The 287,006-nt window shown below is 47.1% G+C and overlaps 7 protein-coding genes across 16 annotated transcripts; 3 read left to right on the top strand and 4 right to left on the bottom strand.

Moving 5' to 3' along the window:
• Nucleotides 1–9,928: 9,928 nt before the first annotated feature.
• PEAK3 (PEAK family member 3) lies at nucleotides 9,929–17,982 on the top strand. Its single transcript, XM_074939803.1, has 3 exons — nucleotides 9,929–10,073; nucleotides 11,110–11,795; nucleotides 16,942–17,982. The coding sequence occupies exons 1-3, from the start codon at nucleotides 10,004–10,006 to the stop codon at nucleotides 17,980–17,982; spliced, it is 1,797 nt and encodes a 598-aa protein (XP_074795904.1). The 5' UTR covers nucleotides 9,929–10,003.
• A 7,549-nt stretch (nucleotides 17,983–25,531) lies between these two features.
• Nucleotides 25,532–30,767, bottom strand: OAZ1 (ornithine decarboxylase antizyme 1). Its single transcript, XM_074939323.1, is given in 6 exon segments — nucleotides 25,532–25,881; nucleotides 26,083–26,168; nucleotides 27,060–27,232; nucleotides 27,418–27,504; nucleotides 27,506–27,563; nucleotides 30,587–30,767. Coding segments are annotated over 6 exon segments (657 nt in total). The 5' UTR covers nucleotides 30,709–30,767; the 3' UTR covers nucleotides 25,532–25,750.
• Nucleotides 30,768–65,435: 34,668 nt separating this feature from the next.
• On the top strand, nucleotides 65,436–88,081 carry JSRP1 (junctional sarcoplasmic reticulum protein 1). Of its 6 annotated transcripts, none has more exons than XM_074939514.1 (8): nucleotides 65,436–65,975; nucleotides 69,728–69,988; nucleotides 74,025–74,162; nucleotides 77,964–78,010; nucleotides 82,606–82,756; nucleotides 83,487–83,639; nucleotides 85,132–85,226; nucleotides 86,273–88,081. In XM_074939514.1, exons 2-8 carry the CDS (start codon nucleotides 69,958–69,960, stop codon nucleotides 86,840–86,842), a joined length of 1,185 nt encoding a protein of 394 aa, XP_074795615.1. In that variant the 5' UTR covers nucleotides 65,436–65,975; nucleotides 69,728–69,957; the 3' UTR covers nucleotides 86,843–88,081. The 6 variants fall into 6 exon arrangements, with proteins under 6 accessions (XP_074795615.1, XP_074795617.1, XP_074795619.1 ...); XM_074939516.1 differs by having other exon boundaries at nucleotides 65,437–65,975; nucleotides 69,728–69,907; nucleotides 86,273–88,077; XM_074939518.1 differs by lacking the exons at nucleotides 65,436–65,975; nucleotides 69,728–69,988 and adding an exon at nucleotides 70,039–70,176 and having other exon boundaries at nucleotides 86,273–88,080.
• An 847-nt stretch (nucleotides 88,082–88,928) lies between these two features.
• Nucleotides 88,929–99,984, bottom strand: AMH (anti-Mullerian hormone). The gene is made up of 5 exons (XM_074939513.1): nucleotides 99,110–99,984; nucleotides 95,462–95,640; nucleotides 92,298–92,421; nucleotides 91,705–91,888; nucleotides 88,929–90,532 (listed from the first exon to the last, which is right to left on the bottom strand). The coding sequence occupies exons 1-5, from the start codon at nucleotides 99,735–99,737 to the stop codon at nucleotides 89,614–89,616; spliced, it is 2,034 nt and encodes a 677-aa protein (XP_074795614.1). The 5' UTR covers nucleotides 99,738–99,984; the 3' UTR covers nucleotides 88,929–89,613.
• A 1,801-nt stretch (nucleotides 99,985–101,785) lies between these two features.
• On the bottom strand, nucleotides 101,786–112,364 carry SF3A2 (splicing factor 3a subunit 2). Its single transcript, XM_074939877.1, has 9 exons — nucleotides 112,266–112,364; nucleotides 110,296–110,466; nucleotides 108,610–108,681; nucleotides 107,105–107,151; nucleotides 105,596–105,705; nucleotides 104,568–104,617; nucleotides 103,949–104,089; nucleotides 103,283–103,351; nucleotides 101,786–102,216 (listed from the first exon to the last, which is right to left on the bottom strand). Exons 2-9 carry the CDS (start codon nucleotides 110,419–110,421, stop codon nucleotides 101,881–101,883), a joined length of 951 nt encoding a protein of 316 aa, XP_074795978.1. The 5' UTR covers nucleotides 110,422–110,466; nucleotides 112,266–112,364; the 3' UTR covers nucleotides 101,786–101,880.
• A 148-nt stretch (nucleotides 112,365–112,512) lies between these two features.
• On the top strand, nucleotides 112,513–124,222 carry PLEKHJ1 (pleckstrin homology domain containing J1). Its single transcript, XM_074939421.1, has 6 exons — nucleotides 112,513–112,662; nucleotides 113,657–113,724; nucleotides 116,012–116,078; nucleotides 118,706–118,796; nucleotides 119,356–119,419; nucleotides 120,485–124,222. The coding sequence occupies exons 1-6, from the start codon at nucleotides 112,569–112,571 to the stop codon at nucleotides 120,548–120,550; spliced, it is 450 nt and encodes a 149-aa protein (XP_074795522.1). The 5' UTR covers nucleotides 112,513–112,568; the 3' UTR covers nucleotides 120,551–124,222.
• A 1,100-nt stretch (nucleotides 124,223–125,322) lies between these two features.
• DOT1L (DOT1 like histone lysine methyltransferase) lies at nucleotides 125,323–229,771 on the bottom strand. 5 transcript variants are annotated; one of them, XM_074939418.1, is made up of 29 exons: nucleotides 229,619–229,771; nucleotides 203,955–203,998; nucleotides 200,432–200,506; nucleotides 197,380–197,443; nucleotides 195,174–195,402; nucleotides 187,369–187,463; nucleotides 182,615–182,677; nucleotides 174,483–174,538; nucleotides 170,853–170,932; nucleotides 166,829–166,897; nucleotides 164,816–164,922; nucleotides 163,720–163,761; nucleotides 161,844–161,927; nucleotides 160,825–161,059; nucleotides 160,220–160,333; nucleotides 158,160–158,251; nucleotides 154,487–154,588; nucleotides 152,841–152,978; nucleotides 151,835–151,960; nucleotides 150,511–150,995; nucleotides 150,112–150,235; nucleotides 149,007–149,153; nucleotides 145,975–146,104; nucleotides 143,743–144,359; nucleotides 142,805–142,926; nucleotides 140,210–140,274; nucleotides 138,651–139,625; nucleotides 136,937–137,558; nucleotides 125,323–133,499 (listed from the first exon to the last, which is right to left on the bottom strand). In XM_074939418.1, exons 1-28 carry the CDS (start codon nucleotides 229,697–229,699, stop codon nucleotides 136,972–136,974), a joined length of 5,148 nt encoding a protein of 1,715 aa, XP_074795519.1. In that variant the 5' UTR covers nucleotides 229,700–229,771; the 3' UTR covers nucleotides 125,323–133,499; nucleotides 136,937–136,971. The 5 variants fall into 5 exon arrangements, with proteins under 5 accessions (XP_074795519.1, XP_074795516.1, XP_074795517.1 ...); XM_074939415.1 differs by having other exon boundaries at nucleotides 125,325–133,499; nucleotides 142,805–143,010; nucleotides 229,619–229,769; XM_074939416.1 differs by having other exon boundaries at nucleotides 125,325–133,499; nucleotides 142,805–143,010; nucleotides 161,859–161,927; nucleotides 229,619–229,769.
• Nucleotides 229,772–287,006: the final 57,235 nt, after the last annotated feature.

The following is a 287,006-nucleotide window of genomic DNA, read 5'->3' as shown; positions in this document are numbered from 1 at the left end:
AGTTCTTATTATAATAAAATAAATAATATTTGCAGTTAATATCTCTACAAAAGTCAACCCCCTCTTGCCCCTGTTGTTCTCTGAGGTCCTTTCAAATTTGGGTACCTTACAGTACTGCATTCACTTCACTCACTAATTTTGTAATTTTTTTTTATTGGACTCCCATTTACCTTGAAGTTAACATTTATTCATTAAAGAGAAATCTGATGCCTCTGATAGATTCAGTCTTATTTAAGACTAACTTGTTGTATAGCCATTAACATAAAAGACTTATTAGGAAGAAGGAAATTTATCGACCATGTAGTTGAATACCATCAATAAAACCGGGATACTGCTAAATCTTCTACACCGCCCATTTAGATTCTGTTTATTTATGACATGATAGCCCCAGATAATGTTCCCAGAGAGAAATATAAATCCAAGTTTCACTACTCTGCACTGATTAGTTATAATACCTTAGTCAAATAAACAGAGTCAAACTACAGCTGTGGGTACGCTGCAGGGGAAGAATGCTTCAAAAAGCAAAACCAAGAAACAGCATTTAAATCAGCCTGCAAAGCAGATCTGTAAGTGACTATTCTCTTAGCCGCACATCCAGCTCCCATGAAAGTCAAGGGAAACAGTCCCACTGACATCATTGGGAGCAGAATCACGTCCTTGGGTAGGACCATGGAGCCTAACCAGCCAGCAGACCTGAAAATGCCTCTACTGGATTTGGGCCTGTCTGGTCTAAAAGAGCCCAGCGCTCCTGTCCTGAGGCTCGTTGCGCCTCCCTGGCTGCATGGCGACCTGCGTGCGAGTCACTGCATGGGTGCAGCTTTGCTTTTGAAACATTACGCCGGGCTCAGGTTAACCAAGCAGGGGGCAGAAGCGGAAACCAGCAGCGGACAAACCGCTGGGTTCATGCGCAAGTCCTGTCTGCAAAGCTCATGACTTGTTCTGGTGAATTTATTGCTGACGAAAGAGCCCTGGAGACAGGAGTCCTCCATTTACCCCCAGCACAGGGACAGAATCAACAACATTAGTGCAAGCGTCACTCCCCTGCTCAGATGCTTCGTCCTTGCCCTGGATGGACCACTGAGAGAGAGAGAGGGAGTCCCGTGCCCATGGCCCAGTCAGTCGTTGGCGAGTTGAGCAGATGGGCAACAAGGGAACCCCTGGTGCTTTCCTGACATTGGAACTGATAGCTGGAGGCCCTGGTCGAGGCTCCATGCTTAGGGGTGAGTTGAGTTTTACACTTGTACATTTTTCCTGTCACTGTTTTGCCATCAAAGGGGTAGATTCTCAACTGGTGTAATTCATGGAGCTGTTATGTATGAAGAATACAGCGTATCCTCTCCCACGTTACACCGCTCACTCTCTGAATGCAGAGTGAATGAGAAATGGGACCAAGTTTACCAGCGTATGGCATATCAGCCCTACCATATGGGCTGGACGCTACGCTAATGGGCACTTTACAAAACAAAGATCAGAACAGTGGTGGGATTTAGAGAATGTACACGCGGCAAGTACTGCGAGAAAGGCAAGCTTTTCTCCTAGCTAATGTTTGGCTTCCTCCTCAGAACTGGTTTCAGAGTAGCAGCCGAGTTAGTCTGTATTCGCAAAAAGAAAAGGAGGACTTTGGCACCTTAGAGACTAACAAATTTATTTGAGAATAAGCTTTCGTGAGCTACATGCATCCGATGAAGTGAGCTGTAGCTCATGAAAGCTTATGCTCAAATAAATTGGTTAGTCTCTAAGGTGCCACAAGTCCTCCTTTTCTTTCTCCTCAGAACTGGAAACTAATTGAACCTGAAATGAATTCCCCAAACATCTGGAGAGCGACCCCATTTCTGGGTAGGTTCCTATTCGAGGTTGGATATAGAGTGCAATCCTGGGGCACGTGGCCCAGCGCTCACAGACAGCCTGCTCTCTTCTGGAGCAGGGGTCCAACCCTCCTTTGAGGTGCTGAGCACACTCAGCTCTCCACTTCTGCTGCAGGGGTACTAACCCTTGGAGTCCTGGCCCACGTCATGTGACTTGGGACAGGAGATACATGGCCTCGTACAGCGACTCCTCGGTACCCTTGTTACAGGTGGGGCCGGGGAAACCAAATGTTTTGGAATGAAGGCTGTGAGCAGCCTTTGTTTGAACACTGAGTTACAGTCTGGGGGAAAAGTTCAGCTACTTGGGGTACAAGATTAGGCCAACCGAATCTGCCTGTCCCTAAAACCTATGAGTATTTAGGGCCCCAGGCGCCTCCTCGGGCTGTTTAATGCAGGTACATTCATGTTAACCAGGAAATCATCTTGTTGGTACCTTTGGGGCAGGGAACTACAGAGGTTCTCTGGGAAGCTCTGAGCAGCACAGGGACATCTTACAGTGTGACAGATTATTCTACAGCTCGCCCCCTAACACTGTTGCCAACTTACAGATCAGCCACAGCCTAGCGAGTGCTGTTCCCCTCGTTGTTGACATGGAGTGATTCATTTGGCGCACCCCGTTCCACCCATCTTGGAAATCCGGCCACACCCTGTGCACGCAATGATCGAGAATCATAACTGGGGACGGTAATTGGTTATCTGAGTTAGTCTTCCCTACAAGAGCAAGGAGAGACGATGACGCTCGGGTGGCTGCTGCGTGGGTTACAGGGCCGTTAGTGATGCATATCGCTGTCAATCATCAACAGTCCGTGCAAGAGCAGTGCGAGGACAGATCAACGTTCCGTGCAAAAAGGACAGGCCAAATCCTCCTCACTGTAATGCCACTGACTTCCCTGGAGGCCCTAACGCGAGGGATGTGTTTGGCCCAGCAGCCCGTGTCTCTGTGCCATTCCGCTCTCCCTTGCCACGTCAGCCTGGCCGGGGGAGCGGCAGGCGCAGAGCTGGGCAGCACCGGTGTGCAGCAACATTCACAGACTTGCCAAAGTGGATGAGACCACCGGCCCATCTCGACTGTGTCCTGCCGTGGCCAGCATGAGATGGTTCCCAATGCGAGTCGGCTCCTCTGTCACAGTTCAGGGCAACGGCACCTGCATTTCCCACTTGTGGGCCAGCAAAGGGAAAAAACTAGGGGTTCTCAGCACCCACCAATCAGCTGTTTGGTGGGCCCCACTGACCCCCACCCATCAGCTGTTTGGGAGGCCCCACCAATCAGCTGTTCGGCGGCGGGCAGGAGGTGCTGGGGGAAGGAGGCGGAGCAGGTGCAGGAAGAGGCGGAGCGAGAGCTAGGTGCGCTCAGGGAAGGGGATGGAGTGGGGGTTGGAAGAGGTGGGGTGGGACCTGGGGGAAGGGGCAGAGTGGGGACAGAGTGGAAGCCTCGGGGCAGAGCAGGGGTGGAGCACCCCCCTTGACAGAGGACAGTCGGCACCTATGCCTTAGCCTATTGTTTAAGAGAGTCCTTTGAAGTTTATAACACTTGCCAAGGTTTACATTAGTCATGCCGTCTAGACAAATTACATACAATCCCACAATAACACACAAACATCTGCATTGTTCATACCACTGAGAGATTTAAACTTAATTCAGTAAGGTTTATCCAGGACACTGTAGGAAGTTGTCTTTAGGAAGAAGGTGAATAATAGGGGAATGAGGAAAGGGTACAAAATAGTGAGCAATACCGAGAAAGAAGATCTATTTAATCTCTCAAAAACCAAGAAAAAGGGACATTCAATGAGGAAATTGAATTAAAACTCATGAAAGGAAAAACATTTTTAAACAAAGCCAAATTAGCCTGTGGAACTGATTGCCACAAGGTATCACTGAGGCCGAGAATTTAGCAGGATCCAAAAAAAGAATTAGACTTGTGTTACAGAAAATGAAGACATCTAGGTCCACTGATAGCAGTTTGGAGGGAATATAAATGCTCATGCTTCAGGGCAGAAAGCCACCTCTAACTGTGGGGACTAGGAATAAGCTTCTTCTATGGGCCAGTTATTCCATTACCATCCCACCTTTATAATTTCTTGCACCTTCCTCTGAAGCACCTGGTATGGATCACTGTTGGAAACAGGCTAGTGGGCTAGATGGACCCCTGGTTTGATCTAGCATAGTAAGGCCCATGTTCCCACCATAGACGTTACAGGTGAAGAGAGCTAATAGACCACCCAGTCCTTGTCCCTGGGAGCAATGCAGGATTGTTCCCTTGGGCGCATTTTCTAGTGCTGACCCCTACAACTGATCCACGTCTGCACTGGGGCACAAGATCTTTATTTTCAATTGCTATTCCTGTGCCTACAATTATCCAGCCCCTTATTAAATCCAGGTGCAGCATTTGACTCACTGACCACAACTCCCTGTTGTGTGAAAAGGTAGCTAACGTTTTAAAACACAATTTGTCTCGGGAGGAATTTTTAGTCAGATGTTTCTGTTGACAGCTATTTAACTCTAATAGCTGGGAACACTTGTGACAAAGGATATCTTTGTTAAAGACTCAACACCTCCCCAAAATGCCAGTTTAGCTTCCAGTACAGATCTCTAGTCCTCCACGGAGATCTTGTCATGAAGTGCTCTACTCACAGCTGGAGCGCCTCCTTCTGGTCGCAGCTGGGGATTAGCTCTGCCCGGCTGCCGCCCCTTCCTGCAGTTGCACTACATCACTCTCTCGGGACTCAATTACTCCCGCTTCATGGCTTGGCCCTCTGGCCAGGTCGCTGTGGTTTTCCCCTTCAGAGGAAGTCGCAGGTATCCAAGTCTCTCTGGACATCCTGGACTGTCCCAGGCTGTCTTCTCTTTCACTTCCTGCTTAATGGTTTCACTTCCCAGTGGCTAGTAGGGGATCACAGGTGCCCTTTACACTGCTTTCCAGCCCAGGAACTCTACAACTAACAGTCAAGGTCTGCACAGTTGTATCTGGCCTACTTCCTACCTTGCCTTCTCATGCTGACAGCAACTGCTGTCTCTCTCTGCAGCCCCCTTCTTCTCTCAGCTACTGGGCTTTATACAGACCCCTCCTGTCCCTGTCCAGCTGCACTTCCTCTTTAATTAGCCCTCGTTACACCCTGGCTCCTCCTCCAGGTACAGCCTCAGGGGTTAACTGACTCACCTAGCCACCTTTACCCCTTCAGGCCTTGTGCAGGGTGGACACCCCATCACGGATCTCCATCAAACACAGGGAAGACAAAACTCGATATTCCTAACATAAGAAAAAAAACATACAGAATTTTTTAAAATAACATATTAAAAACCATTAAGTCTTCCCCTGCAGTGCTGGGAACCGCTACTGTGAGAGAATCAGAAACAGAAACTAACCAGCTGGCTTCCACTGTCCACAGCGAGTGAAAGCCAAGCAATAAACAAACTGCCCTCCTATATAGTAGCTTTGTAACACTGTCCGTTTATAACAGCGTACGGTGTCGCAGGGAACACAGATAAGGAAGGAAATGTAAACCAGTGGGGACAGATTTGTTCCTGGTGTAATTCCGTCACCCTCACAGCGACACCAAGGTTGAGTTTAACCCACGGCTTAGTTTAGCCCTGCAAGAGGTTTTGAAAGCTAGTTTGAAAGAACATCCTCCTGGAAGCGCTGTGGTGACACGAAGTGCTGTGAAAGCCCATTCCCCACTGCTGCCCCAGCCACCAGGGCCACCTCTCCCTGCACCGAGGGTTCTGCCGTAACTGCAAAACCCTCCCGATGTCTGATAGCCCCACGGCCCCTCTCCTGCTCCCCCAGCAAACGAGTCACAAGCCCGTGGCTGGCCCAGGAAGAGAAAGTGATGGGAAGCAGAGCGCTGGCCGACGAGATGATGCACTCCGCACGAGGATGGTTTTGGAAAGGAAGGACATGCCGGAGTCTGAGCCAGTAACACCCCCGCCTCTCCCAGGGAAAACACAAAGGTAACAGACTTTCCTACTGTACTAATGCTTCTGAGGCCCAGGTCCCGAAGTTGATTTGTAGATTTTCAAGGCCAGAGGGGACCGTTATGATAATCTAGTCTGATCTCCCGCATAGCAACGCCCTGGGAATTTCCCCTGATCACTGCATTCGAGCCCAATAACTTCACAAATCAATAACAGCAGAGAAGCAGAAGGAAGGGAGAAGAAAGGTATTTGCAGTGAGATCACAAAGGATTAGAGATGGAAAAGACCAGAGAGGGGTGTGCACCAGAACCTCAGACTCAAATATCCCTAAACTTTGGGGTTGTCAAATTCCAGCTCCCACCCTTTATCCAAATGTTAGGACTAGCACCTCTCTCTGTAAAATACCAAATCTGAACCCCACATCTGGGCACCAGTGAACTCCAAATCTGTTCCACGGGCTAACTGATCTCACTGTCAAGACAATGGGAAGCTGAGGCACAAAGAGGTTAAGTGACTTACTGAGGATCACAAAGCAAGTCAGTGGCGGAGGCAGGCATAGACCCCAGGAGACAACTCGCCTCCTTTTGCACAAGTGCACTTACAGAAGTTTTGGGTTGCATATTAGCTATGATTTGTGTGATGGGGCTGAACTGAATCCCTGAATCTAGGTGCTGTCTAACTCAGGCTTGCTGAGTTCAGCAGGGAAGTTTTGTGATGTGGTCACACATCCACTGGGGGGGGGCAACCCCCCAAACTCACATCACAGAGCTCTTGGAGCAGCTACCTTTGGACACTGCCAACTCAGCCTGGATTGAAATCGGTGAGCTAGAGGCTCATGACTAAGCCCTGAGTCCCTGGTCTACCGTCGAGTTTGAACAGTCGGGGTGGGGGGGAGTTTTTAAGAGCCTTTGAGATCATCCTTCCCAGCTTCGCCAGCCCTGCCCACTGTTGCACAGGACAGGAGGGACCTAAGGATCCGTTAGGAGACTGAAAAATCACTGCCACGTTCTTTTGATTCCAGGGACACGAGTTTGATCCTAGAATGAACCTGGTTAGTGGGAGCTCCTTGTCAGCTCACGGGCTGGTGGCAACCCCCATAAACTAGGAGCAGGTTGCTGTCTCCAGCAGCATCCTCCTCAGGCAAGCTCTGAGGCCTGCCTGGTTCTGCAAAGCCCCCCCTAGGAATCTGCCGGGCTAATATTTCCCAGAAAGCACCCTCCCCTCCTGTCCCAGGCCCTGAGCCTCCTGCTCAGCAGCCTCTGGAGGTTAAACACCTGGGATGAAATGGAGGTAGGGTACCAGATGTCCCGATTTTATAGGGACAGTCCTGATTTGTGGGTCTTTTTCTTATATAGGCTTCTATTACCTCCCACCCCCTGTCCCGATTTTTCACATTTGCTGTCTGGTCACCCTAAATGGAGGTGAAGGGCTAAGCTGCTGAGGGACATGCATAGCTAAAACAGGAGAGAAATGTTTGCAGAGGAAATCTGGTAGCACGCAGGGACAGGGCATGGATGAGGTGCGTGTGCACAGGCCTGTCGTATACACACACGTGCACAGAGGTATCCATGAATGTTTGCAAATCCAGGAGTGCTGCCGTACTGTATATGGCCCTCAGACATTAGCCTGCCCACATGCAGGCAGGCACACGGACCAACAGGAGCCTGCCCAGATAATGCTCTACACCGGGGGGGTCTCCCTTTCTGAGCCCCCTCCCCTCCCCCCCGCAGCATGCTACAAAAACTCCCCGGCCCACCTGTGCCACAACAACTGGTTTCTGCACGTAACGGCCAGAGCCAGCGTGAAGGGGTGGCAAGCGGGGCAATTGCCGGGGGCCCCACGGCACAGGGGGCCCTGTAAAGCGAAGTTGCTCAGGCTTCTGCTTCAGCCCCGGGTGGCAGGGCTCAGGGCCCCGGGGTTCAGCGGCAGGGCTTAGGCTTTCTGCGCTGGGCCTCAGCGAATCTACCACTCGTCCCACTCGGCGGACCCCCTGAATCCTGCTCCCGGACCCCTGGTTGAGAACCCCTGCTCTGCCCCATTCTACTAACCTTCAGCAATTCTCCCAAGCACCCCCCGGAGGTAGGGCAGGTATCCACCCCACCATTTCACAGATTGGGGGGGGGTCACGGCGGGGAAGAAGAGAAGGGGAGAGATTTGTCCAAGATCATGCTTCAAGTTAATGGCTCCCCGTCCCACATCTCCCCTTTAGACAAACTGCCCCAAAGTGTGCATCCACCACGACCCCTGCCCCTTTCCCCACACGGAGCATTTTCAGAAAGAGGTCTGGGTAATGTGCAGGGAGCCTCAGCCCCATGGGGAGCCAGTGGCTGCTAAAAGCGCCATTGCCCTCTGTGGTTTAACAGCCCTGACCGCACTTCCCCTGCTCTAGGAAAGCATCTCGCTTCCATTCCTCTCTCGAAACTTCCCCCTGTGGGAGCTGTTTGCACAAAACACTCAGACAGTGCAGGGTCAACAGCAATTACCTGACGGAAAGTCAATTACTGAGCCGGTCAGGGACCAGCTTGGAGGTGGCCTGGTGAGCCCTGAGTCAAACAGAGACTCATTTAAAAGGCTCTTCCGTCATCAGGTGCTTCAGAAAAACCTGATCCCTGGTGGAATTCCCTGGGCTCCCCTGGGGGGGTGGATCTGGCCCAGCACGTAGAGAAATGTTTGCAGGGTTCAGGGTTTGTTTAAAAACAAACAAAACCCAACCAACTGCTGGTTTCCTTGATAAGGCCCCGATTATAAACACAGCCACAGCAGGGTGGGGCTAGGAACTGAAACCGCCAGAGACTCTGGCTCTGATCCAGGGAAGGGATCTGGCCCCTTGTATGTCGCTCACTTTAGCAACCTCCTGAAGAGCCTGGACTCTCTCAGCCCAGATCGCTCCTTCCTCTTCTTCACCCCACTCCTCCCCAGGCTGCAGAGGGCCCCCTCCTCTCGCACTCTGATTTTCTATAGCCGGGTTCCCCTCCAAACCTGGGTATTTTGTTGGGACATTGAGAGCCCTCTAGATCTCTCTGGTCCCCAGGATCCAGGTGTGAATAAGGGTGTGACACACACAGGAAGGCTGATGAGGGCCTGCCCCCAGTCACATGTTGTTTCAGGGCTCCAACCTGACCTTGGTCCCCCCTCCCTATGGCAGGAGTCCGACTCGCACACTGACTCCGGGTGCTGCTGTAACGGTGTGGACGTGACTGGGTCTTCCCATGTGTCCACCTTCAGTACGCTCCCAGCCTGCGACACCCACATAGGGTCCCTCCATGGGAGGGGGCGGAGGAGAAAACAAGGTCACCCATCCAGGGTCTGCTAATGGCCTGGATTCAGCCCCGGATATGCACACAATTATCCCCTGCACAGTGGGGAGAGAGGGGAACAGAACCGTGGATCAGGAAGCACGAGTGCAGCGCCCTATGGAGGGAGTATGAGCGAGACAGCAAAGAGCTGCGTGGGAGAACGTCCCGCTCCAGCCCCAGCCTTTAAGCAGAGTTGTTGGAGCCATGGTGGTCCCAGGATGTTAGCGGGAAAGACAGGTGGGGCAATATCTGTTATTAGACCAACTTGCCTTACTCCAGCGTGGCAGCTTGTCTCTTTCACTGGCACAGGTTGGTCCTGGGTGAGGTGCGGTGGCCCGCGATGTGCAGGAGGTCAGAGAATAGATGATCCTGATGGTCCCTTACTGACCTTAAGGTCTCCTGAGTCAGAGATCAGAATAACAGCCGTGTTAGTCTGTATTCGTAAAAAGAAAAAAGAAAAGGAGGACTTGTGGCACCTTAGAGACTAACCAGTTTATTTGAGCATGAGCTTTCGTGAGCTACAGCTCACTTCATGAGCTGTAGCTCACGAAAGCTCATGCTCAAATAAACTGGTTAGTCTCTAAGGTGCCACAAGTACTCCTTTTCTTTTTTCTTTTTTCTGAGTCAGAGAGATTCCCTCTCCCGCCTTGGCATTGGGGCAATGCTGCCATCTACTGCAGAGAAGCAGCACAGACAATGGGCAAAGCTAGCAAACTTCCCAGGTCCCTTTGCAAATTGGAGGCCCCCAAGCATCCCCGCATCTCCTTTTCCTTTATTTTCTCTTTCGCTGGCAGAGAATGGAGGAAACTTTGCTGGGAGTTTGGCCTAACCTCCCTCTTCCCTCCCTACAGGGGGATCATCCCAGCCAGAAGAACGATCAGCTCCAGCTCTCAGCTCAACTGTCCTGGCTCTGCTGAGCCACCCTCGGCAATGCAGAGCGCGGGGGCTGGCAGCCCTGCCCAGCACGGCACCCAGGGAAATCTCATTTACAGCAACGTGGGTGAGTGGCCTTCAGCAGAGCTCAGAGGGAGCTGGGCCACCGACTCACTGACTCAAAGCTGGGTGCAGCTAGCAGCTGTTGGCCAGTTTTTGCAAAGAGCTTGGCCCAGTGGGTGAACGTGGGGTGCTGTGTGTAATGGACACCCTCTTGGCCGACACAGTGGGGATTGAACCGGGGACCTTGCGAGAGAAATGCATGCATTGCTATAGCCTGAGCCAAAGCTGTTTAGTTAGGGCCTGTCAGCGACTCGTGTCCCCTGTGGGTCAGGCACAGAGGGCTCATAACACACACTGAGCACTGGATTACACCGAGCACTTGACAATCTGGCCTCCCGTGCTGTGGTGGTTCTTCCCTCTTACTCCAGCCCTCCAGCTCTGAGTCCTGGTCAGTTCTTCAGTGACGTCCAGGGGAAAAGCTCAGGGTGGGGCTGGTGATTGCGCAGGGGGAGTTAGGCCTTGTGTACCCAGAGAGGTGCAGAGGGGTGAACAATAACTGCTCGCCCAGGGTCAGTGGGACAACAATGGGGGCAAGTTAACCCCCAGATTTGTACAACCAAAACCCACTGGACACAGGCTCAGTCGGCTGGATGTCAACATGGACACAACATGCTGGCCCTAACTGTGAGCGGTCCTGCAAGCTGAGTGTCGCCTCCCAATCCCTCTCCCTGGAAATGCCCCCCGCCAGCTCCACAGCTCCTCCATCCCCCATCTGAACCCTGGCCCTCCCCTCCCCTCCCCTCCCATGGCTTGTAGGCTAGAGGGCAGTAGTGAGCGTGGAGGACGGATTTGAAGGTGGTGGAGATGAGACGGGCAGTTGCTCTGGAGGGTGCATTGCAGGCGGAAGGGGCAGCGTGGAAGAAGGTGCAGAGATGCGTCCAGGTGAAGGACCATTGGGGTTGGGGATAGTGGGTGACTAGGCCAGGGATGTAGACAGGAGCTGCCCAGTGTAGGTCCTTGCAGACTCACTGACCACCTGGGAAGCATCTTGAGGCTGGAGGTGGTGGCTGCGTAAGCGTGTAATTGTTATTCCCTTGCAGGAGAAATGCGAGCACACTTGGTGCCAGCCAAGACATGCCGAGGGGAGCTCCCCTCTGAGGCCAGCAGTGATCCTCTCCCTCCACCCCTGCCAAAAAAGCAGCTCAGCAGAACCAGGTCCTTGCCCGAGATGCAGACTCATCACTACTACCCGTGCAAGAGTGCCCCCTTCCCCATGCCGCATTATGTCCACAACACCCTGTATGAGGTCTCCACACACAGCAAGGGAGGCAGCCGCAGCTACTCTGAGTCAACGGAAGGAGCTCTCTGTGGCCCTAAAAGATACTTGTCTAAGTCCCAAAGCCTGGGTGCATCTGAGCCCTGGGATGCCCTGTGTGAAGCTCACCCTGTCCCTGTCCCAAGGCACATCACCACAGAAGAACTGACGTTCACTACTCCCGATGGGGAGCTCGTCTACTTTTTCGAGGACCTGGAGAGCACAACCAACGTCTATGAGAAGGTGATGGGGTGCCACCTGGTGTCTTTGATCCATCTCACGGCAAGGGCACAGAAGATCCTGGGCGGAAAGGAGGAGGAGCAGCAGCTGATGAGAGCAGAGCTTGCAGGAAAGAAGAAGTGGGCAGATTTCACGCTCTTAGACAAGCAGCCATGTTGTGAAACAGGAGACGCCTGGTATTACCGTGTTTCCTGTTCCTCTGAGCAAGCCCAGCAAATATTCGCAGCCAAGGTAACCATAAACATTAGAGATGGGGAAAGATCTGAGTCAGGGCAGCCTGCCTCTAGCCCTGATCCTTGCGGCTCACCACCACCCCAAAGTCTGAGAATCTCAACAAAAAACAGATTTCTGGTCCCAAGGAGCCCATCCTTTGCTGCTCCTTACTAGTGAGGTGTGGGGATTAGGCAGTATGGTCTACTGGGTTAGACATAGGCCTAGGTATCAGGAAAGTTGGGTTTTGATGCACTGGGTGACCTTGGGCAAATCCCTGCCTCTCTGGGCCTCAGTTTCCCCCTCTCTAAAATGGAGGTGACGATTCTGACCCCACCCTAGTGCAAGTGCTTTGCGATCCGTGGGGAAAGGGTGATTGTTTGATTTTATGGTGAAAATCTGCTTAGTGACTTCATCAGCCTTGCCATGGCAGTCAGCTGTGATGGGGCCCGGCAGTGGTTTGTCACTCGGGGGGGGGAGGTGTGGCAGCAGGAGCCGATGAACCACGCTCCACTTTTCCTGCAGCCGCCCCTAGTACGGAAGAACAACAGATCAGCTGGAGCAATCGGAAGCTCATGTTGTATCAGCAAGACCCAGTGAGATGCTCCCCAGAGCTTTCGGGGAGGCATCAGTGGTTCTTTACACAGTTCTCAAAAGGATCCTAAAAACCATGGACGCTTTTCCCTCATAATGAGTGGACGGATGGTCCTGATTTTCAATGTTGGAACATGAAGGAGTCCGTACTGCTGGGCAAAGGTGCCCCGGGAAGGCCTCTACCCCCAGAATAGGTCCAGCCCAGGCAGCAGGGCTAGCTTCTTCCACCATCCCCAGTGGCAGTTTTACCTGAGTAAGGAGTGCAGGGTGAGTTTCGGTTACAACTGACCTGGGCTGGAGTTGAACTAGAGATGAAAGGGTGCAGAGCCAAATCCCCAAGCTCCTCAGGCATACTGCCCCCTCGGTGGGACTTTCTTTGTCCACTGTTGTCTGTGTTGTGTTATCCAGCCCATTGTTCTTGGCTTCCAAGGGGCATCAGAGGGTGTTAGAGTGAAGAGTAGAGGGGTGTGGCTTGTCAGTTCCTCCCAGCAAAGGCAGGCTGATCCAGCTCGGGCGGGGAGGGGGAAATCCCATAGCACTAACAGCCATCCTGGGGGACAGTGGTGTCTTTCACCACTACAGCCCCATGTCAGCCTGAGTGAGCATCACCCAGGATAATGGGGGGTTCCAGGCAAAGCAGAGACTGGCACCAAGATGACTAGACTTGGGGCTCAGTGCGGGGGCTCTGGGGTTAGCCGAGAGGAGCTGCAACTCAGAACTCAGCAGATGATGGGCCAGTTTTCAGGGTGTAGAGCCCCAATTCTGGGCACTGAGCACTTGAAAACCTGGCCAGACAGGCTGCAGTGATACAAGCCAGCAGCAGGAGCTGGAAGGCAGCCTGGACCAATGGTAGTCAGGGTGTGTTTACACCGCAATTGGGAGGCATGACTGCAGCATGGTTAGATGTACCCCAGCTAGCTCTAGCCTAGCCACGGTGACATGGGTTGTGGCCCAGGTTAGCCCCCAGTACATGCCCAGGGTCCTAGGTGGCATCCTCCTTGGGCAGCTACCCTGCTAACGTTAGCGAGCTAGCACGATCCGACTAGCTTGGGTACGTCCACACACACTGCAGTCACACCTCCTGCCTGCAGGCTGACGGGAGAAAACAGGGTCACAGCCTGGTCTAACAGTACGAGGGAGCAGCGTAGAGTAAGACCGAGTGCAGCATCCATCACCCACTGAACACCCCAGGGCTGGGAATATCAGCCCATGGTTTGCTACCCAGCGTTAACGGCCAAGCCAAGTCGCAGGTTCTCAGCAGCCCAGTGGAAACAACCAGGAAGGTTTCACAAGCATCCATCACGCTCCCCAAGGCTGGGATCAGGGCAGTGGGGCAGGTGGGAGCTCCTGCAGTGTGATTTCACCCTGCTGCGTCTCATGCACCCTGCCAGCTACCATCTGACTTAGCTGCCTCAAGCCAAGTTCATCCCTGGAGGAACAACACTGGCTTCCACCAGGGAGAGATCAGACCCCGGGAATCTGTGGCACCTGTTGAGGCCACAAGTTTATAGCCCTGAAATGAAGTGAACTCGGTTCACGTGCCCTCCCTGCCCCGCCCCCCCAATACTTCTTCCTCTTCTCCATTAAGCTCAGAGAAGGAACAGGGAAGGGCTAGATGGGATTTCGCTGCGGGAACAGGCACCGGAAATTCCAGATCGGAATCAACAGACTGACAGGCTCAGCAGCTGCCATCACACCCCCATGCTCTGCTGGAGTTGTTAACAGAGCCAGAGGCTGGACTGGAGACCTCCAACCTTTGCCTGACCACGAGCTGCGCTGGCAACTTTGCCAGGGGCTTGGAGCCAACAGAGAAGGTCACAGTGGGCAATATTAGCCTTCCCATAAGGCAAGTTTCTTCCAAACCCAATATTATTAGAGATGAGGGTGGTAGCTGGCCATGTGCTGCATCTTATCATCATCATCATCCCTTTGTAGCACCTGGAGACCCCCTGGTGCTAGGCCTGTGCACACTCAGTGAGAGAGATTCCTTGCCCCAAAGAGCTTGAGCACCAGGACCTAAAGGTATTTAGGCAGCCGAGGCCCCTGGATTTCGCTGAATTCTGCAGTGGACCGGGAATCGCACAGCAACATTGATTGATTACAACACTGCATTGGTTGATGTGACCTTGCAACATTTCTAGCCTGCGCTGGTTGATTTTGTTCTCTGATGTGTGCACACAATTCGTCCACTAAAACCCATGATCTGATTGGAGTCATTCCATTCACCCGCCCTCGCCCCATCTATTTGCTTCTCTCCCTGTGACTACTTGTCCATTTAGTTTGTAAAGCCCAGATCTCATAGACTTTAAGATCAGCAGGGACCATCATAGTCATCTAGTCTGACCTCTTATACACTGCAAGCCACACTTAGCCAGAGGTTATGGGTCTGTTTCAGGAGTGGGTGAGTTACTGAAGTTCTCAAATCATGGTTTAAAGACTCCAAGTCACAGAGGATTCACCATTCACTCGTTTAAACCTGCAAGTGGCCTGTGCTCCATGCTGCAGAGGAAGGCGAAACTCCACCAGGTATTTGGGCACCTGACTGCCATTGAAATCAGAGAATAAAAAAGCCCAAAGCAATCAGTACAAGCTAGAAATGTTCCAGGGTCACATCAATTAACACTGCTGTGCAATTCCTAATCCCCTGCCAAAAACAGCAACACCGGTGGGAGTTAGGTGCCTAAATACCATTGAGGATCAGGGCCTTGCAGACTAAGTGGGCAAGTAGGAATAGGGAGAAGCAGCAACTAGAAGGGACTGAGGGAGGGTGGATGGAGTGACTCTAAGGGGATGTCTACACTGCAGTGAAACACCTGGGGCTGGCTCGGGTGAGCTGACTCAGGCTCATAAGGCTCAGGCTGCAGGACTGTGAGATTGCTGCACAGATGTTTGGGCTCAGGCTAGAGCCCCAGCTCTGGGACCTCATGAGAGGGGAGGGTCCCAGAGCCAGGACTCCAGCCCAAACATCTACACTGGATTTTTACAGCCCCGTGAGCCAGAGTCAGCTGACCCAGGCCAGCCACTCTCCTGCCATGGGTCTTATATTCCAGTGTAGACGTACCCTCAGATCACAGTTTAGTAGACTCCCCGTGTGCATTTTTTGTTTGTTAGTAATGGATAAGCAGATCAGGAGCAGTCACCTCAGCTTGCCCCTGCCTAACCATTATTAGCTGGCTATGCTCTAAAGGTACCCCTGTGGAAGGGAGCCTTGAGCAGGGATTTGAAGAATAGGTTAGTGGCTGCAAATGCCTTTGAATCACCACTGGACTAGAGGGTAACATCTTTACGGTTGATCAAGGCCCCAGTAATGGTGTGGGAAGGGGCACCCCCTTGTGTCAGGGTGTAACATTGCCTTTAACCTTGGCTCCAGCACCTCCTGCCGGCTGGCTCACTGGGTCTTCCATGGCTTGGCCCTCCACCAAGTCAGATACACGTTTAAACCCTTCCAGGGGATCCAGAAGTTCCAACTGAAAGTTCACAAAGCGTCCCCATACAAAGGAACCTTCAGTTCCCCTTCTCAGGCTATTCCTTGGCCCTTCCTTTGGACCAAGGCTTCAGCCCCATTCCTTACGCTGGGCTTGCATGCCCCCTTCCTCAGGGGCTGGTAGAGGAACCCAGGCTTTCCCCCACTCTACTGTGGATTCCCCACCTAGGAACCTGCCTGTATTAAGCAGCTGGGTGTGCTTCTTCAGACATGCTGCTGTTTCCTTGGGACACTTCCTTCCTCTCAAGCACTTCTCCACAGCTGGTGCTTAACACAGCCTCCCTTTAGAGTTCCCAAACCTCTGGCTTCTCCCTTCTGGACTGAACTAATAACTCTTCCTGTCCTTTCAGGCTCTGCCTTTCCTGTCCCGACCTCAGGCCCTTCCCCAGAGGAGCCAAACCTGCTCCTGCAGAGCTCCTTCTCTGTTGTTCCTTGTCTTAGGAGGCTTTCCCTCACTGCCTTCCCTCCTCAAGGACTCTAGCAGCTTCCCCTAGGGATCTTCCCTGCTCCTTGTAGGCTCTAGGTCAGGACTTCCCCTACAGGAGCCTATAGCTGCTACTCTCTGTGGGTCCACCCGCCTGTTTAAGTCCTATCTCAAGGCCCCCAGCCACAGGAGCCTGAGCTACTTATTCCCTGTGTTTCTCTCTGCAGAGGAGTCTGGCCTTCCTCAGAGAGTGGCAACACTCCTTCCTCCTCTCAACAGAGCTCCTTGAAAGGCCCAAGTGCCAAAGGGACCTTAGCTAGCACCACCCCTCTGGCCAGAAGTCAAATTAGTTAATCACCCTCCAGCTGCAGAGCATGACTCTAATTGTTTTTTTTCCATTTCTAGCTGGAGACAGGAGTCCCCCCAGCATAGTCCCCCTGTGTTAGTCAGCATGTCAGACCTAATTTGTGCCCCAAGGTGTCTCCAATGTGTGTAGCAGATCTGCCCCAAATTCTGCAGCAAACTGGGAATCACACAACTGTGTTAAGTGACTGCAACAGTCACTTGGCTGGTGTGACCCTGGAAATGTTCTAGCCTGCACTGATTGATTGTGTTCTCTTTATCACATCCAGCTGACTGTGTGTTGCTGGTTCTTGCCCTAACAGGTCCATAAATCCTATCCCTGCAGTCTCTCGGTACAGATGTCTGTAGAAGCTCATTTCAACATTCAGCAAGTGTTTAGCTACTTCCTTGATTCCCTCCCTGAGGACCTCATGCCTGTGGAAAGGCCTCAGAAGCTAGATCAGTTCTGTCCTGGAGAACGTGAGGAAGCTGTTTCCACCAGTGCATCCCCTCCTCTTACCCAGGTGGCCATCTCTCCTGAGGTTCCTTATCAAACCCTGGCTGATTTTGTGAAGGGATCACGAGATCTCCACAGCTCCTCGCCCGGGCACTATGAGCGCCTGGCTTGCCTCCTCATGCTGCAGTTGTGTACAGGGCTAGAGCATCTCAAGCAGCAGAAGGTTGCTCACTACAACATTCACATGGAGAACCTACTCTTGGTGCAGTGTCCATCTCCTCACCAGGGCCAGCAGGACAAAGATCCATCTGCAGAGCTGTTGCTTCCAAGGTTGGTCATCAGCAACTTCTCTAAAGCTACAGGAAAGAAGACATCTACTTCTGAGGCCCAAGATCCAGACCAAGTCAGCATGGCCCCCAAATGGCTCTCTGTGGCTCACTTCCAAAATGCAGAGGGGTTCCAGGTAGGCATATTGGTCTATGAGATCTTGCATCAGCCCAGCCCCTTGGAGAAGCCCTCAGGACTCAGGAGCGGTGACCTCCCTGCTATCCCAGCCCTGTCCATCTATTCGGGGGGGCTCCAGAACCTGGCCACCCTGCTTCTTCACCCAGATCCCCACAGGAGTGTGTCCATCGAACAAGCAAAGAACATGCTGCAGGTCTTGCTGTGGGGACCACGCCAGGAGCTCTTCGCCAGGAATCAAATCACTCCGGTCTTGCTCCGGAACTGGGTGGCCATTAAAAGGGTGCTGTTGCTGCTGAAGTTTGCAGAGAAGGCGTCTGAGGCAGAGGTGGCCATACGGCTGGAAGAGTGGCTGTGCTGTTTGTACTTCACAGAGACCCCCGAGCACACGCTCCTCCACACCCTCAGCATTCTGCTTGCTTTAGAAAGCCCGGGGGCACGTTAGACTTAACAGCTTATGCATCAGTTATGAAATACCTAGATTCTCTGGGCCCTAAGATTCATCTCAGTTCTTCATTCTTCAGAAGAAGATACCTGAGTTTTATGCAGCTAACTGGGGCGGGGCGGGGGAAGAGTAGACTTTTAAGACTTGGGTCCTGTTTACTCTAAAGTTTGTGGCATTTTGACTAAGAATAGGGCCAGAGAGGCCAGGTACAGCTGGACTGCCGCAGGTGGAGTTCTGGGGTGGAATGTACCTCCCTGCTCCCTGACACACACAGGGACTGGGCAGCTTGCTCAGCATCTTGCATCCATTAGGGACCCAGTCCTACTCCCGTTGACTCACACAGCCAACTCCTAAATATCTGCCATGGGGTATTTCTCATGTGTGTCTCCAGGATAAACCTCATGCTGTTTACTACTCATATCCCTGCCCTTTCCAGGTCCCCTTTGTGCAATCTCTCCATCCTCTTCCCTTCAGGTTCACGCCGTCTTCCTGTTCCTGGGAACTTCATAAACATACTGTTTACACCTCTAACCTGCCCCTCCAACTCTTTAGTGAATGTTCAAAATAAGATGGAGCCAAACTCCCTAGTAGACAAATCCCCACAACTGTGTGCTCTGCAGTGTATTCTACCCTTGGTTTAGGCTCCTTCTGCCAGTTTTCAGTCCATGATGCAATGTTTTGTACCAAATTCTCTGGAGTTTTTCTGGGAAGACTTTCTTCCTGAGGGCCAAATGTTCCAATACGTACTCACCAGGTCATCTGAGTAAGGGTTACAGGAGTTGACCTTTAGACACAAAATCTTCCTGGAAGCATCCTCCTCCCCACCCCATATCCGCATCCACTAATTCTGTCATTTTGTTTAAAAAATAGACTCCAGTTTGTCTTAAAGGTAACGTTATTAAGGAGAAATATGATACATCTGATAGACTTACTCTTATTAAAAACTGATTGTTGCATAATCATTACCATGGAGGATGTATTTCAAAGGGAGAAATTTACCAACCTTGTAGCAGAAACCTTCAATAAAAACAGGATCCTGCTTAATCTTAAATGCTGTCCATTTAAATTCTTACTTTTTATGGCATTAGCACTCCGCATGACATGTCCAGGGAGAAACATAAAGCCAAGCTTCACTGCTCTGTGCCTAGGTCTAATAGCATAGATAGTATGATGAACAGTTTGGATCTGTTTGTGGCTACCCCATGTGGGTGCACTGGTGGAGAAGGACTTCAGAAAACCAACCAACCAACCCAGAGCTCACCATCAGAATCAGCCTGCAAAGTATATCTGTGGGTGATTATGAAGGCCAGTGAAGCTGGCCAACCAGCAGCAACTACATGTGAATTGTAAATCCCTACTTTGGGTGTGAGGTCTTGTCTTTGGACTCGCTAGGCCTCCTTGTCTGCCTGGCAGTCTGCATGCTATCCTCTGTGTTGTTGCTTTGAATGTACCTAAGCCGAAGCGAAAGCCAGCAGTGTACAAACCCCTGGGTTCATGCACGAGTCCTGCCTGAAAATCTCATTATTTGCTCTGTGCTGGGCTGACAGCCCTTAAGACAGGGGTCCTCTGTTTATTCCCACCATTGGGACAGCATGGGCAACAGCATTGCAACCCTATGAGCTACAACTCATGGAGTTTCCCTTCCCTGCATAGCGGAGAATAGGACTCCTCTCATCCTCAAACTACGGATTATCTGGTGAACGTAAGGCCATTTCAGAGACTAAGATGAGAGCACCATATTCATTTCACTTGTAGACAGCACTGGACTTAGAAGTATACACACATACCCCATCTCCTCCGAGGGGACCAAGCACCTTCAGCTCCCATGAAAGTCAAGGAAGTGTGGATGCTCAGCACCTCTCAGGATCAGGTTTCTAGTACCCAGCAACGTGTGTGTAGGGTAAAGCATTACACATGATCTCACTTTATTAATAAAGTGTGTTCATTCCTCTTTGTGGCCAACACCCAGCGGTGACAACACCAACAGACACAGAATCATAGAAATGGAGGGCTGGAAGGGACTTCAAGAGGTCATCTAGTCCAGTCCTCTGCACTGAGGCAGAACCAAGTATACCTAGACTATCCTTGACAGGTGTTTGTCCAACCCCTTCTTAAAAACCTCCAGTGACAGGAATTCCACAAACTCCCTTTGAAACCTATTCCAGAGCTTAACTATCCTGAAGGTTATAAAGTCTTTCCTAATATCTAACCTAAATCTCCCTTGCTGCAAATTAAGCCTATCCGTTCTTTTCCTATCTTCAATGGACATGAAGAACAATTGATCGTGGTCGTCTTTATAACAGTTCTTAACATATTTGAAGAATGATCAGGTCCCCCCAGTCTTTTCTCAAGATTAAATCATGATTGGATATAGCAAATTTTTGCTTCAATGAAGTATACAAATATTGTCAACACTGTAGTCAATGGAAGCTACAGATGTTAAGCACCTTTGATAATTATGCCAATCTTATTAGCTTTCTAACTGTGGATTTAGGAACCTAACTTTAGGCCTGGCTGTGCAAGACTAATCAGGTTTACAGCATAGTAGAAGCTTAATTTGTTTCTGACCCCTCAAAATCATTGTCAGATAGATAGGCTTCTGAGAGGTAGGTCATCAAGAAAGAATGGGTTTGTGGGCGGACCGCACCCTTCCAACACAGGCTTCGCCTGGGCAATGCTTTCTTTTACACAAGATGCTTACTTCCGAAGTGTCTGCTTGCTAACACAGTGAGCCAAAGAACGTTTTAGTCTGGTTTTGGCTTATGCTGAGCCATGTCAGTTACACACATACATGCCTATCTGGATAGATTATAATGTCTGGGAATTTTCATAGAAAGGACTGTCTTGCGGTTAAAGCACAGCCCTAGGAGTTAGGATATCTGGGGTCTATACTCAGCTCTGCCACTGATTTTCTGGGTGACCTTGTTAGCCTTTTCTCAAAGATCTCCTGCAATACTTCGTCTGGGTGCGAGATGGCAGTACAACGCCTAGCACCAGCAGCAGCAAAACAAAGAAACAAAATTATCGGTTATGCTTGCTCCAGTCTAAACATGCTCCTGTTTATTTACCACAGGCCTAAGTGGGCTCTCAGTTACACTGACACAAATCCAGAAGAACTGCAGCAATGTGAATGCAATAACTTTGGGTTCACATCAGTGACCCACATTATTTTAATCTATTTATTCGTTCGTACACTGTCCCAATCACTGCAGTACCTGAGTGCCTCACAGTCTTTAATGTGTTTATCCTCTCAACACACCTGTGACGTAGGTCAGGACTGTCCCCATTTTAAAGATGGAGAACAAAGCACAGAGAAATTTAGCAATTTGCTCAAGGTCGTACAGAATGTCTGCAGAGGAACAAGGACATGAAGCCTTGTCACCCAAATTCTGGGCTTGTGCCCTAACCACGGGAACGTCTTTTATTCTCTTTTAAAATTATGATCCTTTGACTTTTATCCTGCGATGCTATCACCTTAAAAATGACACTTCTGTCTGCAATTTGTCTGAGACACAAGGTGGGAGAGGTAATATCTTTTATTGGACCGACTTGGAGCTTGGAAGCTTCTCTCTTTCACCAACAGAAGTTGGTCCAATAAAAGATATTCCCTCCCCGACCTTGTCTCTCTCTCATCCTGCAACCAACACAGCTACAACACTGCAATTTGTATGTGATATTGCTACAAATGACAGTCGATGACCATCATTGAAAGTTACACTCCAGTCACTCGCAAGGTTACGCACAGTCAATCTAATGCCTTTATGCATTTGAGAGCACTTCCCCGTTACAGTCCGTCGGACATCTTGTTGTTTATGTGGGTCTTTCACACAGCAAGAGAGGAGAGATTAACATTTTTAAAAGTAGGCAAATGTGACTGCAAAATGACAAAACCTTGGCAAAGGACATAGGCAGCAGTATTATTATAATTGATCATTTGGAGCGTGGAAGCACCCAGGAGCCCCAGTCACGGACTAAAACTCCATTGTGCAAGGCGCTGTACAACACAGAATGGTCCCTGCTCCAAAGAGCTCTCAATTTTTAATTCCTTTTGTCACTAGACTAAGTCAATTTCAGTGTAATGGCATCCCCTTTAAAGCCCTCAATGTTACTGCTGACTGGAATCTGTACCATTCCTGGCTGACTCCCCGTACATTACTGCAACAGAAAACAGTTAAACCTTAAGCAGTTAGTTAATGGTTTATTCCAAGCTTAATGCTTCCTTTAAATAAATTCAATTTTAAGCGATTATTTTAACTGTATTATGCAATACGGCAGTATTGTTTAGCAGCTTAAAGCTAAGCTTGGAATCCAGCCAGGGAGGAGTCGTATAAATTGAGTTCTATACAGCATGTGTCCTTAAAAGCCAAGCTCCTAAATGGATGTTAAAAGTCACTGTCGATGCTAAAAGTATATGCTATAATGAATGATTGACAAAAGGCAGTTCAGGTGCTCTTATTTACCCTAGCTTGCAATACAAGGACAAAGATCTAACTGGGATCACTCAAAACTGATGAAAGGAAATGCTTTTCCACACAGCACAGTCCATCTGTGGAACTCTTCCCCCCAAGCTCTCAAGGAGGCCAAGAGCTGAGCAGGATTAAACAAACACATTATAGAAGAGACCATCCACGTTACAAAAGCAAATATTAAAGACTGTTGAGTTTCAGAAGAAATATAAACCTCAAAGTTCAGGGCATAAGCTGACCTTTAACTACATGAATCCAGAGGAAAGAGCCACTGCAGGGCCTCTCCCTCCAAAGCAGCTGATGCTGACCACTGTGGAAGAGACAGTACTGAACCAGATGGGCCACCACTCTGATACAGTCCCTTGATTTTCTGTGCTTCTAACAAGCTTCTGCTGAAATTAACAAAATCCAATTAAATGCATCTCTAGAAACTGGATTCGCTTTGAGTTTGTTTTTGTTTTAAATAACCATTTTCCTGAGTTGGGGTTTTTTTTTTTCTCTTCCACCTCTTGGTGTGGGCATCCCAACAGCCAGCAGGGGGAGCATATGTTGGCTCACTAGCAGGCATTGCTTGCTACGTGCAGGCAGGTCACCACCAACCTTGTCTCAGATGGGCCATAAGCCCTGTGTGCCCTCTGCTGATACCATCCATCACCCAACCTCTTCACAGGGGCCAGCCTTCCCAACAACACTCATCCTGGTGCATCTCACACTGTCTCCACACTATTTTTCTCCTGAATTTCCTCTCGGTTGCTAACCACTTGTGGAAGCAATGGTGGGGGTATTAACATAACTGAGATTTCTAGGCAGCTGCCAACATTTAAGCCAGTGCCTACATTTGCCCAGACCAGGGTTAAGTGACAGGATAGTAAAGTCACCTGGACTCCACTAGCACTCCCACCCTCACTAGCATGAGTAGTACTGGTGAGAAATTTTAGGGGAGGCTATCTTCATGCCATCTGGACCAGGGAGAGCACCTGGCAGGGATTCACTTGTCCCTGCTGTCTTCCCCCTTCCTCTGTGCAGAGAATTCAGTGGCTGGGTACCTACTTATTTGTCAGCTCAGCAGAGAAGAGTCTGTCAAACCCTAATGACAAGCTCTCAGCCCCAAGGAGGGGAATGCAGTGACAAAATAAACAGCATGTCTCAGCTGCAGGTGACATGGGGTTTCTGCTCCCTTTGAGACATGCCTCTGCTCTTTCTAGTGCTTCCCAGCTATAAATAGGGCAGCAAGACCTCCCCCCCAGGTCCCGGCTCACCTACATGTCTAGACTGGTCCACTGACCTTTGTTACTCAAGCTGACTCCACCGGCGTCTACAAGAGCTGCAGTGAGCAGAAGGCCCAGTGTCCAAATATAGTCTTTGGAAAGAGCTAGCTTCCCTAAACTAGAACCATTTAATGATTTCCAGTTAGCAATAAATGACCCAGTATGCAAAACCAAACACACCTACCAGGAAACTTAAGTCTCAAGGGATTCTATGACCTCATCCAATGCTCCAGCTGTCACCAAAGAGGCAGTACCCATGCAGAGGAAGGAGATATGGAACACCTCCAGTCATTGCAACCAGAGACTGTTTAAGATGTATTAGAAAATAGATATGCTTGAAGGGCACAGAGGAATTCCCTTTATATTAAATATACTGCCTAGTAAATCACTCATCATTTAAGGCGTTGGTGGAGAATCATTGATTCACTGCTAATGTACTAGTCAAAGTGTGGATGACGCTCCCAGCAAATGGTGAATAACCTACCACCCATTATGAATGCTCTTATCTCAGACCAGCCATTAAATCACCTAATGCTGCCTGAAAGTTTCCTGGGATGTGTTCAACATCTATGCCTCATCCCCATTTTAGTGTGCCAGGGAATCAGGTTTTAGGTATGGACTACATAATAGCAAGAGAGGGTTTATCACTGGCAATCTGCCACCAGCAGGAGGTCAAACAGTAAGACTCCAAGGAGTTAATCTTGGACATGGAGGTTAAAGTAAGCGCTGGCAGATTATGATCATGTGACACCATATAAACATCCAGATTTTACATTACAGATCAAAAAGAGGTGGAATTGTGGTCTGTATTCAAGGTATCCAACTCAATTTTTACTGAAACTAAACAAACCCAAAAAGGCTACAAGGTAAAGCAAGTAGCCAAGTCAGAGACCTATCTCTACACCTAGACTGTTTACTGACAGAGTCCTGAGGTTTTCATGTCCATCTTCCTTTCACACCAAGGCAATATCTTTTTATGCATCCTGTAAAACCACTACAGAACAGGGACTGTGGCTTTGTAAACATTCAGGCTCCACAAGCAGTTCTAAGACTCTTCTTCCTTACGAGCCACTGATCACCCATGAAATATTAACAGGTCTAGCTGAACACATCATCAGTGCTGAAAAAAGCTGGCTCAGATCAATGTAAAATTGTGTACCACTGAAATGTGAGTGCAAGGTACACTTGACATAAGTGATTAATACAGGGGTGGCCAACCTGAGCCTGAAAAGGAGCCAGAATTTACCAATGTGCATTACCAAAGAGCCACAGTAACACATCAGCAGCCCCTCATCAGTTTCCCCCTTTGCCACCTGCACCTCCTGCCCACCAGCAGCCCCGATCAGCACCTCCCAATCAGCTGTTTCATGGCATGCAGGAAGCTGGGGGGGCAGGGGGAGGAGCAAGGAAGCAGGCTAGGCTCAGGGAGGGGGTGGGAAGGGGTAGAGTGGGGGCAGGGCCTGTGGCAGAGCCAGGGGTTGAGCAGTGAGCACCCCCTGGCACATTGGAAAGTTGGCACCTGTAGCTCCAGCCCCAGAGTCGGTGCCTAGACAAGGAGCCCCAGGTTGGCCACACCTGGATTAATACATCCAGACAGGTCACATTATAAAGTCAGCAAGGAGGGTGGACTAAAGTTAGTCTCGCAGCCCTTACCTACCATTTTGATTCAAAAGCCTGGGATACACCTTCCCAGCCAGAGGGAAGTCTTAAACATCTTAAACCAGCAATAAAAAGTAAAATATAAATTTTTATTTAGAATTAAAGCAAATACTTCGGTATCACAAACACAATATTAAACTTCAAGAAATATACTGCTAATTTGGAGTGAGCATTTATTTGCACAATCACAACATGCGCACAAATTCAGAAAAGATGAAGTTTGAAATTTTCAACATCCCACCACCAAAGCAGTTGGTCACAATATTTTGTACAAAGAACAAACAATTATATGTACTGTATAATAGATGTTGACAAAATTTCTACAGTTTCATCTTTATAGACAACAAGAAAGCTCTAAGAGGCAAACATTGCAATCTATTCTTCTTCTGAAGTCTCTCTCTCAAACGTATAGGCCATGAAGCAAGCATCTGGTCTCTTGGGGACAAGGGGATGCCCTGGTCTCACAATCTCAAAGCCCAAAAAGCTGAAAGTACGGAGCAATGCAGCTGCAAAAAGGAGAAAGAATACAAGTTTAATCTGATATTCAGGTCACTAGACAATCCCTACTGGCAAACAGAGCAGTAAGGAGACATCTGAAGAGACCAATTTCTACAGATATATTGCAGTTACATTTATATGAAGCTACCTTTCTGTGTTAGTGAAGTCACATGGTGAAAGCAATTTAACAGGCTTCAATTTACACCCACCTCTGTCATCTCTGTTCTTGTGGAAGCAAATGAAGACGTGATCAACTTGAAGCTGTTCTTCAGCAAACTCAAGAAGAACTGCAAAACTAAAGTGGAATATCAATGAGACGGACAATTCCTCCCAGCAAAACGTTGTGGAGGCAAATTTTCAAGTGAACTCACGGGCACATCTGCACCTGCAAATGTGTGCGCCTGAATCAGGCAGCAGTGTAAGTACCCAGGTTCACAGTGACAGCTAACAAAGGCTGTGCCTCAGCCCTCTTCAGATTTACCCTTGAAGTCACACAGTCCAATTAGACTTCCAGCATTACCCTCCGAATTAGCATATAACACTTACAGTGATAGGTACCACTGCACTTTAAGGCCCACATACCAACAGAAGTTAGTTAAGGGTTGAGGAATAAAAGTGGAATATCTAGAGTTCCTTTACTTGTAAGAGCACAAATCAGCCCTGTAATCTTTTACTATTAATAAGTTAACTTTCCCCCTTAAATGACAATCTTCAGTCAGACTCAACCTTTCCACAGCTAAAAAGGCAAGTATGTTTATGCTGCTTTAGAGCTAGCTTCCATCTCTGAAGACTCAGGATCACAGTGTGAATGAAAAGTGAGATTTAGATTACATTCTCACTAACATTTAGGGATCTGGGGCAAAAACTGGGGATTGGTCCTGCTTTGAGCAGGGGGTTGGACTAGATGACCTCCTGAGGTCCCTTCCAACCCTGATATTCTATGATTCTAACACATGCCCAAAATAGGAACAATATTTAGCACTGTTATAGCACTTTACAAATAATCAGACATGTGTCATGATTGGAACAGAAGAAATTCTATAGCCAAGGAAGCCTGCATGATAAACCCATCATCAGCTGTAAGTGGATGTAGCCAGTACAGAACTATCACTCTTCGGGAGTACTGAAGGTAATTCCTATTTAGAAAAGAGAAGTTGAAGAGCAGATTACACTCTATCCTGCATACCTGTCTTTGCTCCCTTCAGGCAGAGCACCACTGGGAATTTCAATATACAGGTTGTTGTTGTTCAGCACTGCCCTCCAGTTAACATGTTTGGCATCTGTAAGCCTTGACTGGACATTGAGAATTCTTGTCCTGTTATTAGATGTTAGTTCCTCTGTTACATTCAGCCGATTATCCTGTTACAGTAAGATGGGAAGTTACTTCTAATTCATCACAAATTTGAAATTAAACTCATGGAAGTGCACAAAGTTCTTGAACAGTGCCGTCAGGATTTGTATTATAGCCTTCACCATATGAAAAGCCATTAATACACTAAGAAAATGAAGCAAAGACTGCATGGTATTAGATTGCATATACTTACAGAATAAAATAAATTAGCTGAAAGATTGTGATCCCTCTGACTATTCCCTCGCCCACCTGGGATCTTCAGGGGTGGGTGAGGGACATCAGGAGCACCACCGAGGCCCCGGACCCAGGTTACTACAGCAATTGAAAGAAACCCTGGAACTAAAGAAAATCATGATTTCAATTAAACTACATAAAGCCTAGATAAAGACAAGCAGCAGCATTCACGTTTTATATCACATTTTAAACAGGAAACACATTGAAAACATGGTATTAGCCTGAGCTTATGAAAGCAAAATTAAGTCTTAACTTGCATTTATACAGCAAAGGGAAAGGAGTGCCAGTCTCCTTGACATAGGACAAAAACATGTAGGTCGCAAGGGGCCTCTGTTCACAAAAACAAGAGATATTAAATGTACACCCATGATGCTCAAGCTATCAAGTCCACAAAAGTCAGTAAAGCTAAGGATTTGGTGACATTTAAAGTGAAGGCTGAAAAAACCACAAATGATATCTAAGAACTTAATTATGAATTTTACAGTTAAATTAACCTGTAAACATTATCATCAGGCATGACAAATGAAACATTTCTAAATTATGAAATGGCCTCCATGTCCCATCTCACAATTTTAATGAGTAATTCCCACTAAAGCCAATAAAAGTTCTGCACAGGCAAGAACTGAGACTTGACATTCTTCTTCCCTCTTGACCAGTTTGTGGTTTATGTATGAACATTTTGATCACAGCAGCACCGGTACTATAATTCCCAATTCTAAGGTTAACTGCAGTTTTAGTTATAACTGATTTTAGAATTTATTTTCATTTTTATGAAAAACAGTGTTTCCTTGGCAGATGTCCTATGCCCCTGTGCATACAGATCAGACCTGGTGCTGAGTTTGTTAGGGAAGTACTCACACTGTTTCTCTACATTCTGGAGAGTTTAAGTAGATTCTACTTGTTTTTTGGTATCTCCAGATCGCTTTCACCATTCAAAGCTCACGAGAAAGGAGTAAGTTTGTGATACTAAATACTTTAAAATGTCTATTAAGTAAAAAATTGAAGACTGTTCCCTTAAAATATCACTAATCTGAAAACCTACTTGAAGTTTTCATATTGAGCGTCTTTAAAAAAAATTTCCAATGCAGAGCATTTATACTGCTCTGCTAAGTTTAATACTGATCATTACTACAGAACCCTCTATTTAAAGCATTCCAGCCTCTTGAAACTACTATTAAACCTAATTTTTCTCCACACATTGTTTCATACTATCTGTAAGACTGCTTGCCTGATCAGCTTTATACTGTAACAAGAATGACTGCTGTGCCCATTAGCCCCTCCCTCTGCACCATCTTTCACCCTGCAGGCTTACACTTCGGTTGCGTCATCTCAGCAGATGCAGCAATCGAGGCCCTTAGGGAAATTTTCACAATCGTCCTATCTGTGAGTGCCAGCAGCCATTTGCAAATCGGTATAAACATGTACAAAATAATCCACCATTTTGCTCAGTCCAAATGCATTTGAGATTTCCAAATCAGACAGAAAATTGTGGGGAGACAAACAGACCACTGATTAGAAAGCCTCTGAACAGCTATATATTGACAGGTACAATATCATATGCTGAAAGTGATCAATAAAGGGGACCACTGTGAAGCTATAATATGAATGTATTATACTGCATAAAGTTAAAAGAGTCCAGGACCAATTGATATCAATTGTATCTGATCCCTCAGTTCTATTCATTTCCAAAGTGCAGCCGTTTTACAGTAAAGAATTCAACTGGTTCTCTAATACATGCATTAAACATTTATTTTAATATTCCTTTTCAGTTTAATTATAGAGCAGTGTAGCTCACTGTCCTCGTGTGATAAGAACCACATTTTTATTTATTAAGCACTTGTATAGAACTGCATATATAGGAGGTTTTAAATACAAATTTCCTGAGTTCTTTCATCTAGTGCTATTTCATCTTTTTTCAGTAAACAGTTTTGTAGCATAACAAAGGCTGATTTAGCTTTGGGAGTTACTTTTAATACCCCATTTTAAAGTTGTGCTCATTGTGTGGTCTTTATATGGCCTTCCTTTTGGATTGTAATGTTCTCTAAACAAAAATGGCTTCTTAAAATAGCCTCTGAAAAGGGAAAGCCAGTCTTATAATGCATAACTGGTTTGATAGCTACTTTCTGTTCCTTGCAGAAGTCTTAGTAATTTTCAGATGTTTTCATCCCCAGCAATTGTTTAAACTGCATCAGAGGATTAAGCAACCAGCTTTTATAATACTCTTACCTTCTACTTTAGGTTAAGCACCTTGATTCGTTTCCATGCACATAAATACACCCTTCCATAAAGGCTCTCACATTTCCCACTCTCCTGCCATTCTGAACTAATCATGTTCCAACTATCAGACGAAACGCCTTCATACCAGCGGCAGTCTATTGCTTTGAGGCAGTCATTTCTATTCGGTCTTTTACTGAGAAGTAGCCACAAGTGACCACTGCTTCAGCAAAATACATTCATGCCTCTGCTAATCGGTTAGTTATTCTGGCAATTTCAGCAGCAAGTGATGTGGCTGCTGTTTACATCTAACTGCTCTTTAACTGTCACGTGGCAGGTTCAGGCTCGGTGTTATTTTAATGGTTGCATTAGGGCGTGCTAGGATTGAACAGTGCTATGGGGAGAGGAACCTTCCTCAGCCCAGCTGCTGCTCTGCTCGGCTGAAGACGAATTTAACGCAGCCCAGCAACGTGTTTGTCCAGGGGGCCACCGATGGCCTCGGACAGGACCCGGAGAATCAGGCGGGGGAGGGGACTCACCTGCTCGGAGGGGAAGCAGGAACCAGGCCTGTGGGGGGAGAAAGGGGGCGACGACTCCCACGTGCGCGAGGATAGGGTGGGGGGGTTTAAAGGACCTCATAACGCCTGCGCGCTGGCGGGAGGGGATCCCCCAAAGGGGCTAAGTCACCGCCCAGCCCCTCCAGCCAACCCATGGGCCCCTCCTCGTCACCCAAGTGATCCCCACCCCCCCACGAGAGGAGCCTGGCACCCACACCCAGGGCGCTGTCCTCAAGGGGCACAAGGCTCGGCCCGGGCCCGGAGGGCCGACGCAGCGCCGGGGGGAGATGGGGGCGGCCCGGGCTGATGGGCTGGGCACGGCGGGGGGTGAGGGCTGAGGCGGGCCCGGCCCCTCACCTGCTCTGTCCGGCACTGAGGCTCAGCACGGCGGGCATGATGATGATGGTGCTTTTATTCCCCTCTTTCTCTCTGGCGAAGCAGTGACTGTTGAGTATCCGCTGCAGGGAGGATTTCACCATCCGGCCGCTCTGGTCCGAACCCCGAAACCCTCCGCCGCCTCCCCCCGGCCCGCACTCTGCCGTACAAAATGGCGCCTGCCCGCCCAGCGGCCCCTCTTGTAGCCGCTCCGGGAGACTGGCCACGCCCCTCCCGGGGGCCACGCCCAATCAACGGCGCCCACGCCCTCTGGAGGGTGACGGCCCCTGTGCGGTAAACGGCCAACTGTCCGCCAGGGAGACTGGCTCGCCATTGGCTGAGGACCATAACGGGGTGGGGGGGGGGAGCGATGAGCTCTCTTCCTATTGGCTGGTAATGAGGATGACGCTAAAACGAGGCCTGGAACGGGCTCTTCACTGGCTCGGCGGTTCTGATTGGCTGCGGACGGAGGGGGTTGAGCAGCGTTTGATGTGCTGGCCTCCTATTGGGGGAAGGCTGACGGCGGCGCCAACGTTCACGCCCCGCGCAGAGCTCGTTTCGTGTCCCGAGTTCGCCTCCTACTGCCTGAGGGAAGGGGGCCGGAGGCGCTGTGCGCATACGCTGGTCTCGAAGCCGCTGAGCTTGGGTAGCGTCCTCCGACTCTTGTCTGTGGGGAAACCGACCTGGTCCCTCGTTATCTCTGCGGCCTCTGTGCCGCGAGCCCCTCGGCCTCCCCTCCTGCTCCCCAGCTCCCACACCGAGTCCTCTGCCTCCCACACCCACCGACACCTCGGCCTCCCCTCCCCGGCTAGCCCCAGCTCCCACACCGACTCTTCTCCCTCCCCCACCCACTCGCCGACTCCTTGGCCTCCTCTCCCCAGCTAGCCCCAGCTCCCACACCGACTCCTCTCCCTCCCCCACCCACTCGCCGACTCCTCGGCCTCCCCTCCCCGGCTAGCCCCAGCTCCCACACCGACTCTTCTCCCTCCCCCACCCACTCGCCGACTCCTCGGCCTCCCCTCCCCAGCTAGCCCCAGCTCCCACACCGACTCCTCTCCCTCCCCCACCCACTCGCCGACTCCTCCGCCTCCCCTCCCCAGCTAGCCCCAACTCCCACACCGACTCCTCGGCCTCCCCTCCCCGGCTAGCCCCAGCTCCCACACCGACTCTTCTCCCTCCCCCACCCACTCGCCGACTCCTTGGCCTCCTCTCCCCAGCTAGCCCCAGCTCCCACACCGACTCCTCTCCCTCCCCCACCCACTCGCCGACTCCTCGGCCTCCCCTCCCCGGCTAGCCCCAGCTCCCACACCGACTCTTCTCCCTCCCCCACCCACTCGCCGACTCCTCGGCCTCCCCTCCCCAGCTAGCCCCAGCTCCCACACCGACTCCTCTCCCTCCCCCACCCACTCGCCGACTCCTCCGCCTCCCCTCCCCAGCTAGCCCCAACTCCCACACCGACTCCTCGGCCTCCCCTCCCCGGCTAGCCCCAGCTCCCACACTGACTCTTCTCCCTCCCCCACCCACTCACCGACTCCTCGGCCTCCCCTCCCCCTCCCCAGCTAGCCCCAACTCCCACACCGACTCCTCTCCCTCCCCTCCCTGGCTAGCCCTAGCTCCCACACCGAGTCATCTCCCTCCCTCCCTCCCTGCACCACCCACTGACTCCTCGGCCTCCCATCCCGCTCCCCGGCAAGCCCCAGCTCCCACACTGAGTCCTCTCCCTCCCCTACCCACTCACCGACTCCTCGGCCTCCCCTCGCCGGCTAGCCCCAACTCCCACACCGACTCTTCTCCCTCCCCCACCCACTCGCCGACTCCTCGGCCGCCCCTCCCCCTCCCCAGCTAGCCCAAACTCCCACACCGACTCCTCTCCCTCCCCTCCCCCTCCCTGGCTAGCCCTAGCTCCCACACCGAGTCATCTCCCTCCCTCCCTCCACCACCCACTGATTCCTCGGCCTCCCATCCCGCTCCCCGGCAAGCCCCAGCTCCCACACTGAGTCCTCTCCCTCCCCTACCCACCGACTCCTCTGCCTCCCCTCCCCCTTCCCGGCTAGCCCCAGCTCCCACCTCTCCACCAACTCCTCGGCCTCCCCTCGTTCTCCACAGATGCCTCCCAACCCCTCTACCAACTACTCAGCCTTCCCCTCCCTTGCCGGAGCTCCCACACACCCCGCTCCTTGTCTCCCCCTCCCTTTCTACACAGCCAGCCCTCACACCAACCCCTCTGGCTTCCCTCCCCATGTGGGTGCAGGCTTGGAGCTACAAACAGTCATGAATAGGGCCCTACCAAATTCATGGCCCATTTTGGTCAATTTCACGGTCATTGGATTTTTAAAATCATAAATTTCATTATTTCAACTACTTAAATCTGAAATTTCAGGGTGTTGTAATTGTGGGGGTCTTGACCTAACAGGGAGTTGGGCTGGGGAGGGTCTACGCGGTTGTTGTAGGGGGGGTTGCGGTACGGCTACCCTTCCTTCTGCGCTGCTGCTGGCGGCGGCTCTGCCTTCAGAGCTGGGTGGCTGGAGAGCGGCGGCTGCAGACCGGGAGCCCAGCTCTGAAGGCAGAGCCGCCGCCAGCAGCAGCGCAGAAGGAAGGATGGCCTGGTACGGTCTCGCCACCCTGACTTCTGCGCTGCTCCCTGCAGAGCTGGGCCCTCAGGCAGCCGCTGCCATTTTCCGGCTGCCCGGCTCTGAAGGCAGCAGCGCAGACGTAAAGTGGCATGGGATGGTATCGCCACCCTGACTTCTGCGCTGCTACTGGCGGGGCGACCGGCAAACAACCGCGGCTCTCTGGCCGCTCAGCTCTGAAGGCAGCACAGAAGTAAGGGTGGCAAAACCAAACCCCCCCTAAAATAACCTTGCGATCCCCCTGCAACTCCCTTTTGGGTCAAGACCCCCAATTTGAGAAACCCTGGTCTCCTCCAGGAAATCTGTATAGTATAGGGTAAAAGCACACAAAAGACCAGATTTCACAGTGGGAGACCAGATTTCATGGTCCGTGATGCATTTTTCATGGCTGTGAATTTGGTAGGGCCCTAGTAATAAAGTAAGCTGCTGTTTTAACAAGTACAACAAAAGCAGAAAATACCCAGCAAGGTGCAGTGTGCCCACATTAACAGGGGTTGGCAGGGCCTTACATTTTACATTCCTTGGTTCTTCAATATAGTTTAACTTACAGCCCTAATGTTGCATTAACATTGTTTTTAATGTAGCTTGGTTTTATTTCTAAGGACAGAAGGAAGGAGGGAAAGAATGAATTGGACAAAAATACTTACTGAGGTCTTGGTTCTGCAAGTTGCCCCACACAGATGAACCTCCCCACTGCACTTAGCCTTATTGAAGTCTAGAGGGCTTCACACAGACCCCGGGTGAATTTCACTGTGCCCTAGCTCATGGTGCTGCAGTGATTATGCTGGCCCTGTTAAAACACTCCAGATGTTTTGAAAAAACATATCCTGAACCCAGTGCATCTTTCTAGAAGAGCAAACTCTCAGACATTTTTTTTTGGCAGTGCACAATTTTTAAACATTCCTAACTTTAAGTTTTTACTTGTTTCTTTTAATCTTGGTCAGAGGTATAATAGTACTTCTCCGTGAGAACTATTTATTCACACAAATTCATAGTTCAGACATTTTTTAGTTGTCCACATGTGGGGGTGGGGGGAGTTTGGTAGTGATAGTCTAAAATGTAAAAACTAATTTTTGTGCTGTGTACCCCAATGAGGAAGTAAACAAACACTGGCCATTGTAATAGCAGAAGTTCTTCCTCCAACAGCAAACACATTACATCAGTAGGGAAACATGTTGTGCTTTTGAGCATCCAAAAGCATTTTGGAAACCAAAGCCTTGGTCCTACAATTGGATCTGTGCAGGTCTGCCTCATCTGATCTGACTGCAGAATCAGAGTCCAAGTATGGTCCAAAGGAAATGACATGGGATTGGGAGTCAAGAAACATGGGTTCTCTCGCTGACTTGCCTGGGTGGCCCTGGGCAACTCTCTTTAGGCAACATTTTCAAAACACCTTTCACCTATATTAAATGCATGTAAAAAAGAAAAGGTTAGAATAATACAGAAGCAGGAAAGGACTATTCCAATGACAATGGTTTCTTTAATTGGGCCATGTGTATCCATTTTAATGTACAATCTTTCAGATCACACAAGCCCTCTTTTCAAAACCAAACTTGGAGGCAGAAACTGGATGGCTAATCCTATTATCATAGATACAAAGGAGATCTTAAAACAAAGGTTTGCCTGGTGCTGAGTGTGTCTGAATAGTGGGATTTAGTGTACTCTGTAAGTTACCATAAAGCACGTGGAGAAAGGTACATATAACAGAAAGGAACTGGCAGAAATATTTGTACAATACAATTTTCAAGGTCATGGTTTTCTGATGAATGTGAATGGCTGTTTGTCTTTTAAGACAGCTCTGGCTACGGAGAGAGTATTAGTTGCAGAGACTAGCTGGATTTTGGCCATTGTTTTTGTACATTCTTTTATTCATTGTGATTTTAAGACGTGCCCATCCAGAAACTCTGAGCACATGTAAAGAGACTTAATCAATAAAACACGCAAAATGAAACTAATGTTCAAATCTCCACTGATCTGCTATGGCCTGAAACCACCCTGGTCAAAACTATGTGGAAGATGATGACAAATACTGTTGCCAAAAATGCATTGTTCTGCTGCGAAGCTCATGTGACAGGCTTCACCTAGCCAGCTGGTGACTTGTCTTCAGGGAAGGATGAGTAATGGATGTGAGGGAGAAATTCTTTGCTGGAAGCGTCTGCACTTAACCCCATGAGCACAAAACAGGTGAAAGAAACACGAGCACTTAATCTCATCCCTCTCCTTACGTTTGGCCGTTGATTTTTGAATCTGAAGCCAGTTGCAGATTACTGTGTCATACAAAAACTAATCTGAAACAATATAAGAGTGGCAGCTCCGTGATCTTATTCAGGCCAAAAGCAACACAACAGATAAGAGCTGCCAATTCTTGTTTTGTGTTTTATTGAGAAAAGTCTTCCACAGGGATGGATGTTCAGGTTGACTCTAGGACTGTTATCATAGTGACAGGAATTGCGATTGCTAGTAATATTTATTTATATATTTATCTAATAGCAGTTCTGTATAATTACGCTGACCCCCAGGGCTTCAGGTAAAATGGAACAAATTGTAGCAGCTTTCATCTTTAACTTGGTGCTTGAGACAGTATATTTGTTAATGGCTTTTTTAGGGAGCTGAGGTGACAGGCACCAGGGTCCTTTTCTTAATAAGAAAATCTTGACACCGTTGTGTTCCATTCCAGTGATGAAAACAGGAATATCAAAATATTTGTATAATCCTTGTTTCCTAAACCAGCAGAGATCAGGAATATTTCAGCAGTGACATGCCTCTGTGCCTTGAAGGAAAGATGAAACCCTAAAAGCCCTACAAGCACCTCTTATCTGGTTTACTGATTTGTGAACTTTAGATCCAACCTCTAGTGTTTTCCCAAGCCTCCCTTGTAGCCATTGGGAAAATGAGAATCTGAACTGGGTTGCTCAGGATAGATGATGAGGGGATACAGAGCCTTTTACCTTTTAGGTCATCAGCCAATAGGGTGACCAGATATCCTGATTTTATAGGGACAGTCCCGATATTTGGGGTTTTGTCTTATATAGGCACCTATTACCCCCCACCCCCGTCCCCATTTTTCATACTTGCTATCTATCGGCCAACTGCAGCCCATGCTCATAGTGTATCTGATAGTTGTTCATAGGTAGGGCCCTACCAAATTCACAGTCCATTTTGGTCAATTTTACAGTCAGAGGATATTAAAAATCATAAATTTCATGATTTCAGTTATTTAAATCTGAAATTTCACAGTGTTGTAATTGTAGGGGTCTTGACCCAAAAAGGAGTTGTGTATGGGGGGGGGGGTTGCAAGGTTATTGTAGGGGGGCTACAGTACTGCTACCCAGATTTTGCATGAAGGCAGCACAGAAGTAAGGGTGGCAATAACACAACCTCCCTAAAATAACCTTGTGATCCCCCTGCAACTTCCTTTTGGGTCAGGACCCCCAGTTTGAGAAACACTGGTCTCCCCCATGAAATCTGTATAGTATAGGGTAAAAGCACACAAAAGATCAGATTTCACGGCGGGAGACCAGATTTCATGGTCTGTGATGCATTTTTCATGGCCATATTTGTGAGATGGATGCGCCATACTGAGGACAATGGGCTAGATAGGTAACTCTTAGGTCTCCACTCCCCACAATGTCTTTGTTTCTACAGGATTTGAAAGTGTTGCTGATCATATAACACGGGACCAGTGCTTAGAAACATTTAGTAGCCCAGAAAGAACTGATGTTGGTTCCCCAAAACATTTCTAGCCCCGGCAGTGTGTGGAATGTTGTACCTGAAATCATGGCTGTCACTTTATTTATGTAAAACAAAAAAAGGTCAACTAATCAAAAAACTTAATTGAAGAAAACGTTAATGTTTGACAGGTTTCAGAGTAGCAGCTGTGTTAGTCTGTATCCACAAAAAGAAAAGAAGGACTTGTGGCACCTTAGAGACTAACAAATTTATTTGAGCATAAGCTTTCGTGAGCTACAGCTCACTGCATCCACTGAATGCATCCGATGAAGTGAGCTGTAGCTCACGAAAGCTTATGCTCAAATAAATTTGTTAGTCTCTAAGGTGCCACAAGTCCTTTTCTTTTTGTTAATATTTGAGCCTCTTCTATAGTCCTCTCTTCCAGCAAAGAGGGAAGTTGAGCCCCAGGTTGTGGAGACATTGTCAGGGGTTCCTGATTTCAAGTTCAAGAGGAGGTTCAATGCAAATAAGAGCAGTTAATTGATATTTTGACTTAGTGGGGGGAAAATGAATAATGGCCTATATTTTCTCCACTTAGCTGAATTAGGCTATTGTAGCTCTTCTTGAATAGAAACTGCTCATTATGTTAGCAGCAGCATGGGACTCACTCCACCTCTGACTGCTGCCTAGGGAAATGCAGCAAAGAAATATTAACTCCCTTTAACAGCTGTGAAATTCTTGCATTGTTTTACACACTCAACAATCCAACCAAAACAGGGGAAAAAAAACAAATTGTGAGTCCCCCTACTTTAAAAATCAAGTAATTTTGATTGCCAATTTGCTGTCTCCCTTCAGCTGCAGCAAGAACTTGTTCTTTTGTTAATACTTCAATATAGATGTAATCAAGTACCAAGACAAGCAAATTTAATTTGAGACTGAAGTGTCCCCCAAGAACCTAAAACTATTATGCCATATATAACAGTGTCATATAGTTCACATAAATCAGTATGTATGATAGCTCCCTCACCCTGTAGCTTTACATTCTGTGTTCCCAGGATCTCTCAAATGTCCATCCACAGTCTGTTGTTAGGGGTGGGGGAAGCAGCAAAACAAAATCTCATTAGGCATGATACCAAATCATTAAACAAACACAGCTCAAGCACAGCGAATTTCTGTTTGCAGTAGATCTTATAAGCAGAGCTCTTATGCCTACAAGTCTGCTTCCTCAGAACTTCTGGTTCATTTCCTCCCAGATTTCAGTTTAGTCAACTATCCAGTTTTACATTCCCCTTCCTCTGCTCCCTCCAAAAAAAGCTAGTTGTAGGGTTTGAACTTATCCTGAGCCTTGCGGGGTACAGAATTTACAGCATCGCTGTTTTTGTCTTGAAAAGCTCTCCTCAAGTCCATTGACTCTTTCTTGTGAGAATAGATTTGTTTTGAAGGTCAAATATCTTGCAAACCACCTAGGTTAGAAACAAATGCTACGTGCTACTGCAAAGCAAAGCTGGGATTCTTAGAGGCTTTCCAGCACTCAGACACATTTGTTTTCCAGGTGCTTCATGAAATATGAAACCTGAAAATAAATAGTGGCTAGCCCCCAGCTTGGGCTGCTAGCTGTACACTGTGCCAAGATTACTTACAGCAAATCCCATACCTCACCCCAAAGTAACTTTCAATCCCTGATTTCTCTCCTACAGCCAGCTGGTTTGCAGTGTTCTTGGATCCAGATCCAGTAACAGACATAGAATACTTTAAATCCCTTCCCAGTCTGTGCTTTAAGGGCCCACTCCTGCAAAGTGCTAAAGCACCTCCTGAGAAGTGCCGAGTACCCTATTCCCATAATTTTGCAGGATCAAGCACTAGGTGTGGGTTCCATATAAAAATAAACTCACAAATAAAAGGATCAGTGGAGAAAAAATAGAACTAAGAGCAGGAAGTCTGATCAGACAGACCTCACAGAAACACAGGATACTATCAAACCTCTGCTCCCTAACGTTTATGGCAACTGAAATATGCCTGAATGGTTTTTTAGCTTGTGGATTTACAGTTCAGTATATTAAGATGTTCGATAAACTTTAATCTTGCATAAAAATTTCTGTTGCTGCTGAGAATTATGAATAAATGGTTAGAATAAATTCACATTTAACAAACAATAAGATAGAAGATATTGCCATGTCCTTATCATGCTATACCATCTGCCTGTTTAAGAGAGTGTTTTCATTCACTAAGGGCCTGATCCTGCTTGCACGGATTTCATTGTGATTGCTTTCATGTAATGTAATGGGAGCAAGATGAGGTCCTTAGAAAGTGTCCAGTCCTGTGAGATGCTGGGTCCCTCCTGAGTGGTGTTGAATGCCCTTAATTCCCACTCCAAATTGTGGAGAAAAGGAAGGGGTGCAGAGCCCCTTACAGAATCAGATCCTAAGAAAACAAGTCCCTGCTTGAGTGTGAGTAATTAGTATTTGTGATGCGCAGTGGCTTTGTGGAATTCCTTCGTGAACATTTTCAGTCACTGTGGACCCCTTCACCCAGCTGCATGCTGGATCATTTGTGCGCTGGGTTTAGTTGTTTGTTTTTTGCTCAGCTTCCCTTTTATTTTACAGAAGTGTTCAGCAACTAGGATGATTCTTTACAGCATGAGCTATTCTTACTCCACCCTTGTTTGTTGGTTTTTGGGTTCTCTGTAGCATTGGCTGTTCTTGTTTAATTCCTGTTGGGCCTGGAACAGTCAGCTTTAGGGACGAGGAAGTGCATAGTGTGGAGCTGCTTTTGTAACTCATAATTTGGTTTGAAAATGTTATCAAAACAAACGGATGCCAGCAGTGCGAATGTTAAGACCCATGCAAAATCTGCTCTGTCAGGAATCAGTTCAGAGTCAGTTCTCCTGCCTAAACATTTTGCCAAACAGTTAATTAGAATGGATTTAGTCAGAGGAGACTTTTCCCCAATTATATCATTCCTGTGAGATTATTAACTAGTATATTTTCCCATAAATAAAATGAAGACTTCTGGGCAGGGTAGGCAATTTATCCTGGAATAAATTGTGCCTGTGTGTGTCACACTCTCCTTCTTCAGAAAGGCACTAGCACTAGAATGGTAGCTCACTAGCCATTGCTAAAACATTGGTCATGGTTGGGGCCAAGTCCTGCAGACCTAATGGGTAGCAGAAGTGGCATGATGGGGGAGTAACCCAGTTGCAAAAATACCATGATGATCCTGCGTCACACTCCTCTGCCTTGGTTATGTGTCCCTTTGGGGGAGGGAAAATGCAGAGGGCACTGTGGTATGGCCAGTAGATTCACAGTTTTTACCCCTGGGTCATACAACAGCCTACAGAAGAGTTCTGGGCCCACAAACTTGAGGCTGCAGTAACAGCCACAGACCAGATGCTTCTGGCAGTGCACACCTGGAGAAGGGAGGAGTCCAACCCCTGCAGAGATCTCCTCCACAAAACCTATTTACTAGGGCTTTGTGCAAGACCAGGGCTTTTACCCTTGATGCCATCAGTATCTGAGCCAATATTTGCCCATTACTCTTTGTACGGTGATCATTAGCATTAGCAGAAGTGGAGTTGGGAAAAACCACTAGGCTGACTTGGACACACACTCTTTCTCTCGCTCTCTCTCTCTGTGATGGGGCGAGAGTTCAGTCCCTGTGGCCTATTCAGTCCTTGGCGTCTCTGCTGAGGGGGACATGAGAGGGACAATTCGTATTAATTTTGTGATGTGGATACTTGTCCTCTGGAAATTAGACTGAGAACCTACTACTTTCATATGGAGTCTCATGTCATAGAAGAATTCAGCAAACACTATAGGTGAATACGTATGTGAGAGATCAGACCAATGCCAAAATAGCAAACACGGTTACATGTCTGTCCCAGAAGATTGTCTATGACCATTGCAGGCTGTTCTATCCTTGCTTTGTGCTGTTCATTTTCCACACAAAGTGTTAATACACCTTGCTTCAAACCAGTAAATGGTTATATAAGTCTGCCACCCCTTTACTCGGTCATGGGCTGTTGCTTCCTAGTTGCTATGGTGAACCAGACATGCTTTCGAGTTTGACTTCAGCGTGTTTTTGAACTATTTGTACTGGACACCAAGAGAACAAGTGCATTGCTTTATCTGACTATAAAATATGGCCTTGGATATTAGAATCAGCCATACAAACAAAATCAACAGCTGATCTTTTAAGAGCATGCTTTGAATGGCAGACATCCAACAACAGTTAAGGATTTTGATATTGGGAATCTCGCCCCACCATTTGATCCTGCAAACAACCCAAAGACAGCACGTATGGAACTGATCAAATTGCCTCACGTGGGGTGAGATCAAATCAGCCTAAAGAAAGCTGAACGACTGTGCCAACATGTGCCAGGGATGCACATGTCTACCCAATTATTAAGATCAACAATGCTCAAGTCTGTGCGGAAGTTTTGCTGCCTAGGGAGTATGCGGTCACAGAATGCCACCTTTGATGAGATTACTCATTGCATAGCCAAGCCAGCTTGCATTTGGAAAGCTGTCATGCCACCTATGGAATGACAGAGGCATCAAAATAAGCACCAAGCTAAATATGTCGGGCAGTTGTGCTTTCAGCGCTGCTGTATGTTTGAGAGACAGACAATCTCTCACCATCGCATTAGGAAACTTTCATGTAAACCATGCATCAGCCATCAAATGGTAATGACTTTTAGTCACTATCAACCTGGGCTTTGGACTGGAGACCTTTTGATGAAGAGGTCTGTTTCATTATCCGGAGCACTCCAGTCCTCCTTGAGCTTCTTTATAAAAATTCTCTGGATACAAATGAATGTACTTTGCTCTATAGCTGTTATTGTTTAACCTCCAAAAGCTGAAGTTGAGACATTTGAGTTTTATTATTTAACCTAGATTGACAGGTTTGACTAGTTCCACTGCAGCTTTTGTACATGCCTCAGTGGAAAGCCCCGAAAGGCCATCTTGTAATGTTTCAGAGCAATGAGCCAGAGAATCATGATGAATATTCCTGTCACCTAAGTAACAGTGCACTAGGGGGTCTGTTTATTCCTCTCTTGTCCACCAATGTAAGCACACCTCCCTCACAAAGATGTACTAACCCAGTCCATAGGGCCTTTCTACTTCAGAGGCAAGTGTAGATAAGCTCTGAATTAACACTCCAGGGCTGCAGCTTTGCTACTTCAAAGAAGACACTACCTTTGCCAATCAGAGGAGTTCTCCCACGGCGTAGGTATGCCACCACCCCGAGGGGCTGTAGCTCGGCTGATGTGAGAATTCTCTCATCGATGTAGTGTTGTCCACACTGGGGATTAGGTCAGTTTAAATGCCTTGTTCGGGGGTGAATTTTTCACACCCTTGAGCAACATCGTTATATCAACCTAATTTCCTAGTGTAGACCAGGCCTTAAGTCTAGTAATTAAATCCGTTGATGGAGAGTCAGGACTCCTTGGTTCTACTTCCAGCTGTGCCATTGTTTTGCAGTGTCCTTGGGAAAGTCGTTTAAGATTTTTGTCCCTCAATTTCCTCCTCTGTAAATTTGGGAATAAGAATGCCTATCTCCCTCCCTCCCAACGGTACATGTATCCGAGGCTTAGGTCACATTTGTAACACTTCAGAGGAAAGGTGCTAGAGAATTGTAAATAGTATTACATCCATGGCATTGCACTTAAAGGGCTGATATAAGGAACGCGACAATGTAGGAATTTCCTTACTGGATCACAGTAACAGATACTCAATCTGGTATCCTGTTTCCAATCATGACCTATACGAAATGCTTCAGAGGAAGGTATTCCTACGAGGTGTTTCAGAAGAGCGCCTGAAGAAAGGGTGTTTCAGAAGAGTGCCTGATATTGCGTAAATAAACTGACATTGACCGCAATTAGCAAATTAGCCCTTGAATAGGCTCCAGTTATTCTAGCTAGTGAGGCTATTTATTAGTGGTTATTCATATAAATGAATAATCCCTATTTAAACTCTTTGCCTCAATAGCTAGTCACAGTGAGTTTCACAGGTTTACTGTATTTTTTAATAGATTCAGATTATGATGGATGTGTCACTAGGACAACATCTCCTTGCCTTCATCCTTGGTGTATGGCACCTTCCAAGACAGCTCACAGATTTCTGAATTCCCAGTTTTTAATATTCCCCACAATGCATTGACTCCACCCAAATATCATCACAGTTTGGCTGCTGGATACAGATCTACTCATCCCCTGACTGACAGCAGCCAAGCAGCGTTGGGAGCTAAAGAGCATGTTCAAGGTCTCATTTAGTAATTGCCCATCAATGGCCATTCAGTTGTGCGAGCACAGCCTCACCCCATTGTTTGGGCTCATTCTCCTCCCAGCCGAGTTCAACGGGAATAGCTAATCACATCCTGTTCCCCCAAGAATGGAACCAATAAGAGTCAGCAAGTTTGCTCCAGCTGCTGGAACAATAACTACAAAGCTGTCACACTGAATGTATGTTAAATCAAGTAGTGAACTGAATGGGCTACAGTGTATGAATTAAAACGGACCACTTCAGAGCTCCCTGAAGGCAGCGTGTACGTATAGGGTAATCACGTAGATCTCTATGGCAGTATACATCAGGTATTCCACTAATAAAACACCTTGCATTTATGTAATGTTTTTGCATGATGAAAATGCTTTGTAATGCACTTGTAATTCATTAAATCCTTACAGCATGCTTAGGAAGCTGGAAACTTACTATCCTTATGTTATATCACAGATAGGAAAACTGAGGCACAGGCAGGTGATGGGTCTTGCCCAAGCCCATACAATAGCAATGTTGAGATTAGAGCTCAGGAGTCCCTGTTTCTGACACTCTAAATCAAATTATAGTAGTGACAGATGCATCCTACCAGGGCTGGGAAGTTCAGCAGGACTTCAAACTCAACTCATTTGGTTTCTCCTGGAACAGTATCTACACACAATCCTCCTTTTTGTGCAAAGTCCTCAGTCATTTGGTATCCCAGAAAGTAGTCCTGATCCAACTAGACCAGAGGTGGGCAAACTACGGCCTGCGGGCCACATCTGGCCCGCGAGACCATCCTGCCTGGGCCTTGAGCTCCCGGCCAGGGAGGCTAGCCCCTGGCCCCTCCCCTGCTGTCCCCCCTCTCCCACAGCCTCAGCTCGCCATGCTGCCAGCGCTCTGGGCGACAGGGCTGCAAGCTCCTGCCAGGCAGTGCAGTGGCGTGGCTGGCTCCAGCCGGGTGGCGCGGCTGCCAGTCCTGCTGCTCTGAGCAGCATGGTAAGGGGGTGGGGACTGGGGGGTTGGATATGGGGCAGGGGGTCCCGGTGGGCAGTCAGGGGACAGGGGGTGGTTGAATGGGGCGGAGGTTTGGCAATCAGGGGATGGGGAAGAGGGGAGGTTGGATAGGCGTGGGAGTCCTGGGGGGCCTGTCGGGGGCGGGGATAGGGGGCGGGGTTGTCAGGAGACGGGGTGGGTGGTTAGGGGTGTGGGTCCTGGGAGTGGGCGGTCAGGGGACAAGGAGCAGGGAGGGTTGGATGGGTCAGGAGTTCTGAAGGGGGCAGTCAGGGGACGGGAAGTGGGAGGGGGCAGGGGCCAGGCTGTTTGGGGAGGCACAGCTTTCCCTACCCGGCCCTCCATACGGTTTCGGAACCCCGATGTGGCCCTCGGGCCAAAAAGTTTGCCCGCCCTGAACTAGACAGTTAAGATACCATGTTTTATTTAAAAAAGCAGAGAGAGGAAGAGGATTGTGTCACCCTAGCTGGGAAGCACTGTGGCACAGAGCAGTGTCCAACAGGACATTGGTAGTTGCCATTTTCCTGCTAGGAAAGGGAAAATGTAATTACTCATCTGATTATTAATTGACCCCCCTATGTGTGGCCCCTGGATCTTTGGGTAATGGAGGAGATCTTTCTTTTCCGGGGGGGCAGACAAAGATCTATTTTCCTCACTGCTGAACACCAGATTAGTGGGGTTCTGAACAAAGCACCAAGATGAGAGAGCTTCTCCATCCACTGGAGTGGGAAAGTCAAATACATCTTTTCCTCTATTACGTCTGGTAGCTCAGGAGAGACTAAGACTTCATGATCCTACCATGCTTGCCAAGATGGAGGGGGTTCTCAGAGCTGTTAGGGATTGTTTGTGCCTGCTCTCTTCAGGATGAGAGAGTAGCTACAACTGCTCACACAGAACCAGAGCACCTCTCTTCATCCCAGCCTAGGATCTAGGGTGACCAGATGTCCTGATTTTTTAGGGACAGTCCCAATATTTGGGGCTTTGCCTTATATAGGTGCTGATTACCCCCTACCTGATTTTTTACACTTAGTGTCTGGTCACCCTGCTAGTATCCCTCTCCTTTTTGGGGTGGCCCCGAGATGGGAGAGAGAGAGTTAGGTTGTTTCTAAGCAGGTGTCAAGTCCTCCCAGCTGTTCAGAAGGAATTTATCAAGTTTTCTATTTGTAGAAAAAGCCTCACAAGAATCCTTTTAATGAGTTCCTTACCAGAGCTGCTTGACCCTGAGTTACAGGCAACTTCTCTGGAAGTACATTTGGTAGCTATTTCAGCTTTCCATTATCGTGTGAAAGGAAGACCAGTTCTGTCTTCTGGCCTTTGTCATCCTGTTCACGCAGCCCTTGTGGTACATTTGAAACCTCCCCTCCACTCACACACAAACTCCCCGACTCCCACCCCCCGCTGTATTGTGGAATAACAAAACATAATCCTAGCTAGATTGCTTTTGAACACCGGCGTACCTGTCAAATCAAAGTCCTTATATGGAAGATAGTAACTTCTATGTGGAAAACAGACACTCAGAGTGAGCAAGCTTTAAGCCCTAGCTACTGATCTACATAAACTTCCCTAAGGATAAGATGATGCTACTAAGCAACCCTTTAGAAAGCAAGGTGGGTTTGGAATTCCAGTTTATGTAGCCATCCTGCCAAAATACTTCTTGCATGCTTCTTGGACACACCCTTCTCCACAACCTCAGTGTAAAGAGGTCCCTGGACACATTGCTGGAGCGTACTGAGATTTTAGGAAAATCCACGCAGTTTTTACTTTCTTTTGATACTGCTACAATAGATTTTGCTTTCCCTAGAGAATCCTGTATAAATGGATATTTGAGTGCATTTCTCGTTGCTAACCCTCAGCGAACGTGCAGCCTCAAGGTCATGTCAAGGCACACACAATCCAAGGGAAGTCAGCTTCTTTAGTCCATTTATGATTGATTTTCACCCAGGAGCATTTCAGGAGTTTTCTGCCTACTCTTACAAACATTAAGTACTTGGGCTCATCCATGTGGCAAGATTTAGCATGAGGGTGCCCCTCACCCCATAATTTCTTTTATTTTTGGGCTGTCTCTATTGTCCTCCATGTTTTCTGGACAGTATCTTTAGTCCTCCTAAATCTTCAGTAGTCAAACTATATGTAAGGCTCACTTTATAGGATCAGTTTGGTGATTCACCTACCACTGAAATACACCTCTGGGGTGAAGCTTGGCAGCAGTTTAACAGCACAGAGAAACACTACACTACGTGAAAAGTACCATATCCAAACAAAAACAAGAGGAAGTTTTGCCAGTCTAAAAGTATCCAAGTTGGAATTTGGCAAGCACACTGGGGCTAATGTCCATCCTCTTAAGGAAAAGCCCACAGGATCTTTAACTACTGTGGTCAGGATCTCTATTTTATGTCTCCTCTGACAGTATTCCTCTCCAGCAGTATGCTGCTTCCTCACACCAGTCTGGGCCACTAGTTCAGTAGTGACTTAAGGGGAAGAGCACCTCCGACTGAATTGCCAGTGATGCATCCTGCAGGTCTGAGGCGTTCCTTAGAGGTCTCCTATCCCGGTGCAAGGAAATGACTAGAAATAGGATTTTTGGGCAGGGGAAGATTTTGGGTGTGAAAACCAGTTGGCTTTCATCTTCCTTTGCACCAGGGCTAAATCCAGCCCCCTTGCAAGAGGGTACAACTCCACCAAAAATCAGTAACTTGCTGTTGTCCCCTCTTTCCTCACTCGAGGCGTGAGAATGTTGAAAGGCCTGACCTGTCACGTGATGGCTGTGAGGAGCCAGAGGCAGGTTTCCTGAAGCGAGGCTGAGCTGAGGCATTTGATTTCTCTCAGGAAGGTCTGTTCAATAGCTCTGTGTTTTTAAAACATTACGGATGAGTGGCAGAGAGCAGTTCAGAAATGATGCTGCGATTGGATCTGTGGGAGCAAACCACCTGCCAATGAAAGCCTGCACTGCATGTTGTCAGTTTGTGGAAATTGACATTTTAAATGCCTGAGTCCCAAGAGGCTGCTCTGGCTAGAAAAGGGCTATACAGGAGCTAGTTGTTTCCTGTATCCCCCCGTGGCATGCTTGGGGCCAGAAGCAGCACTAGTATTTCCAGAAGGAAAAAAAATTGAGGGGGCTTTTGAAATGCATTGGCCTTCCTTCTCAGAAATGGGGCCTGGAATTACAGCTGCCACTCAGGTATTTCCCCGGAGATGTGCAGGAGAGAGAAAAAGATGTTCCTCAAACCGGTAACCTTAAATTTTCAGGGCAGTGTGGGAAAGGAATTGGCAACAAGGTGACTCGTGATCGGACCGGGTCTGTTCAGTGGTCACTCTGCTGGGCTTTGGGACTTAGCCAGAGCTCCCCAGTCTCTTACCATCTCCAGCACTGAACAGCACCACCACTTTGAGGCCGTCTTAGGCTCCCTTTCGGTTGCCCTGTCCTGTAGCTTGTTGAGAACTTTTACCTAGCTTTTCGCCTGGCACAGTGGGACTCTGTCTTGCCCGAGGCCTCTAGTGGCTACCACGCTGTACATTTAAAAATAATAAAAGGAACCTGCTACTGCCTCCTCCCAGAGGTCACACTGCAGGACAAGCTTTTCATCATCATCCTCGCCTTCACCACCACCCCCTTCTGGGGAGAAAGCCAAGAATGATCTACAGTGCACATACATTTTGTTTCAGGGGAAAAACCATGCCTGGGTATTCGACTCTGTGCCAGGATTATGTTGCAACTGGGCGACAGCGACTCAGACATACTCTACGTGCAGAGAAAAAGGAGCCAGAGCAAGCCCCACGTGATATTAGCAGCATACCCCTCTCCCACTTGCACTGAGACTCCTTACAACCATTGAGTGGAGCAAGACTGAACTGAGGTCTCTGCATGTGCATGCATATTACTTTAGAATGCTACAGATTAACAAACTGCTAGAGGGAAGCATTTTAATGATGAAAAGCCATACAGAGCTCAGTTATTCTCTGTATCTATGGAAAAATTACTCCAGCCACCCCCCTTCTCTCTAATTGAGTGGCTTCAAAATATGCTGGGTGGGGAGAGGGGAGAGAGAGAGAGAAGTGGGGAGTTTTTCCCCTACCCCCAGTGTGATTTATCTGAAGTGCAGACTGTTGGATTTTCGTTGCCATTTGGGAAACATGCTGAAATCAAAAACTGTCAGGACTGGTCTGGTAGACTTTAAATGTTTAACACAGAAAATACCCCAGTGGAGCCCAGATCTACGAGCGAGACAGCTCCCCAACAGTACCGGTGCCCCTCTCCTTTGCCCATCCAACACAAGCAAAAACAGATGGGAAAGGCAGCCTGAGCACAGAACTAGGGCTAAGGACTCTGATCCCAGCTCTCTAAATCTTACTCATGCTTATTATTGCAATGTGGGGCATAGATCAGCATTCACATAGATCGGCATTCCCCATCAGTACCTGGCCCAGGCCAGGGAAACGAACGATCCAACCAGCAGACCAAATTCAGTGATGAATCCTGGTCACATGCCACCTGAGGCACCTTGTGTCTAGGAACCAACTGAAAAACGGGGCCTCATTGTACTAGGCACTGTATAAGGCCTTAGAATCAAAATGGACAAGCCAGACACTGGGTAGGGGAAGGGATACAAGCTCCGATACAGAGTCACTCTGTGACCCCGGGTAAGTCAATTTATTTCATTTCTCTGTGCTTCAGTTTCCCAATCTGAGGAGGAGAGAATACTTACCTCCTGCACAAGCATGTTTTGAGGTTTAATTGATGTAATGTTTGTCAAGTGCTTTGAAGGTGACGATGGTAGAGCAACATCAGGAATTTCTTAGCTAAAGCCAGCCAAGCCTCTAGCATCAATATTTCATGAATACGTTTAATTTCAAACCACAACTGCCTCCCCAACTGGTGTGTGTGTGTGTGGTGGTGGTGGGGGTTTAACACTGGGATCCTTTGCTGATCCTCTCATTTCCAACTAGATGCCCCCACCCCACCCTTCCAAACAGTCACACCCCTGGCTTTCTCCACACAGTTCAGATCAAGCTTTTTTATATTTTCTTATAACATTTGGGCATCTAAAAAAATCACCGTCACATCCATTCCTAACTTAGTCCGTGTCCCATGGAGTTTCCCTGTTATTGCTAAACTTTCTTTGTTCAAGTTCTGTTTCTCTCTTCCTCAGGGCTTTCCAGTGTCTAGTCCCCTCAGATTACTTTTCCCTATAGCACTCAGCACTTTTGTCTCCTCCTTTCATCTCTCTACCTTTCTTCTGAGCTGTTTACTGTTCTCTTCAATTTCCCCTTTGTATTCTTTTCCTCTGCTTTTCTTCTCCCTTCTCTATAAAGTGTCTTTTTACCCTCCTTCCATTCTCAATCCTGTCTAGCTTGTCTGTGTGCGTGTCTCTCATTGCTTTCAGGCCCTGATTTAACCATGTATTTAAGCATATGGAGAGAATGAGTGAACGATACAAGGGATGTAGTAGTGTGCTGTTGATTGCATTTACTGAGGTGCTTAAAGTTAGGCACATGCATGGGTGCCTGCTAAATTGGAGGCATAGTCTTTCCATTCTGCCCTCTTCTGCTTCAGCTCCCCCTTCAGTTCCCTGTATGAATCACACCCATTCTCCCCACCCTGCTCATCTATGCTTCCCCTCCTCATTTCCTTCCTGAGCAGATCATGATCTGTATAAGCCGTATTCTACTGCAGGCACATCCAGATGCACTTGGCTGTGTGCTTGCCTCTTGGTTTCCCAGCAGGGGACAGAAAGCCTTTCTGCTCCCCACTGAATCACTGCCAGAGGAGTAGTGTTGCTAGTGTTTAACTCCAGCACGCTGCATAGAGAAAACTATGGCGGTGACAAGAAAAGGTGGGTAGCTCTCCTGAGAGCCCTCTCCCAGGGTAGGATGTCAGCCTGTTAAGGAGCTGATAGTCCATCTTGGTTTAGCAATGCCGTGATAACCCTCTACAAGTGTTTAAACCTCAAGGAGGATGGTTTGGGTGTGATGTGATTAATGGGATTGTGTTACATAAAAGGGCTCAGTATTAGGTTCTCTTTCTGACAGCAAAGTGTCTTGCACTGTGGAACAGACTCCTACAGGAAAGGATAGAAGCCCTAGTGCTTGAGATATTGGAAATTGGACTGGACAAGACTCCCAAGAATATACTGGAAGAACAAAGCCTAATTTGCTGAAGAGGGAAGCAGGGAAAGGTGGATTTTAAATTTAGCCTTATAAACACAATATTCTGCTATTTTTAGAACAGTCATAGGTATAGCTAGCCCATAGCACCCCTGCTGGTGGGGGCTGGCACTGTAGGTGTCCCCACCTGTGCTTCCCCTCAACCAGGTTTTCCATCCCTCCTCAGGATTTGTAGGGCTCAAGTCTCTAGCTGGGTCTCACAGTTCAAGCCACTTCTAAGATAACCAGTATCCAAACAGGTTCTTCTGTCCCACTTGGGTTCCTCTTGAGCCCACCCTCCAGGCTCAGTTCCCAGCCCATTATCTTTAAGCCTTTCTAGTCTGGGGTAGCGTACTGACTCTTAGGCTCCTTCCCTGAAGTCCCCTCACTCTCTCAGGGTTTCCTTTCCCTCTTCCGGTCTCTGGGATAGGCACACAGAGTCCCTCCATGGGACCCCAGCTTGTTCTCTGCTCTTCCTCTCCCACCCTGAGCTTTCTCAGGCTTTTTAGGAGGCCCGGGTATTTCAGGTTCACACCTGATCTCAATCAGATCAGTCCCTCCAGGCTGGGAAGCAGCTAATTATGGCACAGACAGGTCTGCCTGAGCAGAGCTGGCTAACCCCAGGTCTCCTGGCACTCAAAGGGGCAGGCCATCCTGTCATTCTCAGGAAACGTGGTTCTTACTCTAACAGAGCACGAAGCGTTAACCTCCCCACTTAACAAAAGGGGAAATTGAGGAACAGAGAAGCACTGTGACTGGCCCAAGACTCCAGAGCAAGTCAGAGGCAGAGCAGTTACCACCACAGCACCTCCTGCAGGTCCATCCAGGAATTAGCTCATGCCAGCCTCAGAGCACCTCCTGCTGGCCAGTGTCTCTCCTGCCTCAGGCCCCCCATGTCCCTCCCAGACCCCAGTGCCCCTTACCTTGGGGTGCTGCCCCACAGAAGTGCCCCCACACTCTGGGTCTCCCTTCCCAGGGGAACCCCTTCCCCCTATACCCATCTTGACTCAGTGGCTACTGCCAGTCATCATCTAGCCCCCCATTCTCTGGGGCAAACTGCAGTCTGTAATGGCCACTCATCACTGGCAAGGGGTTTGGACCAGCTGCCTCTGCCTATCCCCAAGCTGCCCCTGCCTATCCCCAAGCTGCCCCAGTACCTCCTTAGGCCTTTAACAAGGCCTCAGCCTGGGGAGTTGCCAGGCTGGAGCTCTGGAGCGCTCGTGCTCCTTCGGAGCTAGGCCCTTCCCACTCCAAGGCTGGAGTGAGAGTGATCCAGTGCCTCCCTGAGCCCTTATATCAAGGCCAGTTGTGGCCTGATTGGGTGTGGCCACAGCTGCCTTTAACCTTGTTCCCTAGGTGCGGGGTAACTGCCCTGCTTCAAAAAAGAGCAAGAATGAAACCCTTCTCTCCTGACTCCCTTCCTCATGAGTCTGACTTTATCACTGAAGTCTATTGCATTCTCCAGCCTGTGTGCTTCAGGCCAACCCCAGCACGGGAATGGAATGGACTGCTCTGACAAGTGATGTGTTCTGCTGGCAATGAGAGGCCACGCTCAGCAGTGACAAACCCACACTGCCTTCGAGAGATGCTTTCAAGATAAACATCTCTTTCTGCACCTGAGAGTCTTGCTTCTGCCTCTTCAAGCAGCTTTCCTCCATGCTCTGAATCTCCCCAGTGAGCATAGCAGCTTTCTGAAAGAGCCAGTGCCCAGTGTAAAGCAAATTGCAGGGGAAATACCTAGGATAAAAGGCAATGCTAAAGTCTGAGGTTGCTGGGCTTCTCTCTGCAGTTTGGGGAGGAATGGGTCAGCCTTGCATATTGAATAGTTTGTGTTTCTTCAAAACTCCTTTCACCCTAGAGTCTCCCCAACATGGTTTGTGGTGAAACCCTAACAGATATACTTATAGGATTTGGAGTAGGGGGGAGAGTCAGGGTCCTCTACTTATAGGATTGGGGCACTCCTTGTATCATTCCATTTCCCCAACCCTATTTTACTCTACTCATCTTCCTCAAAGACCTGGTGTCACATGAGTTTTCCCTCTGCCTGTTGGTGCTACGCCTTGAGACAACCAGAGAAAGCACTCTCAGTCTCAAGCAACAGCATGCTCCCTCCACAGCATTGTGAGCAGAGCTCTGCTTTGGCTTCAGAGCTGGAGTCCCCTCTACATCATGGCAGGCACCGGACCAGTGCCTGGCCTCACTGTTCAATTCATGTTGTTTGCCTGTTATTTGAAACTTGGCTCCGACATTTATGTTTGATACATTAGCAACATCCTTTCACTTCTTAGTTTTGAATTCTTTGCATTGTCCTTTCTGGCATGCTCACTCTCTCCAAGCAGAGAGCCAGTTTGTTTCAGTGATGGTGGATGCATGGTTAAGGTGCCTCCAGAAACATGCCCCTTGATCCCCTGTAGGCAAATTAAGACATTCCCCCTGCCTCATATCACTCTCTTGCTTTTAAAAAGGCCCTGGACACATTGTACATATAGCCAGGGCAGAGCCGGATTCATACCTGGTGTCATACCGCCTTTCGAGGGACATCACTCATTGTAATCACAAAAACAACGAGGAGTCCTTGTGGCACCTTAGAGAGTAACACATTTAGTTAAAACCCACTTCATCAGATGCATGGAGTAAAAATACAGTAAGCAGAATATATATTATAGCACATATATTCTGTTTACTGAATTTTTCACTCCATGAATCTGATGAAGTGGGTTTTAGCCCACGAAATAAATTTGTAAGTCTCTAAGGTGCCACAAGGACTCCTTGTTGTTTTTGCTGATACAGACTAACATGGCTAGCACTCTGAAACCTGTAATCACAAAGTTACTTTGCTTCACACAAAGTGGCAGCCCCTCTGTTTTATTGTTGAAAATAATTGACATCTGAAATAAAGAATCATGAAACTAAGATTATGGAAAGTGCCAGTTCTGCTAAGGGAAGAAATACGACAGCATTTAAAGTTTTCTGCATGAATATTTTGTGTGTGTCTCATTTAGGGTCTTTGGCATGCACTGCATCCCACCTTTGGGCCTTGGCAGGGTGAGAGGCATGTCCAGTGTAAGCAAGTGCAAGTCTCAGGAAAGTGTGAGATACATTCATTGGCAATTTAAATAGTGGTGTAATCTGGGCTAGTGGAGTATGGGGCCAGATTCTGCTATCAGTTGCACTGCTGTAAATACAGAGTAATGCCATTGACTTCATTGGAGTTATTCTGAATTGATATCTGTGTAAATGAGATCACAGTGTTGATGCTAATGGGTGAGAAATTTGAAGTTTATGTGTAATTTACAACACTTAGGAATTCAGTAGATATGCAAAACCAGTATGATTTACATGCTAAAGGGGCAGAAGGTGAACAGGAGTAGCAGGAAAAGCAGATGATTGCTGGGTATAATATAAATAAATGTCCAAATATTTTACCTTCCATTCTCTTTTTGGCTGCTTTTCCTGTTACACCTTCACCTCCCACCCCCCTAGGGTGTAAATCACACACCTATTGAAATTCCAAGTCAGTGCACGTTACACAGCTTTCCCCCTTATGCTGATTTCTGGTCCATTTATATCCTGTAAATTCAGCCACTGATGAACTTGGCATTGCATTAGGTTATTTTTACAACAGGATTAGTTTCATCCCTTTAATTAACATTCCAGATTTATCATGAATCATGCTTTTTTATGGAAATCCTTGGCAGAGTAATTCATGGGAAATTTGTTTCAAGGTGCAGGTTTAGCCACTGATTCTGAACTTGCATACAGCTGTAAAACTGGTATAAATCCACTGAGTTTGTAGAGTTGCTTCTAATTTACACTGGTGTAAGTGAGAGTGGTCTTGTATCCTTAGTACAGAAAGCCTATCCTTCTAACAAATCAGTTATCCATTATGCAAGAGGATTTCAGGTAGTCTCATCCCAAAAAAATTAGATCGTTCTCATCTCACAGATGACATCAAAATCCTCCTTGACATGATAGGTCAGAGTTTCAAAGGGGCTTCAGAAAAAAACATTCATAAAATTTGCAAATGTACCCGTAACATGTGCAGAACAGCTGCTTTTGTATGTCTGATCACGTATCCAATCATCACGTGTGCGCCCGCAGTCACTTCTCTGTTTTCCACATAAAGCCTTGAACAATTATTCCCATCTGTCTGTCTAGCTAATCCTATTTATGGAGTTGCCCTTCACCATGGTATCTAAGCTTTTAACTTTTATCCTTAAATTATTCACTTCTTAGACCTACCTTGGAGCAATTACTCAATGGAGTTCTGCCCCCAAAATGATATTAAAGGAAATTCTCGTGAAACAGCACTACAGAACTTCAACCTTTCCTGAGGCCAAAAACTAAATCAGCCCCGTGTGGTGTGATCAGTTGAATCTCGTCCTGTAATTCTCAGCCTGGCTATATTGTTCATCCACCTGCAAAAGTCATTAGTGGCCTCTTACACTTGTCTGCCATTCACCGTTATATACCAGGGCAAATCACACACTCCATTGTAGTCTGATGCTGTTTTATTGGACAATCTAGTTTTAAAGGGAGTCTTTTTCATTCTCTTGTTTGTTATCTACTGGGTCAACACACGGCTTCTATTTCTTGTCCTAGTAACTGTAAAATGGAGCAGTCCAAGGGTTACAATGGAACAGTATGAGAGCAGTTAGTTCCCCAGCAGGGGGTGTCCTCTGTGTGTGAAATTAAAGGGGTAAATTGTCCCTGTAATCTATGGGTTTCTACAGCACCCATTACTGCAAATACAGGAATAATTAGCTACTAGGCGTATGCCACTCCAGTTAGGCATCAGGATTGTTCCTTGGTCCTCATGTTGTGTGCTGGATTCGTTATTCACCGTCAGAGGCTTATTCCTAAAGGTTTGTTGTGATTGCACGGTCCCGGGGAAGATTGTCTCTCTCCACATCTTTTGAAAGGGACAGAGTTGGTTTAAAAGTTATATAATGCTCTTGCCTTTTGCTACTAAAAACTCCAGATTACTGGAATAATGATTTGTGCTTCAGTAATGATCAAAGGCCTCTCTCAAGATTGAAGTCCCATTGAAGTAGTTTGTTTGCGAGGACCGGGAGAACTGCCTGGTGAATTGCCTGCTGAGTGCAAAGGTTGTGAGCATCTCAAGACATCTAGATAGACTCCTGTGCTGTGCTGAGGAGGAGTCAGTGATCTTGGTACAAGTAGGACTACCAGTGACACAGGGAAAGGTAAAACAAAGGTCCTGCAGGACAACTTTAGGCTTCTAGATAAGAGATTAAAGTCCAGGGCCTCCATGGTAGCATTCGCTGAAAGGCTTCCAGCTCCATGTGCAGGGTCAGACAGACAGAACTGCGGAGTCTCAACGTGTGGATGAGACGATGGTGTTTGGAGGAGGAGTTTAGGTTTATTAGGAACTGGGAGACCTTTTGAGAGAGGAGGAGCCTATAAAGAAAGGATGGGCTCCCCCCTAAACGAAATCAGAACCAGGTTGCTGACATGTAAAATTGAAAAGGTTGTAGAGAAGTTTTTAAACTAAGGGCTGTGGGAAAGCTGACAGCTGTAGAGGACTAAACAGTTCAACTGGAAACACCCCTCAGGGATGAATTTATTAAAGGGGAAACTGTCAGGGGCAGTGAGATATATGGGCCTGTAGTGCCCTTACTCCAGCAAATTCAGGGCCCGGGGGCCCAGCTCCACCAATGTTTGGGGCCAGGTCTCTCCCCCGGCTCCGTCTGGCGCCCCCACGCGCCTCCCCCAGAGGGTCCCTGCTTGCAGCCTGCTCTCCTTCGCCGGCCACTGCTGGCCACCGGCAGCAGGCTGATGTGATGGCAGCCCCCCCTCCCCCCCCCCCGCACCACCACAGGGGAGGCGAGGGGGCATCCTGGACCTGAGAGGGGCCTGGCCGCTAGGAGCATGTGCAGTGATGGTGCCAGGTGAGTGTGCTGCCGCAGGGGGTGGGGTGGAAGAGGGCTGGGGGGACTGTGGAGTCCTCCTCTCTGGCCCCAGCCCCAGGACAGCCTGCCAGCACCCCAAACTCCTCATCCCCAGCCCCGCCCCACCCCAGACCCCGCACCCCCAGCCACAGCCCTCACCCCTGCACCCCAACCCTCTGCCCTGGCCCTGAGCCCCTCCCAAACCCCTCATCCCCAGCCCCAGGCAGAGCCCTCACCCCCCCACACCCCAACCCTCGATTTCAATTATAACGCAGAATACATGATGATCCGGCACGTTTTTCGTAAATTTGACAAAATGCAAGGAAGGAACCAATGTGAAATTTTTAAAGATAGCTACAGCACTCAACCCAAGATTTAAGAATCTGAAGTTAGTTAAGAATCTGAATTATTTTTTGTTATTTACAGTGCAAATATTTGTAATAAAAATAAATATAAAGTGAACACTGTATACTTTGTGTTCTGTGTTGTAATTGAGGAGGCCTCCCATTCCCCCCCATCCCACCCGTCTGGTACCGGTAACAAATGGATTCCACTTGCACCACTGCATAGAGATCAACATAATTTGTTGGGAAAGAGTCAACACGGCTTTTGTAAAGGAAAATCATCCCTCACCAATCGGTTAGAATTCTTTGAGGGTGTCAAAAAGCATGTGGACAAGGGCAATCCAGTCAATATAGGGTACTTGAACTTTGAGAAAGTCTTTGACAATGTCCCTCACAAAAGTCTCTTAAGCAAAGTAAGCAGTCATGGGATAAAAGGGAAGATCTTCCCATGGATCAGTAACTGGTTAAAAGACAAGAAACAAAGGGTAGATATAAATGATCAGTTTTCACAATGGACAGAGGTAAATAGTGGGGTCTCCCAAGGATCTGTACTGGAACTAGTGCTATTCAGTATCATAAATGATCTGGAGAAAGGAGTAAACAGTGAGGTGGCAAAGTTTGCCTATGATATAAAATGACTCAAAGTAGTTAAGTCCAAAGCTGACAGTGAAGTGTTACAAAGAGATCTCACAAAACTAGGTGACTGAATTTCGTCTGCCATTTTCTTGCCCAATGTTGATAAATTCAAAGTAATGCACATTAGAAAAAAATCTCAACTATATATCCAAAATGGAGTCTAAATTAGCTCTTGCCACTCAGGAAAGAGATCTTGGAGTCATTATGGATATTTCTCTGTAAACATCTGCTCAATGTGCAGCCTCAGGGAAAAAAAAAAAAAAAAGCTAAGAGACTATTAGGAACCATTAGGAAGGGGATAGATAATAAGACAGAAAATATCATAATGCCAATATGTAAATTCATGGTACACCCACACCTTGAATATTGCGTGTATGGAACGGTTCCATATGAGGAGAGATTAAGAAGACTGGTACTTTTCAGCTTGATAAAGAGACAACTAATGGGAGATAAGATAGAGGTGTGTAAAATCATCAATGGTACAAAGAAAATGAATATGGAATTATTTACCTCTTCACATGACACAAGAACCGGGTGTCACCCAATGAAATCACTAGGCAGCAGGTTTAAAACACACATAAGGAATTGCTACTTCGCACAATACACAGTCAACCTGTGGAACTCATCTCCAGGGGATGTTGTGAAGGCTGAAACTATGACTGGGTTCAAAAAATAATTAGATAAGTTCCGGGAGGATTGGTCCATCACTGGCTATTAGCCAAGATGGTTAGGGATGGAACCCCATGCTCTAAATCTCTGACTGCCAAAAGCTGGGAGTGGACCACAGGGGATGGATTACTCGATAAATTGCTCTGTTCTGCTCATTCTTCCTGAAGCATCTGGCACCAGCCAATGTTGGAAGACAGGATACTGGGCTAGATGGACCATTGGTCTGACCCCATATGGCCATTCTTATGTTCTCAGAATTGACATTCTCGAGATTTCCAAGGTTTAAAGGAGGAGAGGGAGAGGGGAAAATAACCAAAACAAACAAACAACCCGCCCCCTCCCAGTAGAAACCAAACCTTTTAGGCTCTTTCTTTCTCCATCATAAAGACGTAAAAAAACAAAACAAACAAACAAAAAAAACCCCATGAGCTCAATGTCTAAAAATCCATTTGCAGGTGATGTTTAAGGCTCCTGAATTTTAACTTGGCAGTTCATTGGCCGGCAACAACAGGAAAAGAGAAGCTGCTTTAAGATGGACGGGTAGGACTCAAGTCCGGTAGAAAGAACTGGTGGAACAGAAGGATCTTGGAAAAAGCCAGCCTAGGATTTATTTCCTTGAAGATCATGCCCCTCCAGTTATTCTGACATTGCTTCACTGGCTGCCCGTCGGCCTCCAGTTGGAGTTTAAGGCGTAATTATGACCTGTAGAATCCTAAATCGTGTGGGACTGGCCTGCCCGAGGGATGGCCTTTCTCCTGGTGCCATAATACCACAGCTGTAGCCAGCAGGCGCACGCTAGCTGGATCCCCTCACTGTAAAAGAGAGGGGACAGCAGGCAGAGTGTTCTCTGCACAGGCTCAGGAGCTTGCTCTGAAATAGCCCAGATTTGATGAGCTTCCAGGCATGGTGCGAAAGCCTTCTGTGTGAGAGGTTTGAAAGGGGCTGAGGGTATGCTTAATGCTTCCCACAGTGATAAAGGGACAGAAAGGAGTTTCTCTAGGTATCTGTCTGGCTGTGTTGCTATCGAAAAGGTCACTTCATGTTGCTAGGAGTTTATTGTGTTATTAATGGTGTTAGAGCACTTAGAGCCTTGGCGTAGGCCTCTATTATCTTAAAGCCAAACAAAGAAAAGCAGAGCTGCAAATGGCCAGCGCTAGCTCTGCTGTGAGATATGATCTCTGCAAAAGGCTGAGTTACAGGGAGAGCCACAGTAGCACAGTTACATGCTTTTCCCTGCTGCAAAATATGAATCTTTGTATTGGATGAGACCCCTTTTACTGTTCAGACTTCGCTGCTCACACTTGTAGGAGGCGGCCGTAGACCGTATTTAGGTTTTTTGCACATGCCCTGCTCTAAGCAAACCCAAGGAACCATCAGCGTCAAGGAAACGTGTTTCACTGCAGCTTGATTCCGAGGATTGTAAATGAATAGGGACTGGGATAGGAGAGAATGGACATGTACCAATTTGTCTGCCTCGGGGCTCGCAGGAAGCAATGGCAGAAATTAGGTTTGTGAACAGAACTACAAATTGAAATTTCTGGGCTCTGCTCCAGCTTCTGTCATTGACTCTCAATGTGTCACTTAGGGCCAGATCATGACCTGGCTATATAGGGTGTGAGAAGGGGTAAGACTCCCCCTTAGCCCCTACCTTTCCCCCCTTGCATCATGGCTGCAGGTGCAGAGGGCTGCATGCTTGGTATATCCTCTCCCCCTCTCCATTCCCCCCACAGGTGGTTGAGATGTGGGTGGAGAAGGACAAGGAGTTTGTGGATCCTTGGATCTGCCACACAAATATGTCAGCCTGACTTAGCCGGCTTGTGGGGGGAGGGGAAGTAGAACTCATCAGTGTCAATAGCAGATTACTACCCTGGGGAACAGGGGGGAAAACAGAGAGGGAATTGTGACTAAGGCATGCTTCCTTCCCTACTCTGCTCCTAGGTTGTGCAGCTACATGCTACTCCTTACACACTGCAAGGAATAAAAGTCAACCTTGTCCCTGAATCGCCCTTTGCCTCAGTTTCCCCATCTGTCAAATGGAGTCTAATATTTCAGGTTAGATTGACTCTTAGACCTACTAATTCTCAGCAGTGGCCCTTTAAGAGCCAAACAGTGGGGCCTGTTTTCACTTTCCTGCATGGCAGTCCCAAGGACAGTGTTTTTGAAATGTCACGTTTAAACAGTCGCTCACTTATATTTTCCTCAGAGGTACCAACGGCTGCAGATCTTCAAAGAGAATAATGATTATCCCTGAACAGCACTTGGCTGTGAGAAAATGTATCATGGAACAATTATTGAAAGCAGCCAAGACTAAAAGTAGCATTTAATGGGATCCAGCATCTCCTGTTTCAGCTGACCCAATTGCTGCTGCCCCTGCCAAATAAAGAGAGTGAAAACCTTCTGAGGTTTGTAAGTCTGGGTATTTAGGTCACACGTGGATTAGAGTGTGATCTGATCTGCTTTAATGTGGAGTTGCTCTGTATGTGTGTGTCCTATATATACACATACAAAGAGAGTGAGAGATTGTGTAATATACAAGGCCACTTCAAAGCCTTGATTCCTTAAGACTGATCACAGAGAGAGCTTGCAAAAGCACTCTACCTACAGAGATGGAGTCACATTTTGTAAGGGTTTTGGGAGGCACAGCAGATTACGAGTGCTTTTTAAAAAAGCCTGTTTACATTCATATGACTGCAGGGCTGGTGAAAGGTATTGATTCAGATCCCTGAGGGAGAGCCATCCACTCCATAAGTTATAGCATGCTCACTGCTAGAACAAGCTTCCCCCACAACACACCCCCATCAGGCCTCCCCTAGCAATGTGCCTCTCCCTCAGGATGAATGGCCTCTAACAGCAGGAGGAGAGTTCATGTTCTATGGTGTATTCTGTCCTTGCATTCTATGCTGAGATTGGCACTAATTGTCCCCTTTGTTGGCTTTGCCAGTGGCAAATAGAGACCCAGCAAACTCAGTTCAGTCAGGTAGTAACAGCTTTATCACTGGTGACCTCAACTGGCTTTGAAGCAGTAACCTAAAGGTGAGGGACTCTCTAGTGCAGTCCCCAGTGCCACCCAGATTTAGAACATGATACTAAATAGTCAGAAATACCTGTGAAAAATACCAGACAGGGGGCACGTATTGGGCTTGCAAGGTTCAAGGAGGAACATCAGGTTGTTCTTGGGCCCTTTGCTCCGCAAGTTCTGGAGTATGGGTGCTGTCTGCAGTTGTCTTGTATGAAAGGAGAGTAGCCAGAATGCACGGCCTCCGACTAGGGATGAGACAGAGAATATGATGGGCGAGCCTAGATACCACCTCAGAAAGACATACGGAGATTACATTTGAGGGAACTAGAACAGGGCCAATTGGGGAATAGTACATTCTCCAAAAATGCATTTTTAGAGCACTAAAGCTGCACATTTGGATCAAATTCCGTGTATAGTTTGGGCTGGAAAAAAATTGGGATTTTTTTTTTTTTGGAAGTGGAAATATTTCATGGTGGCCATTTTGAAATGACACATTTTGACTTTTCATTTCAAAATGTTTTATTTAGAAACGTAACAGAAGTCTTTTAAAGAGTGAAAGGCACCCAGAACCAACCCAGTACTAACCAATAACTGGAAGAAAAAATATTAGGTTGGATGCAGTGTTTCATTTCATTCAAAATTTGTTATTTTGTTTTAGTGCAAAACTGGAAAAAACTCATTTTCAGTTAAAAACTGTCCTCTCCGCCCCCCCCCCCCACCCATTTTTGTTGCTGTGGGTTTTTTCCTTGTTTCAGGGGTTGATCCAAAAAAAAAAAAAAAAAGATCCAGTCAGCTCTAGATTGAGCCCTGTAGATCCCCCAATTACAACCAACCCGCTCTTTTCTTGAGACTTCTCAAATTCCAACCACAGAATTGGCCAGAGGGGTTGCTGTTGAAAGAAAAGGCATTTCCGGCCCCTGCTGGCCCGTGGTACAAATCAAACTCAGGCCTGTCATTTAGCAATGCCAAGTGCACTGTGGCCCTGGGAATAAGGGGTTCCTAATTGAACCCAGGAGTTCTACAAGCAGTGTCAGCCCCAGACAGCCTGGGGTGCAGGAAACCAAGAATTGAAAACAGGCGTCCGTTCTATGTGACAGACTTGATTCATGGCATCTGAACACCTGAATTTTTACCACTGCAGCAGGACAGGTGATTGAAGTTGGCTTGAGGCCAAAATGGAAGATTATTAGGGCTTGTTCAAGCCAATAATTGGTCAGAGTCTGAAATTTTGATAATCCTTCCGTTCTAATGTGCAGAGAGAACACATATAGTCAGCTCCACCTGACCAGTACCAGTACGCTAAACCCCTTCGGACATGGCGGAGCACTACAGTCCCTGAGGGGACCTTCTGCCACCACGGACCCGAAAGAGGCTGAGTCATGTTGCAATACCTGTCCTCCTTCAGGCCTTCCTATAATAGTGTAAGTAGGAGAAAGGACTCCCACTGCAAGTCATGAGCAAGTCGTTTCACCTCCCTGTTTCTCAGATTCCCTAGCTGTAAAGTGGGGATAAGGATACAGAGCTCCTTTGTAAAGCTCCTTTGAGATCTATGGATGAAAAGCACTAGATAAGAGCTAGGGATTATTAATTATTGTTATTATTACCCAAGAGAAAACACTTTTAGCTGCAAAGGCGTGCTAAGACACTGCTAAATTAGAGAGGAACGATGATCCAGTGGTTAGAGCACCAGCTGAGGTCCTGGCATCAGTTCCAGCTCCACCCCAGATTTCCCACCTTGTCTAGGACAAGTCACTGAGGCCTGGATGCACAGGAGTTAGGCGTTGTGACACCCAGTGTCATGGCCCCTAGACAATTACTGCAATTCACAAAGCATGAGTTAGGCTCCTGTACAATGAATGGGGAGAGAAAGGCACGTAGATTGCAATTCACAAAAGTCAGCCCGCTAGGAAGGAAGCTGCCTGTGCTAGGCAATGGGAGATGCCAACCCGAGGGATATATGTTGAGCCTTCCCCCCTGCCTCCCACAGAGGTTCCTACCCCTGCTAGCCATTCTCAGCTGTTCACTGTTTCCTGAAGTCAGGCACCTCTGCAATTTTAGGGTGCAGGCAGAGAAGAGGAGGAGGCATTCCCTAGTAACTTTTAGCCCAGTGGTTAGGGTACTCCCCTGGGATGTGGGAGACCCCCAGCTCAAGTCCCCCCTGCTTCTGAGGGAGGTGGAAAGGGAGTTGAGCAGGGATCTGCGATCTCTCAAGTGAGTGCCCGAACCACGGGGCTATGGGATATTGTGAGATGGGGCTCCCTCAGGCTCTCCTGGCAACACTGTTGCACTATGGATAAATACTTGGTCATTTGGGCCAGAGAGAGCCCATACACATGAGACTGACTCAATAGCCTAGTGGGTAGAGTGCTCACCCAGGATTTGGGGGGCCTAAAATCCGGTTCCCTGGTTCCAAAGACTCTTCTAGTATTTATCCACAGTGCAACAACTTCAACAGGAGAGTCTGAGGGAGCCCCACCTCAATATCCCACAGTCCCATGGTTCAGGCACTCACCTGAGAGGTAGTGGATCCCAGTTCAATCCTTTCTCCCACACACACGCAGAGGGGAACTTGAACCTGGCTGTCCCACGTGAGTGCTCTAACCACTGGGCTAAAAATGAGGGAGGTCGTCCTCGTCTGCGGTTTTGTGTGAACTCACCCAAGGGGCCCAATCCGGTAGGTGTGCTCAGAGGGATCTTACCAGATAGGGCCCAGCACCCAAAGTAGGCAGCTGAACACCGGTCTTCCCCCAGTTTGTAAATCACTCTGGGGCTTACGTGGGAGGTAGGCAGCAGATGGCTGGAGACAGGCAGTGGTACGCATGCTCAGAGGCAGAAACATAGGCTATGAGGGAACTTTTACTGCAAAAATGTAGATGTCAAGAGAGTTTGGGCACCTACAGGGTTGAGTGGGAGTTTTGTGCATTGCAGGGGTCCCGAAACTGGGACTTAAGCACTAAACTCCTTTTGTGCATCCCGGCCTAAGCCTCTGTGCTTCAGTTCCCTATCTGTATAATGGGGATAACAGCACTGTGCATTCTGTGAGGATAAATACAATAGAGAGTGGGAGGTGCCCAGATACTGTGGTAATGAGGGCCAGAGAAGTACCTTAGAGAGAGAGTTCATTCCCAGCTGTTTGGTTTGCACTGAATGAATAGTCCTCCTAAACAATTTACATTATGAGCTTGCTGCAGCCATCTTAAGTCTGGCTGTCGAGCCTTCACAGTGAAGAAAAGCTTGTCGTTGGCCTGCAGGTGGTGTGTACTTTTATCTAGGTGAGACCATTTTCCTTCCACACTTAGTGAAAATGGGAGTCAGCGTTGTGATGAAGTGGGGGTTGTCCCCTTGTTATGTTGTACATGAGCCTGTGTGAGTCTTACTGTTTTGCATGAATACTGTGTGTACCTCAGTTTCCCTCTGTATTGCACCAATGCCTAGGTGGTGGGAATAAGAGTGTGTGACTTTTGCTGAGACCCTTGGGGGCAGGTGAGGTAACTCCAGCTACCTGCATGTAAGCGATGGCCGATGCCCCTCATAACTTGAGAATCAGGAGGGGGATGCAACCAAGTGACACTTGGCCCATGAAGCAAGACGAAGACCAGAGGAAGGGCAACAGGGGTGTTGGAGGTCGGGCGGCTGGGAGGGGTCAGTCTCCTGTTTGGAACTCGGAGCGGGGAGTCTGGAGCACTGGGCCCAGGGTCCACTCCAGATGGACTTTGCTGCAAGTTCCTGATTTCTGTGCTAGCAAATTCTGTTCTATGCTGTGTTCCTGTTGAATAATAAACCCTTATGTTTTACAACACTGGCTGGGAGTCACTGCTGACTACGAAGTTGGGGTGCAGGGACCATCTGGCTTCCCCAGGGGGCCCGTCAAGGTGGATCTGCTGCAGGAAGTGTACGGTAAGAACAGGGGTGCTGAGTGCTCTGAGGTCAGACCCAGGAAGGCCATAGCCAAGGAGGGTTTTTGTCCTGGACAGCGTGCCCTGAGGGGAGTCACTTTACCCAGCGTCCTGTCTGGCTTCACATTGAACAGTTCCAGAGCGTGAGGCCTGTGACTTTGTGACAAGCATTTTCTCGAGCACTTAGATATTGTTGGCAATCTCCCACACAAGCGCTGACTCAGCCTGCCTCTGCTTAGCTTCGTGTAGCCACGTTGGTCCCAGGATATTAGAGAGGCAAGGTGGATGAGGTAATACGTTTTACTGGACCAACTTCTGTTAAACACCTTGTCTCTCTGCGTAGCTTCTGAGGTCTGATAAGATCAAAGCCCAGGGTCGTATATCTTGCATCATCTCTTTAGCAGGAGCCTCCATGATAGCTCTAGAAGTCAAATTATAATCAGTGCCCTTTGTAATTGGGGAGTTTGTATCTGTGGTACTTGCTACAGAATTGTAGTCCTGAATCTAAAAAAAAAAACGGTTTGTGGCCCCTATCGTTCGGGAGATAACTTGGAAAACAAACCAAATGTAACCATTGCGGTGTCGCTTACATTAATCTGCCTGACACAATAGCTCTGAGTGGTGTGACTTGTCCCATTTCTCTCCATCAGGGCCTTGTGGATTCCATAATTCTGCAGCCACAGAAGATGGCATTTCGGAAAAATGCCATTCAGTTCAGCGTTTTTGCTGCAGAATTTGCTGCAGCCTGGTGTTTGTTTTCAGTTTCCCTGCCCTGCTGGAACCTGCCTGCAGCTTCCTCTTGATCTGCAGCGTTCCCCACAAGAAAAAGTGGGGAGGTGGAGTGGTGGAGTGGATTGCAGGGCATTCTCTGTGCACTGGTCCATGGAACCAGGCAGCCAAGGCATGGATAGCCAGAGATGGAGTCAGGGGAGCCAGAGGCATAGATTGGCAAGCTAGTAAACCTGGACTGCAGAGCAACTGAGAGCTGGGAAAATGAGCCACTGAAACTGGGGCTACTGACTCCTTCCTTCCCTAGCACACAGGGGAAGGAGGAGGTGGTTTTGGACTGAGTCACTGGCTGTCATAGGAGCAGAGAGCCAGAGAATGGAGCTGAGCTGCCTGGAGGGCATAGCGAAAATCCATCTTCAACACTAATCATTGTTGAAAATCATCAACAACTAATTTTGTTTGTGAGTATTTTTCCACTGTGAGCAACAGGAGTATGTGCGGGAGGGTGGAAAGGGAGGGAGAGAGAAATATGCTGGTATCTGGATAAAGTAACGTGGCTATGGAATGTAAGAATTTTGCTGCTGCAGAATTTGGTTTGGTCATGCTGCAGCCTTGATTATCATTTCACCTCATATCGGAGTTCAGCCATGTAAACCCACCGAACGGCGCATGAGCGATGGGAATATTTGAAGTAAAGCAAAAAGAAAAGGAGGACTTGTGGCACCTTAGAGACTAACAAATTTATTTGAGCATAAGCTTTCGTGGGCTGCTACTCTGAAACCTGAAGTAAAGCTGATGATGTTTCCATACATAGACCAGTCATAAATCATGATTACAGCTTGGGGTACATAAAGTAAATGAAGTTCCCATTTACAAATAAAATCCAGCAACTCAATATTTAGCACTGCAAGCCCTCAGTGAGCATTCAGCACAGCCTAAATGCAGCACGACACCAGGCCAACGCTGACCAATTACCCTCCAGCGTCATTCCAGCAGGGACTTTCTGCTTCACGTCATCTCAGCGAATTAGAGAATGTTACGGAGATTCTCTGAGCTCGTTTGGTCCCAGAAACACTCTATCTGATTCAGGTCAGGTGAGAAACTGGGATGCAGTGGGATTTCAAGGGATTAGAAAAGAATTTGCCTCTGGGAAACTCCTTCCTGCATCTGCCTTGGTTAAACTGTCCAGTGGAGACTGGAGTGTTTATAACTTGTCAGTGAGCTCTTTAGAGCTAAAGATGTGGCGGCATTTGCCTGTGGAGGCAAACCAGCCCCACTCCCTGTTCACTGTAGGTACCTGTATATTCGTTGAAAGATTTCCCTGTAAAGGGGGGGAATGGATTTGTCCTAGTTTGCTGCTCTGTGATGGCTATGAAAAGGAGAGTGGGGGAAGTACTGCTTGTTTTTGGGTTTTTTTAACTAAAAATTCAGGTATTGACAACCATGTTTTTCCTGGAAGACTCTAGAAGTAGGATTATGAAATCATGAGCACCAATGAAACATGATTGAATCAAAATCCCTTCTGCTTTGAGTTAGGCCATTTAGAATTTTGTTTTCATTACATCGCCTAACCCAATAAACCAAATATGCCTTTTTAATTATTACAATGACCTTATCTGGCAGGAAAATCACAGCAAGAAATATGAAGAAAGAACAAAAGCCAGCCAAGTTAGTACAGACAGAGGGTCTTTATTTAAAGGTACATCCACTCCCACTGAAAGCTTTGGGTTCAGTCTTCAGTAACAGCAGTAAATAATATTTATATTACAGTTGGGCCCATTGCATGCTTGGCACTGTCCCCGCAAAGAGGGAAGACAGAGTCCCTACCCTGAAAAGCATACAGTCCCTTTCTGGTTTGCTGAATACATATAGTAACCACTAGTTAGGCTGTGCTTTCGGATGCATAGCATCCACGGATGGGGCCAGGTTTTAAAAGAGCTCAGCATGCAGATCTCATGTGAAAATCTGGCCACTTATTTTGATGCCTAAATGGAGCTGAGCTCTCTTGCAAATCTGGCTCCGTGTTGATCTGTTTTCCTCAATCAGGTATGTCGGTGATCCCAGTAACTTCCTTCCATTTCGCATGCTTACCCTTTGGTCCTGGGAAGGCTAGATAATGGGTTCGTAAGTCTTGAAACAAGGTCAGGCCAGTCGATACATCATAAAGCAGCAATGACGGGCACTTTTTAAAGGTCATCTTTAAACTAATTTATCATTACTCTTTTAAAATAAAGCTTTGATAGCCTAAAAACAACTAGCAATAGGCAACAGACAGAACCATTTCAAAGTGTTTGCAGTGCCTTGGACTAGGCGCAGGCCTCGGGATCGCTCACTCATACAGTTTTTGTTGGGCAATCAGGTGTTTAACTATTGTGTTTGGAGTCCCGCAGGAAAGTCTGATTTCCCATCACGTAGGCTGGAGAGCAGGGACAGCAACTGAAATTAAAGCTTTTACAGCAGAGCGCTCTTTTGCGGGGGTGGGGGGGTGGGGGGGGAGAGAAGAACCTCAAAAAAACTGCCCTGTTCTGATATTTCAGTTGTTTTCAGCTCTATTGAAAACATTTATATTTTAACAAACAATTTATCTCTGGTTTTTTTCTGAAAGCCCCCGTGGCTGGAGTCTGGTAATTACGCAGGAATCTCTACTCCCATTTTAAAAAGCCCAAAATTTAAGTTTCTAGTCGTCTTATTTGGAGAGAAAAGCTTGAAAAGCTGAACTAGAAGCCCAGGAAGACAACCCAAACGTCATTTTTTTTAAATCTCATGCTGTGTAAGCCAATTTCGTGATTTGTGCATGCTTGGGATTGGCAATACAGGGTTCTCCTGTTTTTGTGCTAATTGCGTAATGTTACCAGCGACATGCACAGTTAAAGGTTTGCCCTAGTCTTCGTACGTGCAGATAGTCCCAATGAGTCCAGTGATACTACTCGTGTAGTAGGACAGGTTTACAGGCCTGGGACCTCTGCTTTTAGAAATATAGGCCCAGATCCTGGGCTGCATCCAGCCCAGCTCAGGAGTGGGAGTAAAAGTGGTATTAAATGACCTTTTACGCACTCTGCTGTGGGACCAACAGGCTGTTGGGCCAGTGCCCCGCATAGGGTACAGTAGCCTCCGGGAGTAAAGACCCTGTGGACAGCCTCCCACCCCCTATACTCACACACAGCAGGAGCCAAGAGGGACCCCGCTATAGCAGCTGTAGCCTACCTAAGGAGTCCCACATTCAGGAGGTGGCCTCAGGGTCCAGAACTCCTGGTTTTCCAGCTCTTTTGGCACCACTGTGCAGGGGCCAAGATCTGCCCCAGGTATTGGCCCACAGAATACCCATGATGTGGGTTGTAATTACTGGAGGAACCTTGCTTTTTGCATTTCCCTATTTTAAAAAACTATTATTTAACTGTGCAACAGAATTTTTGCATTAGCGCCTTTTGGGGGGTATTTAGTTTCCTTGTTTTTTTAAGGGGGGAGGGAGGAGGTTAATCATGTTAGTATTTAAATGTTCCCAGTTAAGCTTTCAAGCACCCCCCACAATAGGGTGGCAGGGGCAGCTATCAGACTGAGTGCGATGGAAGGAGAGGGGCCAGGGTGAGTCCTGTCTGTTGCTGGTTGGCTGGAGCCAGTTCCTTGCAAGGCCGGGTTAACAGGGCAGCAACACAGCTGTGAGCAGACCTCTACGCAGCAAGGTGCCCAACTTTATCCCCCTTCCATGTGTGGCCCCATCGTCTTCAGTCGGACTCATGAGAATAAAGGTTATAGGAGCAGGTCCCACGTTGGAAGTTCAGCCATTTGAGTCATCTGCAAATAAAGAACCTGCTCTTGACACTAGGAAATAATGTCTGTTTTTTACCCTTCTGTAACTTCAGTGTCTGAATCCACTCTGCCCGATTCTCCTCTTGCATATGCTGTTGGAAATGAGGAGTTCCTCAACTCAAGGTAACTGCATTTGCTGCTACTCAGCACTCTGCCGTAGCACTTCACAGTTTGGGGAATGAACGTTTGACAGATTTGCAGTCCCGGCTTCCTAGCACCATATTCCTGTCGGGGTATTCCCAACCCTATTGCTTTTCATAGGCTATCCCTTCATCCTTCCCATCCTATATCCCTGCTATGTGTAACATCTCCATGGTTCCCTTGTTCCTGAGAGCAGCCAAGGAAGCAGATGGATCTGTCATGAAAGGAAGCAAATGAGCCTCATGTTATTCTCTCTCTCTTTCAGAGTGAAGTCAGACCCTCTTCTGTCTCCCCGGGCTGAATATTAAAGCTATGGTGGCATTAGCTTCCTGTGATTGGTTGATATTTTGCTCTGGCAGAAATCAGCACCTGTTGCTGTATATTACTCTGTAGAGACTGAGCCAGACAAGAGGCTGAAGGCAAGACGGCTGCATTCAAGCCCTAGGTATGCCTTTTCTGGGGTTTTAACTCTTTTCAGCGAATACAGGAAAACCCATGGCCACGGAATGCTTGCCTGGAGTCCGAAGTAAGTTGCTGGCTAGCCAGGGATAGATCTGTGTACGGAAAGAGCCTGTAATTCCACTATCTTGAAGGACCTGATGGAGCGGGGAAGGGGGCTATTTTTGGAAGCTTCCTTGGTGTGAGTTAGTCGTGGAGTCACACTTCAGATCTTGGACCTGAGCTCGTCTCTGAAAAGTCGTTGCTGACATGAAGGTAGAATTGTAGGATTATTTATATGTTACCTCCATGGTGTCTACAGACATGTTAGGTTCTTTACAGAGTCCTGCACTAAGGCGTGTACAACCAACAGACCAAGTGTATGGTTGTGTGCGGGGGAAACACACCATAAGACATTCTTAGGTGAGTCTTTAAAAGGATTCAGAGGGCAAAGTGGAGGAAGGAGTTTGAATAGCAGAGACTATGCGTGTGAGCTGTAATTGCTACATTTGGCCTACGCAGTTGTCACAGTGTTAGTATCTTAACTGCTACTTTGTAAAATGCTTTGAGATCTCAGAGATCTGACCCATGAAACCAAAATCTGTTCTACTGGCTGGTGTAACCTGTTCTATGACCATTGGACCATCTACTCTGTTGAACACATGCTCAGGGTTCAGCTGATCGCCATATTTGGGGTCGGGAAGGAATTTTCCTCCAGGGCAGATTGGAAGAGGCCCTGGGGGTTTTTCGCCTTCCTCTGCAGCATGGGCCACGGGTCACTTGCTGGAAGATTCTCTGCACCTTGAAGTCTTTAAACCACGAGTTGAGGATTTCAATAGCTCAGACATAGGGGAGAGGTTTATTGCAGGAGTGGGTGGGTGAGATTCTGTGGCCTGCGTTGTGCAGGAGGTCAGACTAGATGATCATAATGGTCCCTTCGGATCTTAATATCTATGCGTCTACGAGACCCAAGCTGTCAGCTTAGGCTTCCTTGCTTTGTGAAGGCAGGGACACATGATGGGTGTGAATGGGGTTCCAAAATGTCCCTCATTCAGCTGTCGGAATCCTGAAACAATGGTGTCTGTGTGTAAGCACACGCCACCTCCCAGCCCAAAAGTTGTGTCAGATGTGATAGGGTATAAACGGCCCAGGTAACAGCCATTAGTGGGACTCCAGGGTCTCCATGAACCACATTTGGTATTGGCAGCGGATAGACCTCTGGTTTGTAGCTGTGTCACAGCCCTAGTCCAGTTCAGCACTTGGGAGGCAGGAGCAGCCAGTGAACTGGTGGAGGAGACGGAGAAATTCCAGCCGGGCTCAAGTTCTGTCGTCACCTCCCTTAACGCTGCCTGGGAAAGGAGGTTTCCTGCAGATGGAGCTGAGCAGCCGCAGCCCAGGACGGGAGAGAAATCGATGACTCAGCGCTGAACTGTTGAGACTGAAAATTTCCCTTCCTGGTAGACAGCAGCCTCACTCTCCTGTTTGCACAAAGCTTCTTGCTCCTGCAGCATCAGCCCAGCTTGGGCACAGGGTGAGGACAAGGACTTCATTGTTAGAATAGAGGGACACAGAGGGCAGCTGGGGCCCTTCACATCTTCAGGCGTCCCCCTGTGGCTACATCCTTCGCAACCAATGGCTGGTGCGGTGCCTAGGACAGGTATTGGAGCCCTGGGGATAGGTTTGCTATTCGGAGACTCTACCCAGGGACAAGGAGCTGAGCCCAGAAAGGGGAGTGAGCCCAGAATTTCAGAACTCACTGTGCAAGCCCTGCTTTAGGAAGAGTCCAACTCTGAACCTCCTAACAGTTAATGCACGTACCTGATGCATCCTGACTGCCCGCTAGCCTTAATCAGTTGAAAATGGGGAGCACAGAAGATTGCATTGGGGAGCAGCAGCACTGAAAGTGTTAATTGCTTTGGGTTTAGCACACGTGCCATTAGAACACTGGCATTCTGTTAATGATAGCAGGCCGACATTTCTACAGCACCTTTCGCCTCAAAGGGCTTTCGACATGGGAATTGCTTCACCTGTCCCTGCAATGCAGCTGTCTCCGAGGTGGAGCTCTGCGGCGGTTTAGCAGGACGCAGCAACACGGCCCAACAGTTAAGAGCAGGTCTCAAAGCAGAAGTGGAATTTGAGGGGGAAGTTAGAGAGACAGTGGCACTACCCAAATTGGAAGTTGTTCAGAACACCATGGTTTACATCTCTATTTTTAGAAAATTGCCATAGGGCCTTTAATGATGACACACGGGCTGGATCTCAGTTTTATGTATCCAAATTCCAGTAGAACATGGGCATTTCAAGTGGGGTGCACTGTTAACAGGATCTTAAGGACCTATGGTATTTTCCTGCTGTGATCCATGGAATCTTGATCCTTTAAACAGATATATGTTGTAAGGTTTCTGGTGTAAAGGGCTGAGCAGCAGACTGGGAGCCAGGAAACTCCTGAGATGTAATCCCAGTGCTGGCACTGACTCCTTCTGTGGCTGAGTCACTTAACCTCTCTGTACCTCACATTATTCCTCTTTAGAGTAGGCCTAGCCCGCAGCAGGGTAGTGAGAGTGTGTGACAAGTCTTTGAGATCCTCCACTGAAAGGCTCTCTGGAAGTGCTGCGGCTGGTACTGTTTGTACAGCAAGGCTAGCGATTGCTTGCAGCGATGTAGTCACACATGTATATGTTTCAGAGTAGCAGGCGTGTTAGTCTGTATCCGCAAAAAAAGAAGAGGAGGACTTGAGGCACCTTTAGGGACTAACCAATTTATTTGAGCAAAAGCTTTCGTGAGCTACAGCTCACTTCATGGGATGCATTGAGTGGAAAATACAGTGGGGAGATTTATATACACAGAGAACATGAAACAATGGGTGTTACCATACACACTGTAAGGAGAGTGATCAGGTAAGGTGAGCTATTACCAGCAGGAGAGCGGGGTGGGGGAGGGGAAAAAAAAACCTTTTGTAGTGATAATCAAGGTGGGCCATTTCTAGCAGTTGACAAGAACGTCTGACAAACAGTGGGGCGGGGCGAGATAAACATGAGGAAATAGTTTTACTTTGTGTAATGACCCATCAACTCCCAGTCTTTATTCAAGCCTAAGTTAATTGTATCCAGTCTGCAAATTAATTCCAGTTCAGCTGTCTCTGGTTGGAGTCCGTTTTTGAAGTTTTTTTGTTGAAGAATTGCCACTTTTGGGTCTGTAATCGAGTGACCAAAGAGATTGAAGTGTTCTCCAACTGGTTTTTGAATGTTACAATTCTTGACGTCTGATTTGTGTCCATTTATTCTTTTACGTAGAGACTGTCCAATTTGACCAATGTACATGGCAGAGGGGCATTGCTGGCACATGATGGCATCTATCACATTGGTAGATGTGCAGGTGAACGAGCCTCTGATAGTGTGGCTGATGTGATTAGGCCCTATGATGGTGTCCTCTGAATAGATATGTGGACACAGCTGGCAACGGGCTTTGTTGCAAGGATACGTTCCTGGGTTAGTGGTTCTGTTGTGTGGTTGCTGGTGAGTATTTGCTTCAGGTTTGGGGGCTGTCTGTAAGCGAGGACTGGCCTGTCTCCCAAGATCAGTGAGAGTGATGGGTCGTCCTTCAGGATAGGTTGTAGATCCTTGATGATGCGCTGGAGAGGTTTTAGTTGGGGGCTGAAGGTGATGGCTAGTGGCGTTCCGTTATTTTCTTTGTTGGGCCTGTCCAGTAGTAGGTGACTTCTGGGAACTCTTCTGGCTCTGTCAATCTGTTTCTTCACTTCAGCAGGTGGGTATTGTAGTTGTAAGAACGCTCTCCTGCTGGTAATAGCTCACCTTACCTGATCACTCTCGTTACAGTGTGTATGGTAACACCCATTGTTTCATGTTCTCTGTGTATATAAATCTCCCCACTGTATTTTCCACTGCATGCATCCGATGAAGTGAGCTGTAGCTCACAAAAGCTTATGCTCAAATAAATTGGTTAGTCTCTAAGGTGCCACAAGTCCTCCTTTTCTTTTTACATGTATATGTGTGTCATTCCGGCACTCCACCTGAATTCCATGGTCTTGGATGCCAGTGCTCCCCCTTGTCAGCTGCGTTGTGTGCCGAATGCAATGCATTTCTTTTACCCCTCTCTCTATTTAGCAAGACTCCCTGGAAGCGACATGGCAACAGGCACCTGCGAGGTATTGGAGAGAGACCTGGAGTGTCCTGAGGCCATAGAAGAGCTGCCAGGGCTGGCAGAGAGCATTCCAAGGCTGTCGAGGGAGGACGTGAGAAAAGGTACCTCACCCCCACGGTGACGCTGGTCTTCCCCAGCAATGGATGCACAGGCTATTCTTGCCTCCAAGGAGTTAAAAGGCCTTTGGGCTGTGCTGACACCATTGGAAATGTTCTTTGAGGTGTCTTGTGAGGGGATTATATGCTTAAGATCCTGATCTTTGCAGAGAGAATGGCTTATTGAAAATTATTAAGTGACCTTAGAACTTGCAGAGAGCTTAGTGCGGGCTTTTCGAGATGTGGTAAGATCCATGTCAGGAATATAGGCCTTAGACTATTTGCCTCATTCTTTAAAGGTGACCTCTAAAGGAGAAGATATGAGATTTTTATGCACAGTTTTGCTTCTTTATATAGCATTGCATTTTACTTAAAAAAGGCCCAAAAGAAGATTTTAAATGTTCTCTTTTCTGCATGTTTGCTTATACTAGGAATTCAGGGCCGTTGCACTCTTTTTCCTAGAACACTGTATGGATGTCTGGGGAACTAGTAGGGTTAAAACCTATATAGCAAGAGAGCAACACTGGATTGAGAGTCTTTTTTATTCAGACTGCATAAAATATTTTGGATTTTATGGCTCTGGGAATGCCTGTCACTCAAACCCTGACAAACAGTTGGGAGAAAAGCTCTTTTGTTAAAGATTCCTCATTTTTGCAGCTTTAATCAGAAAGTGGTTCCAGTCTATAACTCTGGGTCTTCTTTGGGATATCAAAGACTCCCTGTTTTCTGGAAGACCAGATTTAACATTCCTGATATTTCTAATGCAAAACACAAGTAGAATTTTGTAATTATTAATAAATAAATTAGGCCTTCTTTACACATCAGAAAGAAAAAAGGGACAAATTCAATTGTTCTTCTCTTGACATCACCTTTTAAATTACATTTCAGGAATCTGTATTTTCTTACTATTCATTGGTCCATGACTAGTGCTAGGGCATGGAGGTGGGGAATCTTACTGGTCCTGAAAGTCCTTTGGTAGTCCGAAGGTTAAAAAATTCCAGAGCTTTGATGAACATTTACACACACCATATGCAATTCAGACCCAATCCTGCCCCCCACTGAAACTAAGGAAATTTTGCCATTGATGTCAATGAGGCCGGATGGGACCCGTAAATCCTGTAGATTGCCCCAAGATAGACAAAGCCTCATAAAATTGAGGCATTATTTTAATGAGTTTGTGTTGAACTTTGATACATGCCAAACCAATGGAAATAGAAAATGACAATTGAGAGCTAAATAAGGAGAAACCCCATCATGCAATGACTGCATCATCGTATTTACTGTATCAAGCCACCGGAGAAATCCAAGTACCAATCTGCTTTTCCTTTTAACATCACATCACATCACAAATGAAGCGTAACAGCCAGAGTCTCAAGATCCAGTCATAAGGACCCGATTTTCAGAGGTGCTTTGTATCTGCCGCCAATTGCAGTTTTGGGTGCTCGCTCTGCTAACGCTCAGGCCCCTGGTACTACATGTCATTGGAAAGCTGGGATCCCTTCCGATGGGGCTGCTGCAGGGCTCCAGTTAGTGGGCTGTAAATGTAGCTGTGGAAGTAGGTTGCGGAGGAGTAAGATGGTAACCCAGGGGTCAGTGTCTCTCAATCTGCTCTGACTAGATAGAAACGTTATATTCCACTGGAAAACAAAAATTCTCAGCTTCCCAGGGGGTTATTGTCATCTTCTATAGTGCAGGGGTTTTCTGAGATCTCAGCTCTGAAGTAAGGCTGGGTTCCTCAGGCTAACTGTATTTTAGATCACTGTTTCAGGAATGACAATAACCAGCATCCAGCCTGCAGCCAGTGTCCTTTTCTAGCCTTGCAGATCATACAGCTGGGACACTGCAGTCCTGGGGTGTTTTCAGGGGATTCTTGTGCATCTCAGGTCATTAGTCACTCAGGCTCTATCAGGTTAGAACAGAGGTGGGCAAACTACGGCCAGTGGGCCACGTCCGGCCCCTGGGACCCTCCTGCCCGGCCCCTGAGCTCCTGGCCCGGGAGGCTCGCCCTCTCCCCCCGCAGCCTCAGCTCACTGCGCCGCCGGCACCACGCTCTGGGCGGCGGGGCTGCGAGCTCTTGCCGGGCAGGGCAGCTGCAGAGCCGCGGCCTGACCCGGTGCCCTGTGCTGCGCGGTAGCTGGCTCCAGCCGGGCGGCGCGGCTGCCTGTCCTGGTGCCCTGGGCGGTGCAGCTGCAGCGCCACCAGCCACCAGTGCTCCAGGCAGCGCGGTAAGGGGGCATGGAGCGGGGGGGGGGGGTTGGCTAGAGGGCAGAGGAGTTCGGGGTGGTGGTCAGGGGGCGGGGGTGTGGATAGGGGGCGGGGCGGTCAGAGGGCAGGGAACAGGGGGGTTGAATGGGGGCAGGGATCCCAGGGGGGCAGTCAGGAAGGAGAGGGGCAGTGGGTGGCAGTCAGGGGCAGGGGTTCCACGGGCAGTCAGGGGACAGGGAGGGGTGGATGGGACAAGGGTCCCGGGGAGGCCGTCAAGGGACAGGGACTGGGGGGTTTGGATGGGGCAGGAGTCCTGGGGGGGGGGCACATCAGGGGGCAAGAAGTAGGGTGGGGTCAGATAGGGGGCGGGGGCTGGACCACGCCTGGCTGTTTGGGGAAGCACAGCCTCCCCTAACCGGCCCTCCATACAATTTTGGAAACCTGATGTGGCCCTCAGGCCAAAAAGTTTGCCTGCCCCTGGGTTAGAGAGGGAGGCCCTCAGCCATTGCCAGTCAGTTTGAAATACAAAGGGACAGAAAAGGGACAGAAGACCTTAGTGAGCTATACCCTCACTGCACTGTTGCACTGTGGCTGCAGTTTCTAGCACTGCCTGACGTTGACCCTGTTTTCGGTGCATCCCTGGAGCAGAGAAGGAAGCCAGGAGGCCTGGCCAGCAGCTAAATGTGTTTTGAGGGGAACATCACTGTTTCTCCCTCAGCTTTTTTTTGCCTGGGAGGTTCAGGGAGTTTGTCCATCACTTTCAGTAGCCTGGCGCTTGCCAGCTCCAGGCTCCATTCCAACACCCAGATTTTTCATTTGAAGGCCAATTGGGCTGCTGCTGTGAAAGTGAATTTTCAGTGTGGCAAACTGAGAACTGGCTTTTAACTCCTGCCTACTACGTCTAATTATATGTGTGAAAACCTGCCTTGCTGAGCGATTACTTATTTGAGAAAAGCACCCAGACATCTTCCCCGGTAATTGCATCCTCTTCACTGCACAACATAGCACTACTTCAGCCCTGGGATCCGGCACGAATTCATGGGCCCCGGGCAGCATGGTAACAGTTTTCAAGTACATAAAAGGTTGTTACTAGGAAGAGGGAGAAGAATTGTTCTTCTTAACCTCCGAGGATAGGACAAGGGGCAATGGGCTTAAATTGCAGCAAGGGCGGTTTAGGTCGGACATTAGGAAAAACTTCCTAACGGTCAGGGTGGTGAAGCACTGGAACAAATTGCCAAGGGAGGTTGTGGAATCTCCATCATTGGAGATTTTTAAGAGGTTAGACAAACAGCTGTCAAGGATGGTCTAGATAATACGTAGTCCTGCCATGAGTGCAGGGGACTGGACTATATGACCTCTCGAGATCCCTTCCAGTCCTACGATTCTGTGGTCTATATAGAGGCTAGGACCTTTGGGTCCAGATGCACAGCTCCTTGAGTGAAAGGAGAATTTATTGATGTAGTAGTAGTAAGGCTTTTATCTTCTCTGCAGGCCAGCCACTAGGTGGCAAGATGATCACATGCTGTGAGCCCCTCGTGCTGTCCATACTTTGTGTTTATAACGTAATGTATGTTTTATCTTGCTTGCACTTGTTTTTCACAGATGCTGAGGTGCCACAAAGCGAAGAGGAGGTAAACAGCAGCTCACATGTAAGTAGCATCTGTCCAGTAACCCTGTTTATAACTATCTCCAGCCTTACGGTCTCGATGCTGAAGGCCCGGGCGATGTGACACTAGACGTTTGCAACAGCCCTTAACGGCCTACAAGAAAGGCAGCAGAGGCATGGTCTTCGGATCTGGGGGGCAGGGTGGGCCCTTTCCCAAGCTTTGCCTGCATACTTGGTACATCCAGTTAAATCAGCAGCAGGGCCTTGGATTCTTATGATTTTGATAGATTAAATTAGCACTGGTGAGAGGTGCTGGATTGACAGCCTTGGAGAGTGAAGGCCTCCGCTTGCCCACAGCAAAGGTGCAGGTGCAGGGCAAGCACCCACTGTATTGTCGTGACAATGTGCCTTAATTCTGGCCAGGAGGGGCTGCTCCTGTACGTAGGAGGGGAGTCCCATGGCCCATTCAGTCCTGGGCCTCAGATTGCCGGAGGGGGGGAGGTTTCTGTTGGGACTAGGCCCACTTCCTATCAATCATTTAACACCGGCCACCACACAGCCATCAGATGGAAGCCATCTGCAGTTCTTATCAAGCTGGGCTGGACCTAGACATGAAAGGCTCCATAGCTCATTGTCCTGATCCCTCCATTCCCTGGGGGAAGAGCTCCTGGCATGTGCTCTCAAAACTTCTGCTTCATCAGCTCCAGGACTTCTACAGGAGTAAGGACATACAGGCTCAGATCCTCCCTGGTATTTAGGCCCCTAACTCCCATTGATTTCAGTGGGAGTTGGGAACCTAAATACCTCTGAGGATCTAGGCAATAGTGCCTCAGAAGGCCTTACAGTACAGGAGGAAAGCAGCAAGGAGACCATTGCTTGTTACTTGTAGGCATAAGACATAGCTTGGCTCAGGGGAACAGGGAGGAAGAGACCAGTCACAGGTGTGGAAAACTGCCTCCCATAAACTACTAGGGCTAAGGGGTTATGCTCAACTTGGCATTGTGTGAGGCAGCAGGAGAGAAGATACTGGGCAGGAAGAGCACTGTTACTAAGCATCCAACAAGCAGCAGAATGTGCAAAGGAGAATAGGCTCTTAAAGATTATTGAAGAGCTGGGATATGGGGTGCAGGTGCTCAAGGGTGCTGATGCAAAGGAGAGTTTGGGAAGCTGATGCAGATGCACTGGGGGGTGATAGAGGAATTTCTGGAGTGCCAATACATTGGTCTTGTGGGGAGTTGCTGAAAATACCACTGAGAATGTGATAATGGAAGAAATAAGACTAGGAGCATTTAGCTGGAAGACAGGAGTGAGAGGAGGCCAATCAGACCTCCTGCCTACCTCATCCCATAACAGAATAGCAGGAGAGAATTCACTGAAATGAAAAGGAAGCCAATTCGCTGAGAGAAAACCTTCTTTAGAACATCACGGTGATCAGATGGCTCAGTACACAGCCCCCTTGTGGCCCATCAGGGCACAACTCACCCAGCCTCAGGTATCCACTGGTAGGTCACAGTCTCTCACGGGGTCCAGTGTAGCTGGGCATTAACCCTCCAGCCAAGGCACCTTTCAGTCCTTTCCAGGGTACTAAGGTCCAAGGAAATCAGGAAAAACCACAACTCAAAACAGGGAAATGTAGCAAACCTTCAGCGGGACCCCACCCTTCTGTTCAGGGCTTTGTCTTCCAATAACCAGTACTCCAGCCGTTCTCCTAAGGGTCAGTTCATCCCTTATCCACCCAGCGAGCTACCCCAGTCTCTGGGCTGTAAGCAGGCTTCTCTCACAGCAAGAGAAGCAGAACTCTGCACTCCTTCTGGGCCAGCCCTGCATTGGGCTAGGTCTCCTTCTTTTAACCCCTCTCTCCATGCCATCAATTTGCTGCAGGGATAGTGGGGCGGGGTCAGTTGGGTCTAGTGACACTAGCTAAGATAAAACTATAAAAGAAATCAGTCCTCCTGCTTCAAGGTGTAAACTAATCCTCAGAGGGGGTCAGGACTGACTCCCTGCAGCAGCTGCTTTCTCACAGTTCGATGAATCGTGAGGGTTTCCCACCTTCCCCTGAAGCACATTACATTGGCCACAGGCAGATCCAAACTACAGGACTGGCCGGGCTATTGGCTTTATGCAGGTGAGGAAATTCCAATGTTCCCCACTGGGAACAAAAGCAAGAGTCCTTTCTGTCGGCAACATTTAGCTGGAAACATGGCCTCCTTGGGGCTTTGAGGGGAATCACAGCCCACCCGTGCGCAGTCAGAGCCAAAGGTATCATCAGTCAGCTGTTGCTGTCACTGATCCGAGTTGACTGGCAGCTCTCCCCCATCTGCTGTGAACCGGTGCCTCTGACACATTTATTGATGAGTCAGTCGTACTGCACCTCTGCAGTTTGATTCATGGGGCAGCCCTGGTTTCTCTGTACCCTAGCAGGAAGGGACTAGAACCAGAACCAGGCCTCGATGCCTAATTTATCTCCATTTCTAAGCTCCCTCTCTCCAAAGGATCCGTTGTCCTCTGGGCAGACACGTCAAAGCGGATTAGCGGCTGCAGCTAAGCAGTTCTGCAAAGCACTTGTGCTCAGCAAAATGCCTTTTACCAAAGGTTTGGCTCCCATTCACGTGCCAGGGATTCAATCACATAAATAAAATGAACCAACAAGAGTGTGATTGTATCCCGAGCTCAGCACGGCACCACTTCCCCCCACAACCCCAGCCAGTTTCCAGAGGAGGTTCTCTGGGGCGGAGTGGGACACTGCCCTGGGGGGTATTGTATAATGCAGGAGTGTTTAGATGCAGAGCAAATACAGAAGGGGATTCTAGTAGATCTCTCACACTGTGGCTGATACTCGGACCCTGTCAGGTTCAGCTTCACAGTGGATCATCAAGCAACATGTCGAGCCTGTGAGATTAGACCGAGAGTGGGGTAATGAATATTTCCCCTACCCCTGAGGTTTTTCCCTTTGTGCTGCCATCTCTTCTCTGGCTTCTAGGCTTTGACACTCAAAGAGCACTTGTTGGCAGGCACTGTACCACCACGATTGGCTCCTCAGCGTGCCATGGCCCACAGAGCTTGGCAGGCCCTGAATAGGGCCTCATGAGAATGGATCCAGGGGTACAAACGTGGCCCAGCGCAGTCATTAGCTAAACTGCCCACGTGCAGCATAGGGAATCGAACCGCTCCCAAATATAGGCCTTGTCACTTGACCTCAGGGAGAACCTCCAGCAGCTGGCACTAGTATTAAAGTTTTATCCTCTCTAGGCAGCACTCGCTAATGGGCCTCATAATTGACTACGTGTGAGTGAGTCTGGCTCTCTCCAGCAGAGGGCAGTGGTGCACCTCCCCCCACCACCACATTACAAACTGCAGCCCCCCCTCTGTCCTTGTTCCCTTCATTAGACCCACTCTCCCGTCCTCTCTGCCTGCCAATGACTCTTCCCTAGTGGGGGGGGGGGCACTGTAAACACGAGAGCTGTGAGCAGCCCGACCAGCCTTGCCGGGAACTGCGTTGCCGTCTGTTGCGAGTCCCACAGATTGGTCAAGGCCAGGAGGGTGGCAGTCTGTCCAGTTCATCCACCTCTGGGGTGGAGGGCGATAGCTGTTTAACAGTCCTTAGTCCTCGATAGTTGGTCAGGAAGTGGAGAAGAATACCGTGCTGGTATATGGAATCAGTCCGCCTTAAACAGGAGGTGTTTGCTAAAGAAAATGGCGAAGTGCAGACAGACAAACAGCCAGGGTTTCACACAGATTGAGTCCCAGCTATGTGTCTCCTCTTTGCCAGGCACCACGTCTTGTCGAGAAGTCTGTGCAGGCAGCATCTAGAGACATCTGGTGGATGAATCATATCTTGCAATCATTTCAGATCATTGTAGCTTGTTGCTGAGGGGATCCAAACTGTCTCTGGCTTGGAATGTAGCTAACACACCAGGGTAAAAGCCTCCACTGTTGTGGTGACCAGAATGGGTCGGGGCCTTGGTTTTACATCTCATCTGAAAGACAGCAGCACAGCCCCCCCGCCCCAGCACTTTGCTGAGGCATTGGCTCGATAAAGTATCAGAAAGAAGAGTGCTACCTACCAAGTCATTTCCTGCAGGAGCAGGCCTCCTCTTAGAGGCCTCCTGCCCCAGGACCTGGCCCAGCCCAGCCCAGCCCTATTTAGCTTTCAGGAACTGGTGTGATCACTTCCTTGCCATTTTTAGCTTAGCATAGCTGTATATGTTCATCTTATTTCTAGCCACCTGTCACATCCTGGCTGAAATGTCCTAATGTAATTGCTTCCATAATGTCCATCAGTGGTGAGTTCCATAAGTCAAGTATACATTGTGGAACGTATTTCTTGTTTCCCATGTTCACGTCGTCCAATCATGTGACGGCCACAGTGCCAGGCACTGAACCAGGGACCTCCAGCGAATACAAGCACAAGCTGTGGAGCAAAGCAGCTTCCTAGCTAGGGCCCTATCAGCCACCTGGGCTCTCGACTGGGGACAGAAGGGGCCCTAGAACACCCGTGCACCAGTGGGTTACAACCACACTGCTTGTTTTTTCTCCATATCAGTTGCAGACAGATCCCCTGAGCGGTTTTGCTTCTCTTCCCCTGGCTGCCCTGTTTGTGCTGGCCATGTGACACATTCACTTTCCCTCATCTTTCAGGGGATAGAGAAGGAGGAGAGGAACACGCTGCACGTCGTCGAGAAGGATCTAGACGAGTTTGTGGAAAGCATGATTGACGCCCCAGTCACGGAGAAGACAGTGACGAGGGTAGAAATGGTGGAGGAGACAGCCAGCTCTGCTTCGCCACAAGGTACCCTCGTGTGTAGTGTGCGGGAACACAGTGGATGTACAAATCCTCTCTTTAAAGCAGCTTAGCAATTCTTGCGTCAGTGCGTGAGGCACAAACCCTTCGGTCTCCATTTTTCCCATCAGCCCAGGAGCGCTGAACCCTAAAGCATGGTGATAGAAATGAATTCTCTTCTCCATCCTCCCAGTCCAATTCCACGGGGAGCTGCAGGTATCCACCACCTCTGAAAACCAGGCTGCTTATTGAGCTGCCAAACTTTAGGGCCCTGCTTTTGAAAATGTTGACCTAAGTGGCTTGCCCCTATTGAGTCACTGAGCCTGGAACAGAACCCAGGAGTCCGGGCTTTAGTTATCCAGCCGACCCCCTGCTGGACAGTTTATAATAGGCCCATTTTGAACCTTGCCGGTAGAGCCACACAAAATTGCACAAACCGGAGTAGCTTGATTCCCTCCCCGCAGGGGGAGCCAGTGAACCCCAGGTGGAGCTGGGTGCGAGGATCCCCACTTATTTCCTCTCCTCCTTATGCTCCCAGCCCTGCGATGGGGACACTCCCGGCTAGCTGGGATACAACAGGACAGACAGGTGTCCCCTGGGATCGTACCATTATGTCTCCTTTGTGGCCAGACTAGGTGACGTTAAGGGATCCCTGTTCCCCCTCTTAGCGTGCTTAGCCCATTCCCCCAGGTCAGGCCTGCTCCCCTACTGTAACATCGCTTTCTTTGTGTCTCGCAAGTTCCCAAGACCCTTCCCACGAAAAGGAAGGCCGAGCCCCGCACCACCGGCCCCATGAAGGAGGAGAGCCCCTGGGAGGGGCTTACCCTCAACAAGTGCATTCTGGTCGCCTCCTTTGTCGCTCTGCTAAGCATGGGCTTCCAGGTCTTCCAAGGTGAGAGACGTCAGAGCAGCGAGGCTGGGAGCTGCGCAGCATCGAGGGTCGTCCCGGGGAGCAGCCTGTCCTGGGGGGTGCTGGGCTTGGAGACGGACCCCCCTTTGCACACCCAGGGGGCGCGGGACCGAAACACAGAACTGGGACAGAGGGGGGGGAGCTAGCTCTGCTGCTGACCATGTAGCACATTAGTATTAGCAGTGCCAGCTAGACCCCATCGTGCAAATTACACAGCAAGAGCCATCTCTGCCTCAAAGAGCTTACAGTCACCCCAGGCAAGACCGGTGGGAGGGGAAGCAGAGGCACAGAGAGCGAAGGGACTTGCCCAAGCTGGCATAGCAGGTCTGCGGCAGAGCTGGGTCTCTGCACTCCAAGCCCAGGGCCCAGGGATTTTGAGCAGATTGGAAAGCAAGAAGCGAACTCCTGCTGCCAGATAAACTTGTTGGGCAGTGTCCGTACTGGGTCCTCGTGCTAGCCCAGGACAGACGGACAGGGCCCCGAGCTGCAGGGCAGTTTGTGGCCGTTTTCTGTCATTTGCTGGGGCTCAGACTCCTCCAGCAGCATTCTCTAAGCCTGGAAGATGAGGATTTAACTGTGAACTGGAATTGTGTAAAGAAATCTGTTTGGGAGCCCAAACCCGTCACCAGATCTCTGTGCACGCAGGAACCAACCAGTTACAGAAGCTCCTCCAGCACTTACTAGCAAGGGCAGCAGAACTGAGTAACCTGTAACACCTAGATCCGTAGGGCAGCGTTTTCAGACTAGGCACCACCAGCCATACTGAGACCTGGCAGTAAAAGAGGGCTCAGGCAGGGCATCCAAAAAAAAAACAGAGGCACCCACAAGTAGTGGGCACTCTGAAAATGGTGCCTGTCCTCACTCTGGGCCTTAGTTTCCCCATCTGTAAGGATAATGACAGTTACCTGCCTATCACCCAGGGCTTGTCTACATGGAGACACTAAGGAAAATTAAGCAAAGGTGTAAATTTAAAGTGGATTAGTTCAACCACATTAAATCCTTGTGATTATCTTATTCAGACTTAATTCATTTTGGAAGCGAATTAAGCAAACTCTGATAAAAGCCATTTTTTCTGAATAAGAGCATCCACACAGCAAGTTAATGTGGTTTAACGAGTCCACTTTAAAAATTAATTTGGATTAATTTCCTGGAGTATCCCGTATTGACAAGCCTCCACAAGGGGGAGTGAAGGCAAGCCTTGGTACTGCACTTTGTGAGCCCTGGATATTATAGATCTAGAAACAAAATGGATCCACACCACCCGTTCAGATCTGAACCAGCATGTCCTCCTTGTTCAGGCAGTTCTGGGTCAGGCTTTTGGTTTGGGCCTATTTCTAATGCATTCCCCATTGAAGTGTAACCAGCTCTGGGGTGGAAAGCAGCAGCTGTGTACCAGCACACAGGAACGCTGCACAGTCTTTCCCTCTGTGCATCTCCAAAGGGCTGAACTTGCCCACTGTCTCCCCCTTCCCAGACGTCATCGACATAGACGACGAGGTTCCCGAAACACAGCCCAGACTGTGGGCCCAGCCCAAGCGCTGCCTGCCCGAGGATGGTGCCGGCGAGAGGGTAAGGCGAGGAGCCGCAGTGCAGAAGGGGCCTGGGAGGCACCATCTCCGAAAAGCAGCCTTTGGGCTCTGCGGGGGGAAGAGGGGAAGGTTTTAACTCTGCCCTCCACTAGTGATCGCATTCGCGTGCTGGGCTAGAGGTCATGGCAGCAAAACCCATTTGGGGCACCCTGTCAGGGAGGGAGCTGGGGGGGGGAGGTGTCTGTGTGCCATCCTCTCCTCCCCTCCCTCCCCCCAAGCAAACCAGAGAAAATCAGCCAGTACGTCATTGAAGCACAGAGCCCTCCGAGCCCTTGAGTCCCCAAGAACGGCTTTCACCTTGGACAGGGCCCATCCTGCAGCCCTTACTCATACAAGCAGTCAGTCCCATTGAAACCAGGGGGTGACACCCATCAGAAGGGCTGCAGGGGCAGGCCACAGCCACCTAGAGCCTTGGGACCCATTTGGAGAGGAGCCAGGCCAGTCTAAGCTCATTGGGCCCAATCCTGCAAGACACAGGCCCCTGCACCCCTGGAGTAGATGGAAACTGAGGGCACTTTCAGGGACACTCGCCATGTCCCAGAATCAGGCCTAGCTTCAGTAAGTGCTGAGCTGGTAGAAGGGAGCTAGAGAGCTCACAGCTGCAGTATTGGCTGCAGTGCTGGCAGCCCTGGCACCAGATACCCCCTGAGAAGGTCCCATCTGCACTAGCAGTGACTGACCTTCCCAGCCCCTCTCTGTAACAGGTAGGAGGTCTGCCCTGCAGTCACTAGGGAGCGCTGACCTTGTCTGGCTGGCTGCTGCTCCAAGTGCCCTGGGGCCACAGACGAGCCTGGTAGGTCACTTGTCGCTGCTGGCCACGCCAGAGCGGGGCCAAGGCTCTGTGTAAACAGGAGGGAACGAGGGCAGGGTCCTGCATGGAACTGCTTTTGTCTTCTTTAAAGCTGGCGTTAGCTCCAGCTGCCATGGCAATGGCCAGACAGACAGACGAGGGTCCTGGTGCCCCGGGCTGGCCTAGGACCCAAGGGTAAGAGTGGGCACGTTGCCTTGCGCTGCTTTCCCCTGCAGGGAGAGCTGTGGTTTTTCAAGAGCTGGTTGAGCTGGCTGGAGCCGGAAGAAGCAGAAGATCCGGAAGCTGAGGTGGAAGGAACGCAGCAAGACTCCCCAGCCAGGGCAGAGCCAAGAAGAGGGCAGAAGAAGCCGAGCGTGCTGGAGAAGGAGGAAGAGAAGCCCAGAGAGAGTGTGGTAGCTCAGCTGGAGAGAGGCGGCAAGAAGGAGATGCAGCCCAAGGACAGGCCCGCAGAGGGCCAGGCCAGCAAAATGCACAGGGTGCCCCTAGCAGGCTCTGAGGAGGAAGAAGAAGAGGAGGAGGAGGAGGAAGAGGTACAGCAGCGCAGCAGCAAGAGAGCCCGGGGGGAGGGGAAGGAGGGCAAGCGGAGGGAGGGGAAGGAGCGGCCCAGGCGGGACGAGGGGAAGGGCCGTCACCCCAAGCCCGACTCCCCAGCCCAAGGGCCAGGCCGCAAGGAGCACAGGCATGATGAAAGCTGGAAGCGGGACTCTAAGCAGCAGCGAGGCGAGCACAAGGGCCGGAAGCCGTGGGAGCAGCACAAGTTCAAGGAAGGCAAGAGACACGACTGAGAACCTGCCCTCTCGCGTCTGAATATTCCTGAGCAAGGGGGATGAACAACACTGAATCTGGGGGCACCCAAATTCCCTGCCCCCCAAGGCTCCAGCCTGAAGGCAGTGCTTAATCAGCCCAGCACCAGCCTGTCCTTTCATCCCCGAGAGCCACGCTCACGTGAGAGATTTGCTGGCGATTGTTTTCCCCTCCATAAACATTGCTTGTTTGCCGAGTTCCCCAGGAATTAAACACACCTGCCATTGATAGCTTTGTCCCTGCCTGTGGCTACAGAGAGGCAGGGGGGTTTTGTGGTTAGAACCATGGAGTGAGCGGTGGGAGATCTGAGTTCTGGTCCCAGCTCTGCCACTGACTTGCTGGGTGGTGCTGGGCAAGTTGTCTCACTTCTTTGTGCCTTGTCTTTCCCCAGCTGTAAAATGGGGATGATGATACTTTGCTATGGCCCAGGGGTCGCTGTGAGTGCAGGTGAGAAGTTTTGAGATCTCCATGTGGAGCCCTGCCTCAGCGCTGGGTATCGCTGCTGGAGTGGGAGAGCAGCCAGTGCTGTCATGGGCCTCTGGTGCAACTTTGGGCTCCCCCGAGTTTGATGCTTAAAGGAGAGCCGAAAAGGGGGGGATGTTTGTCCTTTCTTGCTTCATGAGAGGTTCCCCAGCCCCACCAGAAATATTTTTCTGCTTGTTTTGTGACCTTAGAAATAATCAGACTGTCCAGGTATTGCTGGAGAACTCACTGGAGGTTTTGCATGTTCGAAGAGCTCTCTCAGGGGCCACAGGTGTCAGTTTTTAACCTGGAGAGCTTTTCTCCCAACTGTTTGTCAGATATCTGAATTAAATGGATGTTAACAAAACCAAACCAAAAGAAAAAGGTTCTAACAGCCTGAATCGAAATCCCATTCCCTTTCAACGATTCAGGTTTCAGACCTCCATGGTGACCACGATGCTACAATCCTACTCGTTTTCCAATCATCCCTAGAGACTTCTAAGGAAAGCTGAAGGGCTAATGGCAAAGCCAAGCAGGTGGGTGCTGGGGTGGGGGAAACCTTTTAGTTCCTTCTAAGGCACGAGCAAAAAAGGCACAACCCCCTATTTTCCCGTGCGGCCCCGTTCAGGGGCAGTTTGAATGTACAGAAACACAAGCGAAGTGTGCTACTTTTCAATGCTTTAGTAAGAACACAAGAAGCACTGCAGCCCCAAACAGCTGAGGTAAATAGTTTATTCTGACCTCTATTGAGTTAGCAAAAATGTCCTTTTTAATAATGTATTAAACTGAATGGTTTCAAAAACAAATCTGGGTCAAGATTTTTATAAGTTTAGGCGAATCAGCAGAGCACTAGGTGCGTGGCAAAGGCCTGTAACCTGAGCTCCCCATCAGCTTCCGTGGAGCTGCAGAAGCCCCCAGGTCACTCGGGGATTCTGCACCAGGGGGCTGACTGTGAGCTACACCCAAGCAAAGCCCTGGCTGGTCTGGGGAGGGGGTGTGCGCCCACCAACGTTGGGATTAGCCAGCTGCGATAAGTGAGGGAGGGTCCCCAAAGCCCTGGTGAGCAGCAGATCTTTCCTTCTCTCGCTCCGCTGTCAAGCAGCCGCCTCCTCAAAGCATTGCTCCAAAGCACTGGTTCTCAACCTATTTGCCCTTGTGGGCTCCAGGTGCAGCTCTGTGTGTGTTATAGGGGCTGCATCCACACAATATATACACTCCCTGAACGGCCCTGAGGATGTCACATGGGCTGCAGCTGTGTGCTGATTGGGCTGCAAGCGGCCTGCGGGCTGAGAACCACTGCCCTCAAGAGCCACAGCGCACTCCCTCCATGTGGGGCTGAGTTGGCTGCCCCTACAGCACCCTGCTAGACCCCTGGGGCAGACTGCAACCCCCTACCCTGCCCCACCCCGTCTTCCTGTCTTCAACCGCACAAATGTTGGAGCGGATTTGGAGTTGAATTGAGAGACTAGGCAAGCTTCACCCATAGCAGTGCCATGCCCCTCATGGCTGGCCTGCAGCACCCCTGCCTGATCCCAGCCCTGCCCTCCCAATGCACCACACACCTGCTCTGCGGCACCCCGTCCTCCACCAGCCCAATCTCCCAGCCTTCCCTGGGCCCCCGCTATGCCAGCCCTGGACCCCCACCCTAGCACTGCCTCTCAGCACAGGCTTTGAATCTCTGCTTTCATGATGAAGTGGCCTGTGTGCAAAGCCCAGCACCCGACCTAGCCCATGGCATCCATCAGTGGCCCAGGCATGTTTGCATCAATCTCCTGTATGCAGACAGACTCCCCCTCCCCCAGTTACAGATTTTCCCCCAGGACGTCCCCTGCCCTCAGCACACTCAGCACTAAATGTGGGAAATGAAACCATAAGATATTGATAAATAACTGCACATACAAGCATCAGGCAGGGAGGGGCCGGGGTGCTGCTGCCCACCACGGCCGCTCCACATTCCACCTCTAACAAAGTTGGAGAGGGGGTGGGGGTGAGGGGTCAGATTTGGCCTATTGCTGCCCTCTGAGCTCCAGGAACACGTCACTTGCACCGCCCCTGCGCTCTGCTGCCATTGTGGGCCCAGGGGGGCAGACACGCCTGGGGCTGCCCTCAGCTTCCTGGAGCGCGATGGGCCCATAAACCTACCAGGGCCAGAGGGAAACAACGAGCCAGTATTGCTGGGGAAAGGCAGCTGTGGTACCAACAGCCCAGGCCCCAGCCTCAGCTCAGTCGCCTCCCTCCAAGCTCTGAAGGCCAAAGGACGCCAGGGAGAGACGGGACAGGCCGGGCGTCTCTACCGACAGCCACACTCCTCTGCCACCATGTTGGGGAACATCGTGACCTGAATGCCCTCCGTGGTGATTCTGATGATCTCCTTGTCGGAGTATTTGACTGGCACGCAGCAGGGGCTGCGCCGGAGGGGCGCGCCCCGTTCCTGCATGCCCATCAGCAGCACCGTGTGGGAGGAGTAGTCGGGGATGCGGGTGGAGAGCGGGAACCGGCAGGGGCCCTCGCAGTTGTTGGCAATGTATCTCTTGGGGACGATGATGAACTTCTCGTAGTGGAGGTCGACTGTCAGCTCCTGCAGCCGGCAGCAGGCCTGGGGCCCAGCGCTGCGGTTCTGCCGGGACACCTTCCTCTTCTCCTGCCAGTGGGCGCGAACCGTCTGCAGGGCTTTGAGCAGCAGCAGTGTGTGCAGCTTCCGGTGGCCACGGGGCAGCTCCCTGGGGTCGCTGCTGCCCGACCCCAGGGGGTAATAGCAGAAGGCCAGGAGATGCTGGAAGAGGTCAGTGTTGGCTTGAAAGGCTGGGATCTCCCTCAGCTCCTGGATGACAGCCTGGAACTTCTCCAGCAGCAGCTGCAGCAGGCTGCCCTCCAACCGCCAGTGCCCGAACTGCTGCTCCAGCAGGGCCTGGCTGTTCTGGGGGAACAGGAGCACCAGGGGCTCGTCCGACTGCACCAGCCGCTCCAGGGCTGCCTGCTCCGACAGGTTGAGCAGCTGGTGAGGAAGCATCTCCATCGTCTTGAAGTCCAGCCAGTGGTGGAGGCCGGAGGCAGCAGGCGGCTCCCCTGAGGGGCTCAGGACCCTGCTGACAAACCTGGTCAGGCTGCCCAGGAACTGGTCGTGGCTGTCGGGCGCTGGGGATGAAGCATCGGCCTGGCCAGCAGCTGCATTAGAGGCCGGCTCCTCGGCCTTGCCACCAGTGGGCGAGCTGCCAGGGAGGCACAGACCGGGTCACAAAGGGTCCTTTATGCGATGGGCCCAGCCACAGGCCTGGGGGTTCCCTCTCCCCCATAGGGCCCAGCCCCCCCCCCCCCCACAATGGGCACAGGGGCTTCCCCTCCCCCCGTGGGCAAGCTGCCAGGGAGGCACAGACCGGGTCACAAAGGGTCCTTTATGCGATGGGCCCAGCCACAGGCCTGGGGGTTCCCTCTCCCCCATAGGGCCCAACCCCCCCCCCCCCCACACACACACACACAATGGGCACAGGGGCTTCCCCTCTCCCAGTGGGCAAGGCACCGACTGCAGGGCCTGGCACTCCCTGCCCCACTCCTGCTGTATGCCATTGTCAGGGCTCGGCCCCTAACACAGGCACTGCAGAGCCCATTCTGCCTGACCCAGTCTCCAAGCACGTCCACGCCCCCTGCCGGGCTCTGCACTGGAGAGGTCTCCCAACCCAGGAATGCTGTGGGGCTGGAGCCCGAGTGACTTTCTTCGTGGCCCACAGGGAGCTCAGTGCTGGCAAATGGTGCCCAGCTGGCAGCCACCGGAGCAGAGCACTAGCCACAGAGCAGGTGCAGCCGCACGATCCTCCCACCCATGCCCCCCTCCCATGGCACCATCTACGGGGCTCACTGTCCCTTGGGACTCTGTGCTGGAACAGCGACAGGCTGGAGGGCAGGTCTCCCAAGAACAAGACTGAGAACCACCCAACTCATTTCACATGGCCCTCAGAGGGGAACAAGCTTCCCTCAGAGCTGGGGGCAGCCCTTTCCCAAGCCGTCAGCCCCTGGCTCCCCCCCCCGCCCCCAAATCTTCAGAAATGCCCTCGGCATGTAACTGGGCTGCCCCCAAAGAAGTCAACCCATTGCAGAGCCCTGGACGTGGAGAACAGCCCAGAAAGAACCTGTCTTCTGGGACTCCGCCTCTTGTGCCCCAGGTCCATCGGGTGCCCCCCATGCCCTCCGACGTCAGACACACTGACTCAGTTCTAACCCCAGGGGCAAAGCCGGGGTGCTAGGGCAGGCGGAGCTGCTCGGAGCTGACGGCAGGTGACTGGGGGGTCTCCCCAGCTGAGTGGCAGATGCTCCCCTCCCACCCATCACTCAGCTGGGGAGACCCCCCAGTCACCTGCCCCCGTTTCCATCCCAAAAGCCTACACACCTGGGCTGCGGGTAAGGGACCGTCTCCAGCACACCGCCCACGGAGAGGAAGGAAGAGCGGGACGGGGCGTCTTCCTCGCATCGCGGCTTCACCAGCAAGAGCAAGGCTGGGGTCATCCTGGTGAAACACTTCTCGTCTGCACCGAAGAGCAGTTGCTGGGCCTCCAGGGGGGGCAGGAGGGAGCCTGGCAGGGAGCAGAGAGGAAGGAGAAGAGGGAATCAGCAGCACGCGCCTTCCCACTAAGGGGCTTGGTGCCCTCCCGAGACACCCACCCAGCCCCTGGGGTGGAGCCCAGAGTTGTCCACACAGTACAGCTGGGGGTGAAAATGATGGGGCTTTCCCAAGGTCACCCAGAGCCCCGGATAGAACCCAGGAGTCTGGGCTGCCACTCCCCCGCATTAACCCCTAGGCTGTGCTGCCTACGCGGCTAACCCCTCAGTTTGCATACAGCGGGCAGTCAGTGAGAGCTACCTCTGCCATCATGCCTCCCCCCCCACTGACGCTTGAGACCCCAGTGGGCTTCGGGCCCCCCAGCCCTCTTAGGAAGAGTTGCCATCAGAGAACTCAGCTGCCTAGGGGCACCCCTCAAGTACCTCCGTCACCAGGACGCCGGATTGCCAAGGAAACGTCGAAGCTGAGCTGCCTGTGTGAACGGATGGCAGACATCACCGAGGCCCCGAGCAGCAGGTACCGGGTGTCCCTGGAGAGGCAGAGAGCCTGCAGAGAGAGCGGAGCCCCGGTGAGGCGGAGGAGAGCGGAAGGGGTGACCGATGGGGGCGACCCTTTGCACACGAACCCATCCCTGCCTGGCTCACCCCATACCGTGGGACAAGAGCTCAGCAGGCCCAGACGGTACCCAGGGGATGGGCTTGCAGAGGCCCAAGCAGCCAAGCGTGAAGGAATATAAATTGGCGGTAACTGAGTGTTCGGGAGCTGGAGGGGAATGGCAGCGTCTGGTCTGGATCTCCCCCTGCCTGCAAACCAGAGGCCTTGCTGGCTACAAAGGCAGCTCTGTCCATTTCCTTCTGGGATCTACACGCTGACGGCAGAGTTACAATCTGTTCCTGGCTGTTTCGGGCTTATCAGCGCATCTGCTGAGCTGCTCCCAGGGCTGCAGGGATCAGAGGGGGCAGGCAGGGCCATGCCCCTGGGGAACAGATCAGAAAAGGGAACGGGGGCGGAGGGGGTGGGGCTCCATTTCTCTTCAGCACTGGGAGATGCTGGAAAGGAAAAGACCCAGAGTCTGTAGCAGTGGCCGCAGCAGCCACAGAATCTTTCCCCCTGCTCCTTCAGGGGGCTGCCCCCAGCCCGCCATTCTGGCAACGCTGACGCGGAGCCCACCTAGCCTGGGGCCTGGTCATAAGTTCAGATTTAAACAAACAAGGGAGCTTCTAAGCTGCGTGGGATTCTCCCTGTGCAGCCGACTGGGTGGCAGACCCCTGAAGGCGAGCAGCTGCCTGCTCCAGCCGTGGGCAGCTCTATGCCAGAGGAGCCTGACCAGCGCTCCAGTGTGTCCCGAGGGAGCGCTCTCACGTGCCTGCTCCAGCACAGGTCCCTTACTGCCCCCCTGAAGGCAACAGGAGCTTTGCCACTGCCTCCGACAGGGCTCCTGTATTCACTCCTTCCCCAACACAGGGCAAACCCCTACAAGATTTGGCTGGACACCGTCAGAACGCCATTAGCTGTCTCTGTATTTTTTTCCTTTCAGTGGTTCAGCCTCAAACAGGCTCAGCTCACATGTGCAGAGCCGTTCTACCCAGCTGGCTGCGCACTCCCCCTGGGAGCTGAAATCCAGCAGATGCACAAGGCTGAATCTCCTGTAGTGGGATCAGCTGTGACAGCCTGGTTTGCATCAGCGATATAAACAAATCCTGGCTCTCAGATGTTCAGGGAGTGGCCGTGCTGAGAGAGAAGGCACCAAGGTTAGGGGGTTTAATATTCACTGGGATGGTTCCTGCAAAAAAGTGAGATGGCAAAGGTGTGCCTGTAGGGGGCACTGCCCCCCATCACACCTTTCTGCTGCAGAACTGCTTGAGGGAAAGCACTTCAATAAGTGGCCAGATTTTTCTAGTGCCCATATGGCGGCTGAGCTCTTGGCAATCCGGCCCTTCGTGGGCACTTCTGCTCTGAAAAGTGACCATTAAAACGCCTCATCCTTATTCAACAGCTCTGCCCCGTGTGTATATCAGAGCCCAATCGGCCCAGCTGTAGAAGACACCAGAGTCTGTTCCCATTAGCGCTGCCAGGCCAGCCCAGCTCCAGGAGAGGGCACTGGAGTCTAGTCCTTCATGTGCATCCTCCAGGGAACTGTACTAGATTCCCCTTGCGTGGCCAAGTTTAGCCTTTCGTTTCTCCTATTCAACCCCGTTGTCACCAAGGACAGAATCTGGCCCGTAGACTCTTACCACAGGTGACAGGCCAGGTGAGACAGGGAAAGAGTCATTCGCAGGATACACCTACACGGCAAATGGCAGCCCGCGGCCCTGAGTCTGAGCCCAGTTCTACAGGCTCACGCTCCAAGTCCAGCGCTAAAGACAGCTCTGTAGACATTCAGGCCAGAGCTCAGGCTCTGAAGCCCCCTCACCGCCCCTGCCAGGCTTCAGAGCCTGAACGTCTACAGGGCTGCTTTTAGCACCAGAGTCCGGTGCTCTGGTACTCGAGCCCAGCTAGAGTCCGCAGGTGTAATGCCAGGGACCAGTGTGGCTTTGTGTCCCCCTTCAGTGAGGATAACATGTACAGACAGTTATGAGTTTGCTTCAGCCAACAAAACTGGTCCTTTAGCTCATGCAGTTAGATACAGAGGGGCCAGTGTTATTCCTTGCTGATGGCCCAGCCAGGGCTGTCGTTACGAGTTCAATGACACCGCATGCCCCACGAGAAGTGAGCACATTCGAGCTGGAATCCCCAACAGCCAATATAGACAGAGCCCTACGGGGCCGTTTCTACAGTCGCCCTTCAGAGCAGAGCCACTCGCAGCTCAGGCAACTGGATGCATTTTCTCAGCGGATTCATGTGGAGACAGAGCAGCAGGCAAGCAGCGCTGGTGCATCTGCCCCTGCTGCCTGGTTACATGGGGTGCCGCAGCCAGGAGTAACCCCTGCCTCTCCTTGCTGGACACAGCCTGGTACGCTGATGCTAGAGAGGTTGGAGCATGGCAGTGCTGGCCAGTGAGTGGGTGATGAATTGATAGCGAGCAACGCCCCCGCCCTGGAAGCTGAGAGCTCTCTGCCTTCCTCACCAAGGAGCATGGGAAGTTCTGGCTGCACACAGAGATGCCTGTTCCCTTCTCTTTCCCACAGCATTCGGTTTAGAGGATGGGATGAGAGCGCCACCTACAGGAACACCGGGGCACATCAAATCTCCACCTGCTACATCAGGGACTCCAAGAGAATCCATGGAGGGGATGGTGGAGGGGTGAGCACCAGAATCATGGCACAAAATAAAATAAAAGTTAGGGTTCAAGGTGATCTATGCAACCTAAAGCAACATGCTTACTTGGTTGGTTGCCTGTGCCAGGTCCCCATCCAGCTTCTAGTGTGGGGATCTATGCTGCAAAAAACCCCATCACGGCAGATGCTACTTGCGAGCAGCAGAGAGGGCCAAGGATTGACTGGGTCGCGGAGACTGAGCCCTGTTAGCGATCTAGGACGAGGCATGTTGGTGGGGGGGAGCATGCCCTGCCACTGCTCAGCTGTGCCTGCTCTGTGCACAGCAGTTGGGCACAGATAAAGAAAGCCAGCCGTGGGCAGCTGCTTACCTGCTTCTGGTGCAGCCCTTCTCCTGCTGCCAGGAGCTTTTCTCTTGCTTTGCTGCCCTTCCTTTCCCTGCTTCCAGGATAAAACACCAGCAAGGCAGACTGGAGCTCTCCAAGTGACCGCCCCACGTCCTCTTGAAAAGCCAGCTTAAACCTGAGCTTTGTCTCAGCATCCCACTTCACTGCCAGAGAAAAGGCAACACAAACAGCATGACTCTCTCACTGGGTAAATGGAAATACACCTTTAGCATGCAGGTAACCTGTGGAACTCCTGGACATAAGATGTCAGAGGCCGAGCATTTCAAGGGACAAACACACACAAAAAAACCCAGAAAAAAAAACAAAAAAAAGGGATTAGGCAGACTGTGATAATGGCTGAGGAATCCACACTGGCACTAGCTAGAAAACAAAACCATTAGAGTTATAAACCTTCCTGTCGCGGGGCATAAGACAATCGGTAACTGCCAGGGATTAAGAAGAAGTTTCCCTATAGGCAGGTTTTTCTATCGCCACCCACTGCTGGGATTATTGCAGCTTCCTATGAAGCAGCTGGTGCTGGCCCTGGCTACTGCTGGAGCCAGGATAATGAGCAGAATAGATCCCTGTCTGAACTGCCAGTTCCTAGGCTCCTTTGGTTTCAGGGCTGCCACAGGGATCTACCCCAGCCCTTTGTCCACTGGAGGCATTAGAAGGTATTTGTTCCTGCTGCCCTGCCCACAGCATGGAATTTCAGGACATTTTTGCCCCGCCCTTGTTCCAAGCCAAGATCAAGCCAGGTGCCACTTTAACAAATCCTGGCTGTACCTACACATTGCAGCAAGGGGCAATTTCCCTGTGTCTCTGGGCTCAGTGGGATGCCCTCCAATGAGCACATCCTGGCTGTCACTGTGCTGGACACTATGTCCAGCCTGCACTTCTCAGTAGCACTGAGGACAGAATCCAGATCTTCCTGCTTCGAAAGCCCAGACCCTGCCCCTTAGAAGACTCTCCCACACACTGCACCCAGTTCATTACAAGACTGAAACCTTCCCCCTTTTCAAACTCTGACCTGTCTAGTTTCTCCAGGCTCTCACTCCTCCTGCTGATGGCTCTCCATACCCACAGCAGCATCCGGGATAAGTGTGTGTGTGGCCTCCTGAAATCGGTCACAGCAGGAGGTCTTTCGAGGAGATGGGATAAGGCACTTGGAGGACATCAGAAATGCATTCTCTGGCAGAAGCTAGTCCTGTAACAAGCTGTTCTAAGAGGAGCACAAGATCCTACCATTGATTCCTGTGGGGCTCACCACGCATTTATTTAGGAAGTCCCTAGAAAGGAGGCAGCAGGAGAAGCAGTAATGGGGAAGTCATTCAAAGCTCTCCAAGCCACAGAGCAAGGTGAATTGCTCATCCTAACGATAACCCGCCCTGGCAAAATGCACATCCTGGATCAGAAGCTACAGCCTCTTCAAAAGCAGGGACCAGGGGGCTGGAGTGGGAGGAGTGATGCCCACATCTGAACAGCCAGACTGAGTCAGACCAATGGTCCATCTACCTCAGTATCCTGTCTCCCTGCAGTGCCGGTGCCAGACGCTTCAGAGGGAGTTTAAGACCAAAAACGTTTAGAAACTGCCACTGATTTGGGGCCCCTCAGTTGCTGGGTACCAGCTTGGGCTAAGTGACTCGTGCCATTGAGTCCGGCCAGGAGCTTGACTACAGTGGTGCTGGGTGTGGTGATCCTGGAGAGATCAGAGCATTAGGAAAGGCATCAGAGCCAAGATGAAATTGAACGGGTCCTGACTCCCAGGCCTCTGTTCAATCCAACAAGCCACGCAGCCTCCGTAAACCTGGTTTTGCAAGAACGTCCTTAACTTTGCATTACTTAAGTGACATGACTAGTGCTAACTAGCAAATGCAAGTGATACTACAGCAAAATATGGCTGGATGCTTAGGGGGCACCATTTTGCTAACTTGAGGGGCAAATTTGTTTTCACTAAAAAGGTACAAAAAATGGTTAACAGCAAAAGAGGTCTGCTGTTTTGCAGGCCCTGGGAAGCTTCCCCCAGCCAGAACTAACAGATTATTCAGAGCCATGCACATGAAATACAACTGTCCTGGGAGCAGTTATCGCGTGGTTTCTCTCACCAAGTATGCCCAAGATTTCTTTCTGTCTGAGAACAGTAATGCAAAGTCATGCTTCAGGATGAACTGGATAGCTTGGGGCACTGCCGACCAGGGCCAGCGCTATCCAGCTCTGTGTTGCTGGTTCAAACCCAGCCCAAGTCAGCAGAGTTTTCAACAGCTGCTGGGTGCTCAGGGATGCCAGGCAGGCATCCATGGAACAAAACCCAGCTCCAGAGCAGACAGGCCAAAAAAAAATGGATGCGCCTTGGAGACTGAATTCCCTTTTCCTCCATGGACATGATCCCACCCCTGACTTGGAGAAGCAAAGCGAGGGAACACTGACATTGTGGCTGCATATGACTAAACTGATTTCAAAACCAGAAGGGCCCATTAAGATCATCTAATCTGACCATCTCAAGCCAGTACTAAGTTATATATTTAAATATGCTGTAGGCTGGCAGGTGGGTGTAGGGGAGTGGGAAGAAAGTTCACCCTTTTTAACTAGCACAGTTCTCAGCCAGGTCAAATCCCTGCCCATGCTAGAACGCTGCTGGCAAGAGATCCCTCAGACACAGACTTGGCTGCCAGGGCAAACAGGGCCAAAGACTGATTTAGGAGACTCTCAATGTTGCCCTTTCCTCACACCCACCCCAGGGTAAGCGTGCAGGGTGGCTACACCTGGACAGATCCATTCACATTTGCCTGCTTAAGAGTCCTCGTGCCATGTACTGCAAAGGAGGAACTGCAGGGTTTTTACACAGGCAAACTCACCCTGGCAGCAAGGACTGAGATATGCTTCAAGAACAGGATTGGAGACATTACACAGGAGATCGACACTACTGAGGAAAGAACAAGAGTGAATTGTTCTCAGCAATTGGCTCTCTCTAGGATTTTATGCCAGGTCCACCGCTGGGGTATGAAGAGCTCCTATGAACTGGGTCACTGCTAAGAGCAGGCAAGAACATTGTTGCCACCTTTAGGAACATATCCTCTCTCCCCCCTCTTTTCTCCAATAAGAGAACATGGTCTAAACTGATCCTTTGGATTTTACCGTAAATATTGGAGGAACCAGTGAGACGGCCCTTGAAGGCCGGGAACAAGCGCAGTGCTGGAGTCCATTAACCGAGCAACACTGGAAGTCACAGCAGAGGATAGGAGGTTGTTAGGGATGGGGACACACTCGAGGTGATCACCACAATTCAGATGGTGGCTAAAGACAAATGGGAAGTTTATTATACTAATTAGCAAAAAGAAAAAGGAGTACTTGTGGCACCTTAGAGACTAACATTTATTTGAGCATAGACTCTAAGGTGCCACAAGTACTCCTTTTCTTTTTGCGAATACAGACTAACACGGCTGCTTCTCTGTATACTGATTAGGTCATTTCTACTCAGAGAGGAACTCTCCTTCCCTCCCCCACTTCATCCTCTACCAACCCCTCTCTTTGGTGTGCAAAGCAATATTTGCAGGGTAATACCACACTTATCAACATGGTATCTGAGCATCTCTCTCAACCTGTAGGTCAGTTCAGGGTTCTCTTAGCACATACCTTCTTCAAGATGCAGCACAAGGAACCTGTTCTCCCCTGGGTCAGCCAAGTGAGCACTGATGTGTTTCAGAGACAGGAGAGCAGAATGGGTCTCCCCAGCAGGACAGATCCCAAAGGTCTCCAACTGGCCTTGATTCCAGCTTGAACGTCTCACCACCTTGAGGAAATCACTTTCGTAGCTGGTAAGGACCCCCACGACTTCCAAGTGACTCTGTCCCAAGCCGTACCTCCTGCCCATTTTCACCATGCACACTGGCCCTTCCAGCCCACCGATGGGCCAAGGGGGCAGGCTGGAATCTGACCCTAGAACTGGGAAAACTGCCTCCTCAGGGATGAGCTGACGGCATTTTGCTCCTTTGGCATCATCTCCTGGCTTGTCACTCTTCAGAAGATGAGTAGCAGCTGTGGCCTTGGACGTTAATGCCATTAAGTTGGGTTCTGCTCCTTCATATACGCGCTCGTCTTCCTTTTCTCTCTGCTCCTCTCCAAGTCCCAACTCCTTTGAAAAGGTTATTTCCAGGTCTTCCGCAGGTGAAAGTCCTCCCCCAACGCCTCCTTCTCTAGGCAGAGCAGCCGAGGGGAGGAGCAGCAGCAGGCACAGCAAAGCCACTCCAAGCACGGGCCTCATGTTCCAGCTCTGAGCAGCGCTAAACTCCGAGGCTAGAGTTACTCGAGTGCATCCCTCGAAACACTTATGTAAGGGGAGGACTGCATCTCCCGTTCAAACAAAGTGACCTTGGGTTGACAATGCAGAACACACCTCCCTTGAGAAAAATTCAGAGGCCAATGTGCTATAAAGGAGGGAGGGCCGATTCAAAGGAGTTTTTCTGTTCTATTTTTGGCGTTGCATCTAGCGCTTGGAAATGTTATAAAATTAAAGCTGTTTACCTTATTTGTAGGGATGCTTGTCCTTGACTTAAGATGTTTTTAAAGAAGGGTGGGGAGAAAAAAAAGCCAGTCTGGCTTGAATCTTCACTGGGATTGGTAGACTTTTCTCTTAGGACTTGAAACATCCAGGGGGTCAGAATTGGTTAGACTGGAAGGAATGAGTATAAGTAAGGGTAATGGGAAGAAATTGAGAGAAGGTAGGTTCAGACTGATCAGCTATCTCTACGGAGAAGCTTCCCTTGATTATTGGGAGCACCAGCTCTTCCATTCTGCAGACAGTTTAGAGAGGTCACCTCATAAAGACTCACATTCTGTTCCAACTCCTCCCAAAAAACTCAGTGCTCGGGTCATAAAATATTTCATTCTGCAGGAGCATCAGGAAGGGGTTGCCCAAGGGAAGTAAATGGAAGCCTCAGACCTTGAGGCAAGAACTGGACTGGATTAGAGAACATAGGGAACAATCCGACAATAGCTTGTCCCCACTGGGCTATAACACCTACTGGAACTTCTCCTTTTTTACCTTCTCTGATACCAACAGTACCAAATGGCTAAGGCTGGCCCCCACATCTATTCCATGGAAATCTGATGCCCACAGGCTTTTAAAAGGTAATTGGGTCTTCAACTCCAAGTTCAACACACAGCCAGACCTTTCTGTTGGTTCACAGGGCCTGTGTGCCATACTCATGAGCTAGACACAGCACAAGGACTCTCAATCTGCAGCAGTGCTGGAGACCACGGTCTGGGAATAGACCAAAGGGCTTGTTTGCTCAGAGTTCTCCTCTACTGTGAGACTCACAAGTGACAGTGCCTCCAGCCCATCTGAGGGCATGATATTTCAACCTGATAGCCTTTGTGGCTTGAATCTGTGTCTATTAAGATACAGGCTTCAGAGTACCGGCTGACCACCAGCTCATCTTAAGAGAAGTCCCTCTTACTATTGTTCCACAAGTTTTAAAAAAATAAAAAAATAAAATCGCTCCATTAGCCAATTTTCATTTTAAAAATACGTTTGTCCACTTCAAAATTCTACTTTACGCTGACCTTGCCCACAGCTGTCAGACACAAGCCACGTAAGTTTGCAGACAGAATCACTGTACAGCCTCTGCGCTGGGTATATAAGATGCAGCAAGAGACAGCCCACAGGGCAAACATCCACTTCTATCAAGAGTCTGCTGAGACACATATGGCCAGATCCAAACCTAGCAAAACAAGTGCAGCTGTACTCAAGTCAATGGGAGCTGAACTGTCGCAGAGCAACTCTGAATTTGGAGCACTCTGTGCATGCTCATCAGAAGGCCAGTACAAGATTAAAGTCTGGAGTGGGTGAGACAGGGAGGGGAAAGTCAGCAGTCATGGAATCACACAAAAGTTTTCCTAGGGCTGGGGGAGGTATCCTAAGTGACAATAGAGCACGGAACAGTTTCCTAAATGCTATGGCCCCCTTGCTAAGCAAAAACAACACCGGGAGAAGCGTTGTGTTGGAGCTCATGAGACTGAGCTGATGTTACTTCAAGTAGGTTTAATTCATGGTTACTTCAGTTATATAGTTGAGATTTCATGGGAATTCTACTTATTTTTCCATTGATTGGATAACTTCGAATATATACCACTAAGGATAGCAAGGCAGACAATGTTTTCTTATCTACCCATTTTCTTGAGCCCTTTAACGCTACTAATGGGAAAATACAGACAACGTTCTTAATCCAAAGAAACAGACGTAGATACAGAAAACAACGTAGAAAGCCTTTTAATGAACCTACAGGATTCTGGCAAAGCTATTAGCATATAAAAAAGGACAAAGATTTCCCTCTGAGCAAATAACGGTTTGTAATTAAACACGAATCAAAAGGAGTCCACTGGGAAAAGAGTCCAGGAGGAGCTTTTCAGTTGGAAGGAGGTGGGGGGGGAATAGTTCCTGGCCCCTCTGTGGGAAGAGGTGGTCTCATCATGGGGGGCAGAGGAGCAGGAGGATGTACCCCAGGAGCTGGTGGCAGCTGAGGTGGTGCTGGGGGCGGTACAGGTCCAGAGGGAGGCATGGGTGGCAAGGTCATGCCTCCTGGAGGTGGTGGTGGCGGTGGCATGGAGTCCGGGAGAGGTGGTCGTGGAGGCAAGCCATTCATCAGTGGGGGCGGTGGAGGCCTCTTCACAGCTGGGGGTCCAGGAGGAATGCTCTGGGGAGCTGGGGGCTTCTCCATTTTGAAATGGAACTGAAGGAAAAACTAGGGCAAAAAAAACAGAGACAGATTCAATCAACAAAACAGCTTGGGAACCTCATGAGGTGGCTGTCCTGCCATGTTCTCTCCCAGGACCCCAAGAAACATTGTTAACCATCGAAACATTATGCTTAATGCTTTCAGCCCTAGGTGTCAGATCACATCACACTCAGCCTCTCCATCAACAGACCACCCCTGGGCTTGGACCAAACACAGTCCCACTTCTCATTCTAAATACTCCGAAACACCCTCTTTGGGTTCTGAGTAATCACTAAGCGAGTAGTGATCAATTTAACATCCAATCTCTATTTAGATCACCCCATCCCTGCTCTACTGGGCCCAGCAGTCTCATGTATTTTATATATTAATTATATACACACACATACACACACTGCGTGGGCACATCACCCATACAGTCGCTAGCGCCTGTTAGTGGCAGTGCATGGTGCTGCTATGTATTGGTCCCTTGGGGCTGTGCTGCTGCTAAGTCAGTGCATTCCCGGTGGGAAGGTCTGCCTCCTGGACTAGCTTCCCCAAAACGCACTTCAACCTAACCTGGAGAGACCCCTTCTATGGGTGAGGAGTTCAGTCTTGATGACCCCTTCAAACCTCCATCTCCCTACTGAGAATGCCAATAATGGGGCTTATTGAAACTGTGCTTTCGGGTGGTGAACACCTGCCCCTTTAGTAACTCAGATGAGCCAAGGAAGTTCACATCACGTGCCAAGGACACGTTAGACAAGTTAGAGAGAAAACGGAACTTTGAGCACAGGATCAAGGAAAGAAGAACTTGAGCACACAATGTCTTTGTGCCCAGTGTCCTCAGGAAACTGGATAAATGTAATCAATCAGCCAGAGCCATCACCAAGCATTCAACCCACACTGGAGATTGGAGCTCAGAACCTGGTCTTGCGAGAGGCTCAGCAGGCCAGCACTGAGGCTCATCACTGAAGGAACGTGAAGTATCAGTACTAGTTTACTGGTAACCCCTGGCCTATGCTCCTTCCCGATCCCACCCCCATTATCTTTTCACTCCCTCACAAAGAAGTGAGAAAAATGAGTCACCAGCTACCTGTTTGGTTTCTCTGTTCCAGTGGGTCCAAAACTTTCCTTCTGCTTTGTCAATTTCTCTGCTTGGCACCTGTAACAAAAGAAGTAAAGAACTATTATTAGCACCACCAGATTAGCTCCATGGCCCTTTTTTTTTTAGCACTAGAGCTGCAAGATAAACAGCTATTCCAGGCTTTTGTGAGATGTGCTCATATCAGACCTTAACAGACAGAGGGGAGGAATTAAGTTGCTTTCATATCTGCCAAGGGCAAGTGTATCGACAGAAAACAGCTCCTCTTAACACCTGCAAAAAAGGACTCGGGAGCAAGGCCCAAAGGGCTCCTTTCTGTGCTAGAGGCAGCCAATTCCTCGGCCGCTCAGATGCCCTGGTTTCCATGCTCTCAGCTGCACGCTGCTGTTGATCCCAAAGGGTGGTCCAGGAGTCTGTGCTTCCCCCCCTCTTTCAACACTGCCAACCAAGCCCCCCGCATCCACATAGGCTCGATGGAACAGGTCTACACTGCTCTTTATTCCCACTGTGAGCTGAACAAATGCAGAGTGTGCATGGGGTGGCAGAGAGACCAACATGCAGAAGGTCAGACTAGGTGATCATGGTGGTTTCTTCTGGCCTTAAAGTCTATGAGACACCTTCCCAATCACTATTAGCCAATAAGTCCCTAAATTGTACCTTGAAAGCAATGGTTTCATAGGGCTCTGCTGCCATCAAAAGGTATTGCCAACGTCTGTCTGGGGGCTCGATCCTTTGCTCATATGCAGACATGAACCGATGCCTAGGCATGATGGTTTCAGCAATCTCTGGGTAATCGATCTGTGGGGTGATATTGTAGCATACTCATTCCTCCCTCCTCAGCAAAACACCCCAAGCTATAAAGAAAGGCCAGTACATATCCTTCATGTGGAGAAGTTAGTACATTTACTGCTGGTGAAAGAAACCAGCTTGACAGCCCTGGTGGCGGATTCCTCCATTCACCGAAATGGTAGTTACAGCATCATCATTAGTACCAGCAGTGAAAGTTTCCCCCAGCACCGGTGCCAGTTCGCAGTCCTGCACAGACCGTCCCTAGGAACAAGAGGGTGGTTCAATCTCCAGGACCCCTTCAATCCTCAGCCCGTGTCAAGAATATGATGATGGCTGGTTTTAATTGAGTGGGAACGTGTCTACCAGGAACGGAGCCAAGACCCACAATGCCAGTCTCTCTTTTCTAATGCCCCCTCCTGGGAACTTCCAGCGGAGCAATTCCTTAACCTAGCATCCCTCTGAGAGATGCTCGTAAACAGTACCTTACCTGGAAGAGGAGGCTCTGTTGGCCCATTTCTGGATCTCTCTGTTTGGTCACTGTAAGAGAACAACGAATGAGTTCAATACAGCAGTGGTTTCAACCTGGAGTCCTCAGACTATGTCTAAGAGGTCCACAAAAGGTTGCCATTACCATAGAACGGTGGTTTTCAACCTGTGGTCCGCAGACTATGTCTAAGATTTTCAAAAGGGGTCCGCACCTCCATTCAAAATTTTTTAGGGGTGCACAAATGAAAAAAAAAAAAAAATTGAAAATTGCAATACAGTATTGAGGCTGGAGTGACACTAATCCTATTTTAGGAACTGATAGTATTGCAAATAGCACCATTCCAGAGAAATATAATTGCGTGAACATTCAGAGTTTTTTAGTGTTTTTAATACTCTACGTTATTTGATAGCTTTTAACCCAAAGTGTTCAGCTATACATATAGCACCAGTGAAGTGCAGCCACTTCTGGGGCAGAGGCAGAGAACTGGCACACACCACACTGCAAAACAAGTGGAGATAGGGGGACACAACATGGAAGAAGCAGAAGGGAAGTTTTGGCCAAGAACACAATGACAAAGCCTCATTTTTAGTGCCATGCGATTTTCTTATTTATTTATTTTAATAAAAACGGGTGGGCAAAGTTGATACTACAAATCTCACTAGTGACCCTCAGCATTTGTGGAAAGAAAGGGGGAGACTTATACTCCGAGGAGAGGCACAATGGTAGGTGGCAGAGGAGAGCCAGACTACATCTGATGTTGTCCACCTCCTGCATCGCTGATACTGTAACAGCTGAAAGATCGTGACTACCAACGTATTACTGAACAGATCCTTGTTTGACTGCCAGCTGTAAAGAGTCATTCTATGGGAAAACAAAACAATGCAAGGAGAGAGGGACGAGGGCCTATAATTTGTGACCAGATCTGCTAAAAGGCTTATTTATAATTAATACCCACAGCATTGCACTTCAAGCAAACACCAAAGAGCACCAGGTACCCTGATGTAACAGATATGCCAGTCACTAGCTACCTTTATAACCTGGTCGTCCAATTTTCACAAACTTTTTCACTTCCACTTTGACTTTTTCTGGTGCAGGTTGGGCAGGGGCTTCTTTAGCTTCCTTGGCAGCGCGGCGAGCCCTGAAATCAGGACAGGAGACGGTCATCATCTAACTACACGTAGGAACGTCATCCTTTCAATTCAGAGTACTCTCTCCAGCCTTGAAACCCTGCCATCCGTCTCTTCCCAACCCCTTCCCTGATGCAGAGAACTACAGCCCATAAGGCTTTGAATTTGAACCCACCACTGCAACAATGCTGAACCAAGAGCTCCCATGTGCGTCACATTCCACCTAGCACATGAAACTGCTCCAGCTTTGAGGCTCCTGCCAACTGAATCAAGGGCACTTTTGTTATTTAATTCTGTGGGTGAATTTAGTGCCTGTGAAATTAAGGGCTCACCAGCGCTGGCTTGAGAAGGACATACTGAGGGGAGCCCCAACCCCTCTGCATCAAGCTCTTTATTTGCACTAAATTTTATTTACTTATTTATTTTTAAAGAGATAGTATGGTCCAGACCCAGTACTCCACTCCGTCAATCAAGGTCAACTGTGACCCACAGCTTCCCCTTAGCAAAGGCTGTCAACTGAGGTGCACTGAATAACCTTAAGCTGCATGTCGTGTCTTGACACATGGATTTAAAGGCTCTGAACATGAAATGGTATTTATCTAAGGATTTAGACACTACAGTAAGGGAGACTGTATGGCGCCACATTACTGTATTTCTCCTCCCAGAGTTGGAGGACCGAGGCACAGACACTTGCTCAAGGTTACACCTGAAGTCTGTGGCAGGGCAGGGGATTAAACCTGGGTTTCCCACATGCCGGGCTAATGCTTTAACGAGTGGGCCACCCTTCTTCTTAGGCTAGCACCCTAAGCCACTGCATTGCTCAGCTCCTTGGAAGTAAGCTTCTAAAACGTCCATCAAACAGCTTATCAAACTTTCACACTCTATGTTCAAATCCCCCACCCTCATGAGCTTTTGCTCACTTTCAGAATGCCCTAAAGAAAGTTATTTTTGTACTCCAGAAGTCCCATAACTTACTTTGTCAGGTCATAGAATTAGACACCATATAGATCACAAACGTTCCATGCCTGCTGTTCCTTACAATATATTTGTATTTTAGTGATGTCAGGTTCAATGTGTTTTAGTGTAATGGCTTCCCAGATATTCCTCACCATCAGCAGCAGCCACCTTGTGTTCAGCCACTTTAATCACTCAATACATAAGAATAAGACATGAGACTGAGAATAAGAACTACTTACTGGGCTGCACCCAGGGAAAGAGGGAAGCTTAAAAACCAAACTGGACTGTTTCACCTCCTGCATACAGCAAAACTAATTTTGCTCTCTGATTTCTACTGCAAACAAATACTCGGGGATGAAGTATTTGTTAAAACTTATACCCAGTACATATTAAAGAGTGACTATGTATTTTAAAATGTCCAGAGACTGGAAAATGCTGCAGTTAAGAACTTACAAATTGGTCTGATGCTTTTTCCCCTGGGTGTGTGCTAAATAGCTTCCCTGCAACAAAACAAGACATAAGAAAATTAAATATGACAGTAAGCTGGGAGGTATCCAACTGTCACAGATGAGATACTATCGGGAGTTAACCTGTCCTGTGAAGGAAGCTCTAAGAAACACTGACATTTTAACCCTTACAGTACAAAGGGAAAATTTATTCCTCCTCATAATTACACTGAGGAACTGGAAAATGTATTTTTTTTTTCAGGGCCTCATCCATCCCCTCCACCAACCCATGTCCCAACCCTCCACTTCCTTACGTCTCAACCCACATTGGGAGGTCTCGCCTGTTTTCCACTCCCACACATCCAATGGTCAGTTCAGGAACTGGCAGTCGGGTAACAGACCTCACAGGGAGTAGTGGAGGGATTTTGACAGTGGGGCTGTGGGGTGGTACTTTCTCCAGACAAGAGTCTGGATCTACTACTCTCTCCCCATGAGAACCAACCTCAATTCATATAATTATGCTCCTTCTCCTAGCTCTTATAAAGAAACCGTCAAGTTAATTTTCTTTTTTTTTCTTAAATAAAAAGACATCTTTCAGGTATTTTTAAACTAGGTAGATTATTAAAAGTGAAATAATATGAAATGGCAAATTTACTTATTTTGTTTCAGTTTCTCAGCAACCACTTTCTAGCTTTCCTGCACTAGCTTTGTGCTGTGGCGCATTGCAAACACAGTCTATGTTTTTCAGCCTAATCAAACCTTTCCATTGGCTTTTTTAATTTTTAACTCATGGATACATTTCTACTGGTCTTAGGTACTGTAAGAACCTTTTGTCACAAAGTGAAATTCAGGGACAAGTTCTATCCAATGTCCTCCAAAACAAAACAAAAAATAGCCAGTTTGTAGGAGTCATCCCCTTGGAAATCAGACCATCTCTAAGGGGTTACATCTGAAGACAGCACAACTGTGTGTCTATTATACTCAACAGCAGAGTAGACAGAAGACCTAAAGACATTCACTCAAGCTTGATGAATGATTGAATTTGACCCACTGGAAGTTTATTCAAATACACACCCAACACAAGAACAGTGTGGATTAGTTCAAAGGAAAGTCCTTTTAAACAGAACTGCTCTGAAGCGGAGCTCACATTAACAAGTAACGCTGAGACAGCGTAATATGAAAAGATATCGATTTAGGAAATTCCTGAGAGGTAGCTAACATTTTATTGCTCTGAAGATGGATGCCAGTTTCTGTGCTATTTTTGGATCTGCTCCCTAATAATGTTCATATTTAGGGTCCCCTTAATGTCAACCCCATATTTTGTATGGCAGAAGAATCTGCATTGAATAACGTGTAGAACGTGCACAAAACCAGAGCACCCAATTTACAGCATAAGTTTAAATGTGCTTTACTCTCACTGCCCCCACACGCTCTGAATCAAAGTTGTCAGAACCCGATGCACCTCTAGAACAGTGGTTTTCCACTAAGATCAACAGCAGATGCTCAACTCACCTCATTGTTGTGCAGCGTTAGGCAGAGTTTGCATTCATAAGAACCCAAGTGATTTTTCATAAAATAAGGATCCTAAGGAGAGGAAAAGAGAACAAGAACTGAATGAGAGAAGTCACACGCAAATATCAGCAATCTGCACTTCACTGAATTTTCAGACAAAGGTAATTAGTATACATACAGCAAGATCGTTCCTGGACTGGAGAGAGGAATCTTAGGCTCATTGATTTCAATTATGAGACTAACATTCCTTTCAAAAGGATTAAAAAACAATGTATTTGTTAAGCATCAACTGCATGTTTCATGCTGTACAAATGGCAATGGGAAAGTATGGTCCTGCCCGGAAAAGTCTGCAATCAAAGTAGATATACTGTTTATATGATCAAATGACAGTGTTTCAGTTCAGTCTTTAAAATCCCTCCTAATGAGGAGGGCACCAGAAATATTTCATTCCCATCCATAATTCTCCACTAAGGCCCTGATCCCACAAGCTACTTCCTGGAGGTAGACCTCTGAACATGAACAGAGCTCCACTGATTTCAATGGGTCGCTGCATGGACAGTCTACCTGCACATCACTACATGCAGAATTAGGGCCTAAATAAGCACTCTGCAATGATTTAATGCAAACTATAATAATCTTAATAACCAAGTGCCCGTAAGTAGGATAGTCACTAGAATTTTTAGGTCAGGCACCTTCTTTCATTCTTGCTATTTACTCATTAAACACAGTAGTCAAAGATGGTCTCCTCCCAGATTTTAGGGAAGGGTAGAAGCAGAAAAAGTGGGAGAAAATAGATGGCTTTAAAATGTTGATTTTGGTTACTCTAGACCAAGGACGGAAAGTCTCTGCAGGGAATACAGTGAGGGAAAAAATAAGAGTGTAATCTGGGCCTCCATCTTTTAAAGTTTTGGGGGAAAATTCTGAAATTTTAGTTGTCCTTCACAACAGGTCAGAAGATCAGAATTCTCTCTCTCTAATCCCTGGTCCAGGATCACCACTTAGAAAAAGATTTGTTGGCTCTGGCAGAGTTTTACAGCTCTGAACAAATCACATCTAGCATCTTTAAGTTGCATCATACTGGACTTTAAAGTCAATGACATCATTCTGATTACAGTCTTGCATTATTTCATATCACTTTCAAGACTGACTTGATTTTAGTTTTATATTTTTCAGAAAACGGGAACCCCAGTTTTTGGATCTAACTCTAAGCTTGTGAGGTAACACCCACTGAACAACCATATCAGATCAGAACTAGGAGAGGGCTGGGGTATGGGTGAGAAAGAAAAGAGGATTATTAGAAAAAATCATGGAACTAATTTTAAAGATCCACTAACACATAATCTGAAAGGCCAACACCTCAGCTTTCCATTGATACACAGGAGTCATATTTAGCCCCAGTAGTCTGAAGGATAATACACATGAAACTACAACTGATCCTTCAGTCCAATAGTGGGTTCTTTTTTGGTACTGACCTTGGCCTGAATATAGCAAGTCCTGGAATTTGGCGCAGTGTAATACTCATTCCCTGTGACCATTTATATATTACTTCTTTAAAAGTTGAAATCCATTTTTATTTTAAAATATTTTCTTGATCACCTGTTCAGTTTATGGCAATCCTGTAACATCTCTTTGGTGAGAGTCAATAGGTCTACCTCTCTTTATGTATATAATGAGATCAAAGTTCACCTTGTTGATGTCAATAGTTTCCAAAGCCAGCTGCCGAAGCCTCTCTCTGCGGTCTCGGTTACTTTCCGAAGATGAGGCTACGCCTCCACTCCCAGTTTTACCTCCAGGGCGATGCTGAAAATCCATGATTGGGGCTTTTGCACTTCAAGTGACTTAGGTGAGAAAAGGAGTCTGGGAAAAATGAAGAGTACAATTCACAGTGACTCGTTATTTAAAGGCTACACTATGTTCCTTCATTGGCAGCTGGATTGCAGAAAGCCCAATGGAAGCAGTCAAGTGTTGATGGGACTCTGGTTGAATTTCATCCCCTGCCATGTTCAGTCCAGATTCCAGAGCAGCCTTTGAATAAGGTAGGAACCAATTCTCCTGCTACCAAATTCCCCAAGATCTGCTAGCAGGCTCTCTCCCACCCAACCTGCCCACCAAGTTTTCCAATCTAATTTCTCCAGCATAAACCCCATGTCTACAGACCGACTCTCATAAGAAGCCCACTGGCTGTTACATGCCATAGGAAGCGATGCAGGATCAGAATCAGCACCCTCAAACAGCACTAGCACACCTAATACAATGGCTCGATGGGAGCCTTGGGCAGTTTCACGGGTGATTTCATTTTCCTGGCTACTTTTACATATTTTTCTCCGTTTCAAGATTCTGCACTTTTGCCTGAGATATTTAATAGACTCACGAATCAGGCAAAAATGTTCGAAAGCTACTAGTTAATTAGCAGGCATGTCTACTGGCCCAGATCTATGCTGTAAAAGTTGGACACGTAACACAATTTGAAATTCAGCATGGCTACAAATCATTGATTATTTGCAGTAAGTACTGTATCTTGCATTGCCACTTCAAGTATTTTATACGTAAAAGAAGCAAATGATACACGAACTAAACAATAAGCAGAAAAATACTGCACATCAACTAAAAGCAAATTGGGGCAGACACCATGTCAGCAGAGGTGTTTGTACATTGCTACTTGAGGCGTGAAAGCATTGGTCCCAAGTGGGGCCTGCACAAGAACATAATAATTCTCATTAAGAGCAGTTTACTGTGAGTACGTTGACTGTTAGCATTGCACCAATGAACATGCTTATTTTTGAGGTGTGTAAGTGGCCACAGCATACATGTCAAAAGCACAGAGCTATCTAGGATTTTCAAAACACAGTCTCTGAGGCTCAGATCTGCTCCTGAAGGCAAGCCAGGAAGCTACAGGAGGTGCTGCCTCAGCTTTAGAGAACAGCCACTGGACTTGAGCAGCATTTTGAAGACAGAGGCTGGACTGACAGAGGTGCTGAGCGACCGCAGCTCCTGCTGGGCCCTGTAGGATTTGGAGCAGGGGCTGCTCATTCCCCCTGAAAACCAGAAGCGAAACGTGGCCTTTAATTTTCAGAAGGAATGACCGACTTCTGCCCCAAATCCCATACAGCCCCCACTCCTCTCGAGTTCAGCGAGGGGACAACAAGCCTCCCATGAATGTCCTGCCCCTCCGCCTGCCATGTGGTCTCACGGCCCCGCAGCCCCAACAGGGGACTGGGCTCTCCTGTCCCAGCACCAGCCTGCTTCATCACGGCAGAGACCCAACGGCCTCTCAGAACAACGCCCCGGCCAGGCCCGGGAACCCCCAGCCTCCATCTCCTCCCCGCTCCCCCCCGCGGCCAGGCCCGGGAACCCCCCCCACCCCCCGGCCTCCATCTCCTCCCCTCCCCCTCCCCCTCGGAAAGGCCCAGGAACCCCCCCGGCCAGGCCCGGGAACCCCCAGCCTCCATCTCCTCCCCCCCCGCCCCCGGCCAGGCCCAGGAACACCCCCTACCCCTCCCCGCGGCCAGGCCCAGGAACCCCCCGGCCTCCATCTCCTCCCCCCCGCGGCCAGGCCCGGGAACCCCCCCCCGCGACCCGCCAACCCAACTCGCCCCTAGACCTCCCCCCGGCAACAAGGCCCCAGACCCCGCCCCGCGACGCAGAGGGCAGCTCACGTTTCACCCCGAGGCCCGCCGCCGCCGCCAGCGCTCGCGCCTCCTCTCAGGTCCGCCCGAGACACCTCCCCTCCCGCCCTCACTGCGCACGCGCAGCTTTCTGCGCGAGCGGACGGGGAAGACGGCACTTCCGCCTGCGGGGGAAGCGCATCCGGTTCGCCATGGGGGTCACGAGAGACAAAAGGCTTCCGGGTTCGGGGCGGGGCCAGGCGCTTCCGCGGGGGGGGGGGGGACGGGGAGCGGCTCGTTTGGCCCCCGCAGGTGCGCGCGGCCGGGGCCGGGGGATGCGGCGGGGGCCTCGCCATGCGCTACAGCGAGCGGGAGCTGCTGTCCCTGTCCCGGCAGCCGGCGGAGAAGGCGGCGGAGATCCTGATGCGGGTGCCCAAGAAGGGGAGCGGTGAGGGAGCGGAGCCGCCGGGGCGGGGGTGTGGGGAGCGGAGCGGGGCTGGGGGGAGGGGGGAATAACCGGTGGGGCTGGGGGGGAGAGGCAGAGCCAGGACCAAAGTGTGTGTGTGTGTGTGTGTTTGTGTGTGTGGTGGGGGGGGCGTGTGTCTGTGTGTGGTGGGGAATTAAGTGGGGGGGGGCATGAGGGGGAAGAGCCCGGGGGTGGGCCAGGGCCTGAGGGGTGTTGGGTGAGCCATAAGGGTGGGGGAAGGGGTTGGGAAGGCAGGGGGTGCCCATGTCTGGTGGAGGGGGGCTCTTTCGTGGGGATCAACTTCTCCCACCCAGGAGACCGTTATTAGCAAACCCCCGCCGCCCCCCCACACACAGTTGAAGCCATCTCTTTACCCTTCCTCCTCCCCAGGCAGCTCCGTTGAGCCCCCTGCACTGTGCATATCCCTGTGGGGATATCAGGGACCGTGTGGGTGCTTTCCCTAAGAGAGGCGTTTGTGCTGGTATCTCCACCCCTGAGTTCTTCTCCTCGCTCCCCATGGGGAGGGGGTGCATGTGGGTGGGCTGCCTCTCCCCGCCCTGCAGGCGGCTGCCTTTCTGTGGCCTACCACATACAGCTGGTGGCATGCATTGGGATCCTACCAGCTGGGAGCTGCTATGGAAGCACGCGTGATTGTAGTTTTATAATTCATCAGGGATGTCCTAGCCAAGGCTGGCGAGTCCGGGATGGACTCAAGATTGCTTGACGTGTGGTCACCAAAGAGCTGCTCAAGTGAGAATTAAATGCCAGAAGCCGCTTACAATAAGCAGTAGTGATTTAAATTCTAATGGAGCTGCCTCATAGGGTCTATTTAATCTGCAAGGCAGAGATGCAACCTAGCAGCACATTGCTGTGTACCAGTGAGGGTGGAATCTTCCCTTCCCAAACAGCTCCAGCTCTCCATCCTCCACTTCTGAATTCTCAGACTTCACTTCTGAATGCTCTCTTTTCTTTGCAGTGCTGAAGAAACGCCTCGTGAAGCTTGTTGTCAACTTTCTCTTCTACTTCCGAACAGATGAAGCAGAGGTATGGAAATAACCTGCGGCAAACTGGCTGCATGTGCTGGTTAGAGCTGGTGTCACAGGAACCTGCCTTATTATTTAATGTGCTTATTACACCAGTGTCTAAGAACAAACCAAGAGTAAAATCCCATTGTGCTAGGCACTGTACTAACACAGAGTAATAGATGGCCCATGCCCTGAAGAATGTACAATTGAAATAGTCATGATGTGATGTTCGCTGTTGGTGTTTGACAAACATTATGAAACCTCTGCTTGGCCTAGGCCTGATAAGTAACCACTGTGCCACCCAACCCTGGCCACTGTGTTTCTCGTGCTATGGTCCAAAAACGATCTCTGAAACACAATCATTGCCACGCTTTTGTGCAGGACTGCAATTCATGTATGTGAAACTAGTGAGGTGGATTTTAAATTTAGACTAATCCCCTACCAATGGAACTGGGATTCCTTTGTAAACAATGCCTGCATCATTGCCTATGTGCCAGACCTGGTAAAAGTAAAAAGAAAATCCTGAAGCAATGTAATAGCTGTGTTTTATTAATATTCCTTACTTGGACCTTTATAAGTCTGGTTGTTAGAGCAGAGGAATTGAGAGCTGAAGACTCCTGTGTTCTGTTCCTGCAAATGACTTGATGCGTGTCCTTGAGCAAGTCATTTGATCGATCTTTACATTTGTTTCCTCATTGGTGGTAATAAAACCCACTTTATAAAGTGCTTGGATATAAGATGCATGATGAGTGCAGCGTGGCATTGTTGTTTCTATGCCATTTAACAGTCTTGAAGACAAGGTTTTGGAGGTGATGTTTTTGTAGTTTGTGCCAATCACAAATACATGTGACCCTAAGGGTATGTCTACACTACCCGCTGGATCAGCAGGCAGCGATCGATCCAGCGGGGATCGATTTATCATTGCGTAACTTAGATTGATTTTTCTCCCTTCCTCCCGGCCCCCCCAGCGTAGACCAGGGCTAAGAATCCTTGCACTCTCACTTTAGGTTATTCTCTCCTTCTTATCTATCTCCTCTGAGAGTCACAATCACAGGATCTGGCCAAGAAGATGCCACACTTCACTATCACGCTTGGGTGATTGTGAAATCATGTTAGAGCTCTGACTGCCTGAGACTAGAGGCCAGTGCCAGTAGCAGATTTCCCTCCACCTCTGCTTACGTGATTTTTGGCTGCTTCTGCTAATTGTCCTGGCCATTAGAAACTATAAATATTTCCCTTTGTGTTTAGGGGTAGATGATCCAAAATGGTCCAAAAATAGTTTGTAAGCTTAGAGTAATGTGTGCTGAAGGGATACTTAGCCATGATACAAATAACACCTTTTATTAAAACTGAGTTGATTTTTTAAAAAAAATCTTTGCTCTCTCTCCTGTTTGTTTGTCTCTTGCACTTCATTCAGCGTGGACAAAGAATAGAATAGTCAGTTTCACTTTTGTTTATACTTAGCTTTGCTCTCTGGTTGCTCATGCCCTATATATATATATATATATATATATATATATATATAAATAAAGTTGCAAATTTTGCAGGTGAAATTCATTTGTTTAAAATAAACTGTTTTAAAATAAATGTAATCATTTGAATGCCCTGATGCATTCCATTAGTCTTCTGCAAAGTCTCACGCTTTTTCTTTACCAAACCTAAATTTGGATTTCAGTTTGTCCTGCTGCAGCTTCCAGCCAAACTTGCTCTGCAGACTCGATTCTGGAGAACTAGAAATAAACTTTTACCTTCACCTCTCTTTGGGCAGATCACTGAGCTGTTTGTTAAAGCACCAAAATGATACTGAGCAAATATAAATGCCCAAAGCACTGTACAAATACTAATCAGCACAAAATATATTTATATAGTGCAGCCTGACTGCAGAGATAAAGAAATTGGCTGCCTAAAGAACGCTCCATGTTAAACTCACTCAGTTCTATTCCGGTTACGATGCCTTCCCTGAAGTCCATCCCTCAGTAGTTTTTGTGGTTTATCAGTGTCTTCCTATCTTTTAAAAATATTTTTGCTCGCTTGAGTTGCTGTGAAAGCCCTGCTATAGCAAACTAAACATGGGAAACCGTGAAAGAGCTGTGACTATCTAGCTAGTACCAAAGAACTAAAATACCTTAGGAAATGTAGTTTCTGCAATAGCATCTCTTCAGTTATATCTTTCTCTCATGAATCAGTCACTGTATCCCCCACATCACTCTGTGTTCCCTTTCTCAAGACGATGTCTTGCATGTTTATAGAACTGGCTGAACAATGGGGAGGGGTGTCTTAAACCTTCTCTTTGGGTTTCTTTCTAGCCAATTGGAGCTTTGCTGCTAGAACACTGTAGAATCACCAAAGAAGAGGAGAATGTCTTTTCAATCAGTGAGTTTTGGATAAAGATTCTCATGAATTTCACTCTCCTTAAAATGTGGTGTGTAACTTGACTGAGAAGGAAAAAGTGTTGGAAGGGCAAGTGTAAACATTTCTGGGGTCAGCTTATGTACCGTATTGTGGGGGGGATGTCAGATCCCAAATGGGGCAGAGGCAGTACTTGAAAGGGGAGACACTTAAGGAAAACCCTGGGTGTTGTAGGAAGTGGTGTTGGGGATTCAATAGAGGCCCCTCTTCCCTCTCTGTACTGCATCATTGCCACTTTGTGGTATAATTACTGCATTTCTGAAGAGGCGGTCTCATGGCTGAGGTGTGAAAACCAAGACCCTGTCTCACGTTTTGTCAGTCAACACGCTAGCTCTGGTGCCCTGGACAAATGATGTATTTTGTCTCTTGGTTCCCCCTTGTATTATCAATAGGCTTTTCAATAAGAATTTTTAGTTCTTCACTCCCTCTCCTAAGCCGCGATACAGTGATGCTGTGTGCTAAGTAGCTGCTGTGCTCTGTCCCAGAGGTGGCTGCATTCACTGCTGGCTGAAGCAATCCCTGAGTGCAGTTTGTAGAGCTTGGTGGGATAAAAGGAGCAGTGGATGTGTATGAATTGTTAAACACCAGTGGAAGAAATTCTCATCTGGGAAGACTGGATATTGACACATTGCTGCATCTAGGCTCTTTCTTTCTGGTAGAAATAAAATGAAGAGGCTCAGATAAAGTACTTGTCAGGGCTGTCCTATTCCCGGTACTCCCGCCATGCTGTTTGGCCTTGTGTCGATAGCAGTGGCTCCAGCTGGCTTGTGGCCTGTTGTCCTTTGTAAGCAGCCTTTCATCCAACAAGCAATCATTGTGCAAATGGTATGTGGCAAAAATAACAGGATGTTTCCTCCAAGGCCATCCCCATATCTGTTGGCCTGGCTGTCGGCGCAGCTGCTTCAATGTGCGGAGCCTTCAGTCCCTGCTTGCTGGAATGGAGGCAAACTCCCACGGTCTCCGCTGGACCTTCTTGAAACAGTGTGCCTACAGAGAGCTGCCTGGGCACCAGCCTGCCGCCTGAATTCCTGCTGCTCTGGGGCCTTCCCCGCCCCTCAGCAGAGCAGTAACCTTGGGACATTAGCTTTCTGCTAAAAGGTGCTGGCTTGGCTGACCGGAGTCTTGTATCCCTTGAATGGGTACAGCAAGGGCACTGCTAGCTTCCCATGCCATCCCAACAAGGTGTCTCCTGCTCCAGAAGATCACCTCCCAGGGCGACAGGCGAGTTTACTCAGCCTGCCAACAAAATGGGGCAATTAGTGGTGGCTTTTGTGATGGTCACACTCATGAGACCCATCAAAGCTCCCTTCACATGGACTAATGATGAGCCAGCAGCTCTCACTGCTGTCCTGGGCCGGAGTCTGTCAGGTGCTCTGAAAGTGACAGATTATTGCAGCCTATTGCCACCCCACTGAGCCATCCAGCCCTTCCCTGCCATCCCACTGGAATGACTGTCACAGACTCCAGCTATCCCAAAGCTCTGCACAGCAGCACGACAGGCTGCAGGTCAGCAACAAAGCAGACCAAGGTGGCGGTTCCTTCCCTCAGACGTTTGCCTGCAGTGCTTCGCATAGAGGTGGCCCTCTTTGAGAACTGAGGTGTTTGACCAGGACACTGAGCCTAATTCCAACTTGTTCAGCTATGTTCTCCCTTGTTAGGTTCCCTGCTGAAGCTTTGAGATGTGGTGCTTTTTGCTGCCTCTCCTGAAATTTGGTGTGGTTTAAACAGCTGCCCTGTTCCATCCCAGAGGTGGCTGCATTGCAATGACGCATGAGCTGATTCCTTTGTGTATCCTTCATATAGCTCTGTGGTAGGGTGTCTTTTGGGATGAAAGGTACAAATAGATCATAGAATCTCAGGGTTGGAAGGGACCTCGGGGGGTCATCTAGGCCAACCCGCCCGCTCAAAGCAGGACCAATCCCCAATTTTTGGCCCAGATCCCTAAATGGCCCCCTCAAGGATTGAACTCACAACCCTGGGTTTACCAGGCCAACGCTCAAACCACTGAGCTGTCCCTCTCCCTGTGAGCATGAGCCATTGTAAATGTGCATTAAGAGGGAGATGAGCCCCTTTCACTGGGTCTGTGCCACTTTCGATGGACAGTTGCTGGCAGTGACCTTTCCCCAGTTGGCTGCTCTGTAACTTTTCCAAGAGAATAAAATGACTGGGGGTTACTGGGCTGTGCCCATGACAAACCACGTTACTGGGTGCTGCAGCCGCTGGCTTTCCTGGGGGCGGGGTTCACAGTAGCTCTGCCCCAAACTGCCCCGTCAGGATTTGAAAGCAACTGACTAAAGCATTAGTCCCACTGCAAAGTGTGTGACTGGGAGGCTGGGTGTGTCCCATGGGGCAGTGCGTCTGAGGCCATGCTACACAAGGGGCTTGAGGGAGGAGATGATGGGGAGAGAAAGGGGGCTGGGGCCTGGTCCTACTAATTTCTGCTAGTGGATCTCCTGCCCTTTTTAAATAAATAAAAGGATAGTTGTGGCCTGACACAGGCGAAGGGGTCACTGGTGTTGAGGAACTCGTAGTGACACCTGCTGGTGGGTGCAGGGAGCATTTTTCAACCATCCATTCCTTGTCCCCGGCAGGCTTCATTGAGGAGCCAGACAGGAAATACTCCTTTGAATGTGACACTGAGGAGCAATGCCAGGAGTGGATTGAGGCTCTCCGAAGAGCCAGGTAGGGCAGCCGGTTGGGCGGGGGGGAGCTTCTCCACCGTTGCGCTATTCTCGTGTTCTGCAGAACCCAGCTCAGCCCTGGGTGTGCCCCGCTGGGCTTGGGGGGAGAAGAGGGAGCTCGCTTGGCAGCAAGCAGCACCAGGAGCGCTCTGCCCAGTGCAGTAGAGACATCTCTTGTACATCGTTATCTTGGTCACTGAACAGGGCATTGTTCCTGGACCTGGACTGATCCTTCACATGCTGTTTGGTGGCTTCCCTGATCACAGCCACTGGCACTGCACTAGGAAAACTGGCACCTGAGCTCTGCGGAGAGACGACTATAGGAAGCCACAAGGCGCATTTGCTCTGTTGGCAAGGGTGGGACGGTGGCTGTGGCCAATGGTCCTTTGCCGTGGCCTGTGGGGGAAATGCCCACTGGCCATGTAGCATAGTCTGCCCCATGCCCCACGAGCACTGCTGCAAGAATGTGCACCGGTGCTAGAGCGGAGACCTTCTGTAGGGCTCTGAGCAGCATGTGAAATAGATCCCCTCGATTCAGCTAGACACTCCTTGTCTTACAGCTACGAGTTCATGAGACGAAGTTTGATTTTCTATCGGAATGAGATTCAGAAGATGACAGGGAAGGTGAGTGTCTGATTTATCATCCACTAGCCCCTTTCCTTCCATTAAGGCCAGGAACAGTCAGTCCCTAGGGAGAGGTGGGGGGGTTGCTGCCTGGTTTATACCAGGAGAGAATTGGAGCAACCAGAACTGTGTGAGGTGGTTGTTGTTTTTTTTTTTCCCCCCCTCGGGCTTGTTGCAGCCCATGGGAAAGAGCAACCCCTTAATAACTTAGTTCTTGAAACCATCGGTGTCAGAGCTTCCAGTCGGTTTTAAGGAACCTGCCTGCACCCAAGGGTTGCTGTACAGACTGCCGCAGCAATGGCCCATTTAACTTCATGCCTCCAGCCGGGGAACCTCCAGTGCAGGTCAGGTTAGATCCTGCTCGGTGCAGTGGCACTGGTGTGTGGGGGTGGCTGGGACTCAGGTGAAGTACTTGCCTAGGCAATGCCAAGTGCTTACAGCATGTCGTGCCATGTCTTTTGTGGGGCTTGCTGTGAAGCAGGCGTGTAATTGTCCTGATGCCCAGTTCTCATCTGGCAGAGCTCTTGCTAATTTAACACTGATGAATGTTTGAACCTGGCAAAATGAGGCAAGGGCTATGTAACATCCCTGCACCCTTCTGCCTGTGCAGGCATGGGCTTCCCCCACCTCTGCCCTGCTCCTGCTTTAACAGAGAGACCAGCAAGCCATAGGGTGACTGTGTGACACCAGCACACACACTTCTGTACTAGGATGGCTAAAAAAACAACCCACATAACTGACTGTCTTACCGCCTCCAGAAAGGCTGATGGACTGTTCTTTCCCACACCTCCCCATCCCACCACCCTGTGTTTCCTGCTTTGACTAGGAATCAACACTCAGTCTAGAAGTTAATTTGACCATAATCAGATGCCCAGGCCTTAAGTAAAGGAATGGCTCTGGCTGTATAATCTCATATGCTGCAGCTTGTCCCAGCCCTGTGAGGCGGCCCCGTCCTATAAGGGGAGGCACTGAGATCAGCCTGGGCAAACCTCCCTTGAATTGTGCAGGAAAGGCAGGCTGGGTGCCTCGCTCCCCCTTACTTACGGGCATGTGCTCTCGCTGCAGGACCCCCTGGAGCAGTACGGAATCTCCGAGGAAGCCCGATTCCAGCTGGGAACACGCAAGCTGTAACCTGGCAGCCTCCGTCCCCACCCAGCCCAGTGGGGCTTAACTGGCATTCAGCCACCTCCTTGTGGGGGGTGGCGGTGAAAACACCAACCCCATGTCGCGGGGAGCTCCTGGGACCAAGTGACTTACTTATGGGCCAGATAACTTGTATGTCTTTTTTTTTTTTTTTTAAACGGATTCATTGCACACTCCCCTCCCTGTTGGTCTTCAGCCCCTCCGAGCTCCCATCTCCCCGCAGCAAGAGTCTTAACTGGCCACTGCTGTGTCAGCTTTAACTTGATGGACCATAAAACTGCTAGGCTGAGGGACTTATGGGCTGCCCGTTACTCACTAGATGCTTGCCCCTAGGGCCACTGAAAGCCCTCATTCAGAGTCCCAGGGGATTTCAGCTATGATGCTGATGTGGAAACCTGGCTGGACTTGTCCTGGTGGGAGCAGCCCAGGGGTCTTCCAGCATATGGTGCTATTATGAGGCAGGGGTGATCTGGGGTAGAGGGCCAGTGTCTGTTCTAGGCCAAAAACAGGCCAGAATTGGCAGCATTTCTGCTGGGAATGGCCTCAGGGCTTGGGCCATCCAGCTCTGCAGGCTGCCTGCTGCACCCCCTGGTGGCTGGAGTTTGTCACCTGGGTGCCCTGAGCCAGCTGGTGGCTGATGCTTTGCTGGCTTTTGCAAAAGTGGCTAATCTCAAAGGGAGGAGGAGGGTCTTTCGTTAAGGGGGTGTTTTTGTTTTTTTGTTTTTTTTTTTTTTTGGCTGATGGCATTCCTTTGCTCATAGTGGTGGGGTCCTTGGCCTTGAAATGCCAGACTCACCCCTCTCCCGCACTTAACTCTGTCCGGCCCACTCTAGCTGCTAGATCTGTACTGGACACTGTTCAGCTACTGAAGATAGATGCAAGGAGCAGCTGTTTCAGGTAAGGGAAGTTCTCCTCTGTTATCGATTGCTACCCCCAAATGGAGGGAGGAGGAACTGGCCCTTACTCTAAACAGGGTTAACTTATGTGACTGCTGGTGCTCCTGCCCCCCTCCCTAGCTGTTGCTGCTCTGGCTGACAGTGTAGCTGTAGGGGGCAGTGTCTTCATTTCTTTACACGAACCTACAGCAGCAGCGATTGCATTGTGACATGCACACAGGGTTACTGGGGCCTGTCTCAGCTCAACACCGTTACTAAGGTCTAATTTTGAACTAATGCAGATGAATCCAGCTACCACGAGCCACCCTACAGCATCTTTAAAATGCACTTCCAACTTCCCGCATGGTGTGGGGTTGTGGCTTTCTCACCAGTGCCCAGGAGTGAGCAAAGCAAGGGTTTGAAAGACACCTGCCGTGAGGCAGTCTAAACCAAACTCCTCCCCCTGACCTTGAGAGCAAGCTATGGTTCTTAATGGCATTGTTCCCTTGCCTGGAGGGGGGTGCTGTGCAGTCATTGGCTTCCCAGAGCAGGTGGCCTGCTGTGGGGCTAGTGAAAACAGCTGGGTGGATGCTGCTGTAGTCCCCTTTACTGGAGGCAGGGTGAGAGGTAGAACTGTGTGGGGTGTAGAACCACATCTTGTCCATGCTGAGCTGGGAGACAGGGTCCCACAGCACAAAGAATAGCTGTACAGGGCTACTTCAGGCTTTATTCCATATACAACGCCCCTCATCTGTTTCTGCAGCTTCCCTCATCCTCAGGAGCTTGAGCAGAAAAGACCAAAGCAATCCAGTGATTTCTGGAGGGCTGGGAGACTTGACCTAATTTTTTCTTAAAGTGCTTCAGGCATGTACTGCTCTTAGGAGACTCCCAAGGAGGAAATAATGCGGGTTTAGAACATTAGTTGAGGCTCATTGCTTTAGTACAAGACATCAGCTGCAACATTTTACTATCTCCAGTAGAGGTGGGAGACGGGGGGCCCTGCCCACCTCTGCACCAGGACCACATGTGTTCAATGGAGGCTGTTGCTAATAGCTTCTACATGCAGCTCTAGGACTCAGCAGATGAGCCCTGTACAGTGTGGGAAAGAGGATGTAGTACACGAGTTTAGCTGATCTTTTGTCCTGTCCACATGGAATGCTACTGGAGAGCAGCCTGCAGGCTGGGTGATGGGTGGAAGTTGTTCCTCCACTTTGTGACTCACTCCGAGGCTGCTCAGTGGTGAACCTCTGGCTGGTAAGAGTGGGGGAGGTTCTGGAAGACCTTAGGAGCCCAGCCATGCCTTCCTCTTCATTGCCCTGGGAAGCAGCGAGAGAGGATTAGGCAAGAGCACCCTAGAGCTTGTGCTTTAGAGAACATGACCTTAGCTGCCTCTATATTGCATTCGCAAGCAGCCCTTTGCTATTGCCCTGAGGTAGAGCAGAACACAGATCCATGGTTTTGGTACTGAGCCCAGCACTCCCCTTTGAGAGTAGGGACATGGTTTGTTCAAATATGGCTCTTGCTATCTGGGGGCTGCTAAAGTTTCCAAGGTTACTAAAGTAGGCTCAGTTCTAGCAGCTGTCTTCTTGCTGCAGTTAAAGTCTTTGCCCACTTTCACCGGAGCTGAGGCAAAGGCTCCATAGCAACTGACCTAGGAAATAGTGTTTAAGAGGGTGCTTTGAACTCTGTTGTGACGGTTACACTCCCATCCCCACTGTCAGCAGCTAGATAGCAAGAATTGTATTCCCAGCGTCTCGTCTCCTTTAAGTCAGCTAAGACAACTCAGTGTAAGCCAGGAGCAGGCTCTTTATTAACTCCATAACATTGGTACATCCCATTAGGGAAGCTGGAGCTTTTTTTAGCTAGGAGAACGCTGGGAAATGCAGTAGTTTCATACAGAATAAACTGAATTAGGGAAAAGATTACACCCAGTATTTCTCTCTCATGTTCAAAACTTGTTTGATTGTTCAGGCAGCTTGCTTTTGGGCACCAGTGTTGCTTAGTACACTGGCTGACTCAATTCTCAATGCTTGTGTTACCAGACTGTTCGTGCCCTACGGTCGCCTTACCTGAAAAATCATTGACAATATTTAAAATCCTGGCAGGTGGCCATCTGAACAGAGCTTGTGACAGCTAAGATTTCAGAACTGGTTACTTGGACCACTCAAACTACTGTATAAATATTCCCTCTTCTGCCTTCCCTGTACAAAAACACTAGCTTTTTCTTGTTACCCTTTCAAAGGGCAGACCTTAAGCTTACAGTTACCATTGCACACTGTACAGAAATGGGCATTTTATTAGGGTGGGGGGGTACATTAGGTGAGCAAGGAACAGCTCCAACTCTTTGCTTAGATTAGGAGGTACGTAAATTTCACTTTCATTACTTGATTGAATGTATGAAGACAGATGCTGTGAACAGTTATCTGAGCATGGGTGCCCGGTAACTCACTAAAACTAGCTTTATGGTTCAGGATTAAAGGGAAACAGGTTTAGGAATCTGTTATTACTGGTCATTTATATGCAAAAGTTTCTCATTATCTGTTCAGGTTCCTTTTTGTGGTTAGTTGCTCTAACAAAAGCGTTATATACGGGTGCTGTTCATAGGCTGTACAATCAATGTTTTAAACAAACACCTGTCATGGTTTTAACCTAGGCGTAAATTGCAGCTGCTGTGTAAGAATCCCATGTGCATTTTCTTCAAAAAGAAAGGTTGAAAGGGGAATAAACGTTGCAATCAGTAAGGGTTGGATTTTCATTCATACCTAAGCTCCTTTGACTTTCAGTGGGATTTGTGCTCTTAACTTATGGGCTTTGGAAACACCTACCCTCAAAATGATATGACCCTTTGGACAGGAAGGAAGCAAACAGCAGACCAGAGGTGTAACTGTCGTAGAGTCAATAGAAAGACTAATATAGCTGAAAGCATCACCCTTGTTACCCATGTCTGAGCCAGAATGGTTGGCTGCAACAGTGGGGCTGAAATGGGTATGGTAGATGAAAATCAACAGCAGCTGCCAGGAGTAGGGCAGTGAGGTAGGAGATTCCTAGTGGGACTGTAACAGCAGAGATCCCATAGCAGGAGCACCGAATAAGCCCAATGGGCCAGCCAATATTATCCCCTCTACGGGTCAAAGGCTACTGAAGTCTCTCCTGACATGCTTTCCTCTACTGGGGCCTGACTCGCTGTAGGGAAGCCTTGCAAAGGAAGGACTCCAGAAAATGTGTGTCCAAGCATGGAGCACCTGCTCAGTGTGTTGCTGTGACCCTGTAAGTTCCTCACATAAGCCCAGCCTTAAATCCATCCCTATTCAGTGGAGCATGTGAATGCTTTGAATAGTGAGGCCTTTTGTCTCCACTGCAAGATACTAATTGAGCAAATGTTTTTAAACCATCACTTCTGCTCCAGGCAGGAGAGTTTAAGGAAAGCTAAACTAAGTTGAGCAACCAAGTCACTTAGCAAGAGTCAGGGGAAAGCTTTTTGTAATGTGATTTTCAGTTGCTAGCTCCTCAGAAGATCATGCAGTGCTTTATAGGGGAATGGAGGCTCAAAGTGAATATTCTATTGTTACAGCTAGAGTCAAGTCAATTGTCCAATTACACTCAGTGACAGTGAAAGAATACAGGAGCCTTGCAGGTCCACTGCTCCAGCAACTGGAGAGTATTGAAGGGGATCTCTGCACTCATGCTGTGGAGGACACAGAATGCAATCCTCATCTGAAATGTAAAGAAAGCAAAAAACCCGTCTGCTAAAGTACTGAAGCACCACCACAGTACAATGTATTAAAATACATACATTTTAATATAAAGACAAAACTTCAAAGCATTGTTTCAATTACAAATCAAGGTAAAAGACAAGAAATTAAAGTGGAAGGGAGGGGAGAAAAAAACTAATTCTTGCATTGTGGAAATTAGAAGGGTGGGTGGAAAATATATATATAATATATATATATATAATATTACATACATATATACACACCAGAAGAATTCACACTAGTTCTATGGAAGAATGACAGGGCAACATACCAGTATAAAAAAAACCAAATAAAGATAAATTAGGGGAAGTTTGAATTTTAAATAATTCAATTTCATAGGCTAAAATGTATAAACTAATTCCTATTCACTAGGAAACATCCCATATCACATGTTCTAAGCAAGAAAATGGGTATTTTTTTTGTTTTAAATCCATTGAAAAATGGATTTTTATTAGTAGTTAAAAGTTTTACTAATCAATTCCTGAGCAACAGCAACTTCATTTGCATTCCTCTGTCCAGTCCCACCCAGCAAGGGCAGACTCCCGCTCCTAAAATGCTTTCTTAAAAAGAACAGAGACCTAAAGAATTGGTTTTTAATTTAAAACTGACCACTTCAAGAATTTATATTGGGGGGCAGGAGGGTGGAGCCAAGCAGGCTGGATTAGTCCATTCTGCCTTCTCTTTATTAACACCAGAAATATCACCTTTCCAAAGGACAATTCCACTGCACCAGAAAAGCAACCAGATGTACCTTAGAATCACAGGGTCAAACTTGAGAGAACTTCAGCTTAACATCTTCAAACCTTTAGGAAGTGGTTAGCTCATCTTTAATATTGAAATTAAAGCATGAAAACTAAAAAGAGACTTTTAGACAGTCACAAGCACTAAATATACTGGAGGGATATTTTCCGTTTTAGTATTGGGTTTATGCCCTGAAGTTCCACAACAACAGCATCTGGTATTGCAATATTCAGTCTAAATAGATAGATATTTATAATGCATAAAAGGATAAATAAAATATGGCACAAAATTTAATAAAAAGGTAAGTCCAACTCATTCGTGAAAAACAAAGGTCATCTATGGAATTGTTCAGGGGACCGGGGGAAGGGAATTTGAATTAACACAAAAAAATCAGATACTTTTATACTGACTAAATTTATACTTAAAAAACCTCATCTACTGTGATTTCCCTCAGTGCTGCAGAGATAGTTCACAAAAACACTTACTGATTTCTCCCCAAACTGTGATTTAAATAGATTAATGTTTTACAGTCCACTGTACAGTTTCCATTTCTTATTAGAAAGCAATAATCGTTCTGAGCTACCAGTGCTCTTAATGCTTTTGGCTCAGGCAAAACAAGAGAAGCAGAATTATTAACAGCAACCACCTATGAGTATTAATTAGGAGAACTCCCTCTAAAGAAAAAGGGTGTCAAAATTTTCATGCTTCCAAGCTCTGGTATACAAAAGGGTTGCTTTCAATACAGACAGCAAACTGACTATGTGTGATCAATAAATTCCTAAAAGAGCCCTCACAGCTAGTACAGAGTTAGAAAACTAATTACAGCTCTTCAGGGAGCAGCACCTGTGACTGAAGTTACTTAGCAATCCTGGTTAGACTCTAATGAATAAGGCTACTTCCAGGTCAGTGAAGAAAACTGTCAAGTGTATTGATAGTCCCTGGGGAGGAAAATAGCACCATTTTCAGAATGGGTGGAGGGTGGCTTTTATTGTAGGCCTGAAGTCTAGTCAGTGAGGGGAAAATGTGTCCCTAAAACAGCAGCTTATGGGAGACTGCAGCAAGCCCCAGTTCTTGACATCTCCCTCCCCCATTCCAGCAACCATGGGAAAGGTGGGGTGCAGCCTTCAGCTGTGCAGACTGGTGTGTGTGTGTGTATTGTATCTATATATAAATAGGAAGAGTGATGAGACACGAGCAGTTTAAGGGTCTGATCCTGCCAACACTTCCTTGGGGGCATAGCATTTACTACCAGTGAGATACTCCTGGTAGAGGAGTCAGTGTTTGCAGGACCAGGACATAGCAGAAAAACACCACACACACTTTGTGCTGAAGTTACCTCATCCATCCCTCCAGCTACACCACAGGGAGCAATCCTGCTCTCATTGAAGTCAATCTTAAAATTTGCTTGGCTGACTCTAGAGAGAGGGATTGAACCCTGAATTCATCTTACAAACACCCTTGGAAATTGTCCGAGTCTCCCTAGATGTCACAAAGAACTGGGCTCCACGAATGAACTTTTGAGAGAAGGGAAGCGTATGTTGGACTTTAAGAAAACAATTGGAAGCGACTGTGTTCCCACAAATGAGCATTCACATTAGCAAGACCTAAGTAGACACCGCGGCATATGGCAGGCATTACAAATTGTCCCTGACACAGCGTGGTTAATGCAGTTCCCTGCCTTGACACACTCCAGCTATCCTGGTCCTAGGACTCTCAGCAAAATGGCAGGATGCTGGGAACAAACATCATTGAAACCCAATCTACTTTAATGCACAATCCAAGCAGGATTTGAACCCAGGTCTCCAGAGGTGAAAGTCTAGCAGTTGGCTGTGTGTCACCTTCCCACCTACCCTATCACCTATTTAACCAGAGCTATTGTCAGTTTCTCCAGAAAGGGAAGGTGAGGAAGGGAGGGATTACAGATTTCCTCTACAAGGATCTTTCTTTAAATAAACCCAGCTATCAATAAAGGACTGAAACACCCAAGATAGGAATAAAACTTGCCTCCATTTCGCAAACAGTTTTACAGCTACATCTCCTTCTACCCTCCATTTTTTTGTCATCATTTCATCAGTTCCAGTATAAAGGGGAATGAGGGAGGGAGGATTGGGTGTAAATGATGTTCTTTTTCCCTGCCTCTCCATCCATTTTTAGCTCCATTTCTGTGCTTAAAAACCAATCTTCTGAGGCATGTGACATTCGATCATTTTTAAACAGATGCCATTTTCCCCAGAAGCAAAAATTACTTCATCCTAGATGTAGGCACAAACTTTCACAGCCAAGAGAAAGGTGGGATAAGGCACGTGGGCCGCTGCAAGCTACACCCAGCTAAAGGTGTGCATGGCCCAAGATGCAGCTTAGCCTAAAAACAGCCACATCTGTCAAGCAAATTTGAAGCAACTGCTTGAACTTTGGAATCTGTAGATGAAAGATGCAACGTAAATGCTGGTTTTCACTCCTCTAACAACAGGGCCTGAAATCTGCTGGTTCAGATGACTTTCTCCAGTACCCAAATCAGTGAGTTCAGGGACACTCACTGCTATGCAGCTAACATGAGTATATTAAAACAGGCTCTGGCACCTTAATAACTGCACCAATTTAAAACCAAAGCCGTGTGATTTTGGGGGTGGGAAAGTGCGACAGGATGGCATGGACTGGAGCTTTAAAGCTCTTGTCTATCCACAGGCCAGCGATAGGCACAATCACTTCAGAAGCAAGCAGCAAACAGAAAGCACAACTCGAGTGACAGCAAAAGCAGTCATTGGACAAGATTCTCCCCACCCCCAGTCAACGTACCTACCTGCACAACTGTTATACAGAGGGGAATTCAGCCTACATAGCCCACTCCAATTCTTGGCCTCGCTACTGAAACTGTTCACAAAGCCAATTATCAATGGGGTGAATGCAAGTTGTGTTCTAACAGATATTTATCCCCACAGTAAAGGGAGCAAGAATAACTGAAACAACTAGAAAGTCTCATTGTCTTCTTGTGCTACCTGCCATCTCATACGTAGATTGTGCTTTGGGACAGGAGCTCTCTCTCTTACAGCACCTAGTACAAGGGGACCTGATCTACGACCAGCGGCCCTAAGTGCTACCACAATAGTTCACCTAAGTTTGAATTCTTTTAATATGCAATTCTAAAATGGTTGCCTTTAATTCCTGGTTCACCTGACAGTCTAGATTATAAACAAATTGGGAGGAAACAAGCAGGGGAGTGGCACTGCTAACAATAACACCTCTCTCAAGGAGAGAGGGCACCCTCAATGGATCATCTCCGATGTTCATACATATGGGAAGCTTTAAAGAGAGCTGCATGTATCTGTCTCAGGGTTTTTTTTTTTTTTAAATGGAAGGCTATGGAATCCTCCATACAAACCTGTAACCAACTCCACTTGAGAGGAGCAAATGACTCAGCACATTTAGGAACAAACCCACTTTCTCCTCCCCTTCCCCCACAATTTGCTGCCCGGTAGTTTCCCCAAGTACTTGGGGAAACCATCACTCCTGCAACCTGCACTTAAATGAGTGACAAGATTTAATATCTAGTATTTATGATCCTTCCCAGGAAGATCAATGCACTTTACAAAAAGCAGCCAAGTGCCATTATCCCCATTTTACAGATGAGGAAATACAGGCAGAAACTGATTTGAGAGAGGTCAACCATGTCAACAACAGCCAGGTCTCCAGTTCCATTCCAATGCAGCCCTCATGTACACAAGGGAAAGTGGCCTGTTTTCTGGATTCCTCAGCCATAGGTAGCACTGTCCCATATCAGAATTCTTACTGAATGACTAATCCACCAAAAACAGCTAATTTAAATTAATGCCTTGGGAGCTCTCCTAACTTTCTGACACTCCAAGATGTTGTCCGAGGGCTGGGAAAGGCAAACCAGACAACTGGAGAAGATGCACTCTTCCCTTTTTTGGTGGTGTGTAACAACTTGTCTCTGCATCTGCAAACATCTACCCCCCACCTGTTTCACAAAGGGCCACACAGGCTTAGCTCAACACAACATTCAGGAAGTTCAATTTTTTGGCAATGCAGATGCTACAAAATGCATTTTAGCTTCATTATGAGTCCCCCTGCCAGCAGCACCAATGTGAATGAGAAGGAACATTTGTGACAGTAGAAGAATGACTGGGCCAAGCGTAGGAAAGTGTAAACCAGAAAGAATTCCTTTCTTGCACTTCACATTTTGGCTTAAATAATATTAAATAAATAAAGTACCACCTCAGGTTACTGAGAACAGGTATCACAGCTCTGGCACTAAGCTTTCTTACTAAGGTCACAAATATCCATAAATTTCCAGCCATGCAGATTAGATCTTTATTACTAATGCTTCACACTTACGTGGGGCTTTTCACCCAGAGATCTCAAAGCAAGGCAAGTATCCTCCTGGTTTTACAGATGGGGAAACATATGGAGATGCTTAACCAATGTGCCCAAGATTACAGTGAGTTATTGAAAGAGCAGGGAGTAAGACCCAGGTCTCTTGCCTGACCCCAGTGCATCATGTGACTCCCCAAAACTTTAAAAATCTATTTCCCAATTTCTCCATGGAAAAGTGGAGATTCCCAGGGTGCAACAAGGAGAAAAAGGGGCCTTTTGGTGAGAAGCAACAGAATTCCATAGCCTTGCCTGCCCCATTACTCTGCCCTGAATCAGGATCAGCCTGCCTGACACTTACCCAGAAGTCCATTTCAGCTGAGATTACTGGGAAGACGAAATCCGCAAGCAAGCAAGGTGCACAGAACACAGAAGGCTGCAACAGTCAAATTTAAAGGAAGAAGCTAACAAAGGCAGAGAAGCTCTGGAATCCCTGCAGGGCCAACTGCCCTCAGAAGCATGTTTGAAACTCACAATACAACAAAGGCTCTCATTAAACCCTTTAGCAAAACAACAGTGCTGAAGAGGCCATGTGCTTTAAGAGGATAATGGCTAGGAAGTGCCGCAGGTCTTGCTCCCATTGCACATGGCCAGGATGGGAATTCATTATCTGGTGAAAGCAGACTGACTCAAGTGATGTCATGCATTTCCCACCCATCTCTTAAATCAGGGATGTAACTGAGACACATAGCGGGGTAAAGCTACGGGCCCTTAAGCAGTTGTTCACACTATTTCACTACCTACCTTTTTTTTAAATCCTCCAAGGTACTGAGTTTGCATTTTGTTGCCTTTAATTGAGATTAAGACTGCTGAGAAGGCCCTGCACCTTTCCGTTACCCAAAGATCTGGATCAGGCTGGCGTTGCCCAATTCATACCTGAACAATAACTGGGTTACATGTTTTCCTGGATTCCAGGACATAACTGTATATGGCTTCCACTAGAAGCTACTGGATGTTTCTCAGCTGCCACTCCCCGAGCATTACTTTCTTTTCTAGGTTCTCTCCCTGCTGCTAGGAATCCAGCTGGATGCATCACCTCCTCCCTCTCCTCTCCCATGCACAAACCAGAAAATGATTAAAAATATTCCTGGAGATTAGGGATAAGGATCAGTCCCTTTAGCGATCAATAATAAAGCAACATTACATTAATAGCTTCTGCACACATGGCACCTTTTGGAGAGGCTCAGACACTTAGGAGTGGAGGGGGTAACCGAGCTTGTTAATTTCTATGCCATTGCCCGCTATGTGGTCTAGAGGGAAGCAGCCAATTTGAAATACCTTGAAGGTGGGCATTGTCAGTCAGGGTACTGCAAATTTCCAGGACAAATTCACTCCTGTGGGGAAAGGAGGGAGCTGGTGAGAATAGGAAAGTAGGAGAACACTTCCATCAGCTCCTCTGGACACACAGAACCAGCACAGTACTCACAGCGATACCGACCAAACCAGCCACGGAAGCACAGCACAGGAGAGTGCGAAGACATATTTGGCCTGCTCCAAGTGCAATTAGGCAGCTGATTCACGAAGCCCAGCAGTTTGTGACAAAGGGAAACCACAATAGGGAGTTGGTAAGGGAGAGATCAACTCTATAGTGAATGGCTGCTTGCTGGAGGCTACCAAGTGCCTTTGATGCAATACGACCGTATCTCCCCACACAGAACTTAGGCCAGCAGGGGTTCACTTTAGCACCGGTGTGTTCTGAATCAAGTCACTTTGCTGTAGTGATTCCCCTTCTGTTACTGTGATTTCCTTTATTGGCGCTTGGTCCAGTCTATGCTGCAGACTGATGTTTATGAACTAATGGATCCTCCTCCCCGTTTTGTGCACTTGAATAAATAAAAAACTTTTTACAAGTTTACTGTGCATCACATAACCTAAAAAATAAACTGAATAAAGTTTATGAAATTTATAAATTTTCATCACGTCTATAAAATACGGTCACTGCTCGGAGCGACACTTTTCTGTACACAGAACACCAAGTCACAATACAATTCAAAATGCACCAGTTTGATAGTGTGGCAGCAAGTTAAGCTAGATTGTGGTGTTTTTGTGAACTACCATTTAAACCTATTCAAAGCAAAGAAATACAAAAGCGAATGCACTTAGAAGTCAGTAAAATGTACAAGGCTGAGCCATTTCGGAATCAAGTATCAAAACCTTACTAACAAAATACATTGTACTTCAACAAAAACAACAAGCTGAGCAAATCTGCTGCTATCTGCCCCAGCATAGAAGCTCGGTTTTCAATCTTCCCGATATTGTTAAAAAGGGCCTGACCAACACCAGTGATTATGCACCCTGTTCATATGCCAAATGACACCCCAAAACAAGTTAACAGTCTAGCTACTGAAATTCACAGTGACTTGAGCGCCACCAGAGGCTTTAATGGGCCCAGTGAAGTAGTCTAACAGGACTAGACTTAAGTTATGCTTCTTCTGTTCAAAGTGTCTGAACCAGCTGAGTTTGCACGGGTCAGATCAAGTAATCTAGCTGCCATTCCAGAGGGGAGTATTGCATTCTTGTTTGTAATAAACAATATTAAATGCCTGATAACTGAGCCATAAGCTCTGTTAAAAATAAAAACAACCACCACCCAAAACCAAAGACTGCCATTCTCTGTAGCTCCTGCTTTGCTGTAAACCAATGGACTTTGGTATATGAACAGAGTGAGTTGAATAAATAAAAGCAGACCTTTCTGAGAACTGGGTTTGGCATTGGTCAACCCTCAAATTCAGCACCAAGGATTTGAACTAGAGAGGCACAGTTCTGACGGATGAAATAGCACCGAGAGGAGGCTCTTTACATCTCTGCTGGTGTGCCAGTCCTTTATTATTCAGAGAATGGTTTCAATGAGTTATGGTTTTTTATGACTTTAGATGGAATAAAATAAGCCAAAATTGTTTTCATTTTTAAAAAAAGATAAATACTTTATCTAAACTATCGACAATACAAACTGGAGCTTTTTTTAAGCATTTTCCTTTGCAGTTATTTTTCAACTCCGATTCACAGTAGAATATTTTCTCTGTTATTTAGGTCTTTTGTTTGTTTGTTTACTTTGTCCAGTAGTAAGAGAGTAGAAACCCCTGCCAGGCCAGGCGAGCACCTTTCAGTGGAAGCTGAGTGAAGTTGGTCCACGTTGTCCTTGCATAGGTCACATTGGGTTGAGGTAGAAATCCTAGTTACCTGTGGGACAGGAGGAGAGGAAGAGACCCATCTAAATTAGATGCATCAAATCAAGTGTGTGCCAGAAATGTCATTTACTATATAGTTCTTAGACCTTCTGTTAGCCAGGATCAACAGGGACAGAAAGAAGAACAATCCATGTGTTGATATCAGTCAAAATCAGAGATAGATGACAACTCAACAGGTCTCTTCCATCACACCTCAACCCTTCTTGGGCTGTGCAATCATGAAATTTGATCCCTTGTTCCTAGATTTAGGCTCCAGTTCAAAAAGGTAAACACACAAGTAGTCCTATTGAAGATATTGGGATTATTCATGTGTTTAAATCAGGCATATGGAGCCTGATCCAAAGCCCATTGGAAGTCAATTGCAGCCTTTCCATTGGCTTCAGTGATGGACTTTGGATCAGGACTATGCTTAAGTACCATGCTGAAGTGGGGGCTTAGATATTTGTCTGCGTTGACCTCTTCATCTGCTGGCCTAGGCACCGCCATGTGTCAAATACAGGGCCACAGTTCCTAGGCCTTTGCTCTACATCTAGCTTCTGTGTTTATAAATCTCTGGTGCTGCCTCTTCCCCCCGGTAATGTCTTGTCATTTAGATTGGAAGCACTTTGGGGCAGGAACTATCTAATGAATTTGTACAGTGCACCAAGGAGTCCTAATTTCAGGTGTGGTTTACTTAATAAAAATAAGGTATTTTCACAGTGCTCATACCCACATCATGCAGCTATAAACAAAAGACCCCAAAAACGTAACCACAGTCACATCTAGACGGGCCCGAATACAAGAATTCCCGTCAATGAAAACTGCTGAGGTTCTGCCCTTTGGTTTTGTTCTGCAGCAGGACGAAACTAAGACCTTTTGAAAGCTTTCCCCCCAAAACAGAGAGAGCTCCCTGCACCCAGTGACCCTGTGGATAGGACAGTTACCTGGGATGGGGGAGACAGGTTCAAGACCCTGCCTGAACCCAGATCTCCCAGATCCTAGGCGAGTGCCCTGTCTAGCTGATTATTCTGACGAGTGGGTCTCTTCCCCTGCAACCTGAGACACCTTCCAGAGAACAGCTTTGTCTAAACCAATGCCTGTCTGCAAAAAGTTTCAATTTTGATAAACTGGCATTTTCTAATGAAAAAATATTCATAAAAAATCCTTCCCATTCTATTCACACCCCTCCTCTCCAAATTCAATTTTCCATCCATAGCCCCCACCCCCCGTTTCCTCAAGCCTATTTTCCAGCCACCACCCTATTCCACTTTATAATTCAGGACTGTTTACATCTTCCGCTGACTCCAACTGCTGCTGCAGCTCTAGGCAAGTTACTTGACCTCCCTGCTTCAGCTTCCCCCATCAGCAAATCTGGCGGTAACTTACCTATATCACAAGGGTGTTGTGAGGATTTGATCACATTTGGAGAACAATATGACGGTGAACACACTATCTACATGCAAAGTGTTTGATAAGAATCTCAGGTGTACTGTAATTTAGTCAAATGCCACAAAAGGCAAAGGGTGTTACCCTCTACTGCAGAGATGGGCAAACTTTTTGGCCCGAGGGCCACATCAGGGTTGCGAAATGGCATGGAGGGCCAGGTAGGGAAGGCTGTGCCTCCCCAAACAGCCTGGCCCCTGCCCCCCTATCTGCCTCCTCCCACTTCCCGCCCCCTGACTGCCCCCCTCAGAACCCCTGACCCACCCAACCCCCCCTGCTCCTTGTCCCCTGACCGCCCCCTCCCGGGACCCCCCGCCCCAAACTGCCTCCCCAGGACCCCACCCCCTATCCAACCCCCCCACTCCCTATCCCCTGACTGCCCCGACCCCTTTCCACACCCCCGCCCCAACAGGCCCGCCGGGACTTCTGACCCATCCAACCACCACCCCACTCCTTGTCCCCTGACCGCCCCCCTCCCTAACTATCCCCCCCCCCAGGACCCCACCCACTATCCAGCCCCCCCCGCTCCCTGTCTCCTGACCGCCCCCCAACCTCCACCCCATCCAACCGCCCCCTGCCCCTTATCCAACTCCACCCGCCCCACTACCACGCCGCTCAGAGTGGCAGGACAGGCTTATTGGAAAGCCTGGCAGGTAGGCAGGCACAAGCCGCATTGCCTGCGGGGCAGCATCGCTGCGGGAGAGGGGGGACAGCATTCCCGGCCGGGAACTCAAGGGCCGGGCAGGACGGTCCCGCGGGCCGGATGTGGCTCGTGGGCTGTAGTTTGCCCACCTCTGCTCTACTGGATGTACTTCTGTATCAGAGGATAGCAGCAGCATCAAGGACCTGCAGGAGGGCTTAACTAGGCAATCCTGAACTGCATTATAAAAGCAAAGGTTTTCATAAGGACAATATGAGACTTTCTGGTCGTGCATATCATTCTGCAGCTGCTCTGAAAGATTCTTTGACACTTGCTTTACTGACATGCATGCGTGCATACACCTTCCAGAGTTTCTCTCTCTTCCACAGCCTCATTCCTTACTTAGCTTGGGCTAGATTTTAGCATAGGGTATTCCACTAACTAACCTAGCATAGTCAATCTAGCAAGCCCAAGACTGCCAAGGCAGGCAACAGCCCAATGGCTGATGCAATCTGTTAGTGGTTTACCTATCAGGGACAGGAAGCAGACTTCCCGCTTTATTCTTATCTAATTCAAATGATAATCACAGGCAGATTATACAGAGAATTATTAGATCAGGTTGCCACTATGAGGCAGACATGAGTCACCAGGCTGCTTTTGTAACTCCACTTTCCACAGCTCTCTGCTTAGGCTCACAGTATCTGCAACCCTCCACTAGATCATCCTTATTCAGTTGTTTCCAAGGGGGGGGGGGAAAAAAGGGTTGTAGCCTATGGCCTAGAGTTCTCCTTTGTTAGCCATATAGGGCAAATTTGGTATGATGCCACAAAACCGTCACCACGCTGCCACCTACTGTCAAAGCAGCAGCAGCATGCAAGGTAATGACATGCCGACCTGCACGGGAGCACACCCTGTTGTGAGGGAGATAACCCTGCAAAACGCAGAGTGGGCAGCAAACCCCTGAAGGGCTGTAGATCAAGTCAGATGCTTGGAAAAGATGAACAATCAGCTTCTCTTCCTAATTTTTCTCATGCTCTCAAAGCGGCACATATTCTAAAGTATTCAAGCCATGGTACTGCAGGAAACGTTGCTTCAAATAACGTAAATCGGTCATTGCAGCTCCCTGGGCCTGAACACAACGTTCCTGGATACCAGGCGAGTTACAGCAAGGGCACTCAGTGTGTCGAGAAGTCCTGACTCCCAAAACTGAGGCCTGGAGATTACCTGCTCTCCAAATTTTATTGGGATCTCTAAGTCAAAGAACCTGTCCCCACCCCGCTTCCAAGCTCAGTTATGGGCTGATGGCTGAAAAGGAAAGGAAGGTCATTTAGTATCTTGTACAAACCTCCTGTTTTCTCTAGCCTTACCTTACAAAATAAGAACTGTTAGCTAAGCAAGCTCTTTATCGTGGCTTAACCCCAGAAAGGTGCGAAGCATAAGGAGACTGCATGCCAAGTGTAACCCACATAGCGGACGTGCCAGTTGCGTTGGACTGCGGGATCATGGGCGCGGTCTGTGCCAGCGCCAAACGGGGCAGAGGTGGGTGATGGACTGTAAAGGAGGGACGGGAAGTTTTGTGCTGAAGGGAAGCTAGCTTAATAGACAAAGAAGCATTAGCAGATTGGACAGAAGCAGCAGAAGAGGATGGTAAAAAAGCATCATTAGCTGGGATGGACGGCAAGTTCTGCAGGAGCGCAGGCTCAGAGTTAGAAGCGAGTAATGGAGGAGGAGGGGGTAATGAAACATTAGGAGGGGGTGGAGTAGGGGTATGAAAAACAGATTGCACTGGCGCTCTGTTCAGGTGTTGGGCAGCTCTGTTCTCACTGGATGTTACTAAGCTAGAGGAGGGGGACTGGAAGGATGACGTGCTGGCAACAGCCTGCAGAGGGTTTAAGCTTAGCATTGTGCTGCTAGAAACAGCACTGCTGCTGAAACTGGCTCCAAACTGATGAGAAGAGGAGGCAGAAGGCACCGCATGGTTAAAAATACCTGCAAACAGGAGAAAGAAACTCAGCTTCAGCAGATGGGCTTTGTACAGTCACAAGTGACAAGAGAAACCAACAAAAAGCCAAAAAAGCAAAATTATAGCAGTTACAGCCCCATACAAAATATGCAGCATGAAATAGCAGCAAGCAATGAGAGATAATGGTGCAGGCCAGGAAGTACAAGAGAGTCACTTACCTTCCTACTGCCAGCCTGTAAATGCCATGGGGAACAATGGCCAGACCCAAGAGAAAGCAGACCTTTTGATTCTACGCCACATGGGTAAGCTTTTGATGAGATTATCCAGTCACTAGAGTTCTTTACCTGAAGACTCAAATGACTGCTGTTCCCTCCTGCTTACCCACTTACAAGGCTGCAAAGGCAGAGAGTGTATGTCCAGCAAATCTAAAACGCTAAGAGGTGAGAGTTAGGATTTCCCAACATGGTGCATGAATGATTATGGGCAGGACCTGTCTTAACCTGCCAAGACTACAGGGTTAAAGGAAGATTCTTTCCTATCTGCTTCCACTAGTTTGTCTCATGAGAACAGCAGCACAGAATGCTAGAGGTCCACATGGCATTTGCCATTCCTGGCCCAGAAACACAGTCTTATCAGTCTCAGTTCAAGAGCCAGCAGAATCCTACACAAATCCCATCAGCATCTCATCTGAAAAGGATACAGATATGCAGCACGAACAAGGAAGAGGGAGAAAGAATCTTATGTCCTAATCTCAACCTTCACTGAAGCTGACAAGTCAGATATCCTTAACTATTCAGAGAGGGCAGCACGGCACGTTAAACCTTTAGACCTGCAGGGACACCTAAACTAGTTCCAGCATAGTGACAACTGACGCAACCGCGTGTTATGAAATCAGAACATCTAGGTGCATTCCCATTTCCTTTAATCTTAGTTCTATGTTCATCTAGCAGAAAGAAAGCTGATTATTCTATCAGTCGTGAGAGATGCAGGACAGAGTCAATCCAAGGTAGAGCTGCTCCACCTCCTGCAGAAGTGAAATGGTTTTGTACCTGGAGAGAGAAACAGCCACACTTTCCTCTAGCCTTGCCCTTATACCAGAGAAACAAAGTTCTGCCTACCTCCAACTGTTCCACCTGTAACCCCAGGAGAGAAGTTCCCCATAGCATGAGAGTTAGTCAGTCTGGTTGCAGCTGATGACACGTGGACCAGACTGGCAGCAGCTGGCATTGAATTAAATAAGGACTGCAATACTGAGGAGTTTGTGACCGAGTTGAGGTTTGCCTGCAAAGCCATGGGGCCCAGGGGGAACTGCGATGCAGTGGTCAATGTGTTTAAGAAAGGATGGTGCGTCTGAACAGAAGGTGCTGGGTTGCCTGCAGATGAGACACCAGTGGAAAGGCTTTTGCCATTAAGAAGGCCACCAGAAGATACAGCAGCAGCAGAAATGAAAAGGTTGTGGCCATTTTTAAACTCCACATCACGGTCCCGTCCTTTGCCGACCTTGCCATTGTGCTGCAAGGAACCTTTTTCAGAAGAAGCCCCTGGACGAATGGTTAATTCACTGATCTCTTTACTTTTGACTCCTGACCGGTTTAAGTCTTCTCCTTTCATGCTGCCTAGGCCTTCAAGCTGCCTCTTGTTCAAAAAGGGGTTTGTCTCCATAATCCCCACATCTTTGCTCCTCTGTGACTGAAAACCCAGAGAGGAGTTGAGGGTCGTCACATCTGAAGTCTTATGAGGAAGAGAAGCACCATCAATAAAGCTGTGTAAACCGATGTCTGTGGTCAGTCCACCGTTATACATGGATCCATTAACGGAGTTTGTATTGGGGCTGAGTCCGTCCGTCCCAGAGGAGGACATGGTGATGTTTTTCCTTGTGTGTGCTGCAAGTTTGGCATCGATGGCCATGCCATCCTCAGAGGACGGCCTAAAGGCAAACAGGGAATTCTGGCTCAGAGATGAAACAGCCTGCAATGGGCTATCTGTAGTTTTGGTCAGGTTGATGTCAGAAATTGGTGAAAAGGTAGACTTCCATTTACTGCTATTCATGTTCTCACTGGTTTGTGCTTGTCTCCTCCCAGCTAAACTGCCACCTAGTTTGGAAGAAGGGTTGCATGCATCAATGAACAATTCATTTAATCTTCAGTAAGCACAATCTGTCCAACAATTTACTCATTTTAATAGTTGATTCTCCTTTCTGAACACACAGGGAGAAAGTTCATAGCAGCTATTAATCCCTTTATGACCCTAGTTAAATGCATCTCAAAGGACTGATTAGGCTATTGGAAGAGCAGATTACATCAGCCTTCAATCAGACACACACCTAGCCAAAAATTGGCCAGGCATCCTTGTCTAGGAAAAAAGTAAAACCCTCTAAAATGCTTTATTCCACCCATAGTTTTATCCCAGGTGTGAAGAGTCAGGACTACAACCTGTGCCCATAAATTTAAAAGGGATTTTGAAGCAACCAACTACAAAGAGGTGGCCCCAAAGTTTGTAATGTGATTAAGGCAATCCCCTTAAGGATCTGTATTAGCACAGACCTCTGCTTTGAAAGGCATGTCTGCTATATGCCACAAGTTCTCTCCCAGGAAGCCTGCTTATCAATTGACAGTCTAAAAACTACAGGGCAGCAGGCATCACAATGCATTCGATGGTTAACATTCCCCAAACTTACCATTTTCAATAGTCTTCTGTGGAGATTTGCTTTCCAATGATATCGTTGCAATTTTCCTCTCAATTCTAGTAGAAAAGAAAAAGATTACTTACACAGTGCTTCTTGAAGTCTTGCTGTTACTGAGCTACCCCTATGACATACCTCTTGATTTTTGTGTTTCTGTGTCTGCCCAACTAATTTAAAAATGTACAATGCAAATTTACTAGTGCATTGTCTCTCAACCTTTCCAGGCTATTGTACCCATTTTAGGAGTCTGGTTTGTCTGACGTACCCCCAAGTTACATCGAATCTCAGATATCAGGGTTGGAAGGGACCTCACGAGGTCATCTGATCCAACCCCCTACTCAAAGCAGGACCAACACCAACTAAATCATCCCAGCCAGGGCTTTGTCAAGCCTGACCTTAAAAACCTCTAAGGAAGGAGATTCCACCACCTACTTAGGTAACCCATTCCAGGGCTTCACCACCCTCCTAATGAAAAAGTTTTTCTTAATATCCAACCTAAACCTCCCACACTGCAGCTTGAGACCATCGCTCCTTGTTCTTACACCTCACTTAAAAACTAGTTGCTTACATAATCAAACAAAAATAAGAACGGCCATATTGGGTCAGTCCAAAAGTCCATCTAGCCCAGTATCCTGTCTTCCAGCAGTGGCCAATGCCAGGTGCCCCAGAGGGAATGAACAGAGCATGTAACCATCAAGTGATCCATCCCATCGCCATTCCCAGCTTCTGGCAAACAGAGGTTAGGGACACCATCCCTGCCCAATCGCCATTGATGGACCTGTCCTCAAGGAACTTATCTAGTTCTTTTTTGAACCCTGTCATAGTCTTGGCCTTCACAACATCCTCTGGCAAAGAGTTCCACAGGTTGACTGTGCACTGTATAAAAAAAATGTCCTTTTGTTTGTCTTAAACCTGCTGCCTATTAATTTCATTTGGTGACCCCTAGTTCTTGTGTTATGAGAAGGAGTAAACAACAACTTTCTTATTTACTTTCTCCACACCCATCATGATTTTATAGACCTCTATCATATCCCCCCTTAGCCATCTCTTTTCCAAGCTGAAAGTCCTAGGGCTTTTTAATCTCTCCTCATACGGCAGCCGTTCCATACCCCTTATCATTTTTACTGACCTTTTCTGAACCTTTTCCAACTGCAATACATCTTTTTTGAGATGGGGCGACCACACCTGCACGCAGTATTCAAGATGTGGGCACACCATGGATTTATATACAGGCAATATGATATTTTCTGTCTTCTTATCTATCCCTTTCTTAACAATTCCCAACATTCTGTCACAGCACTCTATTACTGAAAAATTGCTTACTTTCTCATTTTTACCCTATAATTATAAAATAAATCAACGAATATAAATGTTGTACTTGCATTTCAGTGTATAGTATAGGTTTCAGAGTAGCAGCCATGTTAGTCTGTATTTGCAAAAGGAAAAGGAGTACTTGTGGCACCTTAGAGACTAACCAATTTATTTGAGCATAAGCTTTCGTGAGCTACAGCTCACTTCATCGGATGCATCTAATGAAGTGAGCTGTAGCTCACGAAAGCTTATGCTCAGATAAATTGGTTAGTCTCTAAGGTGCCACAAGTCCTCCTTTTCTTTTAGTGTATAGTATACAGAGTAGTATAAACAAGTCATTGTGTGTATGAAATTTTAGTTTGTACTGACTTTGCTAGTGCTTTTTATGTAGACTGTTGTAAGACTAGGCAAATACCTAGAAGACCTGTGTGTACCCCCAGGGATATGTGTAGCCCTGGCTGAGAACCACTGTACTAGTGGAATATATCCTTACCAAGAAATAAGCTACCAAAGACTCTGAACAGAGGTTGTGATGGAATTTTACCTACATACCAAGAATACTTATTCATGGAACTTTTCATTGCTTTTTTCCTTCCTCAGGCAGCCAGATTTACAGCACCTTTACTCTTAAAGTACTTCACATACACACAGAGCAATTACTACACTTTTTGTAGTATTTTTTTGCAAATTACTCTATGTTGTTAGGTGTTTAACAACATAGAGCAACATTACACAACACTTTGGAATAGGAAGTGAAGAACTCTGTATCAAGTTGAAACGGAAGTTGAAATTTTCTTAGCTAAAAATTACCCAAAAGGTGGGACTTGGTCAGGGTGCTGAAGTGAGCACTCCTGCAAAGTTTATGCTCATTCTTCCAAACAAAGCCACCCACTGCAAGCATTAAAAACCCAGCTAGGAGTAGGTTCCCTATGCTCATTCTGCTTTCCAACACCTTCACAGTTTATCAAGAGATGTTAGCTACTAAAGTACACAATATATATAATGCTGAAAACAAACTCTGGCTGACAAGCAGCATGAGTTAATGAGATAGATCTTTGTACTTGGAGAACTAACAGACCAGGCCTAGAGAGCTGCATCTTCAGATAGGGTGACCAGAAAGCAAATGTGAAAAATCGGGATGGGGGTGGAGGGTAAAAGAAGCCTATATAAGAAAAAGACCCAAAAATTGGGACTGTCCCTATAAAATCAGGACATCTGGTCACCCTATCTTCAGATCAGATGAAGCTGCTAACCGGACATCGACAGAGTTATATTCACCTGGTGCTATTGTGCTCATCTTCCGATCCCTGCTCTTCATCCGAAGTCAGTGGCGAGTAACGAACGCCGTTGGTCTGAATCAGGGGCTTCTCTTTTTTCAACACTGGAGGCTGGTCATTGTCCTGGTAGGGAAGAGGAGAGTTCTTCAGGGAGTTTTCAGGGGAGGAAATGGCCGTTATTTCTAAAGGCTGATTAATGTTATTGACCTGGGGTGGGAAGAAAAAAAATGTTAAAGATGAAAATATTCTTTTAGTAAAGAACTTCATAAGACACTATTCACGCACACTTGGCTTTCAGCTTTAAGACTAGCTTAGCGTTTAACACTAAAAGTCATGCTATGCTTCAGTGTCACAACCCTAAAATCCCTGCACAATGTTTGGCTGCCTTTCTGAGCTTTCATGGCTGAATACTTGACCCTGAAGATGATAAAATTAGACAGTTAAATGCATGAAAAAAGGGAAAGAACATTTCACCTCAAATATCAATTTTTGATGCCATGATGAATACAACCTACAGGTCTTCATTAGGAACATCTGCTGTGTGTTTTAAGATAACACTTACTGAATAGTATTTGCTTAAAGTCAATGGGACATAAGCACTCAAGTCACTTAATGAATGTATTTTAGACGGGGTAAAATTTTGATTTCACAAAAAGCAAACATGTTTCACGATCACTTGGAGAATCAGAATTATTTTGTTAAAGATTCTGTTTAATACTTAATAGAATTTTTTGAGGGGAAGGTAAGAGGACTTAGAAGATTCTGCAACTACATCTAAATTGATCATTGTAACTTTCAACAACCTGTTGGCTCTTAGAGGAACATGTTCACATGGGTTTTTATGCCATAGTCCAGAACACCAAAATTGTAACAATGTACAGTACTGACATGCCAAACATACCTACACTTAGCCGTAACTCCCATCATTCTTTTCCTTACCATTGAGTTTATATTAAGCGGTGAGCCTGAAGGCTGAGCAAAGAGTCCAGCCACAGTTGGTAAGGATTTGCGTTTAGGGGACACCCCAGAGTTCATGTTTAGATTCCCAGTGGAGGATCTCTTCCTTCGACCTCGTTTCTTCCCATCCTGCATGTATGCTTGGCCACAATCCATCCGAATGCTTGCAGTCAGGGGACTGTGCTTGTTAGAAGGAGACTGTTTTACACTTCCTGTACTAGGAGAGATTGTGAAGATGATTCTTCTCTTGGCCTCGTTCTCAGGATCTGAAAAGGCGGCATCAGGCTGAAGTTCCCCCTTTGTTCCTTCGGTAAACATCTTCTGAGCATCCACATACTGCAGAACCCCTACCATGCTCTGAGAGGCACCATTTAACTTGGGGCTTGCTGAGTGCTGGTGAGCCGGGGAGTTCTGCCCAGAGTTCCGTGACTGCATCATTAGCAAAGAAGGGTATTGTGGAGTGGAGCTCCGAGACCCTACCGAGTTAAACAAACTCCCGGAGTCGTCCACAGCTGCCTGATCAACACTATGGTTAAGGTGGGCTGGGCTGTTTGAAAGTGTTCCATTAACTGCCATGGAGCCAGAAGAATAAGAAAAACCTGTGGAAAGGGAAAGTCTCACTCAATAAAAGTAATGATGTATACCTGCCAGTGCTAAATTTCCGGGATATGTCTGAGTGTTCAACTATCCTAACTGGCAATTCTGGGAAAGCAATAACTCCTAGTCATCTGCATAATACTATGTACTGAACTCTGCAAGGCTGCCCATCATACAGTGAAGCCAAGAACATAGCTGCATGCATTGGTGAATTAAGTTAGATTTGTCAGTTCACTCTGCTCCCTTTTACGGACTCACAGAAGTTCATATATAACATGCAAGTGTCCTGCCTTTAACCCAATCTTTGTCACAACTCAAGTGCCTTCTCAGGATAAAATGCTCACCTTGGATTAGAACCCAAGAATCTCTCTGCTCCAGCCAACCACAAGTTTCCTTCCAAAGAGGCTGTCATCTGCACACCTAGCCCCATCCCATAGCTCAAACCAAAAGGAAGCAGGGAGAAAACTGTGGAAAACTTCAGGAAGTCAGGGGACTGAAGGAACCCATGTGGGAGTTGAGGAAAAGGGAAGTAATGAAGTTCAGTAAGTATCTGCAGCAATGCATCATGCATGGAATTTAGATAAGGCCTTCTTTCCTGGGATAGTTGGGACTAAGGGGAGCTGGGAACCCAATGTTACTCTACAGCACTGACTATAATTGGCTTCAGAGGGAGCTGCCTTCAACCCTTATCTGCTGAAAGGATGTTAATCACACAAAGCCCCTGAGGTTGGGGAGCACTGAGGAAGAATGACAGTGCAAGTCTGATGAGGATACAGCTGTGGAAGAGTGCTTCCTGCAGGCTATGCTGAAGAGGCACTCACTAGTCCTAAGAAGCCTGAATAAAGCGTCTCTGGGTGCTTTTTTGGGAAACGGCTCCTGCCTCTTGAATGGAGTGTAGGAGTGCAGTGGGTTTGCTAAGCTCCCTGTTGTTGAGAGTAGCAGACACAAAGTCAACAGCTGCCTTTCCAGACTACTGAAAAAGGCCTGACTCATTTCTCTTTGTGCCAGGGTTCCCTTTGGGAATGTTCTCAGATTACTGGGGAGCAACAGGATCCACCATAGCAGTACAGCTGGAGGTAGGATTTCCCCAAGGGTGGGGAGACCATCTGTTCCATCTTCTATTTGTGCTGATGAGAGGAAGAGCTAGAGGCAATGGTCTGCCAGCATTCCACACAGCAACTGCGGCTAGGAGAATCGGGAGGATAAGAGGGGCCACACACGGGCAAGCAGTTGGATGTGAGTAAATTCAATCTATACAGATGCTGGAAGAGAGCCTAAGGGGGACTTCTCGCACTGGATGGTCAAGACTGACCAACGGGAACACACTGCCCATCTTGGTTTGTGATTCTTTTGTCTGAACTGCCACACTCATATGTTTTCACTAATGAATGACCCTTCCCTTCTCTGTGTTTTTTCAGCCCTACTACATACACCCCCAATCCAGGTCCTTCTCCTTAACCCAGGAACATTCAATCTCTTGATATGAAACTGCACCATACATCCAGCTCTCTGAAGCACCAGGGGCTCTCAATCCCAAGTGCCCAAAAGCTCAAACACACATAATGAAGAGAGTTATTGCTAAGAGACATGGAGGCTCCGTAGAGAGGAGTTCATTACCTGAGGTAGCCAAAGCCAGTGACTTATTTCCAGCAGCATTGCTTACGCCATTATGAGAACTAGCACCATACTGTTTTTCAAGTGTTGACGACGAGTCTCGATTCTGATGAACTGGACTAGGTGTGCTTCTCTGGAGGAGGCGAAAAAACACAGGCACTTCAGTCCAGAAAGTTTGTTCAATAGCCGTTCATTTAACAGAACTCACGGGCGTTTGTAGGTTTGTGGCTTTAAATCCCTCTGGATTCCCTAAACCTTCTAGGCTTTGTCTATTTTCAGAAAATTGCAGTTTAACTCCAGGCTGCCCAAACCAAGGGCTGCATTGGCAACTTGCTGCATCTAGTTTCATGTAGCCTGCAGAGACGTCACGTCCCAGCATGTAACAATCTTCCCACCACGTAACAATCTTCCCACCACAACGCATCACGGCATGCTGGGACGTGACCTCTCTGCAGACCACACCTTCTGTATTAGCAGTGAGAGCCAGGCCCTGGGGACTGCACTGTAGGATCCCAGGGGCTTCATCTGATCATCTCCCGAAGCATCATTGTCCATGCACAAGGAATATTCCGCTCCCACCAAAAAAAAATCTAGCACCTGGAATAAAAATTACCGTCTCTGACCTCATATAGCTAGGAATGTATTGGTGCACAAATTAGAGTCCTGCAGTAATTCCAGAGCCTCGGTAGCCTTCCTGCTACTGTGTTGTAGCTTGTTTCTAGAATTGCTGGTTTCACATACAATGCCACATTTTCCAAAAGCACAAGGAAGTGCTTGGTTTGACAGGGTTCCCAGACTAAACTCAGGTGTTAGACAGGCCTGTAACCTGTGCTCACAAACCAGAGAGAGGAAAGGGACGGAAGTGATTCCTCTCCTTTGAGGAACAAAGGCTTAACTCAACAATGTGTACAATGGTTTACTCTTTGGTCCCATCAATGCCTGCAGCTATAACCAAGCCACAGATCTGTTTAGATTAGGGGACAAACCCACTGCAGCTACATCATAGTTAATAGTGATTGGTTAGACATGACCTCAGAGCATTCCACCACTGGGTTAGAGGTTTGTTCCATTCAAGGGTTAGCCCAGTTATGGGACACAGTTAGATCCCATCTACACTACAACTTTTATTATTTATATTGAGTTCGCATCTACAAGCCCATGTCATGGACCAGGATCCCAATGTGGTAGTGGCTGTACAAACACATCAAAGAGGGTCCCTCTGCCTTTGACTCAAGACAACTGTGTCGTAATGAGGTCCCTCGAACCATAGTTTTAGTGTAGATGGGAAAAGAAACAAAGAGCTTTATCGTACCCTCAGTTCATACACACAGCTCCCCTGAAATCAGTGAGAAGTGCACACAGACTGAAGGCCTGGTGTCATCCTGAGTATTTCTGTTCTCAAAATGCATCCATAATGAACAAGCCATCAGGAACACTAAAGAGAGCACCAGATTCCCACCTGATACAAGTCAGCATAGGCCCACTGAGTTCTTTGGAACTATCCCACACTACACCAGCTGAGGATCTGGCCCAGTGCATGTATGCACACATTGCGGGTGCTCACAGACTTCAGAATCAAGCTGTCCCTTTGCAAAACCAGTTATCAGCAAGGGATATTTCCCGAAAAAGGCACTAACTCCCAAGGGCAGCAATGTAATTCTATACCGATGCCACCTTCCTCCATTTTAAGAGATGTATCTGCCTGGAACTAAGACAACAGGGGCTCTCCAACACAACTGCAAGGCCTTTTGCTGCGAGAAGGAACATGGGGAGTCAGACTACGATACCCTCCAACTGCAGCTCGCTGTGGCATCTGTCTAATGATCCCTTATTCAGTTCATCAAAGAAAGAACCCCCTGTGAAAGAGTGCTAGAGCAGACCCAGCACTCTGGCCACTAAGATACTAGTTCTCCTCCCTGCCCCTGAATGGATTTAATTGGGGGGATGGATGCTTAATGGCTTAATTAGGCAGGAGGCTGTTGAGCTAATAAGAGCAATCAACCCATCAACTGGGAACAATTAAAGGACATGAAGGAAGTACAAGGGGGAGGCTGGCAGAAGCCATGGGATACATGATCTCAGGCTGGCGAGATCTTTCCCTCTCCCATGACGGAAAGCGGGCTACAGGGGGAAGTTTATGTCCAATTGTATGTTGCTGCACAAGGCTGTACTGGTGATCTGCTGGAGGGGACTCAAACACCACACTGGTGGTCACAAACTGGGAAGCATCCAGCCAGTTTGAGATGGTTCATGGGCTGAGAAAGGAGTCATTAACCCTCCTCTTTCCTCCACTACCATCCAGGTAGATTCCAAATCCATGCTTCCCACAGAAAGGTAGTGAATGCTCCTTAGTAATCTACTGGAATCCCCTTTGGCAGAAACACTGGTGGGAACTGGATGCCTTACATCCCTGCTCTGTCAAGCACTGATCCTCCCTCCCCCACTGTCCTTTTCATGCTCTTCCCCTTGGGAACACGCACCAGCATAAGTCTGCTGAGATCACAAAAAAAGAGTCCCAAAACATTTCCAGTTGTGAAAGCTGAAAAGTCAACACCACTGCAACAGCTCATGCTTGGCGTGTGACAATTTCAAAACACCGTGCAAACTCAACCTCAGCACCCACACGAGCTAGCCCCATTATACCAATGAGCAAACCAAGACAGACCTTCATTTGCCCGGTGTCACATAGGAAATCAATGGCGGAGCTGAAATTAGCACTTGGGATTCCTCACTCATAGGCCCATGTCCTACCCATTAGACTATGCCTGCCCCTCCAGCATGCCATAGATTCAGAACTAAGTTGTTTGGGGCAGGAACTTCATCTCCCACCCTGTCCAGGACACATGCTGGTCTAACATACTCTAGGAAAATAACTGTCCAAGATCCAGGTAGAGAGACAGCGTCAGCAGCCACTCCAAAAGCATCAAGGGTATTCTAGCTCAACGTCCCAGCCAGGATTCTGGTGCACGGTGTATGATTATTCCCCAGTTTGGTTTTTAGTTAGGGATGGAAAGTGTTGACAATCCCTTACTCACCACCTTCTCAACACGGCTAGGTAGGACTACGCTGGCCAGAGGGATACTAACAGGGAGTTTATTGGGCTGCACCGTGCTGAGAGGAATACTGATAGGTAGACTGGTGATAGTTTCTCCATTACTCGCAGAAGTCCTCTCTCGCAAAACCTGCGAACACAAAGGCAGCCTGTTTCAAAGGGGGCTTGTTACTCACTAGTGAATTTCCCCCAACAACGATCAAACCCTGCTACTTCTCTGCATATGTTGACGTTTTTATATACAAATAAGCTGTGTGCATTTTTCCCCAGGCACTTTGCTGTTGTATTTTTTCCCATCAGGCAGCACGTTATATACGAGAAAAGGGTGTTTGGGAAGTTTGAATGTGTTGCAAATTGACAGCACATCAGTTCAGCCAACAACCCACTGCAACCATAGACGAACAGCGGTTTCCTAAGGAATCTGAACCAGATCACCTTGGACAGGAAGGAGGGAGGCTCTGATGTGGGCCTCAAGGGGGAGAGGGAGGGAGTTTTCAAAAGCTTGTTTCCTCACATCCTTACCTGCGCTTGGGGATTCACAGCCTCTTATTTCTCAACATTTACATCAATGAGAAACGTAACCATTGATTTGCTGCTGGTGAAAAGGTGTTTGTCCAACAAATCTGTAGGCAGAAGCCCTCTATCCACAGAGCAGACACAGAGCAGGCAGCAGCAGCACAACCTTCCTATCACTGCCACCCGCTCGCGCGCCTCTACCCTGCTCCAGAACGGGCACCTCTCCATGGGAGAGCAACGTTCACACTCCATGGTACATTCTCTCCTCAGCCTCTCTGCTGAGGCCAACACCCAGCAGAGACTGGTTAAGTGAACTAGAGCAAAACCACCTACTCATTTTACAGAGTTCAGTGAAAGGCACCAGCCTAGTTCATAACCAGACTCTCCACCATCCAGTTCCTTCTTTTGACATCTTCCATTTCATGTTACACCCAATGCTGAGTTAGCCCTTTCTATGGCTACCAGAAAGGATGGAGTCCACACCTTCTAGCCTAGAGCTTTTATTTCTTTGCTCTGTGAGAAGCATCATTTCTGTTGACAGCTCTGTGCAGAGAAGCCAACGCATTCCTTACCTTCTCGCCTGCAATGGGTAAGGCCGCTGGGGAAGAGGGCCGAGTTTCCTGAGGACTCAGCTTTATGCCATTTGAAATGCCAGGGCTTGGATATGTAAGGCCATTCTCTTTTACATGGTCAGCTCTGGAACAAAGATGTACACAGTCAGCTTTTTCCTTCTAATGCCCTTCGTCCAAAATGAATTCCTATTACAAACTCAAGGCATTATTGCCTTGCTTACCTAATCAACTGGCATTGCTGGATATACTGGCTTACAGTTAAATGACTATGCCACCAAGCTTTACCACGCTAAAGTCTAGGCAGAGATTCTATTTTCTTCTACTGTCTAGGTATATTACCAGCAACACGACAAGCATTACCACACCTCATTTCCCAACACAGGAACTAACCACTCTCACCTCTGGTGTATCTCATTAGTTGTTGCTTTTCCATTGACTGCATGGTCCTGATTCAAGTGTCTCCTTAGGGCTATCTTAGCTGGGGAAAACCTGGTGTAATCAGGTAAGGACAAGCCTGCTGTCTTGTCCACCTTCTGTCTGCTGCTGTGGTTTGGGGTGCAAGGAATTATTTCTTGGTCCAGGTGAGAGGTCATGTATTGAGGGGTGTTCTGCTTGGAAGAGGGCCTGCTAAGAGCATTATGAATTTCATAGGGAGTAGCATGGCCATTCATGGACAGTTCAGGGCTCATGCCATTGATGTGGGGCATAGGAAATTTAGAGCACTCAAGCTCAAGTTGGAATCTGCCATGATCGGCCTCGGGCTCACGGCTTAAACGGTTTTTATTGCGTAGTTGTACCGACAGAGACTCATCAGGAGGCATATACGATTTCAGCTGCATGAGCTCCTGCTGCCTTTGACTTTTCTCAAGCTCCACAATGCTGATCTTTAAATAAAGAGGAGGACAAAGATTAAAGACTGTACCTAAGAATTATACCACATTTTGGAGTTTTCCCTTCCAGACGCTTCTCAGAAAAAGTGTCCCCTTTTTTGGTGATAACTCAAAGCAAACAATCTATGATTTAAAAAACAAATTTCAATACACTGCTCTGGATTTGTGAAACAAAGGTACAGGTAGAAAAAAGAATGTTCAAACAGACTACTAGGGAACATCTTCTAGAGCATGTCAGACAATTTCCAATAAAGAGTCTGTAAAAAGTCAGATTTAAATTGGATGGTGGGGGTGGGGGGAAATGACACCCCATACTAAGAGTGTCCAACCATGTGCCCGATAACACATTTGGACTGGGTTACCACTTCTTATGAGAAGCCAAGAGAACCAACCCCACTGTGAAAAGAAAAGTCCTCTTGGCAAGATATTTCTATGGGAAGCGATGTCTGACATGAGACACACAGGAGATACAATATAGGAGCAACAGAACGAAATAGAACAAAACCAATAGGACCTTCCTTTTCACTAGACAAAGCATTTTAAGGACACAGAGAAAAACTGATAAACCGATGCTCAGGTTCAGAAGCTCAGAGCAATACTGGAGGCCAAGCAAACTTCCATTATTTGCCCTTTGTATACCTGAAAGATTATCTGCAGCTTTGGTCTTCCTAGTTTTATCAACCCACCTTCTAATCATTTTGTCATACTACTACCATGGCAGCAGGTTTATGTTCCAATGTCACGTAATGCAAAAAAACTAACATGTGCCCTAACTGGAAAACTGGCTGAATACTACTACAAGCTAGTGGCACTAAATTTGCTCCTGGTTCTACCTGCAATTCCAAACAGTGCTTTTGTTTCTCAGAAATCTGATTCTTCAGTGCCTGCTTTTCCTTCAGTAAGCTCTCCAATGACAGCGTTGACCAATCCAACTTCAGTTCTTCACATCGTGCTTTAAGCTGCAAGTGCATTAAAGGCTTGGTCAGTGGCATGTTTCACAATTCCAAACTATCAACAGAGCAGGGCAGAATCCCATCCTCCTTTCCACTGAAATTTGAAGGGAAACTTCTATCATACTGAGAACTAGCTCTCAATTCAAGGCAAACACTGCAGCTTTAAAGAAAAATTGGTTTCCAATCCCTATGTAAGCAGCTGGAGTTGGGGCTTATAAGGCTAACATTACTCAACATCCCCAAATGTTTCTGCATACAGCTTCTCCCACCACCCTAATATTAACTGTGCAAACTGCTGAAAGTGACGGATATATAAATGACAGCTACAGCCAAGCGAGCCCTGGGCAAACTTCTTGTCCATGGTGTTCTATCACCTCCACTTCAAACTGCTATCCCATATGCGCAGAGCCTGTCTGCACAGCTGCGTACTGTGGACGAGGTTGGGGCCACCCAAATCAGCTGTCACTTCAGAAAACTTCTGGATTTCAATTAAGTCGTCTGTGAGAATGGACCACCCACCCCACCCTTTGGATCAAGATTCATTCTTTTGAAATGCATCTTGACTAAGAAGGAAGAGAAAGAAAAGAAAGCAACTGGTGACTGTTTTCAGAAGCCAAAAGGTCTAGGACTAGAGGAATGCCACAGATAGCACAGAAACCAGACAGTGAGCACAAGAACTGGACACACAAGCTCTTCCCATCACCAGTGTAGCATTCTTTGCATGGACAACATTCTTCTAGGCTCTAGAGGAAGGAAGATTTCCATTCAGTTTTTGTTCTCCTTAAGATATAAAAGGGAAAATAGCAGTTCATGACCTGCCTTCTATATATAAAATGGCCATCACTTGGCTCACACATTGCTCGTCATATGGAAGCACAGTACGTACCAGCTGCAAGCTCTGGTTCCTGAGTTCACTGTTATCTTTCTCCAGCTGCTTTGTCTGTTCCTTCAGCTGCTGGTTGTGAGCAGAGATCTCTTTCTGAGCCTGAATCAGGTCATTATATGTCAGAGCCTTAACTCCCAACTACAGGATGAGGAGGAGAAAGGATCAGATTCAAATGGGACTCAGGATTCCAATTTCAGAGTCGGCACACACATATAGTAATAATATTTCACATTTCTATATTGCCCGTCTTTAGGGGAGTCACACCACTTTTACAGTTATTAAAACTTCCCAACACTTCAGAGAGGCAGTGTATCACCATCATCATTCCCACTTTACAGATGGGTAACTGAGGCAGAGACGCAAGATACCTTGTGCAGTCACAAGCAAGTCACTGGCAAAGCTGGGAATACAAACCAAGAGTTGACCCCTAGTTGGACCATATGATCACCTGTTCATGCAGTGAAGCAGCATGCTTCTTTGTAGGCCTCTGAACTTTCATTTGACCTATCTGCATTTGTCAAGCTGGTGTGGTACCCACCAGTTTGTCCCACTGTACCCTCCCCCATGCTTTTTAGAGCCACTATAGGCAAATAGGAAGCTACCGTGCCTCAGTTTCCCAATCTGTGAAATGGCAACAATGCTGAGCTCTTTTGCAAGACACAGAGCACTACAGATGAAAAGTGGTGGGTAAATATGGCTAGCTGTTCTATTATTACTGTGCCACCCAACGTTATTGGTAGTACCAGAGGAGCACAAAGACTCCCCAAATGAGGTGAAGGCCTGACAGTACTAGACTAGCCCAAAGAGTTCACAGGCTAAGCAGACAAGACTGACAGCAGGTGGAAGAAATGCTGTCCCGGAGATCACATGACTTGCCCTAGGTCTCTCTCAGTCTGACCGAACGAGGAACTGAACCCAGAACTCTTGCAGTCCAGGGGCTTAATCACAGCACCAATTCAATGAAGCTTTGAGGCCTCTGCTGAGCAGCGCAGCAAGGACTATGTTGTGCATACGGGCGGTTTAGCCTGGTTTGGGTGTAGTTACTGATTAATCCCACCACTGTCAATCACCTTGTCAATCACTTTGTCCATCTTTATGCTGCGGGTGAATGAAATCACTGCTTCTGGGGTGGCAAGATATTTGTATTTGATCCCTTTGTTCAATTTCCAAGCATGTTCTGTTCTCCCCCTTCATAAGCAGAAGTGGCTGGAGCACAGGGTCATAAATCCACAAATAAAATGGTGTAGTGACATAACGCCAACACAAAGCCCGTGAATCGCCCAGGTGCAGGCGTGCACCTTCTGGAGAAAGATTAGGCAGACTTGGCAAGTCTACTCAACTAGGGGAAATGAATGTACTTTCTGCGTGCTCCTTGGTTACTTAATGGAACATCAGCCCTGAGGACTGTCACTAACACCTCTTCTGGGATCAAGACATGGTGGTGGGACTGGTAAGCTACAACTTAAGCAACAGTGATGGACTGGACAAGAGAAGGAAATACATTCCATTGGACAGCCACCTGCAGGAAGGAGCCAAGATGTCGAAGCCAGAGCAAAACTTCAAGAGTGTTGGATTATTAATTTCCAGCAAGAATATTTATCTGCAAACATTCATTTTTAGTCCATTCCCTCCAGGCCAAACCATACCTCATCGAGCTTTTGTTGAAAGAGCCGTTTAATTTCCTCTTTCTGTGCCTGGCAGTGGGTGAATAACTGTTGTGCTGTCCCCAGCAACTGAGCGTTCTTTTCCTGGAAAAGTGAAAAAAAAAACAAAAAAACCCCACAAAGTTTATGTCAGACTCCCATTGTAACGTGTGTGGGAAGTTCCACCTCACCAATTGGCATTTCAATGATACAGATGCTTACACAGGCAAGAATTAGGAACCCTATCATAAGGCGATGATATCCAACGAAGTGAGCTGTAGCTCACAAAAGCTTATGCTCAAATAAATTGGTTAGTCTCTAAGGTGCCACAAGTACTCCTTTTCTTTTTGCGGATACAGACTAACACGGCTGCTACTCTGAAACCTATCGTAAGAGTGAGATCTATTAGACTGTGGCATGGTCTTCCAAGATAAACAGAGAAGTCCCATCACCTGAAATATTAAAAACTGTACTGGACAGTTAAGAATGATCCTGCACTAGAAGAGAAGAGGAAATAGACTTCTTCATAGACCTTTTCCATCTCCAACTTCTGCAGTTCTGTATTTCCTAGCGTTTAACATTGTGGATGAACCCATATTTTAAAACAAAGTCACAGATATTTATTTATAGGCTTCTCTGTAGTATTCACCAGGATAATCTCTCAGCAACTCAAATGCCAACCACATTTTATACATGAGAAACTGAAGCACAAGGAGATTAAGTGACTCATCAAGGACACACTAAGTCTGTGGTTGAGCTGGGAATAGAACACAGATCCCCAAAGTTCTCACAGAATATTCTTTTTCAAAGAACTTCAGTAAACGAAAGTATGTCAGGGAAAAAATCAGAGATATGTTAAGTCATGTCCTAGAGGAGCCTCTCTCAAAATTCCTTACACTACCTGCTCTCCCTTTGATTTCTAGGGCAATTCATGCATAGAATATTCACCAGACCACCACAAGCACTCCTTACATTTTTGCTTCTGTGTCCCAGTCTCCCACACTCCCTATACCTGCAAAGAACAGGAGTAGAACTGGGAAAAGGTTCAAATTTCTATGAAAAACAATAGCGTGTGGAGGGGAAAAGAAACCAGAAATTTGTGATTCTTCCCCATTTATCTCCCAGCTCTAGAGGGGATTTCTGTAGGAGCAAAGTATTCACTGCTAAGGGCTGAAGATGGGAAAAAGAAGGAGTCTTGCACTCAAGAGCTATCCATCTGGATAAGGAGCAATGTTCTACACATAGGGGAAAATGCAGAAGTATTACATTTGACAACAATCAACCCCCCCCTTTGTCACCTCCTCCAAGGATTTTGGGAAGGGAAAACACACAATCACCATGGCACTAAACCCATTGCTTAGGTGAGGCTGTGAAATCATTTGTGCTATGAACACCTAGCATTTCATTAAGTGTTACAGCCAGTACAGTAGCTGATAGCTCCATCTAAAGGTACATTAGTATACTAGCACTTCAGAAGCTTTATTAAAAACATTTAGGTTTTCATAATAAGACACACAGTCAGAGGCAGTACTGTAACCAGTACATACCACAGAACAAGTTATTTAGCCAGAGCAGTTTGGGATTCAGGTTTCACAATTCTTAACTAGTGATTCTCTCAGTGCCCAATACTACACTCCACGAAGAGATTTTGACTTACAAATAAAGTTTCACATTTTAGTTTACCCCAGGGAGCAAAAGGTGTCAGATACCATCACCAACTTGCTCACCTCCATATAGTCTGAAATCACAATTCCAGTATACAGCACAATAGGCTATGCAAGAGGACAGAATTAACTTCATGCTGCTCATTTTCCTGACACCAAGCATGTGAACAGAAGGATTTTTTGTCCTCTGTTTCTTAGGGGACCATAAGCCGAAGTGGTAGGGGACTGGCAAACATCGCTGACAATGCCTCAAAGCACTTCTTGCACAGTGAATGCAGCAAGCAGCGGTTGACCATTCTCACCAAAGGCTAACACCAGCCTTCCCATATGGAGAACAGTGCAAATTCTATAAAGTCTGTGAAACGGGCTGGTGACTTTATGCTATTACCCTGGATTGCACATCACATCATAGGAATAATCCAGCAGCATTCTTCTCTGAGATTGGCAGAGGCTTAGAAATGGAAGACCCAAGATGTTGAGGGTTGGAATGTTACTGTGTAGGTAGAGTTGTGTGGAGGAACCATTATTCTGGCTCCGTCATCATAATCCTTATTTTCAAGGACATTCATTAATTCCCTAACTGGGGCAAAACCAAGAAGGAAAAGATATTTGGATAGTGAACTTGTACTCCCTCTGCTGGACAGATAGCTCTGCTGTAGCAGAGCACTGAAAGTAGAGCTGCGAGACTTTTGTCGTCACAGCAAGTATTTATGAATTTTACCCCAAAATGCATTTTTTTCAGGCACGGAAACAATTTGCGAATTCGGCAAACAGTTTTAGCCGACATTCAGAAATGTCAATTGGACTCAACATTTTGTCTGAATCAACCCAAGCAAAAGTTTCCGATTTTCATTTTGTTGAGGGAGAAAACAGGGGGGAAAAAATCAGTTTTGGTTCAGAACAAACAAGGGGTGGGTTTTTTTTGGTTCAGCTACTGTACCAAATACTTATTTGCTCAGCTGAACTGGAAGCTCATGCATAATAAATTTTACAACTATAATGCTTTCCATTAGGCTCTCAAGCACCTTACAGACATCGCTCTAGGTTTTTATAACATGCCCCAACACCTATTCAGGGACTTATGGATATTTTATCCAACCTGCTGTGTGACTGTTGGCTATTCCTTTACTTTTGTTTTAGTTCTTCCATTTATTATAAGGTGAACAAACCAACTTCTTGATGTTAAATTAGTTTGAGGGTTATAGCCTAGGGTTCATTGCAATTCCTGGTTTCCACACATACTACTGTAAAAGGCATTTTGACTCAGATTAGCTTTCAATGGACACTTTATTCCAGAAAACCAGAATAAGGGCTATTTTATCTTCTCTAGCACAATTTTATTGTCCCATATGACCCATCTGTGATCTCAGAATAGCTCTTACTGAGCCACAATTACCTGACTGAGATTGTAACCAGTTTGGAAAAGACCGTCTCATGTAACTTTTGGTCACCTTCTCTTCTGAAGCTCATCAGAGGAAAGAGTGGCCATTGAAATGGTGGTGCTTTAAAGTGTGGCACTACTTTCTCTTGAAAGTTCAAATTCCTGCTATCTGTCTGCTATTGTTTAGTGTTGGGAAACCCTCATTTTCATCTGTACAGGTGATCCCATATTCAGGCAAATAGCTCAACCATATTTAACAGAGTTTAATGAAAAGGAATTTAACAACGAATTAAATCTGGACAATCCTGTGAAAAAAGGGAACATTATCCCCATTTTACAGGGGAGACAGAGAGGCAAAGAAACTTCATCAAGGTCACAGTAAATTGGTGGCACGGCTGAGAATAGAACACAGGACTCTCAGTCCTGTGCCTTAAGCAAAAAGGCATTGTCTCTCTTAAGCAGGGCCCCTTAACTCTGTCAGGGGCTACAGTGGAATTATGTAAATACTGATCTGGAATTCTGGGTCTGTGGCATTTTCTCAAATATCTGTGGAAGGGGATGTGGAGGCTGTACATCTATAGCTAGAAATGGTCAGGAGACCAATTTAAAAAAAAAAAAAAAAGACACTCACCTTTTCCTGCTCCAGTAACTGTTGCAGGTTTGCTTTGTACTGAGGAGTTTTCATGTACGCCATGAACTGCATGTACTGGATCTTAAAAGAGTCTGTAACACAAATGCATGGAGGACGGAAGGGGAGAAAAACAATTTAAGACTCATATTTTGGACCATGGTTTCTCCCTACTGCCTTTTGCAGGGGTTAACATGTACACTGAGGCTGTAGAGCTCACTCTGGTGAATGCTGAAAGCTCCTAGTTACAATGCAAGCTGACCTCAATTATTTTAAATACAATAGTTTTGCACCATCTTTTTGCTCTAGGAATGGTTATTCCAGTAATGTGCTTTCCTTTGCAAGAAAAATAATGTTTTAAGAAAACTAACCTGGAACTTTCTCCAATAGCATATTACTTAGACCCTTAGCTGGTCTGTGCGTCATGCATTAACCACATAGATTAGCTCCCTCATTATAACATTTCTAAGACCACATTTTCAGGAAGCAGACAGGAAGCTGATGGACCCTAATGATGTGTGTGTTGAAAAAGGAGTTTCTTAATGGACTTTAATGCAAGCAGGAGCAATAAAACAGGCAACCCATTATAATCATGACAGAAATGCACTCACAGTGCTCCAACATCCTTCCAGTCTCACAGCCTGGGGTCATTCTACTCCTTCCTCCTTCACAGCTAAACAGCTGCGAAACTCTACTTGTTCTTTACAATACCCCAAAATTCTCCCCCTTCCTCTCCATCCTCACTGCCAAAACCTCAGTCCATGCTCTTGATTAATTGTAATCTCCCTAATCACAATGCACCCCTCAAGTCTATCCATCAAGCCACAGTTAAAGTCATCTTTCTCACCGATTCCCTCCCACCATGACAGTGATCCTTGATCTCTTCACTGACTTCCAATTTCTTCCTAATCTTCAAGGCACTGTGTCTTATATAGAACTCACCCCTTGTTGCTTACTTCCTATACTTTGCCATTTTAACTCATCTTGCTGCTCTCCGGGTCTCCCCCTAGAAAGAACTCCACATCTTTTCCTCACACCATCTTTTACATCTAGAACAGACTCCCTGACCATATAGCCTCACTGTCCTCCAAAACCCTCAGAACATCTGATTTTATTTGTCTACTTTGCTTTCTGGTTCTGGGAAAACAGAATTCTGCCCCCCATGTTCCTTATTCGTTAAGTTAAAGCACCGTCTTATTTTAAAATAATGCAGAGTTGTTTCTGGACCAGCAGTGTGTCTTTTTCCCTCATGCCACATGAGAGCTGAAACACAGTCAAATGCAGTAAATGTAGACCAAGGCTTCAACTTAAGCAACATGCAAAAGAACGGACACACTGGCAATGGTGGAGGCTGGAAGAGAACTGGCAGGTCCTCCCTTCCCTTCTGCAGTGTTATGTATGCAAGACAGACGTACTGTAGGAACAACCTCTCCTTAGTTATCAGAGGTTTAGCATCTTCAGTGTAAAGGTTCTTGTAACAAGCAACATAGTTGCCAACATGGTCCAAATTTTAACAGTGACATTTTATTGACTTGTATTTTAGTGCTAGTGAAATACCCCATTTAAAAAGGTAATGGAGACTAAATGTCATTTGATACAGCATGCATCTACCACCTTTGCCCAGGCCCCAATGGACCTCATCATTATTCTGAAGGGACTATCCCTAAGAGCAAAATGGCCTCCCCATGGCACATTTAGTCCTCTGCTGGAATTGCCAACAAAGGGGATATTAGGCCATTGGTTATGTAGGGAAAAAAAAAAAAAAGACCCCATCCCACCCAATCCAGTTTCACAAAGGCCAAACAGGCCTACTGATTTTAGGGGACCTCAGGTGAAATGCTCCATATCCCATTACCAATCCAGTTCCAGCTGCCAATATTTTGCACTTCACTGTTTTGTATTAAAATATACCTTTCTTCCCCCAAAATTAAAGCTTTAGTGTTTCAGTTTCCCTTGAATCTTTATATCACAGCAATGATATAAACCACCACCCAGATGGTAAACTGTGATCAACTCATTATTTACTCCTTTCATTCTCTATGCATCAGGAGGGGAACTCTTACCTAGCAGCTTCTGTAGTGCAGGTGGGGTAGGAGTCACCAACAGTTGGTTAGATGAATGCCGTTGCACTTTAGGAGGTAGTTGGTAATATGGACTATGAGGTGACTTGTATGCATCTAGAGGAGAAAGTAATGCAGACCACATTTTAAGCAATGAAACATAGCAAATGAGGAAGATGCCCTTTGCCATCGGGGAATATGTTTTTTTACAGCACAGGACCCAGTAACTTGGCTAAGTGCCTCTCATGCAACAGATCAGCTTTCAAAATACACTCAGGATTTGTGCCCAACACATCAGTGAAGGCAAACGCAGCCAACCCCTCTGTTCTGCTGCCCCCCATTCTGGAGAAGTCTGGATTAACATTAACAGCCAGCTGTCTGAGCGTCAATCATCCCAGCTGGAAAGCAAATGATACAATGACACAATGCAATAGGAAACAGGGAGAGGAGGTATGCAAAACCGACAAGAAAGATTTAGAAGTCTGTGGGTCTCTGAATACAAAGAGCTCTGAGCGTTCACTCTTAAGAGTAAAAACTTTCCTGGACACTAACTGAGACTCATATGGACGACGCTCTTCCACTGACAACCGCTGAGTTTCTCAGCTTACCCTGAGGAGAGGATGAGGGTGTCTGAGACACAGTTTGAGCATGCAGAAGCTCTAGTGCAGTTTGGTTCTTCTTGGTCTTGCGCTCTGTATTTGCAGTGTTCATTTTCTTGGGACGCCCTCGCTTCCGCCCTGCCATTTTCCTTCCTTTCTTACTCAGCTTTTTCTTGCGTGCTTTGGAGGGAGATGTCTTTTTAACTGCATTTGTCCCAACTTTTTCTTCTTCAGCACCAGAATCCTAAAGAAATGTTGAAGAGAAAAAGCTTTCTAATATTTAGCAATTTGCATTTGCAGAATATCAGTTAATCTTTACCACACCCTTTTGAAATAAGCAAGTATCAACCCCATTTTATAGGAAGGACATGGAGGCACGCAAAGATTAAGTAATTTGCCTAAGGCTACAAAGCGTTAGTGGTTAGATTTGGGATTGGAATTGTCCCTGGTACCCAGTATGCTATGATCAATACACTACGCTGCCTCTCCTCTGGATCTATCCATTGCAGGATTTCCCAAACTGATCCATACAAAACTTGCTGCTCACGGGGAGCCTTATTACAAGCTACTAAACTGCACTGAAATAAAAGCTGAAGTCACATTCAAAACTTTCCTCCTATTACTTATCCATGTGAGCAATTGCTGCTTTTATAACAGGGAGGTAGCTTGTGCATTTATGGCTGGGAAAGCGTGTGGTCCACATACCAAACTATTAACATGTGGTATGGCCCTTGCAAATGTTTAGGAACCCCTACTCAAGAGTAAGGGCCTGTCAACACGATGAAAGAGACCAGAAACTCTACTCTGGAATAAACTGTTCCCGAAGAGCTCACAAACAACACTGATTATTCTGAAATAAAGTGTTTTTTATTGCTAACAGTGTATCCATGCAGGGAGCTCTTCTGGAATAGATTTTCAGGTCAAACTCCCTACGTAGACAAGCTTTTATGGTTGGTGCAGACTGCAAGCTCGAGCCATAATAAAGAGAGAACATGTTTTTTGTGTAAAATATTCAAGAGGGAGTTGACCTTGTTTTCTCGCACCTTCGTTGGAGTAGTTGTGTTGCTCTTGTTTTCTCTTTGCTGACGACGTCTAGCTGCCTCTTGTTCCTCCTAAAGGCAATTTAAACAATGGCATTAAAAAACATCCACAAATAAGCCCAAAAGATAGTTGCTATATTCTCCCTTTTGAAGTACAGACTCCAATCTTGCCAAGCTAGTTCCTCTGGGATAGGCACGGATAACGTAAGGACTAGTCAGAGTGATTAAGGAATGATAGAACATCTTTTCTTAGTAGGCAGGAAGACACTGACTTACCCTGTCCCAGACAATAGCAGGTGGGAAAAGGAAGGCAACCTAAATTAGCTTTAAGAGCTACACTATATTCCATGGCAGTCTCCTAAACAGCATCTATGCAGATAAGCAACCACAAGGGAGGGAGAGAGCCACATGTTTTCCACCCTAATGAGTAGGTCTTTGTACTTTTTTAAAAAGCCTGTTAAAACATCAATGACCTTATCTATAACCACCATTTCATGTATTGTTGCATCACTGCGCATCTTTAAGGGCCTTGCCATATAAAGTCATGAATCAACTCTTTGAAAGAGAGCCTAATTAAATCCTAACAAAGTCTGTAGATAAGACAATCCAGATGAAAAGCAGCTGAAAAAGCATGAGTCCTGCCTAGTCACTAAGGACATGAAACTCCACAAACACTTCCTTGTACTCTCCAGATGAGGTTTAATGTGTTGACAATTCTACCAACTATAATATCTTTACGAACTAAGTAAAAGTAAGTCAGGGGATTATGGCAAACTCCAACTCTCTCATAGTAATTCAATATCTTCACTGTTAGCAGCCAGGAAACTGCCAAAAAATAGTTTATGTGATTAGTTCACAAATATTTGAAGACAAAATTTGGTGGGTTTTCTCCACGCTTAGTGTCAAAATCTCACTCTCTCAAATTTGAAATCAACAGTCCAAAACCCACAAATCTAACAGCTACCATTAACCCCAATCTCAAATGCCATTAAAGGTCAGGTTTGGAGGACAATGACTGAGCCCTAAAACTTGACATGAAGAGGCTCCACAAATGCAAGACGTTTCCTAGATTGCTACAGAAAAGTCTAGCCCCATAAGCCATTTGTAATTTACATCTAAGCCATCATCTTTCACCACTATTTAATATGTCCTATTCAGTGAGACCGTCCCAGAAAACTCTGGAGTTTTGAATTCCATGCACTGCAGTAAAGCACAGTGATCAATGACATCGGTTACATTTCCAAGTGAATGGTAGGTCCAAAAGTAATAGCTGAGAGGGCCTTTCTTCAAAAACTCACTAACTGACAAGGCTCAGCATTGAGACAGGAGAATTAAGCCATCATTAAATTCTTAAAATCTGGCCTGTTAATGTCATTAACATTTAATAATCCTTTAAATACAATGCAAGTGGAAAACTGCAAGGACTCTAGGCTTCCCTGATACATTTTTAAGAATTATTATTTTATTTGGATGTGCTGTCAAAGCACTACTGCAGTCACGAGTTACTTCATTCCAACATGACTGTCTGCAGATATTGTTTCTTGATGAGCTTGAAACATATTTCCCCATCTGCTTCTGTTGTCTTTATAAAGCTAATGCTTAAAATGATCATACTGGATGTTTCATTACTCTGAAAAAAAGAAAAGGAGTACTTGTGGCACCTTAGAAACTAAAAAATTTATTTGAGCATAAGCATCCAATGAAGTGAGCTGTAGCTCACGAAAGCTTATGCTCAAATAAATTTGTCAGTCTCTAAGGTGCCACAAGTACTCCTTTTCTTTTTGGGAACACAGACTAACACTGCCGCTCCTCTGAAACCTGTCATTACTCTGAATACATTATAAGAAATTTAAACACAACTTACCCTGAGTTTTGGATTTTTGAGACTAGAAAAATAGTTTTCAAGCTGAAAAGGGAAAGATAAGATAGTCATTATACATATCAGAATACACTGATGCGTAAAACACTGATGTCTAACAGGAGTACAAAATCGCAGATGTTCTGACAATTTTCCCCTTTGATAAGCTACATCAAGAAGCCATTTCCATTTCATTCTTTCTGGAAAAAAGCAAGCATGTGGTGTAGTGGGACACAGTCCAAGCCTCAACATGGTTTATCATTTTCAATGCAGCACATCCTTATTATAAAGCTTTGTGTTCTATATCTCTAGTCACCAGAAGGTTATTTTCAATAGGAGGCAACTCTATTCTAGTACTGAACGAAAGTAAAACATTTATCTCCATTCTAACATACACATCTACAACACAGGCAAACTAGAGCAGATTTACAAAACAAGGTTGTACAAACAGGTTACAAAAATTCAGATCATGAAGGTGAAGTGTTTCTCCACAAAATAAGAGTTACATTTCTATGGGCTTTGTTTATGAAGCAAAAAAAAAAAAAAAAGGTGAATGCACAGATGCATTTAAGATGCCTAGGCTAATGCTAGAGCAACTCAAAGTTTAATTCAGATAGAGAATTATTATAAAGTATCCTGATGCCCTAGCAGGAGATGCTTCACACATTTATTATACAGCACACTTTTAATTTTTTTAAAATTTCCTCTATAGTCTTTACTCAAAATGAAATAGCTATTATGTAGGGAAAACACCAGCAGAGTCAATGAATTATAATGCTAGAGGAATTTACATTTCTTCATATGTAAGTGTATTTTGACTCGTTTATTTACATACAGACAACCGCAGAGCTCCACAGAATTGCATCCTTTGAGAAGCCTGCTGCACTGAAGGAATCAAAGGTGAAGTGGAATTTGGATACGTGTATGCATGCTAAGAGACTACAGTGTGTGAATAAATTGTCCCCTTCCCCCAAGAGCCATAATGCATGTCCCTAAATGCAAAAGGAAGATAGGAAAAAACCCTAAGAATTCCAGAGTATGAGACTAACACGGTGCTTCCAAGGGAAAAATGAAAGATTCACTGGCCTATGTTTATACTCACTATGGTGCGATCAATAGTATGCAGGTAGTAAGAAACTGGTTTCCCGGTCCATGAAACCGACCCTTTCAGTGGTGATAACTCCACAACTCTCATTATAGTGCCAATATCTGAAGGGAAAAAGGGCAGTTAGGAAATCAAGGTGAGCCCCATTTCCCATTCACATTTATCAAAAGTAAAAGTGGCCCAGCAGTTTCAGAACTATGTTTTAACACAGCAACGGTAGCCTTAGCATACAGAACGCCTTCTACCCAGCCAAGCCAGTCCATGCAGGAACTCTGACCAGTTGCACGGTGGACTTAACCCCTCTACCCCCAACATTTCAAAGTGATCTACATGGAATACACACACAGAGCCCTAATGCCAAGTGCGTAAATCCTTTCCGAAAGAGGATATATTCAGTCATATTATATGGTGCTAATTAGCTGCTCAAATAGACCTGGAAACACTGTGGTCTAATTTATATATTTTAAGTAATTCGGTACTTTTTCCACATATCACTATGAGTTTAGGTAAAAATCTGTGATATGCAAAATGCATATTTAGGGTACATATGACAAAGCCTTGGCTGGGATGATTTAGTTGGTGTTGGTCCTGCTTTGAGGAGGGAATTGGACTAGATGACCTCCTGAGGTCTCTTCCAACCCTAATAGTCTATGATTCTGTGATTGTATTGTTTTTATTCTGCTTGCAGATACTCAACCATTCCGGAGTAAAGGGAGCTACAGTGGGCTTTCAATCTAACAGTGAGTCCAACTATGCTTCCAAAATAACTTGTTCAAGGAACCCACTGACAATATCGCTACAACAGTATGGACAGGGCCTTAATTTTGTTGGAAAGGGGTCACATATCCAGGATAAAGCTTTGACTGTAACCAAGGCCTTAAGCCTAGATACAGAATACTACTGAATCCTATCTACATAACAAATTGTAACAACCAAATGCCTGAGTGAATAGCATGACTGTGTAGGAGAGATTACAGATACTTATTTCTGCTGAAAGACGCTGATCCACCAGAGTCTGAATATATATGAACATTATATGCAGACAAATATGAGGTTTAGGATACAGCCAGTATGATTTAACCAAACTAGTTTAACCAAACTTTTAAAAACAATTTTTGATCTGTCCCAAAGTCTCCCCTCTCACCATACCCCGTTTTATTATTTTCCTCCTCCAGAAGAGGAATTAAGAATGTCCCAAAGAAGTTGGATTACAAAGAGCTTTAAAATAAGGTAACATTATTGTCACCAATGCAGTTTTATTAACTAAGATTTAACCAGACAGATTTTAAAAGCAAAGCAATAACCAGAGGCAGAGTGTGCCAGCTGTGTCTCATCAGGGCAAAAACTGGTGAATAAAAATATTTATGGGAAATCTGGTGAGATGAATGCATGAAGGACCACAGAACAAGAGAATGCACTTTCCTGTTACGTCAGGGAAATGCAGATTTTGGTGCCATGAGCTCTAAGTAGACAGTATTTCCCTAAAAGCTAAAAAAAAATTTAAAAGCCATTAAGATTGGAATGAGGCCCAGGACTAGAACACTGCAGGCATATTTATTTGATATTGTATTTCCCATGTAAATTAGTAATTGGATGAGATTAGGTCCTGTAATTGAACTTCCACACTTTCTCTCTGTACCCAATATTTGAAGGTCATTTCCTCTGAGGCCTTCTTATCTGAATTCCTATAGCAGTTTGTTTTTAGGGAAAGTAAACTCCTTTGCTGAGAGTTTGTGAGAGGGAGCAATTTTGGTCAGCATGAGACAGGTTGGATAGCATTAAGTGCTGATGACAAACTTTAGCTTTTAATATGCAAAGTCTCATCAATACTTAGAGAGCTGTGACATGTGTCTCTCTCTGATATTTGGAAGGCACCTGTCAACTTGATGTTTAACTTTAACATACAACAGTAGCTTTCTACTGAGCTTTTCCCCTTTTGGAAAAAAAAAAAAAAGTCATATATTGAACACCATATAGTCACATTTAAGCAAAGAGAAAGGCCAATCTTACCACTCAAGTTTCGACTGTTTATTCTAAAGTTTAGAGGTGCAAAAGGCTTTGAGGACACGATTCTGCCACCTGGGAAAAAAGATGTAAGTGATCTAGTTACCACTACTCTTTGACAGAAACCCTTTGGAGAAAGTAGGGGCTATATATTGCTTTATATTTAGTGCCAGAATAGCAACCATGAACAGTTGCACTAACACCACTGAGTCACTTTAAAAAAGCTTGGGGTTTTTGTTTTTGGTAAAGATATAAAAAAAATAACCACTGACAACATCCAGGCTATTCAAATAATAGTACCACTAGGTAGCTCTTAGATAGGGCTTTTCATGTACACATCTCAAAACATTCTAAAAAGTATAATTATCCCCATTTTACCATTGGGGAAATATAGGCACAGATGCTGTGACCCAGGAACTTCTTACTGGCAAGGGGCAAGCAGGGGGTGCAGAGGGGTTAAAGGAATCTGCCGAGTGCGATATTTACATTCTAGCTTACCAAAAGAGTGTCGTCTGAGGTCTCACATAAAAGCTGATGTGACACTGATCAGCAACATCATTGCAAAACCCAAGAATGCATATTATGCAAGAAGTCACATATATACACTGAAAATTATGTTCTTAAATTCTGTGTCTAGGGGCTAGTCATCACCTGAAAAACAGGTTACCCAATTGTGTGTTTAAATGTAAATTAAGTATTGTATAGTTCTCAGTGGGTCTCCACCCAACAGTCTGAACTGAATGCTAATGAAGGAGAGAGAAGTAACTGGGGGGGAAAAAACATGGAGGACTGGGGGTGTTTACGCATCAAAGGTTTGCTCTGGAATATTCAGGGGATAAAGATGACACCCTAGCACTCTTCACTGAGGAAGTAAATGGGCAACAAGTTTGCTTTGCGAAAAAGGGGTCTTCATCAGGTTTGGATAAAAATGAAGAGCACAGCAGGCGGATGGGGGGAGAAGAAGGGCGCAAAGGGTGTGATAGTCTTCTTTAGACAGGAGGTTAACAGTTTAGTCTGTAGAAAACGTGTTATGGTTTTGTTTTAAACGTAAACATTTGTTTCCAATATTCTTACTCACTATCACTTGAATCCCTGATCTTTTGGGGGGAAAAAACCATTCTTGTTTTCATTATAAATGTATCTAAATGCTGTGGTGTGAAGCAAAGTAGTGATCCTGAGCTGAATCTTACAACCCGTTTGGGAACAGTAAGCTTGGTAATTCAGTGAGCGCTCAGTGGAGAAGGGGCTGGACACTACAGGGAATGCTCACAGGGTTCAGGGGTTCCCATCTCTAGCTTGTATAGAGGAAGTGACAGTGTGCAAGGCAGCGCTTGTGTTGCCAGAGGCTGGTGGTTTCAAAGAGTTGATCCACCGTAGGCACACGCAAGACTGCTTCACATTAAGGGCAGGTGGTGGTGAGGTGCCTCACAACCCAGGATACCAACAGGGAGCGTCACAGAGATGAAGTGCCTTGCTGAAGGTCCTAGGAACGTAGGACCACAAAGGATCTCCTGGGTTACCGAGTCCAGTCCCCAGCCACCACAGTTAGAGCTGGGAAGAGAACCCAAGTCTCCTGATTCCCAGTCCAGTACCCTATCTACTGGTGCATGATGCCTCCATGTCTCATGCCTCTATTAAATTAAATAGAGATTAAAGCCCAACTCTGAAGTAAAGCTAGAGAATCAAACATACTGCAACTCTTCTGACTTTGGTTGGTTTGTGTCACAGCTATAATGTTGTGGAATTTACTTTTTTTATTTATGCCTAGGCTTGGCCTCAGAAGGAATAATCCTGCTTCCACAACTACTTAGAACTGTGATAACCCACTCTATACATTTGCCTTACAATAGCAGTTAAACAACTATTTTTGTAATATGTGTCACAACCAAGTTAAATTGTCACGTGTCTGAAGGACTGAAGGGCAGGAATAAACTAACAAACTAAAAGTACCCCAGCCAAGTTAAAGACCATCATGACATTGCTGGACATTTCCAACTGCTAGCTTTTACGGCTCAACTTCTCAGGAGGAAAAAACCCTGGGTATTTAACGATAACACTTTCCATGCTCAAATATTACCTAATTAATACTCCACACCCACGTGACATAGGTAAGTATAACGATCCCCATTTTAAACAAGAGAAACAGATGGATTGAGTGACTGCTCAGTGGCACAGTACAACTGAACTCTAGAGATTCTAGCTTCCAGAGCCATGCCTAATCCATGAGACCACATGGCCTCTCAATAAACTACAATTCACCTAATGAATTTAGTACTAGTTGAACATGCTGAATTGATCTTGCGGTGTGTCTATACTAAAAATAAAACAAAAACAAAAACCCATACACCCCGGCTCAGTGAGTCTCTCAGCCTTCGTCAACTGACTGGGGCTTATACTACGGAGCTAAAAATAACCGAGTAGCCATTTGACCTCAGGCTGGAGCCTGGGCTCTGAGACCCAGTGAGCGACATGGGTCTCAAAGCCTGGGACTCCAGCCAAAGCGGGAATGTCTACACTGCACTACACTACCTATTTTTAGCCCTGTAGCACAAGCCCCAGTCAGTTGACCCAGACTCAGATTTGCTGCCACAGGTCTCTTTTTGAAATGTAAACACACCCTTGGAGACCGAAACCTTATCACTGCCACAAGATATACAGCAAGAGCAGATTTCAGAGTAGCAGCCGTGTTAGTCTGTATTCGCAAAAAGAAAAGGAGTACTTGAGGCACCCTAGAGACTAACCAATTTATTTGAGCATAAGCTTTCGTGAGCTAGAGCTCACTTCATCGGACACAAAGTGGAAAGTACAGTAAGGAGGTCTCCTCACTGTACTTTCCACTTTATGCGTCCGATGAAGTGAGCTGTACTCACGAAAGCTTATGCTCAAATAAATTGGTTAGTCTCTAGGGTGCCTCAAGTACTCCTTTTCTTTTAGCAAGAGCAGAGGCAATGCAAATTGCCCCAGTCATCAGTGTCCTTAAGGCCCGACATGAAGGGCCACCAGTAGGAAGAGAAGGCAGTCCAGTCTCCAAGTCCATTTAGACTTTGGTCTATTTACTCAGACAAGAGGTAGAATCTCCAATTAGTCGCCGTTGTGGTGGCTGTCCACGTGTCCATACCTGTTCACAAGGAACAGAATGGAACCCACCAACCTGGCTTCAGATGACTGTAAATATGTCATCACCACGAACAGAGTATCTGAACCACAGAGATCGATACAGAAGGATCAGTTTCCTCATTAATAACCCCCTGAACCATCCGAACCCAAGCATACCACCACTGGTATAGTGCGTAATAACCAGAAGAAAAAATGACCAAACAAAACTAAATGAGACCAATCACTTTGGACAGTGAAATTGAGTAAAGTGTGAAAAGCAAGCTAGGATTAAAAGATTAATGGTTTAGAACTTTCAGTGTTAATCAAGGGAAGTGGTTTCTCCATTTTTTCTAATCTGTGGGTAAATTCGTAAGACAAAGATCTATCACCACAATCCCTCACGATTTGGTTCTCAATGCGTTTTTCTATAGAGCACAACAAAGGGCTCTGCAGACTGTAGTTTCAGAAGCAATGATCTAAGGTGTTAGTGCAGGTTAGGAATTTTTAAATATAATCTTAGTGTTATTTTAAGTACAGAACAAAGCTCTTTGAGCTTTAGATGTTGCTAAACTTGCATATAAATAGGAGTATTTAAAGCTGAAAAACACATTCAGGATTAAATATTCAAAAAACATTATGAAAGGTGCTGCCATGGAAATGCCCTTCTGTCACAGAAACAATTTGCATACATATATAGTAGGAACATTTAAAACAACGCAATAGACCTTCTGGGATGTCTTATGATTCCAAAAGACTTAAACTGAAGGCTGGTTGCTAGAGATAGCACATCAGGAACAGATGGCATGCTGCAGCAGCTAGTAAACCCTGAATCTACTACTGCACAGCAAAAAAAAAAAAAAAACCAGCAGAATATTCAGCAGCTCCCATAGTGACCAGGAAGCCAACGGAAAAGAGTTTAAGTTCGATGTGTTACCTTCCTTCATGTTTGCAAATCGCTCCTTCAGTTGGTGATCCACCTCAGGACCAAAGGCAAAATTATTCACAAAAATAACACTGCAAGATAATGGTCTAGTTATTAAATAGGAACAGACAAATGGCATCTTAATTTTATATACACTGCTACTTCTATGCAATCAGCTATATTCTATGAATGATGTGCATGGTTCTGAAACAAGAGAATGCTATATATCCTGAGGGCGTATAGCTATTTTACTCGAGAAACCAAAAATTTCTACTTGCAAGCTACACAAAGTAATAAACTATAAATAGTCAGTATTCACAGTTCTTCTTTGCTGAAATGTTGCATATGAAAAAAGTATCATATTAGGACACTTCCATTCATCAGATCAGCAGCTTCTGCACCATGAATTCATAAGTTAAGAACTACACTGGCAAGTTTCACTATCATAATATTAAAAGTATGTTCATCATGCCTCCATAATGTCTGGTGGCCCTTTTACAGTGTATATGAACATAGCTACTGCTAACATGTTCATGACACTTGTTAAATCACACTTAAGGAATGGTGACAGCCCATCTCGACAGATAGCTGTTGAATCCAATTATACTTTTGGTAATTTGAAGAAGTATTTACAAGTAATAATTTATTTACAAAGTACCCCCCACCCCCACAAATGATGGTGAAATTTGACAGGTCTTTTCACAAGGTTAACAGTCAGGCATTCAGTTGAGAATCGTGTTCTCTTAGCTCTTTCCCAACAAGCCTTGCTGTCTCTAAGGCTGTCTTTGGCTCTATCCTACACTGGAAACATTTATGGTTTTCATGGTTGAGGGATTAAATCTGGCAAGGGGTTCACCACCCCGCAAAAATATTTAAGCCTTGAAAAGAGAAATCGAACAAGTTGCAAGACAACATGGCCATGTGAAGATGAAAAGTGTCATGAAGTGAAAAAAAAAAAAAAAAAAGACGTAAGAAACAGGACACATTACAAATGGAGAATACACGTTACACTGGGTGTAATTTTGAAAGCATTTAACTTTGGGTCAGATATGGTGTTTCCAAATGTCTTCTATTCCCACTGGCTTCCATGGGAAATAAGGATGCTTGACACCTCTCAGAAGATATTCAGCACTTTGCAGGATCAAGCTCTTCAGGACTTTTTTCAGCCAATGCCATCTATTTTATAAGAATTTATTTCTTTGCGAGTGATACTAACTTAGATTCTTCTTTCCCCTTCTGGTGCCTCCATACAACACACAAACTTAAAGGGCACTAGGTTTAAGAGACGTAGCCAAAACTATTTAAAAACCACAATTTAAAAAAAAAAATTATGTGCCAATAAAAAAATATCTTTTTTTCTGCCCACCCCTGCTCTTACAAAGATGGGAAGCTTGTCTGGCAAGCAAGGCCAGTATGGGTTCCTTTCATCCTGCTTCCCACCCCTATGCCAAAAAAAGCCTACTGAGCACAGCCACATGTATTAAAGTCACTAGAGAATTTTAAGGGGGGAAAGGGAAAAGAAATAAAGTCCACTGAAATCTTTTTAAAATGTTCATTCTCATGGAGTATTTACTATGAACATTGGAGACCAAAATAACTTGGCTTTCTCCTTATTTGGTTTATTGCCTTTTCAGTGCAGACTGCTAAACCACAAGTGCAGACAGTATGAATAATAAATGCCACACATCTTGCTTAAGCCTCAGCGGTTGTGAGAGCACAAATATGAACAAGAATTGTATGCGTGCAAAAGTGAACATGCATTTTTAAGAGTTTGAACCTTTTGAACTCCTATTATCTACTTTGTTAGAAGCACAATTTAGATTAGTAACTGATGCTGTTGGATCAGGGATGGCGTCATAAAACCCTTTAGCCAAATGAACTAGCTAGGAGTGCTCTTAAAAATCCAAGTGGCTACTATCATCATGAAGGCCATCACCTAGGATGCTCACACTGCTTACAACAGAAAATGAAGGGGGAAATTTCACTATTAGGTAATTGACTTGGGCCAAAATATCAATTGATCAATCAAAACATTCTTTAAAATAGCAGATGTTGATCAATTTGCAGTCACAAAAACTCAAATGACTAAGGCTTGAGGATGAAAAACTAATTTTTTGCTTTAAGAACTTTTGTGGGAAGGAGGAGATGGTTGTGGGCTGGTAGGAAGAAAATCAACTGCATACTATTCAAAGTAACAAAGAATAGCCATAGATCTACCAGTGTCTCCATGTGCAATAGGAGACAACCTATAGCAGAGGTCTGCTCGAGGCTAGGCCTGATCTGGACTCAAGCCCAAGAGGGTCGAATCAATTTCCAACCTAAGCCTGAGTCAGTGCAGCTGCTGCCTCCTCCCCCAGGGATGGCTCTCCTCCTGCTGTCCTTGGAGTCAGTGGGTGCATGAGCCAGTGGCTGCATGCCCCGCTCTTGCCAACAGCTGCCCCCATTGCACTGCTTGTGCTGCAAAAGTGAGAGGTGCTGTGACTCCTCTGCACACTCACTCCATTGCAGCATGTGTGCTGTTAAGCATGTGTGCTTCTGCCAGCAGAAGCAGGATATGTAGCCACCGCTGCACCACCCCACGGGCCGGAGAAGGAGAGCCAACCCCACTCGAGCCAACACTGGTAGTCAGGTTCCGTCGGGTTGCAGGGCTCTAATCTACAGCCTACATTAAAAATTGTTCCAAAGAAATGGAAGAGAGCTGGAAGGGATATAGAGGGATGTGTGTGTAAAGACGCAAACAACTAATAAAGCAAAACCACACCACACTGCAGGGCTGGGACAAGTCTGCCCACAAATTAAAAGGCAGCCCAAGAAGTCTAACTGGGGTACATAACGCAAAAGTCAGCCTGGCAGATGCCTTTCCTGGAGTGTGCTCTTAAATATGGTCTTGGAAACTGTCCATAACTTGCCACAGCCCTGAAGAGTTTCAATGAGCCTTTTTGTCAACTGTTTTCCATCTCTCCAAGAAAGGGGATGGTCTAGGAGCACATCTGCCGTTAACCATTTTTTCTTGTCTATCCATCATGGTACATGATTAATATCTACTAACAAGGCTCTATGAATATGAAACCATTCACAAAAATTTAGGAGTGTTTTGAACCATGACATTTCCCTCTTCAGCAGCAGTATGCCACAGGTTGGGGTTTTTTGTTTTTTTGGGGGGGTTTTTTTTGGTTTTTTTTTTTAAAAGATTCCATCTCTAAATACAGATCTTCAGTTTGGGTGAATATTCAACTATCCAAGAAGATCAATGCAACAGAATAGCCGATTTCAATTAGCTCAGCCTTACTATCAAGGTAAGCAGCTATCCCAGCCACATGAAGTACCAGCCACTCAAGCTGGTGCTTACACAGGAGTCACCGATAGGTTAAAGGAAATGCAAACACAAAAGGGGTCTACTCTAGCTGTGCAAGAGGAATTTATGCTGTGAACTCCCATTAATTCTTCTGGGAATGCATGAAAACCGATTCCTCCAGTCAGATATCAGGCTCCCCATACTGCTAGCATGGAAGCTCACATATAGGCTTTCAATATTAGCTATGGAAATTCTGTATTACAAGTTGGCCATTCTTTTAATTTCCATTATGATACACTGACAAATATTACACATTCATAAAGCCACAATCAACTGTTCTACCGTACCTTGTGTTTGCAATTCTTTCTTTCCATTCTTCGGAGAGGAAGTCACCTCTTTCCAGCTATAAAAAAATAGACAAAAATGTGAATGTCTCTTTCAGCTTTGTAAACGGCAAGGCTAACATACTAGACTCAGTGATGCTGGTTATGAATAGGGCCACTTCAGGAAATGCCTCAGGGAGAAAACTACCCCACATCCCTTCAAACAACTCCATTCACTCCCCAAGACAAGGAGTCTTGCCCACTCCCTATATCCAGATGTCCTTTTACCCTCAAGGAGGAGCTAATCATTTACTGCCCACCATCCAAATATTGCAACACCACACAAGATTTTATTGACTCATCACTGCAGTACTCAAGTTCATCACATACACTAAATGAATGCATCTTCTCAAACCCCCTTTGTGTGTGGTGAGAGGTGGGGGGAGGGGAGGGGAAATATTCCCATTTTACAGATGGGGAACTGAAGCATGAAGATTTAGGCCAAAATCTGCAAACGTGTCCACTAGGTTAGGTTTCCTCAACGGCTGGGTGCTCACCTTGACACCCCCAGGACCTGATTTTTCAGGGATGTTAAGCGTCTTCAGCAACCATTGACTTTCACTGCAGTAAGCATAGAGCGTCTTCACCAAAGGCACTACAGTGGCGTAGTTATGCCAATGTAGCACTTCGAGTGTAGACTTGTCCTAAGTTACCTTGATATTTGAAGTGTTCCCTAAAAATTACTAATTTGCAGTATTCTCTGTAATTACAACGTGCAATATTGTAAATACTGAATTAGCTGCACTTGGTTAATGAAGAAAAGTATTTCCAATGGTGCTGGTTATGACAGATGTCTAGTATGCTCACATACCTGGGTTAAACATGAAAATGTTTTTCCCGTCCACCCAGCCAAGAAGTAGCCATATTATAATTCAAGTGGACCACACAACCATGTTCAAACATGGTTATTTTTCTACTGTAGAAGCTAATGCACATTTACCAAGTGCTTGGCTAAAATCTGCACCAGAAATGGGAAGCTGGCATTAAAAGGGGTAGTCATTTTGGCCTCATCTACACTACAAAAAAGCCATGTTTAAACACTGCTGTGCCCAACTGTGTTATAAAACAGGGGTTCTCAACCGTTTTCTTTCTGAGCTTCTCCCCCCATGCTATAAAAACTCCACGGGCCCACCTGTGTCACAACAACTGGTTTTCTGCATATAAAAGCCAGGGCCGGCATTAGGGAATAGTAAGCAGGGAAATTGCCTGGGGCCCCATGCCATAGGGGCCCCCGTAAAGCTACATTGCTCAGGCTTCGGCGTCAGCCTCGGGTGGCAGGGCTCAGGGCCCGGGCTTCAACCCCATGCAGCAGGGCTTCGGCTTTCTGCCCTGGGCCCCAGTGAGTCTAATGCTGGCCCTGCTTGGTGGCCCCCCTGAAACCTGCTCGAAGCCCCCCAGGAGGCCTCGGACCTCTGGTTGAGAACCACTGTTATAAAACAGTTTCTTATCTCCAGTTACCAGATAACTGGTACATTTCTCAATATGGAAGCAAAGAAGAGGACCCTGCACCAGTGACCTACCACCACTTAATTAAAAGCAGTGTGGAAATTATGTGATGCCTAAGAACATAAGAACAGCCACACTGAGTCAAACCAAAAGTCCATCTAACCCAGTGTCCTGTCTTAGGACAGTGACCAATGCCAGGTGCGCCAGAAAGAATGAACAGAACAGGCAATCATCAAGTGATCCATCTCCTGTTGCCTATTCCCAGCTTCTGGCAAACAGAGGCTAGGGACACCATCCCTGCCCATCCTGCCTAATAGCCATTGATGGACCTATCCTCCAGGAACTTAACTAGCTCTTTTTTGAACTCTGTTACAGTCTTGGCCTTCACAACCACCTCTGGCAAGCAGTTCCACAGGTTGACTGTGTGTTGTGTGAAAAAATACTTCCTTTTGTTTGTTTTAAATCTGCTGCCTATTAATTTGGTGACCCCTAGTTCATGTGTTTTGAGAAGGAATAAATAACATTTCCTTATTTACTTTCTCCACATCAGTCATGATTTTATAGACCTCGATCATATCCTCCCTTAGTCGTCTCAAACCATTTATGGGCTTATATCCCTACTGTAGCAGTATCCCTTCAGCCAATGAGGCGGGAGAACTGCCTGCTGCGAAGTTTGACAGTATAAGAGGGGCTTTTTAATTATTATTTTGGGAAGTGAAGAGAGCTAACCACCCATCATCCTTCAGGTCATAGTTCCATAGTAGTGTTACTGACCTTCACCAGCCCCAAGGGAGAACGCAAGCATCCCCAAAGTGGAGATCTCAATTTGAGATCTCCCAACAGTACCCAAAACAAGTGGCACAAACAAAAATCCCCAAAATTTCATTTGGGACAAGAACTGGTAACGAAATGTGAGCTCTTCCCTGGTAATTAAACAGCTACACAGCCAGCTTCTAATGGGATATTGCATTGCTTAAGTACAGAATGCTGTACGGTCGAGGTCACACAGGAAAACCACAGCCTGTCAGTGTGAGATGACAACAGCAGCAGTAGGGATGCACTCAGTCTCTTCCAATCAGTGTACCCACCCCCACAGTGCTCTCTCTCACACATAGCAATTTAATCTCCTTAGTGAATAATGAATGGAAAGGACCATATGTAATGCAGATATTTTCATCTGATTAGACAACGCAGGGGACCTGCTTTATCTAAACGGATAATTAGCTCACTGAAATCCACTTCAGAGAGCAGCCAGCCCCCATTGTTTCTAAATTTAGAAGCAGAGGCAGGTTTTCCCTCCCTTTTTCAGACAGCTAGGTTTGCTCTTCAGAGACTGCAGGAATATGCTCACAGTAGCTGATGTCTGCAACTCAAAGCAAACTGGCAGGTCACACCCATAGGAAGCAACAAGAGACACACTACTGCAGGTCTATATTCATTATAACGGATAACAGCAGCTGCTTCTGAAGGCCAAGTCCCCTTTCCCAGAGCTTTAGGCTCCAAAATATAACAGCAGCTAATATTCTCTCCCCAGACCTGCATTGGAAGGCTCTGCGGTAAAGCTCTGACTGCACAATGCCATAAATACACAAAGTCTCATTCTAGCAGTCTCAGGGCAAAGTGCTTGGCTCACAAAAACAGTTAACTCTGCCTGGAAAAGTACACATGGTTATTTTTAAGCCCCTGTTCATTGCAAAAATAACTAGAGGCAATAATCCAAACCTCTGAAACGTGGCATCATGTCAAAGCCACAGGGGACGTTTGGAGGGCTTTTCAAATACCAAAACATCGAGTTTCCCGCTGAAATAGGGCATTCAAAAATATTTAGGACAAATACACATCCTGCCCACACCCTGACTGCAGAGAACTCACTGTTAAACAACTGAAGCTTTTAAGCACAGACAATGACAGTTATGTGCCTACAAAATACATCAGTGCAAGTGATATCAAGGAAGCTTGAGATACTGATTAGCGCTTTACAAAACTCACTGTTTTTGTTCTGAAGCGAGACTTTTGTGAAAAAGCCAACACGTGGCATCCAGGACACACCCAAGCCTACCAGAAAAGCTAGGTGAGGCCTGCAGGCTACAAGAGAGGGGGAGAAAAGACACTGCTGTAGGGACTACACATATCCACCATTAATGCACACAAGCTCATTTGTGGGGTTGGGACGGGGTAAGTAAATACCTAGGCGAGTGAGATTTCCTTCTATGATACAGTCTGCTTGAGTGAGAGGGATAAATCAAGTGCACAACTCCAAGCAGCCATCAGACCTATCTACAGTCTCAGTAAAATTTGGAAAGTTAGACTCATACATATATTATAATACGTACTGCGGCCACGAGTGCAGGGGACTGGACTAGATGACCTCTCAAGGTCCCTTCCAGGCCTACGATTCTCTTATCTGGATTCCCTGTTCTCCATTCCCAGCCCTCGTACCTCCCATACCAAAGTGTTGGGAAGGCTGGATAAAGAACGCTATGATCCAATCCACTCTTGATTTTAAAAAGCCAAAGCCAGACAAACAAGGTTTTGCAAAATAACAGTGAACCCTAGTTTTACCCTCATCTTTAACCAAATTTACACCCGTGTTCACACTGGATTTAAAAGTTCTTTAAGGCAACTCTGAAGCAGATCACTTGCTGTATGAATGCCCCAAGACACCACTACAGTCCAGCAGGGATTTGGGGACTACAAATGGCTACAGTAGGACTCCATGGAAACTTGTATAACTCCACTGGGGGTGGGGGCAGGAAAGATTACACGCTGTATAACACTGACCTACACCCCCGCCATACCTTAAGAGTCTACATGTTTTCCTTCACTTTACGCCAAGGCTCGGCATAGGAAAGTTTTCCCCTATGGCTAGAGCAAGCTCTTTCTGGCAGCAGGGGAAGAGCAAGGGAATTGCTCTGTCATCAATCCAGACCAAACCAGAAAAAGCTCAACCTTTCACCATACTGAAAATTAGATGTGTGAATTTGGCAAAGTACCATATGTCTGTGTTAACTGCAATACTGAGTTTTTAAGCTTTAATTTGATAACTGAACATGTGCTGAAATTCCCCAAGAAAGACCATGTAATTATCCGGTTCTAATCACCTAAGAAAAACGCCAATTTCCTTGGGACAACAGTTACCCTGAAAAAAAGTTCGAAACTAACCTTGCAAACTTTCAAGGAACTAGTTCCATGGAAATAGATACTAGAAAATATTCTTTTACAGTCAAAAACAAAGAAAGAATTAATAGATAATGAATGGGGTTTAGGTTTGTGGTGGAACACTCTTGTCCAAAAGACTCAAATGACCCACAGCGGGATACGGTGTCCTAAGCAACAATGTGAAGGCACTACTAGCCACGGATGGTGGGTTTTTTCCAAGTGGTTTATGTTTTCACAGAAAGGAGAGAAAAGAGCAACCTCTCTCCTCCAATTTCTCCAGTCTTCTGCTCTCTCCTGCCCAAAATAGGAACTCCTACCTTTAAGTTTCAGTGATAACCCATTATTAGCAACTGTAGCTCAGCAAGTGCCTTGAACTCCAAAATGCCTCAAGATGTTTTGCACCAGCTGGAGAAGTTTACAATGCAATTATGGACTGAAAAAAGCGACAATGTTAAAATGGCATCTGCTTACTCAACAGATCTGCCTGTGTGTGTATTCTGACTGTGCAAATTCTGTATGCGTACTCTTCTCACTAAAATATATCTTATTCCTTTTTATTCTTGTTAGCACTGGAGACCAAATGCAATGGGAATGCAGAAGAGCAACCTAGATATTTTACTTTTTTGTTTAGGTCTGTGAATCAGAATTCTTAACTGAGTTCTGATTTCAGAAGCCATTGCTGGTGATGATGCTTCATCCAGAAGAGAAAACAATTCATTTCTCAAATTCCAGGCCACCTTTGAGGGACTGGACTAGGGAAGACCTATCCCCTGACTTGTAAATTGAGCACATTGGATATGGAGTCAATGTGAACCCCAAGATGTTATTCTGTCAGTCATTTTTCAGAGTACAAACACAGAGCCAGTTGTACTAAAGTCAAACTATGGATACCTAGCTGTGAGCAAAAAAAATTCATGCCGGAGGAACAATAGGATTTACTGCTGTCTCGTGTCTGTCACAGTTTTGACTTTTGGAGCAAGGCAGCAACAATAAGCATAAACTTAATACCACTGTCCAAATTTATTCAAAGCAGCGGCTAGGATCGGAGACTTGTTCCCACGAATTTCTGCCAATCTTCCCGTCCTCTTCCCCCCCAACTCTGTAGTCTTCTGAAAATATTTAACTTTATAATTTTTAATCCAGTTGCATGGAATTTACACAGTTAAAATCTAGTTGGTCACAAACCACTCCAGTCCTTAGTCATATTGACAATTGTCACCGACTGGGCTCTCAAGAACCCCCTGAAAACATCTAGAGCGCTCCTTCTCTGAGATAATGGGTGGTGGTAACCAAGCCATTTTACAAGCAGCAAAAGAGGACTCAAGTGCGGCTGCATTGTCTATCACCACTACATTCCACACACTCAGATGAAGCTTTTCAGCCTTGTGCCTTCCAAAGCATACTAGTCGCGGTGGTAACAGCCTGTATTACTACAGAGGTAATAGATGGAATTACTGTCTTACTGCCAAAGACAAGATGGCTTCTCAGCATGTTGCCATGTGGGAGAACTAAATATAGAAGGATTTGGGACTCATTTCCGTTACCCAATGTCCATACCACAAGCATTAAGGAAAGAGTCCATTACAATCCACCAGGAAGTGCATATCCTTAGCTAAGATATGTTGACCTGGGGGAAAACTGTTCGTTATCTGATTCTGGTCAGGGCTAGAGATACACGTACATATACTGCCAGCAGATTAGTGATGAAAAAGAGGTGTTAGAAGCCAAAAAAAGAGCGAGTAAAATCTGCCATGTATATGATAAGGAGGTGATGAGAAAATTTGCAAACCTAGTTGACCTAATGTTAGAATCCTAAATTCATACAGAACAGTGGTTTTCAAACTATTTGTACTGGCGACTCCTTTGACACAGGAAGCCTCTGAGTGTGACCCCACTTAAAAATTAAAAATGAAGGGGAAGTAATCTCATTTAATGGGGGCTCGGGGATGCCAGCCTCACGGAGCTGGCCGCTCGAGACCCCCCGTGTAACCTCTTGTGACTTTGAGGGGTCACAACCCCCTAGTCTGAGAACCCCAATATAGAAGGTGACCTGATTTTTAGTGGTGCCATGAACCCCAGCTTGTCACTGACTTCAATGGGAGCTCAGCTGCTCAATAGCGTTGAAAAAGCAACACACTTATTTGGGAGCCTAACTTTAAGCATGTAAGTTGGGAAATTTTGGCCTCAGTCCTTACCATTGGAGAAAAGGTTATAAAAGCCAAAGACCTGAACAAAAATAAGCAGTCTTGTTTCCATTATAGTGTCAGATTCTGCTACATGTAATATACAATGTGGCAATACTCACAGCCTAAAGCAATCAATACATATTCAGTATTTCAGTCTAGGTTCTGTTCCTATTCTTTAAATTACATGGATCATAAGTGAAATATCTTCAGTAAAGATTTCTTTCTTATAATGCCAGCTGGGTAGCACCCTGGAAGGCTGCCATATGGCCATTTCCTGGGAAGGAAGGCCTGCATACAGTTTCACAGCAGGAAAGAGTTTGCAGCCTTGACATTAATCCAACTGCAAACTACTCCTATCATGAAATCGGCATATATCTAATGGAACAGTGCCACACACTATATGTCAGTTTCAGTAAGGGGATATTTTGAGACAGGCAACATTGTCACCTTAATCCAGCAGATGGCCTACTTCTCAAGGAGAAGTAAGAGAGCCCTTACATTCAAGGCTGGTCACTGGACATGAGAGTATTATGAGACTTGAGTTCTCTGTAAATGAAAAATTAACCTTCATGCCAAACCCTGACTACCAACAAGAGGCCATTTGATAATACTGGGAAATTCAAAGGCAAGTAGATCAGACTGGTCCAGTAGCTTAGCCGTAGAGCTCTGTGCAAATCACATGAGAGACCAGGATCTATTTGTGTCAACTGCTCTCAGGCTAGGAGTGCTGCAGTGGTAGCTAGCTGAAACCTCAGAGAAGGGAAGATTCCCTTGAATCACCCAATGGCAATTCCTCCAAATGATTAGGGAACAACACTGACCCAACTCAACCCTCCTTGACTAGAAGCATGGCAGCTATGAGATCTGAAACATTTTTTTTTTTTTTTAAGAGAAGATTGGGATAAAGATATACAAACAAGCACGGGTATTCTCAGGGTTCTGAGAAAACCACTAGAGAACAAGATTACATGAATTTCTCACAGGTAAGTGGCTAATCAGGGAGCAATTTTCTTAATGATGTTTGAATGTGGGAGCAGAAAACAGCCTGAGTAACGAGAGTTTATAAGAAAGGGGCTTCCAAGAATTTATGCAAGCCTCAATAACATTCCCAACACCACACACCAAATGTCAAGTGAGTCAAGAGGAGGGCTCTGGGAGGTTGTCTTTTAGAGCGCATCACTCAGCAGCAGCAAGATAAAGGCCAGGAAGCTGCTTCTTGGCTGGGGAAGGGGAGGAGGGGGACCTGTAAATTCTGAACATTAGTAATAAGTGGAGCACAAAGATTTTCAGCTGAGTTTCACTCACTGTGTATTCTGCATGTTTTTTCCCATACCATTTCATCCACTTTCTGAACTCTCTGTCCATCGTCTAGAAGAGGGAGGAAAAACAAAACCACCCATTAGGACATCTCGCAATACCAGTTATATGATAGTGAGAGAAGAGGCAACTCTGAAAATGCTCACGGGCCTATAAGAGTTCTGTGCCATTAACACTTGAATGGGACTGCTGGAAAATCCTAGACACACATACTGAAGGTCTACCCTTCTAGTTCCTCTGGGGAAACTCCTTCACTTCACTGGGGCCAAGGTATCAAGGCTGACTTATTCCGTTCTCCCCTCTCCAGGGAAGCCTTAAAGACACTTTGAGTTGACACTGCTCAGTAGTCTGCCAAGGATGGTGCTACATAATTCCAGAGCAAGCAGAAGGCAGTGAACATAGTCCTACCGGAGCCCAGCTAGCGAAGGGGCGTAAAGACAGGTCTGCTCGGGCGAACGAGAAGGCAGTAGTAGGCAAGCTTCTTTCAGTTACGATTGCCGTTGCCTTGCAACACACTGCCAGCAGCTGGGGGGGAAGGGAGAGTGCTTCGATCTATGACTAAAGAGACTAAAGTTACACAGGATGGCAGGCAGCTGTGGTTCAAACCCAGCTAGTTGGCAGTGGGTTTCCATTGCCAGACGCAGGAGAAAGGAGCTTCAGACCTTCACATCCAGACAGCAGTGCTGCTTCTAATTTGCCCCAGACTATTTTTCTGAAAGCTTACCCCTTCCCATAAACTGGGGGTTTGGAAGACCTGGTGTTTCTGCACTGTGGCAGTGAGGGTCAGTTATGCCTATTCACCCGATTTAAAACTAAAACGGACGTGCAATGGGAAGAGCAAGAAAGGGTCACAATTTAAGACCTACTGAAACTGCAAAATTGGGTCCACATATTCAGGGCTCAGACTGGGAGGAAAGAAATGGTATTCAAGTTTCATCCACCATCCCAAGCTCCACTTACAGTCTCAGATCAGCTGGAGGTTTCTGATGTTATGTCAGCTGTGAAACATTTTGTGCTGACATTTGTATTCCCATTAGGCTTCAGAGTTAACACACCCAATTAACAACAAGACAGTTCACACCACTCAGAAATATTGTTTCAATCTCCAGAGTCAAAAGACAGTGAAACATCAGTTCACATTTTGGAAGATTTTCTTCAAAACCACAGACTAGAAACATAGGGTTTTTTCCCCCCTATTTAAGTGAAAGCTTAAAAACTGCATAAAGCGATGTAGTAGCCAGAGAAATGTTACTATGGACAAATTCAACTACAAGCTCAATACAATCACTGACACAAACATCTGTTGAGAAAAAAAGTGGGCCAATCTAAATGCACCAAGAAGCAGATAGGCTATTTAAGGGCAGATTCACAAATTTTTAAATTGCAGCAGTTGTCAAGCCGATAATCTAACGGACAGCCATTTATAAGTGCAAGGATAACATGTGTGATAGACCCAGGCCAGTTGGGTACAGCAGAGTAGTAGAAGGCAGATATACTGGTCACTGGATAAGCATTTTTCTGTTCCCTGACTGATCAGAGCAAAGCCTGCTCCACGCTGTGGTGGACACATGACTCCAATTAGCCTGCAAAGAGTCAGTTGAAGCCATTAGACTAATGAGAACACCTGACTCCAATTAACCTGCAAAGAGTCAGGTGAGGCCGTTAAGCTAATGTGAACAATTAAGGCCCCTCTGATACAATAAAAGGGCTCACTCCTGTCAGGCTGAGGAGAGCCAGGGAGCCAGAGCAGAGGAAGTGCAGCTGAAGAGCTGGGTAATGAAGACACCCTCAAGCCACTGGAAAGGGAGCCCTAAGGTAAGGGTGAAGAAGGTGTTAAGAGAGAGAAGCAGGAGAGCTGTGGGGAAGTGGTCCAGGGAAATGTAGCATCTCTGAAAGGTCGGTTGCCAACAGCTGCTGCCATTAGGGTCCCTGGGTTGGAACCCGGAGTAGAGGGCAGGCCCGGGTTCCCCCAACTCGCCACTACAGAAACGCCTTCTTGGAGGGGAAGACAGGACCCCGTCAGGACAGAAGGCTAACCTGTTCTGGAATAAGCCCGTAGGGACAACAGAGATTGTGGGAGTTCTCTCACCAACCTCCTTGCTGGCTTATGATGAAAATGGCTCAGTAGGCTGTGACCCTTGCCTCTAGAGGGAGAAAGGCTACGCAGAGGGTCACAGTGAGCCTCGAGTAATCTGCCAGGAAGAGCGGAACACACTGAGACAAGGCCACACATATACTTTATTCACCCAGTAAAGTCTTCAAATACAGTAACTCCTCGCTTAACATTGTAGTTATGTTCCTGAAAAATGCGACTAAGAGAAATGATGTTAAGTGAATCCAATTTCCCCATAAGAATTCATATAAATGGGGGGGTGGGGGGGTGTGTTAGGTTCCAGGGAAATTTTTTTCACCGGACAAAAAACTATATATACACACAGAGTATAAGTTTTAAACAAACAATTTAATACTGTACACAGCAATGACGACTGTGAAGCTTGGCTGAGGTGGTGAAGTTAAAGGGTGGAAGAGGATGGGATATTTCTTAGGGGATGCCTTACTGCTAAATGATGAACTGGCACTCGGCTGATCCCTCACGGGTTAACACGTTGCTGTTAATGTAGCCTCACACTCTACAAGGCAGCAGGAACGGAGGAAGAGGAGCCAGCATGGCAGAGACACACCCTGTGGGGGGGGGGGGAGGCACATTGCCCCTTTAAATACGCTGACCCCACTGTAAGTACAATCCCTTTAAAAAAAAAATCAGGAAGTGGAGACAGCAGCTGTGGCCAGCAAAGCCTCTCCATCCTGAGCCCTGTCCTGTCCCCACCCTGCTCTATATGGAGAAGCGGTAAGGGGTGAGGGGGACACCCTGACATTAGCCCCCCTCCCCTGCACATCAAGCAAGAGGCTCCCAGGAGCAGCTCCCAGGCAGAGGGCAGGAGCAGCACATGGCAGTGGGGGGAGGGACAGCTGAACTGCCGACAATTGGTAGCCTGCTGGGGGGCTGCCGCACAGGGAACTTAGGGGAGCTGATGGGGGGGCTGCTGGTGCACCCTGGTTCCAAGCCCCCACCAGCTCGCTGCAAGGGACTGCTCTTCCTGCAAGGAGTGGACAAAGCAGGCGGCTGCCAAACAACATAAGGGAGTATTGCACAATTTTAAACAAGCATGTTCCCGAACGGATCAGCAAGGTAACAAAAAAAACAATGTTAACCGGGATGACTTTAAGTGAGGAGTTACTGTACTTGACACAGCATTATTAAAAAGGGACACCATCAGGATTAGTACTCCCTAACAATTTATATTCTCTGCATACACTGGCAAAGTTCATGTAATTCTTTACTGCCTGCTGCTCATTTACACTATGGCCCCTTCACACTGCTCTGTGTAAACGGTCCTTTACGTAGGTACTTCTGGAGTGGCGTAAAAGTGCCTTTGTATAAACAAAACTCTGGCCCTATATGTATTTTCTCTCACAAATAAGTGGTTTTTAAACAGTGATTACTACTAAATAAAGAGCCAGGAACCTAGCCTTTGTGAACTGCTCTAAAATAAGTCAGAATACTCATGCAAGGAGGTGACAGAGAAAGATTTGATAAAAGTGTTCCAGCTCAATATGTCCAAGGGATTACCATGAAGAGTAAGGACAAATTATTTCCTAGGCCCTTCTATGGCACTCATGATAGCATCAGAGCCTTTTACATATATATTTGAAAAGGAAGCTCTAAAGCTTATGTACACATTATTTAAGAAGCTAAAGTTGGTATTTGAAACAGACCAAAGTCCATTAGTTTGAACAAGGAGTTAAAGGCGTGAAGCTCTATGCAACCTACTGGAGGAAGTACAAAATTCTTACTGCAAGGCTTGACCAACTTTTATTGTTTGCTTGCAACTCATTTGGGTTCCAGGTTTCCCTTGGAGTTGATTAACTTTGCAAGTCCCTATTGACATAGAATTAATGGAAGTGTAAAGAAAACTACTTGCCTAAGTATAATAGCCTTATTATGAGACATCGTCCTAAGTACTTCAATTGGGTGCATACTGAGCACTGCTATTAACTGAATACTCCAGTGCAATCGATAGGTCTCAGTTACTCTGCAGCTTCAGCTATATTAACATATTTAATATCTAAACTCAATGGTTTAAGAGTTAGGGCTGCTAAAGAACATTCTTAGCATGATCCAGATTGCAGCTTTTTTAAAAAAAATTATGAGTTTCAGCCATTCTGTCTCCCACTACTCTGATCTTGCTCAACTTCTTCCTAGAGGCTTTCAACCCTACACAGCACTAGCCTCTGTGACACAGCCCTTTCAAAGTCCCATTCCAGACCCGAGTGGGGTCCTGAAATCCACTGCTTAGGCAGTACGGTGTCTAGGTTAAACCTGCATCTTCCCTTTTGACTTTTGTTCCCTTTGTATAAGCTTCCCATCACCACGCAGCCTCACTCCGCCTGGTTTTCTCTCAGGCCTGAACTAAGCTCTCTTCAAAGACCAGTTAATGATATTTCTGATCACTCAGTGAGCACTGCCACTGAGCAACAAGAAGCACATCCCACCCCTCCCCATATCATTTGCATCACTGCTGTGCTTCCAGCCCTTACTGACTTAAGGAGCCAGAGTGTCTAGGATTCAAACTCAGGATTCCCGCTTTGTAATGCATAGCAGTTACCTGAAACACATAAGATATTGAGCCAACCCTGGAATCAAACACTTACCATCTCATACTCCTTGAGATGTAACTCACCTCAGCATATTTGGCCGGAATATCAGCTTTCTCCACACCATAGTGATGTTTGCAGTTTGTGGCAGCAGCGACTTGAAGCACTACCTGACCCACACCTGCAGGTAGAGAAAGAGACAGTTATAGTAAAAAAGCCCCCCATACACAGGAGACTGCTTCTAAAACAAAGACCAAGATGTATGCAAGGATTTCACAACATGTGTCAATTCCCCACCCGAAAAGTATGGATAATGTATCTCTCCCTCTCACCTTCTGTCTCGTCTATTCAGACTAAGCTCTTCAGGGAAGTGACTGTCTTTCTATAAGAATGTACAGTACCTAGCACAATAGCCATTCCCATAATACAAATAATATAGCACATTGATTGATAAACATATGACAATTTACATTACAACACATAATTCCAACTTCACAACAGTTACACCTCAATACCGGAGCCTATTTTCCACTAAAAAGACTTATGTCCTACAGGAAGTAAATATGGATGTTTTTTGTTTTTGCAAGAAAACCAAACAGCAGCTAGATAAATTTTGCAGTTCAAATCTCTCAGTATAATGGAGAGAGCTGTAACAAAACATTTATACCTGATTTTCATCGTAATGGAAAACTAATACAAAAGTCTCAGCATATTGGGAAAAAATGTTAATACACAAGACAGGAGTATTATTTCATAGTACAATAAAAAAAAGATAACGATCAATACGCATCAAAGTAATTTCAGACGCAATTTGCTAAACTGCAAGACAAAACATTACTTAAAAATGTATGAACTTCCCATCACTCAGTCTCAATTATGTTTGCATCAGAGACTGCTCCAGCAGTAATTAGCTGCCATTCCCACACCTTGTCTGCACTCATTACATCTCTTTGGCTTGTGGGGGAAAGAAAAAAAAAATCACAGCTGAACCTCTGCTTGCACACCTGACCCAGATTTTGCCAAGTACATGGTATATCTTTATAAGCTGTTGCAATCATTCTATATTTATTTCTTACCGCAATTGATTACAACTCCAGATCAAACCATTTCTATATTCATTCTAATACGACGTTTATCGCTGTTTGTACTGGACTAATGTAAAATGCATTGTCTCACTAATGCACTTCTCACAGAACCATAGATGATCACAAGGGAAACAGAAATATTCAAGCCAAGCAGATAGCACATTTGCACAGAAAACACATTGTCGTTTTCCATTTCATTGACTGCCTGCAGGAAGTAGCACTAGTAATTGAGGAGGTGGTGCTCTTGCCATTAAATCATTATTGATACAATACCCACTTTGGTATAATGGGGAACCACATACTGACAGTCCTGTATAATAAAAAATTGTATTATGGTACCACCTAGAAGCCCCATTCAGGTTCTGGGCCCCATTTTGCTATGTACCGTATAAACAGAGTAAAAGAACAGTTTACAATATGAATAAGAAGATGCAACTATTGAGTAACAAACGGAATGGGGGAGGATGAGGGAAGCAGTAAAAACTATATGCATTTACATGGGCCAAATAAAATATCAGTCATTACTGCCCTTCTCTCATCAGAGACCACTTGTGGTTTGAAGATACCACTTTTTTGCAACAGTTGTCCTAATTCCAATTTGAACAACTGTGTTCTGCCTTCCTAAAATTCCATTTCAACCAGACATAATATTGTTGGCTTCTAGTCTAAAATGGTTGGACAGAGTTACTGATAAAAAATGGCTGCAACATTTCACCAGCGGTTGTTACGCCCTGTGGCAGATGAATGATTCCTATACATAGAGGTGTAGGAAAGGCACTAAAGTTGCTGGATATTGTGCTATTGCTACAATGGTATTCTAATCTACACTGTACACTATACTGCGTTGACTAGAATACTATGGAAATTCAGTCTCAACTCTGCCATCTATGTGAAAACTTTCATTGGTGTTAACAAGAGTTATGTGGGGAGGAGAAATCAGGATCCTTTATTCTTCTTCGAGTGCTTGTACACGTCAATTCCAATCACGTGTGCGCGCACTGTGTGCACGGTCGTCAGAAAGTTTTCCCTTAGCAACTCCCACCGGGTCAGCTGCGGAGCCCCCTGGAGTGGCGCCTTCATGGCACTCAATATATAACCCTGCCAAAATGGCCCGCACTTCAGTTCCTTCTTACCGTCCATGATGTCCATTGGAAAGGCGTTCACTTGCCTTGCAAGTGCTTCCTTTAGTTTTCTTCTTTAGCCTGTAGTTTTAGTCTAGGATTCAATTAGCAGTTAGTTTAGTTTAGTGTATATAATTTGGGTTAGGGTGCAGGGACATCCCCTATCCCTTACCTCCCCTCAGCTGCAGGGCATGCCTCGGGCCCAAGGGTTTAAACTTTGCGGGACCTGCGGTAAGCCCATGCCTACGGGCGACCCCCAGGATGCGTGCCTGAAGTGTCTGGGGGAAGAGCACCGAACAGACAGGTGCAAAATCTTTCCGCCCTATGACGAAAAGAAAGAGGGATTTCCGTCTGAAACAACTTCTGATGGAGTCCGCTCTCCATCCACAGAGCACATCAGTGCAGAGCGCCCCGGCCTCGGTGCATGACACGGTACCAAAGACAGACTCTGATTCAAAAGACCCTCAGCACCGGCACTCCTCAGTACAGACAACCAGGCATGGCTCACACTCACCGGTGCCACACAAGCGGCACAAGAAGACAGACAGGGGTTGTTCCCCAGTGCCGAAGCCAGGACCAGGTGCAACCGCAATGCATCCTGCGAAGGAGCACTCAGCGCCCAAGGGTCCCTCCAGGGTAGCTCTGCTCCTAATTAAAACTATACAGAGCAATATCAAAATGCTGTGGCAGACCCCAGCAACGACCCCGCCTACGGCAAGGGGTGTTGAGCGCAAGTACTTTGTCCCATTCAAGTACTTGTTCTCGCACCTGCAGCCCTGCACCCTAGTAGTGACCGCCGTCATCAAGAAGGAGAGGCAGGGCCAGCAAGGACCAACTCCCAAATCCAAGAAGTCTAAAAGATTAGACCTTTTCGGTAGAAAGGTCTACTCAATGGGGGGCTTGCAGCAAAGTATCGCAAACCAACAAGCAGACACAACTTCAACTCGTGGGACTCCATGTTGAAGTTCAAGGAACAAATTCCATCAGACTCCAGGGCTGAATTCATGGCCATCATTGACAAAGGGAAGGCGGTGGCATGAACCTCTCTTCAAGCCTCCCTTGATGCGGCAGACTCTGCTACCGGCACCCTCTCATCGGGGTTAGCCATGAGAAGGGGTTCAGGGCTGCAGGCATCGGGACCGCCCCCCAAAGTGCAGCAAACCCTTCAGGACCATCAGGACCCCTCTCATGAACAACTCCTTATCCAGGAGGTGCAATAACTCCTCACCATAGGGGCAGTGGAGGAGGTTCCTCAGGAGCTAAGGGGCAAAGGATTGTACTCCCGTTATTTCCTAATCCCCAAGGCAAAGGAGGATCGCATATCTATTTTAGACCTGCAAGGACTCAACCAGGACTCAACTCAAACTTCATGGTGAAGTTAAGTTCCGCATGGTCTCCCTGAGCACGATCATCCCTTCCCTGGATCCAGGGGCTGGTACGCCACCTTCTACATGAAAGACGTGTACTTTCACATAGCCATTTGGCCTGAGCACAGACAGTTTCTACAGTTTGTGGTCAACCACAAACATCATCAGTTCACGGTCTTCCCATTTGATCTATCAACGACTCCCCGAATGTTCACAAAGTGTGTGTCAGTAATAGCAGCCTTCCTCCCCAGAAGGCAGGTGGAGGTATATGCCTACCTCGACAACTGGCTAATACAGGGGCGCTCCAAGGAGCGGGTAGAATCTCAAGTCAGATTAACCAGATTCACTTTTGAGAGACTGGGACTCCTCCTCAACGTGAACAAGTTGAGCTTAGCACCGACCCAAAGAATAGAATTCATTGGGGGAGATGCTGGACTCGGTACAGGCAAGGGCGATCCAGCAGAGATGTGATTCCAAGCCATAACTGACGTTATTCAAAACCTCAGGAGGTACCAGACTACTACAGCAAAGGGATGCCTGAGTCTCCTCGGCCACTTGGCAGCCTGCACTCACGTGGTCCGACATGCCAGACTGAGGCTCAGACCCCTTCAAGCATGGCTCGCTTTGGTCTACTGCCCAGGGTGTGACAGCCTGGACTCAGTGATCACTGTGCCAGAGCAAGTGCTCAAGTCCCTCCGATGGTAGTTCGACCCTCAGTTAGCGTGCGAGGGAGTCCCCTTCAACAGCCCACAACTCTCTCTGGCCCTAGTAATGGACGCGTCAGCTCTGGGTTGGGGGGCTCATCTGGGAGATCTCCGAAAGCAAGGCCTATGGTTGCAGCACGAGCTCTCATTCAGTATCAATATCAAGGAGCTCAGAGTGGTGCAACAAGCCTGCCAGACCTTCCTGTCCCAACTACAAGTCCAGTGTGTGGCAGTGATGACCAGCACCACCACTGCCATGTTTTACATCAACAAACAGGGTGGAGCCTGTTCCTCCCCCCTATGTCAGGAAGCCCTCCAGCTATGGGAGTTGTGCACAGCCCACTCCATTCACCTGGAGGCGTCATATCTCCCGGGAGTGCAGAATGAACTAGCAGATCACCTCAGCAGGTCATTCCACAACAAGTGGTCCATCCATCCAGATGTCGTACATTCCATCTTCCATAGGTGGGGGTTTCCCCCAGTAGATCTGTTTGCCACCAGGAGCAATAGAAAGTGCCCAACGTTCTGCTTCTTCCGGAAATAGCCCGGGTTCAATCTCGGTCCCCCCAGGGTAGCATGAAAGCATCCTCCTCGTATATGCCTTTCCACCGGTCCCACTTGTACACAAGGTGCTGCTCAAGATCCGCAGAGACAAGACAGAAATAATTCTGTTGGTCCCAGGATGGCCACGCCAACAGTGGTACACCACGCTTCTGGAGCCGTCTGAGGACACCGCGGTCCTGCTACTGCTTTTCTCAGATCTCAACACCCAGGACCACAGCCACCTTCACCACCCAGACCTCCAGTTCCTCCATCTCACAGCATGGAAGCTTCATGGTTAAACCCAATGGAGCTCCTGTGTCGGAACTGGTCAGGCAGGTTCTGCTCAACAGCAGGAAACCATCCACCAGGGTCACTTCTCTGGCTAAGTGGAAGAGGTTCACTTGCTGGCGTGCCCAGCATCGTACACCTCCACTTCAGGCTCCTATATCACTCATCCTGGATTACCTCCTGCACCTGAAAAGGGCCATCCATCAGGGTACACCTTGCTGCTATTTCAGCCTTCCACCAGGGAGAATTGGGGCGTTCCATGTTCACCAACCCTAGGGTAGGGCATTTCCTCAAGGGCCTGGAAAAATTATATCCACAGACTCGATGACCTGTGCCTGCATGGGACTTCAATCTGGTCCTCTCCAGACTAATGGGGCCCCCTTTCGAACCACAGGCGACTCTCTCCCTTCTGTATTTGTCGTGGAAGGTGGTATTCCTACTCGCCATCACATCGGCTAGGAGGGTGTCCGAGTTAAAAGCACTAACCTCCGACCCATCGTACACGGTCTTCCACAAGGCCAAGGTGCAACTCAGGCCTCATCCAGCCTTCCTGCCCAAGGTGGTGTCCCAGCTTCATATTAGCCAAGACATTTTTCTACCAGTCTTCTATCACAAGCCTCATACCAGCGCACAGGAGCAGAGGCTTCACTCAGTGGATGTCTGGCATGCACTAGCATTCTACATCAAGCGTACTAAGTCTTTCAGGAAATCTAATCAGCTGTTCATGGCGGTGGCAGACCGGATGAAAGGGCTCCCAGTCTCTTCCCAATCCATTTCTTCCTGGATCACAGACTGCATCTGCACATGCTACGGGCTGACGAACGTCCCAGCCCCCATCTATTACAGTATGCTCCACGAGGGCACAGGCCTCATCAACAACTTTCCTGGCCCAGATTCCCATTCAGGAGATCTTCAGAGCGACAACCTGGTCATCGGTGCATACGTTTAACCACTCACTATGCTATCACCCAGCATTCCAGACATTTTGCAGCATTCGGCAGAGCAGTACTCCAGTCAGCAATTCCTTAACTCCGACCACACCTCCGTGTCACCTGATTGGAATCAACGTGAACAAGCACTCGAAGAAAAAAGGTTATTTACCTTCTCGTAACTATTGTTCTTCGAGATGTGTTGTTCACGTCCATTCCAATAAACATCCTCCTTCCCCTCTGTCGGAGTAGCCAGCAAGAAGGAACTGAAGGGGAGTCGGGTCAGCAGGCTTATTTATTGAGCGCCATGAAGGTGCCAGTACAGGCAGCTCCACAGCCGACCTGACAGGAGCGGCTACGGGAAAACTCTGCAACGACTGTACACGCAGCGTGCACACACCTGACTGGAATGGACCTCAACAACACATCTCAAGGAACAACAGTTACGAGAAGGTGAGTAACCATTTTTTTCCCAGTGTATCCATCAACTGAAAACCAATGCACATAAAAGTGATCACAGAATTACGGTTGAGGCTACTGCATGCTAAACCATTCTTTTCAGATACTAATAAAAGTTCTTATTTTTCATAGGCTTGGTCTTAGTCCAATATTAAGGTTTGGGATTCTATGGTGATAAATATCTGGTTTTGTTTTTGGTGGTGTTAGAGGCCAAGGAAAACAAAACATTTCACTACAGAAGCATTAGTCAGATGACACACTCCTCCATCTTGTTAGGCAAACAGCAAGATTGTGTGACTTCCAGATATGATCTCTTATTGTGACCTTACTGAACAAACACTTTCACACAACTGTGGTAAAGCAGTTATTTCTGTACAGCAAAGCACCATGCCTGACTAAACAGCATTTTAGAAGTGTCTCATACTGTACTTAACTGGACACATAAAATATAGTTACCAGAGCGGGGGGAAGAAGGGGAGGGATAAATTCTGTCCCCTGTGAGTGGCCTGCTTTAATACCCTTAACTTGGAATTTCATTTAGTAGATATAAAATGGAAGTAAGGTCAGTAATTCTGCTGTATTTTCAGTGGGCAGGTTCCCGTTTCCTTTGGTAGGATAAAGGATGACCGTTGAGAAAGCAAGAGGATATACACTTCATTTATTTCAACCTACAATTCTACATTAAAAAGGGGGAATTCTTATTACTCCTTTCCTGCTGGTAATCAGATTTGAGCAAATAAAACAAGATCATCATCTTACTCATCATATCTGCCCCACATCTGTGTTTGAGTCACATCTGGTTAGTTAACTGACAAAAAGGTTTTTACTTTTGTTAAAACTGCTAACTGTAGCACAGATGCAGCTATGGAAGAGTGAGCTGGATTCTATACGGCCTCACAATAAACAGAAAATCTTTATTGCCGGTGATTGTGTCAGACAGAGAAAGAACCCACTTTATTTTCAGGTAGCAGGTGGAGTTTGCAGTTTTGACACTCGGGAGGGAAAAAAGTGTGATGCATGAACTTAAACTGGATCTAGAAGCCAGAAAGTGTAAAATATGGACTCTGTTAATGGCACTTTTACACAATCATTTCAGATGCCAACCATATTTTAAAATGACTACATTTATCTATGGTGACAAAAATGGAGTACTCTTAAATTAAGTTTCCTGAAGTATCAATCCTTCCTTCACGTGGGTGGGTGACATATTTGGTGCCACATCCCACTGGCAATACAGGAAGGAAAGCATTTATCTGTCAGGAGTGCACAGCCAGATAGACAGTCTGTGGGGATGGGTTACTTTCCAAATGTAAAGTGACTGACATTTTTTTATTCAGGGGAGGAAAAACCCCGGGCAGAGACAGAAAAGGGAAAACGAAGCAGTTTGTCACTTACCACTGCCCAAGTCAACAAACAAGTCATCCTCAGTCATTTTAATCTCATCAATCATTTGGGCCACTAGATCAAAGGAAGTCTCTCCATACACCTCTGGGGAAAAGGGCTCATAGTTGTTGAGTTTCTCTGGGTCTGTCACCGAGTGGTTATATACTTGCTGCAAGATGTGACGGAGGAGCCCATTGGAGGGACGAGTGTTCAGTTTCATGGGCTGGGTGGTTCCTTTCCACTAAGAGTGAGGAGCAGAAAGGGAATGTAAACAAGAAAAATACGTCATGACATACCTGCGTTTGCGGGTGGAAGGGCAACTGACACAAAGACAATCCACGTTCCTCCACCCCATCTCCTGCATGGGTAAAACTGATCCACAGTCTTTCCAAAAGCAGCAGCAAGACGTGCTAAAAGACTTCTGCAGCAATGCCGCTTGGAGAAGCTGGTTTGCTTTACTGTCTGTGTCACCTCACCCAATAGGTATTTTCGAAGACTGCATACTAGATACACGAGGGAAAACGCATCTAAGATCTGCCTACATACTAGATGTAACTACTGCATTTCACTGCGCCATCAACATAAAGAGAGGTTTGTTTTCTTGCCATGAAGTGTAGCATGGGAGGAATCACGCTCAGAGGGAGTGGGAGAGAAAATCTAAGCTTCTGCTGGCTAATAATCTCACTTCTAAAGAGAAGCTATTGATGTTTCTGAACTTCCTCTTGTCTTCCCCACTTTGGATTTTAAACATCTGTAAGCTTTTTTCCCTGGGCATCTTTTCCATCTCCTTTTCCTGATAGTCACCTCTTTCCTATCTGATCCTCCGTTTGAGGGCTCAGTGCTGCTACCTCAGAGGCCAATTACCACTTCTGCTCCTTATGTCAGCTAGCCTGGGCTCCTACATTCAGCAGGGCACTGGCAGGACAGAGTGAAACTGACTAAATTCTCACTTCAGTGAGTGACTGTAAATGAAAAGTTTCAGAGTAGCAGCCGTGTTAGTCTGTATTCACAAAAAGAAAAGGAGGACTTGTGGCACCTTAGAGACTAACCAATTTATTTGAGCATAAGCTTTCGTGATGAAGTGAGCTGTAGCTCACAAAAGCTTATGCTCAAATAAATTGGTTAGTCTCTAAGGTGCCACAAGTACTCCTTTTCTTTTTGTAAATGAAATGTGAGTGCTGAAGAATTCCAACTTTTAAGCTATTAACAAAGACAAGATTAAAGTGGCCAGCATCTATGAATCAGGCAAACGATATGGAGATTTGTAGGTGCCAAAGTGGTGCAAAGTCTGGGAGAAGTTCTAACCTACTGGCCATATCTTTCTGAGGTCTATTTTGAATGCTCCCACAAAAGAAGATAACAGTCCCCAACATGTGTTTGATAGGTCAAAGTGCTTCATAAGGCCCCGAGATTGTGATTTTTGTCGAATAAGATGTAGTATTAAATTGGATGAGTGTTAAGTACAGCAACAGATACTACTGACAGAACGGGCATCTAAATTCCATAAATTAAGTAAAATTCTTATTATTAGATTATACTTACTATGTTTCATTACCAGCCTTAAACTTGGGGTAAGAAAACCAAAGAAGTTGCCCATTATTAGAAATCTATTAAATTAGATTTCATTCCAGTTCTTCCTTAATAGCAATTGATCCTTTGGAACAGAACAGTTCTAAAATATAGCTTTACTGAACAGTAAGGGAATTCTTAATCTATGGATCATCGCCACGATACACAAGTTAATTTGGACTATTTAAGGAACCTTTAAGTCTCAATCCCCACACGCACAAGTAAACGTGTATACATTAAATCCTCGTGAAATTTCTGATGAAAAAAGCTAGGTATGGTGCATGCAAAGGAACCCTTTTTCAAAGGTAACTCAGCTATTTCAAATGTAAAAGCAAGAGTGCCAGCTGCACATTAGGGACTAAGAGCCTGCAAACCTGTATTTTAGAAAAATTAAGCCATTCTTATATAAAGATATAAATTCAAATCCTCAAGTACCAAGTTTTGGCCCAGAAAGCAAGGTTTAATAGATGATTTATTAACTCCCGAATGAATGGAAATGCTGTAATGGTGCTGTTTAAGCAAACACACAACTGAGTGCTAAGAAAGTCAGCTCGTCTTAGTTGTCATTTTCAGTACATGAATTTGAAACCACTAGCCTGAATAAAGCCAACTAGATAGGCACCACAGCATAACAAAGGTAAATACATACCAACTGATGAATGCTATCAATGGCGCGGTTGTATTTGTCACAAAGCCTCTGCATGCTTTCAAAGCTGGGAAAGGAAAAAAAGCGAAGTTTGCTAGTCAGTTAACAGTAAAGAGGGTCTTGAAATGCTCAGCTATGCACATTAAAGCAACACTGCCAAGGTTGGTAGGCACAACATTTGACCTACATTTTTTGAAGTGTACATACTGTAGCTGCAATTTTTTTTTTTTTTTTGCAACAATCATTAATTCTTTATGCAATTTTACATTTTTATAAATTTTCCTTAAATAAGAGACTTTAGCAGCCCAACGATTCATTAGACATTCTATACATGGTATCCATGTGATGGAAAAAAAAGAGTTTTTAAAGAAACTGATTTCTACCTAGGGAGGTGGTGGACTCTCCTTCCTTGGAAGTTTTTAAGGTCAGGCTTGACAAAGCCCTGGCTGGAATGATTTAGTTGGGGATTGGTCCTGCTTTGAGCAGGGAGTTGGACTAGATGACCTCCTGAGGTCCCTTCCAACCCTGATATTCTATGATTTCAACGTTCAGCTTCCAAAGACTTATTGTAATGAACGGGGAAAATTAAGTTATGGAGATAACTCGATGCTATCTTACGTTTTTTTCTTTCTGACCTATCAGGAATTCAAGCTGGAAATTGCCATGGGCCCTCTTAGCTTCCTCCCACTTCCCTACATACAAAAAATGTTTTAAGGCACTACACTCGTAAAAAGAAAAGGAGGACTTGTGGCACCTTAGAGACTAACAAATTTATTTGAGCATAAGCTTTCGTGAGCTACAGCTCACTTCATCGGATGCATTCAGTGGATGACTTGTAAAGTGTTCTGCTTTGTTCCTTCCTGTGTCCACTATATCCAGCTATGAAGACAGTCAGACACTTATCCAGAGCTCAGTTCTATTCTGTTCTAACACGCAGTGTGCCATGTAATACAACTTCTTCAAAGTACAAACTTCATCCACCGGACACCTGCTTTACAAGGAAAGCATACTGCTTGTTCTGTGGGTTAGTTGGGTTCACAGTTTAGCCAGGCACCTTAATTGCAGAGGCTGAGAGGATTACAGAATTATTTTGGGTCAAGCAGGTCAGGATACCTGCCAGGCCCACCGTCATTACATAACTAGATTCCAGAAAGCAGCAGCAGAAAAGCCAGTCCACAGAGTAATTGGGCATATCCCACAGCTATCCCAAGACAGGAAGGGAGGAGGAAAGACAGAGGAGAAGGGAAGGAAGTTAACTTCTCATAAACTTCACTTCACTGCCACAACTAGCTAAGGCCTGGATACGCAACTTCAGCTATGAGAATAGCATAGCTGAAGTCGACGTATCTTAGATCGACTTAGAATCACTTACTTCACATCCTTGCGGCGCGAGATCGATGGCCGCTGCTCCCCCATCGACTCCGCTTCCGCCTCTCGCCATGGTGGAGTTCCGGAGTCGATGGCAGAGCAATCAGCGATCGATTTATCACGTCTACACTAGACACGATAAATCGATCCCCGATAGCTCGATCACTACCCCCCTCCCCCCCGATCCAGCGGGTAGTGTAGACGTGGCCTCTGACTCCTTATCTGAGAACACGGCTGCTTTGCACTCACTTTGGGCTGCCAATTAACAGGTTTTAATTCCATGTTAATAAAAACAGGCAAGACTGAAAAATATTTTTACGAGTGTCTATTTGCATTTCCATAATGCACTGGTTTTCATTCCTAGTCTCTACGTTTGCAGCACTGCAGCCAATCTTCTAGGATTAACTTTTCAAATAATTCTCCCCCCCCCCCCCCCCAAGGAAAATGAACTGATTAAACAGGATGGCAGGTTTATGGCTTCTTTGAACAGCTTCTGAGAAATAAGTCAGGTGTGGTTGAGGACAGATGGTTTCTTCTCTTATTCAGTATCATTGCTGACAAAGTGAGGCTGCACACCTACACATACCCCACCAGTACTACACAATTATTGTATTACAATATCAGCATATAAACCATAGACCTGACATTAAGAGGTACTGAGCACTCACTACTCCTATTTAATTCCCTGGGAGGCTGGAGGGGCTAGTAGGATGAGACCATATAAAATAAAAGGAATAATATAGCACCAAAGAGCGGTCCTTTTACATTGCAAAAGCCATCCAGGTGCTCAAAGAGTTAACGCTGAATTAGGACCCGATTCAGTTTCACCTGTCTCAATCCCATTCAGGAGACATGATCACTTTGTGGACACCGGTGTACTTAGATCTTTTCCATAAAAGAAATTCCATGGATTTTCATAAATCACAACTTGTCTGCAGGCAAGTGTCATCTCTATTTCCATTTTCAGTTAGTACAGTCAAATTGAGCCAAAAATATAGACTCTCTCAACTGTCTCCAAACGAACTTATTACAAACAAAAGAATTCCATAGGGTCGGATTCTGTCCCTCCCAATCTCTACCCACAGAGCAGACTGCAACACAACCCTGTCAAGCCAGTCCATGTAGTAGGTGTTTTCACATAGTTCTGTGAATCAGGCACTGTTCCTGCTTCTCCAGAGACAAAGGCTGTAGGAACAGTTTGAGTTGAAACTCTGTTTTTATAGTGTTGCCACTCGTATTTGATTCTGAATAGAAGAGGAGTGGGGAAAGTTAACCTTCCACAAACATGGAGAGAAAAATCAGTGGTGCCACGGGCAGCTCTGGCATAGTGTTTTCCAACACGAATTCTTAGTTACTACAAAAGCAGAAACTTCAATGCCATTCAGATTCCGAATGCTGGCTTTAGCCCAACAGCACAGATACAGATCATTGTTTCAGGGTGAGTAATTCCAACGTACACCAGCTCAGCTTTCTGCTATGTGAAGTTTCCAATTATGTCCTTAAATCCAGCAGCCGTTGCCAATACTCCTGTTACACATTTCCTACCAAAATAACTTTGTAGAGTCTGAAGCCAGTTCTAAAAGAAAACTTCAGCTCAGTTTGCAGTGTCTGTAATTAGTTATTCTTAGACCAATTCACAACAAGCCATTTAGGCCTGCCCTTCTGGGGAAGGGGGAGTTCCTCTCACCTTTTTGTATCATAGTCAATTAAAACATAATTTTCCATAGCAAGCTTGAGATCTGGGATTTCTTCACAGACCCACCTGCAATGAGACAAGAATCAGAATACAATAGACCCCCAAATCTTTTACATTAGTGTTTAACGAGGCAGTTTTTATTTTTACTGAAGCAGCAATCCGCCTGGATTCTAGACAGACATTCCTATAAATTAAAGACAGTGTTACAGAAAGCATGAAAGACTGCAATATTGTGAGAAGCGAAGTAGACATCACAAAATGCTAATTATGGGGCTGGAAGAGTTCTTATTCAACACAAGAGTGAATATGAAGTTAAGTGCCCATTACCACTGGCAGAACTATAAAGCTCTTGAATAGGCATGAACTCCATTTTGACTTCACAATGAAGTGACAAATATACTTAGTTGATGTAAAAATAAAAGCCACAGCTAATGCTAATCTAATGGGAAATGTGAAGCACAGAAACAATCATTCTGAAATGCATTTATTTTTTTAATAAGTTATGAACAACCACTTCCTTAGACAAAGCTACTTGTCTATCTTGCCACATGTAGATGCAAGTCATCTTCTGCAACCTGATGTCTGAAAATGCACAGCAGTCCTCAGCACAAATGAAACCTTCAAAGAGTTGATGTGAGAGGGCGCTTTCTCCCTCTACCAGTGCAGTGTACTGTATTTCCACTTAAGTGGCCCAGCTTGAAATAGACTTGATAGTGGTTTTGATGTTTTTGTTGTTTGTTTTCTTAAAGGCATGTGGTTTTTTCAGGATTAATACAGCCCTATATTCTGCTCCTATTAGAAATGGAAAACTGACCACCACTGCCAGGATATCTGACAAGCTAAATCTGGCAAAAGAAACACAGAGTTCTGCATTTCATTTCAAATGTGAAAAAGTTAATTATTTTCAAAGACAACTTAAAAACTAACAACGAGGGCCACAATCTGGATGGCAAGTCACTGGAGCGACAAAGTCTTTGAAAAGGGCCGGGGAAGCCACATCAGGAAAAGGGGTTTCACACCCTTTCCTTTCTAATCATCAAACTGAGAAACAGTGATCCGAAGTATCACCCAAAATACAGAGTGCTCTACAGAATACCATTGGGAACCACATTTTTTTTCCCTTAGGTCTTGATATTATGGACAGATTGATTCCTCGAATACTATATAGCATTTGTTTTGTTTTTTTCAAAAGAGCAACACCTCTATGCTTTGTGGCCCTATAAGGACTCCAACAATGGTTTTGTGGGGTTCCATGTTTATCATTTCCACTTTGGTATCCAATTTGGTCAGCTTACTAGAAAGAACATTTCTGAAACTGCCATCATGACAACCAGGGATCTGACAGTCAAGCTGAGTTCTTTCTGGCTCGTGGATCACCCTAGCTAAAAGAGTATACAACTGACACTTAGGCTATGTCTACACTACAGCCTGTGTCAGCAAAACTTATATCACTTCGGGGTGTGAATATTCCACCCCTCAAGCGACATAAGTTAGACGGACATAAGCTTTCGTGTGCACAGCACTAGGTCAGTGGGCAAGGTTTTCCCGCCGACATAACTTATACTGCTCACGGAGGTGGGTTTTCTATGACGATGGGAGAGTTCTCCCGTCGGCAGAGAGCGTCTTCACCACACGCACTGCAGCTGTATGTGTAGACATACCCTACGTTAATAGATTTACTGATAAAGATTCCAGGCTCTCTCCCCCCATCTCTGTGTTGACTTTGTAGTGGAACTGATAGTAGCAAAAATACGCAACAAAAAAGAACCACATTTTAGACAAAGTCATAAGACATGATTGCATGTGTACAGGAAGCAGATCTGTTGATTAAAAGTGCCATTTCAGTAAAATCACTTTTCTCGCTTTACTATGCTGAAAGGTGACCTGATTTTATTTTGAATAGGCTAAAAGTGTGCAAAATGTCCCAAACAGCCAATGTGAGAGATGCGCATTTAGTATCCAAATGACAATCTTAAATCACTAATATTCCTCTTCTCATTGCTCTTTAGGACATTCAGCACCTTACAAAAAGGCATAATGGTAAGTATCTGTGAACTACATTTCTTCCTATTCTTCTAATGAAGACTCACCTCCTTAAAACCTCACTTTTTTTTAATCTCTACAATTTTTTTCCCCGCAGACTAGGCCAGTGTGCAGCAAACAACTGTTCATATCACAACTTTTCAAGCCAGTGGTCAGCTCTATATCCTCCCACCTCACACCTCCATAGGACAGTTTACTAGCATAAGCAACAAGTATGCACTGTGGTTAATTTGGTACACGGGTAAGAATGATAGTTACAAACGTATGTTAAGGCTCTGTATGCACTACAGAAATCCCCATTTTTATAATAAAGCTGTGAAACATGATTGTGGCCCAACTGTGTTCTAGCAATGACTCTTCTTGCCATTGGCTGGTGTGCACACAGAAAGTCCGAGTGCAGATGACTGCTACTCCAGCAGCCACTTTCAGTAGCGTAGCAGTTAAACCTGCTCAGAGCAAGTCAAACTGATGTGCTACTGAAAACAGATGTCAAGAGCCAGAGAGCTAGGGCTCCCAACCTTACTAATGTTACTACCGCTGAACTACTGTCAGCAATGGCTGAAAAAGTTTCAGACAAGGCCTTTGTGGATTTAAAAAAAGAAATGTCAAGGAACAAGGCTAAACCACGGTCCCTTAACATGGATAACATTATTTTCTACCCACAAACGCAGGGGAAGTATGCTTGAAAACAATTTTAAAATCGGACTCTCTGTTGTGGATAAACAAAAAACCCAGTCATATTAGGAAAACCCAGTCATATTAGGGAGTGTTTCTGCTCAGCAACTTTTTCTCAAGGCTGCCAAAACCACACTGCGTATGAATTATTGCTGTGTCACAAACTGTGTGTGGCTGTAGTGGTGCCTGAAAACATTCAGCCCTCTTACACTCGGCCTTCTTTCCAGTAGTATTTCAGCCACACCCTCCCACTGATGCAGCTCCACTGTGCTCAGGCAGGCAGCACTCCTGACCCTTCCAAGTGCCAGTGGCACTGCCCAGTTGTAGCCACAGTGGACTATTTTAAGAAATAAAAGTGAACAGCGTAAGCTTAAATTGGGCCAGAACCTAAGACGAGACCGTAGATGGTGGTGGTGGTGTTTCGCTTGTTTGTTTAAGTTCCGAGCCTTATGCTTCCAAAGACTGAATTTTAAAATCCTCATTACAAAAAAAAAAACAAACATACAATTTGATACTGTTGTACAATTTCATTTAGAACAACCGCAGACTAGAACAATTTGTTTCAGACTAAGATTAAATTGGGGGCATGGGGAGAAGAAGTTACTGCATCGTGTGAATTTACAGAGCTGTAATGCAATTCTGATTAGTGTCCAGGTTTAGTTCTGCTACAGCATAATTAGATTGCTATCATCCCTTGTATTTGTTCCCCTCCCCCACACCCAATGTCTAATTTGAGACATACAGTAATACCAACATGGAAGAAAAGGTTCTGTCCAGTTCTGCATTGAACACTTACCGAATTGTCTCAATGATTTCATGAGCAGCATCATGGTGTTTGTCCTGAAATTAAAGGGGAAGGGGAAAAGAGAGAGAAGAGAAGCAGTTTCAGACAGACATCTGGAGAACACCATTCATATCAATCCCCAAAGATTACAGGACTCAACCTTCTAAAGTAGATTAGGAGTTACAGAGAGGCAGGAGTCCTTAATTGCCACCCAGCGCAGTTAATGTATTCAAAATGTACATTTCTTGAGAGACAACAAAGCTTCTTATACTTAAGTTGTCTTGAGTTTCCACAGACCACTAAAAGGTTTTTTAAAAAACGCCCTTCCACTTATGTCACCTTCACTTCTTGAAAATAAGAAATGTTACAGTCAATACCCTTGGGGATTAGTGCGAGGTGGGTGTTTGAATGCAAGTTACATAACAAACAGTTGATTTCAACCACTGAGCATCTGGCACATGCTTACATCTCCATATGTGGAATAGGATTCTAGATCAGCAAATGGCTTTTTAAAATAATCAACAATAAGAATGGATATTAGTGATAAAAACTGACAACACCATACACCAGCTACATTGAGGCCTTTCTACCACTATAAAGCCATTGAAATTGTCCATTGTGTTACACATACACACACAGGATTGTGTGACACAAAGATTCTACTGGCATGTGTTTGGAATACCATATTACTTAGGTAAAGCCACAAGTGAGTTCTGCAGGTCTCATTCCATATGAGTGCCAATAAAACCCTTCTGCATGTGCCACATGTTACAGAAAAGTCTGTTTTAGGAAAATTATGGGAGGTTCTAAATATCTTATTGTATCCATCCTGCAAAGCCCAGAGCCATAGTTATCAAGAGTTCAACTGTAAAGGGCTCAGAAGGAGACAGAGAAACCTCTAAAAATAACCCTAAGAGTCATAACTTTTTTTTTTTTTTTTTTAAATTAAAATGACTTTCCTGAGCAAAAAGCAAGCACTGAGCCTCCAAGGTCTGAATTTTCCATCCTGGGCCTCAGACAGGATAATTTTTGAAGGGCTTGTGAGTAGGAAATTCCACATTTGAGGAAAAGAGGAAACATTTAAATGCAAATGGTAAAAATAAAAAAATGGGGGACGTTTGAAATTTTAAAAGTTGTCCAAGGGCAGACTGCAGGCAAAGTGATCAAAGACGCACGATAGAATGCATTTGTGACATAGCGATCATTTATACATATAGTATCTATATTATTTAGTCCGTATCGCCTGTATATGCACACACACAGCAAACAGACTTTTCCCGATTTCTGAATTCTCTCTCAGTGATATGGAGGTTATACACAATCTAAATCCGTATTTCTCACAGCCAAATTTGGGGATACATAGGTTTCCTATTATACACACCCAGTTTTAAATTTGGCTTCATAACATCAAGTCTTACTTTTAAAAACCAATTTCAGCATGTGGTAAAGGACAACTACTGTGGGAGCAAATCTACATGCCCTGCAACCTGCACACCCACAGGTAATATGTTAATTAGGTACTGGTTTGAACAGGAATCTGAAAGGACAATGAAAGTGGACAGAGATAAGGAAGGGCAAACATCTGTTAACCTACTGACTCAGACACAGATATGAAAGAAACTATGCTCTCTAGACTGTCAGGAAGGGGGTTTATTTTTAGAATGTCAGAACTTAAGGCTGTAACTGTGAAGAGTCAAGCTGTCTGGGATCAGTAGTCTCAGGGAATGGCTACACTTGCAGATGTAGAGTGCTGTGTGTTAAACCCACCTTTATACAGCGCAGCAGGGAAAGTGCTGCAGTCTGTCCACACTGACAGCTGCAAGCACACTGGCATGGCCATATTTGCGGCACTTGCAGTGGCATTGGGCGTGGTGCATTGTGGGCAGCTATCCCAAAGAGCACCTCTTCCCATTCTGGCACTGTGGCTTGTGGGAAGGGGGTGGGGAGTGCAGTGCATTCTGGCTCCTGTCCCAACACCCCGTGATGCATCGCTTTGCATCCCAGCATTCCCTTTGATTCCATCCACAATTGGCACCATCTTTCAACAGTTTTTGTACTGTGCGCTGTCTTCCCTTTCGGTCTGTGGGAATGGAGCCCGAACTGTTGAGGAATATGCTGGCGAGTCTCACCAGCGCGTCACGTTTGGCAGTCGAGTTATTCCTCAAGATCCAAAGAGACAGTGAGGACTCCGACGATATCGACTCGAGTAACGCAAATGACACGAGTTTGCTTGTGGCATTCAAGGACATGCTCACCACCGTGGAATGCCGCTTTTGGGCTCAGGAAACAAGCCCTGAGGCGTGGGATCACAGTCATGCATGTCTGGGATGACGAGCAGTGGCTGCAGAACTTTTCGATGCGAAAAGCCACTTTCATGGGACTGTGTGCTGAGCTCGCCCCCACCCTGCGGCGCAAGGACACAATATTGAGAGCTGCCCTGACGGTGGAGGAGCGGGTGGCTGTTGCAATCTGGCAACTCCAGACAGCTACCAATCGGTCGTTTACCAGTTTGGAGTGGGGAAGTCGACCATTGGAATCCTGTTAATGCAAGTTTGCAGGGCCATTGATCGCATCCTGCTCAGAAGAACCGTGACTCCGGGTAACGTGCATGACATTATGGCTGGCTTTGCACAGATGGGTTTCCCTAACTGCGGAGGGGCAATAGATGGGACGCACATTGCAATTCTGGCACGTAGCCTCCGAGTACATTAATCGGAAGGGATATTTCTCTATGGTTCTCCAGGTACTTGTGGATCACCGTGGGCGTTTCATTGACATTAATGCATGGTGGCCCGGAAAGGTGCATGACACACATCTTTCATAACACTGGCCTTTTCAGGAAGCTGCAAGCCGGGACTTTTTTCCCAGACCAGAAGATCACCGTAGGGGAAGTCAAAATGCCCACTGTGATCCTTGGAGACCCCACTTACCCTTTGATGCCGTGGCTCATGAAACCCTACACAGGGAGCCTTGACAGCAGCAAGGAGTGGTTCAACAACAAGCTGAGCTGGTGCAGAATGACTATGGAGTGTGCTTTTGGCCGTTTAAAGGGTCGCTGATGCTCTCTTTATGGGAAGCTGGACCTGGCCGATAACAGCATCCCTGCGGTTAGATCCGCATGCTGTACCCTCCATAACATTTGTGAAGGGAAAGGTGAAAGATTCACTCAGGCATGGAACTGGAGGTTCAACACCTGGAGGCTGAATTTGAACAGCCAGAGACGAGGGCTATTAGAGGGGCCCAGCAGGGGCTGCAAGGATTAGGGATGCCTTGAGGGAGCAATTTGAGGCTGAAAGCCAACAGTAATGTCTGGTGTAGTGCCCTGCACTGGAGTGAAGTGTGGTAGGAATCTGTGTTTGCTACGTATGATACACTGACTTGCAGTGCTTTTTTTCCTGGGCTACGGTTTCTTTTACGTTATGCAATAATAAAGAATGTTTTCAAAGCCAAAAAATCAATTTATTAAAAAGAAACACAACACAACTGCTTGGGAAACAAAGGGCAAGGAGGTGGGGTGGGGTGGGGTGGGGAACGGAACAGTACAATCACAGATTTGCGTATGTCCTGTCTGGAGTGCTGTGCAATGCGTGCTTCACTTCAGGATGGCTTCACTGCATAGTGATGGGGATTGAGGGCAGTGGGTAAGGATCATAGTTTTCAGGGCTGGGTGGTGAAGCTACAGGTGTTCGAGGCAAGAATCCGGATGTTAGGGAAAGTGGTTTGGAGGTGACATGGTGGCACAAAGGTAAGTTTTGGGACAAGGGCTGCAAGGGGGGGGAGGGGGGGCAGGCACCGTAGTGCTCCGCCTGCATGGCTACAAGTGCCTGGGTCGAGTCCACTTGGCATTCCATGATGCTTATCAGCCGCTCTGTGCTTTGGTGCCAGCGATCTGCATTCTGCTGGCGGACCCTCCTTTCACTCTCCCACCATTCCTGCACCTTTTTATTTTCATTAGTTGAATGCTGCATGACTTCATGCAGCATGTCCTCTTTGCTTCTACGTGTCCTCTTCCTGATTCTTTGCAGCCTCTCGGCCGTTGATAACACGGACGGCTGAGATCTCAAGGTTGCATCTGTAAAGGCAAAATGCTACACTTAACAGAGGCAGCATTGTTCACACCAGACAGAGCAATGATTCCCCCATATTCAAGGCCAAGCACAGTCTACACAATAGCATAATTTGCCTGTCCCAAAGCGAGTGCACATAACCCACGGGAGCCCCAAAATGGTGAGCAAGCACAGGATCAAGCGTGACTAATTGTTTCACAGCTGTACTGTCCTCTGGGTTTCTGTGCCTTGAGAAGAGCCAACAGCGGCAGGGGGCCCCTACACTGAACACTGTCCCCATATTTTCCACAGGAGTTCGTCCTGGAAGATCTCTCGCTGATGAAGGTGACCAGGGAAGCAAGGGAGGGTCTTCTACTGCAATGTGGCTTCCACCCTGGCCCATATGCAGCTTGCCTGTGTGTGGCAATGGTCCCCCCCCATCACGGCACAGTGGCATGGACAAGTTAGCCTGACTGGGACAAGGACTGCAGTGGCTCTCCCGAAAAACCTGCACAAGCGCATTGTCCAAGTTCTGGCTGAGACCTTTGAAGAGATCACTGAGGCGGATTGCCACGATGTGAGAGAGCACCTCAACACCCTATTCCGCATCTACGCATGCATGAGGCCCTAGCCCTCCTCGCCCCAAGAGCCTGCATCAAATAACTTCCTTCCCAAAATAAAAGCCACTTACCGGAAACCTCCTCTGGTGTTTGTCCTTCCCCAAGCACTGGCCGCCGCGACGGGCTACCTTCCTCCTGGCTTGAGAACAGCTCCTGGCTGCGTGCATCTAGGGATTCCGGGGTGTATTCCTCCGCTTGGAGCACCCTCACTCCCACTTTGCTGCTCCTCCTCCTGCCTTGTTGCACTGGCCTCTGAGGTGTCTATGGTGGTATTCGGCATGGAGGTGGGATCGCCCCCAAGTACCACATCCAACTCTTCGTAAAAACCGCAGGTCGCAGGGGCAGCACTGGAGCGGCTGTTTGCCTCTTGGCCTTTGCGATAGGCATTCCGCAGCTCCTTCACTTTAACCCTGCACTGCAGTGTGTCCCAATCATGGCCCCTTTCCAGCATGGCCCTTGATATCTGCCCAAAGGTATCGTAATTCCTATGGCTGGAGCGCAACTGGGACTGGACAGCTTCCTCCCCACAAACACTGATGAGGTCCAGCATCTCGTCATTGCTCCATACTGGGGATTGCCTGGCGCGTGGAGGCATGGTCACCTGGAAAGATGCGCTGAGAGCACTCCACGCCTGGCTGAGCGAACAGGAAGGGGATTTTCAAAATTCCCAGAGAATTTAAAGGGCAGGTCTAACGGTTGGTCACCTGAGGGGAGGGCAGTAGAGTTCAAAGTGATGACCAGAGTGGCTACAACAGGCATTGTGGGATACTTCTGGAGGCCGATCACAATGCAATAACGGACCAGGGCGTCCACATTGGCGCCGCAGCACTCCAGCAGTGGCGCAGCAAACATTATTCCACTCGCAGAGGTGGAGTACCAGCAGCACTGAAGCCACGGAGACAGAGCGCTCTACGTGCCTCGCCAGCGTGAACGGGTAGCGAGCTAGGGCGCCCAGGGCTCCTTTATTGCACTGTAACTCCCAAGTGTAGCCAAACCCTCAGATTCAGGCCATGTCTACACTTACAAGCTTAAAATATAGCTGTGCCACTGTAAGATCGCTCGCCATTTTATGCTGACAGGAGAGAGCACTCCTGTCAACATCATAAAACCAGCTCAACGAGTGGTGGTAGCTACCTCAGCGGCAGAGTGTCTCCTGCCAACACAGTGCTGTGTACATGAGCGCTTATGCCAGCAAAACCTATGTCGCTCAGGGGGGTGGTTTTTCACACCCCTGAGCAACAGAAGTTTTGCCGACGTAAGTGCTAGTGTAGACATGGCCTCAGATGTGAAAATCCTTGATCTTTCCAGGGATGGCAGCAGCCACAAAATACCTAAGGAGTAAAAACTAACAAAGGAAACCAGAAACCAAATAATTGGCTAAGCAGTGAAGTTTGACCTACTAACCACCATGTGGTCCTCTTTGTATGCTCTGTAACATGCCATAGCACCACACACAAAAATGCTCCTAACTCACCACAGATGGTTACATTTGGATCATGCTTGCTCCAAGCAATGCTTCCCATCACATCATCTGTCACTGTCCCATTCTCAACTGGTGGAATGCCAGTGTGGATGGGAATCAAGAGTGTAACAGCCCCAACAGTGCAAATAAGTACCTCCGTAATTATGCTGCACACACCAGAGAACTCACTTGTGGGGCAAAACAACACAATCAATTTAGTAATTTACTTCATTCTGCTTCAATGGCATTGAAATTCAAAACAGAAGTTATTTTTAATCACATTCCTTGGTATTTCAAATGGATGGGATGAACTAACTATGGCCGTTAACTCCAAATAAAATCTTCTGGTTCAAGAAGAAAGCCACAAGAAGAAAGGGAGGGCAGCCATCTTCCACAGGGGAATTGCACTTCTTCTGCACACCAACTGGAGCTCTTATCCTTTGTGGTCTCCCACTGCCATTTTGCAGCTAATTTACCACAGAGGTAGAGAAAAGTCAACTTCCTAATCCAGAAGCTAGGAAGCCAATGCTGCTAAGTCTCCAGAACTCAGCCCCACCAGACTAAAGTCATGATCCAGATGCAACAGCAACACCCTCACCTCACCACAACCTCAACCTTTGAGTGTTGCATGGATTCCAGGAGCGGGTGTATACAGACACTGCATAAATTAACGAAACTACTGGTTTCACTATCCTGTTCTTCGAGATTCTCATTTCCCCCACTCATATTTCCCTTAACTTTTCAACTCAGGCCATGTCTATACTAGGAGTGCTTTGCTGGTATAGCTACACCAGTGTACTATACCAGCAAAGTGTGCACACCGTTTACACTGGCCAAGCTGTGCTGCTATCGTATAGATTATTCTGCAACCTCTACACAAAACAATATATTGTGGTAAAAGTGTGGTTTTGCTAGTGTAACTGTCTACGTGTGGGGCTTCTGCCAACAGCAGTTCTGTCAGTTCGGGATCACACCTCTTCACAGCCCTGACCGACATAGCTGTGCCAGCAGAAGTCTGTAGCATACGTATAGCCTTAAAAATACCACGAATGGCAAGTTTAGTCTCTCTCGTAGATTTTTTTCTTGCAAATGTTTATGGGCTTGTCTATACACAAGAGTCATACCTTTTTAACCATATCAGTATAATTCAATCAGTTTAAAAAAAAAAAAATACACACCTAGTGTGAACCTAGTTCTACCAGTAGAAATTTATATATCTACCAGTAGAGCATATTCCCATATGGGAAGAAGAATATATACCAATTATATACCAATAAAAGCACATTTATACCAGTATAACTGGGTCCACACTTGAGGTTGTACTTTATGGGGGGGAGGGGGGAAAAAAGAAATCCACAGCCCTAACAGACAGTTATACTGGTACAAAAACTGCAAGTAGACCAGGACTATAGGACATTTTTGTTATCTATAATTCAAATGCCCTGTAAAAACAGTTAGAAAATCTGCTTGTTAATAAAGTCAATTCCCTGTGCCTTCAGGTTAAAGTGCAGAAATCTCACTACACACACAAATCACACAACACAAAGCGTTTTCTACACAGGACAGGTATACTGGTACAACTTAAGGTGTGAATTAATACCAATATAACTCCACCCCGTTTAACATCCTGTATGCACACTCTTATTCAAGCATAAGAGGGCCTTTTTCAGTTTCGCTCGTCACTTGGATTTAAACTAAACTGAAAAAAGTCATTCTCCCACCGGAATAAGTGTCCTCATAAGGGATCATACTGGTGTAACTATATCATTTTAACTTGTAAAACTTCCCAGTACAGACAAACCCTAACATTGCCTTCCAGTCCTCCAGCCCGCCAGACTTAAGATCCTGATATTTCTAAAAGGTAAAATACAGGCTAGGGAACGGGGGGGGGAGAGAAGAGGAAAAAATCCCACGCGCTTATAATAAAGGAAAAGAAGGGCACAAGTCCAATTTCATTTCCTTTGGAAAAAAATTGTAAAGCTGAACTGGCATTTTGTCTTTTATAAGACTTCACAGGAGTAGATACATACACACTATTAAACAGTCGTCAGATGTAAAGACGTTTTGGAGGAGTCTCGGGAACCAAAGGTCCTGTCTGCTCTGTATATAATTGAAGATCCCATAGCACTTTTTGTAAGAGGAAAGGGTTCTATTCGCCCAGTTCAAATTTCCCCTTCCCCCATTCTTGGGGAGCATGCTATGTGCTGTTTGTTGGCCTCGCTGCATTTCTATGGTGAAGTTGTATTTATGAAGTTTGTAAGATATATGGAATCCTTTCAACAACATGAATGCACGTTATTTCATACTGAAACATTATCTCTTTAATGTTGTCTAAACTACAAGTATCAAAAATAAAGATGCAGTCCACAACTGACAGCAAGTACCATTAACATCCAATGCCACTTTCATAACTAGGTTTTAACGTGTAAGTGTATTAACACACAACTAGAAGTGATCCAAATTCTTTCCTGCAGAAATCGGATGAAAAACAAATTATTTTCATTGAAACGTTCCACACAAATTTGAGTTTTCAGACAAAATCTAAAAAGTTTTCCAGCCAAATTATTTTGATAGTATTTTCCGAGGAAAAACAAATATATTTTGCAAAAATAATTTGTTGAAGATACAATTTTGCATCAGAAAACAGTTTTGCTGGAAAATTTTCCAACCAGCCCTACTGAAGTCTCTCAGTACCAGTTCTTAGGATACTGGATTCCACACTCCATGTATCGTTCAAACATACTCACCCAAGCAAAAAGAGATTCAGATTTAAAGCCGAAGCAATGTCTGTTATCAGCACTATTATTTGTGTGTATTATTGTAGTGCCTAAGAGTCCTAGCTGCAGCCAAGAAACCTACTGTGCTAGGCACTGTACAAACAGAGACCGAAAAGAGACAGCCCTTTCCCTAATGGGAGTAGCTATTGCTAGGGCCTCAAAGCAGTAAGCAACTGCAGCCCACAGGCCATAATACCTTCTTAATCACAGCAAGAATGGCATTTAGACCATTTTAAAACATATCAGCTTGTAGGTTCAAGTCAAAGTTATATCAATACAGTTTGTTTAATATTATTTTGCCAAGTTTTAAAGAATATTAGAAGCTACAGTTGCATAGCTTCAGATTTCAAAATTATCCTATCAAGGATCAACTGATCTCTGCAGACATGTAAAGCATACAATTTAAAATGTCACGTACATCCATCAGTGATAATATTCCTCTATAGTTCCAGTGTTCTTTACACTAGAAAAAAGCAAGAGGTCAACACTGGAGAAGTTTAAATAAAACAGGTTTCCTGCTCTTCAACTGGGGGGGGAGGGGGGAAGAACCACTTCTATATCAAACAGAGGTTTTTTATTATGACAGTAACATGTACACACTGTGCATAATTTGAAAACCTAATTATGCCCCGGTACATGTACTGTTGGCCATAATAGGAGCCCTGCATGAGCATCTAAAGGCAGAATTAGTCCCTATTAATTTACCTAAAATCCTTTTTTTAAAAGTATCACTTGAACGAAGAAAAGGAGCATCAGTGAAAAGAACTCAATATTCCATAAGCATGGCTGCTCCTTCTGATATGCTTCAGAAGTCAATCTGTCTCAAGTGCTTTGAAAAAGAAAATCATTTGGTCACTTAGTACTTATACAGGACCTCAAAGCACTCCACAATATCATGGGTTTGGATTTTCAAAGTAGGCGGCCAGTCAACGCTGGGTACTTTTGAAAATACCAGCCTACATATCTATATTTGAAAAGGTTTGCCAGTATACATATACACCAGCACAATTAAACCAGCAAGCCCTGTGGAAATGCAGCTGATACCAGCGGATTATTTTCTGCTGTTAAACCAGTTCCCCAGAGTATCCAATGAAAGTCCTTTTGTGCAAGTCTACACTAGAGCAATACAGCGGCGCAGTTCCAGTGCTGCAGCTGCACCACTGTAGCATCAGAATCATAGAAGATCAGGGTTGGAAGGGACCTCAGGAGATCATCTAGTCCAACCCCCTGCTCAAAGCAGGACCAATCCCATTTGTAGTATAGACATACCGTGAGGGAGATAAAGAATTATCCCTTTTTAAAAGATGGGGAAACACACTCAGGGTATGTGTCTACACTACAGCTCTGCAGCTGTGCCATGGTAGCGCCATAACATAGATGCTTCCTACACTAACAGTAGTTAATGCACCTCTCAGAAGAAAACTTCCATCGACTCAGCTGCATCTACAGTGGGGGTTAGGTTGACCTAACTACGGTGCTCAAGATGCAACATTTTTCACAGCTCTGAGCAACGCTGACATATCTAATTTTCAAGTGTAGATCAGACCTCAGGAAAAGAAAGCGAGTTGCCCAAGTTGGCACTGAGATCTTGTCTCTATACAAATTGCAACAATTGAATTAAATGTGTGATTTTAAACTGATTTAGTTGAACTAGTGCAAAACCAGTTTAATGGGTAAACTCAAGTAAACTTAAACTGGTTTATTCTGATTTTGTTTGACTTCTTATTGAGTTAAGATAACATTAATAGAATCCTGGTTTAGAATGAATCAAATAGCCTCACCGTTTTGAACCCGTTTTTAAATTTAATTAAAATTAAATCATGCAACTCTGAATATGAACAAGGCCTAAGCAAGTGTTAGAGCTGGGACTAGAACATTGCTCTCAATCTCACGCTCCACTCCCTTTCCTTCTTGTTATCAGAACTGCTTGTTGTGATTAGAGTATACTTTTATTTCTTATATTGCCTGAAATGTTTGAGCATTTTCTCTTAAGAAGTTCTTTGTGACTGTCATTCAAGGAAAACCAAACTTTTAAGGGCAATCTTCATCTCTATTTCTCATTCTCTAGACTAGGAGTAGCAGATATTAAGGATTAATCATGTTTATTACTGTAGTACTTAGGAATCAACCAAGGATCGGGCCCCACTGGACTAAGTACTGTTCAAACTCAGTAGCAGACACTACTACTAGACAGCAGCAGACAGATAGCCTTTCACCTATGTTTTTGTTTAATACAGTAGCAATTTCCAATGAAAATAACTGAATTAGAAGCCTATAATATCAGACTGAACTGTCAAACTTTGACAGTTTATTACAACACTTTTGCTGCACTCTACCCAGTTATTATGAAGGCCAGTGGTGCAATACTGAATAGAAAGTACTACATAACCTTCTCTAAACATTTTCCCTCCATTTACATTGTTTTGCTTTAGTGCTCTTTAAAGTAACCTTCCCATATTAAATCTTAAAGGTGATACCTAGAAATAATTCTGAGGTCCAGCATGATAGTGTTGCATCGCAGACACCCAGGTATGTTGGGGAGGGGAGGGGGGAGTTATTTTCATGATGAAAAGTTTCTTAATGTAAAGTGAATCTCAAAAAGCTATTTCTTAAATTTGTGAATGTGTCACTTTAGTCATTTTTCCCACAAACAAGCACAGCATGTTCAATTAAAATGTTTTGCTGGCAGTGCCTGAAGTGAGAAACCACATCCTAGCACTCTTCCAGATGCATGTCCTTTTATATTTAGTTCATTCTCATACAACTGTCCTGCAGTCTATATTTGTAGCAAGTCTCATGAGGGCTATGTTTTCTAAAGCTTAAGATGGCAAAAATACCCATTTACCTATTCTCCCCATCTGTAAAATGAGGATAATACTTGTGAGTTTAGTCACTGTCTGTACAGTGCTTTAAATACACTATGCCCTGTGTAAGGGTTCTATGGGGTATTTTGAAGTATAAGCAGGAGATAGATTTTCAGGATGCCAAACCACCCCCATTGGAAAAATCCGAGGATGGGCACACACAAATAAGTGGGACTGAGGAGGTGGTCTTACAGGTATCACCTTGATCTTCTATAGCACTTTTAATCAGTACATCTCAAAGCACTTTACAAAGGAAGTCAGTACACCCCCATTTTACATATGGGGAAACTGAGGCAAAGAGAGGGAATGTGACTTGCCCAAGATGATTCAGCAAGCCAATGGAAGATCCAGGAATAGAACCCAGGACACCTTAGTCCCTTTTCAGTATTCTAGCAACTAGGACACACTTCCTCCCCAAAGAAAGGTGTCCAAAGCCTAGTTTCAGAATTGTGCAAGAGCTGCCCAAGATAATTTGGGCACATGCAAGCTAGTTGTGGTCAGGCATTTGCAAACCAGGAGGAAGAGGTCTCTCATGAGCCCTTCAACAACTACTAGGTCAATCAGTACAACTCAAAGGAATCAGCAGCTGATGCAAACTGATTAAAAAAATGCTTGTTCTGTTCTATGTTGCCGCTGTCTCGGTCACCTCCCTCATGGCAGAAGCTGGCCTTACTTTGGAAACCACTCCTCTCCTGGCCACAAAATCACAGCAGTTCAGGCTCTCCCAACCGCTTAGCCAGTCTCAGAATACCGCTGAGCTCCTCATGCTTTGATAAAGGTATTTTGATTGCAAAGGGCCAATCTGCATATTAGCAAAAACATGGCCCAGCTGGCCACAATGGTGGGCACACCATCAAGGGGTGCATACACCCTTGTGGTCACCTACAGACAAGGTTGCTTAGCAGCGACATCACAAAGGTGGGACAAGAAAAACAGCCTGTTTTGCTCATTGAAATAAAGTGATCAGTGGCTCAAGTGTGTCTTTAATATCCCCCAGGTTTCTTCCCTCTGTGCTCAAGTGGAAAGGTTTTCTGTAGATCCGAAAGAGGTGTCAATATGGTGCTACTCTGAGCTATGGCTACCCCAGAGGGATAGAAAAGGGAAGGAAAGTGTGCCACATTACTGTGTGGCATTCAGATGCTCTCTTCAAAACCCAGTGCTATATGTGCAGTCAAAATCTGTGTACATCCTGATTTGGAACATACAAAGTTTTAGCCTATTTTTCAGCCTGCCCAGGCAGACATGCAGCTAAGTCTTTGAAAACAGGACTCATTCTGGATACAAACATCTACAGACAATGTTGAAAGTCTGAAACCCCACGTAAGAAGCATTTCCAGCTATGATAGGGAAAAGGGAAAGAGACACTGTTTGGGGAGGAAACCGAATGAATTGAGAAGTCTCAAGAACTCCAGTGCAGCTAGCAACTATCTTGAGTGTCACCCTCAGAAGTTTCAGGCCCTTTGGCATAGGCACTACCAATTTTTGGTGAGCTCATACTCACATGCCTCAGGACCCTCTGAATACAGAGTGAAGAGAAAGCTAAAGTCATATCTGTGCAATATTTCATACTGCAGAGCTAGACACATTAATGCCATCAGCCTTCAGCTGATAGTAGGTTGGTGTCATTTATTTTCCAGTGTAGCAATTGGAATACAATACTTCCCTTACACATTGGAGCAAGAAACCTCCTCTGAATTGCCTTGCAACTGAGGTTTCCTTACACCAAGGAGGAGGTATAAAGCAAAAGACATCTCTAGACTCCCTCCAGCAGGCAATGTGCCCCTATTCTCTTTATCTTCATTAAATCAAAGAGCTATAGCTCAAAGATTATTTCTCACATGGCAAGGCCATAAACCACAACGAAGGCTCCAATCAAAGCTTCAAGTAATTTATAGCACTACTCACAGCTGGCCAGAAGACATCACGTAAAACCTGCAGTGCATTAATGCCTTCTTAAGGGACAAAAAGAAAAAAAAAAAAGGGGGTGAGGGGGGTTACTAAAGAAAAAAAAAACGGGAGTTTGGGGCCAAGATCTAACCTATACTGAAATTATGATAAATTAATGGGGAAAATATGCTCAATTAGAGGTTCCAAAACTGGTATGGGACCCAAATAAATATTATGGGTAGGAATGATGGATATAGATTGCAGAACTGTTGGATCATATAGCACTGGCTCCTCCTTGTTTCCACCTGCTACACTGTACTAAGACAGCTAAAAAGCATTAAATATTTTACATCTCCACATAAGCAATTGCTGTAGCTGCCTCAGGAACATGTTGCAAACGCAAGGGGAGGTGGTTCACGTGATAGCAAATTGGAAGGGAAGCAACCAATGTAGCTGTACCACCGTAAGTTCTTTAACATAGCTGCTCTAAACCGACGGGAGAGAGCTCTTCCATCGGCTTAACTACTCCAGCCCCCATGAGTGGCAGAAGCTACGTCAGCCAGAAAAGTTCTCCCACCGACATAGCACTGTCCACACCGGTGCTTACACCAGTGTAACTTACGTTGCTCAGAGGGGTGGATTTATTCATCCCCAAGTGACGTAACTTATTCCTAACGTATTTGGGCATAAACTTTCGTGGACATAAGGTATGTTACCTGCTCCTGTATTTTCCACTCCATGCAGCTGATGAATTGGGTTCTAGCCCATGAAAGCATATGCCCAAATAAATTTGTTAGTCTTTAAGGTGCCACAAGGACTCCTCGTTGTTTTTGCTGATACAGACTAACACAGCTACCACTCTGAAACCTATAACTTATTCCAGCGCAACTTGTAGTGTAAACAGAGCCTGAGGCCATGTCTACATGAGAAAGCTGCACTGGTATAACTCAATCTGTAAATTTATACCAGTGTGTGTAGGCCTCATCTACACATTATTTTTGTACTGTGTGACTACTTTGGTTAGGGGTACAATTTTCTACCGAAATAGTTATAACCAGTACAACCCCTAGTATGAACACAATTACATCAACGTGGCCTATACTGGTATAGCTTGTTCTCCTTCCCATGCAGCACTGGTTTTCAACATATAGTCCACGGAGCCCTGGGGGTCCACAGTCTAAGATTCAAAAAAGGTCCGCACAGCCATTTGAAATATTTGAGATCACCACAAATGAAAAAAGGTTGAAAACCAGTGCCATGTGGGAATAAAATTATACCAGTAAAATTGTGTCCACAGTAAGAAGGATGGGACTAGTGTAGTTAAAGTGGTACAACTTGTGTGTTTAGATAAACACATAGTTTGGATATGGACACTCTTATTCTGGTATAAAAATGACCTTTTTGGTTTAAGTCAAGTCAGTTGGGAAAAGGTTTAAATTAAACTGAAATAAACCAATCTGTGTCCACACAGGCGGTTGCCAAAAAGTTCTCATTGCCAAAACTTCTCTCTCTATGTAGGACCTAAGCAAACGGAATGTTCTGCATATGTTACTCCTGATACAAATGAACACTTAGTCCCAAAACCATACTAATAGCTTGAACATAAATAAATCAAAGTCATGTTAATTTCAAGTTCCATTAGGAGCAGAAATGGAGAAAGGAGTAATCAAAAAGGATAAAATTAGAAGATAAGGACATTTTCTTTCAAAATTCTGAGACAATATTGAGACACCAAGGGCATGAGTCATAAAAGAACTTAGTGTGTTTAACGTTAAGGAATTTCAGAACTGTGCAATGGGTTAACAGAATTTGCCTACCAAATGCATTCCAATGAATTTAGCATCTTTTGGTGACAAAGAGTTCCCAAGAGAATAAACCCTTTACTGACTTTCAATGAAAAGCAACCATTAAACATTTCCGGAGAAGTGGGATGGCCTTCAAGAGTCACAGAGGCCCTTCGGATTTGAACATACCACTATCTAGAAGAATATTAATAGCAATTTTTTCTTCATGTTTTTAAAGAGACAGAAACTGCATTTCATTTACTTTGAACCCAACTATAAAATTTATACATGTTTTCTAATAGGAGGAGGAAATTCTGTTCACCACGTAAGTTTTATTTATGTACACACACCCACACACCATTACCTATTTATTCTGTTGCTGATTTGGTACCTTACACAGTCTGATTTAAATTTTAGGAAGTTTTTTCATTTAATCCAAGATGGAAATACCATAACTATCTGAGGCTACCTCCTACTTATTACAGTGATGGACACATCAGAAATGCCGGAATACAAACCTATATTCCTTAAAGAGTCTCAAGGTCAGAGAAGAAAAATGTTTCTGAGGGTGTTGAGACAAACAACAACTGATCTGCAACTATAATGAGTTTCAACTTGTTGCACTGCCACAGACTTCGTACTGCGTACAGCACTTATGAGACCATCAAAAGCTTTCAAAGACCAGATTAATTTTAAAGGTTGGTAAATATTGTCATTACAACTCTGTAATATCTGAAGATATTCCTAATTTAAAGGCAAAAATTAAATCAAAGGCCAAGCACTTCCAACCTGTTTATTCCATGTAATGAAGATTCACTGAAAACAGTAAAATCCTGGCTCCACAGAAGTCAATGGCAAAACTCCCATTAATTTCACTGGTAACAGAATTTTACCCTATACTATCAAAATCTTGCCTGAACACGTCTCACACCAAAGGGCTTTACAAATCGATGTCCAAACTAGAAGGAACACCCCCCGTAACACTGAAATGCACCCACATCTGGACGAGCAGGAAGCAGCTATTTGACAGTGCATACCATAAGAACACTACACAACAGCTGAGGGCAGTTTTTAAACTTTATATCTAAAAAGGGATACCTGACAGTGCTAAAAAGGTTGGGTTGTCTCTTCACTATAGAGCTCCCAATGCTGCTACCAACAATGGAGCTACACGTGATTAACAACAGAAGTTTTCTGAACGTTTCCTTTTAGTGTAGGCAGATTCTAACGATATATTTGGGATATTAAATGGAAGAAGCTGTTTCAGAACTTTCCAAGGCTTTTCTCTTTACACCACTGATTATTTCAGCAATCAACACTTAACTATCTTCATTAGTTCCCTAGCCTGACACCAAAACATCCTTTGTTTATAGCTTCCTCAAAAAGTCACTCATGAAACTGGGACCAAAAAAAAAACTACAGAGCAGAAACCATCTTTGTTATTCATAGTTCTGATATCTATGAAAATTCATAATTTAGATTTCCTGTTATAAAACATAACTTGCCTTCCTCCTATATCCTAAAAATAGCAACTACTCCTTAATTCTCTAATGTCTGCATTTCTATACTATATATGATAACGGAATTAAACACATTGCTGGCTAGTTGAATAAAACGTAGTTAAATACTCATTAAACTGCTTCATACACTAAACATCTTCCACTAGTTTCCAGTACAAGTATTTACGTCTTTGCACCGAATGAACAACGATTCATTGGAAGACCAATATTTACAGAATACAAAAGTTACATGGCGAGTCTTTGGCTATCCTTTGAGGCAAGGATGAGGTCTGCCAAAGGGGTTCATTGGTGGGTTTTTAAGTGGCTGAGGAGCCCAATTCGTGCCACGTGGCAAGTATAACCAAGATGTTCAACTTCGTTTTTGGCTTTCCTTTAGATTTTTCTGTTTTATTTTTGTATTTAGTACTCATCTGCAAGTTAAGAACTGCAAAATTCATTGCATTCACAGACTCCTGGTGCGAGTTCTTTCCCCTCCGCCCTTGCGGCAACTTTTGTTAGGAAGAAAAAGTAAAGTCAACTGCAAACAGTATTTTAATATACCACATACAAACTATCAGATACATAACAAAAAATTGTTATTGATACAATGGACAAGTTTGTTTACTATACTATTGATCATGTGTATTCATTATTGCATGGGGGAGGTTTTAACTGAGTACTCAAAAGGTTAATTCTAAGAGCTGAAACAAAGAAAGAAAAAAGGAGGAATGGGGAAGGTGAGCATGTAAGAAAAAAGAAAAAGTGCAAAAGTAGAGGTATGGCTGTTCGGGGAGAAAGGTGATTACATATCCCATAAACCTTGCAAACCAAGGAATAAAATATCTTTCACAAGCTCCCAGGGGAAGCACAATTCATCTGGATGGCTGATACTTGAAAGGACAATCTTCTCCATAAGTGGGTTGCCATGAGGGAGAAGGGTGGGAGCTGCATATGGTGAGAGGGATTTCTCTCAACACTGAGAACTTTCAGTTGCACAAACAGTTCTATACTGTGTCCAATTGAAACCACAGGGAGAATTTTAGGAAAATAAAATATAATTATCACAGTTGGAACTTTGGCCAGGACAGTTGGGGTTAACACCCATCTCTTCTACCAAAAAAAAAAAAAAAAAAAAAAATCTTTGACAACCTCCATTTCATGTCAATGCCTCTCAGATGCCTCAAATATAAGGACGCAGTAACAGAATTGTAGAAGAAATGGCCTTAAGGTACTTTCCATTAAAATTAAGTCAGGCTATTGTGTGAGATCTTGTTTTGAGGTGGGAGAAGGATTTAGAGAAAGGTATTTGCTTACTGAGCTTTTGCTAGGATGCAAATACAGGTATTGTGTTGTCAGTTTCCGCTCCGAATCAAACCATCTAGAAATCTGAGTAAATATTTGGTTATCACCCACAGTAAATTATATTTGACAAGAACCTTTGCAGAGAAAATAAACTGCTACTCTATGGCAACCCAAGGGGTGTGAAAAGTTGTAGGGTGGCAATATTTTCACAACCTGAACTAGAGCAGAAAACCTCACTGTGAGCACATGCCATGTTTCATTTTGCATTTTGAAGAGAATGGGGAAAAACTGTCAAATTACATTAAGGACACAGTGTGTGTGAGGTAGTATCTTTTATTGGACCAACTTCTGTTGGTGAAAGAAACAAGCTTTCAAGCTACACAGTGCTCTTCTTTGAGTCTGGGAAAGGTACTGAGGGCTTGTCTACACTGAAAATGCTGCAGTAGGACAGCTGCACCCTGCAGCTACGCAGCTGTACCACTACCCCAACAGTAGGGATTCTTCTGTCAGCATAGGTAATCCACATCCTTGAAAGGCGGTAGTTAGGTCGATGGAAGAATTCTCCCATCAGTCTAGTACTGTCTAAACCAGGGGTTAGGTCTGTTTAACTGCGTCACTCATGGGGGTGGATTTTTAAAACCCCTGAGTAATGAAGTTATACCAACCGAATCTTCTAATGCAGACCAGGCCTCAGAATACCACAGCTAAATATAAGGTGGAGCAGATTATTTAATGTAAGGAGGTAACACATTCTAAGGGACCATTCAAAATGAAATGGCACGTTAACACCCTTGCAGTCATAAGACAAAACAAAAAGGGGGGTGGGGGGGGGGGGGTCAGTGGGTTACAGATGGTTGTAATAAGCCATAAATCCAGTATCTTTATTAAGACCATGAATTTTAGTATCAAGCAAAGTTATGAAATGTGTTCACCCACAGGTTATAGGATGGTGTTTTCGTCTTTTATCATTTTTCTGTGTGAGTTAATTCAAGAGCATAGTGATTGGTTTCACCCACACTGTTGTTATTGGACCATTTAGTGCACTGGATGAGGTACAGCGAGTGTTGTGATAGGCATGTATAGAACCCATGGATCTTGAAAGGTGTGTTGCAGGGGGTAGTGATCATTGTGGCAGTGGAGATGTGTCTGCAGGTTGTTCAGGCAGAGTCTGGTGCTGCTTTGCGTTGGTGTGTCTTGGTCTGTGGGAAACTTGCTTTCGATGATGAGCTTGCTGAGGCGGGGGGGGGGGGGGGGAGGGTTGTTATCTGAAGGCCAGAAGAAGGGGTTCAGGAAAGGTTTCTTTCCCAGGCCTGAAGAGCTCTGTGTAGCTCAAAAGCTTGTCTCTTTCACCAACAGAAGTTGGTCCAAAAAAAGATACTGTCTCACCCACATTGTCTCTCTAGTATCCTGGGACCAACATAGCTACAACAACAATGCAAACATATTATATTATGTTAATCATGTTACAACGCTCATTTTTCCACTTGCTTCTGTTTGTTTTGTTGCTTAGAAAGTATTTATCTCCATATACTTTATTATCCAGACAACCTTGAGAAATCATCAAATCAGTAATTACCCGGATTTAGCCTACTCAGAACTAAAGTTCAAAGTGCATGCAGGGTTTGGATGATCAGAGAAGGGGAAGACCATTAAAGCTTCAAAGTCTTTTCTACACTAGTGACATTTTTTAAAAAGTTCCCCACAACCACAAATATCAGTTCAGCTCCAACGTTTCCCAACTCTGTGAGTCACCATCACACACACAGCTTCTGATGATTAAGAAGTCTGCATCGTGAATTTTTTTTGGAGAGCCACCGCCATCACCATTCCCACTGGGAAAACTTTAGGTGACAGCACACTATTGGAGTACACTCCTATATTAATAGAACCTGTTTTCCTTAACAGTCAGAGAAGATACATTTTTGATGCAAATGATTACATTCCAGGCAGGGCTGCTTCCCACAATCAGAGTGGGCATAAGATCTTAAACAGGGTTTGTTATTCATCTCCATAGTTAACCTTTAATACATTTTTAAAAGGTGACACACTGCTGCGTGGTGATCTTAATCATTAGTGCCTGCCTCTGAGTTTTCAGAGAACACACATTCCATTAGAGACAGAATGGTATCATGTGTGTCACAGCCTGTATTTCCGAGCTAGTGGGCAAAAAAAGACGCTGTGCACCCACCCACTTGTACAAATAAAGTCAATGCTGTATGAAGCTTGTATTTCGTTACTTCTCAGTAGTAGACACATATGCCAAAATATGCCTCTCTCAAACAGCTGCAAAAATGATGCTATGACAACATTTTTCTGGCCAATGGAATATTTTTGCCATCAGAGCTCAGCAGAAAGATAGCAGTGAGAATAAAAACATCACGCACAAACAGCAGTAGAACAGTGAATTATTCTCAGATTTTTCAGCCCAGATTTATCATCACAGCTGCTAGTTTGAAGGTTGAAAATTCAGACTGCACAGTCACACAGGCTACTCCCTGTTCTGAAGGGGATACTTCATCCTGACAGGAGGCTGCATAGTGGCACCCAGCAAGCCAACAAGATCTAGTGCCCCAGAGTAAGATCCAGCACCCTCAGAGATAACAGGGATTGATCTTTTCATCCGATTTTTGCAAATGGAACTTGCTTGGGAGAAGACCCCAAACTTTGTGTCTTTTGTATCTATCTTGAGGCACTGAGCAACCAGGAATTTTTTCAAAACCTGTGTAACTATGTTTTGAAGTATGAACAAGAGTGACTTCTTCTATGTATTAGTCTATATACCTGAAATCTGAAGTTTGAGCAAAAGATTCTAAATGAAGTGAGAGGCCAGCAGAGTGATAAAGTAAGGAAACCTTATCTGGGTCATTTAGAATAGATCTAGGTGTATTAAACTTCTCATTTGTCATTAAAATAAAGCTTTAATACAATAAACGAAGCAGAGTACAAGACCTAATATTCTAGACACTTGAGAATTTAATGCAAGCACACTTTTGGGCAGGATTTTGGGAGTCAAGGAGTTAAGCTGTGATACAGAAGAGTAAACCCACCTCAGCTCTGATTAAGAAGGACACTCATAAAAACCAGAGGTCAACATCAGAAAATATTTTCTGAGTCACGTGGGGGGGAAAAGATTACTCACCATGCACTATTCAACTTACTCATCAGTGTGTTACGGACAGAACTGCTCACCATGTATTCATTAGGAAACTGTGGCCTTTGAGGAAAGCAGAAGGCGGGGGAAGAGTCATACTTTCAGTTTTGTATGTAAGCCAGTGGGAGGCTGTATCTGTAACACCAATGCTCTCTCCTCCCACGGTCTTAATTAGTCTTGTAGGGAAATACACGTTTCACATCACCCTCCCAGGTTTCTTTTAACAGCTTGACAGGCACCAGTTTGTCAGCTGAGCTATTATGCAAATTCAGCAGTCTGAGGAGATCCCAGTTTTCCTATTGTACACAAAATAAGCAACTGTCCTTTACAACAACAAATAAAATCATACCATAATTAAATTGCTAACATCCATTCACCATTAATATGAACATTTTTAATCTAAATCTTTTTCATGGTACAAAAACATTCTGCTAAGTGAAATGAAGTCTGGATGTAGTAACAAATAAAAAGTTGCAAATGTTGTCTAATACAATGTTAAGTCACACAACTGTGCTACCAAACAGCAGCTCCGCAACACCTGAGCAACTTTTGATACTGCGAATATGATTCTCCAGCATTCATGTGGCTCTCAGAAATAAACTAGTGGGCAGTGCTGTTTTTTTCTCCCAATCCCCCACAAATTCTCTCTCATAATGTTGGCACAGAGAAGTATAAACCTTGAGAAACTGCAAATAAAGATGCTTCTAAACAAAAAAAATCTTTAAAACATTATTTTTGAAGTCACCCCACCTTGCCTCCTAGATACCAAGAAGCAAGTGGAGTCAGTGGTGAAACTAAGAAACATTCTGCTGACGTCAAACAGAGCTGAGCTCTAAAACCACAACGGTACATACACCCTGCTGCCAACTCCAGTCTGAGCCAACGAGGGAAATAAAGTCTACCGTTCAATACGGTACAATGTTAGTAGGCCAGACACTGCAATGTTCAAAGAGGATTTCTTTTTAAAGCATTACAGTTCTTTGCTGCAATTGCTGAAGTTGCAGAAGTACACACAATTATTATGGAGTGTGATCTCTTCAACAGAGCTGCAGTGCAAAATATTGATTAGCTCCAGATGAACCATTCACTTCTGTATCTCTATGGGAAAAAATATGCAACCCAGAGAGGCCACTTTAATGACAGGATGTTCGGGTTCGACAGCAGTTCTTAAATCTTAGATAACATATGCAGGTAGAAAAGGAGGACTTGTGGCACCTTAGAGACTAACCAATTTATTTGAGCTTGAGCTTTCGTGAGCTACAGCTCACTTCATCGGATGCCATCGGATGAAGTGAGCTGTAGCTCACGAAAGCTCATGCTCAAATAAATTGGTTAGTCTCTAAGGTGCCACAAGTCCTCCTTTTCTTTTTGCGAATACAGACTAACACGGCTGTTACTCTGAAACCTGTCAATATGCAGATAGGCACCCTGCCCACTACATTTTCATGAACTGTAAAAGAGAGTCTGCATATTCTGACATCTTAGAATAGATGCAGCCTAGAAACACCTGGCCAAGTTTCCCCTGATAATTTCTTTATCCCTACCTCACAAGTTGTAACAACATTAAATTCAGGTTTCCTTTTTTAAGCAAGGAGATTCAAACAAATATCACCAATCCATTCCCGCCTTCCTGACTGAGCCTTAACTTATGCAAGAAAATATTAATTGCTACATACAATCAGCTTCCAGAGGCAAGTTAATATGTGAAAACAAGCATGAAATTAAATTGGTCACTATTACACTTTCAGTTTCTGTCAATTCAAGTGCAGCGCGCGCGCGCACACACGCACACACAAATGACAGAGCTGCCCAAACAGGAAAGGCTGCATTAACTAGTATGTGCTGGAGGGCTCAAGCTCTGGGAGCAGGATGATCAAAAATAGCAAGCCCTGGTATATGCAGGATGTTTTGAAAACCACAGGCACATCCAACAGCACCAAAAGTCAGAAAGCAAGTATGCCGTGGTCTTCCCGGCCATAAGCAAGATAGTATATAATTGCAGTTGCATCAGCATTACCAAGATACTTAGTCTAAGTCCTAGCATGTCCAAACACCAAAACACTACAAAGAAAGCCAACAGCACTCAAACCAGTTTTTAGAAGACTACTGCCTGACTGTCTCTTTGCAAGCCAATTCGCACCCTGTGTTTTTACATGGCAGGGGATTAATATTTGATGCTGAGGCTAGATTGGTTTTGCACTGACATCTAACCATATATAAGTACACAAACAGTCTAAATTTCTCCTTTGTGAGGCTTTTACTAATTTGAACATGAATACTCATTTTAAGGGATGACATATCTAGCACTTTGATTCAAGATAGACAGAAAAAGACAGTCAAGTTTGTGGATTATTTTAAAAAATTACACACACACACACACACACACACACACACACACACACGAGGGAAATCAGTGTCATATCTGAGAGAAGGTGTGGATTATAATGTGTAGTCAACAGAAAAGTTGACTTGGAATTCTCTTTAGACAAAATAAAAAGGTAATTTACATTAACACTTATTTAAAAAGTATTCAAAAAAGTCAAGGAAAGCTGCACTTATGCAACCACACACAAATTCCAAAACCCTCCCTTCCCTATTGGGAATTAAGATGTCTCTCCCCCTTCCCCTACACCCTTAACCTCCTTCCCCAACCCGTCAGAGCAGTTGAGACACCCCCACTTCACCACCAGAAAGAAGAACCTAGATTTGTTCACATTTGCAAAATTACAAGTCCTTCTTGATCTAGTCTGAAACAATTTTATTAACCTGTCAGAGGAACTAAGGAGCTTTTCAAGAAAAAAAAACTTTTCATTAGCTATCTTCTCCCCCAGGCATCCCTGTTTATCTGTGAAGTCCAACCAATTTTAGAGGTCAAATCCACTTTTTCTAAGAGAAACATCGCCCTGAGTTGAGCAGACTAAAAGAACCCACCCTTTGCTATATTTCATCCTATAGTTATTTATTTACGCTACAGTAATTAGAATGCTACAAATTGCTACAGCCCCCACCCTGAAAGAAAAACTTTGAATGTGACAGAAAATATCCAATCCAGATCTGGGCTGAATGGAGAAAGGGGACTGAGGAGAGCAGAGCAAGGTGGGTTAGAAGCAGGGTGCCAGAGGGCCTGAAGAAAATAATGATATAAAATAATGCCAAACAGCATCAGGAGGGTTTATTTATAGAAAGGAATTGTTTGTTTGGGTTGGGGGTCCAGAGGAAATGGGATTATCTGAGGGCAGAGGGGGAAATCCATAGACTAGAAAGGTGGTTGGTTTGGAAGCAGGGGAGGTGTTGGCTTGTTGGGGATAGGGGTGCCTGGATGGCGACTGACAGGCAGCAAGGAAGTAACTGGGAATGAAGATTGGGAAAGAGAGGTTGGATAAACAGGAATTTCTTCCATTGAGAGGATGAGTATTCAGAACATGGAAGAGGATGACTGGGGAACAGTAACAGACTGAAGATTTGGAGGGGGGAGAAAGACACCCAAACGGATTTGGGGGGGGATTGTTCGGGGCAGAAATTACGAGACGAAGGAATAGAAAAAAGAGAGGGATTCTGTGGAAGGAGTAGCAAGTATTTGGGCCTGGTGAGACCAGAGGCTGCCTGGAGTGGAGAGGTGATTTGGGCAGGGAGCGTTTAGTTGGGGTGAGGAGGACAAGGGTTTTCTTTGGGAGACGTGATGAGCGGAGCTACCAGGGACAAGGACCCTTTGAGGGGAGACGGGACAGTCCATGGATGACAACCCATGAAAGTCAAACCGGGGAAGGTGTCTGGTGAAAGGCAGAGGCTGAAGGGTGTCAGGACCAGGGGTGACTTGTGGGGCAACGGTGGCCTGGACAGGGGGTGCCCGAGAGAGAGCCGGCTCAGGGGGTACCCGAGGAAGGGGGTTCCTAATGGGAAGTGCCCAGAGCAGGGGGCAACGGGGATGCCCAGGCGGGGGGTCCGGGGAAGGTGGTGCCCAGACAAGGGGAGCCTTAAGAGAGGCAGGGGGTGGGGGGGCAGCTCTGGGACAGGGCAGTGCCCAAAACAGGGAGACCTGACAGGCAGCAGGGAGGTACCCGATAAAGGGGGGACCGGTCCAAGGCGGGGGGGGGGAGAGAGGTCTGGCAAGAAAAGAGGGTCCGGGGGGGGATATGACGGGGAGCGGGAGGTGCCCGGGGGGATATGACAGGGAGCCGGGGGGGGGGTCAGGGGCAGGGGGTGTCCAGGGCAGGGGGGGGCTCTGAGCGGGAGAAGGGGGTGTCGGGCGGGGGGGGCCCCTTGCCGAGCCGGGCCGATACTCACATAGACGGGCAGCGGCCAGGGGTAAACGGCCGGCTCGGCTCCCACGGGCGACTTCAGCCTGAGCTCCAGCCTCTCGCCCATGTCGGCAGCAGGAGGAGACGGCGGCGGCCCCGCACCATGCTAGAGTAGCCGCTCGGAGAGTGCGGGCCGGGGGGGCCGCGGCTGGGGAAGGGGGGGGGGCCGCCCGCTCCCCTTCGCCTCCCTCTATTGTAGTCAGCGGCTGGCCGGGCTCTCCAGCGCCGCCGCCATCTTGGGCCGGCGTGAAGCGAGCACAATGAGCCGCCGGGGCCGGGCCCGACCAACGCGCCAGACGCGGGGGGGGGGCGGGGAGGGAACTGAACGAGCGAGCCCCCCCCACTCCTGTCCTCAGCTGCCCTCCCTGCTGACAGCCCCCACCCCCGGCCGTGTTGCTGCTGTACATGGGGGGGGGGGGCTTTTCAGTGCGTTTCGATTTTGATTTTTTTTTAACCCTCGTGAAGGGGGGGGTGTAAATTTGGGGGTGGAGGGTGATTTTTGCCCCCCCTCTTTTTTTTTTTTTTACTATAGATCAACAAAGTTGGGGGGATCCTTGCCCCCCCACCGCCCCCCTTCCCTTTTCTCTCGTAGTGGGGGAGGGGGGGTTAGTTAATCGAGGCTGTTGCCCTTGGAGCTGTAGGACGGTGGCGCGGGGGCGGGGGCGGGGGCGGGGGGGGGTTGCAGATTTGGTTTATTCACAGGAGTGGTCGCCGTGGGCCTTGCTATTTATTCCTCCTCCGCTTTGCAAGTTTCCCTGGGTGCAAGAAGGGGCAAAAACAAATAAATAAATAAAAAACCCACCCCGGGGGGGGGCACTAATGCTGCTCCCCCAAAGCTATGTTGCATGCCCCCGTCCAGCACTGGGGGGAGAAGGGGCTGCTTCCCGTGCCCCCTTTGGGGGGGGGGCACACGGTGCAGGGAGTCCGCCGGGAGCCGGCCCCGGATGGCGGCGGGGGCTCAGCCGCTCTGCCCCAGCCCTGTTCACGGGCTCCCCCGGGAGCGCCGGGCTGGAAGGTACCAACGTGCAAAGGACGGGGGGGGAGGGTTGTGGGGGGGGGGAAGGAGAGAGAGGACACCCAAAACGTGCAGTGCATGCGGCGGGCGGGGGCTGGGATTGTACCGGGCACAGGAGGTGGTGTCAGCAGTTCCCGTAGAAACGCGCCTCTCCCGCTTGCCGGCGGGGTCCGTGCAGGGAGGCGGCGAACCGCAGCCCAGCCCCGGCCCGCCTTTCCCTGGAGGAGAGGGCGCGATCCCCTGCCAGAGGGGGCCCCCCCCTTTCCCTGTTCCTGCGTGCAGAGCCCCCCCCCCCACCGCGCCAACAACTTCATTTTAAAATCTGAGACTTAGGCAAGGGTTGGCAGTACCTGGTTCTGCGCCCCCCCCGTCCTGCAAAGGCCCTTGCACGCTGCAACTCGCCCCCCCTTGACTGCAGTGGGACTATTCCTAATACTAGGCCCCCTCCACAAGGTCCAATTCTGCTGCAGGCTTCCCTAAAATGGTAAATTGTGGCCAGATACCTTAATTATTTAACAACAACAACAAGGGGGACGGAACACAAGCCAAAAATAGGGAAAGAACCGGGGGTAAAAGGAATTTCAGGCTCTGTCTACGCTTACAAGCTTACAGCTGGACCGATCGTGCCGCTGTAAGAGCCCTTGTGTAGCCCTGTTATGCTGACCGGAGCTCTCCCGTCGACATCATAAAACCAGCTCAACAAACAGCGGTGTAACTATGTCCCCAGGAAAGGAGTACTTGTGGCACCTTAGAGACTAACCAATTTATTTGAGCATAAGCTTTCGTGAGCTACAGCTCACTTCATCGGATGCGTCTCCCGCGGGACACAGGGCCGTGCACATGAGTGCTTATGCTGGCAAAACTTACATCACTCAAGGGTGTGTTTTGTCACACCCCTGAACGATAGAAGTTTTGCCCACATACATGGTCATGTAGACATGGTCTTAGGTAACTTAGTCTTTGTCAACAAGAAAAGTCTTATCGTTCAGGGGTGTTAAAAAAAAAACCACCACCGCGAAAGACAAGTTTTGTCAACAAAAAGCATCAGTGTGAACAGCGCTTTGTCGGCAGGAGAAGCTACCACCGCTCATTGGGGGTAGAAGTTTTTTGTCTATGGACAAACAAAGCTGCCTAGTGTAGACAAAGCCTAAGATGTATTCAAGTCAGCAAAGCCTGATGAAATTAACCCTAAGGTACTTAAAGAACCATCTCAGAAGAAACCTTATCTTTAAGAACTCATAGAGGATGGGTGAGGTGGCAGGTGACTGGCCAAAAGGGAAACATAGTGCCTGTCTTTAAAAATGGCAACAAAAAAGGCCCTGGAAATTATAAACCTGTCAGCCTAGATAAGATCATGGAGGATAAGTCCATCAATGGCTATTAGCCAAGATGGACAGGGATGGTACCCCCTAGCCTCTGCTTGCCAGAAGCTGGGAATGGGTGACAGGATGGATCACTTGAGGATTACCTGTTCTGTTCATTCCCTCTGGGACCCCTGGCACTGGCCACTGTCAGAAGACAGGATACTGGGCTAGATGGACCTTTGGTCTGACCCACTATGGCTGTTCTTATGTTACCTGGAAAGACACTAGAACAAATTATTAAACTGTTTGTAAGCACCTAGAAGATAATAGGGTTATCAGGAATAGCCCACATGGATTTGTCATGAACAAATCATGCCAAATAGCAGATGGGGGGAAGCTGTAGCTGTGATAGATCTTAATTTTAGTAAGGATTTTGACACAGTCCCACATGACATTCTCATAAGCAAACTAGGGAAATGTGGTTTAGATGAAATTACTACTATCAGGTGGGTGCAAAACCAGTTGAAAGACTGTACTCAGATTACTTATCAATAGTTTGCTGTCAAATTGGGAAGGCATATTTAGTGGGGTCATGCATGGGTCTGTCCTGGGTCCGGAACTATTCAATATTTTCATTAACAACTGGGATAATGGAGTGGAGAGTATACTTATAAAATCTGTGGATGACATCAACATGGGAGGGGTTGCTAGCACTTTAGAGGATAGGATTAGAATTCAAAACGACCTTGACAAATTGGAGAGTTGATCTTAAATCAACAAGATGAAATTCAATAAAGACAAGTGCAAAGTACTACCTTTAGGAATGAAAAATCAAATGCACCGCTACAAAATGGAGAATAAGTTCCTAGATCGCAGTACTGCTGAAAAGGATCTGGAGGTTATAGTGGATCACAAATTGAATGAGAGTCAACAATGTGGTACAGCTGCTAAAAAGCCTAATATTCTGGGGTTTATTAATAGGATTGTTATATGTAAGACGGGGCGGGGGGGTAATGGTCCTGCTCTACTTGGCACTGCTGAAGCCTCAGCTGGACTACTGTGTTCAGTTCTGGGTGCCACAATTTAAGAAAAATATGGATAAATGGGAGAGAATCCAGAGGAGAGCAACAAAAAGGTAAAAGGTTTAGAAAATCTGACCTATCAGGAAAGGCTTGTTTAGTCTTGAGAAAAGACAGGGGTGGAGGGGACCTGATAGTCTTCAAATATGCTAAGGGCTGTTATAAAGAGGACAGCGATCAATGGGTCTCCATGTCCACTGACGGTAGGACAAGGAGTAATGGGTTTAATCCGCAGCAAGTCACATTTGGTTTAGATATTAGGAAAAACTTTATAAGGATAGTAAAGCACTGGAATGGGCTTTCAAGGGAGGTTGTTGAATCCCTGTTATTAGAGGTTGTTAATAACAGGTTAGATAAACACCGATCAGGTATGTTCTAGGTTTACTTGGTCCTGGCTCCAGCACTACATTTCTATTATTCTTTGATTCATGGGATGTAAAGTTAAGCACATGTATAGAAAGTTTTTACAGGCTGATCTGGGCCTTAGTGTTTACATCAAAAGAGTCATAATAAGGGGAGGCAGTATAATGGATAGAGCACTGGACTGGGACTCAGAAGAGCTGGGGTCTGGTTCTAGCTCTGCCACTAGCCTGGTGGGTGACCTTGGGCAAGTCACTTAAACTCACTGTGCATTAGTTTCCCCACCCGTAAAATGAGGCATTGATACTGACCTCCGTAAAGCATGAATTGAGATGTTGCAAGTGTGTGTTTTCAACAACAAACCAACAGAGTTCAGGTCTAATCTTTCCAGAAAAGTCCTACCACATTTGGAAAAAAAAAAAATCATATACATCTGTGCCTTTCATCCCAAAGCACTTTGCAAGCTACATACATACAAGAACCACTTCACTCACCATTGAAATACAGCCCCCTCTGGGTCAACTCAATACAAACCCTCTAAAAGCCAATTTCCTCAGGGCAAGGACTGTCCCATTGTCAGTGTTTAACAAATAGTCACTCCTTGTTGCTTTTTGAGTGAATAATGGCTCTGTTGGCTCTTGAATTAAGGAAATTTAATGCTCAACAAAAGGTGATGGCTTGACATCCCTCCGGGCCAAACTCTATTTATCACCAGTACAGAGAAATCGTGAGCACACAGAAAGTTTCTTTGACCTAATGTGACACCTTAGGGCTTGCCTATACCCAAAAGTTGTATTGCTTTAACCCCTTAGTGTGAATGCAACAACAGGATAGCTTATTCCTATATGGGAAGGGGAATAAAACTATACCAGTGGTATACTACGTATATGCTAGTATGCTATGTCCACACTAGTTTATCTGTATCTACAAAAGAAGTCACTCCCCTAACTGAAATAGCTACACCATATAAATACTACGTGTAGACTAGGTGCATATCTACACCAGTGGTTCTCAACCAAGGGTACATGTACCCCTGCGGGTATGCAGAGGTCTTCCAGGGAATACATCAACCCATCTAGATATTTGCCTAGTTTTACAACAGGCTACATAAAAAGCACTAGCGAAGACAGTACAAACTAAAATTTCATACAGACAATGAGTTGTTTATACTGCTCTATACACTGAAATGTAAGTGCAATATTTATATTCCGATTTATAATATGGTAAAAATGAGAAAGTGAGCAATATTTCAGTAATAGTATGCTGACACACTTGTATTTTTAGGTCTGATTTTGTAAGCAAGTCGTTTTCAAGCAAGGTGAAACTTGGGGGTGTACAAGACAAATCAGACTCCTGAAAGCGGGACAGTTGCCTGGAAAGGTTGAGAGCCACTGGTCTACACTGCACCTGCTACAGCAAGACAGCTGCAATGCTGTAGCAAGGATGCTTCCTCCATCAATGTAGTTAATCCACATCTCCGAGAGTTGGTAGCTAGGTTCATAGGCACTGACTCCGTGGGTGCTCCGGGGATGGAGCACCCACAGGGAAAAAATGGTAGATGCTTAGCACCCACTAGCAGCCCCGCAGGTCAGCACCTGCCCCTACTGCCTCCTGCCCACCGGTGGTCCCCGCCAATCAGTGCCTACCTCTCCCTTCCCGTGCCTCCTGCCCGCCACGAACAGATGTTTCACGGTGTGAAGGAGGCTGGGGGGGGGAGGGGGAGGAGTGAGGATGCAGCGCGCTCAGGGAAGGGGTACTTACAGATGGTACTTACAGAGGCAGGGTGTGGGGCTTTGGGGGAAGGCGTGGAGTGGGGCTGGGGCAGAGCCGGGGGTTGAGCACCTCCCGGCACTTTGAAAAATTGGCGCCTATGGCTTGGTTGACAGAATAATCTTTCCCTCAAACTAGCCATGTCTACACCAGGAATTAGGTCAACCTACTTATGGGGCACAGTATGTGACATTTTTCACAGTCCTGGGTGACGTAGCTAGATCGATCCAATTTTTAATTCAATCTCCGGTTTCTGCGGAGACGGCCAACCAAGGAACCAAGGCGTCAGCTATGCAAGTATTCTTTTGTGCAGTGGACATACCTATATATTAGGAACCAGACTGAGATCTTCGTTTTACTTCACACTGAGCAACATTGAAACTGGAGATCAAATATTTAATGCTCTGAATGCTCTTATGAATCCCTCTGAGTCATCACATTTTAATATATATCTGTGCCCTGAAAGAGTTGATCCAAGCTAGCAAGCAGTTATGCATTTAAAAAGATCAGCAAAGAGAGAGACAGGATTAAACACATTTTTCTAAGATGTCTAAAATAATCACACTTGTATTGTCTTCAGTGGCAAGTCTTTTTAAACTGAAGAGGAAGATTGGCAAGATTTCTCTTGTAGCATTCATCCCTTTTCTCCCGATACTGCCAGACAATCCCTGCCTGAGATGGACTTTTATCTCTGGCTTTTAGAGAGAGTCAAGAGCAGGAAGTTATTTTTGTCTGCAGAATGCACCTGATCGCATCAAAGGGCTGGTGGCGTTTCTAAAAAACATTACCTTTACGAGGTCACTTGCACACACCCGCAATCCTCCTGCGAATAAGGGCTTTCTCCTACTCCTGCAAATATATTTGGATCAAATATAAAAATACATTTGCCAAAGCCAAACAAGATAACTGCATTAGTCACTGGCATTTATTAAAGGAAGCAAACCAGGGCATGGTCAGGCAGGCATGACTGCCAGCTGTCCCCAAGCTTACCCAGGGGGAAGAATGTTTGTACTCTGACTGGTTAAGCCATATATTTGCAGCTAAAAGACTGATGAAAAGATAGTTAGAGCAACCCCTGAATGGCAAGAGTGAAGCTTCTGGGCTCCAAACCATGGCACTGAAACGATCCAATGAAAGAAGACAAACAAACATTATGCATTAAAGGATTAGCCGTGGCCATATCTTGTCTCGGATCCACCTACCATCCAGTGCAGCCAAAGTGGTGTAAACACAGGAGTTCTGATCCCCAAAACTCCATACTAAACCCAGCTCTTACACTGGCTCCCCTCTGCATCCTCCCCACTTTCCCCGTACCCAAGTGAAGTGTCATCATCTGATGGTCAGAGCATAGGGCTGGGAGTCAGGATTATCCTCCCTGCTCTGCTGGTGGCAGCATTGCCATCCCCAAATGTTCAAAAACCATGAGTTGGGTTCACCAAATATCATGAGATTGGCTTTAAAATAATGAGATTATGTAAAAATCATAGATTTGGGGTTCTTTTTATTTGCCTTCCGAGCCTTTTAACCTGGCTCTTTGTGCGCAAGTCATCAAATGACTCTGTGGCATCCGATGAAGTGAGCTGTAGCTCACGAAAGCTTATGCTCAAATAAATTTGTGAGTCTCTAAGGTGCCACAAGTCCTCCTTTTCTTTTTGCAGATACAGACTAACATGGCTGCTACTCTGAAATCTGTGGCTCAGTGCATCATGGCTTGAGATAGAGCACTGTAGTCTACAGGCAAATTTACAGCATAAAGGCAGGTGGCCTTGGGTCCCGCTGCAGGACTCTATGGGGGGGGGGGGTATTCACACAAGGAGAAAAGATGTATTTTTACCACCAGCTAACTAAGGTAAGGCCTATGAGCTGAATTTAGCTCTTGGGCTACCTACCTACACTTTGACCGTGCATGGAATGTAGTAACGCCATGGTAAAGAACATCGCAGCAAACGCCCTCCATGACGCAACAAAGAAGCGGATCGGCAGAGCCGCCTCCAACCAAGACACCGCCAGCTTCCTGAGCGGTTCCCTGGATGGCGAATTCGGACGGGATGGTGGTGACATCGCTTCACCGTGGTCCTGCGCTCACAGTGCCACGCGTCGCCTGGGGAAGCGCATCGGCTGCTGCTGGGAGTGGTGCGAGGAGCGCCAGGAGCTGGGAGTCCTGGTGCCGCAGATCAGGCCCAACGACAACACCATCGTCACCCCGAGCACCAGGGGCATGCTGGAGAGGACCCTGAAGGCGGCCATCCACTCGCTGTACATGGAAACCCTGAAGCATAAACTGGACCAGTGTAAAGCCTTCGAACTGACCAGCAAATGGGACGCCAGCAAGCACTTCCTCGCCAGGGGCGCTTCACCCGTTTCGCCGACTGGCGGTTCATCCACCGTGCCCGGCTCAACTGCGTCCCGCTCAACGGAGCCATCCGCCACGGAAACCGAGACAAGCGTTGCAGGAAGTGCAGCTACTCCAACGAGACCCTGCCCCACGTCCTGTGCAGCTGCAAGCCCCACTCCAGAGCCTGGCAGCTGCCCCACAATGCCATCCAGAACCTCCTGGTGAAAGCCATCGCACTGCGCCTGGGGGAGGTCGCCGTGAACTGCGCCATCCCCGGTACTGACAGCCAGTTGCGACCTGACGTGGTAGTCACTGACGAGGCCCAGAAAAAGATCATCCTCGTCGACATCACGGTCTCCTTCGAGAACAGGACCCCTGCCTTCCGAGAAGCCTGAGCTCGGAAGCCGGATAAATACGCCCCTCTGGCAGACACCCTGAGAGCAAAGGGCTACGAGGTGCAGATGGATGCCCTGATCGTCAGAGCCGTGGGCACTTGGGACCCCTGCAACAAGTGTGTGCTGTGGACCTGCGGGATCGGTCGACGCTATGCACGGCTCATGCGGTGCCTCATGGTCTCGGACGCCATCCGATGGTCCAGGGACATCTACATCGAACACATCACCAGCCACCGACAGTACCAGGAGGTGTGAGCCGGTACGACATCGTGCATCAGCTATGGGAAAGGAACTGAGAGACTTTTTCCATTGGACCATATGAACTAGAACTATAAACTCACTGAACATTAAATCCCACCAAATGAGGGTAGATCCATCCTCATCATCGTATCCACTCATTATACTCCACACCTGAACATAGCCATTATATGGACAACATACCCCCATAACTCAATGTCTGTACTTTGATCCGTTAAACTTTTACCCCCAATCGGGGAGATTGCAGATTATGTATTCCGTACGCCACCCGCTCCTAAACTGAATTTTGCACCCCTTGATAATCTGTACTTTATTCCCTGATAACCAGAAACTTCTATGCCTAAACTCTGTACCGTTTTCTTTTTACTTCAACATTATCTTAATAAAATTATTAAATCTGATAAAATAATTTAAGATGTTTTAAATTTACTTCCTATCACTGAGTAACCCCCTGCTAAATATTCCTCCTCCTCCTTCACTGACAGCTCTTTAGGAGTAATTTGCTCTTAGCATAGAACATTAAACTTACTTTTAGCTCTCACAAAGCAGCCTGGGAAACTTCAAAGCTGGGTGATACTGAATCACTATAGACTTGTCCAGCAGGGGCATGGACTGCTAAGTGATGCAGTGAATGAGGCTACTTAATGCAGAGTTTCTCCCCAGTCCAAACTATCTGAACAATTCATGTGCTAATTGCATTCATTCAGCCAGAGTCCTTTGGCAAAGAGCACACCCATGCCCCTCACAATGGCATCTTGACTCTCCCAGTTAGAACAATCATCTCTTCAAAGGCTTGGCAGCAGGTTAACCTGTCTCAGGCCGGGTGAGGTTTAAGCTTGGAAGGGAGACCTTCCAAGGAAAATCCAGGTACCTACAATGCTCTGCTAGCTGACAATAGGTAGCCATGACTCTCTGTCCTAATACTTGTTACCTCATCCTCCACATGCTTATTTCACCCACCCATTGTGTTCTTTTGTAACCCATCTAGAGAGATTGGGTTTTTATATGACACCGGATTCCTGTAGTTTGAGCTCTCAGGGGAGCCTCTGTGGCGCTCCTCAATGCTATTTCCCCCCATTTTAGAGATGGGGAATGGAGGTGACAGAGAGAAACTTTGCCCAAGGTCACCCAGGAAGCCTGTGGCAGAACAGGGGATTGAACCGAGGCCCAACCTTCCTCTCAGAACTTGGCTTGTAAACTCGTTGGGTCGGGGATAATATGTGCTTGCACAGTGCCTACCACAATGGTGTAGTGATCCCTGACTGGTTTCAGAGTAGCAGCCCTGTTAGTCTGTATTCACAAAAAGAAAAGGAGTACTTGTGGCACCTTAGAGAGCTGTAGCTCACGAAAGCTTATGCTCAAATAAGTTTGTTAGTCTCTAAGGTGCCACAAGTCCTCCTTTTCTTGATCCCTGACTGGAGTCCTTAAGCACATGATCATGCAGAGCATACAGGAAGCAGAGCTGGTGCTCCTCTGTCCAATTCAGTACAGAATAAATTGCCTTAGCAGCGTATTTAGGAGCCCTGTGCACTGGATCTAGGAATTTGTGGCGAGTGAGGAGCCCACAGTCCTTGTCACAAGCACAGGGTGTTAGCCCCAGTGTCCTGACAAAATTCCAGTCTGGCCCTTACATTTGGCTCCCCGAGTTTTCCTGCAGTTTCTATTTGACACCAAATTCGTATTAACTTCCTATCCAAAACTACAAATCTAGTGTTTCTGTGCTGCCACATAGCAGCGGTGGAGAAAGCAATTTTTTTTTAAAATATAGGCCCAGATCCTGCAATTGGATCCCTGCAGTTTGACCACCTCAGGGAGCCCCTGGGCTCTTAAAGGGTCTGTTTGCCTGGATACATTTGCAGGATTGGGGCCACAGTTTGTATACGTGTTTAAGTCTATAAAGTGCCGTAGGATCCCCTGGGTGTTATAGATGTAGCTAAAAGAGTGCAGAAAAGTGCACGCTCACTTGCCTCATTCACTCTAGAGTTACCTACATAAAACGTACACGCAACAGCTACACAAGTGCACCATGCTCTGGGTAGAACAGCAGGAAGGTTGCCACACCCAGGCATTCTGTTTGCATAGGAGCCCTTCATCATCAACCTGCAGATTATATTGACAAAGCCCTTGCTGGTACTGGAAGAGACTCAGCTTCCCTTCCTTCTTGTACACGTGTTCTTATAAATGCAGAAGTCAACACACCCAGATTTAGAAAAAGAACAGCTAGTTCATTAAAAATATGATTTGGTCTGTATGCCAGCAAGCCCTAGATTATTCATTATTAGACTAGGAGAAGCAGTGTGATGATTGCACTGGGCTGGGGCTTAATAGACCCGGGTTCTGTTTCCAACTCTGCTCTTAACCTGCTGGGTGACCATGGGCAAGTCCCTTCACCTCTCTGTGGCTCAGTTTCCCCATCTGTAAAAATGGTACTTACAATAGAACCTCAGAGTTACGAACACGTCAGGAATGGAGGTTGTCTGGAACTCTGAAACGTTCAGAGCTCTGAAGAAAACTTTTTGGTTGTTTTCAAAAGTTTACAACTGAACATTGACTTAATACAGCTTTGAAACTTTACTATGCAGAAGAAAAACACTGCCTTCCCTTTTGTTTTAGTAGTTTATGTTTAATGCAGTACTGGACTTGCTTTTGGGCGGTGCGGTCTCTGCTGCTGCCTGATTGCGTACTGCCAGTTCCAAAAGAGGTGTGTGGCTGACTGGTCAGTTCGTAACCCTGGTGTTTGTAACTCTGAGGTTCTAGTGTACCTCCTTTGCAAAGCGGTTTGAGATCTACTGATGAAAAGTATCTTATAAGAACTAGGTGTTGTTATTACCTATCACTGAGATATGACCCAAAACGAGCTATTTTAAGGGGGCTTTTCTTTAGATCTGGGCAGTGCTATAGATCCCATTCTTCCACCCAGCTCCCTCAACTAATGAAACAATCTTGTGATCTATATAGCGCCTGTAATCGGGAAGGAGCCCAATTTGTTATAAAAACTTGTCTAGGGTGCAACACAGCAGATGTTAACAGTAACCCGCAAAAAAAAATAAAAAATAAAAAAAGGAGTTGTGCACTCTTGCTTCTTCATGATGCAGAAAGGAGGCTTGAGAGGATTTTATGAAAACGAAAAGAGATCTGCTTGTTTGTTGCCTCAGAAATTCAGGTTTGAGCTACCCTCGATGACTCTGTAGTAGTGAGGCTCAGATCTCAGTCATAGGTAGTTCATGAACCTGCCCTTTGGGGAGTCTAGCCCCCCCCCCAGCCCCAACACTTCCACCCCCCTCGACTGTCAGAGCCCTAGGTTCCCCCACCCCACCGCAGCCAGAGGAGCCCCAGCCAAAGTGCCCCAAGGACCAGCCCACCCGACCCAGCCACCCTGAGCCCCAGGCCAGCCCGACCCAGACATCGTTTCTCATACCAATACCAAAATGACTGACCAAGTATTATTTTATCAACTACAATTGGTTAATAACATAGTAAAAGCATCCTGATTGGTTAATAACTTGGACTGGTTAATAATTAAATCAGTGTTTTAATATATGCTGCATAGAGCCGCAGGAGACACCTCAAACAGCCTCTTGCTGCTCGGGAGCCTGAGCATCACTGTTCTGTGGTGACCAGAGAACTAGTGAAATTATGAGGTCACAAGAAAGGGAAAGTTGAACACTTGAGAGAACAAACCAAAAAAACCCACCCTCTCTCAACACCTGTTAACTCCTAATGAACGCCTGGGAGAGAGAATGTCTTTGTTAAAAGTTCATTTCTCTTATTATTAATTGTATTATTGTAGCCGCTAGGAGCTCCAGTCAGAGACCAATGATCCCATTTGGCTAAGTACTGCACAAACACAGGACATCCCCACCTCAGCCCTTCCTTTAAGGTGTGGGACATCACACAACCCCTAAGAACTTCTCTGACCAGACTCCACATTCTTGGTATCTCTAAAGCAAAAATCAAGGAGGAAATAATTAAAAAAAAAAAATTTGTTTAAGTCTTTCGCAGGTCCCCTTTAAACTCTTTTAGGTTTATAAATCATCATCACGGAACCATAGAAATAAATGGGTGGAAGGGACCTCATGTAACTTTATGGTTACAGGACTATAAATAACCCATAATAGTGACCCCACGTGGTCAGAACTTTAGTTTTATATCTAATCTGAAAGACACAACCTCCAGCAACACAGCATCCCTTAACACTGTGCTCGGGACTGAGTTAGAGGGCACAGCGCCGTTGACGGACGCCCGGGTAGCACTTCCTGCGGAAGCAAGTCCTTTGAGAGCAGCGAGCACCCCTCCAGCCTGTTACGCGTGTCAGATTATTATGGGCCAAGCGAAGCAAGGTTCTGCACATGGCTCGGTGGCATTTCTCGGTTTGGATGTAACGCAGTAACTTTTGAAGGCCACGTCTGATCAATTCCCGCATTTTAAGGAACGTTCTAGGCATCAGTGGGCAGATCTCAATTGATTCGGGGGGGGTAGTCATCAGAAAACCAGAAGGAGGCAATGCCTTCGCTCCCAGACATAAAGAAAACAAACAAGAACGTTTGGGGGGGGGGGGGTTTCAAGAAGCCCCTGAAATAGAGGAGGTTGGGGGAGTGGCACATGGGGACTGGCAGAATGCAAAGAGTCCCTGGGTGAACTCAGCCTACAGAAGCATCAAAAGCGCGTCACTTTCTAGTTATGTCTATTGCAGCGGCACCTCACATCTAAAAAGATCCCAGCAGGAGGCAGGGAGGCCAGGCTGTAGCTTTTATATTGTTGCCCAGCATAGAAAGAATGGAAGAAGGAGAGTTGCGTGGGGGCAGGAGGGGTAAGATGCCGTGGGTCTATTGAATTTCAGCGGTCCAGTAGGTCTGCTCTGAGGCGAGACCTCTTCTGGAGGTATAGCCCCTAGAGAAGAACACATTAAAAGCAGATAGAAAGACCCATTCAGATATAAATAAAAGTTAAGATTTTGTCATGGGCATTTTTAGTAAATGTCACAGGCAATAAACAAAAATTCACAGATGCCCGTGACCTGTCCTTGACGTTTACTAATACCCCCTATTAGGGGAGGACTAACATTCAGAGTCCCGCCAGGGGTGGACCACCAGCCATTGCTCCAGCCCCAGGGACTGCTGGACAAATAAATCACAGAGGTCCATTGCAGTCATGGAATCCACGACCTCGGTGACTGACCCGGATCCTTAGTTATAGATACTGTGAAGACAGGCGGGCAACTGGCCATGACTTGAGCAGGAGCTGAGGCAGGGCCAGGCTATGCTGCAGCAAAAGTAGTCTGTCAGAGGGAGAAGAGAGCATCCCCAAGAAGACAGCCGCCTTGAGCAGACCGGAGAGCTTGCTATGTGCATTAGGTGCCTATATGTCTGCATTGGGGTCACCTGGTTAGACCCTTGCTTGTGGATTGTCTGGGCCATTAAGACTTGAGAGTAATTTGAGATAATTGCCTATCAGGCTCAGAGCACTCATCACAGATATTTACCCCAATTTCAGATCTATCTCCCCAAATAGTGAGGCTTACTGACCTCCCATCTGAGATGCACCAGAGCCTTCGCGTCAGCCGGCAGCACAGTGGAAGGAGGAGTTTCCAGACAACGGCTCTGTGCAAGTGCTTGTAGAAATGTAGCAGGCTGCATGGAACGTGGATTTTAAATACCAAGCTGGTGGATATAAACGGATAGGTGACTTCTGGTGCAGAAGGAGGGCGTAGGTGGAAGGACAGGACAATATGGCCTCAGGGCAATTGTGGGAAGGCAAGGAGGCCTATCAGAACTCAAGTGCTTTAGCCTGCATGCTCACTGCAAAGTGGGAGGTTTGTTTCCCACTTGAGTTAAAGCCAAGTCTGGACTCTAACCCACCCACCCTCCAGCTGGGCCAGCTAACCTGGGTTTAAAGCACCTTTGAACCTGGATAAAAGGTTTTACTGCATGACCAGGTGATCCTAAGCACCCCTGTATTCACACTCTACATTCTATTGTAATAATCTTGGTACAAACTATGCATTGTGAGGTATCATTTAAAAAATAACTCACTGATCATTAATATTCTTACATGACATACATACGCGGTAGGTACAAAGAGTTACAGCTATATGCTGGAGTTCTAAGGTTGCCAACCCTCCAGGATTGTCCTGGAGTCTCCCGGAATTAAACATTAGGGCTGTCAATTAACCACAGTTAATTCACATGATCAACTAAAGAAAATCAATCACAATTAATTGCACTGTTAATAGAATATCAATTGAAATTTATTAAATATTTTTGGATGTTTTCTACATTTTCAAATATATCTATTTCAGTTACAACACAGAATACAACTGTACAGTGCTCACTTAATATTATTTTTATTACAAATATTTGCACTGTAAAAATGATAAACAAAAGAGAGTATTTTTCAATTCATCTCATACAAATACTGTAGTGCAATCTCTTTATCATGAAAGTGCACCTTACAAATTCAGGGTTTTGTTACATAACTGCACTCAAAAACAAAATAATGTAAAATTTTAGAGCCTACAAGTCCACTCAGTCCTACTTCTTGTTCAGCCAATCGCTAAGAGAAACAAGTTTGTTTACATTTATGGGAGATAACGCTGCCCACTTCTTAATTACAATGTTACCTGAAAGCAAGAACAGGCGTTCACATGGCACTATTGTAGATGGCATCGCAAGATATTTACATGCCAGATGTGCTAAAGATTCATATGCCTCTTCATGCTTCAGTCATTGTTCCAGAAGACCTGCTTCCATGCCGATGATGTTAGTTAAAAAAATGCGTTAATTAAATTTGTGACTGAACTCCTTGGGGGAGAATTGTATGTCTCCTATTCTGTTTTACCCACATTCTGCGATATATTTCATGTTCTAGCAGTCTCGGATGATGACCCAGCACATGTTCGTTTTAAGAACACTTTCACTGCAAATTTGACAAAATGCAAAGAAGATACCAATATGAAATTTCTAAAGATAGCTACAGCACTCAACCCAAGATTTAAGAATCTGAAGTGCCTTCCAAAATCTGAGAGGGACGAGGTGTCGGGAATGCTTTCAGAAGTCTTAAAAGAGCAACACTCTGATGCAGAAACTACAGAACCCAAACCACCAAAAAAGAAAATCAACCTTCTGTTGGTGGCATCTGACTCAGATGATGAAAATGAACATGCATTGGTCTGCACTGCTTTGGATTGTTATCGAGCAGAACCCGTCATCAGCATGGACGCATGTCCTCTGGAATGGTGGTTGAAGCATCAAGGGACAAATGAATCTTTAGCACATCTGGCATGCAAATATCTTGCGACACTGGCTACAACAGTGCTATGCAAATGCCTGCTCTCACTTTCAGGTGACATTGTAATTAAGAAGTGGCCAGCATTATCTCCCGTAAACATAAAATTTGTTTCTCTTCGCAATTGGCTGAACAAGAAGTAGGACTGAGTGGTCTTGTAGGCTCTAAAGTTTTACATTTTAATTTTTGAATGAAGGGTTTTTTGTACATAATTGTACATTTGTAAGTTCAACTTTCATGATAAAGAGATTGCATTACAGTACTTGTATTAGGTGAATTGAAAAATACTATTTTTTTACAGTGCAAATACTGTAATAATAATTAAATATAAATTAATTTAGCTGAACCCAGTCTTAGGACAGTAGGATGGCTAGGACAAAAACTCAGGTGAGAGTCTGGGAAAAACTCTGCTTTGAAGACAGATGACATAACTGGTCTTGGGCCTTCATCCCATAGCGAGCAGCACTGTGAGTACACCAGGATGGCAACCAAAAAAGCAATGATTGAAAGATGTCCAATTTCCTACTCTAGAAAGGGTCTCAGGGAAGAAGTAAGGGGCTAGGATCTGGGCCCACTGGTAAAGAGACACTAGCAATAGGGAAGGGATGGGATTTGGGGAATTAGAGGAGCAAATAGGGAGGGGATCAGGCCTAGCAGGCAGGTAGACCAAAAGAGGTGATGGATTAGTAGCGGTGCTGGTCAGGCCACAGCAGACAGAAGCTGTGTGCAATTGGCAGGGAAGGTGAATGGAGAGAGGTGAGGTAGGTGGTATAGAAGCTGGCTCTAAGACATCTGAAACACTTTGCTCTTCCTCCAGTTCCTGAAGTGGCTTGGAGGAACAAGAGGGTTAAAGATGTTGTAGGGTTAATTTAAAGGACAGACTCAAAGGGAAAAAACCAACCTTCCCAGGATGGGAACAAAGACCTAGAAACCTGGACTGGTTGGAACCCAGGAGTTGCAAAGGGCCACCAATAGGGGCGTTGTTAATTGCATGTGGGAGTGCTGACAGTTCTGCAGCGTAAGCCCAGGTGCACTCCGAGAGGCAACCAGAGCGGCAGCAGCTTCTTCTGGCACTGATTTCCCAGTAGGAGCTGAGTCCCCACCTTTCCGAATTAACCCCTTTTGGCCTTGTCTTCACTCGGGGAAAGTGTATTTTACGTGTGTGTTAATGTAGCCGTGGCAATTTGTATTTTAACAAGAGCAGCTCGACTAACTAACATATTAGAAGTTCAACTTACCTGGAGATTCTTACATGGTAGGCAGCATGGTCTATTGGACAGGACATTGGATTTCCAAGTCAGGAGACCTGGCTGCCACTTACTGTGTAACCATGGGTGAGTCATTTAACCTCTCCATGACTCTGCTTGTCCGTCTGTAAAATGGGGATAACTCACCCTCCTTTGCAAGCAATTTGAGATCTATTGCTGAAAAGCACTAGACCTTGAAGTGCCAAGCATTATTAGTGGGATGAGACAGCATCCGTTGAAGAGCAGCCATTCCTATGCCCTTTCAGGGCTTCAAAGGGGATACGTGCCAGGGATGATTTCGATAGCTCCCAAACTTCACTGCCTTTCCAGGCTGCACACCTTTCTCCCAGCAAATCTCCTCCCCACTCCCTTTGACCTGGTCTTTATACTTCAAACCAAAAGATGCCTCGGTTCTTTTGATTTCAGCATGGCAAGAAGTGGTGGAGGAGAAATAAAACCAATCCAATGGAGAGATTAACATCTTCCTTGTCCCACGTTAGCAGGATGGTACTGCGGGGCAGAGGACTCACAACTCTAAAGCCTTGTCTCAACACAAAAGTTGTATCATTTTAACTACACCAGTATAGAATGGTGCAACCCACCCCTGACAGTCATACTGGTATAGCAGTGCCTTATAGCAGTATAGCTCTTTCCCATAATGAATAAGCGTTACCAGTGTACGGGACCTTTATAGTGGCATAGCTATCTCCCCACTAGGAGTTTTACTGGTATAACTATTTTGGCAGAAAAAAACCCCCACAAAAAACACAATTCTAATCAAAATAAGCACAAAAGCAATATCTAAAGCAGGCCTAAGGCATTCTGATCTGGCAGCATTTTACATTTGCATTCCACTAGACTGGTGTAATTAGCAACCCACAATGCAGCGTGATGGAGAATCACGCCTCAGATCTTCAATTTGCACCCAGAAATGAAGGAGAAGCCCGGGCAGGATACAGAGCACAGGTTCCACATGCTCCCGGGGAGACATGCTGCTAAACATGGTAGCTGCGCCTTCAGCCCTCGCTTAGCTGAGTGGTTCCTGGACGTGGCCCTGTATAGAGCATATTGCAGTGATCCTGTCTGGCAGTGGCAAAGAAGCAGATCACTTATGGGAGGTCACTTCTGAACGGAAAGGTGGCAGCTTCCAAACCAACTAAAGATGGGCAGAAGCGGGCTCTGCTCTGCAGCTGCTGCTACTTCACCTAGACCAGTGGTCTCCAACCTTTTGGCGCCCAAGATCACTTTTTGAATTTCAGGGTAACCCAGGATCTACCCCACCCCTTCCCCGAGGCCCTTCCCCTTCCCAAAGCCCCACCCCGCTCACTCCATGCCCCCCTCTCTCCGTTGCTTGCTCTCCCCCACCCTCACTCCCTTTCAATGGGTTGGGGCAGGGGTTTGGGAGGGGGTGCAGGCTCTGGGCTGGGGCCGAGGGGTTTGCAGTGTGGGAGGGGGCTCTGGGCTGAGCCTGGGGGCAGGGGGTTGGAGCGCAGGAGGGGGTGAGGGATGCAAGCTCTGGGTGGGTGTTGGGTGCAGAAGGGGGCTCCGGGCTGGGGCAGAGTGTTGGAGTGCAGGATGGGGTTCAGGGTGCAGGAGGGGGTATGGGGTGCTGGCTCTAGGAGGAGGCTCAGAGCTGGCGCAGGGGCTTGGGGTGCAGGAGTGGATATGGGGTGCTAGCTCTGGGAGGGGCTCAGGGCTGGGGTGCAGCCTCCCGCCAGGCAGCACTTACCTCGATTGGCAGCGCAGCGAGGCTAAGGCAGGCTCCCTGCCTATCGAGGCCCCACACTGCTCCCGGAAGGGGTCAACGCACCCCTGCAGCTAGTGGGAGGGATGGGGGGCATGTGGCTCTGCACACTGCCCCTCTCTGCAGGCACCACCCTCAAATCTCCCATTGGCCACAATTCCCCTTTCCTGGCCAATGGGAGCTGTGGGGGCGGTGCTTGCAGGCAGGAGCAGCACACAGAGACCCCGGGGCCCTGCCGGCACCTTCCAGGAGTCCCACTGTGCCGCCGCGACCGGAGATCGCAGTCGACTGGGAGAGTCCCCAGGAACGACCAATCGATCGTGATTGCTGCATTGGTGATCACTGATCTAGAACCTGCCTACATCCAGTCACCCCCCTAGATCAGGGTTCTCAAACTTCATTGCATCGTGACCCCCTTCTGACAACAAAATTACTTCACGACCCCAGGAGGGGGGACCGAAGCCTGAGCCCACCCAAGCCCCACTTCCCTGGGTGGGGGGTGCCAAAGCAGACTCTCAGGGGCTTCAGCCCCATGCAGGGGGCCTGCAACCTGAATCCTACCACCCAGGGATGAAGCCCTTGGGCTTTGGCCCCAGGCCCCAGTCTAAGCCAGCCCTGGTACCCCCATTCAAAGGGGGTCGGGACCCACTTTGGGGTCCTGACCCACACTTTGAGAACCACTGCCCTATATTTTCACCTTCCTCACACAAGGTAGACAAACTCCTTGTATGGAGGAAATGGATATTGCTCGTCACCCATAACTTCTGGATGTTTTCCCCCAGCCAACCCATATGATCCCTTGTCTTGATTGGGACTGGATAAGGGTCAATCCCAACTGGGGAATTACAAAGTGCCCCATCCAGAACCACTGTCTAGAAAGCAGACATAGGTAGTATTAGCTACTGGCCTATTTTACCAGTTCTTCAGCACAACCCCATTAGCTTCCTCTTTGCCTTAGGATTGCAGTTCAAGGGTTTGACAAGAGCTTGGCAAAACCAGCCCCATCCTGTGAGCGAGTTTCATTCACAAGAACATTCGTGAAAAGAGAGAGCACCAGGAGTAGGAGTGCCACTAAGCATTCCCACCAGTAGTACCTCCCCCACAGCCATTTGGAGAAGCTCTCTTATTCTCAGAGAGCTCAGGCTGCGGGTACAGATCTCTCTCGAAAGCCTGGTTCTTATTTCAGTGCCTAAGGAGAACAGAGCTCTTAACAATCTGGCCTCAACCCCTATTGAATGGGGTTCTTAATAGAGCTAGTTGGAATCCTGCCCTCCCCCCACTTTTTTTTTTTTTAAATACACTTCGACAAAAAGTTGAAATATTTTAGCCAAAAATTGAAATGGTTTGATTTGATTTGGAACTTCTGCCAGGCTGCCTCATGGGAGTTGTAGTTCGGGTGCCTCCTGCTTGCATTCTCCTCTATAGCTATGCTCCTCGGTTGGACTATAGCTCCTATGATGCACTATAGTCTCCCATCTCAGAGAGGGGAGGCAGCGCATGATGGGAGATGTAGTCCACGGGGGAGCCCAGCAGAGAAATGCGGAACAGAACCACAACGCCTATGGGGCGGCTTATCTAAAATGAAATATTTTGAGAGTATATCAGTATTTTGATTAAAAACAAGTCAAGTTTTCTGCAGCACAGACACTTGATAAAAAACAACCCTTCTGTTTAGCTGGAAACACCCTTTTCTGAGAACAAAGACAGTCTTGATAGAAAATTGTCAACCAACCCTAGCATGGAATAGCTTAGACGCCTTTGAAAATCCCAAGCCCGGTACCAAAGTGTTTTTCCTGGGGGCAGGCCAGGCCATAAGAAAGGCCCAGTCTCACCTAAAGAATTCACTTGCTCAACCGGCCAAACAAGGAATTTGGTAGATCTTTAGAAAGTTGTGCACAGCTCATTTCTCTCTTTTGTTTGAGGGCAAGTTGGGCTTATTTTAGTGGTCTTTCTGTGTGTTGCATCTTTATATCTCACAGGACTCTACTGTTTGAAAAGCCAGGCAGCTTGTGAAGGGGGGCCTCACTCCTGGAGCATACCCTGTCAGGCCCAGCTCAGCATTCACAATTACATCACTGCCTCAGTTTCCCCAATGGGCATTCAATAAGCCCAAGGAGACTTATGCCTATTGAATGATGCCCCTTCAGGGATCTAGCTTATTAAACCCAAAGATGGAACATTATATAAATAGGCCTCCACCCCAGAATCTCTAGCTAGGGAGGAAGGATGTTAGTTAACTTCAGTCCATCAACCCAAAGTATCTTCAGGCCCCTTGGTCAAGAGGGCCTCTTGACCCAGAATCCTTTTCTGGAACCAGGGCCTCTTATGATCAGCTGAAGAAGCATCTCTCCTCTTGGGTCCAGTCCCCACAGAAGTCAGACCATGACAAACCTTCCTTGGAACAGCCTATAATTCCTCTGCTCCAGAGCTTCTGCTGCTACCTGGTGACAGTCCCTCCATAGGGTCAGGTTCCATTGAGATTTAGTACTCATGGCTCCTCCCTGTCAGACCCTCTCTCATTTAGAAGCATTCTTCCTCAGTTTCCCTCCCTAGTGAACACTCTCACCAACTCCCCCTGAAAAGACCTCCACTTGTGGGCTTTCTTTTTCTTAGAGCTGTTCCTTTCCCCTAGAGGCTTCTGTTCTCTAGCCTACAGCCCTCCCCCCCCCCCCACTTGGAATAGCTTCCTTTTATCATCTGCAGATGCTTCCCTGTTTAATTAACTACCTCCCAGTTCCTCAGTGAGTTCATTAGTCCCAGGTGAACCGGACTTGCCTCATTCCCCCTTGTGTAGCCTGTCAGAGGAAGGGTAAGCCCCTGACTAGCTAGCTGTGGGTGTGAGGAACAAGATGGCTACTCAGTAGTTTTAGGATGGGGGCCCAGGGGATTTGTCGGGAAGGTCTGAATCTCTCCTGTAAGGCTCTCATTGGAGGAGCAAAGGGTAGAAAAAGGAGAAGGAAAAAGAAGGGAGGAGGACAGAAGGAGGCATTGGAGAGCGGGCAGTAATGGGAAGGGTACAACGAGGTAATTATGGGGAGTGGTTTAGAACCATCCAGAAGGGCTGGGACAGGAGAAATGGGGCCTGTCTTCCAAGTGTTGGTTTAGGTGAAGGGCTTCTCTGAGGAGCCTTCCCCACCCAGGACAATTCTTGCAACCAGCAGACTTCTGAGAGCAGTGAGGGGGACAGGGTAGGATGTTGGGGTTCAGGAAGGCCTATAGTTTGGAGAGGTGAGGGAAGTAGATCCAGGACAAGGTGAAGAGCTGTCCTGCAGCAACAGTCCCAGGCTTTGGGGCAGAAGGACAGGCGTGGCTGGGCACGGTGGCTGGAGCAAATTCCAGTGTGGAGTAGGAAGAGGAACAGAATGAGATAGAGCCAGGAATGGTGGAAGGAGACCAGGGGCACAAGCCAGGCCCCTCACTCTCACCTCTGGCGATGGAGATCGAGTCAGAAGGTCTGGGAGCAGCAGCCGCTGATGAGGATGATGGACGAAGCAGCAGGTGTGGCAGCTGCAGAGGAGAGTGGTTTGCAATGCTAGAGGAACAGCAGAGGCCTGGGGTGCAGCGAGCAGTTCCCCAAGTACCTGGTGAGTCACCTGCAACTAGGGGAGAGCCTCGTAGGGGGCTGGTGGTGGAGGGGGTCGCTACTCTTGTGGTGCTTGGATTGAGAGGGAGAGATGGCTGTGGAACAGAGGAAAGCGAGCAGGTTGCGATGAACCATCCTGACTGCAGCACAAGAGTCTCCCAAGCGAAAGGGGAGGATGAGACAGGCAAATTTACTGCTTGAGCTCTCTGGGACAGTGGGGCTGCTGCAGAGGTCAGTGTGGTATGGACGCTACACAGCCAAGAACAGCTTGGGTCCTCTCAAGAGCTGCGGCCCCAAGTACAGGACAATGACAATTGAGGGGTTAATCAGCTACTGCCTTTGCCACTACTGGGTGGGGTGGGGGTATCTTATGCAGAGGCCTTGAAGCAACCAGGAGGAAGGGATGATGGCTAATAGGTAGGGCAGGAGGCTGAGTTTGGAAGCTGTGATCGGGGTGGGGGGGGGGAGGATGGAAGTGGGGGTACAGGGACCACTAACTGGTGATGGGTGCGGGGGTATATGGTCTGTTTGAGTTAAGTTTCCCTAACAACACCGATGCCAGAAAGAGCTCTCTTACTAGATAATCTTATATTGAAAGTCATGGGGTTTGTGCCTTCAGACCTCATCGCAGTAATTCAGCGGCCGGGGTCGAGGGAGGTCGACTTCTGCTTTTGTAACAACTCCCTAATGGAGAGTTCTTGGAAGCCCTACGAGAAACAAGATAGTACCTTATGAATTAATTGAGACTTGGTTAAGGTAGGAAACAACAATACTGACAAGGGAGGGGAAAAAAGGGCGGGCTGGCTGGCTGGGAATTAGACCTATTCCCCTGTCCGTTCTGGTTAAGCTGAGGAGGAGTGTGGTAGATAATAGATTAGTGCACTTGCCCAGTTTGGTGGAGTTGGTAAGGGAAAGGGGTTATGTTAAGTATGTGGGGAAGCCCCACAGCTGTAAGGGTCTGAGGAACACTTTGCAGGCAGTTATTCAAATGTTCAGGAATATGGCCATGGGGCAGCTCTGTGCCCCAGAAGGGACAAATGCTTGTGATGCAGGGTTTAGGGGCACAGTGAGGAAGGATGTCTTTGGAGAGCCTATCTGGGATGGGACCCTGATTCAGAGCCAGGACCATCTGGGACCCTGCATCCAGGATCAGCTGCCTCAGGTGTGGCTGGGGAGGGCTTAGAGGCAGAGAGCTCCAGTCGGAGAGAACTGGTGAGGTTGTGGAGGCAAAGCTCAGGGGGCAGGTAGGGTAAGGGAAGGCTCTCAGTTCAGAGCATGCCTGGGGGTCGGCAGAGGACATCAGCTTAGAGCAGGGATAATGACCCGCCCTGTAGGACCAGGGAGGTGGAAGAGCAGAGCTCCAGTGAGTCCTTAGAAGTGGAAGGGGAGAAAAGGGAGGGGGAGGTACCTGCAGGGAGAGGTGAAGAGGAGAAGGCGGGTTTGTGCTGGAGCTGCATCAAAAGGGGTGCAGGTTGGTAGGCCCCATGCAAAAAGCTCTTCTGGTAGAGTCTCGGCAGTAGCAACTGGTGGGGCTGATGGGGAGGGAGGAGCTTCCTCTCCTCGGCAGCCCTCTGGGCTGCAGTCTCTGCACCTATTCCCCAGACAGCATCTCCCTTTCTTCCCAGGGGCAGGCAACTCCATCTTCTGCTCTGGACGAGGGACAGCTCACAGAAGCCCCTATCATGCAGAGGAGGCAAGAGGGGTGGTGAGGTATCGGGGTCCTAGCTCAGATGAAGGGGATTCTCTGGGGCTGGGGGCCCCTGATTGTTTCCCCTCCCCTCCCCTCCCCTCCCCTCTCCTTCTGGGACCTGTTCTCTTACCTATAGAGTTGAGCAACAAGTTTTTCCCTCTGGCCAATTGGTGGAGGAGATGGAGGCCCAGAAGTTGGGCGGGGAGACAGGGGCATGTAGCTATCTTGTTGCAGTGACAGAGGCTTAGCAGATGTTGGAAGGAAGGGAAGGGTTGTTGTCTTGCATCAGTATAGTCTCTATTTTTGACTTTTACGTGTGTGTGTGTTTTTGGTTTTTTTTAATGTTTCTTTTTGTTGTGTTGTCTGGACTTTGTTGTTTTTTGTGATGCTTGGAGTGTTTCATAAAAGATCTCCAAGGGCCAGCTGTGACAGCTGTTCTGTGGTCCGTGCAATGCAGACCATTGCAGAGAAGCGGGACACACCACAGATGGCTGCTTTTTGGGTATGAAAAACTTAACCGATTTGAAGCTTCTCTTTCTTGCTTTTGTATTAAGTTTTTAGGTTGTTTTAAAAAAAATTAAATACATGCCCGAAGATATGTAACTAGGCACCTTTTTTATGAATAAAAAGATAAATAACATCAAGGCAATAAGAACAGGAGGACTTGTGGCACCTTAGAGACGAACCAATGTATTTGAGCGTAAGCTTTCATGAGATGAAGTGAGCTGTAGCTCACGAAAGCTTATGCTCAAATACATTGGTTCGTCTCTAAGGTGCCACAAGTCCTCCTGTTCTTCTTGAGGATACAGACTAACACGGCTGCTCCTCTGAAACCTGTCAAGGCAATAGTTGCCAAACTGCTGTGAATACTTCTTAAACAATCAATTAATATTTAATTAACCTACCACCAAAAAAAGTTCTATTACACTTAAATAAATATACATGGCAGGAGTTCTCTAGGGGACAGCCAGCATCATTTAAGGAATTTGCTCTGAGTTCCTTACATTGCTCTTTAATCAACTCCTTGTCAAAGCCCCTGTGTGGCCCAAACAGACTCTTCAGCTGTTAATAAAGAGTAATGTAAGTTCTGAGGATTTCTTGAATGAATCCTGCCTGTACCTGCAGAAATTTCACATAGGTTATTGATTTATTCCGGCAGGTATAGATCTGCTGTTGTTTTTCTGGCATATCCACGCTAATATGATATTACATTCTTGTTTTGCTTCTCTGATCTCTCCTCTGAAATTAGAAATAATGGCTCTTGGATTCTGCGTGCCTATGTGTGATATCTAAATGGAACGTCTGGTTCTTTTCTGACACCTTAGGATGTTACTCTGTGATGGAGAGCTCTGTCTGACTTACACTCTTTCATTAAGCATCTCTACCTTTGTCGGAATAACTCCTGCTCGTGGCTTTCAGGTAAACTACCTACAAAGTTTGGCCTGGCAACCCAGCCCCAGTGGATTTCCCCAAGGATTTGGAGAGCCGTGGGGTGGAACAAAGACCCAGCTGGGAAAGGTTACTAGACTAATGGGAGCATCTTCGCTGCGGAGTCAGCTCAAGTGGATTGCACTTGAATTACTCCTCTCGTGTTAACCTAGCACAAGTGAGAGCAGCCACGCTAGGAAACAAGGGCACGTCTACGCTATAGCAGCACAGCTCTGGGGCTGCCACTGTGCCACTGAAGAGCTGTGCGTAGATGCTTCCTACTTCAATGGATGGGATCTTTCCATCAGTGTACAGAGTAGCAGCCGTGTTAGTCTGTATTCGCAAAAAGAAAAGGAGTACTTGTGGCACCTTAGAGAGACTAACCAATTTATTTGAGCATAAGCTTTTGTGAGCTACAGCTCACTTCATCAGATGCTTATGCTCAAATAAATTGGTTAGCCTCTCTAAGGTGCCACAAGTACTCCTTTTCTTTTTCCATCAGTGTAGTTAATCCATCTCTTGGAGGTGGTAGCTAAGTAGACAGATGAATTCTCTGTCTACCTAGACACGGCTTCACTGGAGCACATTGCATGGTTCTGAGCACAGCAGTAACTCGGCCACGATGGACTGTCTCTAGTCTCTCTACAAATTGGCTGGTGCCTTCCAGCCTGGAAGCAGGGACTAGGTAGGTAGCAAGAGCGTACGACCCAGGGGGAGTTATGGGAAGGCACCAGACTGCCTTCACTCTACAGCGTGGTGGTGGTAGCAGGTAACGGGTTGGGCTCGTTTGGGCTTTAGCCTTTACCCCTAGCTGCACCAGCCAACTTGAGTCACTGGCACCAGTGCACGTGAGTGAGGGTTTGTGCGCAGGGACAGGGATCAAGTTAACAGGAACAACCAAGATAGAACACGAGTTAAGCTTGCTGTGGAGACAAGCCCCAGGTGGCCAATGCAAAAGGGTTTCCACAGTTTTTCTTCCTTGCTAGACCACCCTATCTGACTCCGGTCTCTGTCAGCTGTTACTGTGGTTATGGAGAGTCCAAGACAGCTGGATCCTAGCCCATAAGACCTGAAATATAGGACCAGGACCTCGAAGTGACTTCAGAAACCACCAAGGCATCAATGGAGAGAATAAAATGCCAGTGAAATGGGCTCTTGTTGAGCCTCCTCATCCAAAAGGTGGGTGCTGCAGGTCTGTCAGGGCCAATAACGTGGGCAGTCTGACCTACTGGTTGGAGCCTGGAGTAGCACCATGGTCAGGAGTCATGCCAAGGGTCACCGCCAGAGTCAGAGCCTGAAGTCACGTCAAGAGTCCAGCTGGAATCCGAAACTAGAGTCAGAGAGGAACGAGGCAAGATAACTTGGAGGAAGCAGGAACTTGGTCTCAGCCGCAGGTCTAGCAACCAGTTGCTCAGACAAGGGGTGTGGCCGGAAAGGGCAGCTGTATGTGAAGAGGAGTTTTATCAGTGGTCTGATGCTAGTCTGATGATCCTGGTGAGTCAACTGGTGCAGCCCCTGTTTGTGGACTATCAGCTGCAGTTTCCTCGTCCGCCCCTGCAGCGTGGTGGTGCCGCGGCTACAGCTCTCGCTGGGCGACTCAGCAGGTCTGGGTTCAAGACAGTATCTCACGTCTGAAGCTATTTTGTGTGGTCCTTGTAGTCAGCCCCAGGTAGGGTCAGCTATAGCAATCCAGACTGGAGGTGACAGGAGTGTGATTCACTGTGGCTGAGCCCTCATCTGGAAGACACTGGGTGCATCCTACCGGCCAGCTACAGGTGGGAGAAGACATGTCTCACTAGGGTTCCTGTTCATGAGTCTAGGAGCAGCAGTGACTCCAATGCCATGAGATTGTGTATGGTCTTGATGAATAGAGGGCAGAGGGAGTGGTTAAGGCACAGGACGCGGACTCGGGAGATCTGGGTTCAATTCTGCCTCTGCCACAGACACTCTGTAAGACCTTGGGCAAGTCACTTAATCTCCACAGACCTTAGTTGTCTAAGTGAGGTAACAATCTTCTCCTACAGCACAGGGATGCGAAGCATTTAGGGTATTCTGGTGGTGATGGGGCGGCAGATCAACCCCGGGAAGTCAAAAAGTCAGCGTACCCTCATTTGTTTGGCTTGTTTGTCTCCTACCAGCATCGCCTCTGCTGTCTCTGGGGGTTAAATTTGCTCCAGCTGCTTATTCATCCATTGCTGTCAGGGGCCCGGGCACTTCAATGGTGCTGCCCCTGCCAACTAAGAAAGGGAGCTGCAGCTAGTCATCCTTCCCTGAGAAGCAGGGAGCCATTTTTAGAGGGGGTCTGATCTCATTTTGCTCAGTCTCGTGCTGCAAAGCTGGAAGAGGGAAAAACCCTTCCTTTTCCTCACTCTCTAGCTCTTATTTTCTCTCATCCCTGCCTGCTGCATCACCATGTCACTGGAGTTCCTGAGCCTGCTTGTTTTCCACTTGCTGCCTCCCTAGCAGAAACAGCTCTAATGTGCCCCAGAAGGCTCTTCTCCTTGTAGCTATAGCCAGAGAAGCACTTGGTGCCATCTGGCCTGTGTAAGAACCATTGCCAGGCAGGCAAGGGAAAAAACAAAACCATAGGCTTGGGAGGGATGGGGACTCTCTGACTTGCAGGGCAGTGGGGATAAGAGACAGTTCCTTCTCAAGCAAGGAGAAGACTGGAAATCCAGGTGAAGGGGCAAGGGAAATGCTGGGGAGGGTGGAGGAAGCTGGCAGCATTTGCATGGGGTGCTAGTAATGCAAAGTGCTGGCTTGTTCCCAGGAGCTCTTTGCAATTGGGTAGCTTCCTCCTTCAGTGTCTCACTATGAAACAGAGCAGTCTCTGCAGGGGAATCCTTGGGGTTATAGGAGGATGGATCTGGCTATAGGACACTCTTGCAAGTGCCCATCATCCCCTGGATGTCCTCTCTGCTGCTGCCTTTCAGAGACAGTCCCCAGCTCCAGAGTTTGGTGCTCCAGTGTTGCTAAATCTAAGTGTTCAAAAATAATAAGGTGGGGGGCCCCCCCCCCTCGGCCAATCATGAGAGTAGCTTAAAATAACAAGATTTTTTTTTTTTTTTTTTGGTGGGGGGATGGGGGAGAGAACCTTGGGGTTCTTATTTACCTGCTGGTGTTAGTATGTTTAGGGGGTCATGTTTTTCAAGGTTTTCTTTGCAACCACAAGGGCTAGCAACTTACTTTAAAAAAAAAAAAAAAAAATCTAAGATGAGCTTCCCGTGAATCCAGAAGCTGGGGCCTTAATGAAAGTACCAGATATAGCAAAGCTTGTGATTAAAAACTGCAAGAACTGGCAGCACTGGAACCCATTCCAAAATTCAGGCCCAGCTCTTTGTCCTGTCCGAGGCTGCCTCAGGTGCCTTTAGAATTTCTCTGATTTCAAAGGCACCATTTCTTGCCCTCCACCCCCGACAATGTCTTTCTGAAATGAGAGGGGCTCCTGGCTCTCCATATGAACTGTTTAGTCCAGGAGGAGCACATTAACTGGTAAGAAGACCTAAACCAGAACAATCCAGAGGTGTGGCCCCTGTCTTAAATCGGAGAGTTCCTCGATTCCAGGTCCTTATTCTCCCCTCACTCCCTCCTAGAACTCAGTTAAGTCCACAAAGCCAAGCCAGGGTAAAGTGGCATATATCTGCAGCCTCCAGGGCTGTGGCAGGGAGGGGCAGCTACGAGTGAATACAAAGGTGATGTCTGTTCGCTTTTTATTCAAGTTCCATGGTGGCACTCGGGTTCCTGGGAGCTCGTCCCGAGGGCCTCTGTGTTGTAAATTCGAGGCTTGGTTCCATCTTAGTGTAAATCCAGAGTAACTCCATCGCAGTGTAAAGCTGAGGCAAGTGAGAGGAGAGTTAGTCCCTTCAGGACTTCAAGCCCCCTTAAGGCGCCCAGTGCATGGGAACATTCGTGTCGCCGTACCTTTCCCTGGGTGTTTGTTGATATTGGAAAGGAGAGCGCTTCCTCTGGCAAACATCAGGGGCAATTTCTTGCTGGCATGTAACTCGCTGGATGGAGTGATCTAGATAATAAATCGGCAGCTTTCCCTTTCTGCTTGGCTACTCCACCGCTCTCGGTTCCTATGCATCTGGGCTGGCCTTGATGCATGCTGCTGCCCGTGGCAGAAAACTTGAGAATTGCTCTCCAGGGAAGAGGTGGCATAACAGTTATCGCTCATCTTCTCCTTGCTGCCCTAGTGGGCAGAGACTTTATTAATGGCACTGACAGGCCAGCACAGGAAGCCGAGGAGTCTGTAACTCCAGCGCCATGTGGTTAGATATTTAGGCAGGGCCAGAGAGCATCAGCTCTTTCAAACTTAGAGAGAGAGGATCCGGGTCCTGACCATTTGGGGTCATCAAAGATCCTTGCCGCTGCCAGCTAGATGTTCTTTGCAAGAATAGGGATGACAACCCAACTGTCCTGGGCTAATCCCAGCATGCATTCTAGCTCCCAAAATTGCCCTGACAGTTTCAGTTGGGTGCAGTATTCTTCTTTACTCCCTGCCCTAGACTCTCTGTGCCTGCCACTATAGTCATTGGTTAAGTGTTTTGTTGGGTGCTTGCCTCAATTTAGGTCACTGTTGCCAAAAAATGCTGTGGGATCTGCTAGAACCAGGCTGTTGCTGTCAGGACTCTGGGGCTTTAGTTCCTGCCTGGAAGTAGCACTGCTATCGTGTTCCTTGGTAGTGTCCCATCCACATAGGAACCCAGCTTAGTTTAGGATACCTCACAGGGCAAGATCATAGAACCATAGAATATCAGGGTTGGAAGGGACCCCAGGAGGTATCTAGTCCAACCCCCTGCTCAAAGCAGGACCAATCCGCAATCAAATCATCCCAGCCAGGGCTTTGTCAAGCCTGACCTTAAAAACTTCTAAGGAAGGAGATTCTACCACCTCCCTAGGTAACGCATTCCAGTGTTTCACCACCCTCCTAGTGAAAAAGTTTTTCCTAATATCCAACCTAAACCTCCCCCACTGCAACGTGAGACCATTACTCCTTGTCCTGTCCTCTTCTACCACTGAGAATAGTCCAGAACCATCCTCTCTAGAACCACCTCTCAGGTAGTTGAAAGCAGCTATCAAATCCCCCCTCATTCTTCTCTTCTGCAGACTAAACAATCCCAGTTCCCTCAGCCGCTCCTCATAAGTCATGTGTTCCAGACCCCTAATCATTTTTGTTGCCCTTCGCTGGACTCTCTCCAATTTATCCACATCCTTCTTGTAGTGTGGGGCCCAAAACTGGACACAGTACTCCAGATGAGGCCTCACCAATGTCGAATAGTGAGATATTGCAGGGAAGATAGAGCAGGGAAGCCTTGTTCCGCCACATCAAATGCTTCAGCTACAGACCTTTGTATTCTGCTGTAGAGCAGAAGTGTGGGCTGGTGTCCAGGCACTGGTCTGGGATTCAGGAGACCCGCATTCTGTTCCTTTCTCTGCCACAGGCTGCCTGGGTGACCTTGGGCAAGTGGCTTAAGCCAACACTTTTTATTTACTTATTTTAAAGCATCCACTCATTTTGGGTCCCCAAACTGAAACCCTTTGAAACCTTATTTTCAGAAGTGCTGGGCCTCTCCCACTCAAGCTGAAGTCAATTGGGGCTGTAGGTGCTCTGCACCTCTTGAAAATTAGACCCAAAGCATCTGCTGCTGGGGAGGTAAAAAACGAGGCACCCAAAGTTTAGGCACTGCTTTTGAGGATTTTCCTTCTCTGTTAAATGAGGTTTTACGATACTTCCCGACCTCTCGGAGCAGTGTCGTGAAGGTAAATTCATGAATGTTGGCATGGCGCTCGTCACAATGCGGAGTACCAGAGAAAAGCATATACGTAACCCTTGGAGAGGGCTGTTTTAGTACAGCAAGGAGAGGCAGTTGCATGTTACAAGAGTGCTCCATATCTTTATATGTTCTTTATCTTTCTAAAATTCGACTTCTATAAAATCGACCTAATTTTGTAGTGTAGACGTACCCTAATTATTTCTAAGTAACTAAAACTGATTCTCTAGCTCAGGTAGCAAAGATTCATGCTTCTGGATTGCTCAGACCTGGATTCAGTCTCCACTGACAACGCTACCAAGGGCATCATCAATTCTGTATAGAATGCTATGTCAGTCAGAAACTTACAAGCTGACAACGCTGCTCAATTATCATTGAATTTTGTTTTGCAAGGGTTATCCTTAAGTAATCGGTGATAAAGTGGAGATGGTGTGCAGTGTTACCAGTATTTTGTGCTTGGATAGCTCATAGATAAGTCAATAGCTCATAGGTAAGGTGCGAGTAGATGGCTCTGAAGAATACGTAGCACAGTTCCTGGGTTTCGCAGGACCCATGCTGTTCTCTGGAACTGGCTTCCTCTGGGCCCCTCGCGACATGGGAGTTGTGAATGTGTTTGGAACCAACACGTGTCCCATAGCTCAGTCTCCAGGGCAGAGCCTTGATTTAGCCTTGCAACACAGACTTGAGAACTTACTACTCTGGCACAAATGCTGCTCCTCTGGCCTTATGCTGAGGGGAATGAAATCGACTAATGTCCCATTCGTCCCAGGACACTGGGCCAGTAGAATTTTACAAGACTGCCTTATATGGCTACATCAGCACTGTTTCTCGTTCAGGGACTTCCCTCGTGCTCTGAAAGGAGCAATGTGATGTAACCGCATCTGTCCCAGGCAGCTACCCCTGCTAATTCTCTCCGGGGATATCTAGCTGCAGTTGCCATAACGACAGAATGATGCAACAGTTTATTGCTGAATGGATACACCAGCAGTGTTAATCACCTGCTGCCCCTGTGCAACCATAGGCATTCATGATGGGGGCCCATGTGGGATTGTTGCATACAGGATGTTTGTCTCCTCTAGTCTGAAATGTCCTCAACAGTGGGGTTCCCAGTCCTTCCCTGGTATTCATCCTACTACATACCATGCCTGGGAAAAAGAAAAGGAGGACTTGTGGCACCTTAGAGACTAACATTTATTTGAGCATAAGCTTTCGTGCATCCGATGAAGTGAGCTGTAGCTCACGAAAGCTTATGCTCATCTAAATTGGTTAGTGTCTAAGGTGCCACAAGTCCTCCTTTTCTTTTTGCGGATACAGACTAACACGGCTGCTACTCCGAGACCACAGGTTGAAAACCACTGTCTTAAAGCTTGAGTGCATGGAGTAAATTGACTGGCATTGCTATTCTGAAGTGAAGTACTTGTTCCGGGATAAAGTCACTGAACAAGGCCCATGTAGGGGAGTTATTCCGGAACAGCAAAATTATAACAGACTAACAATAGCAGAATAGTGGCAATTCTTCAACCAAAAAACTTCAAAAACAGACTCCAGTGAGAAACTGCAGAACTGGAATTAATTTGCAAACTAGACACCATCAAATTAGGCCTGAATAAAGACTGGGAGGGGATGGGTCACTACAAAAAGTAATTTTCCCTCGGCTGATACTCACTTTCTTGTCAACTGTTGGACATGGGCCACCTTGATTGCATTGGCCTCGTTAGCACTGACCTCCCCACTTGATAAGGCAACTCCCATCTTTTCATGTGCTATAATATATAGTCCGCTTACTGTATTTTCCACTCCATGCATCTGATGAAGTGGGTTTTAGCCCACCAAAACTTATGGCCAAATAAATATGTTAGTCTCTAAGGTGCCACAAGGACTCCTCGTTGTAATAGCAGAATATTTATTCCAGAATAACTCCAACCTCCCCCGCCCAACTCCCGCTTTGTAGAAAAAGCTTTAATTTCACCTCTTCCCTCCAGAGGTTTGTGTGGTGGGGGTTTTTTTGTTTTTTGTTTTCCAAGGGATTTTCTAGTCTACTGAACCTCACTTGGCCATTACATTTGCCAAGGGATTGCCTGTTGCGTCTGACGTTGTGATGGCTCTGCTTTTGGAAAAGATCTTATCCAAACTGAATGTCCGAAACACTCAAGAGTTTTCATTGCTAAGTGTGGTTTGGCAGATCTGGGATGTATACAGGAGCATGTTTGTCTGGGACGTCCTGATCCTCTATAAATCTGTTCTTTGCTGTTGAGGAGTGAGCCAATTATAGGGTCAGCATATGTCATAAAGCGTTTGGGACTCAGGAAATCTGCCTTCTGTGGGTTGTTCTGCCACATCCTTGCTGTGTGACCTTGGGCAAGTCACTTAATCTTTATGGGCCAGACTTTCAAGGGAGCTCAGGGTCAGATCTTCCAAAGAGATCAGCACCCAACAGGCTGAGCACCTTTGAAAATCTGGCCCCAGTTCTGGATGCTGTGCCCTTCTGAACATACTGGCAAATGGTGTCTGAGACTTCCCATGCCTAAAATGGTGACTTCCTAATTGAGGGCTCTGATCCTGCAAACACATAAGTAATCTGTTCATGTCACTTGCTCCCACTAACATCAGTGGGGCAGTTCACGTGAGCAAAATGACTCGTGCATGAGTGCAAGCAGGATCAGGCCCTTAGGTAGGCAGAATCGAATTATCCTGTTTTGCCATTTGGTAACTAAGCCGTGTTACGAGGCTTCCTTTATGGCAGGCTGTAAACTGCTCTGCAAGGGGAGGTGAAAATTATTGTTGCTATTACTGTTCTCGCCAGGTTCAGGAGATGGATGGAGGAAGCCGGGAAAATTGCCAGACTGTTGCCATCACTGAAGAAAAAAAGCCAGCTAAATGCCTGCCAGGTTGGTGCAGAACCTCCCATGGTGATGGTCCAGATCCCAAACCTGTTGAACTTAATCGACTTCAGTGGGCTTCAAATCAGGCCCAAACTGACTGATTAACTTTACAGTATGCTGGAAACAAAAACTAAGTAAGTTCTCTCTGGCATTGCTCCTATTGACTGGGTTCTCCCATCTCTGTCTTTTTCAGACTACGGTAGCTGGTTGGGTCATAGCCGTGTTGTGAAGCTCACTGTCTCTGTAGCTGGGAGAACATTGCTTTGCTCCTTTATGTAAAGTGTGTCCAGATGCCACCATGAGACAGGCCCTTCATAGAAACGTCTGATTGCTAACAGACGGCACAGACATGTAGGGCTAAAAGCCACCTGCACAAACTCCTTGGCAGATTCAAACCGAGGCTGTCTCCCCAGTCAGCTGCAAGCTTACTAACTGCTGACACTTCAGCACCAGCTGTAAGAGACTTGGCACTGCCAAGGTGTTTGCTTAATCTCCACGGGCAGAGTGCAGGCCTTGTCATGTCATCTTGCTCCCTGCCAAGCCTGGCATCCGGTGACTCAGCAAGGGAGCCGCTTGCGTGTCCACTTCATCACCGAACATAGATCATGCTGGGCCAAATCCATCCCTGGTGGAATACTGCTGACTTCAGGAAAGCACGACTGTGTTGTATAAATTACATACATGGGCTGCAAGCAGAGGGTCCCTTCTGCTCGTGGATCACACACACACACACACACCCCCAGTATCCCCCACAGAAGTGGGGATCAGTTGTCTTTGTCTCCTGGCACCATTCCACCTGTCTCTAGATTTGCAGGGAAACTCAATGATCTATGGGGGGGGGGGAGGGTGGGATGGGAGTGGACTGGGGAAGAGGCAAGGACATGTATGCACTCTGACTCCTGGCAAGCAACAGTAAATCCTCCTCGAAATTAATGCCGCTTGGGGCTGCATTGGCCTTTTGGGAGAGAAGGGGAGACAGGTGGGACTCTGAACTTCCTGTTTGCTCTATATGAATAAATCCCCTTCCTTCCTAATGGGATGATCCAAGGGAAACTCTGAGACACAGAGGTCCTGTCATCTTTCCCCCCCCCCCCCCACACACACACCTCCTCCTGGTTTGTTTGTTTTTTTTTTGTTTTTGTTCCCCCCCCCCCCCCAAGTGCATGGGCTGAATCCTCTAAGAAGATGATTGTCCATAAACCACCCTATGCCCAAAAGGTAATGAAGTGCCCCCATGAAGCATTTTCTTCCTTGGAGCAGACTTTAATACTAATGCCCTGGTTTTACTACTGCCCCATTGGATGAGAGTTGTGGCATTTATCAATGAGAGCCCATCCTCCAATGTTCCTCAGCCTGTGAACTGCCTCCGTGATTCTGATTTCAAATTCAGATCTTTCTCTGATAAATTGAGGCCTCTTAGCTTCTGCTCCACCTGCTTATTCGAATCGAAGCTCATTCACCTTCTATCAGGTTGTGGGGAAAGAGGTGAGGCTCAAATCGGACTCAATTTTATCTTTTTACTCTTAGTGCAATTAATTTTGTCTTGGTGGCTGTGGACCAGGGCAATTAAAATCCTCTCTGGCTTCAGTATGTCCATTTCTCAATTTCTCCATACCAAATGTTCCTTTGTATGCACACAGGGGGCAGCGTCTGGCTTCACTGCAGAATTAAGTAGGATTCTCACCTGGGTGTTACCCTAATCTACCTCCTGTCCACACACAACCCTCTCAGGCAAGTTCAGAGGTGCTTTAATCCTGGGCTAGCTGGGGGTGTGGGTTAGAGCCTGGGTACCACTTTGACCCTCATTGGCCGCTCTGCAGTGCGGATGCCGGATAAACCACTTTATTAGTATTTGTATTATGGTAGAGCCCCAGTCCTGGACCAGAAGGCCAGGCTAGGCGCTGTATAAATATGTGGTGGTGGTGGGGGAGAAAGTCCCTGCCCCAAAGATTCCAAGTGTGAGATGAGAGGAGACAGCCTGATGGGATGTACAAGAAAACAATGAGAGAATGTCAGTCAACATGATGCACAATGGTCTCCGTGCACCAGGGGCTTAACTGTTGTCAATCTTTTGGAGGCATCACAGCAAAAGAGAGCCTTAAGGAGGACAATGAAGTGGCTTTGCAGATGTTTGTGGGGTGTAACTCCCAGCTGTGAAAGACAGGCCCTCCATTTACCTGATCGCCCTAAGGGTACGTCTGCACTGCACAAAAAAACCCTCAAAAACCTGCGGCAGCGAGTCTCAGAGCCCAGGTTTACAGCCTCGGGCTTGTGAGACTTGCACTAGGGCACTGAAAATAGCCATGCAGATATTCTGGAGGGGGCGCTGCAGCCCGGGGATGGAGGTATGGTTGCACTGTATAAATATACCAGGGAGGGAGAAGCGCTTCTGAATCTAAAGGACAAAGCTGGCACAAGAACCAATGGAGATAAACTGGCCAGGAATAAACACAGGCTGGAAATGAGGTGGTGGTTTCTAACCATCAGAGAACTTGCCAGCAAGTTAAAGAAGTATGGGCTGGATGAATGGACTATAAGGTGGATAGAAAGTTGGCTAGATTGTCGGGCTCAACGGATAGCGATCAATAGCTCCAACTGCTGCCGAGCCATTCGGTCCCTAGTCTGTAGCGGTGCATGGGATTCTTCCATCCTAAGTGCAGTAGAGTGCCCCAAGGGTCGGTCCTTGGGCCGGTTTTGTTCAATATCTTCATAAATGATCTGGAGGATGGCTTGGACTGCACCCTCAGCAAGTTTGCAGATGACACTAAACTGGGAGGAGAGGTAGATACGTTGGAGGGTAGGGATAGGATACAGAGGGACCTAGACAAATTAGAGGATTGGGCCAAAAGAAATCTGATGAGGTTCAACAAGGACAAGTGCAGAGTCCTGCACTTAGGACGGAAAAATCCCATGCACCGCTACAGACTAGGGACCGAATGGTTCGGCAGCAGTTCTGCAGAAAAGGACCTAGGGGTGACAGTGGACGAGAAGCTGGATATGAGTCAACAGTGTGCCCTTGTTGCCAAGAAGGCTAATGGCATTTTGGGATGTATACGTAGGGGCATTGCCAGCAGATCGAGGGACGTGATCGTTCCCTTCTATTCGACATTGGTGAGGCCTCATCTGGAGTACTGTGTCCAGTTTTGGGCCCCACACTACAAGAAGGATGTGGAAAAATTGGAAAATGTCCAGCGGAGGGCAACCAAAATGATTAGGGGACTGGAACACATGACTTATAAGGAGAGGCTGAGGGAACTGGGATTGTTTAGTCTGCGGAAGAGAAGAATGAGGGGGGATTTGATAGCTGCTTTCAACTACCTGAAAGGGGGTTCCAGAGAGGATGGATCTAGACTGTTCTCAGTGGTAGTTGATGACCGAACAAGGAGTAATGGTCTCAAGTTGCAGTGGGGGAGGTTTAGGTTTGATATTAGGAAAAACTTTTTCACTAGGAGGGTGGTGAAACACTGGAATGTGTTACCTAAGGAGGTGGTGGAATCTCCTTCCTTAGATATTTTTAAGGTCAGGCTTGACAAAGCCCTGGCTGGGATGATTTAGTTGGGGATTGGTCCTGCTTTGAGCAGGGGGTTGGACTAGATGACCTCCTGAGGTCCCTTCCAACCCTGAGATTCTATGATTCTGTGAGGGAGGTTCTGGAACAGCCTCTTAACAGGAGTTGTGGGGGCAAACAACTTAATTAGTTTTCAGCGTAAGCGGCACAAATGTATGAGTGAGGTTATATGATGCCGGGGTGCTTGTGTTGGTGGGGGCAGGGCTTGGCATCCCTGGGGCATCCCTTCCAGTATATGTTTTATGTTCCTAAAAATGTCATGCTTCAGATGGTCACCTGCAGGGGGTCAGGAAGGGATCTTTTTTCCCCGGGTGTATTCTGGGGTTGGGTTTTTTGTCTTCTTCCTCTGAAGTGCTAGAGATGGCTCACTGAACGAGATGGGCCAGTGCTCTGAGGTGTTTGGGTGGCTGGTTCTTGCTCACATGCTCAGGGTCTAACTGATCTCCGTATGTGGGGTCAGGAGGGCATTTTCCCCCAAGTCAGCTGAGTAGGGTGGGGTGTTTTTTTTTTTGTTTTTTTTTTGGCTTTTTGCCTCACTCTGCTGTGTGGGGTGCAGGTCACTTGCAAGGGCCATCTGGGTATATATCAATAAATAATTTCCCTGCCATTGTGTGGGGGGTGGGTGGGGGGGATGCTCAAGCACTGGTGCACCTCGGTCCCTCCTGTTCTCTGCCTGTGGCCTGTACCAGTCAAGTCTCCTGAGGGCTGTAACACTTTTGGTCTAATTTCAGTTGTTGGGTTTAGTGGGTGGTGTTGGTGGCCTGTGATATTGGGGAGGTCAGACTAGATGACCTAGTGGGGTCTTCGGGCCTTAAACTAGGTGGTGCTCTGAAAATTTAACCCGTGGGCAGTGGAGGCTGGCGGTATGGGCTGAACGGAGGCAGGAGCTGACCTTTTGATACTGAATGAGAGATGAGGGGTAGAGGTGGGAATAGGCCATGAGGGGCCATATAAGCGCTGACTTTAATGCAGATAGTCCTCCAGTGCCTTCCACCAATTCTCCCCCCACACACACCTGCCCAGAAGGACACATTCACCCACAATTCACTGGGACTCATAGAGTGGCTTATTTTACTATAACACCAAGTACCATGGAATGTGTTCCTCTGAGCCCTAGCAACGCACACAGCGGCGTGCACACTCCTGTAGGCACAGCAACTTGAGTGTGGTCGCTTACACCCCAGCAAGGCTGACCCGGGCACCAATCACCCAAGTTAACTCTGCAGGGAAGGCATCATACCTCTGTCTGTCTGTCCGTCCGCCCCCCCACCCCCACCCCCTTTTTTTTTTGGTATGATCTGGATCTTGGAGCCTCCCCAAAGTCCGGGATTATTTAAATCCAGGGGTTTGGGTTGGCCACTTCTCTGCTTTAGGGGATAGCAGAGACCTTGAAATCTGGATCCAGATTGCACTTTATTAGCTAACAGGTTCTAAATCTCTAGCCTAGTAAATGCTGCCTTATCTGCACCAGGGTTTTAAGCCTTGTCTAAACACAGGTGCTACATATGTTTAAGCTGGTCTGACTTTCACATGTGGGCGAGCTCTTGGAACATGTGGGTTAGAACGTGTTCCAGCACAGCTTGAAATCCAAGCCAAGGCGAGCACTGAAACAACCCGTGAGACCCATGTTAGGGGAAAACGGTGGTCCCAGCGTACGTCAGCAGTGAGAATGCTGCTCCCCAAGCTCTCGCAGCTAGACCATACTTTCTTATCCTGAGCGAGCGAGGCAAGTGGAGATTTCAGTGGAACGGATCAGCTGGGGTGGAATTTCCACCTTGTGCCTTCCTGGCCCCCACTGAGGCTGAGATCGGCCATGTCCAGGGAGCCATTTACAATGGGGGCGTCCCATGACGCGCTCCAACAGAGTTCAGCAGTGCAGTGCAGACGGGACTGAACTGCACTTTGTGTGGCCCCCTAGTCATGGACTTCTGCCTTCTACTTAGATGGGAAGCTCTTTGAAGCAGGGACTGTCCTGTTGTTCTGTGTTTGCAGAGCGCCTAGCACAGGGCAGGGGTGGGGGATCCTGCTCTGTGACTAAGGCTCCTAGGAGCTACTGCGATGCAACTGATAGTCCGAGGTGCAGGCATTGTAAACCCCATGCAGTCCCCTGTACATTGCACAACTGACCTGTGATTGGTGGAGGGGAGGGCCTGGAAGGTCACTTCTGTGTGCCAGCCAGGTTCCCCAACAGGTTGAATTTGGCTTATGATTTAGCTTAGGGTGGAGAGTCCAGGTGCTGGAGCAGCTGCTGGAAAAGGCTAGTTCCCCTTCAGGAATGACAAACTGCTTTCCACATGCCGGCTGCAGATTAGTGGCTCCAGCCTGTTCCCCCAGCCCTAGCATAAAGGGAGCTATAAAAGAGGTTAAAGTCACCTGACTCGTATCATTACCAGTTGGAATGCTCCCCGGGGCCTGCCTTTTACACCACAAGGGACTTGCTGAGCTGGTTCCTTCCACACCCCTGTTACCAAAGGCAGGCTGTAAATCTGCACTGAAAAAGGACAGGCCAATGTGCCAATCTCTCCACCCCCTGTTCAAAGTGTTAATTTCCAGGGCCATCCCTGTGCTCCAGCAGTTCCTGTTCTGCTCAACTCCCCCTCCCCCCAGCACAGTTTGCATTTCAGTTTCCAGATTGAGAATGAGCTCAAAAAGCTTTTTCCCTTTCTGCTGTATTATACCAGAGTAGGGCTCCCATGAGAAAACCCTTGGCTGCTGCCCAGAATAGTATGGGATCCTGCTCCATTATAGGATTAGTGTCGGGTGGGGAGGGGGGGAAATCTCTCTCCGCTCCTGTAAAACTTCAGCCAACTGTTTGTCTTGGAAGAAGAGAGGGTCCCGCCTGAAGGAATGTGTTTTAAAATGCAGATCTCGCCCGTGATTCAAGCTACAGGAGGCCCCATCCCAGTGAGGAGCAAGCATTGCCAAGGAGATCTCATTAATGGGGCGGGAAATAAGGAACCACTCCAAAGGGCGGTTGTGTCTTTGCGAAGCGAGGAAACGGGCACAGGGCCGTCAGTGGCTCAGAGTGGCTGGCTGGCTCCTACAAAGCATGTCCATGCAGCAGTGTCCTGGCCCATCCGGATGCCGTGTGACTCTCACCTGTTTGTGTATCTGTGTGCAGTGAGTGTCAGCTCCACACCCAGACAGCTGGGGATTAAACCCAAGACACTGCAGCACCTGATACACAAGCTGTACTAGTGGCCTCAGAGGAGTAACCCACTTAACTGCTACTAAGTAGCAAGCTGTTACAGTCACTGGGGGAGACATGGTCACATGCGCTTAGCCAGCATGTTACCAGTGCATCCAAGAGTTTTAAAAGAGCTGGTTGAGGAGCTCACTGAACCATTAAAGTTGATTTTTAATAATTCTTGGTATCCTAGGGAATTTCCAGAAGACTGGAAGAAAGTTAATATTGTGCCAATATCTGAAAAGACTAAATGGGATGGCCTGGGTAATTGTAGGGCTATCAGGCTGACCTCAATCCCAGACAAGATAATGCAGCGGTTGATATGGAATTTGATTAACAAAGTATTAAAATAAATTTATATTTTCCTCTTTTAAATCAGCATGGGTTTATGGGAACTAGATCCTGTCAAACTAAGTTGATCTTTGTTTATGCAATCACAAGTTTGGCTGATAACGGTAATAGTGTTGATGTAATATACATAGACGGCTGTAAGACATTTGACTTGGTACTACACAACATATTGATCGGAAACCTAGAAAGATATAAAATGAACATTGTACACATTAAATGGATCAAAAGCTGACTGATAGGTCATAAAATGTAATTGAGAAGGGGGAATCGTTGAGTCCCACAGGGATCAGTGCTTGGTCTACACTATATAACGTTAAAAATGGAAGAAAATGATCTGGAAAAAAATTAATGATCTAGAAGAAAATATAAAATCATCACTGATAAAGTCTGTAGATGCCAAGAACTGGGAGAGTGGTAAATAATGAAAGGACAGGTCACTGATTCGGAGCAATCGGGATGGTTTGGTAAACTGGGTGCAAGCAAACAATATGCCTTTTAATGTGACTAAATATAAATGTGTGCATCTAGCAACAAAGAATGTAGGCTGTACGTATAGGATAGGGGACTCTGAAAGATTTGGGAGTCATATTGGATCATCAGTTGAACATGAGCTCCCAGTGTGATGGTGTGGGTCAAAGGGCTCATGCAATCCTTGGATGCATAAACGAGGGAATCTTGAATAGGAGTAGAGCGATTATTTTACTCTGGTATTTGATATGGGTGCAACCACTACTGGAAGTGTGCATCCAGTTCTGGTGCCTACGATGCACAAAGGATGTTGATAAATTGAAGAGGGTTCGGAGAAGAGCCACGACAATGATTAAAGGATTAGAAAACCTGCCTTATCGTGACAGACTCACTCCATCTATTTAGCTTAACAAAGACAGTTAAGGGGTGACTTGATTACAATCTGTAAGGTTTTATGTAGGGAATAAATAGTTAATAATGGGCTCTTCAATCTAACAGAGAGAGGCAATATCACAATCTAATAGCAGGAAGTTGAAACAAGACCAATTCAGACTAGAAGTAAAGTGTAAATTTTTAATAGTGAGAGTAAATAACCCTTGGAACAATTTATCCGTGGTGGAGTCTTCATCACTGGACATCTGTCAATCAAGATTGGCTGTTTTTCTGAAAGATCTGCCCTGGGAATGATTGTGGGGACAGTTCTCTGGCCGGTGTTTTACAGGGGGTCAGATTAGATGATCACATTGATCTCCACTGGCCTTGGAATCGATTGATCTAGTGCAGTTGGGGATTCCCAAAGCACCTGTCACTGCTTCTCAGCTTTATTGCTGGGAACAGGGCTTTGTGGCAGATGCCAAATGAAGGCATGGCATGGTGAGATGGCTGTGCGAGAACTGATTGCTACTGGGAAGCTTTCTGTCTGTGCTGGAGACAGTATGCTGTGGCCAGTGCGGGTTCAGTTGGCCCTGAGTTGAAGATCTTTACCCATGTGTTGCAATAACGGATACAAGAATGATTGCAAAGCACCTTGAATTGCTGTGGGGTGCTGATGTGGAAGTTCAGACAGCCTTTATGCTGCAGCTTGCATAGGAGGCCTCATGCAAGAAGTTAAATCCCTTCCATTAGGGAACCAAACACACTGAGGAATGGGGAAGTAAGTCAAGCAAGTTTTATTTCCCCAGGATGTTACAAATTAACCTTGGCTTCACCAGCACTATATAGGACAGCGTACTGTAACTGTCCGGAGTATAGTAGCACTGAGAGGCAGGCCCCTTTGTGTCAGGGGCTGTACAGATACAGAGCGAGGGCAGATCTCTCTGTGGGAGGGACAGTCCTTGCCCTGAAGAGCTTACAGTCTAAATAGACAAGGAGGACAAAGGGCAGCAGGAAAAACACATCCAGAGAGGGGAAGGGACTTGCCCAAGGTCACAATAGCGGGTCAGTGGCAGAGCTGCAAATAGACCTCTGGTCTCCTGAACCCCAGGTCCTCCAAACCACCCCAGCTGCTGTATACTAACCTAATGTATCAGCTGAAGGACAGGGCTGCGTCCACAATCAGCTGTTGGATGTGATGGTAGCGTTTCCTGAAAGCGCTCAAAGAGATGCATGTGGGGGTGGGGGGAAATCTGTGCTGCAGCCTCCTCTGGGGAGGAGCACAGCCCCAGTGTAACAGCACCATGCCCAAGGGCAGCAGGTGAAGAAGGCCTTAGCCAAACCCAAGAACAAGGGGAGTCTGGGGTAAACCAGAAATTAAGTTCCACCAGATATTGGAAAATGCTGGGTATTGTATAAATCAAGCTATGCCTGCAGTGAAGGAAAACACAGTCCCTTTAAAAGGGGTCAGAGACCAGTATCCTGCCCTGGGTTTACACTGCAGACTGGAAACCCCCCCCCCCCCCCGGGGGAAGGGGGAGTAATGAGAGCCTGAGACAGTGCCGTTCGGAGGCCAAGGAATTGGAATAGTCCCATGGCAAATTCATCATAGGACCAGAGCAGCACCACTGCTCACAGCCTAGGGGAATCAACCATGTGATCCCTTGCTACACTTCCCCTAGGACGACTGTGCTCTGTGACAGGTTTCAGAGTAACAGCCGTGTTAGTCTGTATTTGCAAAAAGAAAAGGAGGACTTGTGGCACCTCAGAGACTAACCAATTTATTTGAGCATAAGCTTTCGTGCATCCGATGAAGTGAGCTGTAGCTCACGAAAGCTTATGCTCAAATAAATTGGTTAGTCTCTAAGGTGCCACAAGTCCTCCTGTTCTTTGTGCTCTGTGGTGGACCCTGCTGATTCCCCACCCCCAGTGGCTAGAAAAGCACCTTGAGAGCTATAATGCTATCCATGCAACAGGGCTGATAGGCTCCTCTGGGAAAGGGAAACCCTGCATGCAGAGGGAGCACACGCTTGTGAGTCAGAAGATCTGGCTTTTCCTTCCCTTCACTGCCTGTGACTTATTGGGCCTGCTTCTCCATTGACCTCATTCAGAGTGAAGTCCTGCCCCTCTGGTCTCATGGTACAGGATAATAAAGGCCCACTGAGTCGGATTTTTCTCTCACTTGTTTTACAGCAGCGTAAATGCCCTGATTTCAGTGGAGCTATTCCTGCCCTGCTGTGAGGGGGATCAGAATCAGGCTGAATCTTGGGACATCGCTTCCCCAGCTAGAGGAGGAGGAGAAGGGTACTGACCTGTCTCCCAGAAAGGGCTAAGACATAAGAACAGCCATACTGGGTCAGACCAAAGGTCCTTCCAGCCCAGTATCCTTTCTTCCAACAGTGGCCAGTGCCAGGTGCTTCAGAGGGAATGGACAGCACAGGTAATCATCAGGTGATCCATCCCCTGTCGCCTATTCCCAGCTTCTGGCAAACAGAGGCTAGGGACACCATCCCTGCCCATCCTGGCTAGTAGCCATTGATGGACCGATCCTCCAGGAACTTCTCTAGTTTCTTTTTGAACCCTGTTATAGTCTTGGCCTTCACAACATCCTCTGGCAAGGAGTTCCACAGGTTGACTGTGCATTCGTGTTTATAAAGTGCTCTCACATCCTCAAGTGGAAGGCTTTGGAGAAGGGTGGAGTGTCATTGCTGGGCTGAAAGGTTCTTGGAACCCCACAGTAACCAGCCATTCCTGTGCGTGTTCTGCTCATTTCCCCCAGGGCTGACTTTGGTCCCATGGGTGTCCAGTGGCATATGAGCCTTGGAACAGGTGGAGCTAGGTGGCTGGTTTGTGTTCCGGTTTAAAAGCCATCCCAATTTTAACAGGATGAACTTCATTTTCTTTCCAACCTCCCGCACAGGATGCTTCCAGCCCAAGCCCCTCCTTCATGTTCATTTATTTATCAGCAGGTTCGCTTTGCCAAAGAAATCAACCCAGACCTTTTTTTATTTTATTTTATTTTAAAGCCACAGTCGGACCTTCAGCTCCTTCTGACTTCATCTCAGCTGGAGAGAATGGGACATGGCAGGTCTGCCAGGCCAAGATCCCAGGGCTCCTTGTGCAGCGTCAGGGTCCCTGGAACTCTTTGCCCTGTTCACCCATTGTGCTTCTGTGTGGCACCTACAGGTGCCAGGCAGGGTCAAACCCTTGGCGCTGTGAGCTCCTATGCCTACCCCCAATCCTCCTGGTTTAACAAGCCATGCAGCGTGAAAGCCATTTGGGTTTGTTTGTGTTGCTCTTTTCCCAATCTTTAAAGAATGAGGCCAATTCCTTGGGCTGTCCGGGGTTCCCAGCTGTGATTCAATCCCATATGCCACATTCAAGGGGTGGCAGCGTGGTGGGGGGAGAGGCATGAACTGGAGCTAGCTGCTTCCTGTTCACAGGGCCCCCACTGGGACAAAACTCAGGGTGCATGGGGGGCCTGGGGACTTGAACCAGCTTGATGGATAGCGTAGCTGTTCCAAAACTTTTCCCAGCCCTGGAAGCCAGAAGAGGTGGGGTCCCCTCTGTTGAACATACAAGTACTGCTCAAAGCAATAGTGGTGCAGATCCATGCACAGCCGCAGCTCTGCTCTGCAAGGGCTCAGTGCCTCGATTATGGCCATGGGCTCTCCCCGACGCTAAGTGGAGGAGACAAGAAAGTGGTTAACCCTCAAGCTGTCCGGTGCCAAGAAAGCATTTTACCAGCATCTCTCATGATAGCCCCAGGGTTCAAAGGAATAATAGCTGGACAGTGCACTAAGCCTCTCTGAGGGAGGAACATATGGCAGTTAATTAAATGGAGAGGAAGCGTGTCTTGTCCCATGCCAAGGAGTCAGGCCGTGTGTTCCCATGCAGTAATCTGGGCCTCTAGGACTCGGAGAATGACAGTAGAGATGATCCTGGAGCTATGGATGATTCCAGGAGGAGGACTGTGGGTTACAAAACACGCCTTATGGACAGTTTGCATTAGGGCAGTGTTAAAGGGACACCCAATAGTGAACACGACCAAGGCCAGTAATGCCGACAGGGCATGGATTATATGCCTATTTCTTACTGTACGCCAAACGCATCACCACTCTGCCTTAGTTCCCCCATTCAAGAGGGATGTGTAAGCCAGTGGGGTAGCGCACCAGCCCCTCAGGGATCGATGCCCCCTCAGCAGTGTTTCAGGCCCTTCCCTTGGGGGTAGAGCAGATCAGAACCCCCTCACCTCTCCCCGAGCAGTTGAGTCAGAGTTTGCCAAAGTGTAACGTTCCATGGAGAGGGTTCCATTTCAGCTCAGTGCCTCTGGAAAGCGGGCACAGTTCTGACAAAAACATACCTGGATTTCCTGCCAGCCCACCCACCCTCTGCAGCCCAGACTCACAGGGCTCATCACTCCAGGGCAACCCACCAGGCAGACTGCCCCACAGCCAGGCACTGCCATTCCCCTTAAAGAGACTGGAGATTTTTGGTTGGCGTTCCAAATCAGAAGCAAACCGGGTTTCCACAATAGCAAAATTCTCCATAAGGCAGGATCTCCCTCCCCTCCACCCAGCACACGCTTTTTTGGTTAAACAGAAAACTTGGGCAAAGGACCAAAATATAGTAGTTCCTCCTCCACCCAACACGAGCGCAGTTCCCAGACGCTTTTCCCTCACCTCTCTCAGGCCTTTGCCCTGGCCTAGCGCCCCCCACTGGAGCCTTTCAACTTCCCCTCTCTGTAGCTCCTCCTATCTGGGAGTCATGCAATAACCACTGTCCCACCTCTTCCCTGCAGGATTTTCACTGTCCTTAATAAGGACCAGGTGCTCGTCAGGCGATCACCTGACCCCTTAGAGACAGCTAATTAGTCACAGCTGGGGCTGGGCCCCTCTCCCCTTAAATGGGCAGTCATCCAGTGACAGGATGACAGACATTTCTCTTCTGCTGTTCTTGTCTCTCCTCCTCATCTCCTCCTACTCTTGCCTTTGCCTTTTAAATTCTTTCTCTCTACTTGTATTTACTTTTGGCTTTTTATAGGCACAGTGACAGCTGTAGTTAAGGGGCCCACAGGTTTTCATTCTAAAAAGTCCTTTCCAATGTCTTATAACTTACAGAGGTTCTCGCTTGTCTCTCTCACCAGCAGTGGTCCAAGAAAAGATATGACCTCACCCACCTTGTCTCTCTAATATCCTGGGACCGACACAGCATGTGGGTTGTGGCTGACATTTCTATTTAGGAGCTCGTACGACATCCCCATGGCATCACACAAACATGAATAAACAGAGCCTCTGGTGCAGGGAGATGATATGATAATCCCCATTTCACAAATGGAGAAACTGAGGCACAAAGCAAGCACTTGCCCAAGGTTCCACAGGTCGTTTGTGAGAGAGCTGGGAATTGACCTACCGTCTCCTGTAGGCCAGGCTTTGGCTTTAACCACAAGACCAACCTTCCTGGCATGTCTGTTCTTCCAGGAGTGATTTTTTTCTGTTTAACTTTGTGCAGTGCTTGGGGATAGAGCTGTGTGAGCGACCGCTATAGAAAAGGGAGTTTTCTTGCATTGTAGCTCCTCCGAGTTCTGTTGGTTGTGCAGAAACTTGTCATTCAAACCAGTAGCGTAGCTGGGAGGGGAGCGGCCAGGCGGCGCCCCAGGTCTTCGGCGGCTCTTCGGCGTCAGGTCCTTCATTCGCTCCAGTCTTCGGCGGCACTTCGGTGGCAGGGGGAGCGTCCTTCAGTGTCGCCTAAGGCTGGAGCGAGCAAAGGACCCGACGCTGAAGTGCTGCTGAAGACCCCGGAGCGCCGCCGGGTGAATACAAGTGGGTGGCACCCTTTTTATCTCCGCTCCCCCGTGTTTTCTCCACCTGGCTACTGCATGTAGGATAGTGACCTCTGGTAAATTTCCCCCTCCCTGGAAGAGGTCCATCTTTGGCCGTTTGCTTTGTAACTGGGTCCTTTCTGGATTGTACTTGTGCCATTAAGGCTACTAGACAGTAAGTTACAAATGTTGCCAAAATGAGAAATCACTTGTATTGAGCGGGGCCTTCAACATTTTTTTATGAGAAGAACTGGGACTGTCCCACTCCTCATGGGAGTCAGAAGTTCCAGTGCTTCTCTGGAGGTCCCATCAAACTTCTGTACAACCTAAGCTTTCACCCTCTAAAGAGGGGAAACGGTTTCTACCCTTTGCTGTTGTGAATACAACTGTCTGATGCTGGGCCAGCGCTCTGATAGACAGACTGACTCCATAGCTCTAAGAGGCATAGCCTGCCCCATTCAACTGTGGAGCCTAACAACAGCAATGTAAATATCAGTGTAACCCACACACCTTCTGGGGGTGGGGTTCTGTCCCATCCAGTGGCACTGAGACCACTTAGAGAGAAAATGAGTCTGCTCCATAGCCTTAGCTAACAGTTGGTGGGTTTTTAGCTCATTCAGTAGAGGCTCATGCACTAAGCTCCCGAGGTCCCTGGTTCAATCCTGAGGACAGGGCGTTACATCAGCACGAATGTTTTCACTGCTGATCATTTTAGCAGAAGACTCCAGCCCTTCTGGGGTTGTGACCAGAGCTTGGAAGGCTCCCACTTTATTCCCGCAACATTTCTCTCCACAGCATTTTATACTCTAGACTCCTGCAGGAATCATCTGATTACAGCAGTGCCACCAGTGGAAAGAATCAGCTAGTGCCCCATCTACTGTGGGTGGGAAGGGATGTTTTTGGCTAAGGGGGACAAGGCACAGACATCTGCTCTGATCAAATGTGCTTGGGTTTTTTAATGACCACACAGAGCCTTGGCTTGGAAAGGTTTTATCTGAAACATGCAGTAAATTGTGTGGATCTAGGTATACCGGCCTTGGAAGGAAGAAGGGCAGAGCTAGCTTGGATTTATACCTGTGATTTTGAGGATTCTAGTTATTTCAAACCTGGGGATTATTCTTACTCAACCATCCCTCCTGCACGACGATTCTATGCCCCATCACGTATAACGCGTCCCCAGCTGGATTTCTCTGTTCTGCACATGCACGCAGGGATAGCTCTGTCATTATCTGTGATCATGATTATTATATTGTTCCTCTGACTATAAATAACCTCATCTGCTCCCTCCTCCCACTACTACATCCTTCCTCCAAGTCACTTGGCTCTCTGTGTGTCCTCAGCTGCGCTGCATTTGTATGTGTTCCCTCCGGCAGGCAGAAGGGCAGCCACCCATGCATGCTGGACTCCTGCCTCTTAGCAATCTGGAAATGGACCCTGCTACTTTCCCTTTTCCACCCATTTACTCCATGCATGACTGGAAATGCTGAAAGGCCTTTTCTCAGATCCAGAGAGAGAGCTTACTGCAGATCTAGCAGCAGGAGAGAGGCCCACTCCGGTGGTTCTGGCATAGGCGCCGATTCCGTGGGTGCTCCGGGGCTGAAGCACCCATGGGGAAAAATTAGTGGGTGCTGTGCACCCACTGGCAGCCAAGCTCCCCCCCCACTTCCTCCTCCGTCTCCTCCCCTGAGCGTGCCGCGTCCCCGGTCCTCCACCTACCTCCCAGCCTGCCCGCCTGGCTGCCGCCAAACAGCTGTTTGGCCGCTCCTGGAGCAGGGGGAAGGAGCAGGAACGTGGGGCACTCAGGGAAGGAGGCAGGGCCGGTGTGGGGATTTGGGGAAAGATTCGGAATAGGGGCAGGGAGGGGGCAGAGTTGGGGCGGGGACTTTGGGGAAGGGGTTGGAATGGGGGCGGGGCAGGGGTGGAAGGGGTGGAGTCGGGGCGGGACCGGGGACAGAGAGGAATTGAGCACCCACCGGAGGGAGCAGAAGTTGGTGCCTATGAGTTCTAGAGGCCCACATACCAGACCGGAGATGTTGGACTCAGGAGCGGTCTATGCGGATGGTATGGATTCGGTATACACAATGCGGCAGGAGCCCACAAACAGCTTGGCAAGCCCTGCCCTTTCAGGGCTGCTGTGTCAACTTCACACTCATAATAATCACTCTTAAAAGACCGGTGAGCAGTAATAATATCTGTCAGTGATTAGCATATAAAATACTAATTCACAATCACAGAATTCTTGGCATTATTCAATCAGTGGATCCACAGCACTTTCCAAAATCCGTAAGAACAAGGGGCCCCCCCCAGTGCAGACAGCGCTAGGTCGACGGGAGAATTCACCTGTTGACCTAACTCCCGCTTCTTGGGGAGGTGGATTAACTACACGGACAGGAGAACCCCTCCCATCAGGATAGGGACCATCTTCAGTGAAGTCACAGTGAAGTGCAACAGCGGCCTAGGAAGGCACTCAGCGTCCCACAGCGAAATACAAGATGGACTAGATAGTTCAGCATAAGGTGGGCGGTGAACACTTCTACTGTCACAGGACAAAGGAGGGTGAGCTACAGATTGTTGTAATGAGCCAAAAAGCCAGTATCTTTATTAACTCCATGATTTTTAGCATCTAACGAAGTTACAAATTTAAACTCCCAGGCATGGGCGGCAGGTGAACCCCTGCTTTGGGGAGGCTAGCCTGACGGCCGTGCCTCTTCCACTTGAGGCCCCGCCCCCGCACACCGGAGGGTCAACCCCCACCCCCATCAGGAGGAGCCCTGAGGGCCTCCCACCCCAGCCACAATGGGCTGAGCCCCCACCCCGAGCATGGGCCAAGCTGCTGACCCCCCTGAGCGTCAGGCTGCTGGTCCAGGCCGACTGCAGCGCCGGGCCAAGCCACCAGCCCCCTGAGCGCCAGCACTGGGCCAAGCCGCTGGCCCCCTGCCCCTGAAGGCCCCCTGGCTGAGCCCCTGGCCCCCTGAGCACCTGGCCCAGCGTCCCCCCTCCATTGCCAAGCCACCCCCCCGCAAGCACCGGGCCAGCCTCAGCGCCTGGACGAGCCACCTCACTCCCCCACCAGATGCCGCCGGCCGCTGGCTTGCCTCATCCCTCCTCACTCCCCCTCCCAAGAGAAGGAGGGACGCAGCGGGGACTTCCGGAGGGGTGGTGGTGGTGGAATGGAGGACTTACCGGCAGCCAGAAGCAGCAGGCAGCGAGGGCCTCGGGGAAGGGGCAGGGGCACCACGGCCCAGGCGTCCAGCGGCAGGTCGGCGGCAGCTGCACCAAGCATTCCCTGGCCCAGTATACCCACCGCCCACGCTCCCAGGCTCGCCTTTTGAAGGCGTTGGGCAGGTTTCCGTTGAGGACGAGGACTGAGAGGTCAGATATGGAGTGATCGCTATGTGGAAAGTGTTTGCCCACAGCGCGATAGGGTGTTTTTGTCTGCACGAGTTCATTCGAGAGCGTAGTGACTGTCTGGCTTCACCCACACAGCTGTTATTGGGGCATTTAATGCACTGCATGAGGTTTACCACGTGTTGTGATGGTCATGTGTAGGACCCGTGGGTCTTGAAAGATGTGTTGTGGGGGGAAGGGGGCGAGCATTGTAGCAATCAAGCGAGGTCTGCAGGTTTTGCCTCTGTTATGGCAGGGGCTGGTGCCGCTTTGAGTTGGTGGGTCCCGGTCTGTGATGATGATTCTGATGATGAGCTTGGAGAGGTTCGAGGCGGGGGGCGTGTTTCACAGTGCTCCCTCTAATTTTTTACGTCCATGTGCGGAATGAATTTTGTTATGTGCCCACTATGGAGGTGATGTGTGGTAGGGGTAGGGCAGAGGGGTTTGGAGTGTGGAAGGGGCTCAGGGCTGGGGCAGAGGGTTGGGGTGCGGGGGTGAGGGCTGTGGCTGGGGGTGCAGCCTCTGGGGTGGGGCTGGTGATGAGGGGTTTGGGGTGTGGGAGAGGGCTCAGGGCTGGGGCAGAGGATTGGAGCATGGGGGGTGACGGCTCCGGCTGGGGGGTGAAGGCTCTGGGGTGGCGCCGGGGATGAGGGGTTTGGGGTGAAAGCTGCCCCGGGGCTGTGGCAGGGAGAGAGGACTCCCCCCAGCCCTCTCTCGCCGCAGCAGCCCAGGCTGGCGGAGGGGCGCCTCTCGCTAGCCACGGCAGCTCCGGGGCTGGGGCTGGGGAAAAGGCGTCTTTTGCCATCTGCATGGCCGCACAGCTTAGGGGGAACTTAGGCCAGAAGAGGAGATTCAGGAACAATTTCTTCAGGACACAGTCCCCATCGAGTATGGGCTATAACTGTTTAGCGATACCCCATACGGGTTGCAGCGTGGGGTGGTAGCTGACAACTATGGGTGTGCAGTAAGAGGGTTTGGGGTTTTTTTTCTGTATTGGCGCGGGCGCTCTCAGGGTATTTGGTGGGCCCGCTCCATGATGCGACCTACTTCTCTGGTGGAGGGTCCTAGTTTGGCGAAGGCGGGTTTACGTGTGTTAAGAGGGTGTGTCCCAGACTTCTTCCTCCGAGCGTGTTCTGTGGTAGCTGAGTGACACAGCGATTTAGCCAATCGCCACTGACCAGATCAGGCCACATCAGCTGATCTGGGGCCTCATGGTCCCATGACGGAGGATGCTGGGGGAAAGTGCAGAAAGGAAGAACTCTCCACTCACCCGAGGGAACATGTGAGCCAGGCCCACTTCTGCATTGACTCACAATTCAGAGTCAAAGCAGGCCCCGGTCCAGCAAAGCACAGGGGCAAACTTAACTCTAAGCTCCATTGATTTCAATGGGTTGACTCATGCTTAACGTTAAGCATGGGCTTAAGTGCTTTGCTGGATTGGGTCTCTCAAGAGTCCCCTGGCCAGTGACTGGATTTGCTACAAGGCCAACTCTGCTCCTACTGAAACCAGCAGGAGTTTTGCCTCTGCCTCCAAAGAGAGCAGGATCCACCCAAACCTGTGTCCTGAACATGTCTACAAATGGGCCTGGAAGCAGGAGCCTTAGAGGCTGTAGGTTTCTGCAGCTACTGGCAGAGGCGGTGGGAGCCGGGCTAGCTTTGGCTCAGCGGGAAGTTACTCTTTGCAGAATTTACTTGGCCTTACGCAGTCTTCCCCTTTATGGGGAGCCAGGTGGAGTTTTTGATTGTTACATCCTGGCCTGCATGAACCAGGCATGTGTTGAAATGTCTGTACCCACAGGCTGCATAAAATATTCCGCAGTTATTTGAGCTGCACCTGATCACCTGCAATGGGTACAATTTTCAAAGCCGGGAGCCTGACGGTAGGCTCTTGAATCCACTCCACAGCTGAACTTTAGGCACATAAGTCTGAAAATTCTGGCCAATTATATTGCCATTGTTGCAACTGCTGTTCCAATCTGCACCTGTGTTTAATCAACGCGTCTGGAGATAAGGCGGTGGAATATAACCAGCATGTCAGCTTTGGGAAAGACAGGTGTCTGGAAGCCTGTTTACCACTTCTGCTTAAGGTCCCCGTCTATAGTAATTTTAGAAAAATTGTACCGTTTAACTGAATCTATTTAAAATTGCCCTAGTTAAACCAGCGCAAACTCCCAATGCAGACACACAGAACCCAGCTAACCCTTGTTTAAATCAAGTGAGCTTAATCTGCCAGTATTCTGCAGTCCTTACTCAAGCAAAATTCCCATTGAAGATAATTATGTGTATGTCTATAAGAGCTTCCCCTGCCAACATAGCTACCGCCTCTTGTGGAGGTGGATTATCTACGCCGACAAGAGAGCTCTCTCCCGTCTGCACAGAACGTCTTCATTAAAGCTCTGCACCGATGCAGCATTTTAAGCGTAGACATGCTAATGGGAGCCAGAGCCTTTCACCTCTGTGTCACTGGTTCTAATCCCGCCCTCTGACTGAAAGTTGCTACCCTCTAGCAGCAACTGGGTGGGGTCACAGTAGTATGTAAGACACAGGAGGTAACTGTCCCTCTCTACTCAGCCCTGGCGAGGCCCTGGCTGGCGTACGGTGTCCAGTTCTGGGCACTGCACTTTAGGAAAGATGTGGACAAACTGGAGAGAGTCCAGAGGATAGTAGCTATGAGGACAGTCTAAATAAACGGGGCATGTTTAATCTTGAGAAAAGAAGACTGAGGGGGGACCTGATATCAGCTTTCCAACATGCTAAGGGCTGATATATGTTGGAGAGAACAGTGATCAGTTGCACTCCATGTGTCATTGGAGGTTTTTAAGAAGAGGTTGGACAAACACTTGTCCGGGGTGGTCTAGGTTTACTTGGTTCTGGCTCAGCACGGGAGGCTGGACTAGATGACCTCTCAAGGTCCATTGCATCCCTACGTTTCTGTGATTCTAATGAGGTGCAGGCCTTTATCCAGTTCCAAGTGGGACAGATGTCCCCATCATAACTGGGCGGTGTTAACAGGGGGGGGTGAAAGGTGGCTGAAACTCATCCCCAGAGATGAGTGCTCCTTAGCAGGGCTGAGATGTGTTGGCAGGGTAGAAAGGTGACAGGCATCTTGGGAATAGAAGGGCTAGCCACGGAACGGGCTGGGGGCAGCTTGCCCTGCTCCTGGCTAAGGAAAAGAAGCTGCCAGAGTGCAGTGCTGGGAAATCGGATCATCCCATGAATGTTAAAGGTGACCCAAGGAGAAACCCAAACTCCATCCCCACAATTTCTACAAAGCAGCGGGGCAGCGTTAAAAGCCTGGATGTCTCCGGAGGCCATGTGAGGCTACGGGGCTTTCTCAGCAGACGCTGAATCTTGAACGGCTCAGCCCAGACCTTCAGCTGCTGTAAATGGGAGTTGATCCATCCACATCAGCAGACCTACACCAGTTACAGCAGCAGCTGAGCATCTGGCCTCTCCTCTTCCCACTGTCAAAGCTCCTCTTTGGCACCAGGCTGCAGCCCTTTGCTCCAGAGTCCTCATGACTGTTGCTTACCCTGCTCTCATGCTATTGCCTTAGTGGTCACTCCAGTGCCCGCAAGGTCAGACACTGGCCCACAGTGAGCAGGGCCCTGGAGGAAGGGGAAAAGGTGGCTGCAGGGCCATTTCTCTTGGATCTCACTCCTCCAGTGACACAATGAAAGTCACATACTTGGGAGAGCAATGTTAGTAGCGCAAAGGAGGCCAAGCTCCCAGCAAGGAGAGGGTGGGGGCTGCAGCACCCTCTCCCCCTGGCTGATTAACTCTCACTCTGCACCCGAGGGGGATTTGCCGGACGGCATTACTGTCTGGGGACGATGCTGTCAGGTGTAGGAGCCAGGCCTGCTCTGTCCTCCATTTAATAAGGGGACTGTGTGAAAGGGGAGGATCACGGAAGACAAAGAAGCTGCAGAAGGAAGCAAAAATCAGTGGCGGTGAGGGGAGAGAATTTAAATAGATGCCAGATTCAGAGACATTCACTGTGTGGCTGAGAGTAACATGAAATCAGCTGTGCTGTGTGCTGCCGTGGAGTGAATAGAGCCCTTGTACAATATCCAGCTCAGCGTGCCAGCAGCCCCACACCCCGCTCTGCTGGTGCACCACAGTCGTGACTCGCAGCCCCCCACCCTCCAGCTCCAGCCCTGAGCTCCCGGACCCACAGCATCTCAATCCTGACCCCACCCTGCTCTTCCAGTCTTGGGCCCCTCTCACACAGCTCTGCTGATGCACTGTGATTTTAACCTGCAGCACCCCTAGCTAGTCCAGTCCTGGACCAGCCCAGCTCTGCTGATGCCCTTCAGTCCTGATTTTTGTTACCCCCTGCTATCCCAGGCCCGGTACTCCACCCAGCTCTGACATCGCAGTGATGGTAACAATACCTGGCCCATCGCACCTTCCATCCAAGGACCCGGAAACCCGGAAGCACTTTATCAACATTCGCCCTTCAAGCAAGGGATCCCCAGGTTACAGATGGGGAAACCGAGGCAGCGCGTTGCAGGCCACGTAGCGAGCCAGTGGCGGCGCCAGAAACAGAACCCAGGAGTCCTTGATTCCCTGCCCGCTCCTCTGCACCATGTTGGCCACCTCTCAGGGGAGCAGCCACCGAGGGGCTGCACCGTCAGCCAGGCAGGGAGCTTCCTGCTCGCACACCTGCAGGACAGCACCTGGTGGCTACAAGCAGCTCTCATCTCCTAGGCCAGTCAGGGCATGAGTCAGGCCAGGCACAGAGCTTGCCCTCCTGGCCCAATTTGGAAGAGCAGCGCCATCTAGTGGACATTGAGGCCAGGGAAAGGCGAGAGTTGGATGCTCCAAGATGGATGCTTCAGGGTGTCTCTGCTGAGGCTGGTCCTCCTGGAAATAGCAACTGCAGTTGTTTGCTGCTTGGTCCTGTACAGCTGAGCACACCCATGGCAGGCCCGGCACGCGCTAGTGACAGAGCCCGGGGGAGACGTACTGCACAGGCTCGGAGCCTCGCCTCTCATCGAGTGATCAGAACAAGAGGCTGGGAGTCAGGACTCCGGGGTTCTATTCCCAGGCTCTGTCAATGACTCGCATGAACTTGAGCAAAGTCATTTCCTCCCCTGCTTTAAGTTCCCCGTCTTTTAAACAAGGTCGGAAGAACAGTTGGGCCCCACCACCCGGGGCTGGTGTGCTGCTTGAGTCCGTATTGGTGGAGCACTGTGCGGTTCGGAGCCAGGGTGACCCCCCGATCATCTCGTTAGCTGACCATTCCCGGATTTGGCATCCCCTCACCCACACTCAGCTGCTGGGAGGCCCAGCGGGACCTGTGCTGGCACTAAATGCACTGTCTCTTTGTGCTAGCCTCTTCCAGCATCCACCCCATGAATAACGGGGAGCAATCCACAACGCCTGGCAGGCAAGGGACCAGCAGAGAGAGCCCAGCTGGGCCTTGCAGCACTGGGGAATGCGTGGGAGACTGAGTCAGTGCAAACCCCCTGGAGCTGAGGTCCTCTAAGGATGGGCAGTGCAGAACCAGTGGGATGAAAGCAGAGAGCAGGAAGGGTGAGGACTAGTCACAGAAGCCCAGATCCTCAAAGCTATTTACGGTCCAGTGGAAGTTAGGAGCCTAAATCCTCATTTTAGGAGCCTAAATCCTCGGGCCCCTTTTTGACCCGAGCAGCTAGTCAAAGTTTGGGGCCCTGTGCGTGTTCCGTTCTGCTTGGGCACGTACAAAGTGATGGAGTCTGGTATTTTCTTTGGTGCAGCTTTTTTTAATACAAAGAATGCACCAAGCCCTTTGTCTCTGAACGCAGAAGGAATCAAGCAGCAGGAAACAGCTTTGTTTGCTCCTAGCCTCTTTTAGCCTGCACCCAAACCAAACCTCTTCCCCGGTTTTCTCTAGGGTCAGCCCCTGACCTTTCAGCCGCTCCTTCAAGCTGTCTCTCGCTGTACGTTCTTGTTGCAGTTCCTGTGTGATGGCTTCTCCCCACACAGCCCCTCACCCAAAACAATACTCAGCCAAAAGCTCCTGGGTGGGTTCACACACACCTTTGGTGGCGTGGCCAGGTGCCTGGTTTTTGATGGGAAAGTCCGGTT

Source organism: Natator depressus, chromosome 25, assembly GCF_965152275.1.
Source record: "Natator depressus isolate rNatDep1 chromosome 25, rNatDep2.hap1, whole genome shotgun sequence".
Classification (NCBI taxonomy): domain Eukaryota; kingdom Metazoa; phylum Chordata; order Testudines; family Cheloniidae; genus Natator; species Natator depressus.
The sequence above is the reverse complement of the archived record's forward strand: the minus strand, read 5'-3'. Positions and strand labels throughout refer to the sequence as shown.

Coding starts and splice junctions, on each gene's coding strand:
- PLEKHJ1 (XM_074939421.1), top strand. CDS start 112,569: ATGCGCTACAGCGAGCGGGAGCTGCTGTCCCTGTCCCGGCAGCCGGCG. Junction 116,079..118,705: donor GGAGAATGTCTTTTCAATCA/GTGAGTTTTGGA, acceptor TGTCCCCGGCAG/GCTTCATTGAGGAGCCAGAC. Junction 119,420..120,484: donor TTCAGAAGATGACAGGGAAG/GTGAGTGTCTGA, acceptor CTCTCGCTGCAG/GACCCCCTGGAGCAGTACGG.
- AMH (XM_074939513.1), bottom strand. CDS start 99,737: ATGAGGCCCGTGCTTGGAGTGGCTTTGCTGTGCCTGCTGCTGCTCCTC. Junction 95,641..99,109: donor TGTGCTGCATCTTGAAGAAG/GTATGTGCTAAG, acceptor TTTCTCTGGCAG/TGAAGTGGGATGCTGAGACA. Junction 92,422..95,461: donor AAGGGCTGCACCAGAAGCAG/GTAAGCAGCTGC, acceptor CTCTCTCTGCAG/GCTCTCTGCCTCTCCAGGGA.
- SF3A2 (XM_074939877.1), bottom strand. CDS start 110,421: ATGGATTTTCAGCATCGCCCTGGAGGTAAAACTGGGAGTGGAGGCGTA. Junction 108,682..110,295: donor AAACTATTGACATCAACAAG/GTGAACTTTGAT, acceptor TCCTCTCCTTAG/GATCCTTATTTTATGAAAAA. Junction 103,352..103,948: donor ATGAAACCATTGCTTTCAAG/GTACAATTTAGG, acceptor CTTTTGTTACAG/GTGCCAAGCAGAGAAATTGA.
- JSRP1 (XM_074939514.1), top strand. CDS start 69,958: ATGGCCACGGAATGCTTGCCTGGAGTCCGAA. Junction 69,989..74,024: donor ATGCTTGCCTGGAGTCCGAA/GTAAGTTGCTGG, acceptor CTCTCTATTTAG/CAAGACTCCCTGGAAGCGAC. Junction 78,011..82,605: donor AGGTAAACAGCAGCTCACAT/GTAAGTAGCATC, acceptor CTCATCTTTCAG/GGGATAGAGAAGGAGGAGAG.
- DOT1L (XM_074939415.1), bottom strand. CDS start 229,699: ATGGGCGAGAGGCTGGAGCTCAGGCTGAAGTCGCCCGTGGGAGCCGAG. Junction 161,928..163,719: donor TCAAAAATCCAAAACTCAGG/GTAAGTTGTGTT, acceptor AATTGCCTTTAG/GAGGAACAAGAGGCAGCTAG. Junction 161,060..161,843: donor CGAAGGTGCGAGAAAACAAG/GTCAACTCCCTC, acceptor ACATTTCTTTAG/GATTCTGGTGCTGAAGAAGA.
- PEAK3 (XM_074939803.1), top strand. CDS start 10,004: ATGCAGAGCGCGGGGGCTGGCAGCCCTGCCCAGCACGGCACCCAGGGA. Junction 10,074..11,109: donor TCTCATTTACAGCAACGTGG/GTGAGTGGCCTT, acceptor ATTCCCTTGCAG/GAGAAATGCGAGCACACTTG. Junction 11,796..16,941: donor AGCAAATATTCGCAGCCAAG/GTAACCATAAAC, acceptor TTGCCCTAACAG/GTCCATAAATCCTATCCCTG.